We start from the raw sequence: 247,801 nt of genomic DNA on the forward strand, positions 1-247,801 counted from the left end.
TCAGTTCATTTCACCAAACCCACCCTATCACTTGTAAACTGGCTCAAAATACACCAGAATCGGGCCCAAAATTGAATTGGAGGTCACAAATGTTTTTTTTTGGGATGACGAGTACATTTCAACACGCAACAGATCACAAAACAGCTCTCATTGAGTAAAAACTTAGTCAATAAGTACTCGAAAACTGGGTCAAAATACACCAAAAAAAAATCACAATTACCAACACCGAATTTCAAAATTCCCATAACCAATTACTACTGAAACACGTCACCATTTATTACCTTTGTAAAACCAAGACTTACCAATAACCCACCACCATAAAATCCAGCATTACCAACACAAATACCCAAAAAATCATAAATCACACAAAAACACACAACGACACATTGACCACAATTATTATTTTTTCAATCATACACCAACGATATAATCTTAATTCGTAATTAAACCACGAATGGTTCAAGTGGAAATACATTAATAGACGACGGATCAACATTGGAAAAATTCATATCAAATGTATAATACACTATATTAATACACTAGGCGAAAAAAAACAACAACACAGAAGTTGATAAAGTACTTAATAATAATAACATTAACCAATCGTATCGAACGAATGCCTAAATAATGGTATGTATTTTGTATTTCATAATAATTATTGTAAGTATTTTGTATATTTCAATTCAGATAGAGATAGGTTGATAAGGTTCATCCGAAAAGATCGACTACCTTCAGCCTGTTTTTTATTCAAATCGTAACGTAACATCCTTATAACGAGTATTAAATAGGTACCTTAAGAAAATAAAAACAATTTAACCTACTTCTATTTTTCATTTGAAAAAAAAAAAAAAAAAATCACTCGACTTAATATTTTTTCGTGTCTAATATTATATGCAGATAACGCTAATTATTATCATCGAATATCGATATAAGAAAAAAAAACCACGTTCTTAATTATGAAATTGGTCGACATCTTATAGATTATTTGCACTGGTAAAATTCAATGGTAACTTCTACAGTACCTTTTAGAGTATTTCCTTATTTTCTACATATTTCTTTTCAAAAAATTTAAAATTAAAAATCTCGAAAAAAGATATGTAAAGTATTAACACGACAAAAAGATATGAATAATCGTTAATCAATAGATAATGAAGATGTAGGTAAGAACAAATTACAGAGTACCTACCAATCTACTTTACATAATTTTATAAGTAGGTAGGTACACTAAAAATACATTTACTTAATTGAAATATTGCAGCGTTAGAAAAACTATAAGTATATGTAAGTGTTTAATTATTAAACATTATTATTAATATAAATTTCTCAAGGTCGAATAAAATAAGTAGGTAATAAAATCGACGAAACGTAAAAAAAATCCTACGTTTAATTTGAGTACCAATTCAAATTCGAAAAATTGAATAAAAATAAATAAATAAGAATTAAGTTCAATATGTGAGAGGCATCGATCGTAGATTCGAAATTAGATAAATTAAAAGTATTGTTTTAAATATTATGAGCAATAGAGAAACACCGATGATAACAAGGAATAGACATATTACACATATTATTAGATCAATCAATCATCAATCAATCAATCAAATCAAGCAAGCAAGCACTCAATCCATGAAAAATAGATTCATCAAACTGAAACTTTCAAAACCAAACACCACAAATATTTCACACGCAGCCTACTACCCCCAGTACCAATATAAGTGATCAAAACTATAGGTACTCATACTCAATACAGTCGATACCTACACTAATAATACAGGTAAGTAAATACAACTACATTTATAAGGATACGAAACATCGACAAAATAATAATAAAAAAAAAAAAGTTCAAGTACGAAAAAAAACCACGATAATAATCATAACAACAACAAAAAATGACAACAACACAACGAAACGAATACTTAACATAAATATACAATTATGATGTATACCGAATAGGCTATACTTCGAATACCATGTACTTTTTTCCATCAATTTTCCCCTTATATTAAACAATATGCTCTCATTTTCTATCATAAGGTAAATTTGTAAACTACGACGCATTCGACAGCCATAAATATTGTAAAACAGCTTACCATAATTCAAGACAAAACATGTGCCTATGATTTGGGGGCTGAGGGGAGAGTGCACGAGAACATACACGAGAACATACGCGAGTACCATACGTATTTAATTATGTACTTATAATAAAATACACATACCCACGTAATATTATGCGTAAGTTGATAAAATGATCACCACAGAATATAGAAACGCCTGCACTCAGAGCGACACAAATCATCCTATCGAATATTGTATTGTCGTGAACAATGAACATAAGTACACATGAAACATACTTAATAATATACAAAATCAAAGCATTTGGGCCCAATTTCAAAAATCTTTAGCTCGTTGTAGAGGCGAGAAGGAAGAGGAAGAGAGGATCAAAATGTTTTAACAAAATTCAGCGCTTATCCGAGTTCTTTTCTGGAGTTCATTCACTCCAAAAACCCAACAATAATCACTCCTCTGCGCACATTTTCAAATTTCATCCCTCCAAGGGGGTGCCACGATGCTTGAGAAATATCGAAATACGATCACATCCAAAAAAAAATAAATTGAAATTTCCAATCAACGCCCCAACAAAATAATATACTTAATAGTCCGGCATATGACAATAGGAGTAATTGCACCCCCCCGCCGATCCTACGGGACAACTTTTTTCTTGAAGGGGACATCCTAAGGAACATTTTAAAGCAAACTTGTCAAAAAAAAAGTTGGCCTTACTTACAAAATGGTGGCCATTTTGATCGACAGGTCAGCCGAAATCGCAGATTTTGCGTTTTAACATAGGACTTGCACGAACTTTTTCAAACTTTACAAAGATAGATCGAAAAATCATGCAAAAACTCATCACCTGTCAGAATTTCAAGTGGGTTTTTCGATTTTTGGTGAATTTTTGAAAATCGAATTTAGGCCAAAAATGAGGGAAAAAATCAAAATTTTACCAAATTGACCAAGAAAGCTGAAATTTGGGATATACCCTATTTTCGACATGCCAAATCAAGTGGAAATGGTTTCAACTCGTTTTGAGCAGTTCTGGAGCCTCCAGCAGATTTTTGAAACTCGAAATTCCCACAAAATTCCATCAAATTGGAGTTGTAAAGCTAAAATGTATTCTAAAAACTAACTTCAATACACTACGAAGTACTGTAGGTGAATTTCAAGTCGTTTTGGATCCTCCAGCAACTTTTTGAAAATTCCTGAAGCTTCCAGCAGATTTTTGAAAATTTAAATTTTCACAAAATTTCATCAAATGGAAATGGAAAGCTGAAATTTACTCTACACTCCAATTTTAACACCCTCTGAAGACGACTTCAGGTGGGTTCAAGTCATTTTAGGGCCTCCAGCGACTTTTTTGAAAGGTACTGGAGCCTCCAGAAGATTTTTGAAACTTGAAATTTCCCCAACATTAATTTATCAAATGGAGTTGGCGAGCTGAAATTTACTTCGCAGACTACATGGTGGTTTCAAATGGTTTTGAAGCTTCCAGCTACTTTTAGGAAATTTCAATTTTCCAAAAAAACGTCATACAACCTTTCAAAAAGTTGCTGGAGGCTTCAAAACGACTTGAAATTCACCTGCAGTACTTCGTAGCGTATTTAAATTAGTTTTTAGAATGAATTTTAGCTTTACAACTCCAATTTGATGGAATTATTTTCTGTGAATTTCGAGTTTCAAAAATCTACTGGAGGCTCTAAAATGACTTGAAATCCACCTGAAGTCGTTTTCAGAGGGTGTTAAAATTGGAGTGTAGAGTAAATTTCAGCTTTCCATCTCCATTTGATGAAATTTTGTGAAAATTCAAAGTTTCAAAAATCTGCTGGAGGCTCCCAGAACTGCTCAAAACGTGTTGAAACCATTTCCAATTGATTTGGCATGTCGAAAATAGGATATATCCCAAATTTCAGCTTTCTTGGTCAATTTGGTAAAATTTTGATTTTTTCCCTCATTTTTGGCCTAAATTCAATTTTCAAAAATTCACCAAAAATCGAAAAACCCACTTTAGCACTTGAAATTCTGACAGGTGATGAATTTTTGCATGATCTTTCGATCTATCTTTGTGAATTTTGAAAAAGTTCGTGCAAGTTCTATGTCAAAACGCAAAATCTGCGATTTCGGCTGACCTGTCAATCAAAATGGCCGCCATTTTGTAAATAAGGCCAACTTTATTTTTGGCAAGTTTGCTTTAAAATGTTACTTAGGATGTCCCCTTTAAGAAAAAAGTTGTCCAGGAGGATCGGCGGAGGGTGGGGGGGGGGTGCAATTACTCCTATTGTCATATGCCGGACTATAAGTTATGCAAACTTTTATGAGAGTTTTGGAGCTCATTACCCAAGTCAAGGAAGCTCGTATCAAAAAACCAAGTCGAAAATCGAAATCGACACTATCGAAAACATAACAAGCAATATGTCATACGATTTTCAACCCCCCCCCACCCCAATTTGCTCGATGGGAGGGGGCAGGGGGCAGGGGTTTAAGAGCAGAACAAAAATGCCAAGTCGATGCCAAAAATCTAGGTTCTCGGAATTTCTGATTCTCATTTTAACGACTACCTACTGTTTACCACATTCTGCATATTTTCAAAAAAATCGACCCTTTATGAATTATGAAGGGAAAGGGGGGGGGGGCAATGAAAATTCAACGTTTCCCCTCATCGAAAAAAATACCTACCTATGGATATCAAATCGTGTGAGGATTCGAAGGTACCTATCGTGAATTGTGTCATCACACCTCGATATAAAAACCGGTTCCTTCAAAACAAGAGAAAAGGTAAGGGTGAGAAGAAGGGAAAGAGAGGAAACTGGAGCCCAAAATTTTGATGCAAAATGGGTACCAAAAATTTAGGTTCCCAGAATCCCTGTCCCTCATTCGAATGCCTGATTACCTGCACGTTTTTCCCTTACAGAGTTTTCAAATAATGGAAGGAGGAGGGAGGAGGGGGGAGGGTATTCAAATCATCGAAAAAAACATGATACCTACATATTGTAGAAGGGTTTTCGAAGAAACTAATTCAGTGATTCTGATCTTTGAAACAGTCCACCTCAAGAAATCAAAACTTGTTCCTTCACAGACAGAAGGAAATGGAGATAGGAGGAGGGGTTCGAGTCCGGAATTTTGCGCTTCCTTACAATAATAAATTATTTGATTTGATTTGAAAATCCTAGCTCTTAGGAGAGCTGAAAAATCGGAACCATTGAAAAAACTGATCATGGTGTCGTCTGATAAGTTTTCAAAGTCGTTGATTCAGATCCTTCCTGAAAACCATTCAACCTCGAAATTTTCCAGATTCAACTTCAAATGAGTTGTAAAGAACAGGGGAGGGGGGGTGAGGAGAATGAAAATCAATAATAAAAAAAAATGATACGAGTATCGAATGAGTGGATTTTTATTCCGAAAACCTTCTCACCTCGAAATCCAAAATGCATTTCTCAAAAGAAAAAGGGTGTGCCAACATTTTTGAAAAATACAACATGGATATCCAAAAATCTATAGTTTTTAAAAGCACCAATTCTTATTTTGACAAATGTCCATCATGTTTTGAAATTCCTTCGGGCTATTTTTTTTTTTGGTCCCCTAAGCAACAGAGGGAGGGGTAGAAAAATAAGAATTGTGGAAAAAATGATACCTACATACCCCAATATAATAATTAAACGTTTTTGAAGGCGCTGATTCTGATCATGAAATCTATTCAAACCTAAAATCTGGAACCAGTCTTCTACAAGAGAGAGACGCGACGTTGGAGGTCAAAGAGAGGGGATAGGAATTCCGAATTTTGAAAAATAAACCAAGTATGCGAAAAACCCAGGCTTAACTAAACCCTCTGGAAGAAGTTGGGCCCAAAATTGTTGAAAAAAAATTACAATTTGTGTTCTACTTCGTCTCAAGCTGATATTACAAAACATTTTTGGCAATTTTGGGAAAATTTTCGTACTAACCAGCTTTCCCTCGCCCTTCCCTATCTACAAAACTGGACCAGTAGCACCTAGTACTTCTCGCTTGAAAAAGGGAAAAGTAAAATTTTAAAACACCTTTTTTTTTTACAACACTGGCAGTAAAGACATGAAAATTTATTACATAAAGGAAGGGATTCCCAACCAAAAAGATATGCTTCAATCCAAGAAATTGAAAAAAAAAAAAACAAAACAAAATTACACAAGAAAAGAAATACGTTCAAATTCCATAACTACCTACATAGAACAATAATCAAAAAAACCTTCATCATCAAGATTCTGCCATAACTAGAGCGAAAACAAAAAATCTGATCTTACAAAACATACATAATATAATTATTATACTCGTACTAAGACCAGATCAAGGGGAAGTGAAGCGAAGAGTGATAGGGAGAGAATGGGAGGGAGGGAGGGAGGGAGGGAGGGAAGGAAGGGTGAAAACATTACATAATAAGTGCACTAAGCACTCGTTAAATAGATCTCGAAGTGAAACTGTGTCATGAAAATCACAATGGTCAATGGAATCACTTTGAACATCCTCAAAAATTAGGTACAGAAAAAAAAACGATCTGCGCAGAAGCAAACTAAATTTTCTCAACATAAAATGCAATAGGTAGCCAAAAAAAAAGAGTGAGAGAGGGAGGAAAAGCAAGAGGAAGAGCGATTCTTCAGAGAATTTCTGTTATCTCACAATCTTCAATTATTATGATGAGAATCAAATAAATAACTCACGAAGGTGAAAAGGCATCTCAGAAATTGAATAAAATTAAGAAATAACCTCATTCGAATTCAGCACAATCTCCCTCCTCACCCAACCAACACATACGAAAAAAAAAATAAAAACAATAAAGTGGAATTAACGGAAAAAAGGGACAGGGAATAGCGAAGGGAGAAATAAAATAACGTAATAATGACGCAACAACAATTAAGATAAGTAACAAGATGACCAAGATTTCCCAAGGAGGAGATACGATTTCCTGCGTCTCTTCTTAGTCTTCGCAGCACCTTCTAAACCGGACAATGGACCACATGGTACTCGAAAAGCAACGAAACCAGCAAAAACACCACGTACAGAGCGAACATGGTGTATCCGAGACCGTGATTCATTCGCCATTGGAAACAAGCTATGGAGACGACGACGAATAACAGCATCAGGAATAGGGTAGCGATCGAGCATACCATACCGACGCTGTTCACCTTCACCGGACATCTGTATACGGCGTTGTACAACATCCAAGGAAAAGGTAATCTATTAAAAAAAAAATAAATAAATAAATAAATAAAAGAGTCAAATAGGGGAAATCACCCCACCACGCAATATAATAACAATCCCAATATTAGCGTTATTGTTAAGATGAGAATGAGATTCAATAATAAAGTAAACGAAGACTAAGACGAGGTAAGAGGAAGCATTGCTGTGTACCTCGATGGTGTCAATTCTTCACCTAACCTAACACAATATAGCAAAATGAAATAAATATAGAAAAAAAACACGTCGAAGGGACGGGAGATGGTGTTGAAGAGAGGGGAGGGGGGTGTAACTTGACAACTCGTTTATTGATACGTCAACAACTACAACAACAACAGTCACAGCAGCAGCAACAGCAACGAAGAAGATATCTTGTCAAGGTCCGGTCTATACCATTTTACCATTCCCCTTTATTTAACCCTTCCTTTCGTTCATCATTTCATTATTATCGTATTACTTCTTTTTCGAACGATAACGACGACGAAGACGATGCCACGCGACGCTCCTCGTCCTTCCTCATCATCAGTCGTCCTTCGATAGTACACACGTCAAAGCTGACACCCCATCTTGGGTCGCTTCTTCTTTTCTATACGTAGGTAGGTACTACTAAGTATACTTTGGCCACTCGACTTGACTTATCCATTATCGGACTCTCACGTCAAATACGCCTGTCGAGACGACTGCAAGACGTTTCCTTTTTCGACCGACGACCATAGACATCGCATTCTTTTGGGACTAGAAGTAGGTACATATCTTTTAGAGACATTTTCAAGAACGATATGGGAGGAGGGGGGGACTCGAAATTTCTTTCTAATGCCAAGAATCGATACTCTTACTATAATTATAGCTAAAGAGGTATACATAAAAAAATGACGAATAATTTGTAAAAAAAAAGTGAAAAATCGACCAACGAATCAAATGCACACTTGATTCGGATTCGGACTCGGCGACTTCAAATTACTTGAAAACGACCCAAAACCCAGTGTTCGCGAAACGGAAATACAAATAAATCACATCAAAATCAATTGTAACTTCTGTTAAGCTACCTTGACTTCAAATTCATCCCATATTAGGTAAAGTAAACATACGCAAACATCACACTTACCCAACTGTGATATCGAAAATATTGCTACCGACGGACGACGAAACAGCCATATCACCGCATCCTTTTTTCGCCACAATAACGCTAGTGATCAAATCCGGCACTGATGTTCCTGCAGCTAAAAATGTCAATCCCATAACCTACAAACGAGCGCATATTGTAAGTACACAAATTAATACACAAAACCGACGGCAATCACGATTCACTACGCGATTCGATTCATCGCATATACTCATTACTCACTTCAGGAGGCACGTACAACGTAAGTCCCACGATATTAGCCCACCAAACCATTAAATACGAGAACGCAGCTATCCATCCGATGCTTCCGATAAACGTAAACACGAAATATTTCCTTCCTGAAATCATTAGAAATTACATTCGCGAATATTAATCTCGTTTTGTTTTCTTATATGTACCTATGTAACTATGTATGTAACTGCGTACTATGTACAGCACACGCATACATTGTATTGGTTAATAGTATAAGGTATAGACTATACGAGCTACTGAAACATTGCAAAATGTACCACGGAGGAAAATTGAAATTGATGGAGTTTTCACATCGTTTCTTCGAAGTATTGTGTTATGTACAAACAATTACCCGAATATACCATGAGGTATGAGGGTGAGGGAGAAGAAATATTACGAAGATGACGACTCAAAAACGTTCAATTTTGCCAAACTTGAGATAAGTGCTGTTTTTGGTACTTTTCATAGTGCAAAACCGTCCCACAGGCTTCTCATCCAACTGTAGCAGGCTACCGAACATCGCAATGAATTCCTCGACCCCGAAACCCCCCCCCCCGGGAACCCATTCCCGACTCATTTGCTAGAATTTGATTCTAGAAAAATTAACATTTTCATCAAATACTTGAAATTTCAGTATTCTGTGAATTCAAACCCAGTTTGCACGAGAAAAAAGAGGTTTCATGAGCTGCGGTTTGCGGCATTGAATTCGCCGTCCCAAAAAACCCACAGGTACATCATTTTCAAATTCCAAATCGCAAACTCGCGCGGACTCTTCATTTCTGCACACTGCAAGGTAAAGACCTTCAAATTTGCAATTTTTGATGGGGCCGCGCGACTTGCGACTTTTCCCGCAGGAAGCAACGGTTTTGGACTAATTTTGGGTCGCTGATTTCGAATATGACCTTCATTTTCTCGGGCGATGTCCATAAATGCTGTTTTTGGTACTTTTCATGGTACAAAACCGCCCCACAGGCTTCTCATCAAACTGTAGCAGGCTACCGATCATCGCAATGAATTCCTCGACCCTGAAAACCCCCCTGGAAACCATTCTTGTCCTTGAAAAAATCACATTTTTGTCGAAAACTTGAAATTTCATCTTTCTGGCGAATTCAAACACAGTTTGCAGGAGAACAAAGCGGTTTCATGAGCTGCGGTTTGCGGCATTGAATTCGCCGTCCCAAAAAACCCCCGTGCCCAAATTTTCAGCTCGTTTGGGCGACATTTCCTCCAGTGGTTTTTTGGCCCCTTCTGCCCACCCCCTAGTGGGCAATGGTGGAATCAACAAGTATGGAGAAAAGTGAGCTACTGGTCCACAACAAAGACGATTTTGGACTAATTTTGGGTCGCTGATTTCGAATATGACGTTCATTTTGTCGGGCGATGTCCATAAATGCTGTTTTTGGTACTTTTCATGGTACAAAACCACCCCACAGGCTTCCCATCAAACTGTAGCAGGCTATCGATCATCGCAATGAATTCCTCGACCCTGAAAACCCCCCTGGAAACCATTCTTGTCCTTGAAAAAAATCACATTTTTGTCGAAAACTTGAAATTTCATCTTTCTGGCAAATTCAAACACAGTTTCCGCCAGAACGGTAAGGTTTCATGAGCTGCGGTTTGCGGCATTGAATTCGCCGCCCCTAAATACTCCCTCGGACACTAGTCTCGAATTCGGATTGGCATCTCTCAAGCACCCTCCCATTTACATTTGTTACAAACAGTGAGACCTTATTTTGGAGGGGTGCATGTAAGTGTGACTTTGCACGCGAGAAGCAACGGTTTTGGACCAATTTTGGGTCGCTGATTTCGAATATGACGTTCATTTTCTCGGGCGATGTCTATAAATGCTGTTTTTGGAACTTTTCGTGGTACAAAACCGCCCCACAGGCTTCCCATCAAACTGTAGCAGGCTACCGATCATCGCAATGAATTCCTCGAACCTGAAAACCCCCCTGGAAACCATTCTTGTCCTTGAAAAAATCACATTTTTGTCGAAAACTTGAAATTTCATCTTTCTGGCGAATTCAAACACAGTTTGCAGGAGAACAAAGCGGTTTCATGAGCTGCGATTTGCGGCATTGAATTCGCCGTCCCAAAAAACCACCCGGGAACCCATTCACCTATCATCAACTCAAATTTGTTTCCTGAAAAATTCACATTTCTGCCAAAAACATCAGATTTTGAATTCTATCACAGTTTCCGCCAGAACGGTAAGGTTTCATGAGCTGCGGTTTGCGGCATTGAATTCGCCGCCCCTAAATACTCCCTCGGACACTAGTCTCGAATTCGGATTGGCATCTCTCAAGCACCCTCCCATTTACATTTGTTACAAACAGTGAGACCTTATTTTGGAGGGGTGCATGTAAGTGTGACTTTGCACGCGAGAAGCAACGGTTTTGGACCAATTTTGGGTCGCTGATTTCGAATATGACGTTCATTTTCTCGGGCGATGTCCATAAATGCTGTTTTTGGTACTTTTCATGGTACAAAACCGCCCCACAGGCTTCTCATCAAACTGTAGCAGGCTACCGATCATCGCAATGAATTCCTCGACCCTGAAAACCCTCCTGGAAACCATTCTTGTCCTTGAAAAATTCACGTTTTTGCCAAAAACTCTGAATGTCGTCTTTCCAGCGAATTCAAACCCAGTTTCCAGGAGAACAAAGCGGTTTCATGAGCTGATGTTTGCGGCATTGAATTCGCCGTCCCAAAAAACCCCCAGATACATCATTTTCATATTCCAATTCGCAAACTCGCGCGGACCCTTCATTTCTGCACACTGCAAGGTAAAGACCTTCCAATTTGCAATTTTTGATGGGGCCGCGCGACTTGCGACTTTGCACACAGGAAGCAACGGTTTTGGACTAATTTTGGGTCGCTGATTTCGAATATGACCTTCATTTTCTTGGGAGATGCGCATAAGTGGCATTTTTGGCACTTTTCATTGCGCAAAACCGCCGCACAGGCTTCCAATCGAACTGTAGCAGGCTACCGATCATCGCAATGAATTCCTCGACCCTGAAAACCCCCCTGGAAACCATTCTTGTCCTTGAAAAATTCACATTTTTGCCAAAAACACCGAATTTCAGTCTCATGAGTGCATTCCAACACCGTTTCGGAATGATGGAGTGAGTTTTGCGGGAAACCAATGCCGGCAATGAATTCAGCTACTTGAAAAACCCCCGGAACCAAATTCTCAGCTCGTTTGGGCGACATTTTCTCCAGTGGTTTTCTGGCCCTCTTCTGCTTACCACTAGTGGGCAGTGGTGGAATCAACAAAATTGGTGTACTGTGAGCGACTGGTCCGCAACAAAGACGATTTGGGACTGATTTTGGGTCACTGAGACCATTGTATGACGTTCATTTTCATGACCGACGCGCGTAAGTGGCGTTTTGACAGAATTTCATTGTGCAAAGCCGCCCCACAGGCTTCCAATCAAATTCTAGCAAGCTACCGACTGTTGCAATGAATTCCTCGATCATGAAAACCCTCCTGGAACCCATTCCCGGCTGATTTGTCCAAATTCGATTCGCAAAAAACTCTAATTTTTGCCCATAGCTCCGAATTTTATCTTTTGAGTAAATTCGAACGCAGTTTTCACGAGAACAAAGAGGGTTTCATGATCTGCGGTTTTCGGCATTGAATTCCCCGTTTCAATAAACCCCTAGAAGCACTATTTTTAAATTCTGATTTGCTGCGACATTGAATTTCGCGTTTTCAAAGTTCTGTTTTATTCTGTTAATCATTTTTTTAATTTCACTGTTACCGTGTAGGAGGTTCAAATTATACGGTTATTTTTTACGCAAAAATTAATTAAAATTGTGTACCAATCTATGTAATATGAGATACATTTTGACCCTGAGAAGACAATTTCTAATATTAACGTTGGCAATAAAAATTAAATAAACATATAGATATTGTCAAAATGAAATTTCCAGAATATATAACAAAAACCCTACGAAAGAAATTGCCGAGTTGAAAATTAATTTCGTCGTAATTAATTTGAATTTTTAAATTAATTCACTCTCAAAATGACGTCAGCGCTACCTGTTCTTTTGGGAGGAGCCTTCTCTCACCTGCGGAGATGATGTTTTCTCGCGATATTTTAGTACAAATAACTTATTTTGTTCAAAAATATATCTATTTTTCTATTCGAATCGGGGAATAGGTAATCAAATTACAGCTTGGCTGAGGTATATATGTACTTTGAATAGGAGCGGGGAAAATAAAACGAATCAAAAAACTAACCCATAGTCATAAACAACACACATTCGTTTACTCACCTCTCTTACTCCTCGGATCTGGTAACGTCAGCCATAATGGAAATATAATCGGGAACGTGAACACGTACAATATTCGTCTCTTCGTCGACCCTGGCCAACTGATATCAAGCGGTTCGTCGCTACTTTCTTCTTCTTCTCCATCTTTGGTAACCTATAAGAGGCGAAAAAACAAGAAAAAATATAAAAGAATGCTTCGTGCCAGCCATAATATCGATGCGTAACGCTGATAAGACGTGATAATACAGTAACTACACCGAGCTAGCATCGAAACGTCTTCCAACCACCACGTATAGATAATTTTCTTCCGCCTTATCAATTCTGGTAAATCGTGCGAATTTCAACTTACACCATCCCGAGCACCGCACACACCTCAAGGTCGACATTAAAGCCCCTCTATCAGCAGCCAGAGAAATCACACAGCCTATTATAAAGCTCCCAAGGTGCCAAGAATTTTCTCTAATATTTTGGCACGTTTACACGAACCGAAGCTGCCAAACTCCCATTCCCATACTCTCTCACACAGACCTATCTATATTATGTAGACACATAATAGGTACCCCATTTATTACCCATCCTAGCTAAGGATTCGGTGCATGGTAGTTCACAGTTCGAGTAATTACAACGAATATTCGTACGAATAATTTCTTCGCACATATTCTCCCTCTTCCTCTTACTGCTGTCGTCCCAGTATTGTACGAGTATTTTGTTCCCTTAAGAGTATATTACTATACCGATATCGTTACGAGCGAATTTTACGATCGAGTTTTATTTACGCGCGAGAACGTTTCGCTCGCTGCAAAAAAATAAATAAATGAAATAAAATCCACCGAGAGCGAGCAATTCGTAGCATTTAATTTTCGAGTCGTAAACTGCAACGAGTTACCATTAAAAGTACCTCTCCTCTTTCTCTTCTCGTTTTATTCCACAATACTTTAGAAGAGTATCCCGAATGTTGAATTAATAATATAACGCATAATACTCGACTCTCTGTATAATCGACAATCGTTAATGCTTCGCAATTCGCCGTATAACGTCACAATCAGATCGTGTTAAATAAATTGCATACTCAGTTTGCCGTAAATACGAATAACGATAAAAGATCCGATGAGCTGAGCGGCGTTCGAGTAGGCAACTGCATCGACATTCCACTTCGAATAATGCCTAATTTAAGAACGCAGCAGGCAAAATTACCAGTATCGACTCGATGATGTCTAATGAATTGCATAATCAGTTTGCCGTAAATACGATCGCTTCGAGAATGTTTTCAAAATTCCTGAGAAATCGAAAATCGTTCTGAAGGTTCTAGAATGGCCAGGGAATGAAGACAAAATAAACCACAGCTCTGTTTTTTCGGCTACTCAAACTCATTTCCAAATCATCTGGAAAATTTAAAAATGCTGGAAAAACCGAAAATCGCTCTGAAGGCTCAGTAATGACCTGAATTTGTAAAAAAAAAAAGGCCACAATTCGATTTTAGGCTACCCTAATTAATTTCCACATCATCTGGAGAAATTTAAAACTCGCAGAAAAATCAAAAAAAGTGCTGGAGGCTCCAGAATACCCGAAAATGGTGACAAATCAAGCCACAACTCGGTTTTTGGCTACTCAAACTAATTTTCACACCATCTGAGGAAATTTAAAAATTTTGAAAAAATAGAAAATCGTACTAGAGGCTTTAGGGTGGTTTTGAAAAAATCGAAAATCGTGCTGGAGGCTCCAGAATGGCTGAAACTTGTGAAAAATCAAGCCACAACTCGATTTTTGTCTATCCAAATTAAAGTTCCATATCGTCTGAAGAAATTTAAAAATTTTTGGAAAAATGGAGAATCGTGCTGGAGATTTCAGAATGACCAGAAATGGTAAATTCGTTACGAGAGAGCTGGTAGGCCTATTAGTTTCAGAACCAGGTACGTAATAATTCCTATCATGTTTACTCAGGGTGTGTATACTGAAGTCCAAAAATCCAAATTCGTGCTTTTTTCGTACTTCCAAAATAAAATTCGTACCCCATAATTACCCCCCCCCCCACACACACAAAAAAAATCAAGTCCTCAAGGTGTCCCCGGATTTTAAAAATATTGTAAATAGGAGATTTTTTTTTGGATATTCTCTCCACGAAGATACATAAGATTTCAAGATTCGTCCCTTCTCTTCTCCCCCCTCTCGGCCCATTTCATCATTTCTCTCTATATTAAAAATCATTTAAAAAAACGAGAAAATCGTCAAAAAAATGCACAAAACCTCTAACAAGGGCCTTGAGGTGAAAATTTTTTCAAAACTCTTACATTGAAGAATGCAAAAGTATGTGAGAATTTTCCATTGATGCGGGTTATTTTCAGAAACAATTCTGACTACAAGTCAAAAATTTTCCCAAGAACTTTTACTGGCCTCAATTTTTTTATTTTCAATATTTTCAAATTTTAAGGGCTCAATACCAGTGAACTGAAATAACTTCGAGATGGTTGAGTGTATTTTTTGACATGGGGACTATTCAGAAAATAACTTATGCTGAAATTGGAGGGAGGGGCTTCCGACACTATTTTATTTTTTAAACTCTGGAGGGGGAATTTTTCGATATTCTTCAACATTGGGGGCATTATACGTACAAGGAGACTAACATCATTTTTGGAGGACCAAGAGATTGTTTTTCTTGAAAATTAGAAAAAAAACTCTGCGTAGAATTCAAAAAATTTATACAGATATCAATATTTCATTGTTGCTGTATTTTTTTACGACTTGTTGTGGGGGGGGGGGGTTATAAGAGAACCAACATCTTTTTGGAGACCGGGAGAAGGTTTTTCTTGAAAAAGTGCTGTAGAACAATTTCAATCGTATTAGGAATATGAGAGTCCTGTGACCAAAGGGAAATGGAACGAAATGTGAAAGGGGCGAATTCACCAAAAAATTGTAAAATTGCAGCCTTTAATTCACTCGATTTTGTACAAAACCAGAAAATATTTACATAAAGTAAGTAACCAAAAAGAATGATGTTGACTACACTGGTGTCCATCAAGAGTGGAAAGGAGGGGGCCTCCGAATTTTCCAAAATAGAAAGCAGTTTGTTTAATTCGATAATACTTTCGATAAAAAATCCGTCAAACGTAACTTATTTAAAGAATAAGATTTTGAAAAAAAAAGAAAAAAAACTCTGGAATGAGAAAAGACCCCAAAATTTAGAAAATCAACGTTTTAGACATTTTTGCTTTTTTCATCGTCGCATTGATTTATTTTAACGAAAAAAAAAAAAAAAATCAGAAACCAAATCTCAGATCAAAGTCTGTAATGAAGGGAGGGTGAGAGAGGAGGGGATTTATCTGGCCCAAATTTTTCGAATACAATGAAAACTCATTTGACTAAAGACCTATGTGTATCTCGGCCAAAAAAACAGAATTAAACAACTTCAACGATATAGCTCTTTGGAGTAGTGTGAGATTCTTGAAGTGAAGAGAAAATTTTTCAAACGTTTGACCGTGGTATCTGGAGCATTTCTATGGAAAAAATTATAAATCTCGAACGGATTGGTAAACTTTTTATCAGGTTTCTTGAATCGCGCCTCCAAGAAGAACTTCGACATAGCGCATTGACGATTTCTAGGCAGTTGTCAAATTATATGTTTACTGTTCGGCGTCTTGTCAAGGACTGATGAAGAGAAAAGGGTTCAAACGATTGGACTTTTTTTTTCAACCAAATTTTCAGGAAGCTCTCCATTCGCCCCCCTCCCTCCCATACACAGAAAAAAATGAACAAAGTCAAATTTTTCACAGGAAAATTTAAAAAAAATTGAAATGAGAAGAAAATTTGCATAAAAGTAAGTATTTTTAATTTCGATCAAAATTATTGAAAAAAATACAAACAAACACATTAGGTACTGAATTTTTCCATTTTTTCAGTCACTCTGACTAAATTGACTACTTTTTCACTATTTTTACTACTTTCACTACCTGTTAGATACCCTGTGTTTGTGCTCCCACACTCTGAAGCTGCTGGATTCTATTAAAACTAGACAGCTAAGCAAAGCTTAGCTGCAAAGTGTGCGTAGCTAGCTGCCTTTTCTACAGCTGTAACCGTTATTACATCTAGGTAGTGCATAAGTGAATCAACCATGTCACAGTAATGAGAATTTTTGAAACTCTCATTGCTTCAAAATACATTAACAATTGTTTTTCAGTGTTTTCATATTTTCCAAATTACAATAGGTATTTCAGAATAATTTATAAGGGTAATTCTCAGAAAAAGGGTCGATTTTGATATGCATAATTTTGAAAAACGAAAATCATTTTTTTGGAAAATTTCAAGTGGGAATCATTTGTATATGTGTCCCAGATCCCTTTTCTAGTGTTGGCTTCAATTCAATCCCCCCCACTGTGGACCCCGGCCCCCCTAAAACGGCGATAATTAGAATTCGACCCTCATCGATGTGTAATATGTCGATTGACATGTTTTCAAGGTCGTAGAATTCGAATCTGGAGTTATTTTTTTTGTAGAGGTGGAGGGTGAGGCGTGGGGAGGGGGAAAATGTCAAATTTTGCTTATATTATAGTGTAATATGTCGATTTATGTTTTTCAGGCCGCAGAGTTCGAATCTGGACTTATTTTTTTGGTAGGGGTAGAGGTGAAGTGTGGGGAGGGAGAAAATGTAAAATTTTGCTTGTATTATCGTGTAATATGCCGACTAGCGCGATAAAAGTACAGCTGTCTGAAATTTGGCCAAGTCGAAGGACAAATGGGCGCTGGACAAGCCGAAGGACAATCTCAACGTTTTTTCGTTTCTAGCCTTACCTACTGGACATTATTCGATTTTTAACACGTAATAAATGTGTACTTATCATGTAGAATAACTTCCCGTGCTCAATTATTGGTTTTGGCGGGTTCATTGGCGTAAATGAAAACACCAAGCCGAAGGACACAGATTTTGCGAAATATCAAAACTTCACAGATAAGTACGATCAGAACGAGCTGTAATGTAGTTTTTAAAAAGAACGGTGCGGGGTAACATTTCTATGAGAACAGTGAACCAGTGCAGCCACTCACCAGAAAAAAATGTTGGATTGGGAAGCTACCAAAAATAATTGAAAATTGCTCGAAAATTTGCGCAAAAAGTGTGTGACAGTTTTCAAATGTGAATTGTGAGCTTCCTATAGACTTATTGCAATTGCAATTTGCACAATAAGAGACCTTCATGTTCTATGATAATGAGAATGTGTCAATTTTTCCAAAAAAAAATGAAGTTCATGACACTTTATAACATTCATTTTCAAAAACATGATGTGTCACAGCCAAGTCGAAGGACATTTGGGGTATAAAATCAAATGTACACCAATGAAAGGAGGGTCTAAAAACCTCAATACCATGTGTGAAATGTGTGCGGGGTCATTCTTGAATGGACCAAAAAAAAAAAAAAAAAATTCATGCTAAAACCGTTGAGAAATTTGCCATGTACACGAATTTTACCTTTTTCTGAGAATTACCCATAAGCTTGTATTGCTTCTAAATTAAGAAATTTCTAGTTGTTTTTCATAGTTTGCATTGTTTTAAAATTTACAAAATTTCAAATCAATTTCCCGAATTTCCCATTGCTACAATTTCATAAAGTTTTCAATAAATTTTCAGAATTTTGCATTGCTGAGCTGAGTTAGGAAATTTGCAATCAATTTTTAAAATTCACATTGCCTCTAAACAGTCAAATTTTGAATAATTTTTCAGAATTTTTATTGTCTTTAAATTAAAAAATTTCAAATTCAATTTTCAAGTTCATATTGTCCACAAATTGTAAAACATTTACTCAATTTTTGGAATTTACATTGCCTCCAATTTTTCAGAATTCTCATCTTCCTCATAAATATTACAATACTTATTTCATATAATGTTCAAGTTCACATTATCTGCAACTTACAGAACTTTTGTGGTGGTTTGGGACGTCTTTACTTTGAGGGAGACCTCCGCAAGACCAGCGTGCATATAATAAGCCCAGGGAACCTAAACTTGCCCGATATCCTTGCGAAAGATATCAAATTGCAGTGATGTTGAGACACCTCATAAATGATCATAAGACCGCTAAATGTTCGCAATATTTTATTCACTTCTCTGGTATAACACACGCGAAGATTTATAATAAAATACACTACACATTATTAAATAAAATACACTTGTAGTATCGACTACAAGCGGAAGCTCTGAACTTGCTACCTTACGCTAGCACCAGTGAAAATATACCTAACGAGCTTTCAAAGCTCGAAGCTCGGAGTGGCGCATCTCGAACTAGTTCGATAGAGTGCACTACTCGTAAGCAGTGCTGCCACTCCGACAGGACCACAACTTCCCTCTAGGTGGAAGCTGCGGGCGCATCCCCTACCGGTACATATGCCCCGCTTCCATTGAACAGCGTGGACATCGGAGATGCTGGATCATTGAAGCCAAAACTTGGCCAATCGGACAACGGACGGTAGGGCCCCTCTGCCCCGCTTCTATGAACCCGCAGCTTCCAAGATGTTGAATAGCTAGGTTCTTCGGCATCCATCCATGACTTCCAACAAGTCGAATTTCCAATTTTGAAACATCTCTGCTGCTTTTTTCACGGCACTAGCGACTTAATTTTACCTTAGATGCAAACAATTTGTCATATAAGTACTAAAACAGGTTACATCTTAGTCGCTAAAATGCTACAAAATTCACAAACACAAAATATTTACATAAAAAGCAGAGAAATGAGCGCAAATTTTAAAAATAATCCACGTTAAGGTGCGTGTCAACTGGTTCGACACAAAGCCAATATGCGCAACTGCCTGTTTACCAACACGAGGTCAATGAACTCTTCTTCTGGAGTAATTAGCAGGTACTTTTTTAATTAATTACGCGTTCCATATCGTATTTGTAGATGTTAGCCTAACGATGATACTCTTCTTTTCCAGCAGCAACTTTCCCGGATTCTATCGGCGTCGAAATAAATCCACTGGAACCGGACGGAGATGACTGTTTTTGACTCAGCTCAGCACTAAGGTAAGTTATAACTTCTCTGCTAAATTTTCCAAAATTCTCGTATGTTGAATGTTGCTAAGCTCTGTTTATCTCCGTTCCAGATATTTCAACGATATTTTCTCAGTCACAGGCACGGACAGCGATTCTTCACCAGCCACAGCAGCTATCTCAGCTTGGTGAGTTTTTGTTTTCTTTTTTTCCTTGATCAAGTACCATTTGTGTACCTTGTCGCTACGGAAGTTCACCACGTGACTCGTTTTTTTTTTTTTTTTTTCTTTAGGTGATCCTCGAGCCGATGTTGTGTTTATTCGGCGAATTCGCCATCTTGTCAACAATAACACATAGGGAGCTGTCTTTCTTCTTTTTCTTGCTTCGAAGGAGTTTGAAACGATGCCGCCATCGTGGAAATTGGATCCACTTGCCTGACTGAGTGAGTTGGCTTTCATCATTTCGGGATGCAGATGAGTTGTTTCTATTTTTCTTCACGTTAATCTTCTCATCATTTCTGTTACAGGCGAATCGCTGTCACATCTAGAAACACTAGGCGAGTCGCTTTTCTTTTTCTTATGTCACAGCTTCCGTCCGGGATGACTGAACTCTCACCTTCAGCATCCATATTGAACAGAGATGCCGGAACCATACTGCAGTGTCTGGAAAACTGCCAGGATTGCAGGTACGTTGAATTTACGATTAGTTTTTCATTTTTCTCGTACATATTAATGGAATTTTTTAACATCTCTTTTATCAGCGAACTGACATTACGAAAACTGGAAGTTTTTCCTGGGGCTGGAACTGGAATCCTTTTTCTCATCTCTGCTGAAGTAAGTACCTCGTTTTTTCATCTCTACTTTCGCGTACCAAGTGATCTTGTTGGCTTTTTATCGTGTCGCGTTCGTTTTCTCTCGTGTTGTGCTGCGTTGATTCCGCGTTATCGTCACGGACATCTAGTCGCTCGATGCTATCCCCACACACAGCTGGGAACATTTGGCTATCTCCACTGACAGCTGGGAACATTTGTCTATGTACACTGACAGCTGGCCGGTTGCAAATTTTTCAAGTTCGAAAGTTGCGTTTTCTCTCATTTTTCCGCAACTGAGCACTTTCTCGCGCCTCTCTCGACCTCTTATCGAACCTGAATTTTCTGAACTTCTCTATTTTTGAAAAAAAATTTCTCGTTCAAAATTCCTTAACGCACACTCACGCGAATTTTTCAATTTCTCTTGGAAAAAAAAATTTACACATATTTACAACTACGGTCCTTATAACTAGGTCAACTAACCAAAAATAAATTAGTCACAAATTGTACAATGCTTTATGAAGCTATATTTTAACCAAATAAACAAAAACAAAAACTTACACAGAGGCAAAAGCTTACGAAAAAAAAAAAAATAATAATAAAAAAAAATATAAAACTTCTATTTCTAGGAACAATTACCGCAATATCAAGGGACGTAATCTATATCGAATCTTCTATTTATCTTGACTTTTCTGGCATTCGGGTTTTTTCTAGGATCAAATATTCCTGCGATGATGACTTCAGTATCCTCTCGATCCTTGTCGTCCTTATTCTCCTTACTGAGTTGTTTCTTGATTCTCTGTCTCGCCTTTGCCGCAGTCTTTCTCTTCGAGCATCTTTGAATTTTGGTCTCTGTCCTTTTTTCATCACTTGACGACCATGTCAAGTCCACACACGTTTTTCTGATCGTGACTGTGTTTTCTGACTTGAATTTTATCACCTCTCTTACTCTTTGCTCGTATGTTTCGATTGTTTGAGTCTCTTCTTTCAGCACACTGGTATCAGGAAATATTTCAAACCTCTCTGTGTCGATTGATTTTGAACTCAAACTGCTAAATTTGAGCCATGGAGCTATGATTGGCCCCTTTTTCATCATCTCTGACTTCGTTTCTGTCAGGGATCTCACTGAATTGATTTTTAAATTCAGCGGAGCTGGCTCTTCTCTTTTGATCTTTTCCTCCTCAAAATCAGGTATCTCTCCTTCCTCCAGTTCTTCCTTTGGTGACGAGTGGATATCTAGCATTGTTGGTATGGAGGTTAAGTTCTTAAACTCGAGCTTCCCAATGTGAGTACATACGTGGAGAAGGTAGTACGTGGTTTCTCTTTCCTTCTCTTCTAATGGGTGACATGAAGGACACATAACCGACTTGCACCCCACGCCATATTTGCCAAATGCGTGGTTAATTTCCATTTTGGTTATCGATGGCGTTAGGGTTGTATCTTCGAGCCAAATTCAATAGCCGGAGGCGAGGTGTTACTTGGATCGTGAATTTGTAACTTCTCTGATTAAATCTTATTCTCGTTCTGTAGATTTCGGCCATCTAATACCAAAAAATGGCTGTCGGAGGCCAATCTCCTTCTTCGGCTTTAGTATTTTGGCACTTCTCTTTTGGCTCGTACCACGAATCGGTTATGTATGTGTCGTCTGAATCCCAATCTATGAAGTGGAACGTCTCTGACTCGCTGGAGCTTGGATAAAAATCCCTTCGTGCCTCGCACTCGCTGCTAAATTCGCTCTCAGCCTCGTTCCAATAATCAGGTTCAGGGAAATCTTGATCTGACTCAGACTCAGTACTCCACTCGAATCTGGATGCGTCGTTTTGAACTTCTCTATTTGGAGTTAAACTCCAGTTAAGCTGCCGGAAATCTGACTGGAAATCAAGCACAGAGAATGAGCGTTCCGCTGGAACCACTGTAGTAAACTCTCGTAATAATCGCGAATGTCTTGCCACCTCGCGAACGTATTCAGCAAACACGAGCCAAAAACGCAAACGAACTTCAACCGGCCACATTCTCTAACGTAATGACGATGAAAAGTTTGAAAGCTCGAACGTTTGTGAGCTTTTATCAGCCCGAAGTGGTGGGAACCGGTTACCACGTCCCTGATACCGTACACACTATCTAATATTACGCCTCTGTGTAGAAACTTGAAAAATTTTGCCTAATTCTAGTTATCATAAAAGCACAACTTACGATTACATCAAGCGAGGTTTTTCCCAAATAAAACTTTCTATTGTTAAATTACTAAAAATAACTTAAACTTATGATAACGGTAATTTTCATCGCCGAACTTTTGGATAACAGCATACTTTATTCATTATCTCTGTTGCACTTTTCAGCCTGTTTTAGCTTGTTCTTATCATATGCTTTGAAAGCTTGCACAAAGTATGCACGTTCATCCCATTCTAACATCTCTAGGTAGATGAAATTCAAGGTCTTTTTTCGCTTCTTTTTGTTACGAGGATTATCATGGCCGTCTGGTGCGTTCTTATCTCGCAAGTTCGAGCTTTCAGCGTTGGTAGGTACCTGCTTCGTTCTCGAACGCGTTTCATATCTCTCCCGCGCCGCTTCCCTCTTCTCTTTGTACTCCTCTTCATCCGGAAACGTTTGTTTGAGACAATCTTCGAGCTTTTTCTCTAGGAGGGGGGGGAGCTTTTTTCGTAATCTCTTTTTTATCTGGCGGAACTCTGCATCGTGTTTTGTAACATCTCTTTTAGGTCTTTCTGCTTGGCAATTTTGGCGAATTTTTTCCAGGGTTTTTTCAGGCTGTTTTCGCGAACCTCTTGGTAAATATTCCGGATCTCTGGGGTCATCGACCTCCTCCTCATCAGTATTTTCTTCTTCCATTTCAGCATTTTGACTTGTGGTTTTTTTCTTCGAAAAATCTCTGATTTTTTCCACCAAATCTCTGTTGTCGAATTTTGATCTCTGCTTTAGGTCATTTTTGAGCTCTTCCAACTGGTTTTTATTGAGGTATGACGTCATTTGGCGAGTGTTAACAATTTGCTCGTCAGTGGGATCAGCTACATTTTTGACCATGTAACAATTGCTACCTACATGCTGCTCGACTGTATATGGACCATAGCGTTTTTGAAATAGCTTTTTTGAAAGTCCTTTTTCATATGAAGACAAACGATGAGAAGTTAACATGACCAATTCACCATTTTCGAAAATGGTGGGGGGCCCATGTAATTTATTGAAAGCGACCTCATTATTTATTCTCTGCTGCATTCTTTTTTCGCGAATGAAATTCACTAAAGCCTGCTGCTGGGTCATATTTTCAATATTCTCGTCAACCACTTCTTGGGTATATACAGCCTTTCTGGCCAATTTGTCAGCTACGAAATTATTATGATCGTATTTTCTCGCCCTTACATGTCTCAATTCGAACTCCTTGAATTTTTTAGAGAGTTCAATGACCTGCTGGAATGCTGCTTTGTGATGAACTGGTTTTTTGTTGGTGTTTTTCCAGTTATTTTCTACCCATCTCTTTGAGTTGTGATTTACTGCAGTGACCAAGTAGTTAGAATCCAAAAATACTTTGAGCTTCTCTATCTGGTTTTTTAGGGCAATTTGCATCGCTTTTATCAGTGCAATGATTTCTGCCAAATTATTCGAATTTTTGTATTCTGGGTGCACAACTCTTTCCGAAACATTGAAGTCTCCGCTAGGTGTCCAACTGATTCCGATACCCGCTATTGCTTCATCTGTACCATTTTGGGAACAGGCTCCGTCTACAGCTACCCAGACAAATCCTTTCTTATCAACAATGAGCTTTTTTTGATCCATTTTGAGTTTTAGAGCTTCTTCTGATGTTATTGATGGAACATTATTGGCACGTTGCTCTTCTCGTAATTTACTCAATTCAAATTTGGCATTTATTCCAGTATTGGGCACTGGCAAGTCTTGAGCCAAGTTATCAGGGATTCCCCAAACTTCGTTTGGCTTCACTCCGAATTCGGTAGGTGTGTTATTTATTTCATTTTCCACCTGTTTGGCATATTTGTGCCAGCCATGATGAGTATAATCGAAGTCCTCAGCTGATTGGTTGATTTTTACTCTCAGCCTGTCGCCAATTATTCTCATTGTTCTTTCCACTAAGCTTGATTGTGGATTGTACTTGGTGGTGTGGCCAATTTTTACACCATAGGATTTGAGCAAATCATTCCAGGTATCACTCACAAACTGAGTACCATTGTCAGTGATCACTTTGCGCACCTTGTGCCCCAGTTTCTTTATCTCTTCGAGTATCTCTTTCATCGCTTTTGAGACCTCTTCTTTGGTTGCCACAATCAGGGTTTTGAGCCATACTTTGGCAGTAAATACACACTTTACTACTAGCATGTATTTTGGGTCCTTGGCTTTGTTGGCGATTTGGCCAATTAAATCAGCTGACAAGACATCTGCTATGCCATAAGACTCAATTTGAGCATACTCTAGCTTCTTTTTCTGCCCAAAGTTCTTATTGTGCTTGCAATCGAGGCATTCGCTTGTGGCCAATTTTGCAGATTTTGGCACATTTGGCGAATAATACATGCGTCGAAATATCGAGTCAATTTTGGCAGCTCCCACATGACCATATTCTTCATGTAAGTACATTATGGTATCTTTGTACAATTCATCAGGCATGCATGGCACTTTAGATCCATCTTCTCTGATTCGATACAGTATTTTGACACCTTCTTCTTCTTCCAAAATGACATATTTTTTCTCGAGCTGTTTCTTCGCTTTTCTCTGCTTGGAAGTCATGTCAATCTCGTCTGCTTGAAGTCTCCGAATGACTTTTGACCAATTTTCATCTCTGTTTTGGTACAAGTCCAGCCTCTTAAGACAATCAATCAACTGCTCCTTGACCAAATCTTTGTAAACAACGCCAAGTGGCACCATATGAGTCCAATTCGTGCTGTATAGGGTCAATTCAGGTGCTTGTCTATCCCACCATTTTCCAACTCTTTTTGGCAGGTCATAAACAAGGTCGTGGCAGTTAAAATGCGTTATCCACGCCGCTGCTTTGCGATGTATTTGAGCCAATGTGTTAAATCGGTGCACAACTGACATTATGTCCTTTCTGACATGCACAGTATATCCATGAAGCCACATTTCGAGTTTTTTTAATGCATTCGCGAGTGAGTACATCTCTTTCTCTATTATTGTGTACTTCTTTTGGTGCTCTTTAAATGTGTTGCTCACAAACAGCACAACGTGATCTACGCCATCTTTGTCTTTCTGGTATGCCACCGCATTCATGGCATCTTGGGTGAAACTCGTTTCTAGGTAGAAATCTGCACCATCAATGGGAGTGGCTAATTTGAATTCTTTACGATACTCGTTTTCCAACATCTCTAATGCATTTTGCTGCTCTTCACCCCACTTGAAGTTTTCTTTTCGAGTCACTTCATAAAGTGGCACTGCTAGCTGCTGATAATCTGCGATGAAGCGCTTGTAGAATCCAACAATTCCCAAAAATGCCATAACTTCTTTTTCATTTTTGAGTTTGAATTCGCCTTTCTTGTTGGTGTGCTTCTTTTTGAATTCATCAAGCTTTTGGAGCTTTTTATTTTGCTTCAAAATTGCCCCAGGCTGGAGTTGAAAACCAAGATGGTTGATACTTTTCTTGAAAAACTTTGATTTTCTTGGATTGAGCCTAAGTCCGTTGTCTCTGATTATTTTCAGTGTATCAACTAGTAATTCCATCATCTCTTCGAAAGTCATTGCCTTGAGTAGCACATCGTCTACGTACTTCGTTCTGCCTTTTTTTGCTTTCATGATAGTATTTATCATTTTCACAAATAACGCAGATGACACTTTCAATCCATATGGCACCCTTATAAACTGGTGGACTTCTCCATCTACTATGAAAGCACAATACTTCCTATATGCTTCATGTAGTACCATCTGCCAAAATCCTGCCACAAAATCGAGGCAACAGTACATTTTGGCACGTCCGTCTGTTGTTATAATTCTATCAAGCAATGGAGCTTCATTGTAGTCATTTTCGAGTATAGGGTTCAATTCCATAGGATTCAAGCATAATCTCACCTCGCCATTTTTCTTGATATTTGCTACCAGCGCATTGATGTAAGGTGAGGTCGAAGGTTCAACGATCTTTTTGGCTATCATCACTCTGAGAGCTTCTCTCACGAGTGGCATCTGTTTGTTAGATGGAGTATACTTCGGACCATGGAATCTTTTGATATTCTTGGGATCCTTGAATCTCAATTTCATCGGCGGTCCTGTCCATTTTCCCGGATACTTGCTGAACACACAGGCAAATTCTTTGAGTATGTCAAATGCTTTTTTAGCCTGTTTCTTCGTAATGGTTTCTTCATTTACAGCTTGCTCCAAATCCGATCTCAGTGTTTCCAAAAATACTTCTGGACCATCGTCCACATCTTCAGGCTCCATTTCCTGGTACTTATCAGCTGTGTTTGCTCTTTTGGATATGTGATCAATTTGCTCAACGCTCTTTTTCTTTACTCTGATTCGTCTGAGTGTAATCTTCTTTTTGTACTCCTCCTCAGTCATAAAGTTGAGTGTTTCAATCTTCTCTTGGCCTGGAGGGCAGCATGTGGCTCTTTTATTTTCCACATCAGTCTTAATTCCAAGTACCTTCATGGTTTTAGTACCAATTATAAAAGTCTGGTTACACCCTTTCATAATGTAGAATGGAATTTTGAGCTCGCATTCTCCAAATTTGAGTTTTGGCACAATCACATATCTGTATGTCTCTACCTTTGAATCGTCAGCCAAACAGCACACAATAGGTTTTTTCAGCATGATATACTGAACGCTGTCATAGTGATCTCTGAGCAGGATGTTCGCAGTTTCTTCTGATATTACATTAGGGGTTGCCCCGGTATCGAGCTGCGCTGGGTAGGTGGTGCCATCCATCGTAAGTGGCACTACACACGTGTCAAATTTATCTTTTTCTCTGAGGATTTGCTCTCTAACTCGAGCCTCAATTTCCTCTCTGCGTAGCGGTGGTTTAGGTGTAAGAGGTTGCTGGATTGAATTCATTGAAGTTCCTGCTGTCGGTTGTGCACTCTGAGTTGTGTCTTGAGGCACATGTGTTGAATTTTGAGATATACATGTTGTGTTGGGGGGCTTAGGCGTTGCCCCAGTCACGTGATTGACTGTTATTTTTAACTTCTCTAATGCCCCAGCGGATTTAACAGGTGTTTGCAACGTCTCTGATAAGTTTCGTTCCTCCTCATGGGGGGAGGGGATTCCTATCTTGTTGAGTAGCTTTTGGAGCGCTTGAGGTTTCATGAACTTTTTTAACTTCTCTATTTTCTTTACAGCATCAGCGACTTCCTTTTCGATGTTTTTAGGAATGTCTGAGTTTTTCTTTTCGATCAGGGTTTTCTTCTTTACTACTTCATATTGCAAGCCATCTTCCTCAGTTATAACTTCTCTACTCTCTTCAGTCTGAGTGCCATGTTGCTCAGTGCCATTCTCAGGAGATTTCTTCTGATGCCAATCATAATTGTACATTTTATCCATCTCTTGGAATAACTCTGTTTTGCGTGCAAATCTTGGATAATATCTACCATTTTTTCTGCTTAAATGGAATTTATGCATCACTGGCATCATGTTGTAATCTTTATCAACTCGAAATTGACGTTTAGACTGATCTTGTGAGTCTCTTTTCAAGTCCAAAAATAAGGCAGCAGGAGACCACCAAAATGACACAACATCATCTTCCAGTGACTCTAGCGCTCTTCTGTATGCAAAGTACTTGTCCATTGATACTGGATTACTTGCAGAAGTTTTTGGCTTTACCAGTGGAAACAGCAAAATGATTTTTTCAAATCCTTTCTGCTTTAAATTCTCCACAATCTGCTTTGCATAATTTTTTACAACACTCGAAGCCATTTCTGAGTAGTTCAGTTCATATTGAGCCAGTGATAGAATGGCTTTTTTCTTCGTAAAGGTGGCTGCTCTGATGGCTGTCTTCAGATCGCTGATGTTGATCTGTTCTTTGAGATAAGGCTGAGTGATTTCAGGCCTTCGTCGTGGTATTATATTTGCTAAAAATACAGCGAGTGAATCTCCAATGAGTTCAAACTCTTCTTGTGGTAGCTCATGGAATTGCTCCACTTGTGCTAATTTGCACGCGTCAGCTACTCGTTTCCCGACGGCAATCCTGCTGAATCAATTGATCCCTCAGGTGAGGTAGGGGGGGACTGTTGCTCCTCTGAGCTTTCATTCTCTGATGGTGTTTCTTCCTTGTTTATTTGATTAACACCATGTGTCTTTTCCTTCGGTTTTTTATACTTAGACTCATCTTTTCTGTCTTTTTGGTAAGTTTTGGCAGTCTCTGATTTGGTCTGACTTTTGTTTTTATCGTAGCTAGGCTTTTTATACTTGTCAGTTGTGCGCTCGCCTTTGTTTTCATTGATATTATTCCGCACTGTTTGTGAATTGGAACGCCTATCAGTGCCGCCAAAACTGGATCGGCGATTCTCTGACCTTTGTTGCACATTTCGAGTCTGAGTAGCAGGCCTTTCTGGTTCAGGTGGTCTCTGAGCAAACTCTTCAACACGAGTCATTCCATTCAGTCTTTTCTCGAAAATGTTGATATCTTGCAATTCAATCTCAGTAAAACGTGGTCTGAGACTGGGTGTCATTTTGTAGTATATCATCATAATGATATCCTCGAATGGTGAATTCGTTGTTTTGAGCACTTTCAGCCATATCATCAATTCTGAGCATTGTGTGGTCGAAGATGTTTTGCACACTGGCATATTTCTGAAGTGATTTCTAGCCTCATTTTGTCTCTGAGGACCCCAAGCACAATCGATGAAATCTTTTCTCAATTGGTAATAATCAGTATTATTTTCTTGCAAATCTTTCCAAGGTGCCATATGAATCAGCTTATCATCAATTAGGACCATTAGGGCATCGCAGTACTGACTTTGGGATACTTGGTATGGCTGCATACGTCTTTCAAATCGGTGCAAAAAGTTGTAAACTTGGTACTTATTATCTTCCGAATATCTTACCCCAAATTCACGTAATCTGTCTGGTCTTATGTTGAAATTTGAATTTCCAAACTTGATTCTATAATTTAATCTGCGTTCTGGGGGGTTGTTTTGTTGCTCATTTTCAGCCTGAATCCATCTAGGATCAATCTGCACTTCTTGATCATCGTCGTTTCCGTGTCGATCATTCGCTCGATCATCGCGTCGATCATTTCGTTGATCATCTCTGTTATCGCGATTATAGTTACTGCTATTACTGCTGCCGTCGAAGCTGTTACGATTGTTGTTGTTATAATCACTGCTTCGGTCGCTATTTCGATCATCTCTGTTATCTCGATCATTTCTGCTGTCTCGTCGATCACGGCTGCCTCGATCGCTGTTTCTATTATCTCTGTTATCTCGATCGTTGTTTCGGTAATCTCTGCTATCTCGATCATTTCGATAATCTCGATCGTTGTTTCTATCATCTCTGTTTGATCGTGATTCTCTTGAAGATGATCTATCGCGATTATGTCTGTTACCATTTGTACGATAGCCGTTGTTGCTGCTACCGTTATTGCCACATCTCTCGTTACTGCGGCTGTCATTATCAGTGTTGCCCCTGTAGGGGGTGGGGGACCTTGATCGATCTCTAGATCCTCTCCTTCCTCGGAAAAGATCTGCGCCTTTGCCTGGATTTACACTGCTGCGACTGGCAGTGTTATCGGCATTGATACTGTTTATGTTGTGCACAACTGTAGGCACAACAGGGGGCTGGTAGGGTGGTTCTTCTGGATCATGAAGCTCTGCTATGAAACCGTCAATGTGATCTTTCCATGATAAATATTCTGCTCTTTCGATCTGCATATTTTCTTGATCTTCCAAGTACTGCATTTGGATCTGATGCATTAGGTTACTCATGTACATATTTCTCTCTTTCATTTTATTTATGATGAGCACGTGAGAGGTGAGTACCCGATCAGTAGTTTCCCTGTAGGCTCTGAAGGTTGTTCTCATCTCTGATCTTAGATCATTGATCTTTTTCTCATGATCTTTTTTGAGATCTGATTTCATTCTGGCCATTTGAGCACGTAGCTCGAGATATAGGTGACCTACATCTTCTCTGGTTCTTGAAATCGCCTTTTCAGAGTCAACTACTCGACTACTAATAGTGTCTTCATTTTTATCATGATTATCAGATGCAGCATAGGCCCATTTTCGAAAAATTAACTCGTCCTGAGATAATGGTGCTGGATATTGCTCATCAGGCTTTTTCTCAATTTTCAAATCAATTTTCTTCTCAAAATTCACAGGATCGAAACTGCAAATTTGGGCCATTTTGGATTCAGCAATATTTTTTAAACATCTCTCTGATCGATTTATTTCATCTTCGAGTTCATATTCCAGTTCATTTTGGTTTATTGATGCATCAGGATTTTCGAATCCTGTCAGTAGTGCACTGCTTCCAGCTACAGCCTCGTCAGCACTATTCGCATCTATTTCGTCTAAGTCAGTTTTTAGAAAATCCAAATCACCGTCCTCGAGTGCTTCCTGATATTCCTGGGAATCGATCCGAATTTCAGCACTCCGCCATTCCCTTCTCTGATCCAAAATGTTCTCGTGCAAGCTGCGCAATAATTTTCGATCTCTAATTTTAGGTGGCTTCGATTTGGGTGTTTTTTGAATTCCTAATTGTTCACGGCGTCGAAAATCAGCATCTTTCGCAGCATTTCTGGTCGAACGTCTCAGCTGCTTTTTTCCGTTATTCTGATTTTCATTTAAACATCTCTGATTTTCATTTACACATCTCTGATTTACGCCGTCACTGTCATATTCTCTGATTTCAGGTCGCAATTGTGTCACACGTGTATCCAAGTTGATCGATGGAAAACTGGATCGTCGCGAATTGTCAATTCCAGGATTTGGAGAATTATTTTCAGCCGTCATCTCATATAGTCGTCGCATCCGTTCAGGTAATAATTCAAGAAATTCATCCGATAAATATTCCAAATTATTCGTGGCCATTATCGAACTTGTAACTTCTCTGTTTCAGGTACGTGGTACAAGCTTTTACAACGTTCGGCGCTTGACCTTGAGCTTTCGTGTCGAGCTTGTTCAACTGTGCTCGGTTTTTCCAAACCAAAGCTTGTCGAACTTGGTATGAAAGCTCTATTTATTACGCGATTTTCGGCACTTTTTCACGATTTTTTCGAGAATAAAATCTCACGTACCTGTTCTAATGAACGTTGCGGTCGCCAAGTTGACCGTTGGTTGATCGTTGCAGTCGCCTGGTTGACTGATTGGTCGCCTGGTTGACTGATTGGTCGCCTGGTTGACCAAATTGGACCGAAATTTTTCCGAATAAACGATAAAAAAAATTCGCGATTTCTTCGAATCGTCTCTGTGAGGTGAAACCTCAAATGGAAAACAAGTTTCCGATGCAATAAATTGCAATTTGCGTCTTACGAGCGCAATTGTAGGCTAGGCCTGAGAACACGCGGTGTGCCTCGTTTTCGACTAAAACGTCTCTGCTTGCGCCTAAATATTGCAATAAATGCAATTTTGAAAAGCCCTGGGTTAGAGAACCACGCTTGGGCGCCAAATATGTGGTGGTTTGGGACGTCTTTACTTTGAGGGAGACCTCCGCAAGACCAGCGTGCATATAATAAGCCCAGGGAACCTAAACTTGCCCGATATCCTTGCGAAAGATATCAAATTGCAGTGATGTTGAGACACCTCATAAATGATCATAAGACCGCTAAATGTTCGCAATATTTTATTCACTTCTCTGGTATAACACACGCGAAGATTTATAATAAAATACACTACACATTATTAAATAAAATACACTTGTAGTATCGACTACAAGCGGAAGCTCTGAACTTGCTACCTTACGCTAGCACCAGTGAAAATATACCTAACGAGCTTTCAAAGCTCGAAGCTTGGAGTGGCGCATCTCGAACTAGTTCGATAGAGTGCACTACTCGTAAGCAGTGCTGCCACTCCGACAGGACCACAACTTCCCTCTAGGTGGAAGCTGCGGGCGCATCCCCTACCGGTACACTTTTAATCAATTTTTGGAATTCTCAGCGTTTCTAAACACAAATTTTCATATTATTTTTTTTTTAGAATTTCCATTGTCTTCAAATTCCTAAATTTTCAAACTAATTTTCAGAACTTGCTTTTTATTCTAAATTAAGAATTAAATCTTATAAAATATGTTAAGAATTTGAATTGCCTCTAAATTACACGAAAAAAATATGGGTAATTTTTACAAAAAAATTTAACTAAATACTGGTATTTAGCACAATTAAGTACCAGATCCCATTCAATAATTTTTACTGTAATCGTATAGTAAAAATTATCATTTTAATAAATTTTGCTATAGGTACCAATAGTAAAAATCATTTTGTTTTAATAATTTTTACTAATAGGTAGACAAAAAATTAATGAAATGAATTTTTAGTTAGCAAATGATATCATAATTCATAACTCAATTTCAGCATTATTTTTGCACCATTTCATTATCATGTACTACATAGGTAACTCCAAGGCATTTACCTATCCAATTTTCCTACGAAAAATCTGTCACATACCTACTTACCTCACGGGGATTCGAACCTGGGTCCCTAAATTTCCTATTCCTACCTACATGCTCTAACCACTCAGCCATAACTTCAGGACGAGGGTTAGGGCATTAAAATAGTATATTTGTTTGGTAAACGCCCCACCAAACCACTCCCACTCGAAATACACAGCTAACAGACCGGGGGTGTAACAGGGTACAATGAAACACAGCTGGTGATGGAATAGACTGGGGGTATAGCAGGGTACAATGAGCGGCAGGTGTTCTACAAGTCCCCTTTTCCCTTTTTTAGGATTTAATGCATTAAAATAATGAACTAAAATTGCAATTACTCAGCAATTACCCATCTGAATTGAATGAAAATAAATCTATACCCTCCGCCTTAATGATTCTCAAATGGTGTCCAATAGGTACAAAAAACGGTTGGATAGCTTAAGAGAACATTCATTGCAATTGAAATTTCAATTTCTCAAAGCGAAACCAATAGTGTGCTACGCACACTAAAAATACCGAATTCTACATTATCCAACAAAAAAAATTGAAAATTTGGGTCAGGACAATCTTCTCTCTCCCGTTGGAAAAATCTAACAAATCCAATTCATTCAAAAAAGTTTTCATTTCAGCGTCAAAATTCCCTTTTTCAAGAAAAAACCCTCACCATCAAGCTACTTTGGTGCGTTTTTCATAAAGCTTCACAAAGTTGGAAAAAAGTGGGAAAAAATGGAATGATAGTAAATTAAAGTCAGTACCTATCTAACCTACACAGTAGATAAACATTTTGAGAAAATTCAACTTTTTTTCAAAAGAAAAAACCTCCTTTTAGCACCATAAAAAATGTATCTCCTTGTATGGAGCTCCCCTATGAGTTGGATTGAGATTTTTTCACTGATGGGAGTTATATTTGAAACAATTTTGACTAGAAATCAAAAACCTCCAAAAAAATGTTTATTCACTTCAACTTTTTTAATTTCAATTTTATCCAATTTCAAGGTCTCAATACTACACGAAGACTAAAATAGTTTGGAAATGAGGAGGATTTCTTTTTTTTTTGTTTTTTCAAATGGAACTATATGCAGAAGAATTCTGATGCTGAAATGAAAATTTTTTTTTGAACTGTGGGGAGGGGGGAGCTTCTGGCACGATCTTAGCCCAAATTGGAGAGCAAGAATGAAACCCACTACCCATTTAATTGTTTTTAGTGACTTGAGTGACTAAAAAATAGCAAAAAAGTGACCAAAAATTTGAGAAAAAGTGACCAAAATTTTGAGAAATGAGAGCAAAGTATATATGTATTATGTTAGTCGGGGAACTCGCATAAGGATCTATTTCAACCCCCCCCCCCCTAACGAAAAAGGAATTCAACGAACAGGGCGATTAATTTCTAATCACTTCAAAAACGAACCTTTTCCGTAACTCTATTTATTTATCAATGACAACAATAACAAAATCTTTAGATAACATCAGATAACGGACCTCGTAGCCGAATATAACTGAAATCACGAAGTTTTAAATACAACAAAAACATAGCCGAATATAATTATAATCGCGAATCCGCGACACTCCCGACGAAGAACAAATTTTAAATTTAAAATAATAAGTATAAACGAGAAAAATTATGATGTTTCTAAGGGATACAATTTGTTAATGGGACGGGTAAGTTTAGAATTTTTAGTTTCAACAATTGCCGACCTAACATTACCGTCCGAGCTAACATTAACATTAATTACTTTACCAACTTTCCACTCTCCTCTAGGACAAAATTTTTTATCACCTTCGATTAATACAATATCTCCTACTTTAGGAACTAAATCTACTACATTTTTCTTTTGTTTTATACTAATATTACGTTCACGAAGACTAGTTAAATATTGAAATTTCCAAACGTTCCAAAATTGATTAATAATATCGTTAGATCTTTTCCATAAATTAACGATTACATCGCGTTTAATATTTTTAACATTATCGATATCCGGAATAAAATCGAATTTGGTATTCATCAAATCATTAGGTGTTAATACATTACTATCATTTTCACCGACATAAACGATAGGACGAGAATTAATTACAGAAGTTACTTCGTACAACACGGTTCTTAATTGATTTTCTGTTATTATACAATTAAAAATTGTTTTCTTTAGCGACATTTTCACTATACCGATTAACCTTTCGTAAAAACCGCCATGCCACGGGGCATATTCAGGTAACAGTTTCCATTCTATCGAATTATTTTTACAAAAATCTATTACATCATTATCAGAAATTATTTGTTTCCAAAGATTTTCAAAAACCGATTTGGTTATTTTAAATTGTGGCGCGTTATCACTTATCACGAATTTTGGAATTGTGTGTAACGCTATAAAATTACGAAAAGCGAGTAGGAATTCTTGAGTGGTCATATTCTCTAAAAGTTCTAAGTGAATCGCACGCGTAATCATACAAACAAAAATACTAACAAATACTTTTTTCTGGACTGAGTTATCACTGACGTATAAAGGACCAAATGTGTCGATACCACAACAGGAAAACGGACTGCTTTGATTTACACGGAATTCAGGTAACGGAGGAATTGACGGATATTTATATGGACCACCATCGTAGTATTTGCAGTTAGCACATTTTTTTAGAACGTAGTACACCGTCGATCTGCCTTTCGGAATCCAGAAATTTTTTCTCAATTCAGAGAGAGTATGCGAAACGCCGACATGATAGTTATCAATATGAATTTTTTCAATTAATAAACGAGTGAAGTATTCTTTCTCAGGTAGAAGTATTGGAAACTTCGCATTATCGTCGAGACATGATTCAACTAAGCGCCCATGACAACGTATAATATTTTGAGAATCACGCTTTAAACCAAGCGCATTAGGTTGCGAAATATCAGGATAATTTTTGTTTTGGATATACATAATCCACTGGTTGAAAGCTTCTTCGGTTTTTTGAACAATATTATTCGAATCGACATTTTTCATATAGCTCAACGTTGCATCAAGTAGATAGTTGAGGGTTTTAAATTGAGTACAATCGATTTTAAACGGAGGCTGAATTACAGCTGTATTATTGGAGATGAGTACTGGTTCTGGTTCAGGTTCAGGTTCGGATTCAAATTGTAAATTCATTGCCTTTGGCCAAGCGACTTCCATCTCTTTCAACCATGTGGGGCCTTCCCACCAGAACGAATTCAAATCTTGCACGTCTGCACCGCGACTGGCTATATCAGCAGGATTTTCAGCAGATGGAACGTAGCGGTAATTGAACGATTTATCAATTTTCTTCACAATTCTTTCTACAAATTTGGGCAAAACTTTTTTCGAACATAACCATGATAATACACATTTGGAATCAGACCATACATAAATATTTTTGATATTAACATCAGAAAATTCATTCTTAACGAAATTCACGATTTGACTACCGATATATAAAGCTAACAATTCTAACTTCGGAATAGTTAAATTATTGCGAGGAGCGAGACGAGATTTAGCAAAAACGAGGCGAGTTAAATTATTTTTCTTAACGTAAACAGTTGCAGCATAAGCTTTTTGAGACGCGTCAACGAAACAATGTAAATCAAAATCATTACAAGCATTACCGCCACGAAATACGTACCGATCTATTTCTACATTCGAAATACATTTTAAGTTATCTAATCAAGCAGTCCGGTCGGACTGCCCCGCCAAGCTAGAAAAAAATTCACACACAAAAAAAACAACAATAACAATACAAACGTGATGACATGACAGTCCGGCCACTTACTGCTTACATTCTCTGAACAACTAAGCGTATTTTCGATGTTCAATTTCTCGCGAATAAAAAAACGTACGATTCTGATTTTTTGATATGTTGTTGGCATCAACGAGAGCTTTAATTTGGTATATTTACAAACTTTCTACGGTAAAAAATTATGTAGATTAGAGTACCCAAAGTTAGCATTTTGGGGTAATTTTTGAAATCACAAATCTTCGTGTCAACAAAAAACTACTGAACCAATTCAAGTCAAATTTCGTACACTGGTGTAAATTAACGAGTTATTTCTAAATACAACGTCAGTTTTTAAAAAAAATTATTTTTGACCCACTTTTTCTCAATTTGAAAATTTCTCTCCCCCCAAAAACACCCCCAAAATGAAAATTTTTCGTGGTACCGTAGAAAAGCATCATCTACATCATATTCACTATCAATGTGCAAAATTTCAAGCAAATCGGTTCATTAGGAGAGGCTGTAGCCCTGACAACGGAAATTACCTTCATGATTTTTCAGTGACAGAGATGAGAAAGTAGTGGAAAAGAAGAAACAAAATAAAAATTTTTAGTTGACGTGTAAAAAAGGGTCATCTACATGACTTACAGTACCTTTATACAAAATTTCAAGTAAATCCGTTCATTTGAAGAGGCTGTAGCCTTGTCAACGGAAAGTTCGGGTGGTTATTTTACCGATTTACGGCAGCGCCGGTAGACCTTAGAGATAAATGATAAAAGGAGGAGAAAGCTGTTTGGGCGAAGCCCAAGGGGGGGTGTGGGGGGGACGAAGTCCCCCCCAATGAACAGAAACAGTAAACAGTGATAAGAAGTTTTCGTTTGTGAATCCGGTGAATCGTGATTTTAGTTTAAATCATACTTAAAAGTATTACAAATGGTTGCTGATAATTTGAAAGACAGAATAAAGAATCGGAAAGCTGAACCTCAGTTCATGCAGATTGAAAGAAATAACTCTAAAAGAAATCGTAGGTAAGTGTTAACTATTTTATCAATCATTTTGTCAAATTCTTGTATTCCACCTTATGGAATACTCCTACGTAGGTATCAGTTCATCTTCAAGTCTGGATTGTAAAGATCACTGAAACTTAAAATCTGTTATGTAAACTGTGTTTTGAAGTGTCCAAATCCCTAACACATTCTAACACATTGTTATTATTCTTCTATTTTCAGGCTGGTATGAAACATGTCAGTTTGTTAAATCTATCTATCTAAGAACAAAATAGCCTTGATTCCGGTGAGTAATCCAAGAACAAGCTGTTAAAAACATTTTGAAAGCTTTATCATCCCAATTCCCAATCAGTTAACAACAAAAAGGTAAATTTTTTCAGCTAATTTGTGTTTGTTTTCTTTTGCAGAGCAAAAATCAAAGAAAAATGACAAAGAAGCTCAATATTGGGGTATCGCCACACAAACTAAACAAAAAGATCGCAAACAGAAGTAACTTTTGAGATGATGTACAGTTTTGCTCGGTTCTCAGTTAATCTAATACAGTTACTAAATACACAATTGGCCAAAGTGATCAGAGGCAATTTGTGCATGTATGATATGAACGATGAAATGGTCTAATACATTTGTAAAGAAGTGAAATCTTTCTATTTCAATAATAAAAGGGTAGATTATACTATGCTGAGGTAAATTATTGGTGTAAGTAGAATTTACTCCTATGTACGAAGAGCTTTTATTGCATTGAACGAGTAATTCGTTGTGACTCACAAATTACCTCATCGTAGAGTTTCGGCAGTTATCACTGCTACTTTCATACAATTATTTATACATCGTTAATAATTCATTATCAGTTGGTTGTATGCTGTGTGTCTTTTTGGACATTTTTCATTTTGATTTGTGTTCGAATAGATAGATTTCTGATGTAGTGAAAGTGATATACATGATTTGTCTCATCGTTGATCGAGTCAACAAGTCATAATGCAAGTAACTAGTAACTACTACATAACTAATTGAGCATTGAACGCGCATTATTTCAATTCTAATACATACATCGAGTTGTTCATTCTCAGACTCATTCTGTTCTATGTACAGTAACCATAATACATGATCTTGTGAGTTTCTAGTTACTTGTTGATTTTTTCCTCCAATGATACCATCGATGGTTGTGGTATAATTTAATATCACGTGTAGAGTACTTACAAAATTTAGATAATTTTACCAATTACCTAGGTCTAGGTATTCGTCTGTTTGAAGATGAATTATCGACTATCGAGTGATTATTATCAATAATTATTACTGAACGAGTTTTCGATGTACCTATAACTAAGTGTAACATCAGAGCCTATAGTGATATCTAATCACTTAAATATACTTGGAGTTTACTGAAAATGAATAAAATCACTTGCTCGATGAACCTGTATTATTGGCGATTCATTTTAGATAATTTATAAGCTATGCAGTACGAGAAGGGAGGGGTTTTTAAAATTTTCTATCTGTCGGCGTTTTGACTTGACTATGATGGCAAAAAACAAGACTTGCATAAGAATTTCACCCTTAGTTTTGTTTTTTTTTTTTTCAGTTTTAGTTTTGCGTCTTTGCATTTTTTTCAGTTTTCAGTTTTATTTAGTTTCAATTTCTTATTCATTTCCGTTTCAGTTTTTAACTAGTTTCAGTTTTTCATCATTGATTACAAAAATAATACCATTCACCAGTGCACCAGTGTACAGATGACAGATTTGATACCCTATCATACAGAAATTATTGTTTGTTTTTTTTTTAAAATAAATTTTTATTCATTAAAAAGAAGCAACTGATATCCTTCTGAAAAAATACTTCTAAGAAGAAAAAACCTACTGAACTAAAAAAATTACTACAAAAGTTAATCTTTGAATAAAAATTGGTAGGCAAATTCAATTTTAAAAAAAACGACTGATATCCCCGAAAAAATACTTTTAAAAAGCAAAAAACCCACCAAGCTAGAAAAAAAAACTGCATAAGGTTGGTTTTTGAAAAAAAACTGATAGAAGGAAATAGGTACTTCAACAAAAACAAAAAAAAAACGACTGATATCCCCGAAAAAATACTTTTAAAAAGCAAAAAACCCGCCAAGCTAGAAAAAAACTGCAAAAGTTGGTCTTTAAAAAAAAAATAATAGATAAATGTACCTAAAAAAAAAAAAAAAAAAAATCAGGTACCTTCTGCTGAAAAAATAATGTGATATCAAACTACCGCCAAGCAATAATTTGTTTTAAAAATCAATTTTTTTCTGTGTGGGCATTTAAAAATTTTAGGCGCATCAGTTTCAAAGATGTACCTACTCTACAAAATCATATCAAAGTAAAAAGTGCTTGAAAATCATTGTAGGATAGAAACACTCAAATCCATCAGGTATTGAAAATGAATTTGAAAACCGGGCCAAGCTTGGCGGGAACTTTCTTTTCGGCCCGGTTTTCAAATTCATTTTCAATACCTGATGGATTTGAGTGTTTCTATCCTACAATGATTTTCAAGCACTTTTTACTTTGATATGATTTTGTAGAGTAGGTACATCTTTGAAACTGATGCGCCTAAAATTTTTAAATGCCCACACAGAAAAAAATTGATTTTTAAAACAAATTATTGCTTGGCGGTAGTTTGATATCACATTATTTTTTCAGCAGAAGGTACCTGATTTTTTTTTTTTTTTTTTTTTAGGTACATTTATCTATTATTTTTTTTTTAAAGACCAACTTTTGCAGTTTTTTTCTAGCTTGGCGGGTTTTTTGCTTTTTAAAAGTATTTTTTCGGGTAATTCTTTCCACGACTTTTGATCTTTCTCATCTAAAACATCATCCCAATCTAAGTTTTTGCCCCATAAATATCGAATAAATAATTTAGCTGGTAAAACAACAGGACACAAAAAACCTAACGGATCAAAAATCGAGGATACCTTTTTTACAACTTCACGTTTTGTAATAATAATAGCCGAATTAGCGAGTTTATGATTAATCACGAAAGTATCATTTTTAACAGTCCATTTTAACCCTAAAATACTAATTTCAGATACATCTAAACGATCTTCCGGTTTTAAAACATTTTTAAGTTCATTACAATTCGTAACCCAATTACGTAAATTCATCGAAGCATCATTAAAACAAGATTTTGAAAAATTATAAAGATCAATAGCTTCATCTACCGAATCGACACTTAAGATAAGATTATCCACATAAAAACTTCTTAGTAATAGCGGAACGAACTTTGAATCATATTGATTTAAATGAAAAATTATTGTTAAAGTTAACAAAAACGGACTAGCGATAACACCAAACGGAATTTTAGTAAAGCGAAATATAATCAAATTATCGAAGTTCAGCGGTTTTTTAAAATCTTTTATCCAAATAAATCTAACAAAATCGCGATCACGTAATTTCAAACCGATTTGCAAAAATGCTTTTTCAATATCAGAAGTTAATACAAAACATCTCAACATTAAGCGCAAAATCAAACCACATAACGTTTCTAAAAGAACGCGACCACGAAAAATACAATCGTTTAAACTTTTATCGTTTTTTCGAGATTTTGCAGAACCATCATAAACAACTCGTAAACTGGTACTTTTACCTGGTGTCAGTACTTCGTGATGCGGTAGATAATGAACTAAATCTTCTTTATCGTTGATAGATTCGTCGACTCGTTCGATAATACCTTGAGACTCTTGGTATTTGATCACTTTGTCATATTCGTCGAATAATTCTTTGTTCTTTTCGAATTTTCTCATTTGAGATTTCAAACGACCGTAGGCGAGCCCTTTGTTTGATTTTAAATCAGGCGGATACTCTTTCCAGGGCCAAGCTACTTCATAACGATTATCTATCAATTCTATATTATCATAAAAACTTTTTACCGCAAGTTCATCGCCGATATCCTCCACTGAGGTTGAATCGTCTATCCCAATCGCATCTAATTTCCATAGGTTTTCTACCATTTCAATCTCGGAGAAGAAAACTGGAGTTTCGTGGTTTTTATCGATTCGACCAACAACAAGCCATCCGAATTTTGAATTGATTAACGAAGTTGAATCATCAATAATTACTTTTTCCATGACCATAAAATCGAACATGTAGTCATTTCCAATCAGGAGTTCAGGTACAAGATTTTTATCAACTTCAGCGAGCTTGAATTTCTCGAATCTTGAATCTAACTTAATATCGTGGTGATTTATTCGATTAATAATCTTAGGTATCGTATTTGCAGTGATTTTTATTTTTTCACCATCATTTGTAAAAATATCTAAACTAACGACCTTGGTTGAAATTTCTCTAGGAGCTTCGGAACAAATCGTAGAAATTCTAATCGTTTCATAATGAAGAGGCTTCAATTTTAATTTATCGGCCAACCTTGTAGTAATGTACGATCTTCTTGAACCGCTATCCAGAATTGAGGTAACTTTTTGAATACGACTTTCATTACCAACGTTGATTGTGGCTGCTAACAGGTTACCTTCTTGATCTTTCATTAGTAAAGATTCAGTTGGTTCAGGATTACTAACTTCTTTCGAAAATAATTTAATACATAAACTACGATGATGACTACGACGTTTTTTACAATGTACACATGGTTTGTTTACCGTACAGTCTTTAGCGAGATGACCAGGATTCAAACAAATGATGCAACGACCATTCAATTTCTTTCTTCGGTCTTCCAATGTCGTTATTTTGCTGCATTCATCGGAATAATGTGACGTTTCACCGCAATAGATACATTTTTTACTCGGTTTTCTATCACCAGTTATCAAGCTCTCTGTAGTACCTTTGAAAAAATCTTTTTTATTAGGATTATTATCGGATGACTCACTCCAATTTGTACCACAATATTGCTCTTGTTTCCATATCAATTCGCCAACTTTCTGCCTCAATTCGGATAAATCGTTACTTGCAACATCCAAATCGGCTTTCATAATTATATCAAACGGAAACTTCTTCATAATCATCGAATACAGTATGGTGTTGTTTTGAATATTTTCACCTACACCTTCTAAAGCATGTAAATTCGATTCAATATTATCGTAAGTATTTCGCAAATTTTTAGTCCATTTGTTACTTTTTGGAATTTTCGTTAAATTATCGTATAATAAATCAATTAATTTCTTTTTATTACCAAACTTCTTTTTTACCATTTCGTATGCGATCGGATAGTTAGCAGCAGTGGTACCCATACCTCTCAACAATACTTCAGCTTCGCCTACCAGGTTATTTCTCAAATATGTAAATTTATCAGTTGCTTCTAAATCGGTATTATGTACAGCTGAGTTAAACGAAGACCAAAACGATTCGAATTCAAGTAGATTACCACCATATTTCTTCAACTCCAACTTTGGTAACTTAATCGTAGCTTTTGAAGAAGAACAACAACTACCGCTACCACCAGATTCAGTTGTACACTGTCTTTTAAAGCCTGGAACAGCACTACTATTATTAAGTTTATCGATACGATTTTCTAATTTACTTTTAATGTCGATGTAGTCGTCTTCGAATTTTTCTATGAAAGGGTCCAGATCCGGAACTTCGAAGTTGTCAAATTCGTCAAGTAAAGCAAGATAATTTTTATATATATCTTCGACCATTGTCAATTTCACTTTAACTTCGTTAAAATCTGCTGTAGCCAGCTTCTCATTTGTGTATGACATACTTCTAGTCAGTGAAGATCGAAGTCTGGACTTTCGGGTGGATAACGCTTTTAGCTTTTCGGCATTTTCGCTGGTTTCCGGCATTTTTGGAATTTACCAACGAATTCGGAGGACAAAACGAACGATTATTTAGGATCAGCCTGCTACCATAACGAAAAAGGAATTCAACAAACAGGGCGATTAATTTCTAATCACTTCAAAAACGAACCTTTTCCGTAACTCTATTTATTTATCAATGACAACAATAACAAAATCTTTAGATAACATCAGATAACGGACCTCGTAGCCGAATATAACTGAAATCACGAAGTTTTAAATACAACAAAAACATAGCCGAATATAATTATAATCGCGAATCCGCGACATCCCCCCCCCCCGGTAGATCCTCCGGGACAACTTTTTTCTCAAGTGCTAAAATTCCTTTTTCGATTTTTGGTGAATTTTTGAAAGTAAAAAGGCCAAAAATGAGGGAAAAAATCAAAATTTTACCAAATTGACCAAGAAAGCTGAAATTTGTGATATACACTATTTTCGACACGCTAAATCGATTGGAAACTATTTCAACCGGTTTTGGGCAGTTCTGGAGCCTCCAGCAGATTTTTGAAACTCGAAATTCCCACAAAATTCCATCAAATGGAGTTGGAAAGCCTAAATTTATTCTGCAAAATGATTTCAATACGCTACGAAGTCGACTGCAGGTGGATTTCAAGTCGTTTTGCAGCCTCCAGCGACTTTTTGAAAATTACCGGAGCCTCCAGTAGATTTTTGAAACTCGAAATTCCCCAAAATATCATCAAATGAAGTTAGAAAGCCGAAATTAATTCTGCAAACTAATTTCAATACGATACGAAGTCGACTGCAGGTGGATTTTAAGTCGTTTTGCAGCCTCCAGCGACTTTTTGAAAATTACTGGAGCCTCCAGTAGATTTTTGAAATTCGAAATTCCCCAAAATTTCATTAAATGAAGATGGAAAGCCGAAATTCATTCCGCAAACTAATTTCGATACGCCACGAAGTCGACTGCAGGTGGATTTTAAGTCATTTTGGAGCCTCCCGCAACTTTTTGAAAATTACCGGAGCCTCCAGTAGATTTTTGAAACTTTTAATTTCCCAAAATTCCATCAACTGGAGATGAAAATTCGAAATTCATTCAGTAAACTAATTTTAATACGCTACGAAATCGACTGCTGGTGGGTTTAAAGTCGTTTTGGAGCCTCCAGCGACTTTTTGAAAGGTTGTATGGCGTTTTTTGGAAAACTGAAATTTCCAAAAAGTAGCTGGAAGCTTCAAAACCATTTGAAATCACCGCATTTAAATTAGTTTGTGAAGTAAATGTCAGCTTACTAACTCCATTTGATGAAATGTTGTGGGAATTTCAAGTTTCAAAAAGCTGGCTACTCCAGTAATTTTCAAAAAGTCGCTGGAGGCTCCAAAACGACTTGAAATCTACCTACAGTCGACTTCGTAACGTATTGAAATAAGTTCGCAGAATTAATTTCGGCTTTCCATCTCCATTTTTTTTTTTCCAAATTCCGCGATCCCTGCCACATTGGGCATCCATCAGCGTTTTTCACTAAATCACCAATTCCGGCTGAGAGCGCCCAACGACGATTCCACCGCTACTCTGTTGTTTGTCTTTTCACATGGTGATTCTTCTTGCTGGAAGGTCGGACGGCTTGAATCTCTTCAGCCTGCGCACATCGTTTGAGTTGTCCAAAAGCTGGATGGCACTGGGGTTGCAGTGTCTGTGTAGCCTATGCTCGTGCCGCTCAGCGTGCCTGCAGATTTCCTCGGAGATGTAGCTAATTCCCAGATCCTTGTGAAGGTCAGCATTTCGCTCGTATCGGTATGCTCCAGTCATTGTTCGTAGGATTATGTTTTGGCACCTTTGTATTGTCAGGATATTTGACTTAGAGGCACATCCCCAAAGCGCAATACCATACAGCCAGATGGGCTTGACTATTGCCAGGTATAACAGGCGTTTGTTTGCAAGACTCAGCCTCGATTTTGGCCCCATGAGCCAGTACAGCTCCCGCATTTTCTCTTTTATTTGAAGTTTTTTCATCCGAATGTGCTGGCTCCAGTTCAGTCTTGAATCTAAATGCATACCAAGGTATTTGGTAGAGTCTGAGTATGGCACAATTGCATTGTTGATACTGATTGGAAGGTAGGGGTGGGTGCGTAGAGAGAAGTCAACGTGCACTGATTTCCCACAATTTGCAACTATTTTCCACGTTCTCATCCACTCAGCAATTCTATCAACTGCTGCTTGCAGTGAAGTAATGGCCTCTTCGTAATCTTCATTTACTGAGAGGATGGCCTTGTCGTCAGCAAATAGTGCAGCTATTATTCCATCTGGGACTGGAATATCTGCCGTGAAGAGGAGATAAAGGACCGGAGATAAGACTCCTCCCTGCGGGACCCCAGCTTCGCAGTCTCTCCAGGAGGACAGAGCATCTCCCTGAGCCACACTAAACTGGCGGCCTTCGATGTAGGAGCATATTATGTCGTAATACTTGTTGTTCAGGCACTTGCGAATTTTATGCTTTAGGCCCTGGTGCCAAACTCTGTCAAAGGCCTGAGCAACATCGATGAATACTCCAGCACAGAATTTACGTTCTTCAAGTGCACAGCTGATAGTATTGGTCACCCTGTGTAGTTGGTCCACTGTTGAGTGTTTGCGCCTGAACCCAAACTGGAACTCCGGTATTGCTTTCTCAAAAGTTGGAGCCAATCTCCTCAGAAGTAACTTTTCGAACAATTTGGATGGCACTGAGAGGAGCGAGATCGGCCTGTAGGAGCTTGCACTTTGAGGGGGCTTGCCAGGCTTACATATCATTATGATTTTGGCCCTTTTCCACATTTTAGGGAGAATGCCAAGCCTCAGTATTGTATTGAAAATGATGGTCAATAGCACCAAGCCCTTCTTCGGTAGTTCCTTCAGCATTGCACCATTAATCCCATCAATACCGGGTGCTTTTCTACAGCTTAGGTCTCGAACTATTGCGTTTGCAATCTGCATTGGTCTGAAGAGAGGCAAAGGTGCCTGTGATGGGCTTTCCAAGTTGAGTGTTGGGAGGGGAGGTGAGTCCATTTCGTGTAGCTGGAACACCCTCTCTAGATGATCCGCAAGTGTTTCAGCCCTTTCTTTGTCAGAGCGAGCCCAACCTCCATTCTCTCTTTTAATGGGGGGCGCAGCTACTTGTGGGCGTTTCAGCTTCTTCGTGGCCCTCCACAGTGAGTAATTGGAATCCTCACCAGGGGACAGATTTTGCAGGTACCGAGAGAAGGACTCATTATCAACCTCTCGTAGCATACAGTCAAGTTTTTTAGACAGATAGTTGAAGTGTTTTTTATCTGTAGGGGATCTTGTACGATTCCATTTGCGCCGAGCTGCACGCTTCTCCTTTAACAACTGTCGAACTTTGGCTGGATAAATGGTGCCTGGGCTAGTGTGGGAAGCCACAGGGGTTGCCTGCCTAGCTGCTGACTGTACTGTCTTGGTAAAGAGATCAACTGCACACTCAAGGTCGTCCGCATTCTTTAGGCAGATTTTTAGGTCAACTTCTCCATCAATAATGTTCCTGTACCTGACCCAATCCGTCTGCTTGGAAGTCAGCGCCTGCCTTATGCCACATTTACTGATCACTCGATTGCTAACTGTGAGCACAACTGGAAGATGGTCCGATGAAAGGTCCTCAACTGTTTTTACAACAGTGAAGAGTTGAGATATGCCCTTGACAACAAAAAAATCGAGCACGTCTGGTGTTTTGCTTGGGTCAGTGGGCCAGAATGTTGGAGAATCTGGTGCCAGAGTCCTCAAATTGAGAGAATCAACAGTTTTTGAAAGTTCACGCCCTCTAGGGTTAATTAGTCGAGATGCCCAAAGAGTGTGCTTGCTATTCCAATCGCCGCCAACGACAAAACGATCACCCAGAGCTGACAAAAACCTTGAGAAATGTTCATGTGTTGTTTTTACACTTGGAGGGCAATACACAGCTGCCACAGTAAGTTTCCGATGACTGTCTTCAATGATGACACTGGTTGCCTGTATATTTGGAGTACAGGTTTTTTCAGCTTCATAGTGGGCAATGCTGGAACGAATAATCACAGCCGAGCCACCACGTGCATTATTGCTAGGGTGTGCTGTAGTATAGACACAGTAACCATATACTCTCATAAACGACCATTCAGTGAAATGGGTCTCAGAAATTAAAGCGATGTCTATCCGATGGGTCTCAAGGAAGGTTTGCAGTTCATACTTCCTCTTTGCCAGCCCATTGGCATTCCATGTAACAATATTTAGGGCACTACTCATGTTTGGATCTTGAGGGCTTGATTTTTCTCACCTTGGTTACCTCCGACTCCAAGGAAGAAATTTTTCCATTGATTTCCTGTTTGTATTTGCCAATCGCCACTGATAATTTTTTAATTTCTTCGGCTAGTGCTGCGAGAGATAAGTCATCTTTCTCAAGCTGAGGTGATCCCTGTTTGCTGCTCTCTGTACTACCACTGGCTATGTTTGCATATGTAGCATTCGATACATGAGCTGTAGATTGCTTTATCCGTTCCACTGCAGATGGTGCACGGATTTTATTATTCTTCTGGGCAGTTTTAAATACTGGACAGCCTCGCCAATTCGCAGTATGAGGGCCCCCACAACCAGCACATTTTGGTGGCTCTTCTCTGGGTTTAGAACAAAGTGACGAGAGGTGTGACTCTCCACATTTCACACATTTGGGCTTCTTGTGGCAAAAATTTCTTGTGTGGCCAATTTCTTGGCAGTTTTTGCATTGTGGGATTTCGTCCGACTTGTTGCGTGGCTCTTCAATTCGTACTCGCTGATGGTCAATACTGGTAACTTCGAAAGCCGATTTATTATTTTTCTTTGGTTTCAGATCCACGTAAAATAGCGGAAGAGTGACTTTTTTTTTCGACCCATTGGGGGAGGACGGGTCTGGGCGCGACACTATGACATTTGCCACACTTACGACCTCGTGACCAACGAACTGAAACTCAGATTTAATTATATCGTGATCAGTATCCGGATGTAATCCACGCACTACTATACGAAACAGTTTTTCACTCTTCAATTGATGGCTATGGTACTCGATTTTGCTTTTGTTGAGTGATTCACGAATACAGCGATAGGAGCTCTCTGTTTTGGAGTTAATTTTAACAGTGCCATCGCTCATGGTGACGAATGATGGCTTGAGTTCGTCAATTTCAGTCGATTCACTGATAATAGTGTTCATAAATACCTTAGCCTTATCAGTCTTTATAAAAAACGGCGGAGGACGATAAGTTTTTTGGGTACTCGCTTCACCTTCGACAACATCGTCATTATTCTCACTATCAGTAGATGAGTTCAAGTCTGAATGTTTACGTTTTTTGTTGTCGTGGCTAGACTCTGTCTGGGTATTAGATGCGAGGTTGGTAGAAGCTTGACCATTTTGCTGGGTCAATTGTTCGATTTTTTCCAGTAAATGCTGGATAACTGACTGGAACTCTGAAATAGTTTTATTAACCGCTTCTGGCGAAGAAACGTCGATCGCCACGTCGTATTTTCCATGTTTAGCAGGCATAGGTTCGGTGGAGATAAACGGCGAGCCGATTAGATAACGGCAGCCAGGTCGATTGCTCTTTACGTATCACTTATCACACCGGCATACAATGTACACTCGACGATAGACAACACGTCCGACTGGTTCGAACGCTACACGAGTACTGTCCATCTCCATTTGATGAAATTTAGGAAATTTTGAGTTTCAAAAATCAGCTGGAGGCTCCAGAACTGTTCAAAACGGAGTTAAAACAGTTTCCAATCGATTTAGTGGGTCGAAAATAGGATACATCCAAAATTTCAGCTTTCGAGGTTAATTTGGTAAAATTTTGATTTTTCCCTCATTTTAGGACAAAATTTGATTTTCAAAAATTCACCAAAAATCGAAAAAGGCACTTCAGCACTTGAAATTCTGACAGGTGATCAATTTTTGCCTGATCTTTCGATCTACCTTCGTACGGTTTAGAAAATATCGGCTCTATCTAATCACATCGTGAACAGTGTGGATTTTTAATTTTTTTTAAAGTAATGATTCTGAAGGATTTTCATGGAAAATATTGATCATTTCCTAAAATTTTGCATTTTTTTTTTTTACACGACAAATCTTCTAAAAAAAGTGGCCAGGGTATTTTCACCGAAGTAGTGACAAAAAGTGACTTGCAAGGGAAATAGTGACCAAGTCACTTTTTAAGTGCCCGAATTTCATGCCTGGGAGAGCTAAAATTTCCCGAGAATTATTTTTTTTCATAAAAATTAGCAACTTTGAAGCGAGGATGAGGTAAACAAATTTTTAAAAAAATATTCCCAAGCAACTCCCACGGACACTGAGAATTAATGGGCTGCCAACCCCAAAATTTGAATCAAAATTTTCAACAAAAAATTACGGTAGGTACACCATTTATGATGTATTAATCTACATCAAACACATCTCATGTTTTTGAGCCACTTTACCATACATTTCTATACACAATAATCAACTTCAACTTACCACATTCTCGCCTTTCGAGGTGGAACTCATAGGTATACCGTTCATTTCGATATCCATGGCAGTGGAAGACGACGGACCGGCCCCTGTCACCCTCCTGGCAGCCGAAACCGAAGCAGCGCCTTGATTCGGGTTCGTCGCATCCAACAAAGCTCTCAACGAAGCGATCGCATGTAATTGAGTAGCTTTCTCGTCAACTTGACCTGCAACAAAAGCAATATTACATTTACTACATACACCGTGCTATTGAACCAGTACATATACTCTTCGTAATACTGCCAATTCACTCTTGTATAGGCCATATTATGTACATAGTATACGAGATTGTATTATTACATGCGATAAAACAAACGCAGGAGGCGGTTTCTAATAATGCAAAGTTGTCGCCACAAATCGCCCCGAATACTAAATTTGATTTGTCCGCTCGCTCGAACTGAACTGAACCCAAGCCCATCTTGCATGGACAGCACGAAATACTGCAATTTTCTCTACTCCTCTCCCTTATCCCCTCTCCACAGTTTTCGTTTCATCAAAACACAAATTCCTATACCTGCCTATTACACTGTATACTTTGAATATTTCAAATTCAGACGATTGTTTGCACAGTCGAGGTTTCATTTTATTGCGACCCCCCTCACCCTCACCCTATCCCAAGGGAAAAACGACAAGTGAGGGTGCAAATAAAGGCACCGAGTTTCATTTTAGTAATAGAACTGCACGTTTATAGTCGTATTATACCTTTGTACACTTACGAAAGTCTCTCATTTTCCGGATATGTTCACACACGATGAAATATGACGCTAATTTTGCCACTTCTCTCCTCGATTGTCTCAGATGGGACGGGAGCGACGAGGCAGGGATTCCAAAAATAACCCCATCGAAAAATACAACACAACTTCTCACTCGCCCTCGCAACGAGCAGATCTCGTTTTAATATATTTCATTACTCGACGCGTTAGTAAAATATACGTATACCTACCTATAGAGAGATGGAGGAGAAAAAAAAACACACTGAAACGTGAAACTTCCAAGCATCTCAAGTAGGCAGTTACAATGGATGAAGGGAGAATCGTCGAGTTCTTTATTAAGTTCGACAATATACGCGGTGGAAGAGGTGGGAAGAGGCAGCAGGCATCATGATGAGAAAAACAGCGAGCACGAGCCAGAGAAATATGGTAGCTGAGACGACTTCAAGGATACACCTGAAGTAACTTTGATTACATACCATTAAAAGCTTACTTTTTTCCTCTCTCTCTCTCTCGCACTCTTTCATTCCTCTCTTTAGCCATCTGCTGTTCGCTTTTTCTCTCCTACTAGAGAGTATGGTACATTCGACTGCGTAAAGTAGGTATATATACGATATGGTATTCGAGCATAGAGAAAGACAGAATTGTTGTTAGTCTCTTTTTTACCGACTTTTCGCACGAAAAGTGAAGGTATTGTATTTGTCATGAAGGTTCGGGATTTGGGTGGGGGTGGGTTTTCTTGACGTTTTGGAGTGTGCTGATCACGATAAGACGTATGGCACCAAACGAGATAAGTTTATATACATATGTATGTATTTATATATCAATTTATGTACAAATTTGTGTCACGCTGAACTCAAAAGCTCCGAACTTTAAGTCGAAACTGATGATGGCAAAATATTGCTGTGATACTGAACTAGAGAAATTTTTAATTTGGTCGAAATCGATTCAGCCGTTTACGAGATATGAACGTTTAAGTGTGTTTCAACGTTATGGATAAGCTGAAATATTTGTAAACCCTTATATCTCGAAAATGGCTCCTTCCCAACGAACTGATGGGGTGGTTAGGGTGTGTAGATTGAAGATTTGTGCGCCGGAGGTCGGGAGATCGAATCCCGCGTGAGTCAAGAGATGAAAATTTTTTGTCGATTTTTTTACTGATTTTTTTTTAAATTTCATCCTTTTAATTTTTTTAATATTACCTTAATAATTTTTTGCAATCAAAAATCAAAATTTTTCAAAATTTCTAGTATTGGAATCGCGAATTGCAAATCAATAGTTATTTTTGGCGAATAACTGGTTGTAATACTCGTTTAAAAAAAACGTAAAGTTTTTGGTGAATAGCTAGTAACTTTTCATAATTTTTTTTTGGTATATTAAGTACCTAAATAATTTTTTTGCAATCAAAAATCAAAATTTTTCAAAATTTCTAGTATTGGAATCGCGAATTGCAAGTCAATAGTTATTTTTGGCGAATAACTGGTAATTTTTGTTTTAAAAAAACGTAAAGTTTTTGGTAATTGGCCAGTAAATTTTGATAATTTTTTTTGGTAAATTAATAGTAATTTTCAGTAAATAAAATAATATTTTTGGTGAATTACTTGTAATTTTTGGTAAAAAACACATAACTTTAGCTGATTACAGGTAACTTTTGATAATTTTTTTGAAATAAATTACTGGTGCTTTTTGGTAATTGTACCGGTAGTTTTTAGTAAATTACCAATGATTTTTGGTAAATTACCAGTATTTTTTGGTAAATTACTCGTAATTCTTGGTTGGTAAATTTCTGGTAATTCTTGGTTGGTAAATTACTAGTAATTCTTCGTTGGTAAATTACTGGTAATTCTTGGTTGGTAATTTACTGGTAATTCTCGGTTGGTAATTTACTGGTAATTCTTGGTAAATTAAATTTCTGGTAATTCTTGGTTGGTAAATTGCCAGTATTTTTTGGTAAATTACTCGTAAGTCTTAGTTGGTAAATTTCTGGTAATTCTTCGTTGGTAAATTACTGGTAATTCTTCGTTGGTAAATTACTGGTAATTCTTGGTTGGTAATTTACTGGTAATTCTTGGTAAATTACTAGTACCAGCAATTCTTAGTAAATTACCGGTAATTTTTGAAAATTACCAATGTGTGCTAGGGAAAAGTCGGTTGATCTTGCGCGCTGCGCAAGATTTTTTTTTCTCTCTTCTTCTTCTTCTTCGTAAGAAATGTTATATCTTCGAGAGAGAGAAAGAGACTTTCGACTCGCAAAAAACCGAATATAATTTTCGGCGAGAAATTTGTCTATACGTATATATTTTTCGGTTGTTTAAAGCTCAATTTGAACTTTTCGAGTTTTATACGTATACCTACTATACAAAAACGGGTTATCTTTCTTTTATTTTTGTTTTCGCCTCGAATAGCTTCGCCATATACGCCATGTTTATGAATTTCTAACGCGCGTTTCTTTGTACGCGGGGTACCGGTGTCTCTACCTCTCTCTACCTATACCTCTCTACCTATTGCTCGTCTTTATTTGTAGCTGGTTCAATTTTGAATTTAGACAAAACGTCGACGAACGTATTTAACTTAATGGAACGAAAAACACAAAAGTTTTGGTGGAATTTGCCCAAATATGTTCGCAGATAGGTATTTTTGTGTAGAAAGGAATACTCCAAGGAGCTATTATACATCGCAGCTGTACCTACCTTACCTATACCTATTACCTACGACGTTTTATAAATTCTTTTCAGTTATTTTGTTGTTTCGTCGATTCGGAAATATATATGTACTACTTGATGAAAATTTCGAGTCGATATGAAGCGTCGAAAGAATGCGTTCAGCACCTTTGAGAATAGGCATACTATTTTGGTGTCTATCGCACGAGTTGGTCAATAGGGATCCTGGGTCCCTGGGGGCTGGAGGAGAGTTAGATCAGAAAAATAAGCCCAAAATCGTATTCAGCGTCTTTGAAAACATACTATTCGATATATCGCATGGCTTTGAAATTTTTTCGATTAATTTGCCCCAACATTGGGGGAGGGTGGGGGTGATTTTGAAACATTCTGACAATACTTTTTTTCTGGAAACTTTCACGAAGATATTAATTGTTCTTGCTGTCGATCCGCCAAGACAATTTTTTTCTCAAGGGGGGAGTCCTAAGGAACATTTCTAGCCCTTGTCCTCAAAAAAAAAGTGGCCCTACTTACAAAATGGCGGCCATTTTGATTGCCAGGTAGCCGAAATCGCAGATTTTGCGTTCCAACATAGGACTTGCATGAAATTTTTTAAACCGTACTAAAGTAGACCGAAAGAGCAGGCAAAAATTCATCACCAGTCAAGATTTCAAGTGCTTAAGTGCCTTTTTCGATTTTTGATGAATTTTTGAAAATAAAATTTAGGCCAAACATGAGGGAAAAAATCAAAATTTTACCAAATTGACCAAGAGAGCAGAAATTTGGGATATATTCCACTTTCGACGTGCCAAATCGATGGAAATTGTTTAAACCCGTTTAGAGCAGTTCTGGAGGCTTCAGCAGATTTTTGAAACTCGAAATTCCCACAAAATTGCATCAAATTGAGTTGGAAAGCCGAAATTGAACCTGCAAACTAATTTCAATATGCTACGAAGTCAACTGCAAGTGGATTTTAAGTTGTTTTGGAGCCTCCAGCGATTTTTCGAAAATTACTGGAGTCTCCAGCAGATTTTTGAAACTTGAAATTCCCACAAAAGTTCATCAAATGGAGATGGAAACCAAAATTTAATCTGCAAACTAATTTCAATACGCTACGAAGCCAACTGCACGTGGATTTCAAGTCGTTTTGGAGCCTCCAGCGACTTTTTAAAAATTACTGGAGCCTCCAGTAGATTTTTGAAACTTAAAATTTCCCTAAAATTTCATCAAACGCAGAAGGAAAGTTGAAATATACTTTGCATTCCTATTTTTACACCCTCTGAAGACGACTTCAGGTGGGTTGAAGTCATTTTGGAGCCTCCAGCGACTTTTTGAAAATTACTGGAGTCTCCAGGAGATTCTTGAAACTGGAAATTTCCCCAAAATAACTTCAATACGCTACAAAGTCAACTGCAAGTGGATTTTAAGTAGTTTAGGAGCATCCAGCGACTTTTTGAAAATTACTGGAGCCTCCAGTAGATTTTTGAAACCTAAAATTTTCCCAAAATTTCATCAAACGGAGATGGAAAGTTGAAATTTACTCTGCACTCCAATTGTAACACCATCTGAAGACGACTTCAGGTGGATTGAAGTCATTTTGGAGCCTTCAGCGACTTTTTGAAAATTACTGGAGCTCCACTAGATTTTTGAAACTTGAAATTCCCGCAACATTTTTTCAATGTGCAGTGAGCAAGCTGAAATTTACTTCGCAAACTAATTTCAACACGATATGAAGTCGACTGTATGGTGGTTTCAAATGGTTTTCAAGCTTCCAGCTACTTTTTGGAAATTTCAATTTTCCAAGAAACGCCATGCAACCTTTAAAAAAGTCGCTGGAAGCTCCAAAATGACTTGAAATCTACCTGCAGTCGATTTCGTAGCGTATTGAAATTAGTTTGCAGAATGAATTTCGGCTTTCCATCTCCGTTTGATGAAATTTTGGGGAAATTTTAATTTCAAAAATCTACTGGAGGCTCCAGCAATTTTTAAAAAGTCGCTGGAGGCTTTAAAATGGCTTATAATCCACTTGCAGATGACTTCGTAGCGTTTTGAAATTAGTTTGCAAAATCAATTTCGAGTTTCAAAAATCTGCTGGAGGCTCCAGAACTGCTCAAAACGGTTTGAAACAGTTTTCCATCGGTTTGGCACGTCGAAAATAGGGTATATCCCAAATTTCAGCTTTCTTAGTCAATTTGGTAAAATTTTGATTTTTCCCCTCATTTTTGGCCTAAAGATTTACTTACAAAAACTCTCCAAAAATCGAAAAAAGGCATTTTGGCACTTGAAATTTTGACAGATGATTAATAGGACTTTCTTATGGCAATTTTGATAAAAAATTCGAACTTCTTGATAATATTTTCAAAGCTCAACTTCAACATAATTTCAGAAAAAATTACCACCGTTCGACAATTCTTGCAATAATTAGGACTTTTTGAAAATCTTTGTCAAAATTGAAACTTATTGCAAAAATGAGATTTTTTAATAATTTTGGCAAAAATGACACTTTTTTATAGCAGTTTTGATGAAAAATTGAAAATTTTGAACAATGTGATCAGAAAATTAAATTAGGTACCATCTTTTGAGACTGAGCCTTTCCCAAAAAGGTTAGGTAAGGTTAAAAAATCTCGATTTTTTTTTGAAAATGATCCGTATTTGGGGACTTATTTCTCCTCCTCCAGGGGTACCCTTGGTCCATTTTTTTAGGGACTTAAGTGAACATTTTCAAAATCCGAGCCAAAGGCGGATTCAGAAATTTAAAATCAGTCGTGAAAAATCGCCATGTTCGATATTGAATCTCTAAGGTGAAAGCTCGAATTTCCATGGTAAAGGTAATTCAAAAGGTTGAATGCTGTCAATTTGAAATTTTGAAAATTCGGAATGAAGGAATTCTGTGCCATTCCGAATATCATCTACTTGATTTTTCAAACACCCTGTGTAATGCCCTAGCAGTCATAGGTAGGTCTACATAGGAAGGTACTATAGCTAGTAAGTACACTCGTATTAAGTATTAATACAATAAACAACAACCAAAAAAAACAAAACAAATCAACCCCCTAGGGACAAAAAAATACGCATACACGACTCAAAACTACACATACACCACGCCGCTGGTGCTGAATAGGTACCTACTCACTCGATCGGTTCAAAAAAATAGCCTCGTTCGCCATTTTTCTCTCTCCTTTTTTTTCGTGTATTTTTCTATTTATACAAACAAAATCGTTACACTTTTTTCTATTCTGCTATTTTTTTTCTATTCCCCTACTTGTCGAACGAAACAATAAATTCCATAAATATCGGTTCGGTGTTGTGCGTTCAAGCTGGACAGGGAGAAGAAGAGGGGGTGAGTTGTAACAGAAGTGGTTTATTGTACGTAGGTAGGTAGATACTTGGAATAATTTCGTTTACACCGCGTTTACGAGTATATCACTTTTTTCTCGTCATTAAATTTTTCCAATACGAGAGTGTGGGATTACCTACCTATCTACCTATCTACTTACCTACCTACCATAAGTTAATGTACCGTATAATCGATGTCCCTTACTACCTACGTAGCCAATTCAAAAATTGGTCGAATACTACCAGAAAAAAAAAAGGAGAACCCAGGCAGTTAGGTAAAAGAAAGTTTAAAACGTGGAACACAAAATGAGGGACAGATGCAACGAAATTAAATGAAAGAAAGACGAATCGGCTGCCACGTACTTAACGCCACCGTCACCACCCAAACTGGCGCTGCCAAACCAAAGACGATGTCGAGATCTAAATTTTTATTTAAATTTCAGCCAACTTCTCCCTTCTCTTCGCTATCATGTCCCTTATACTACCTAAAATACGCGGTTTATTCTATGTAACCGAATGTCATCTAATCCCGCACATTTATCTCGGTCTGGTTGAATAAAGAGCAGCGAAACTGTCACGCCGACTGGCAAAGACTCCGAATACTTTACGGCTAAGTTTAGGTATAAAATATCAGAGCGATGAGTAATTTTGCTACTTAGTCGTCGACAAACTCTGAAAGCCGAAAAAAAAATGCGTAAAAATCCTTCGATTTGCTTTTCAATGTGTTGGTAAAAAAAAGTGAATACGAACGAGCTTTTTTCCCGCGAATCACGTCTAATAGTAAGACGAGGAAATCCGCAGTAATTTTTATTCCACGGTTGCCCAACCGCCGCGTGCCCTTCTTTCAGGCAGAAAAGTAATCTGTCTAGTTTATCTACTACGCGGGAATTCCGCATTCGAATCTTTAAATATTATGTTGAAAAAACAGATTGAAAACAGCTCGATAGGTAGGTACGATTGGACGAATTTTTCTTCTGAGATTTTTTCGCTAAATGGTTCGAATTTAATTTTGAAAATTTTTTCCAACGTCGCGCCATTTCAATCCGCCCTTCGTCGGCATGAAATTGGAATTCAAATTAGAGGGATACTTATTCGCATAAACGACATTTTTTTCATCAGTTGCCGATAAAAGTCCGATTACTTGTCAGTTGTCAGAAGGTTCCGGTTTGAACAAAATTGTCAAAAGGTCTTGATATACTTAAAAAGTATCATTTTTTTGCAACAAGTCTCAAACATCTTGCGTTGAAAATGAATGCTGAACAGAGCAGAGTACTGAACAGAACTGAACTGCATAACTAAATTTTATTTCATTTTATTTTTTTCTATCAATTTGTTCAATCGTTCAGTCTTTTTGTCTTTTTGTCTTGTCTTTTTCGTCTTTTCGTCATTTCGTCTTTTCATCTTTTTGTATTTTCATATTTTCGTTGTTTTGTCCTTTTGTCATTTTGTTGTTTCATCGTTTTGCTGTTTCGTCGTTTTGCCCTTTCATTGTTTTGTCATTTTGTCATTTCATCTTTTCATCTTGTAGTCTTTTCGCCTTTTTGCCTTTTCGCCTTTTCATCATTTTGTTGTTTCATCTTTTTGTCTTTTTGTCTTTTCATCTTTTTGCCTTTTTGTCTGATAAATAACTAGGAGACTTAATACTTTATCGTGAGGTAATGTGAGAGTATTCAGACTAGTGTGATGCTATATAGCCACACTAAGTACACAACAATTGGGATTCGCACAGAGAGTTATGTACTAAGTGTGTTCCCTATTCACTTATTGTAATTAGCCACTGCTAGAATGACTTTACTTACCCCGGCTATGGGTGCGCGAATAGAGATTTTACCACGAATTATTTATCATAAAGAAAGGTTAAAGAAAACATACGCGAATTTTACTTTAAACTTGTATTACACAAAAAAGGTTTACAATAACGAATTATTACAAACGGAAAAAGAACTTAACACAAATAACTTAATCGAAATAATGACCTTAAATAAGACATAAAAAACCTTTAACCGAGGGCCTGAGCTCTCCTGTATTTTAGGGTACTTTTAACTTGTCAATTCGCGACTCGTGTCGTTTAAGAACTGCGACGAGTTTAGGTAGCTAATTTGGCTAGCCAGCCAAATTAGCACCTTGACCACGCCTATTGTTACCAGATTGGTAAAGGGTTGACATACGAGTATGCATTATTGATGAATATTGGTAGTGGCTTTAAGGCATATACTTCCTACTCTAACATGTCTCATCATCTTTTCATCTTTTTGTCTTGTGATAGGTGGGACTCTCCTTGGTTTACAGAGGGAAAGCCCAGTGCTATTCAGCATATAGTTAAGCCCAGGGAACCCAAACTCTACTGATGACCTTACGAAAGTACATCGAACAGCAAAGGTGACGAAACACCGCATAAATGATCATAGACCGCAAATGAAGTGTTATGCTTTATTTGTACATATCTCTGATATAAAACCGAATCGATTAAATACAAAAAAGACACACTAATCATTATAAAAAGGCACTTGCAATGTCGATTGCAAGTGGAAGCTCTGAAATGCATCCGTACCGGAACACCAGTGAAAAAATACTTAACGTTTGTAACGTCTCTAATGGCGGAGTGGCTATACTCGAACTAAACCGACAGAGTGCACTACTTAAGCAGTGCAGCCACTCCGCAGGAACACATCTTCCCTTTAGGTGGAAGCTGTGGGCGCATCCCCTACCGTCACATATGCCCCGCTTCCATTGAACAGCGTGGACATCGGAGATGCTGGAACATTGAAGCCAAAAAACTGGCCAACGGACAACGGACGGGAGGGCCCATCTGCCCCGCTTCATATGAACCCGCAGCTTCCAGATGTTAAACTGGCTGGGTCCATCGGAATCCAATTTCAGCCTCCAATTGCTGACTTTTAAAAAACGTCTCTGCTATTTTCCTACGGCACCAGCGACTTAAAATTACCTTAGATGCGAACATTTTCTAAAAATAAATTATTTACATTCACATCTTAGTCGCTAAGTGTCACAAAAATTCACAAACACATAAATATTTACATAAATAGCAGAGAAAGTACAAAATTTCAAAAACAAGTCGAAATCCGTAATTACGCGAGAATCACCGTAATGATACGCGTCGAGCTGCTACTATCCAGTTCGATACAAAGCCAAAAAACGCGCAACTCGTGAAAAGTTCCGCTGGAAGTGATAACGAGTGTTTACCAACACGAGCGAGAAGCTGGAGTTCTTCATCTGGAGTACTTAACAGGTAACTTTTAATTAATTATGCGTTCCAAATCGACTTTCATACGTCTAAGCTAATGAAGAATTGTTTGTTTTCTCTGTTAAAAGTTTCCCGGATCGAATCGGCGTCGAAATGAATCCACCGGCATCGTACGGAAACTCGTGTTTACCACTGGATTAGCTTTACTAAAGGTGAGTAAGTTTTCTCTAATTAATTAATTTTCGTTGACTGATACTGTATGTAAAACGTTGCTAATCCTTTTCCGTCTGTTCCAGCGAATGCCAAATTAGATTTGAAGAGACAATTGGACACCATGTTACGAAGAAATTATCCACTTTTGGTGAGTTTTCCATCTTTTTCTTCGTCAACGGATGTTGGAATGGTTTTTCGACGATGGATCTTTCCATCTAGAAACACTAGGTGACTCATTTATTTCTCTTTTTCAGTATGTGATTGGAGTCTGCTATCTTTCCCTCCGCTAACAGAGACGTTGAAACAGCAAACAGGGATGATGGAAACAGCTAACAGAGACGATCCAAAGAAGAGAAAGAAAGAAAGAGAAGAAAGAAAAAAAAAAACTCCCGCTTGAACTCCAGTACTGGAAAATGGTAACAGGTATGCTGGTTTCGCTTTGATTCCTCTTCTTTTGCTGTATACGAACTAACTTTCCACTTTCTCTGTTATCAGCAAGCTGATATTTTCGCCAAGATTCTCAACGATACTGGAGCCGGAAACTGCTTTAATTCATCTCTGCTACAGTAAGTACTCCGTTTATTTATCAGCTTCCCAATCCCGAGTATTTTTCTGCCTAAAAACCGGTTTTCGCGAACTCTGGTCTCGTGTAGTTTTAATCAGTGCCGCGTTACTGTCACGGACAGCTAGCCACACCTCGCTATCGCCACCCACAGCTGGGAATGTTTACATCGCTATTCCCACTGACAGCTGGGAAGGTGTTATTTTCCCAGACAGCTGGCCGGAACTGAATTTTTCCACGAACTTTCATCGCATTTTCTCTGTTTTTTCTGCGACTGGAGAATTTCTCGCACGTTTCTTGACCATTGCTCGAACATATTTTTGAATTACTCTGTTTTTGGCATTTTTTACCAAAATTCTCTCAAACTCAAGCTCGCTCATTCGGCTTTCAACTTCTCTAAATCAAAATATAATTTACAACTAAACTAAACTAAGTCACTATCTAGTCAAAAATAAATTAGTCATAAATTAAACAAAGAATGTATTCCGAGTGCAACCCAAAAATCAACAATAAAATAAGATAACAAAAACGAAAAATACGAATTAAACAAAAAACGGCGAAAATCCTTTTTCCAACTTCTCTGATTTCGTGTTTCAACTAGCAGTAACTCGAGGGATGGTCCTCTCTTCTTCTGATCTCGCGTGTAAGTTTCATGATGCTCAACGTGAGCTCGTAGTGCTGCTCTTCGGAGCAGTATTGACTGCCCCTACTTTCCCCCTTTGGGGGCATCGAGCCACGATTGCTTCCGCGTCGTGCACGTAGTATAACGCACCGTGGTAGTACTTTATGACCTGCGTGTGGAGAAATTCATTGATCCTTCTCCTCTTATCCGAGCAGCCACTGTAAACCGCGATCGGCAATATAATCAACCGCTGTACTCCTCTTCGATCGAGTACTCTTAGTAATTCTTTGATGTTTGCTTTGCAGGTCTGTTCACTATGGTGGGCAATATCATCCTGTCCAATGGCTAACACCATAAATGGTGGTACTCGCAACATCCGTCGCACCGAAGCCTCCAAGTAACCTGCTGGTATCGAGGTGCCCACGAACCGGTTATGGACAAGTGCCCTACGTAGATCCGTTTCCAAGTAGACGCCGTCTTTCACGATGCCATGGGACAGGCCATCTCCGAACAGGCAGAAGCCATTGATGAAAAACATCCATTCACCGGAATCAACGTTCTTCATACACTGAATGGGGCCGACGCAGCGCTGAAATTTGAAGTACGTCCTCTCCTTTTCGGGAATCTTCATGTTTCTCGTGAGATTTTGATTAAATATGATTTCAGTCTTATTATAGATGTTTACCGGTAAGAATACGCGCGTCCTTTTGGCCACAACCGTTTTGTACGTGACTACATACCGTTCATCCGTTACGTGCGCCGGACACAAATCAATAAACTCGACTACTGTTGGACTGCTGCGTCGCTCAAACTGGCCTGCTCGTCTCCGAGATTGTCGCTTTTCTCTTACACGCTGCGCAGGTGATGGACCGGCGATCGGTTCGATTTGACGCTCTACCAGCACCGAGGCAGGTTTTTTATCGCTCTCTTTCTCCGGTGACTGGTTTTCTCGCACAGGGATTTGCAACGGTGGCTGATCTATCTGGGGTGCAGTCTCTACCGCAGGTACCGTTCTTAGCTGAGAAAGTTGCAGCTTTTCCGATAACTGATTCTTCTTGTCCGTCAAGGATTTTAGTACTTCTTTTCTCTTCCTCAGGAGATCTTCATTGATGGTGATCGGCGCCATTTTCAACGGACTTGACTGCACCTGATGCTGAACAATGGCAACCTGCTCAACCGGGTGACTTAATTTTGGTATACGAATGGTTCGACGATCTAACTTGACTGGAGCTGGAACCTTCTTTTTTACCATCTCTGCTTCTGACTTCAATTTCGGAATGACAACCATGCACGATTCTCCATACCTACGCCCAGGTTCGAATTTCACCGCAGCATCCGTTACTCTGCTTTTTATCTTCTCTATTTTATTATTAGCTTTTTTCTTTTTCTGCAGCTTTTTTACCGCGATCGCTTTTCGTTCGGCTGCTTTTGTTCCTGCCGCAAAACTGACTTTACGAACCTCTCTTTTCTTCGGTGGTACCAACGAGACCGTTACTTCGCCGTTCCAAACAAACTCAGATTTTGCGTGTTTCCAACTCGTCTCTGGTTTCTCGTCGTCGGAAGAAATTACAACCGGTTCGTCGAGCATGTTTTTACCGCGGTTCTCTGTTGCCGGTTCATTGCTAATTGCTGTTTTGCTTTCTTCCACAGGTACCGGCGGCACGTTCATCTCCGGTAATTCGAATTTGAGGCATTCTTTCGAAAATAACACATGTCCGCACCCACGAACCACACACGTCTGGAACTGACCATCTCGCTCGGCTGCCACCGTCATTAGTTCGAAGCAGTCTGCATGATAGACATGCTCACAACTAATCGTTCGACTCAATTTTTCGGCGAGCTGCATTTGATTAAAGCAGACTGGGCAAATCATCTCCTGCTTCGTATCTGTGAACAATTGAATTTCACCAGATTCGGCCACGTGTAAGTATAACCTCTCTGATATGTTTTCTACGCCAAACTATCAATAAATTAAATTTAAATTAGACTTACTCATACTGCTACTAATTAATCTAAATTATTACAGGAACCAGTTAAACTAACCAAACGATCGAAAGAAAAAATTTTTCACAGAACAAACTAGCACCTAACAACACTAGTCAGCTACAACGGAAAACAACACGACGCAACACCTTCAAGTTAACGATTGAAAGTTATAACGGTTGTGCACCGCATACAACGACAATGGGTAAGTTTTTGAACAAAATGGCGTTACTAATAGATAAACTTTTACATACGTAGGTAATCTAGATAAAACTGTTATCTCCTATGTTGCACTCGGATATGACAAAAGAACTAAATTAACTTACATCTAAAAATACCTCGCCTTGAAAGTTTTCAAAGCTCTTTATTTCGTCCTTGAACTGATAATTGTTGAAAACTTGAACAAAATATGCTCTCTCGAAATCATCAAGCATTTCAAGCTGTATAAAATTCAAGGTTTTTCTGCGTTTTCTGTTTCTCTGATTTCCAAGGTCATCCGGTGCATTTCGAGTATGCAAGTTTGAACTTTCGAGATTGGTAGGTACCTGCTTAGCTTTAGAACGCGTTTCGTACCTCTCCCGCGCCGCCTCTCTCCTCTCCCTGTACATTTTCTTATCAGGAAATGTTTGTTCGAGGCAATCTTCGAGCTTTCGCTCTTCGGAGGGGGGGAGCTTTCTGCGTAATCTCTTCTTTATATCTCGGAACGCTGCATCGTGTTTGGATATCTCTTTTTTAGGCATCTCTGATTGGCAAGTTTGGCGAATTTTTTCCAGGGTTTTTTCAGGTTGTTTTCGCGAACCTCTGGGCAAATACTCTGGATCCTTGGGGTCGTCGACCTCCTCCTCATCTTCGCTTTCCTCTTCCAACTTCTCTGTTTGCTCGATGGTTTTCTGCTTTGAATAATCTCTGATTTTCTCCACCAAGTCTCTGTTATCGAATTTGGATTTCTGTTTCAAATCATTTTTCAACTCCTCCAGCTGGTTTTTGTTAAGATATGACGTCATTTGGCGAGTATTGACAATTTGCTCGTCAGTAGGGTCAGCCACATTTTTGACCATGTAACAATTGCTACCAACGTGCTGTTCTACCGTATAAGGACCATAGCGTTTTTGAAATAGCTTTTTTGACAGGCCTTTTTCATACGACGACAGGCGATGCGAAGTCAACATGACCAATTCACCATTCTCAAAAATAGTGGGGGGCCCATGTAATTTGTTGAATGCGACTTCGTTATTGATTCTCTGTTGCATTCTTTTCTCACGAATAAAATTCACCAACGCCTGTTGGTCAGTCATATTGTCAATATTTTCATCAATGACTTCTTGAGTGTAGACTGCTTTTCTGGCCAGCTTGTCTGCTACAAAATTATTATGGTCATATTTTCTCGCTCTGACATGTCTTAACTCGAACTCCTTGAATTTTTTGGACAGTTCAATGACCTGCTGGAAAGCTGCTTTATGATGAACTGGTTTTTTGTTCGAATTTTTCCAGTTATTTTCAATCCACCTTTTCGAGTTGTGGTTGACTGCAGTAACCAGGTAGTTGGAATCGGAAAATACTTTGAGCTTCTCTACTTCATTTTTTAAGGCAATTTCCATCGCTTTGATCAACGCAATGATTTCAGCCAAATTATTGGAATTTTTATAATCAGGGTGCACGACTCGTTCGGAAATATTGAAATCTCCACTGGGTGTCCAACTGATTCCGATACCCGCAATTGCTTCATCAGTGCCATTTTGAGAACAAGCACCGTCTACTGCTACCCATACAAATCCTTTCTTATCAACAATGAGCTTCTTGGGGTCCATTTTTATTTTTAGAGCTTCTTCTGATGTTATTGATGGAACATTGTTGGCACGTTGCTCTTCTCGTAATTTTCTCAACTCGAATTTGGCATTTATGTCAATACTTGGCACTGGCAAATCCTGAGCTAAATCATCTCTGATTCCCCAAGCTTCATTTGGCTTCACTCCAAACTCCGTTGGCGTATTGTTGATCTCATTTTGAACTTGTTTGGCATATTTATGCCAGCCATGGTGAGTGTAGTCGAAGTTCTCTGCTGACTGATTTATCTTGACTCTCAGTCTATCGCCAATTATTCTCATTGTTCTTTCCACTAAGCTTGATTGTGGATTATATTTGGTAGTGTGACCAACTTTCACACCGTAGGATTTGAGTAGGTCATTCCAAGCATCACTCACGAATTGAGTACCATTATCAGTAATGACTTTACGCACTTTGTGTCCCAGTTTCTTGATTTCTTCGAGGATTTCTTTCATAGCTTTTGAAACCTCTTCTTTTGTAGCCACAATCAGGGTTTTCAGCCAAACTTTGGCAGTGAATACACATTTCACAACTAACATGTATTTTGGATCACTGGCCTTGTTAGCAATTTGTCCAATTAGGTCAGCTGATAGTACATCTGCTATGCCGTAAGCTTCAATTTGAGCATACTCTAACTTCTTCTTCTGCCCAAAGTTCTTATTATGTTTACAATCGAGGCATTCGCTTGTGGCCAATTTGGCAGATTTTGGTACATTTGGCGAATAGTACATGCGTCGAAAAATAGCATCGATTTTGGCAGCTCCTACATGGCCGTATTCCTCATGTAGGTACATTATGGTATCTTTGTACAGCTCATCTGGCATACATGGCACTTTTGAGCCATCTTCTCTGATTCGATGAAGTACTCTGACACCTTCTTCTTCTTCCAAAATGACATATTTTTTCTCGAGCTGTCTCTTCGCTTTTCTCTGTTTTGAAGTCATGTCCAGTTCTTCAGCTTGAAGTCTTCGTATGACCTTGGACCAATTTTCATCTCTGTTTTGGTACAAGTCCAGCCTCTTCAGACAGTCTACCAACTGTTCTTTTACTAGGTCTTTGTAAACAACGCCAAGTGGCACCATTCTGGTCCAGTTCGTTTCATATAGGGTCAGCTCAGGTGCCTGCATTTCCCACCATTTACCAACTCTTTTTGGCAAATCATAAACCAAATCATGGCAATTAAAATGGGTAATCCATGCTGCTGCTTTGCGGTGTATTTGAGCCAAAGTATTAAATCTGTGCACAATTGACATGATATCCTTTCTGATATGCACTTTGTAACCATGAAGCCACTTTTCGAGTTTTTTTAATGCATTCGCCAACGAGTACATTTCTTTCTCTATTATGGTATACTTCTTCTGATGGTCTTTGAATGTATTGCTCACAAATAAGATCACATGATCAGTGCCATCTTCTCCTTTCTGGTAAACTACCGCATTCATGGCATCATGTGTAAAACTGGTCTCAAGATGAAAATCTTGCCCCTCGATCGGAGATGCCAGCTCAAACTTCTTCCGGTACTCAGTTTCCAACTTCTCTAATGCATTCTGCTGCTCTTCTCCCCACTTGAAGTTTTCTTTCCGTATGACTTCATATAGTGGTACTGCTAACTGCTGGTAATCAGCTATGAAGCGCTTATAAAATCCAACAATTCCCAAAAATGCCATAACATCTTTTTCATTTTTGAGTTTGAATTCACCTTTCTTGTTGGTGTGCTTGGCTTTGAATTGATCAAGCTTTTCGAGTTTTTTATTCTGCTTCAATATTCTGCCAGGCTGGAGCTGGAATCCCAGATGGTTTATTTTACTCTTGAAAAACTTTGACTTCCTTGGATTAAGCCTAAGTCCATTGTCTCTGATAATCTTGAGTGTGTCAACAAGTAGTTCCATCATCTCTTCGAAAGTTGCAGCTTTAAGTAGCACATCGTCAACGTACTTAGTCCTGCCTTTTTTTGCTGGCATAATTGTGTTCATCATTTTCACAAACAATGCAGATGACACCTTCAATCCATATGGCACTCTGATAAATTGGTGGACTTCCCCGTCAACAATGAAAGCACAATACTTCCTACATGCTTCATGTAACACCATCTGCCAAAATCCTGCCACAAAATCCAAGCAGCAGTAAATTTTGGCACGTCCATCTGTCGTTATAATTCTATCAAGCAATCCAGCCTCATTGTAATCATTTTCGAGTATTGGATTTAATTCCATTGGATTGAGGCATAATCTCACGTCGCCATTTTTCTTAATATTGACAACCAATGCATTGATGTATGGTGAACTGGAAGGTTCGACAATCTTTTTTGCAACCATCACTCTGAGAGCTTCTCTCACAAGTGGCATCTGTTTATTCGAAGGAGTGTACTTAGGACCATGAAATCTCTTGATGTTTTTAGGATCTTTAAATCTCAGCTTCATAGGTGGTCCTACCCATTTTCCTGGGTACTTGCTGAATATACAGGCAAACTCTTTAAGTATGTCGAAAGCTTTTTTAGCCTGTTTCTTCGTAATGGTTTCTTCATTAACAGCTTGCTCCATATCTGCCCGCAGTGTTTCCAAAAATATTTCTGGACCATCGTCGACATCTTCAGGCTCGTCTGCCTGGTACTTATCAGCAGTGTTGGCTTTTTTCGAGATGCGATCAATTTGCTCAACATTCTTTTTCTTTACTCTGATTCGCCTGAGTGTAATTTTTTCTCTGTACTCCTGCTCTGACATAAATTTCAACGTCTCTATTTTCTCCTCTCCTGGAGGGCAGCAGGTAGCTTGTTGATTTTCCACATCAGGTTTTATTCCAAGCACTTTCATGGTTTTTGTGCCAATGATGAATATTTGGTTGCATCCTTTCAAGATGTAAAATGGAATTTTGAGTTCGCAATCTCCAAATTTGAGCTTAAGCACAATGACATAACGATACGACTCTACTTTTGAATCATCTGCCAAGTTACACACTATAGGTCTTTTCAGCATGATGTACTCAACATTGTCATAGTGGTCTCTGAGTAGGATGTTGGCTGTTTCCTCTGATACTACGTTGGGAGTGGCACCTGTGTCGAGTTGCGCCGGGTAGGCGGTGCCATTTACAGTTAGTGGCACTACACATGTATCGAATTTATCTTTTTCTCTGAGAATCTGCTCTTTGACTCGAGCTTCAATTTCTTCTCTGCGCAGCGGTGGTTTCGGCGTAACAGGTGTTCTGAGCAAGTTCAACGAACTTTCGAGAGTCGGTTGCGCACCCTGCGCGTCTTCGGGGTTATGCGTTGCCCCATTCACGTGATTAACATTAATTTTAATCGTCTCTGATGCCCCAGCAGGGCCTACAGGTGTTTCTAGCGTCTCTGATAAGTTTCGTTCCTCACCGGAAGGGGAGGGGATTCCTATCTTGTTGAGTAGCTTGTGGAGTGTCTGAGGTTTGATGAATTTTTTGAGCTTCTCTATTTTTTTAACAGCATCAACGACTTCTTTTTCAATGTTTTTAGGATTCTCTGCTTTTTTCTTCTCTATCAGGGTCTTTTTTCTGATAATTTCGTATTGCAATCCATCTTCTTCTGTTACGATTTCTCTACTCTCCTGAGTTTCAGCGCCATCTTGATCAGTGATGATTTCAGGAGGTGTCTTCTTATGCCAATCATAATTGTACATTTTATCCATTTCCTGAATCAACTCTGTTTTGCGTGCAAATCTTGGATAATATCTACCATTTTTCTTGCTTAAATGGAATTTGTGCATCACTGGTATCATGTTGTAATGTTCATCCACTCTGAACTGACGCATAGCTTGATTTTGCTGGTCTCTTTTTAAGTCCAAAAATATAGCAGCAGGTGTCCACCAAAACGAGACAATATCATCTTCGAGTGACTCCAGCGCTCTTCTGTACGCAAAGTATCTGTCCAGCGAAACTGGATTACTTGCAGCAACTTTTGGCTTAACCAGTGGAAACAATAAAATAATCTTCGTGAAGCCTTTCTTTTTTAACATCTCTAATATTTGCGACGCATAATTCTTCATAGCTTGTGAACTCATGTCGGAGTAGTTCAGCTCGTATTGAGCCAACGATACAATCGCTTTTTTCTTCGTAAAGTTGGCAGCTTTGGCAGCTTTTAACAGGTCACTGATGTTGAGTTGTTCTTTAAGGTAGGGCTGAGAAATTTCAGGCCTTCGTCGTGGTATTACATTCGCTAAAAATACGGCGAGTGAGTCTCCAATTAACTCAAATTCATCTTGCGGTAGCTCATGGAAATTCTCCACTTGTGCTAAATTGCACGCGTCAGCTACTCGTTTCCCGACGGCATACCTGTTGAATCGATGGACCCCTCTGGTGATGTAGGGGGGGTCTGTTCGTCTGAAACTTCAGTCTCTGATTGGGTTTCTTCTTTTCCAGTGACTGAATTGACTTGATGAGCATTTTCTTTGTTAGGCTTTTTATACCTAGGCTCATCTTTCTTCTCTTTCTGACCATTTTTCATCGTCTCTGATTTGGACTGGTTTCTATACTTGTCATACGATTTTTTCTGCTGATCAGTTGTGCGCTCATTTTTGCTCTCACTGTTGTTGTTGCGAGAGTTGTACGAATTAGAGCGCCTATCATTGCCACCAAAACTAGCTCGACGATTTTCAGATCTCTGTTGAGTGTTTCGAGCCTGAGTAGGTCTTTCAGGTTCAGCCGGTCTCTGAGCAAACTCCTCCACTCGAGTCATCGCGTTCAGCCTTTTCTCAAAAATGTTGATGTCTTGAAGTTCAATCTCAGTAAAGCGAGGTCTGAGACTGGATGTTAGCTTGTAATAAATCATCATTATTATGTCTTCGAATGGCGAGTTGGTGGTTTTCAGAACTTTCAACCAAATCATTAACTCAGAGCACTGAGTGGTGGATGACGTTTTGCACACTGACATATTCCTGAAGTGATTTCTTGCCTCATTCTGCCTCTGTGGACTCCAAGCGCAATCAATGAAATCCTTTCTGAGTTGATAATAATCAGTGCTGTTTTCCTGAAGATCTTTCCAGGGTGCCATATGTATCAGCTTATAATCGATAAGCACCATCAGAGCATCGCAATATTGACTTTGAGATACCTGATATGGCTGCATACGTCTCTCGAAGCGGTGAATGAAGTTGTAAACTTGGTACTTATTTTCTTCTGAATAACTAACACCAAATTCGCGCAATCTATCAGGCCTAATGTTGGTATTGGTACCGCCAAACTGGATTCGATAATTCAGCCTACGCTCTGGGGGGTGGTTTTGCTGCTCACGCTCAGCCTGAAGCCATCTTGGATCAATTTCAGGCTCTCGATCATCGTTGCGTCGACTGTTTCGATCATCTCTGTTGCCATTGTTGTTATTGGCATTGTAATTGCGATTACTGTTGTTATTATAATCGCTACTTCTTCGATCATCGCCACTACGATTATTTCGATCATCTCTGTTATCGCGATCGCGACTGTTGTAGCTGTCGCGTCGATCACGACGATCACTGTGATTACTGCTGCCGTTGCCATCTCGCCTATCGCGGCTATCTCTGCTTTCGCGTCGATCGCTGCTGCCTCGGCTGTCGCGGCTGTCGCGTCGCGGTGTGTTACTTCGCGAACGCGATCTACGGGATCTAGAATCTCTCGAAGATGATCTGTTTCGATTACCGTTACTCGGAGTGCGATGTCTATTGTTGTCGAAGTTGTTATTGTTCGAATTCGAGTTGCCCCTGGAGGGGGCGGGGGATCTAGATCGATCATTTGAGTCCCTTCTTCCTCGGAAGAGACCCGCTCCTTTACTGGTATTTGCACCGCTGCGACTGGCGGTGTTACCAACGATATTACTATTCACGTTGTGCACAACTGGTGGCACAACAGGGGGCTGGTAGGGAGGTTCATCCGGTTCGTGGAGATTTTCGATAAATCCATCCACGTGATCTTTCCATTCAAAATATGCAGCATGTTCTTCTTCCATATTCTCAATGAACTCAACATGTTGTAATTGCATCTGATATAATAGGCCACCTTGGTACATATTTCTTTCCTTCATTTTATTCATAATGAGGACGTGAGATGTGAGTACTCTATCGGTGGTTTCTTTGTAAGCTTTAAAAATTGCTTTCGTCTCTGATTTCAAATCTTCGATTTTTTTATCACTTTCTCTTTTCAACTCTGATTTCATAATCGCCATTTGAGCACGCAGCTCAAGATATAGGTTACCTACATCCTCTCTGGTTTTTGAGATGGCTTTTTCAGAATCAATGACTCGTTGAGCAATAACTTTATCGTTGCTATCGTGATTATCAGCAGATGAATAGGCCCACTTATGGAAAATTAGTTCCTCCTCTGTTAAAGTTTTCGGAAACAATTCTTCTGGCCTTTTTTCAATTTTTATTTCAATTTTTTTATCAAAATTTACCGGATCAAAATTGCAAATTTGAGCCATTTTGGACTCTGCTATATTTTTCATGTACTTATCCGACCGGGAAAGTTCACCTTCAAGTTCATAGTCAGGTTCATAGTGTAAAATCGACGCCTCAGGGATTTCTTCACCTGACGGTTGTGCACCATTTCCAGCTTTCGCTTCATCAGCACCGCTTGCGTCGATCTCATCTTGATCATTATTCAGGAAAAATAAATCGCCTTCTTCGAGTGCTTCTTGATACTCGATCGAATCAATTTTTATTTCAGCACTGCGCCATTCTCTTCTCTGATCTAAAATATTCTCGTGCAATCTGCGCAATAATTTTCGATCCTTCATTTTAGGCTTGATTTTCGGCGTGGGTTGAATTCCCAATTGATTCCGGCGTTGAATATCAGCATTCTTCGCAGCATTTCTACTCGAACGTCGTAACTGCTGATTGTGAGTATTTTGATTTTTACAGCTTTCATGGTTTGTATTACTCTGATTTTGGAAACCATCGCTATCGTAATCTCTGTTATTTATTTCAGGTCTCAATTCGGTAACACGTGCATCCTGACTGACCAATGGAAAGCTGGATCTACGTGCATTGTCAATTCCAGGATTCGGAGAATTTCGATCAGCCGTCATCTCAAATAATCGTCGCATTCGATCAGGTAAGTGATCCAAAAATTCCTCTGATAAATATTCCGGTAACCGCATTGGCATGTCAAAGCTTTGTATTGTCTCTGTTAGGTACGTAACGTGGTACAAGCTTGTAACGAGCTTTCAACGCTTGACCTTGAACTTTGGTACGAGCTTGTTCAACTATGCTCGGTTTTTCCAAACCAAAGCTTGTCGAACTTGGAACGAAAGCTCTAATAACGTGATTTTTCGGCACTTTTTCGCGATTCTTTCGAGAAATAAACTCTCACGTACCTTTTTAACGAACGTTGCAGTCGCCTAGTTGACTGATTGAAACGATGTGGTCGCCTGGTTGACCAATTTTCGCCGTAGTCGCCTGGTTGACCAAATTTGACCGGAATTCTGGGGTTTGTAAAAACTCTGATAAGTAAAAAACTCTGGTTGGAATACGCGATTCCGCCTGTACTAGGTACAGTTTGCCTCTCTCGAGAGCAGTAATAGCGGTTAGGCTAGAGGTTAGGCTAGAGGTCGCGATACCTCGTGACTTTGCCCTAATTTGTGACACAAAAAGTGCACTTGAAAAGCCCTGGGTACAGTTTACCACGTTTAGGGCGCCAAATATGTGATATGTGGGACTCTCCTTGGTTTACAGAGGGAAAGCCCAGTGCTATTCAGCATATAGTTAAGCCCAGGGAACCCAAACTCTACTGATGACCTTACGAAAGTACATCGAACAGCAAAGGTGACGAAACACCGCATAAATGATCATAGACCGCAAATGAAGTGTTATGCTTTATTTGTACATATCTCTGATATAAAACCGAATCGATTAAATACAAAAAAGACACACTAATCATTATAAAAAGGCACTTGCAATGTCGATTGCAAGTGGAAGCTCTGAAATGCATCCGTACCGGAACACCAGTGAAAAAATACTTAACGTTTGTAACGTCTCTAATGGCGGAGTGGCTATACTCGAACTAAACCGACAGAGTGCACTACTTAAGCAGTGCAGCCACTCCGCAGGAACACATCTTCCCTTTAGGTGGAAGCTGTGGGCGCATCCCCTACCGTCACAGTCTTTTTGTCTTTTCATCTTTTCGTCTTTTTGTCTTTTTGTTTTTTGGTCTTTTCATCTTTTTGTATTTTCATATTTTTGTTGTTTTGTCCTTTTGTCGTTTTGTTGTTTCATCGTTTTGCCATTTTGTCGTTTTGCCTTTTCATTGTTTTGTCATTTCGTCATTTCATCGTTTTGTCTTCTGGTCTTTTTGCCATTTCATCGTTTTGTCATTGCATTGTTTCATCTTTTTGTCTTTTCGCCTTTTCACCTGACACCTTTTCATCATTTTGTTCTTTCATCTTTTTGTCTGTTCGTCTTTTTGTCTTTTCGTCTTTTTGTCTCATCGTCTTTTCGTCTTTTCATATTTTTGTTGTTTCGTCGTTTTGTTGTTTCATCATTTTGCCGTTTTGTCATTGCATTGTTTCATCTTTTTGTCTTTTCGCCTTTTCACCTGACACCTTTTCATCATTTTGTTCTTTCATCTTTTTGTCTTTTCGTCTTTTTGTCTTTTGGTCTTTTCGTCTTTTTGTCTCATCGTCTTTTCGTCTTTTTGTATTTTTGTTGTTTCGTCCTATTGTCGTTTTGATGTTTCATCGTTTTGCCGTTTTGTCATTTTGTCGTTTTGTCATTTTGTCATTCCATCTTTTCGTCTTTTAGTCTTTTTGCCATTTTGTCGTTTCGTCATTTCATTGTTTCACCTTTTTGTCTTTTCGCCTTTTCATCTTTTCATCTTTTAATCTTTTTGTCATTTTGTCATTTCATCTTTTCGTCTTTTAGTCTTTTTGCCATTTTGTCGTTTCGTCATTTCATTGTTTCACCTTTTTGTCTTTTCGCCTTTTCATCTTTTCATCTTTTAATCTTTTTGTCTTTTTGTCTTTTCGTCTATTTGTCTTTTCATCATTTTGTATTTTTGTTGTTTTGCCGTTTCATCATTTTGCCTTTTTGTCGTTTCGTCATTTTGTCGTTTCATCTTTTTGTCTTTTAGTCTTTTCGCCCTTTCGTCGTTTCATCATCCATCGTTTCATCTTTTTGTTTTTTCGCCTTTTTGTCTTTTCGACTTTTTGTCTTTTTGTCTTTTTGTTCAATGGTTGAAACAAACACTTCGTGCCAGTGGATGTTTCCAAAAAAAAAAACGTAAACAGAATTCAAAACTAAAAAATCAGAAATGAAAAAAAAATACTTAAAAAAGTTCGTTTTTCTCAGCCCTGATTTAAAATAAAAAGTAGAAACTTGACTACTTGAAAAATGAAAATTGAAAATGAAAAAATGTGAGTTAAACTGAAATCGAAAATAATTAGAATAAAAAACAAAAATTTAGAAAAGGAATACAAAAATAAAGATTGAAAAATAATGAAAACCAAAACCGAAAATAAAAAAAAAACATAAAGAAAACTGCACAAAAATTCAGTTTTTTCTAACAAAGATCTTACAAAAACAAGGTGGAAACCGCTAATGAAATGGAAATGGAAATTCAAAAATGAAAAACTGTTGAATACGATCAAAAACCGAAAAAAAAACTAAACCACCCTTCTCCTCCATCAAAAAAAAAAAACACGACAACCATTAAGTTGAATAAAAAAACAATAACCAAAAAAAGCAACAACAAAAAATTGTAAAAAAATAAAAATTGAAAACTAAAAAACGAAAACAAAAAAGTGAAGAAAGTAAAAAAACAGAAATTAAAAAAAAATTCAATTTTCTCAACCACTGTAAAAACAAAATCAAGAATCAAAAAAATGACAAATGAAAAGAAATATAGAAAAACTTTCAAAAACAGAAATATATCGTACTTAAAGGAACAACAAAAAACGTAAACAGAAATGAAAATTGAAAACTCAAAAACCAAAACTGAAAACTGAAAAAAACGAAAGCAAAAGTTGAAAGATCTAGTTTTCCAAACCCTAAAAATATGTTTTTTGTATACATTACAAAAAAAAAAAAAAAAAAAAAAAAACGATGCTACTCGTAGGTGTGCAATGTACTGATGGATTTGGTATCATTTATCAATATTCGAAATAAAATTTTCATTTCAAAACCACGAGTAAATACGTTTTGAATAGATAGGTATCCATCTATAGATATAATAACTACGTATATTTTTTCACCCAAAATTGAACGATGAGACGCCTCTCCTCAATATTTTATGTACCGACTTATGACTTATGTATAAGTACTATATAAAAGATACGAAGTACCCTGTGTTTTTTATTAATTATTTCTCGAAACACGACGTTGAAATTTCTAGAGGAAGAAGTTAGGTAGGTATTCAATACACGCAATTATTTGCATAGGAAAGAAGACGGAAAAAAGGGTCGTTCACAGAAACACAGAAAAAGAGAAAACGCAACATGCAAGTGTAATATGGTCGTCGTCGTCGTCATCGCCGTCATCGGTTTGTGTCATCTTTGCTTAAACATCAAAAGGCAAAAATACTGGGACAAGGGGTACGGTAGATGGAAAAAGAATCAACACTACGTATACATGTGTAAGGTACATAGAAAAATAGATGTAGTACTCCGAGTACTCGTATATATTTTTATGTGACCCTTGTCGTGGTTGTGTCATCGTCGTCGTTGAAAATAAATATTAAAACAGGGAGAATCATAGTAAGAGAGATAGAGTATAGAGTGTCGCACAGCACAGTGTCTTGCATTTAGGTCACCATCGGTCGATTGGCGATGCATCATAGTGGAAAGTTGTTATTTCCACTAACTGCCATTGCCTGCACCGCGTCCTCCTCCAATGAAACCATCTTCCTGTTTCCTGCGGTCTGGTCAGCCTTTTGCTATTACGAATAGGTACATCTACATACATACATTAACCATCAACACTCGAACTCACCGTCAGTCAGGGGAATAGTGGATCTGAAGACGTATTACTTACCCACTTGCTATACCATGTTAACAACTATCGACGTAGGTAAGGTAAATATTTATGTAGATAATATGATGGGTGAGATTGTGTCTCGTACATGTTCCCTGCTTATGAATACAGACACAGGGACTAGTTAGACGCAGCGGTATAGATGGTTCTATTTCATTTGTATTGATGATAATTTTTCAATTGTTGAAGAATTTTTTCTGGCATCCGGGGGGGGGGGGGGGGGAGGAAACCATCTCCGAAAATCGAGTTTTGAAATTATTGACTGTTGGAAGATGATTTTGTAAGGTTTGAAAATTTGCTAGTGATATTACTCGTATTAGCCCATTGACCGATCTTTCGTCCATTCATGCTCAAAATGAGGTAGGTATTTCAACTTGTAGAAAATTTTGTACTCCTGAAGAAAAAACAAAAGTACGTCCAAAAATACGTCCCAAGACAAATTTCAAACGTAGAACTATATTTTTCGATTTTTTGACAATTTTCAAAATTCGTTTTCGCCGATCCAAATTCAGAATTTCCTCAGCGATTATTAAAAAAAGAAAATTTGGTAAGCATTCTATTTTCCAGCTTTAAAATCAATTAGTGGTGGTTTTAAGCGTTTCCAGAGCTTCTCCAAAACGATTTTCGTAGTTTTGAGTTTTATGATAAAAAAAACTCGATTCTGAAAATTTGAGCTGAAATTGTTTTTTAATTTCATTTTATTCAATTAATTTTCAAAACTTAATTTAATCTTTTGATTCAAGATTGTAACTTGAAAATATCTAAGTAATCCTTATTTCAACAACTTGAAATCACTTTCAATAGATTCGGAGGGTCAAAAATATGATACCCAGTACATACAAAATTTCAGCTTTCTAGCTGAATTAGGTGAAAATGTTGATTTTTTCCATTTTGACTACAATTTGATTTCTGAAAATTAATCAATAAGTTCCAAAAATGAACTTGAGCACTCAAAATTCCGACTAATGTGGCATTTTGATCTAGTATTATGGACTCAAAATTTACAGGAAATAAAGGGAGGGAAATAATTTTGAATTTTTTTCTGTACTCGCTCAAAATTGTGTAGAGATATACGTAGATCCTCAGAAGGGAGCATTTTCCTACCCAACCTGTGGTATTTGAGACGGAACTACAGAATCCCCACTCCACCACATCCTCTACCCAAAAACTTGTCCAAAAGTCGAAAAATTTTCATTAATACATTATTTTGATGGTAATTGGGAAATTTTACGACCTGAGATAAATTTTTCGACTTAGAAGAATTATTGGCAGTGATAGAAAACTGAAACGGGAACTGAAACTGATACGTGTTGAAAACAGAAACTGAAACGAAAAAATTAAAACTAAACCTGAAATGAGCGAAACCGAAACTAAAAATTAAAAACTGAAACGTTCGCGAACGAATTGATTCATTTTTAGTGCATCATTCGCGAACGAATTGGTTCATTTTTTGGCGAATCTTGTTCGCGAACGCATTGATTCATTTTTCGGCAAATCTCCTTCGCGAACGAATTGATTCACTTTTAGTGATTCATTCCCGAACGAATAGGTACATTTTTTGGCGAATCTCCTTCGCGAACAAATTGATTCATTTTCAGTGAATCATTTGCGAACGAAATGGTTCATGTTGGCGAATCTCCTTCGCGAACGAATTGATTCATTTTTAGTGAATCATTTGCGAATGAATTGGTTCATTTTATGACGAATCTCGTTCGCGAATGAATTGGTTCATTTTTTGGCGAATCTCGTTCGCGAACGAATCGGTTCATTTTTTGGCGAATCTTGTTCGCGAACGCATTGATTCATTTTTCGGCAAATCTCCTTCGCGAACGAATTGATTCACTTTTAGTGATTCATTCCCGAACGAATAGGTACATTTTTTGGCGAATCTCCTTCGCGAACAAATTGATTCATTTTCAGTGAATCATTCGCGAACGAATTGGTTCATTTTTTGGCGAATCTCGTTCGCGAACGAATTAATTCAGTTTTAGGGAATCATTGGCGAACGAATTGGTTCATTTTATGGCGAGTCTCGTTCGCGAACAAAGTGATTCATTTTTAGTGCATCATTCGCGAACGAATTGGTTCATTTTTTTGCGAATCTCCTTCGCGAACGAATTCATTCATTTATAGTGAATCATCTCGTTCACAAACGAAATGATTCATTTATAGTGAATCATTCGCGAACAAATTGGTTCATTTTTTGGCGAATCTCGTTCGCGAACGAATTGGTTAATTTTTTGGCGAATCTCCTTCGCGAACAAATTGATTCATTTTCAGTGAATCATTTGCGAACGAAATGGTTCATGTTGGCGAATCTCCTTCGCGAACGAATTGATTCATTTTTAGTGAATCATTTGCGAATGAATTGGTTCATTTTATGACGAATCTCGTTCGCGAATGAATTGGTTCATTTTTTGGCGAATCTCGTTCGCGAACGAATCGGTTCAGTTTTTGTGAATCATTGGCGAACAAATTGGTTTATTTTATGACGAATCTCCCTCGCGAATGAATTGGTTTATTTTTTTGGCGAACCTCGTTCGCGAACGAATTTATTCATTTATAGTAAATCATCTCATTCACAAACGAATTGATTCATTTATAGTGAATCATTCGCGAACAAATTGGTTCATTTTTTGGTGAATCATGTTCGCGAACAAAGTGATTTATTTTTAGTGCATCATTCGCGAACGAATTAATTCATTTATAGTGAATCATTTGCGAACAAATTGGTTCATTTTTTGGCGAATCTCGTTCGCGAATGAATTGGTTCATTTTTTGGCGAATCTCGTTCGCGAACGAATTCATTCATTTATAGTGAATCATCTCGTTCACGAACGAATTGATTCATTTATAGTGAATCATTCGCGAACGAATTGGTTTATTTTTTTGGCGAATTTCGTTCGCGAACGAATTGATTCATTTTTAGTGAATCATTTGCGAATGAATTGGTTCATTTATAGTGAAACATTCGCGTACGAATTGGTTCATTTTTTGGCGAATCTCCTTCGCAAACAAATTGATTCATTTTCAGTGAATCATTCGCGAACAAATTGGTTCATTTTTTGGCGAATCTCGTTCGCGAACGAATTGGTTCATTTTTTGGCGAATCTCCTTCGCGAACAAATTGATTCATTTTCAGTGAATCATTCGCGAATGAATTGGTTCATTTTTAGTGAATCATTTGCGAATGAATTGGTTCATTTTATGACGAATCTCGTTCGCGAATGAATTGGTTCATTTTTTGGCGAATCTCGTTCGCGAACGAATCGGTTCAGTTTTTGTGAATCATTGGCGAACAAATTGGTTTATTTTATGACGAATCTCCTTCGCGAACGAATTGGTTTATTTTTTTGGCGAATCTCGTTCGCGAACGAATTTATTCATTTATAGTAAATCATCTCGTTCACAAACGAATTGATTCATTTATAGTGAATCATTCGCGAACAAATTGGTTCATTTTTTGGCGAATCTCGTTCGCGAACGAATTGGTTCATTTTTTGGGGAATCTCGTTCGCGAACGAATTGGTTTATTTTTTGGCGAATCTCGTTCGCGAACTAATGGGTTCATTTTTTGGCAAATCTCGTTCGCGAACGAATTGGTTCTTTTTTTGGCGAATCTCCTTCGCGAACGAATTGATTCATATTTAATGAATCATTCCCAAACGAAATTGATCTAGTCCCTTTTGATATTTTGATTTAGTTTCAGTGAATCGTTCACAAATGAATTGAAAAAAGTTAACCACTTCGTTTCTAAATGATTCGTTTTGTTATCTAATACAGAATGGCGTATAATTCGAACTCATTCATTATAAAACTATATTTCCAACTTTGCACATGTCCGGACCTTCCGGGCATGGTTCGAACCAAGCCCGATGAAAAAGGAACATTCACGCTCGGTCCGGGCACTTCGAAGATGGTACAAATTAGCTGTACTATCCCCGAACTGTACATATACAACGTACTACGTCCTAAAAAATAATCCAAAATCACTCACCATCGTGCATCGGATCGATCGTATGGATCATCAGCTGCAACAACCCGTGCTTAAACTTCGTGCTGGTATTGGATTCTCGTCGATCCGTTCGCAATGCCGGACTCGCTGGTATTTCGTCGTTAAGCGTAGCAGTACCATGCTGTAACACACCAGTAACAAAAAATTACTTACGCTCGCTATACTATCCATCCACCAACCAACCTTAATTACTCGAAAAACGCGATATAGAGTCGTGTCGTACGAGTATAATCGCGGCTGCTTCATGGCTCATGGTGCCATTAAGAGTCATTCGTTCTCGCTACAGCTCGCTCGCTCGCTTACTCGCTCAACACCTCCAGCACCACCCCCTCCCTCTTCCATCGTCGTCCTATCTTCATCCCTTTTTTGACACATGTTACCGTATACCGAATCGTGTATAGGTCGTTTCGCATCGACCGAACGAACCGTCGAGAGACCGAGCTCACGACAAATTCGTCTCTCAATTTCGTACCTACGTTAAATTCTCAACCCCCTAACGATCTCGTAAAAAAGGGGGTCATCAGGATAAAAAGCAGACATCGATACGACGCCACGAAAAAAAAAACACGACGTAACATTTTTATTAATATACAGAACACGTAAAAAAAAACACCAGCTTCGCGTTCACGAGACAATTATCCATCCGTTAATTGTTTCAAAGCAATTACTACCGTACCTTTGTTGTGTACGAGCTCTTTAATCATACTAAACAATTTTAAAACGGAACAGTCCCCCCCTTGAAGGGGATACCAGCCAGCAGGGAGGTAGCAAAAAAGGCTATATCTTTAATTTTATACACCCTGTGTACTTCAACCAGCAGCATTTTGCAGGTAGGCAAGTATAATATTTACACGATGTCGTTTTATTATATGTACTACAAAGGTACCTAGATAGGTAAGGTAAGTACACCATTGTATAGGTACGATAGCTAGGTCGTCGTCGTCGCAGCACACAACACAACATAACACAACGCAAGCTACAACAAAGTCTCGCAAATTAAAACTTTTAACTGCTCTTACAAAACCAGAAATCCCTTCAAGTACCAACATTTACATTTTCCGAGCTATTTACCATATACTTTAGAATCATTTACCCTCAAGTACAGCAGTACACACCAAGTTTAACTTCCTTACAAGTTGTAACACGTCGGCGTGGTCAGCCCCCTGTCAGCCTTTTTTCCTTTCTTTTTCATCTCATAAAAAGCTTTGTACGTAGCTGCTCCTTCAAAGCAGCATCGTATACTCTACTCACCTAATCAAAGGCAAAGAAAAAACCCAGGCTGAGAATTCTTCGTGTTTAGATACATTACACGATATACAGCTATACGTGCAAACCTTTTCTTCTCACCCATTCCTGTACCCCTGAAAAAAAACTCGCAGAAAAGACCACTCGAGTCTATAACTCGTCGTTGCTCCGGATCTGCTCGCGCCAAGACGAGGAAGCAGAAAAAAATGAGAAAAAATCAATGCACTTTCGAGTAGCACGTTCGATAACATGTAAAATAATACCAACAAAAAATTAAAACAAAGAAAACGAGAGGGGAGAAAGCGTCTTGCATCATAACTTATATACCCAGTTAGTAACCTAATTCTTTTGTTTTTCCCCCCCTTCTGTTTCATCTCATCGAGGCTGGATATTTAGAATTCAGAAAGAAAATGGGGGGGGGATGGAGGGAGGGGGTGTAAAAATTCGTATTTTATATTGTTTTTATTTCGAGTATTTCATTATAGTACAAAGTTCATTTTTCATTTTTCGTTTGCGCTGCTCTCTTTCTCTCTCTCTGTTCTGTGACATGACGTTCTTTTACTCCATCTTTGGTCTAGTTTTTCGTCTCTTCTGGCCCATTGAAACCAATATGACGTCATTGACATGTACCCACATTTTTCTTGGATTTTTTTTACCCTTTCGAAACACCGTTGTAAGAGTTAAGCAGGAAATAAAGTGAAGTAAATCCCAACCAAACGAATAACACTCTCGACCCAGGATGTATACGAGTAACACTGGTAGTAATACCTTCCACCTACGTCACTCGTCGTTGTCGTCAGCGTCATCGTCTCGCGAACTTACCATATTCGTCGTTTCGCGAATTTTCAATCATTACGAGAAAGGAGTAGAGAGACAGAGAGAAAGAAAAAAATACCAGAAGATAAAAAGTCGCGTGAAATTGTTACGAAATAGGTCACGATTCATAATAACCCATTTTAAAAACCTTGTAGCGGTGTTATTTCCTCTTTTCTGTACTTTTTTTTCTGCTTCTTCTTCTTCTTCTTGTGCTTCGCTCCTTTTGTTCACATTAAAACCAGGAACGAATTAGGGTTACACTTTTCAAACTATTTTAATGATCCGATTACACGACCGCGTAAAGAATAATAGAAAACTGAAAAAAAAAGTAGTATACGTATGACGATGAGACGATGAGGAACTCGCGCGATAGAAAGATGAGATTAAAGCTGCGCGTACTCGATATCCAAACAGACTTTCGTAGGTACGAATTTTTTTCTCAAGTTGGGAAAAAAAGTCTCGGTTTATTTTTTTAAAAAATCATATTTTTTTCAAAAAAATTGCTGTAAAGTCTTGCAATTAGCTAAAATCGTAACCATCTTGCTTTTTTGCCAACAATACGAGGCAAAATTATCGTGCTTTCGAAGCAAAGTTGCTGGGAAAAAGATGGTACATAAAGGTCTCCTCTCCAAGGAAAATTTCAAATCATGGGTAATTGGGTATGTTTTTTTGCTTTCAATTTAACTCGATATTCGCAGAATTCCAAGCTTAGAAAAAGTCTGAAAAAATATCGTGAAGTCTGTTTTGAAAAGATAGGAATAATTCTTGTAATAAATTGATCCTCCCTCCTCCCACAATCTGTCATATTATTTATCAAAAAAATCAACGAGATTCTGCACTCAAATTTTCTAAAAGTCCAATGTCATAGGACTAATGTCAGAGAGTCAACAAAAAACCTATACAACAGACCCAGATAGCATTTTTTCTGTTGTCAGAAATCACCGTCTCTGAAATGCGATTGATTTTCTACAACGTTTTTAAAAGTCTGTCATAATGTCAGAAAGTGGACTGAATATTTTCCGTAATTGATGGTTAATTACCGTAATTGTTGGTAAATTACCGTAATTGTTGGTAAATTAAGTATCCATAATTTTTGGTAAATTACCGTAATTGTTGGTAAATTACTGTAATTTTTAGTAAATTATCGTAATTGTTGGTAAATTACAATAAATTTTGGTAAATTACCGTAAATTGTTGGTAAATTACCATAATTTTTATTAAATAACTAGTAAATTATTACAATTTTTGGTAAATTACAAATAACCATATTTAGTAAATTACTATAATTTTTGGTAAATTACTGTAATTTTTGGTAAATTACTGTAATTGTTGGTAAATTACCGAAATTGTTGGTAAATTACCGTAATTGTTGGTAAATTAAGTACCCATAAATTTTGGTAAATTACCATAATTTTTGGTAAATTACAGTAATTGTTGGTAAATTACCAAAATTGTTGGTAAATTACCGTAATTGTTGGTAAATTAAGTACCCATAATTTTTGGTAAATTAGGTACCGTAATTGTTGGTAAATTACTGTAATTTTTAGTAAATTATCGTAATTGTTGGTGAATTACAATAAATTTTGGTAAATTACCGTAAATTGTTGGTAAATTACCGTAATTTTTGGTAAATTATTGTAATTGTTGGTAGATTACCGTAATTGTTTGTAAATTACCATAATTGGTGGGAAATTACCGTAATTGTTGATAGATTACTGTAATTGTTGGTAAATTACCATAATTGTTGGTAAATTACCATAATTGTTGGTAAATTACTGTAATTTTTAATCAATAACCCATATTTAGTAAATGTAGTGGAAGAAAACCAAATAAATACTTTAGCGATCCTATAGGTGTAAATTCTACCTAATCTATTTTTCAAACAGTCAGCTGTTCCACTTCATAATACTATTAGCGATCCTATAGGACATTTAATGAAAATATCCATCATAGCAATCAGCTGATTTATCTAATAAACAAACTGTCAGATATTTTATTTACTTAGCGATCCTATGGGAAGTCTACCATAACTAATTTCAATGTGCTTAGTCAGCTGTTTTATTTTACCTTCAAGGAGCATACTCAATACATTTTTATGATGTACTCAATCAGCTGAGATATATCTTAATCAGGTGATACAAATATTAATCAGCTGATACAAATCTCAAACAGCTGAGATAGATTCCTCATGAGATGTTCTATGTTCACAGCACATACGGAACACGACCCTGAAGAATCACGCAATATTCGTTCTTTTTGTTCGAACGAGTGATTCGACTCTTAATTGTTGTTTTTAGTGCATTTTGCATTTTTCATATCAAAACAATTTTCTATTGAGTATTGAATGAACTTAGTGAAGTTGAAGTAATTTATGAATTTTATTTCATTTATTTGAAGGAAGAATAAATAAATACAACTTCTCTGTAGTACCTAATACCCAAAGAATTAACCAAGTATATATTTTATCTCTCACCCAAGTGCTCATAATCACCCAGTTACGATTACGACAACTCAAACGTCTCAAACTAAACCAGAAACTAGATGATAGCGTACAAAAATAAATCAGGAAACTCATGGATAGCAGCATACACAAGCACATTTTTCATTTTCATAAAAGCATCGTTGAACAAGTTTGTTTCGGAGGTCGATGATGGCCACAATATTTCGAAGATGTCCAAAGCTTCTCACCAATCTAAAAAAATAATCGCTAACTACATCGCAAAATTCACTTTACAAAACAGAGTCGGTACATAGATAGATCAAGTCGCTCTTCAGTCTTCAGTCAAAAGTTGATAATTTGGCAGCTGGCAAATCTACGAATATTTTTTATCGTCCTACTCCTATGACACAGGAAATGATTTTCTGTTAAGTGTTATGTTATCGCAACAGAAGCTGCTACAGAAATTCGATGATAACTGACCTTTGTCACCTTTGGAAAATTGGAAACACGAAATCAATCAAGTATCAATAATTTATATTTAATATCAATACATTCCGCTTCGATGATTTATACAAATTCGCTGAATCCCTAATTCGCAATGTAAACTCAATACTCATAAACTATAATAATGCGAAAATGATAACGTTCAGTGATCAAACATTTGAATCATTAGTTCGTTCGTCCATGTTCCGTATGTGCTGTGAACATAGCACATCTCATTCCTCATCAGCTGAGAAGCTAGTGCATCCACCTTTTTCAGAGTATATAAACTCAGCCAACTCACTGGTAAAATCAGTTCTCTTCTGGCTATCAAAGTCTAATCTTCTTTAGCTAGAAGAGCTAGGGAGGCCTACCTTAACATAGGTGTAGAACTTCACTTATGTGTAGGCCGCACTCCATTGATTCTCATTGTGGCTGCTTCAGTACCATTTGAGATCTTTGGTTTGGCCTTATAGGGATCTCATTGATCCTCCCACTGGATACCTATGTACCATAGGAGATCTTTGGTTTAGCCTTATAGGGATCTCATTCATCCTCCCAGTGGATACCTAGTACCATTGGAGATCTTTGGTTTGTCTGAACGTGCAAAGGTTAAGTTAACCTAACCTAACCTTACCTGCATTTGGGACCGGTTCCCTTAGAACTATTCGCGACTAAGTATAAGCTGTGTAAAGCTCCGTTAAATATAATCCGTGTATTTCATGTTTCAAAATAAAAACATTAATAAAAACTTTACAACCATTTCGTGTGTTCGTTTTCATCCACTACAGTAAATTACTATAATTTTTGGTAAGTTACAGTAATTGTTGGTAAATTGCTGTAATTTTTGGTAAATTACTGTAATTGTTGGTAAAATAAGTATCTACCCATAATTTTTGGTAAATTATTGTAATTGTTGTTAAATTACCGTAATTGTTGGTAGATTACCGTAATTGTTGGTAAATTACCGTAATTGTTGGTAAATTACCGTAATTGTTGGTAAATTACCATCATTTTTAATAAATAACTGTATTAAGTAAATTACTATAATTTTTGGTAAATAACCATAATTTTTGGTAAATAACCGTAATTTTCGGTAAATTACTGTAGTTTTTGGTAATTTACCATGATTTTTAATAAATTATTTTAATTGTGATTTTTTTAATAAGTTACAGTAATTTTTGATGAATTGTAATTGGTAAACTGCCAGAAGATCAATAGATACATATTTTTAAACCGCAAGTTTTTACTTTTCAATCCCAATGCTTCAATTTTTTAGAAATTATTTTTGTAACTATCCTCTCATTTTTTTAAAGCAGCTTCTTGAGTCAACTAATGTACCTACCTACAATCTCCAAGACAGAAACCAACACATTTATAAGCTGATGAAAAATACCTATGCGAAAAAAAGAAAACAGCTTAATAGCTCGCATATAATGTATCGTCCGTCACACAACTGTAAATACTGTCACTAAAAATAGAATAAAACTAAATCGAAAAAGGTATGTAGGTAGGTAACAAAGCACAATATTCATCTCGGATTGAAAAAAAAAACAAAAAAAAACAAAAAAAATAGCGAAAAAATCCAAAGCCGAAATATTGAAAAACAAAAGACCCAACACGCGTTGCGTCGACCATCAGGGTAACTTTCCATCAATTCGTGATGTTTTAAAAGGTCTATCCCTCTTCTCTATACCTACTCCTGCTGCTGGTATATCTATTTCGATCATTCTGCTCTCTTTATTGTTGCCCTGCCTGGCCTGGCCTGGCCCGACCTGGTCTGGCTTTGCACGAATATTTTTCTCTCTGTCAGAAACGACGAAACGGAATTTTTTTTTCGAAACAAAATAATAGAGTGAAATAAAAATCTCGTATTTTGCGTCGGTCGTTTCCTTCCGTGTAGCCTGCCCTCCTCCCTTCGTCACCCCTATCGCCATTATGGTCGTTACCGTCGCCATTACACGGCGTATTCTTCGCAACAATGGACGATGGACGCGGATGGGTCGGTGGGGATGGTGGCGGTGGCGCGAATACTATAATAAATCTTACCAATAAATTCGACCCCCGCGATACCCCCCTCCCTCTCCCCTCATCATATTCGCAAATTCATCCCTGGTCGGTTTTTTAGTCGACTGTTCGACTCGAATTTCCGATATATACCCTTCCCTTGCCCCCCCTCCTGCAACAGTTTACCTCACACGATTATAATACGACGACGACGACAACGACGATGACGATGAGGCGGATGGAAGTGTCGTCGAAATACGTATTATAGAAACAGACACAGAGTAGGTAAGGTAAGGTACAGCGTAACGTTTAAATATATTGTAAAAAAAATCCGAGTGGAACGAGAGACGGAGGAGAATCGCGAGGTAATTAAATAATTTACAATTATCCGCTACGCGATCTGCCCCCTGCCTCTCGCCATCTCACCGTGGCACTTTGCCCGTTTCGTTGCGATATTTTTCCACCCTTTGGAAAATTTATTACGCGGTTTATCATTTGCGACGAATGTATTTGTAGGGGATTTTCGCTACTGCTGGTGAATTCTTACGCTACGCTGCTGCGAGCTGGTTCGATTTTAAAATTGGTGAATTTTTTTTATCGAAATTTCGAGCAATTTTTATTCAATTGAAGTCATATTTTTTTCATTCGAGATCCCAAAAAAGATGATTTTTGGAAAATTCCTCCAATACCGCATTTAAACCCCGTTTAGAAGCAATTTCCAGCTTCATTTTAAATTCATGCATTTCTGAGGAAAAGAAAATTCGCACAATATCAACCAGCCGGAAAAGGAAAATAGTATCGTAGGGTATATGCTGTGAAATTGGCCGGATAAAAAAATCGGAACTGTTGTGTTGTCATTGTAAAACAAATGGCGGAGGGATAGGGAAACAGAACGAATGAAATAAAGTGACATACGAAGCATTACAGTGTACCCAACGTCATCGTGAAAGACAAAGACAACGACAACGTTGTGATTCTCGTAACAAGTCAGACTGCCAGACTAAATTACCTCGGTGTTTTTTAAACGACGACGTCGTACTTTGTACTATACATATACGTACGTTAGGTACTCGTATATTTACGCCATCAGAGTGGTAGCTGAAGCCTTTGGGAAAAGGGGCACGAGCAGGGACTGCCATGCCACGTTGCTATAGTGTTTGGGAAATTTGTCATCGCATGATTTCGAAAGATAGATTAGTTCGCGAATGGGACCGAAGACGGAGAAGAGGGGAGGAGGGTGTGAAAGATGTCAAAAACCGTTTTACGATACGACGATATCCGCTTATCGTGTGTACTGTACAGGGTGGTGGATGCGTGCTCGGTAAAGGCTATAAGGAAATTGATGCGATGCTTGCGCTTTTTTTTTTTACTTCTTTCTCCTCTTCCTCATCTATACAGATGGTAGAGGAGGAGACGGGAAGCGAACAAGGTACGTAGAAAAGACGTTCGAGCCGTTACGATATTCTTATTTCTACGAGGAGTTTGTAATTTATCAAAGACCGGACGTGGTATTTATCGAGTGGTTCCCATTTTGCTGTAAATCTGTGCCCTTTTCGACGTCGACGTCGTCAGCGCCATTTCCAGAGCGTTCCCATTCGCCTACCTGTGTTGTTAGAAAAGGTACCTATGGTATGTAGTAGTATACGAGATCGAAGGCATGCGGAGTAAGTTATGCGGAACGGAATGCTGTATAGTAAGAATATTTTTAAGGTGTAAGTGTAGGCAACTCGTATACTCGTGTCGATGTTGTCGTCATAGGTATCGGTGTTCCCTTCTCTTCTTCGACCTTTCTTCATCTCATCGCTGTCGCATAAACTTAATCTATGGTGCATTGAAGTATAATGTGTGAGGTTCGCGATAACTTATTGTCGAGGGTTGTATACTGCAGCAGCAGGTATACGAGTACATGAACGAAGTGGTTTCTATTTGATTTCATTCGTAATAACATCGTTGTCGTGGAAAATATTAAAAGTATATAGAGAAGCTTCTCCCTTGTGTATCTTTGTTTCGTACTAACGTCATCGTAGGTGCTCTTCTCTGTTCCCCTTCTTCTAATCTTGCTGTTATTACACTTACGATACGTATTTTTGCAGTAGAAGTAAGTAAGTATATATGAATGCGATTCATTGACTGCGGTTTTGTAAAATCGTATCGTTTTATGAAATGAGGTGCGCAATTATATTGTGGTGTAGGTATTGCTCGATACTCAGTGTTTTTCTTTCTCCAAAAATGGTAAATGTCAACTGTGGTTGAATTGACGAGCCACCCAATACTCTGATAATGAGGATACAGGTACACCTAAAGGAACGGTGATTTTGTTGAGTAAAAGAGCTGTAGTGGAATTTCAATTACCTACTTACTCGCAAAAAACCTTGCTTTCAAATATTTTTTTCTTGGCGACACATCTACACCGACACGTCTAAGCGATCATTTTGAAACAAAAATCATCTAAATCAGTCCACTAGAACTTTTACACAATATTATAAGGAAGAATAATTATCCTTAGTTACAGATGTTACAGTATTTATGTAGTCATAAATAATTACAGTAATCATCTGTAAATCACTAGAATTATACAATAATTACTCAGAAATTACTGTAGGTAGTCACTCGTAATTACCAGGTTTCTCACAAATTATAATTTTTTACTTGTGAGTTGTAAAGTACCATATATACCAAAAATTACTATTACCTATTTGCTAAAGAATTATAGTAATTACTTGTAACTTACTGTAATGGCACGTAAATTACTGTAATCACTTGTGAATAAATTACTGAAATCATATCGCACTTCGGGAGTAATAAAGTTACATCTCAAAAAAAAAATTGATTTTTGCATTTTTGGGGTTTGTATGACCCCCCTCAACCAAAAATTACACTTTGAGTTGGGTACTTACATTATCTAGATCTTGTAAAAAACGCAAATGGCCCAACTCAAAATCTCAACAACATTGCAAGTTGTTTGGAGTTATAAGGCTACATCTCAAAAAACTCCACCTTTTTTGAACAAATTTCGTACATACTAAGTGTTAACAAACAGTTTTGATTGTTTTGAATGTTTGTCAGTTAGAAATAGTCACAAGGAGTGCATTTCTTATTGGTTTGTACCAAATGGAAAATTTTTTTTTAATTGATCACTTTTCAGAAAAATGAATTTGCACATATAATGAAATTTTAGTTTTTTGAGAAAAACTCAAAAACTAAGCACTCTAGAAAAAAACTAATGACATTATGTCGGTTGGAAATTTAATTCTCTACAACTTTGTTAACATGAAATTTTTTGGACGCTTCCTTTCGCCTCCAGATCAACTATAATGAAAGGTTATAACTCAAAATGTTTTCCAAACATTGAAATATTTCCTCTTTAAGACTTTATTTTTCAAAGTGTTCTTATGCTAAATGAAGGTAGGATACCAGATCTTTAAAATGAGGTGCTAATCATTCCTCACAATTAATTATCAGTTGATGAAAATAATGAATCAAATTTTCAAAAAAAAAGAAAATCACTCTCCTGTAAAATTTCACTTTTTTGAGATGTAACCTTATTACTCCCGAGGTGCGAATTACACTGATTTACAAAAATAACAAAAAGTTACCAAAAACTACGGTAATTTCCCAACAATCACGGTAATTTACCAAAAATTACAGTAATTTACCAATTGATTAAAAATTATTGTAGTTTATAAAAAATTATAATTACAGTAAATTACCAAAAATTACAGTAATTTATCAAAAATTATTGGTAATTCACCAAAAATTACAGTAACTTACCAAGAATTATGGTTACTTACCAAAAATTATGGTAACTTACCAAAAATTATGGTACCTTACCAAAAATTACGGTAATTTACTAATTGAATAAAAATTATTGTAGTTTATACTTAACAAAATATAATCACAGTAAATTACTTAATAAAAATTATCGTAATTTATCAAAAATTATTGGTAACTTACAATTGAATTACAGCAATTTACAAATAAATACAGTCATTTACCAACATTTAGGGAAATTCATCAATAATTACGCTAAATTACCAAAAAGTATAACATTGAGAGAGTGATATATGCCTTAATTGTCTAAGTGATTCCCCGCTTTAAAGATGTAGCGGTAGAAATGATCACTTTTTCCACTATAGGCGGTAGAAAATGAACGTTTCTATGTAATTCTACAAGGTATTCGTGACGTCATACACATTTTACTTGAGGTATTCGTGACGTCAGCCGTGATAAATATTCGCGACTCATCAACCTTTCCACTATACCACCACCAATTTGCTGACAATGTCCCTACTTTCACGCCAAATATCCGTCATCCCTGCCACTTTTACAGTGAACTTTCATCTATAAAAGCTCCTGCACAAGCGTTTTTTCCTCAGTTGTTAGTTCCAACAACTCACCACGCTAGCTGTTCCAGTTGTTGTACGCATTCCTCCTCACGCTTTCGACTTCTTGCTGCCCAGTGGAATACCTCGGTGACCAAGAATTACAAATACCAATTTATGCTGCGGATAAATGCTTTCTAAGGACTCTGGAACTTATCCCATTCATCATTACCCAACATATCGAGTCACGCCTTACGCATTCTTATATCTCCACAGTATCATGGGATATAAGTCATGAAGGATCATAAATGAGGAACAGTGGAATGTAACTAGCACTCGGCCGTCGGGGTTAAAAGCTCGTCAGTAGACACAGCAATCCAGAGAACGCGATGTCCTTAACCAAGACCCTGACAGGTGGTTGTATATGAGCTTTTCAGTTTTGGGCTCAATATGCAACTAAAAACGTTGAAAGCCTGCCACCATATTACACATTCGATTTATTACATTTTCTACTAGAAGTTTATAATTATCATTTAATTATAGAAGTCTCATTCATGTATACAATTTGAGCAACCTGTGATATTACATGTTTACAATATCAATACATGAATTTATTATTTGGCTAATTGAGATGTCATAATTTCCTCAAACACTTTCTATCCCTGAGATGATTTACCATCAGGGCTTCCTACCTGGACAACTTATGATGTATTCTATTATTCTATGACTTCGCGCTTCACGACATCAAGTTCCCTGTTAAATCGTGTATTTGTTACGGTTCACGAGGCTCCTTTGGAAAGAGTGAGAGGACATAATGTTGGCGGATAATTGCATTTATGCAAAGAAATGTAATTATATTGAGAATCAACAAAAGTAATGTGTTTGAATATGCAATCCACCTCCTACATTGCGGACATGGACTAAATAATTACTTTCTCCCCCCCCCACAAAGATGTACATGATTTATGTACTTACATCATAACATGACATGATTTATCTACACTGGAAGTATGAGAACGTGGGAACTATTCCACCCTCCCTAAAAGCAGCGAGCTTGGTAGTCGGTACCATCATGGTGCTCTCTGCGAGATCTCAACTTTACTTAACATCAATATCTCGAGCTCGTCAGTACTAATGTCACCAAGAAGTGTATTTTCTCAAATGTACCTATAGGCAGAAGAGTTCTAACCTCTTCCCCTCTTTCCTAGTTTTTGCCCACAATTCTGTGGATAATTTGTGATAAAATAACCCTTTTGACAAAATTAATCAATCGCGGTACAATCATGGTATACTCTGATCCTGTCAGCCATCGGTAAGGCACTATAGCTTCACTCAGGTGAAATCATCAGCCATCTTTTTGGCCATCTTTGGTGCAAAATAACAATGAAACGTCACAGTGATGTCACTTGCCACACAGCTGTACTGTGCTGTGATTATGGCTGACGTCATCATTTTGCACCAAAGATGGCCGAAAAGATGGCTGACGATTTCACCTGAGTGAAGCTATAGTGCCTTAGCCATAGGTTTATATGAAACAATACAACCTAAGTCTGTCGCCGCTCTTAACATTCACTGAAAAAAAACAATAAAAATTACTATTTCAGTATAGTAACCGGATCCAATCCAAAAATAATAGTGATTTTTACTCAGCCAAAAAATACATTTTACCTATAGAATTAGGTAAAATTTATTACTCTCATAGTAAAAATCGCAATATTTTTGAATGGGATCCAGTTACTGTGTGAAATAGTAAAAATTATCCATAATTTATTTTCCGTGTTGGTAGAGCACAGGAGATGCAGAAAATAAGAACCGTGTGGGTAAGTGATGAAATGGCACATACCTTGAGTCAAAAGACTCAAAGCTACTTGACTGCAATTCTGTACTCCAATGCAAAAAGGATGGAAGTCCTATGACCTGGCATAAGGAAAGGAGGTTAGTGTGTTTAGTGCAGTTTTGAGAAACAGGGTTTTTAAACTTTTCAGTTCAAAATTTGGAATTCCTGTTTCTCAAAACTGCACTGAACACACTAACCTCCTTTCCTTATGCCAGGTCATAGGACTTCCATCCTTTTTGCATTGGAGTACAGAATTTCATCGTAGTTAATTGATGAATATCTATCTGCAACATGTGTAAGACAAGCTCATGCGAATGATAGGTATAAAATCAATACATATAAACCTTTAAATATCATTTTAATTAATGCTTGATTCACTAATGCGAGTCGTCTAGTTGGGAGCTGTCTCCCACTTAACTATGAAATATCTGCAAGTATTTCGTATGGATTTCTCTTAATTTTGTATTTTCTAGGACAAATAATTAATATTGACATGTCTGGAAATATCCATTTATTTGCGTTTAAACCACGATTAGTAATTTTGATGTGTATAGGGTGATCTGGTTTTATTCTAAAAAGCTCTCCGACTCAATCATCTGTCTGGCAGGTAAATCTCACTCTCTAGGGAATGAAAATTATCTTAACCACCTTAGGCAAAAATTATAATAATAACCTCTATACCTAATAATTCCTAATTTCACTCTATCAACATTACGAATTTATTAAAAATTTCTGCAATTTCCCAATAATTACGGTAATTCATCAGTAATTGTGGTAATTTACCTATATTTACGGTAATTTACAAATAGAAACTGTAATTTACGAGTAATTACGGTTCGATGAGTTATCAAATTGTAATGAGAAATCACTATAAATTGATATTTCGACTACCAAATAAGTCGATTCAAATGATTCGTTTCTTATAACTTCTTTTTTTCACGATGCCAGATTTTTTCACTTTTTGTTATGGTCTTTATTGTTCATCCAGTTCTAATTTCTCTGCCGCCACCCCCCCCCCCTGAAACTACAATTCGACACGTCAACATTTCCCTAAAGGACACGAGCAGTGCAGAGCAGCCTCTGATCAAAATAGCCACCAAGAGTGTGAAATTCTACCATAAAATGGCAGTACATAAATTCGCCAGCGGTCGCATCGATAGAAGAGGACGACGACCGATGGGTACAGTTCGAGCACATGGGTAAGAACAGAGGGAAGGGAAGGGAATTTATAATAGCTAGGCAAACAGCCTTTTCAGTTACGTACCAGTATGGTGGTTTAGCGAGCACTTTGCAAAGGGGGATAAAATTGGCGCGTGATCTTAATAGTAGCCTATAATAGCAGACGACGATGACGAGCGGATAGAGAGGAGGGGAGGGGATCGAGTGAGCGAAACAGAGGAGCGGGTCAAATTAAGAGAATTAATATTCGCCGAACTATGCGGCGAACGTAGAATAGAATAGAATAATTTTATAACTCGAATCGGGAGAACATGGGCCAGAATTTCTGTTATATTATCGCGACCGACAAACGACGCAATGACGACGATGGGGACAAGGATGACAATTTGTTGCGAAGGCGTTCAACAACACAGAATGGGGCCAGGGAGGACTTGGAGCACGCGATTATTTAGTCGACGGTGCGACGTTAACGTTACGTTACACGCGGTCCAATGATATTTGTACCCCTTCGCAGGCTGCAGGATGAGGTGGAGGTTTTTTGCGACAATGAGGTAGGACCCGGTGCGGTTAATTTTCGCAGAAATTGGTGGAAATGGGGGTCATGAAATTACCGACTACGTACCGTCGACGTCGATGTGGGTGGTGGTGGTACCCTTGAAGAAGATGGAATGCGAAATGGGTGTTTTTTTCTGAAGGTTATGAATACGATTAATACAGATTGAATTTTTGTAATCGAATTTTCAAAAGCTGAAAGTCGAACTTTCAAATTGAAAGTTCAAATTTCAAAATGACGCTGTAAGTGAGAGATGCCATTTAAAATTCTGAAAAAATTTCCATAGATGTTAGTCCGGCATATGACAATAGGAGTAATTGCACCCCCCCGCCGATCCTCCGGGACAACTTTTTTCTTGAAGGGGACATCCCAAGGAACATTTTAAAGCAAAGTTGTCAAAAAAAAAGTTGGCCTTACTTACAAAATGGCGGCCATTTTGATTGACAGGTCAGCCGAAATCGCAGATTTTGCGTTTTAACACAGGACTTGCACGAACTTTTTCAAACTTTACAAAGGTAGATCGAAAGATCATGCAAACATTTATCACCTGTCAAAATTTCAAGTGCTAAAGTGCGTTTTTCGATTTTTGGTGAATTTTTGAAAATCGAATTTAGGCCAAAAATGAGGGAAAAAATCAAAATTTTACCAAATTGGCTTAGAAAGCTAAAATTTGGGATATACCCTATTTTCGACATGCCAAATCGATTGGAAACGGTTTCAACCCGTTTTGAGCAGTTCTGGAGCCTCCAGCAAATTTTTGAAACTCGAAATTATCACAAAATTCCATAAAATTGGAGTTGTAAAGCTAAAATTTATTCTAAAAACTAATTTCAATACGCTACGAAGTACTGCAGATGAATTTCAAGTCGTTTTGGAGCCTCCAGCGACTTTTCGAAAATTCCTGAAACCTCCAGCAGATTTTTGAAACTTTAAATTTTCACAAAATTTCATCAATAATGGAGATAAAAAGCTGAAATTTACTGTACACTCCATTTTTAACACACTCTGAAGACGACTTCAAGTGGGTTAAAGTCATTTTAGGGCCTCCAGCGACTTTTTTTGAAAATTACTGGAGCCTCCAGCAGATTTTTGAAACTTTAAATTTTCACAAAATTTCATGAAAATGGAGATGGAAAGCTGAAATTTACTCTACACTCCAATTTTAACACCCTCTGGAGACGACTACAGGTGGGTTCAAGTCATTTTAGGGCCTCCAGCGACTTTTTTGAAAATTACTGGAGCCTCCAGTAGATTTTTTAAACTTGAAATTTCCCGCAACATTAATTTATCAAATGGAGTTGGCAAGCTGAAATTTACTTCGCAGACTACATGGTGGTTTCAAATGGTTTTGAATCTTCCAGCTACTTTTAGGAAATTTCAATTTTCCAAAAAAACGTCATACAACCCTTCAAAAAGTTGCTGGAGGCTCCAAAACGACTTGAAATTCACCAGCAGTCAACTACCGCAGCGTATTGAAATTAGTTTGCAGAATGGATTTCGACTTTCCATCTTGGTTTGATAAAATTTTGGGGAAATTTCAAGTTTCAAAAATCTACTGGAGGCTCCAGTAATTTTCAAAAAAGTTGTTGGAGGCTCTAAAATGACTTGAAATCCACCAGAAGTCGTTTTCAGAGTGTGTTAAAATTGGAGTGTAGAGTAAATTTCAGCTTTCCATCTCCATTTGATGAAATTTTGTGAAAATTCAAAGTTTCAAAAATCTGCTGGAGGCTTCAGGAATTTTCAAAAAGTCGCTGGAGGATCCAAAACGAACTGAAATTCACCTGCAGTACTTCGTAACGTATTGAAATTAGTTTTTAGAATAAATTTCAGCTTTACAACTCCAATTTGATGGAATTTTGTGGGAATTTCGAGTTTCAAAAATCTGCTGGAGGCTCCAGAACTGCTCAAAACGGGTTGAAACCGTTTCCAATCGATTTGGCATGTCGAAAATAGGGTATATCCCAAATTTTAGCTTTCTAAGCCAATTTGGTAAAATTTTGATTTTTTCCCTCATTTTTGGCCTAAATTCGATTTTCAAAAGTTCACCAAAAATCGAAAAACGCACTTTAGCACTTGAAATTTTGACAGGTGATAAATGTTTGCATGATCTTTCGATCTACCTTTGTAAAGTTTGAAAAAGTTCGTGCAAGTCCTATGTTAAAACGCAAAATCTGCGATTTCGGCTGACCTGTCAATCAAAATGGCCGCCATTTTGTAAGTAAGGCCAACTTTTTTTTTGGCAACTTTGCTTTAAAATGTTCCTTAGGATGTCCCCTTTAAGAAAAAAGTTGTCCCGGAGGATCGGCGGGGGGGGGGTGCAATTACTTCTATTGTCATATGCCGGACTATGTACCTTTTGATGCTTTTCTGGAATACTTAATTTTTGAGATGGGAAGACGAGCACCCTCTCCCCCAAATTTGGACAAAACTTTCGAAAAAAATCTGGGACATGTGATACATCGATTTGTATGTTTTTGGTGACGCTGAACACGAATATGACGTCAGATTTGGACTCAATCCACGGCTCTCAGCACCAACAATTAGGACTTCCTGAGTGTTTTGGCCAAAAAGGAGGAAAAAAGCTGCATAGTACATAGAAATTAACATTTTTTGGAACGCAGAATTCCATCCAACTGAACACTTTTTGCCGATCGGACTATGAACTATTATAGGACCAGACACGACGAATGAGATATTACATCCCCATCGTATAATGGCACTCCCATTATTCACACTCACAAATTTTTATACGATTGAGTAATGCGTTTCAAGCATAGATATTAATTGCACCGGTGCAATCAACACAGAACGCGATGCTTCCAAGCTGCACCAACCAACGAGCTACGAATAAACCAAAGTCCAAAATGATGAATTACCGGTGGAGAGATCAGATAGATGACAAAGGATTGGTATTTTTTACTGAATCGACTTGCCAGCGAGCATAGGTACGGAGAGCTATGTACACTGCATAAAAACCAACGCATACATTTGCAGATAGGTAGGGAAGGTAGCTACTAGGTACCTACATAGCAGGTTAGGTTTGCACTGTGTAATGTGTACGGTAAATTTTGCACGATTAATGAGCCGAAGCAGCCTCGTATAGCCGAAGAATCAGCGAACCAAGCAAACGCTCTCTATAGCTCTATGTAGTATAGGTAGCTGTTTGGTAAAAATAAATCATTCGAGCGAGCTTTACAGAGCGATAGAGAAAGGCAAAGGGGCACGAGAGCCCGGCAAAAGGTAAATAGTAAATAATAAATGACTTCTTATCCGCGTCGCGACGCGTCTCGTATGTTTAACTTTCATTAACGTGTGCCAAGTGGTGGTATGGTATACCTACACCTATATCTTTCTCTCTACCTGCTGTACACATATCCATAGCATAGCTATAAAGCTCGGCGTGTGTTTGTATAAATACCATACGAGTGTCTAAGTGTATGTGTAATACGATGTGTGCTGGAATTAAAAGCGACTCTTTGTGGAAGCGCCCGCCGAACGATTAGTTCGTGTCTTGTGGATCTCGCATGTCACCTCTTCTCCCTGCTGCAGTCTCTCTACCTAGATATGAGCTCCAGCTACCTTTTTACCTGAATAAATGACACGAGATACAGCCACAAACACCAACTCGCTCGCTCTGAGAGAAAAACCATACCCATATTAGTATAGATGAAAAAATCCACTCGCGAAAAAAATACGAGTACCCAAAGTCGCAGATGCGCAGGTAACCAAACCCAACAGCATACGAATTTAATTACTCGCGACAATGTCGACTGTCGAGTGTCGACAAATATGACGCAGGATCTTCAACAAGGGCTCAATTCCTTCCCCTGTTTCTTCAACTACTGTCGCTGTGTTGATTTGACATCCCTACTTGTTCGTACAGACGAAAGCTTCGACGATTATGCGTTTTTTTCCTTTTCTTTTTTTTTCACTCTTTCAGCAACAACAAAAACGACGACGACGACATTTACTCGACATCGGTCGGATTTTTTTCCAGAGTGTGTGAACTAAAAGTTGTCGTGTTTGTCATTTCGCATCGTTTATGGAAAGAATTCTCTCTTCCACTTCCGCGTTTTTGCTATTTCTCATTTTCCCACAACGAGTTAGCGAGAGAGCGTGTTGCCTTTTTTTTTTTTTTTTTTTTTTTTAATTAATATTTTCCCTCGGTCTGTTGTATATTATACGACGACGATGATGATGACGATGTCGACTTCGTAATGAATAAAAATTTTGCTCGTCTGGCGCGTTTCGATAAACTACAACGACGATACACCTTTTTCTCGCTAGATGTAATCGTCCCACAAACCATAAAGGTGCGGTATACGTAAACGTATTACGTACGTTACGTACTACATAGACACGCGCAGAAGACGAGATGAATTGGAAAATAAACTCGAGATTTATACAGCATTACAATAACGTGACAAAAACATACTGTACCTCTTTCATATAGGGGTCGACAAATTCACTTTGTGGATTGGTTGAGATGAATACAATACGTGGAACAAATCAAGTTGAATATTTTGGATTCGAAATTCTTCAAAAGTGCTCAAAAAACATTCTCGTCTGAATATTCGAATTTCTCGTCAAATTTTTAACCCATTTTGTTTGATTGCATGACATTTTTTTCAAAAATTCTATTTGAAAATCAAGACCTAATTTTTGGCTAAGAATTCTTCAAAAATGGCCTGAAAATATGTTCGTCGAAATATTCGAATTTCTCGCGAAATTTTAACACATTTTGATGGATTGCGAAGTCACTTTTGCATAACTCTACAACAGTTTATTTTTACATACCTAAAATTATGGGAGTGGAGGGGGAGAAGAGGGGAGGGGAAGGGACTTGGCATTACCTCGAGCGATTTAGAATATCGGCTTGTCAACTTCAATTTCGAAAATTTCTAGTATTTCATCCACTCAGTAGCCAATTTTTCAGTCGAGATATGCACCAAATTTTCTGAATTTGATCACATTTGAGAGGGGTTTTGCGATAAGGGCTCTTGTGGTGATATATTGATTTTTTTAGGAGATAATAAACATCGAATCACTTCGATTTTTTCGATTTTTTTTTTCGATTTTCGGGTGCAGTGTTCTCTTGCGTATAGGTTGGAAGGGAAATTTTGACGAAATTCGTTCATCATCGCCTGATATCCGTGATTTAGAAAAGGGACCTTATGGTAAACAGCCGAATTTACACAACGTTACAGACTACCCCGCAAAAAAATACCGAGAAATTCGGATTCACCATGAAATTTTACATCGGTAGCAACAATAAAATAATTTCTCCATCAACCTTTTTTTTTTTAAAAAAAATCAAAAACAAACAAAAAATTTGTTTTTTGATTTCCCAAAAATGTGAGTTTTTGAGTATTCATGTTCAAGTAATTTTTAAAACGAGAAGTTGATTAGATAGGCGAAATCTGATTGCACCATTCGATTTCTCGTGAAAAAGTAAGTCAGAATTGCCAATAAAAAAAAAACATCAAATCACCACAAAGGCCCATATCGCGAAACGCCTCTCATTTTGAGAATTTCTCGGGTTCTTTAATGTAACCTTTTCTGGAAGCGGATGAGTTCAAAGAATGAACAAGACAAGGAAGCTAAAAAGAACAGTGCCGCAAGACAAGAAAGACGATAAGAGAAACACAACAGGAACAATATGAAAGGTTTGTGGTGAACATGGAGAGGAATACATATAAACTGAAACCGAAAGTGTACGAAATAATCAAAAGAATATTGGAAAATGAGGTACACAGAGCCAACATTGCCCCACCAGACTGCGAAAAAATAGTTGAATACTACATGAACCTACCCGCACAACAATTGTCGACGTCGACATTTACATCGACTACGTTTTTTTCCAACATAATGATGGAAAAGTGATCAAGTAATTATTTAGTAGGAATCTTCTGTCCGTACAAAAGCCAGGTAAATGAAAAGTTTCAAAATTTTCTCATTATTTCTGATACCTCAACATGTCATCTCGACATGTAGATGTAAAATTCAATGCTCGAAATTTATGTCTACAACTATGTCGACCAATTTTTCATAATTAAAATTTCTGTTTTAGTGTTTAAAAGTTTAATAAACATTCAAAAATATGATCTTGTTCAATGAGGAAAACAAATTTTTTAGGGCATTCGTGAAAATATTCACGTTTTCACAGTTTGGAGTTGTAGATGATATGATGTTGATATTGTGGATGTATTTGTTGATGTCGAATTTCACATCAACATTAACATCGACATGTCAACATGAAAAATGGATTAGTTTAGTACTCTTAGATAAAGTATTGCACCATCTTTGATATAAGGAATTTCTGTTCAACTTTTTGATTGTACAAACTTTATGTCTGTACTTCTTTGGAAATGGACTTTGCGTTGATGCTGTTTTCAGCACAAGCAATAGCCACATCAGAGGAAATAATTTTTGGAAAAAAATTTAAATTTTAGAACTCAAATGTTATAATTTTACGAAGCAGGAGGTCGACATAAATTTCAATGTAAATGTCGATCCATCCACATCCGTCACTTTTAGATGCCCCATGTCGATGTGAATTTCGACCCTGTGTTGAGCCAATTGTCGACACGAATGCAGATGAACATCAGTCGACAATTACATCGACGATTAGCTGGACACAGGGTCGAAATTCACATCTACATGTGGCATCCAAAAGTGACGATGTGGATGGGTCAACATTCACATCGAAATTAGCATGGTCATTGTTGTACGGGTATGGAGTAGGAGAACAAGTATGAGCCATTCTCTTGGGAAGAGCTAGATGTAGCCTTGAAAAGCTCCAGAAATGGAAAAGCCCCAGGTAGCGAAAAGTTACCAATAGACTTATTCAAGAATGTCACAATAACCATTAAGAAGAGACTGCTAGCTTTCTAAATAAAATACTATAAGGTGCTACCATACCCAAAGACTTCTGTACCTACTGCAATTGTAATACCCATTTTCAAAAAAGGAGACTGAAATGATCCAGGAAACTACTGTGGAAATAGCCTACTAAATGCTGCTTACAAAATACTTGCAAAGATGCTAGTGTGAAGAATTGAGAGCCATGCGGAGCCAATAATATTGAAATGCCAAAATGGATTTCAAAAAGGAGATGAGAATATAAACTAGAAACCCACATGTGCTTTGTTGATCTGGAGAAGGCATACGATATGATCAAGTATGAAGGAAGAAGTTGTTTGAAATCCTGAGGAACACCGGAGTAACAAACAAATAGTACGCTTAATTGAAGAAATATACACAGATAATGTAATAAGAGTAAGATCTTGATACTTGTTGGAAGCAAAGAAGATAGGAAGAGGAGTAACACAGGAATGTCCAATGTCATGCAGTCTGTTCAACATCTACTTCAACAACAATAAATTAAAGAATGGCTGAAAACTAAGCCAAAAGGGCTAGAAATCAATGACACCCATGTCAATACCCTGCAATTTAATGATGATCAGGTGGTCTTTGCTGACAACAGTGACAACAAAGATGACTTGCAGAGAGTGATGCACAACTTTCAGAAAGTAGCAGATTAATACGGAATGAGAATCTCATCATCAAAAACAAAAGTGATGGCCTTTGAGGGGAAAGAGCCAATACGCAGTAAAATTGTTGTAAATGGACTGCCAGTGGAACAAGTTACAAGCTTTAAATATCTCGGATGTGAGCTATCATATAAAGGAGAAGTCGACGCACAACTTAAGATCAATAAATTCCTAAGAGTAAGTGGAGCAATAAACTGTGCCATTCCTCTAAGAAAAGTCAGAGCCAAAACTCGAATAAAAATCTACAATACAGTGGTAAGACCAATGCTGCTGTATGGAAGTGAAACATGGACAATGAAAAAAGATATAAAAAGCAGAGGAACGGCAGTGGAAATGAGATTCATGCAAGCCACGACAGGATATATGAGATGAGATAGGAAAATGAACAAAGACATCCTGAAGGAGCTAGGAGCAGAGTCAATCATTAGACGAGTGAAAGATTACAGAAAGAAATTAAATGGTGAAAACACATTGATAGAATGCCTTATGAATGGTCCCCTCAAAAAGTCAAAGAATATACTCCAACTGGCAGGAGGAGCAGAAGAAGACCGAAGAAAGAACATGATGATACATTGGCGAGCAATTCTTCTACAGTTCCCCAGATGGGCTTAACAGCTCATGGGGGTCAAAGTTCAATGATGATGATGATGATGATGATGATGCCAAACATTTTTTGATTTTATAGTTCGTGTATTTTTAAAAATTGGAATGGGGAAGAGAGTACTGAAGAGCTATACTGCAAAAACGAGTAAAATTTGATCTCAGCTTGAAAATTAAATGCTAAGTTTTTGCCAAATCCAAAATATCCCGAAACTGGGAACTAGGTACATTATTTTTCTTTCTCAATTGCCAAAAAGATCTGATTTATTTGTGTGCCAAAACTGCCCTAAGGGTCCTGTTTTTTGTCGCAATCATCAAAAAACATTACTTTTATACCAACATTGTGTTGATAGTCCTAGCTGCTTGTGGTAAAACTGTTGAAAAAGTTCTGAATGAAGCATTTAAAACGTTGAAATTTTGAATTCATTTCCCAAAAAGCACCTATCCTTTTCCGAAATTTCTTCAAAAGTCCTTCTTTTTTTTGTTTTTTTACCAGGATTGCCAAGAAAGTGCTGCTTTTTTGTCAAGACAGAAACATCTGAAAAACATAATTTTTATTTTTATTTTAGAAAGTCCTCATTTTTTGACAACATTTTTACAATTGCCCTGTTTTTTTTTGCAAAAGTTTTTTGTCAAAATTATCTATCAAAACTTGGATACTATACCTACCAACTTATTTGGCAAAGTTATCATGAATGTCTCAACTGTTTACCAACTCCAAACGATCCAAAATGTCCTAGATTTTTTTTCAATTTTGATGTTTTTTATTTTTGCCAAAACCGCCTCAAGAGTGTCAAAAAAAGTTCAGTTTTTTCAAACTACGCACCGAGAAACTTTCCTTTTTTGATAAAATTTCCAATGAAACTCAACGTCCAAAAAGCTCTAATTTTTGTACCACTTGCTAAAAAAATACCTGATTTTTTATTGGCCGAAATTTCCAAAAAATACCCGTTTTTGCCAAAATCATCAAAAAGTTGGTACCTACAATAAATTTCTTTTTGCCAAAGTTGCCCCATGTCTGTTTCTGTCAAGATTATCATAAAAGTTGAATGTTTTTGCCAAGATCATCAAAAAGTTCTACGTTTGAAGTACTGCTCCTTTTTTCTTGCCAAAATTGCCTCAAGGACTCTTGTTTTTTTTTTATCAAGGTTGAGCTGAAAAAGTTCTGTTTTTTGAGCAAATTGTCATAATAGTCCATTGCAAGTGGTCGAACTTTTTTCAATTTTTCAACTTAACTGGATAATTTTTCATTTTTTTTCATTTTTTTGAGTCTTTTTTGGAAAAAAAATATCTAGGCATCTGGCATACGTCTTATCAACCTATTTACCAAACAAAATTCTCTCGCTTGAATAATAATGTTGATTTTTCTGTTCCAAAAATTTAAACATTCGAAAACATGTCCAGTCAAAAGTCCGGCTTTCATCCTGATTTAGCATCATTTTTCACAAAAAACCTAATTTTTGAGCAACCTCACCCTTCCTCAATGTGGCCCTTAGGAGGGTCTAACTTCAAATCTAACTTCATATTCGTGTTCAGTGAGCACACATAAATCGTTAATCTTCTTTCGTCCCAAAATTGGGAAAGGGGGTTCCCAGGACCCCAAAATTGGGATTTCAAGAAGTTGTCGCTAGGAGAGCCAAATTTTAATAAAAAGTAAAATTCGACAAAATTAAAAAAATAAGAAAGCAAATCGATTCGTTGCCCATGAAACTTCTGCTTTTGCACTCGCGAATAAAAAAAGAGAGCCGAATCATACTACGAGTAGCTATTAAGCTGGCATGGCACATTTAATAGTCTGCCACTAGTAAGGTACAGATATCGAACTCATCGATTATGATGAGCGATTGATAACGAATCAGCCGAGTGGAAAAATAATAAAAGAAAAAGTTAAGCGTTAAGTACATTTCAAAGACTTAGCTCGCCTGCAGCAAGTGGGTGGGCAAAGACTTGAGAAATAAGTATCCTTGTAATATAATAAGACACCTGCCCTGCGCCGGTGTAATATAATTAAATATCACTGCTTGGGGGTGAAGACTGGAAATACCACTTAGACGGAATATTTTACCACTATGTGGACTTACCTGTTATTTGCTCGGATAGCACAGGATACACAGTACAGGTGAATTAGAATATTGCATATTACGATAATAAATACGTTTTTGGTTACTCAAGAGGTATTTATTTACGTTACATTTACATAAAAACTCCCTTAAAGGGTATATTAACACGAATTACTCCCTCGATGGGGTACTTTAAACATTAACCGAACTCCCTCGATGGGGTATATTAACAAAACTCCCGCGAACGGGTAAATTAACTCATTTAAGGTAAATATGAATGGTAATTAAACCGAACACGGATGGCGAGCTGTCCTTTGTCCTCTTGATCAGGGAGAACGAGCACGGAGATACACGTTGGTGTCTCTCCTAGCTATAAGAACAGACTCACGCTGCCAGTACTGTCGACTGACTTCAACCAACAGACTGGAACAGACTTGGAAGACTAGCTCGTTCTCCTCTACGTAGCTCGGACGGAGCTCCACTTACGAGGACGGACGCAGTGTTACCACAGATTTCAGCCTTGATTGACTTTGGCTGAGAGGACTTGAGATTCGGACAGCTTGAATGAGATATTTACTTCGTGTACTTCGGTTTGAGTCGGCGTCGAGAAAGCCAAGGGAGAAAACATAAATAAATACCTTTAAACATTCTTAAAAATACGGTGATGACCTTGGAAACAAAAATCATCGTCTGCATCTGTCGGAATAGCAGGTCTCGTGAATCGGATGAACGTATATAGACTGGTATCATCTCGTCGTTGAAATTATTATATATCGTCGTCGTCGTCGATGGAATTGGATCATGCGTTGGAGAATCGTAGCTCACAGATCAATTGTAATCACCGTATCGTAAAAGTGGATTGGAAGACATTGTCTGTTAGCGAATTACAAAGCATAATGGTTGTGGTAATCTAGCAGTAAATAAACATTTGAAACAATTCTTCGATTATACAAAAAAAAAACAAAAAAAAACTGTCTAGGCTATCGAACACGTAAACGACAAACGACATTTATAAGCTTCTAAAATTAACAAAATATATATATAAAACGATATAAAAATAATAAAATGTACAATACATGGAAAAAACAAACAAACGAAAAAATGCTACTAATAATGAAAATTATAAACTGGATCTACAATGTTTTGTTACAAGTCTCAAATCATACAATATAAACATAATTGACATTGAATAGAACAGAAAATGAACAAATTTCATAACTCAAATTAAGAAAAAGAAGGAAAAATGAAAAAATTTGATTCTACACTAAAATGGACAAAATTTATCAATATATTTAACATGATACTTCCTCGTACGATAATTGAGGGCATCAGCACTGATAATGGCTGGTTTGTTGAAAGTTGGCATGGAGTATGCCTGAATACTACCGCATTTTCTACTTTACTGAGGTAAAGAATCGGTATCGAGGTCTTTAAGGTCGTCGGATAACATAGCATCCGGATCTACGTCACCTCCGAGCTGTTGTCGCCAATTATCCGAATTGACGATTTCTTCGATCAAATTAGAGTTCTCACCATTGGATGGGATATCTATGACGGCGTTTTGATCGATCGGCAATGATTCTACGGATTGTTGAGTGAGTGCTGCATCGGAAGGACGAGATGCGGGAATTTGACCTTCAAGGCACGACCTTAAGATGGAAGTTTCGGTTGTGGCCTTGGATTTTCGAATGACCTTCGGCGGTTTAATCGGTTGAGATTTCGATAATTTCGCCGTGTGCATACGAGCAGTTGGGTTTTGTTTCACCGGCGTCTTCTTTTTGGAATTAGAAGAGCGAGTGGACCTATTTGACACAATAGAACCTTCGTTAGAACTGTGGTCGGTGTCTATCTCTTCTCGGAAACGAGTCATTAACGGTGATTCATTTGGGGAAATAGGAACTTTGACAAGTCGACCGCTGAAGGGTTCGTGAGCTACAGGAGCGTGAGCTTCTGTTTCTTTCGAATACGAATCAATCTCAGCAGCTTGTTGTCGCTTGAGGGTGGTTTCAGTAATGGACTGATTGGAAAGTCGAATTTCTAATCTCTGCTTCTTATCTGGATCGCATTTGATCTTCGAAGAGGGATTCTCCGATTCGGATTGCGTTTTGAGAATTCCAGCTATCGTGTAAGCAGGTTTCGACGGTTTTAGGCGGGGATCTCCTTTTTTCTTGTCGGGAAAGTGGACAAAGCGATCGGGAATGTCTCTGGTCATTTCCGCGTGCATATCGTGGTACCTAGCAATTTCTTCAGCACCACGTTGAGCTTGATAGTATGCGTTGGAAAAACCGGAGAATTGGGCCTGACCAGAAGACTCCGTGTTCTCAGAAAGAGTAACGGGTTGGTCCTGTTCCATGGGAGTAGGAGCTTTCGTAGGAGATTTATTAGGACTTTGATTCGAAATAGTTGAATCATTGGGCGGGTGTTCGAACGAGACTGGTGTCGGAGGTTTCGACATCATTTTGTATGTTTGGGTGGTCTCATCGAATATAGGTCTTGGGGCGAGAGGAGAAATCAGGCGAAGCTGTTTCTTGGTCTGAGTCGGTAGGGGTGGACGATCATCAAGGGATGTATTTGAATTTGACCTTGAAACTGATCGCGACTCGGTAAGGTTTGTTTGGGATGTACTTCGCGATACTCTGCCAGGTTGGAATTCTGGCGCAGCCACGTTTAGCGTATGAGAGCTAGAGGCCGATGAAGTCGAGTTTTCACGAGTACGCGAAGCAGGAGTGATAACATCGGAATCAGATTCCGTTTCGGTTGATGCGAAGTAGTCCCAATGATCTTCATCGAATTCGGGGACTGGTTCTGGTTCGTTTGTAGAATCTTCGAGAAGTCCGGCCGCGTTTCTAAAGTCTCCTTCAGTAACGGGAATAAATGATTCTCGAATGCGATGTGCTATATATCGATATTCACAAGTTTTGAAGTATGGACCATCTTGATCCATTCGAGATTCCACGTCACGTTCAGACAAGTTGACTGTGAAACGGGATGCGTATTCGTACTGGAATCTGTGTGAATTGTATGACGAATCAAGGACGTCTATGATACCTTGGGTTTGAGATCTTGGTTGGGACCTATGGGTTATCGGAGGCAATACGACGATGCGTTGAACTCTCCTCTTAATACACAAGGATATAAATCCAGACCATGTATTTCGAAAAGATGACGGATCAAGTCTATTGACAATGTCAAATGTGCCTATGGCGATAATTATTTGGTGAGGTAGGGATTCTAGTTGTCCTAAACTGGTAACTAGATCTGTAACTGACAGTCCTCTTCCATAGAATTCTGGGTGCAAGTGTCTTATATGAGGCCTTTTCTTACATATGTAAGTAGCTAAGCCGGTCGCATGACCATCACCGACAATGAGAAAATTGTACGCAAAGACCGCCACTTTCTGCGTGCCATCGTTATTTCGAACTCCTGCAATCATAAAAAATTGCGGATATGCTCGTAACGGATAAAATGGTAGCAGATCGTTTACATTTGGATTTGCATCTCGATAACGTTCTTCGAACTTTGTAATATTTTCGTGAGTTCGATCGAGATTTAACGGTATTTGAGACTGAGACGGTCGTTTGTTCTCTATTTGTTGTTGAATAGGAGCTGCTTCGGCAGGTGGTTGACGGAAAGCCGGAATCGCCGCAGTCCTTTGCTGTACAAGAGACACATTGAAAAATGGACGTGACTGTTGTGACATGTTTGGGGTTTGTACCAGATGATCGAGAGGTAGTGATCGATTAGATGAATTTCGATCCCTCGACGTTTCTCGTGAATTGCCTTGATGTGGGCTCCGGTCTCGCCATAATGGAGAGGTTCCGGGAATCGAACGAGACTTCGGTACTTTGGTACTGTTAGGCTTACGAAATTCGCCTGATGGTGGAGTTTGAGAGGTTTGCGCTGTTTGCGGCGATGACGTGTCCATGAACGAAAATGACGACTTGTCTGTGGACGTCGTTCGCTGCGATTGACTATTTCGCGCAGAATTGACATTCAGAGTCGGACAATTGCGTCCGGAGATTGACATTTGAGATCTGTTTTGATCTTTCAAGGTTGAGATTGTTTGCTCGGCCTGATTGAGACGGTTGCGTAAGATTCGAACCGAGTTCTGAAGTACTTCGTAGCCCAAGTTGGTGTTTTGTTCACCATGAGCAATCGGCCGAATTTGCACTTCAAGGTCGTTAATATGCAAACGAGGATTTGCGACGTTACAGCCCGGATAGACACAATTAATAAATGTGACGTCGTTGTCGGTCCTTAGGGACTGTCTTCGGGCTAGTTCGTCGATACAAGATCTATGATATAGATGCGTACAGTTTGTGCACGTCATATAGTCGTCGTATTCGGGATTCGGATCAGGAGGATCATGGCATAACGCTTCATTTATCTTAATCGGACTTATGGCAGCTAATGAACATCGACACGCGGCGCATAGGAACTGAACTTGATCTTCCATCTCAACGCTATGAACAAAATTACGACGAGTCGATTGGTCAAAGTGACTGGGATAAAAATGGAAATAAAGACCGGAAAAAAGCGTAAAAAAGCTAAAAAAACTATCGAATCACGAAAGTTTGGCGTTGGGGGCCTCGTTTCGTTTACGTTAACACTGAATTTCAGATCTTTGGAAGCAAAAAGGACGTCAGTACTTACCCAATTGCAGGAACTGTGATTCTTAATAACGAAAGTACCGACACGAACGAAATAAAACGACAAAGTGTGTTATCAAAGAAATAATTTGTTGTGACAAATAAAAACCTCAGATAATTCGTTCATAATAATTAAAATCGATCTGTAGGATGATCAAAATACTAAAAATATCATACACTGAGCAAAAATGTAACTTTCGACTAGAGTACACTGGAAAGGAATGTTGACGCAAAGACGGTAACATGATAAATGGTTGGATAGAACCGGCCCATCAAGCACTAGCACGACGAGCATAGTTCCCCCACCACCTCTCATCATCACTGTACTGCGTAAGAGTGCAGCTGCCGAGGTGCCAGACTGTCGGGAAAAAGTGACAAAATGGCGGCTCTGCGATAAGCGGGTATGTGAATACAATAGGGATGGATTTCTCGGAACTGTGAGAAAGGAAAGGAAGAAGATACTGTATAAAACAGGGCTTCTCAACTTGGGACAATTGCACGTTGCGCAATTTGGAATCTATTATGACGATTCGAGTGAATGCGTCTTGAAATAAGGGGAATATTGGGAACTGAGAGGAATATTTTCGCCATTTCCGACCTGACATGGTATGTTCGTGACTTTGAACGAATGAAAAGCGCGAAACTACCGTTCATTTTCTCAGGTGAGAATATACTTAGCAAAAATTTACAGTTTTTGAGGATATTATTGATTGATCGACGTGGTATGATGATCTGACGCTGGTGTCAGATCTGTCATCGTACGTCTTGGGGCTCTATTCATTTAACTATTTTTTCTGATATGAATGCTTTGATTCAATCATCTGTAAATAAGTAACAGATGTGAACTTTAGCAGATTTGACAGGGGGAGAACTAATGGCGATATGACAAAATATTGTCCGACCATTGTTTCTGCTTCAATGATAATGAAGTTGAGCGTTACAAAAGATAAAAAGGGATCGTGATATTCGGCTGAGAGGAAGACCAATGTGTCAGGTTACTGTCCGGTCATGAGACACTGTGTGATGGTATATGCATGAACCAATAGCGCCATGATGATCGTAGCCGAAATTCAATAGCTTTATTGAGTGTTGAATTGCCAAAGTCGTGAGATTAATGGCAAAATACAAATCACTCGATCGATCTAAGAGAGATGTTTGTCGGAAGATGGTATTATCCGTAATACGTATGACATAATGAGGAGATGTTTAGCCTTGAGTGATAATGATATGATCAAAGAATCGATAGCGAAGTGTGACCTTGGATTGACAAGTCATGGTCGGATTACCGCTGTGAACAATCATCCTTATGTGATGTTCAGATGCGCTGAAGGTTTAGTGACCTTCAGGTATTACTGGGATCATCTGAGCCGACAATTCGTTTCAAGGTCTTCATGATCGAAAGGGATTTTGACAATCTTCTATTCAATGACAAAGGATTACACAGGCTATGATGTTCAAGCCGAGGTTGGTGTTAAATTGACACCGTTGGGTTTATCCAGCCTTGGCATTGTTCATTTTCGAGTGATTTGTTCTCGAAAACAGATTTGAGGCGTCGTTGGATGGTTAGATGCATGGCCTGATGAAAATTATACCAACATCTGAGATATGACCTTGAACGGACACATCTACACCCACGTATGTGGCATTGTTAAACACATTAATGATTTTTTGATCTAAATTTTGATTTCTCAAGTGATTCGTTCTCGAGAGGGATGTCAGAAGATAATAATACCAATTCCAAATGCCTCGCAACTCAAATATGACAATATGTCAAGAGGAAGTAAGAGTCAGGATTTCCTCAGTGAAAGTTACACTTGCTAAGCTTCTGTGTGCAGCTGAGGACAAGATAGCTCAACTCGAAGTGTTGACATGTCAGAGTGTTGGTAAATATGGAAAAAGGTTGCGATGGATGATTTGAGAATTCACCCGGCAAATTTTTAATTCGAATAATAAAGACGAAATTGAGTGGATGACTTGATGTCGAAGCAGAACGACCGTTGTTGTATAGGTCGATGCGCTACACTTCTGAGTGGTGTGGCTCCAACTCAAACATCTTGTCGTCAATGGAGTGCGATCAGAATGGATTAACTTGGAATGACCTTGAGATAGTAAATTAGTTCACTGAGAATTTGACCTTGAATCATGGTCTGAGTACAGCAAACTCTAGAATCATTAGATCTGGTAACTTGTCAATAAAAATGTTAGCCATGTCGAAATTTCATCGCGTATTTCTCCTTAAAGTCACTCGATAGTGAAAAAGGATGAATCATGTTTGGACGATTCATAATTTCGATAATTAAACATTTGAAACTTTTGAGAATCAACATTTCAATGACGTTGGCTTTTGGTTGACAAATGGATCTAGGATTATTCCACGGAATAGTTTGGGTCGATAGATCTCTTACCCAGAGGTAGTAAGGATCTCCGTGCCCCTCGCGAACGTGCGTGTTCAAGGACATCAATAATTTTATCTTGACCGTGGAAACTATGTTTGATTGTGTGACACTCTGGCGATGATCTAACGCTAGTGTCGGACCTGTCGTCATAGTGTGCGAGTTGATATTCGCAATAATGAGTCAACTTTTGGTTTTTCATACCTGAAATGTGACAAGGAGAAAGGCAATGCTAAATACATCCGTGCATTAGAACGGCACATCTTGTCGGTGTAGACATGAAAGGAATTTGTTTTGTTTCATCCGTTAAGTTACAGAATGTTCATGTAATGACCTTGATATTGTTAAGGTTGACAAATCAGGGATTTCAGTTTCGGAGAGTCTTATTTCCTCGAAACGGTTGTGATTGGTAATTCGGTACAGAATCCGAATGTGCCTCAGACGGATGGTGAGGTCAATTAGTTGTCAAATGGTTTCCACTGATGAATTCGTGGAAATTGAGGAAAAAATTGTTGACAATGTTGCTAGGTGTCTTGTACATCGATGTTGCAAACAAAGCATCTCCGACCATGGAGAATTCGGAAGATTTTTCAAATGAAATTGACAGTGAACTGCATTTTTCACTTGGAATCGTCCAACATTGGGTATGTTCGCATGTATCGTTACAAGTACAGAATCTTCGAAAACAGTTCTTTGAGATGTTTCGAACTTCTGAGGAAATTTGACTCGAATCGAATTTTTTCGAAATTAAGACCTTGATCTATGAAAAAGAGATATAAATTGAAGCATTCTGAGAAATACATGATAATTGTATTGATTGTGGAGATGACATTTCCACTTTTATCGTGAAGGAGTATTTCACTTTTTATATGATTTCGAGCGTTTGACTGTGCTCTGATGAGTTCGATGACAAAGCGAGTATCGTGTGAATACGTGAACTTATATTTGTCAAAGAAGCTACGAAAAAGAATGCCAATTTAGCCACTTTTGACGAGTACAAGAGGTGTAAATTGTTTTGATTCGGTATCATAACATAGTCGCTGTGTGAGACCTTGACAATTATAAAGGTGAGCTTCTTCTTGCTTTTCGTAGTGTGCGATGGTTGACAACTCGGTATACTATCTGTACAGACAACCAAAGTCAACAATGCCAACAGTGGCAATAATCGCATATAGACAAGAATTGGTTTTGTTTAACCTTGAGTTTTCCGAAGATAAGTCGGATCAAGGTCGTCGATATCGGGATTCCAATCAGCGAATTGATGGTGATATTATCATTCTATGGCCGATAGATATGCGACGTTGACTTATTTGACCTTGAAACTTCCGTTACTTCAGATTAAGGTTGTTTGAATCGTGACTTCCAGCCAATGAGCCCGTTGATTTTATCGGACTGTTGGCCTTGACAAATGGAAGTTTGTGAGTATCATGATATGTTTTATCCATGATTAGGAACGTGAACCGTTCGACTTCAGTATTCAGGGTTGAAATTTCGTGGATCCAGCAGAGGTTTCTTTCGTTTAGGAAAGATTTTCGCCATGTCCACTTCAAAAATTTTGCCAAGATCGTAAGATCGAACAGTTCCCGATGGAGTTTTCAAGTTTAGTAACATTTGCGTCCGTGTCCACGGACGGGAAAATGTCAGTGAGATCAATATAGGTAGTATTTCCTTTCCATGTCAACACGTGATTCAACGGTCGATTGACCATATTAATTTGGTGTTAAACTATATCTTTGAATCATGACCTTGACAACTATTTTTTATGTTGTTGACAATTCAAGGTCGTATATATTAGCGGTCTGGTAGTTGCCGACATTGATATTCGATGACATACACCTTAGGTATTATGCGCCGATAACAGCACCAGAACCTATTTGTGTGTTGGTCATTAGCGACATTCTTGGCCAAATCATTTATTCAATTTGATATGCGGAATTTCGAATTGACGAACTATACGAGATTCTTACTAAAGGATAAGGAAATCTAAAAAATGTGAATTTAGGATCGGAATGAATTCAGTAAGCTCTAGACGACCTTCGCAAATAATTCGAGTCGAATTATAGAATGTAGCAAGTCGGCTATTAGAAAGAGATCCCAGTATGAGACTGCTGGAGAACTTATACAAGATTCAGAGAATCTGAGTCGGACATAGAGCCGTTCATTGCAAGTAGGATTTTCCTCTGAGCTATTGATCGAATTCAGGATTGAAGTTGTACCAGAAAGATCTTTAAATTAGGAATGATAGAATCAAAAATGAGGGAATCCAGGTTGTACATAACCCAAGTGTTGCATCGGAGGAACAATCGAGGGGTTCTTAATTTGGATTTGGGATTGAGTGATATTTTCTGAATACGAACTCTCAGACTGTCCCGTATTGAAAAAATTGAATTCTTCGATGAAGAAGACGACACATGTTCAATTCTGTATTTTAGACGATGATCTGACGCTGGTGTTAGATCTGTCATCGTATATCCTGTTTGGACATAGAACCGAGACAGAGAGAGCAAAAATGAATTCATAGAATTTCTGACTTGAGGATAGGGATTAATTTTGAAGAAATGGAGAGGGATTGCGAAGTCGTCATTGGTGAAACAGTACTTGGACCAAGTCAAAGCTTTTCAACCATGAGGACGCGCGTATATAGTGCAAGTTGTAAGTTTGCAATACGGATTCAGAAAGCAGAGATGTGTAATTCTCGTGGCTTTGACCAGAGTATTGGCTAGAGGATACGAGAAAATCGCAATAAATTTTGAAAAGTATCCAACAGAATGACGTATTTAGAAAAGAATTACGAGTAAAGTCCGATAATTTTTTTATCAGGTGTTACTGCTAGGAATGAGGATAGAATTCTCAGTTCGTTTGGTTCGCCATATGCCATGAAATGGGCACTGTCTTTATTATCAAGTGGCAACTACCAGACGCAGTAAGGATGACACGTCTATTCAATTTTGGATGTAAGTTGACGGTGACCGACTCAGATGAATGAGTCATTGAATAGATTATTCGTCAACAAAGGAAAGAAAATGATGCGTTCAGTGAATCTTGCATTGACATATGTGCAGAGATCACTGTATGGCATTCCAACTGAGATTTGGATGAGAATTTGTTCAATATGATCGATTTTGACCTTGAGGATCTATGAGGTGTTTGACATAGCGATCCATCGAAATATTTCAAGGTCAATTCGTGAATGGGGATCGAAAATTCTGTGAGTTTGGAATTCCGATCGGATGTCTTTCCGGGAAAAGTAGACATGAACGAGGAAAACTTCGTTCAAACATGCTCGGAAGCTTGATTGACTCGAAATATTAAATGACCTTGAACATCGGTCAATGTGAGTTCTGTCCGAGTGATACGAAATTTTCATTGGGAACAAAAAACGCAGTGACCTTGACGTTTGGTCTAAACATAATCGGGTAGGTATTTTGACAAGGATAGATGACGCAACTTAGATCATTCGAAAAATTGGATGACCTTGACTGCAAGTCGATATCTTTTTTCGAGAAATTGCAACATAGATTTGCGTGGATCGTTTTTATACGTCATTAGCCATTTTTGTAAGGCTTTGAGTAATAACTCTGAGTTTTGATGCTTTTTTGCATGTGTTTGTACAGAAATCAGAGTCCGTTTCCTTCGTCATCGTAGAATTTTTCACGTTCCAAGTTTGCACGGAACCGTTTTCGACGTCGGAAATATTGGAGTCTTCGGACTTGAGATCGTTCTGTGACTTGCAATCTTGTATGGTGACTAAGGTATCACGCTCAAGGTCATCAGCACATTCGATGTGTTTAATCCTTTCAAGGTCGGATTTGGATTTGACCTTGGAGGAATTGTCTAAATGATCTAATGGTCCATCTTGAAGATATTTGGTATTATTTTTCCCGCACTTTTCGACAGTAGGAATCTCATGTTCGAAATAAATTCCGTAGAATTGTTCATATTTGGAATCATGGTTCGTGAGAATTTGATTCACTTCGGCGCGGGAAATACGCTGTTTGTCTAATTGAGGTCCAATTCGCATTTGACGTTCTTGAATTCGGACTGAGCGACGAGTTTGTTTAGATGGCTTCGGGTTGAGATTACCCGTAATTGTCTCATCTTCAAATGCGAATGGAATAGGGGTTTCATGCGTGGAATAGTGACCTTGAGATTCTTCGGTCAATGATTTCGAATTCTCAAGATTGAGTTCGAGCGCATGAGATGCCCCAGTCGTAATTTGTGAATTTGAGATGGTATTTTCACGTGGTAAATTATTTGACTGAATTGAGGAGTTCTCCTTTCTCGACCTTCCACGTCCTCTAGTTGTAATGGACGACTTCGAGAGTGGAAGAGAATCTAAGACGATAGGTTGTGAGTCAGGAGGGGTATCGAAGATAACAGATGCCCCTATCGAGGTGGAAGGAATAGGATTTGCATACAAATCAATTTCGGCGTGAGATACATGCGATGTAGAATTTGACTGAGCGCTAGAAAGTGCTCTCGCATTATTGTCGCCTTGAAATGCAGCTCGAATTTGGGCACGTTTGTCACGAGCAGCGTTCGCTAAGTCGCGATGTACTTTGCGGGCAGCTTTAGTGACTTGATCGTAAGACATACCTGTACCTTGAGGGCGAATGGTAGCTTGATGAGAATTATTCGGAGATGGAGACGAGTTTATTACAGCTTCCGGATCGTCGAGTTCATCATCGGAAGGATCAGGTTGATGTTCTTGGGATTCGAACAGGAATTCTCTGATTTTATCTTCGATGTCACGGGGATCGAGGTAGGACTTCAGGCAGGTGTCTGAACGCATTTTCTCGAGATTATCCTTTGTGAGGAACAGGGTCAATTGGCGAACATTGGAGATTCGGTTTATAGTTGATCCGTCGGTCGGTGATAATAGGTAGCTATTCTGACCTGTTCGCTTGATGACTATGAAAGGTCCTGTTTTCTTTTGGTAAAGTTTCGCTGATGTTTTCTTGTCGAAGCTGGACTGTTTATGGTTCGTCATTAGAACCATATCACCAGGGTTGAGGATTGTTGGTTTGGGATGAGCTTTGTTAAAAAGGTACTCTTCTTCCATATGTTTGAGTCGACGACGTTCACGTATGAAAGTTTCCACGATTTGACGATCTGACATTTCTTCAATTTTGAGGAGGGTATGTTCGATCGTATAGACGGCTTTCTTCGCAAGATGGTCAGCGATGATGTTGGTAAATTCATGTTTGCGGGCGTAGACATGTTGAAATTGCACGTCCTCGAACTCGCTACAAAGATTTAGAATACGCTGGAAAAGTTCTTTATGGTGGACTGGTTTGTTCCTTGAATTCTTCCATTTATTTGTCTGCCAGATGGATACAGTGTTGGTAAGCGCTTTGATGACGTAATTGGAATCGGAAAGCATTCTTACTTTGGAGACTTCTTTGACCTTGAGAACTTCGAGTGCCGTGATAATGGCTTGTAGCTCCGCCAGGTTGTTCGAAATGGGAAATTTTGAGTCCTTGATACGCTCGGAGATATTCAGCTTAGAATCTGGAGCGAAGCAAATGCCTATACCAGCAATTGCAGCAGGATCGCCGTTTTTCGAACATGCTCCGTCCGCAGTGACACGGACGTAACCATCAGTATCGTATACTAAGTCTTTATTGTGATCGAAAAGGGTGGTTAAACAGGTATCGATGTCGACCGATGGGACTTCAGAAGTGAGTAGTTTTTCACAGAGTTTGATGAGATGATACCGGAAGTTGAACCATGGCTTCTTTTGAGGAAGAAGTGGACACGTGGTGTCAGGAATGTACCATGCTTGGTTCGGAGTGAACCCGAATGGTGTAGGCGTGTTGTTTAATTCGGATTGAATTTTGTCGACAAATATCTTCCAATTAACGTGAGATCGGTATGGATCGTAGAATCTGTTGATTTTAACGCGTAGTTTATCACCGATGCACCGCATCGTCCGCTCGACAGATGAAGACTGCGGATTGTATGCGGTGGTGTGCGCAACCTTGATGTTATTGTCTTCGAGAAGATTACACCATGAATCCGAGATGAATTGGGAACCATTATCGGTAATTATCTTCTTCACTTGGATGTTGGAGGCTTTGATATTAGCCAAAATGGATAACATGGTGTTGCACACCACTTTTTTGGTGATTTTGAGCATAGTACGTAGCCAAATTCTGCCAGTAAAGACGTCTTTGGCCACAAGGATGTATTTCGGATGGTCTTTGAGAGAGACTATTGGGCCGTAGATATCGACTGAGATTACATCGCCCATCGCGAATGCTTCGATTTGGGCGTATTCCAAGGTCTTATGAACGGCATAGTTTTTGTTGACTTTACAGACAATGCAACTGCTGGTGATTTCTTTGATGTAATTCAAAGAGTTGGGATGGTAGTAGAGTTGTCTGAAAATGACATCTAGACGTGCGGCTCCAGTGTGACCGTATTCGCAGTGAAGAAAATTCACCGTGTCGAAGAGGAGTCTGTCAGGAAGATGTGGTACTTTGGTGCCATCTGGTAGGATTCGCAGGAGTAGTTTTCGACCTTTGGAAGATTTCGCGATGTGATGGATTTCGCGTCGTCGCCTTTGCCTGGAACGTTCTTTCTTGTTGTTAGCAGGAATCCGTTTTTCGAGAGAACGGATAATTTCTACGCACCGTTCGTCGACTTGTTGCTCAGAATCGACATTTGAGAGCAGGTCCATCAACTTCGGAATATTGTGCTGAAGAAATTTGACTTCTACAGGAGGAAGATGCGTTTCGAAGTTCGCCATGTTCAAGGTCAAAGGTTCGGAATTGAGATCTTTCGAGATTTCAGCTATACCAATATTGAAAGTATCTATGGTATAGGGTTTGACTTCTTTAGGATCAAACATGAGTTCTAATGGGCATTATTGGAATACTTCATGTCGTAGACAAGGTCGAAACAATTGGTCGTGGTAACCCATTTCGCGGCTTTGCGGTGAATGCGTGCCAACTTTTTGTACTCTTGATAAAGAGCAAATAGGTTTGAACGGACGTGAATACGTCTACCACAGATCCAAATTTGTAATTTTTTGAGAATAGTGACAAGTGCCATCATTTCTCTGTCGTACAGCGTGAATAGCTTTTGACAATCTTTGAAACCTACAGAGGCAAACATGATAATATGTTTTTCTCTGTTATTCATTGAGAAGAGGACACCGTGCATGGAGTCTTCGGAGATTTTGGTGTCAAGATAAAGGTCGCCTTCTTGGAGAGGTTGACATAGTTTGAATTCTTTACGATACTCGCGTTTGAGGGTTTCGAATGCCTCTTGCTGCAGATTTGTCCATTTTACCGGATCATCCTGCTTCGTGAGTTCGTATATAGGCTTTACAATTTGCATGTAATTGTCGATGAATTTACTATATAGGATGGTGTTACCAAGGAGAGCGAGCACTTGTTTTTTGGCATTGAGGGAAAATTTGCCTTTTTTGGTATGATCTAATTCAAATCTATCGAATTTCTCACCTTTAGAATCTTGTTTCTCGATTGAATTTTCGGAGAGAACAAAACCAAGGTGTTCGGTGCGCTTTTTGAAGAAGCGGGTTTTCGTGGGGTTTAGGGTCAATCCGGCTTGTTTGATGCGTTGTAGTACATCAAGAAGCCTGTCCAGGGTTTCGGAAAAAGTTTTGCCGGAAATTTTAATGTCGTCGACATATTTGGAGATACCTGGGCGATTGGGAATGACTTGGTTGATCATGTGAACGAATTCGCCACTAGAGATTTTGAGTCCATAGGGTAGACGATTGAATTTGTAAACCTGACCATTGACAATGAACGCTGTATAGGGTTTGGAATCTTCGTCGAGTTCCAGCTGCCAGAAGCCAGAGGTGAAGTCAAGGGTGCAGAAGTATTTATCCGCAGATCCACTGAAAATCACTTGTTCCATAGTAGCCGGTTCTGTCAGAATGTTTCGAAGAAATTTGTTCAATTCGTCTGCCGCAAGGCAGAAACAAATTTCACCATTCTTCTTGATAACAGGAGCAAGGGTATTGATCTGTATCGATCGAGAGGGACGGATAATTTCAAGGGCGAGCATTTTTTCAACAGTGAGATCTAACGCTTCCTTGAGTTTATTCGGGGGACGATAACGTTCGCCTCTGAAAGGGACTAAATGACCTTGTCCTTCAATAAATGAAAAATGGACCTTTTCTCCGTTGTATTTGCCTGGGTTGAGGCTAAATACTTCCTTATAGGCTTCGATCTTGCGCATGCCTTCAAAGATTTCTTCTTCGGATGAAGTTTCATCCTCAACAAGTTCCTGAAGGTCATCTTGGAGATTCTTGATGAAAATCTGGTAGGCTTTGTCACGATCTTTTTGAAAATCGTAACCTGGGATAGTTAATCTCGTGTTATAAACCGTGGTGTTACGAATGCTTAGTGTGTCTCCAGTCATAAGTTGGATTTTACACAGAGATAGCGCATCGTGATAACGATCGGGATCAATATAAGGTACGGAAAATGGGTCTTTGCCTCTTGGAGAACAGAGTGCGACACGCTCGTTTATACAAGGGGTTATTTTGACTACATCCATAGCAACACGTCCCATGATAAATGTGAGTCCAGGAGTATCCATTACGTAGAATGGCATGCTCATATTCTCAGGTCCAAGGTTAAAGTCGATGATGACAACGTGTGTGGCTGCTTTGACTATAGCGTCATTAGCCATGCGAAGTTGGATGGGTCGTCTTAAACGAATTTTACGAAGTGGTCGGTCGACGGCTCGGAAAATAGCCTCGAGGACCTTTGGGGAAACGACATTGGGGAGGGCACCGCAGTCAAGTTGGATGGAGAAGGTTTTGTTGCCAATAACAATGGGAACAACGCAACCTGGGTCATCCGTTCGCTCGGAAATTAGGAATTGATCGTAATAGGAGTCAACATGTTCACCATCTTCGATGTAGGTATTGTCTACGGAATCTACGAAGTTTGTGACCTTGGCGTTGGAAGAGATTTCGAATTTTTCGGCGGCCTGAGCTTCTTCCCAACTACTTTCGTCGTCGGAAGAGCCGTCTGAATAATCTCTGACACGGACACCTTTTGGATATTTGAGCTTTAAACCACGTTTTGTTTGTATCCTGACTGGGTATGTCATTTTTGAGAGTTTAGAAGCGCGTGCGGGTGGATCTGTCGTTGTTGATTTTTTAAACAGTCCACGATACGAATCACTCGAGGGTGAATATGTTATCGTAGTGCGCTTTGACAAGTTTGAGTTTATAGCACCTGCTGGGGCGTTTAGCAGTTTTGTGCTTATTTTGACATGTTTGAGATTTTCAAGGTCATTGGTGTGACATACAGGTGTTGAGGCCTGTCTTCCAGGTTGAGATTCCTGGGTTTTGTGAGATTTGCATTCTTTCCGGTCCTTGAGTTCGGATTGCGGAAGTGCTTGTTGAATGACCTTGGAATTGTCTGACATAGAGGTCGGATTGACATTGACCTTGTGAATGAAAGCTTTTTCCATATTCACATACGGATGAGCTCTGTCAAATCCATCGGCACGATTTGCCTTTTGACAATTTTTATGGATTTCAACGATTTCATAAATTCCATGGCAGATCTGATCGTATAAGTAACGATAAATTGACATATCCGGGTAATATTTTTGGTACAGTTTTGAGAATTTGAACTTGGTTGGATCGACCAGAATCTCGTTCTTCGTACCGACAAGGGCTTGTTTGTACGATTTACCATTTTCGCTTTCGATAATTTCGTTGAGTGTGAAATTTAAAGCGGGATCTTTCCAGAATATGATCTTCGGATGTTTCGCCGCTTCAGTAAAAAGATTGCGGTAGAAGATATATCTGGAAAGGTAAACCGGAATTTGTTTGTCTTTCCTATCTTATCTGGAAAGGTAAACCGGAATTTGTTTGTCTTTCCTATCTTCGGGATTCAATGGAGGAATGCGGGGTTTGACAATCGGAAATAGTAGTACTATCAAATCCGCCCCAGTTTCCAGGAGATAGTCAATTATGGCTTGAAATTGTGATTCCACTATGCTATAAGGCATGTTACCATAATTCATCTCCGTTTGACACATTGAGACAATAAATTTTCCTTGAGAAGGAAAGTCTGCTTGTTTGAGTTTTTCAAGTAGATGAGGTAAGCTAATTTGATCACGTAAATATGGCGGTGGATAAGTATCCAATGGAGAATCGCCTCGGAATAAATAGTGAGCTATACCATCACCTATCCATATGAATTCCTCAAAGATAGGTAAGGAGGTAGGGGCTGGATCGACATAACTAGGCATTGCCCCTTGGATGTCTAGTTGTTGAGGTTTTCCGACAATTCTTCGTTCTCGTCTGAGTGAGATCGTAAAGTCAAACTCGAAAATGTCGGTTCTAATTCCTCTACCTCCTCGTCGGACAATTGAACGGACTCCAGTGAATCTTCACCGAGACGTAGTTCTTTGACGGGAGCGGTGAGAGGAATTGGTTGTTGTGAGGAAACTTTCGGGGTAAACCTACTCGTTTTCTGAGTTTCAGTGTTGGCGTGAGGTACTTCGGCCGAAATGACCTTGGGTTTTGAAATGACCTTGGAAACTTCGGTCTGTTCACCGCCGTTACCAATTGACAATTGTTTGGGTTTCGCTATGCTGGAGTTTAAGAAATTTGATGTTGGTTTCTTTTTCGCGGCAAGCGATATGACAATATCGTGTTGGTTGGAATTACCACCAAGCAATTTCGTGAAATATTGCTGTATCGATTCCATCATTTCTGTTTGTCCTCTGGACTTTGAATCTTTTGTCCAGGTTGAATTTTTCGCAGGACCTTGAGAAACGGAATCTTTAAGGTTGGTAAGACCATAAGGATGGTTACTGTACGCTGGACCGGTGAAAGTAATCGGTACCTGGCGTTTAGGATCGACATCGTCATTTGCGAAGAATTCGAGTTTTGAAATTAGTTGTTCGATAGTTTGGCCCTTCTCAGTAAGATACATTCGGTATCCCACCGGAGCCTTGTTAACTAATAAGTCGATGATGTCTTCTTCGCATGGATTCGTACATTTCATCAACGTGTTCGCCCATCGGATCATTTCGTCCGCCATTTCTTTTGGACCTTCGGTGGTTACGAAGTGATATTCACAATAATCGATAGCGTCACGTTGATGAGTCCTATCCCAATAGAAATCGAAAAATCGTTGTAAAAGAACATCGTATGAGTCTACGGACTCAACTTTGCTCTTCCACCTCTTGGCATCTTTACCTTTAATGACCCCTTTAAACGCGAAGACCTTGTGTTCTTCTACGATCTGGGTGTTCTTAAAGAAAGACTCGAATGATTTAACGAATTCGTGTGGGAAAAACTTCTTCGAATCGTCATAGAATATACCTGCGCTTTTCAAGGACGCAGCGTCGACAGGGAGAGTTTTGGTTTTAGACATAGCAGGTTGTGAGGGGCTGTTTTGACAATGAGCCTGTTTCAAGTTTGCTAGCTCCGTGGCAATAACTCGGCACTCTTTGAGATGAGTATCCATTTGTTTGCCACGTAATTCCCTATCTTTATGGAAAGCTTCCGCGGTGCTCACAGCGATATTGCGGGCATCCGTGGCTACGGAATTAGCTTTGTATGTGTTTTCTTTGGTAGCTTGCGTGAGATTTTGAGCCCATTTTTCGCATGTTTGACCGAAGTCATGAAATGCTTTATCGATTTGCTTGATGGCTTTAGAGTTTTGTTTCAAAATCTTCGCAACTGTAGCACGGTCATCTTCAAGGTCATTGATATACCTTTCATGAAGAATGTATCCCGTGCGAAGCTCTTTGACATTTTGAGCTTGTCGCGACCACGTTTGTTGAAATAAGTCAAGCATAGGGTTGTTTTTATCGATATTTTCAGGTATCTTCGGAAAATCGGTATCGGGAGTTTCGATACTGTAATGAGATTCCAACCTGAAGGGCTGTTCGTCAGAAATCAAATTCGTTTGATGTACCGGTGATTGAGATGGTACTGCCTCGTGATTTGGCTGAACTGCCTTTTGACTTTTAGGCGTTTCTTTTGAATTTGATCAGGTGACCTTGACTGAGGAAAATGAGCACGAGGGCATAGCTTGAGAAGCTTCGTCCTCTATTTCTTCCTCTGATTCCTTTGATTCGGAATCATTTCGGTCTTTTGACGATAAATTCTCTTTACTACTGAAGAATGAAGTTAATGACAAAGGACTTAGCTGTGAAGCAGTTTGTACTTGAATCGGTATTAACCTCACTCGAGGTTGAGTTGACTGAGAAGCGGACTGATCCTGATGGAACTTCGGATCTGAATCGCGAGTTTGATTCATAGTCGCGCTTTGAGGTGAATCGTTAATTTGATTCGCTGACATAATCGGGATTGAATCTTGATTTTGATTCAAGGTCGTAGTCGGATTTTTGACAAAGTTGGGACAGGTATTCCTGTGCCTGCCTAACGGACATAAACAATGGATAAACCGAGGCTTGGAACCTGTACTAGTGCGTGTTTGCATCGGCATCTTGTATGAACAGATATGCCGAAACACGAGACAAAATAAGAAAATACACACAAATAAAAATTAGGTATGGAAATAATGCAGGAAGAGAGAAAAAAAAATAAAATTATATTCACTAAAATCTAAAAAGAAAACAAAAAGAAAAATGAAAATAGATTAAAAAATAAAATAAAAAAAAAATAAAAAATAAAATAAAAATTGAAACGATACAAATAAAAAATAAAAAAAATAAAATAAAACGAAATTTAGAGAGCAACTAGAAATTGCTACGTAAAAAATAAGCGAAAAATAAAAATGAAAATAAAACGAAAAGAGAATGATATAAATCAATAAATGGTCATGCACTTGAATTCATTTATATCTGAATAAATGATAAAAATCCGTAGAAAATAATAAATGGTCATGCACTTGAATTATTTACGACAAAATTAATAACACTACGTTAATCGAAAAGAAAAATAAAAAATAAAATATTGAACAAGAGGAAATAAAATAAAAGCTAAATCTAAAAACACTTACTGACTACGTGGCAATAAAACTAGCTAACAGGGAGGATGAATATCGAAAACGTGGCACACAAACGCGCGCGAAACAAAGACTGCGGAGCTGTATGGAATACAGGCGAGGTACACCTAAACAAACAACCTTGAACTGCGCGCGCAGCTCTGTTGGATAGAGTGTGACCTTGACGAACACAAATGTGTTCTGTCCGCAACGACCTTGAGTATGAGATGCTCAAAGGGCGTGGTCTTTACTGGTTTCGGCTGATGCAACAATATGGCGGCCTTACACGTTTGCTATGACCTTGACAGTGGTCTTGGCGGGCAAAATCGCCTTGCACTCTGAGTTGGTGCGTTTTTAACGTTTTCTAGGGTAGGTCGGTGGGGTAGCGGTGGTATAAAAATGTGCTACACAACCACACTAAAGGTGACCTTGTGTGTTTTTGGCGGGAAACTTCGCCTAGTACACACTGAGTGTTGGATGATGAAATATTGCGCAACAACTCGTGGTCCTCAGAAATGGACTGGAATTGACTTTTCGTCCAATTTCTGGTTATGGGGATTATTTACAAGGGTAGAGAAAGCGATGGTAAAGTGCTTTCTCTGACTTTAAGCTTGAGAATGCTTAAAATTATTTCGTTTTCGTCTCCACGCGGTCAGATAAAGTTTGACCTTGAGACTTTAAAAACGAGATTTTGGGGAATTGGTCGTTAGAATCGTCTTTCTAGGCACTGAGTATGGCCTATTGGAAGATTATAACGAGGGTACAAGCTCGATGTACTTGTATTTTACGTTTATTACTTTTTTCCAGTCAACTGACTCTGTGACCTTAAAAAGTAAAAAACGTGATTTTGGGAAAAAAGATACTGACAATGATCTTTCGGGACGGGAAGGAGAATGATTCTACTCGCCTCGGCACTGACAATGGCCTATCTGCCTTCTCTGTTGGTACAATGCTGTACACACTTTGACCTTGAGAAAAGTGAGATATCTTTGACAATAGAAAAACGAGTAGAGATTCGTCCTTGGGGTACTGCAATAGCAGTCTTCTTGAACTTTCTGAATGACAAGAGAAAAGAACAAGGGGGGAAAAATCTGTACAACGTGGCGTGTGACCTTGACAGTTGGTTTCACCACGTGTGCACAGATTTGGGTCTGAAAATCGAATTAAAGGGATTAATTTGGTCTCAGATTGACGTACTGAGGTTCTCTGTATGACCTTCAGAGAGATTAGATGTTATCTAAGGGGAGGGAAGTCTGTACTTCGTATGACCTTGAGATTGTCATGTGTGTACAAACTTTAGTTCGTAAGTCGAATGCTGACAGTGATTCGACCTTGAACTTTTCAGGAAAATCCGGGCGCCAATGTAATATAATAAGACACCTGCCCTGCGCCAGTGTAATATAATTAAATATCACTGCTTGGGGGTGAAGACTGGAAATACCACTTAGACGGAATATTTTACCACTATGTGGACTTACCTGTTATTTGCTCGGATAGCACAGGATACACAGTACAGGTGAATTAGAATATTGCATATTACGATAATAAATACGTTTTTGGTTACTCAAGAGGTATTTATTTACGTTACATTTACATAAAAACTCCCTTAAAGGGTATATTAACACGAATTACTCCCTCGATGGGGTACTTTAAACATTAACCGAACTCCCTCGATGGGGTATATTAACAAAACTCCCGCGAACGGGTAAATTAACTCATTTAAGGTAAATATGAATGGTAATTAAACCGAACACGGATGGCGAGCTGTCCTTTGTCCTCTTGATCAGGGAGAACGAGCACGGAGATACACGTTGGTGTCTCTCCTAGCTATAAGAACAGACTCACGCTGCCAGTACTGTCGACTGACTTCAATCAACAGACTGGAACAGACTTGGAAGACTAGCTCGTTCTCCTCTACGTAGCTCGGACGGAGCTCCGCTTACGAGGACGGACGCAGTGTTACCACAGTAGTAGACCCTAAATGTACGTTGACACCAGGTTGGCCATATACACTATCACATCCTAACCTAACACCCTCGTCATCTTCCTCCATTCTGCAAAGAAGCTATATACCTTTGAAAAAGAAGTGTGCGAGAAAGAACACGACGAGCGAGAAGGGGGAGGGAGAGGGATTAACACCAGCGGTAGTAAATTATCTGCGGCGAGAGTAATTTTTGAAAAACTTTCAACACAATTAAAAAGTTGAAGCAATTAACGCGCATTGATTTTTCTTCGGCGGCGTGATGCGGAGGGGCCTTTGCAAGTGCGTTTGTGTTCGCTTTAAAAGATACCTACCCCCTCCCCTCCACCATTTCTTCCTCCTTCAGCGATCCAAGTTTTAGGAAGGCGATGAGGAGAGCTAGAACAAGAGGTAGAGGTGTAACTAGAAGTACGAGTATAATTTTTGCACCATCGCATCGTCGTCGTCGCAGCCGCAGCCGCAGCAAAGAAGAGTAAACTCTCAGCAGTGCTTTTTACGACGTATGGGTAATTAGGTCGCAAAATGGCGACCCCCGGAAGGAAACGTAGGCCAGGTATGGTGGAGGGGTAGGGGTAGGGGTAGGGTAAGACATAAACTCGACGTCTTCGGGTGAAGAGTTGGTACCGGACTCTCGTAGTATAAGAAAGGGATGGCGATGTGCGCTACGAGTCGTTACGTGTACGTAAAAAATTTAACGATGTTCGAGAGCGAGAACGACTCGGAGCCGAAGTGAAAGAGAAACGGAGATAGAAAGACAACGATGTGAGAAGGGTAACGAATTATATATAGGCATAGGCGTAGGGTAAAACTGTATAATATGGTATGTCTGTCCGTATATACCATACCTTACTTGAGTAGTGTGTCTGTGTAGGTACGACTATACGTAGGTCTAGGTAGTACATACGTACAGCGTAGATACTCATTGCGTTTATTCCGTATAAATTATAAGGTTTACGTGTAACGGAAATTAAACCTTTTCGTGGGGTACGTAGACATACGTATACGAACGTACGATAGGTATGTTCGTTAGAGTATTGGCAAAAAGCGAAAAGGGAATCGATAATATGTAGCACAAGGTGCCCGACCATCGGCATCGGTGCAAGAATTGGCCTCGTCTTTTTCGTCGAGCTACCTACAACGCGTAATAATTTCGATGGCATGGCTGCTGAAAAAGACCCATCTGCAGATAGCTCTCGTCAGGAAGCAACCAACAACAACGATCTAGGAAATTATCATATTTTACAGATATGTCCGCTCCATCCCTTCCCCTGTCCACCCACTCCTTTGAACCGGCGAATACGTTCGGTAACATAACTACTTAAATAAAAAATTATACATTTGATAGGTCGTATAATTTTTTTTGAAACCTGGCGTAATTTTGAGAAGTGGGTCATTCCACCTCAACTCAACCAACGTTTTTGAGTCATGTCCTTCGATTCCACTCAAATTTTTCCCCCAATGTCTACCCACCCAATAAGTAAGGAACCCGAAATCAGTTCGGTCTCAGCCCCCTCAGAGGGACGGGCGAGGGCTTTCATTACTTTCACATTGTTTCGAAGTACTCAACTTCAGCAGCGCATTCCTCCAAAGCTATGATACTTTGATCAAACCTGATTTCACAGTTCGAAAGGGTATGACATTCTGAACTTTTTAAGAATTTTGAAATTTTCAAAAGTTAAATGTTGAACTGAAAGTTCAAATTTTAAAATGACGTTGTAAGTGAGAGCTTCCATTTAAAATTCTGAAGAAATGTCCATAGATGAAACTTTTCATGTTTTTTCGAAATATTAGATTTTCGAAATGGGTTATTTTAACGGAGAGGAAGCACCCCTCCCCCAAATTTTGGCGAAACTTTCAAAAAAAATTTGGGGCATATGATACATCGAACTGTATGTTTTTGGTGACGCTGAACACGAATATGACATTAGATTTTTGATAGGACCCCATCAACGCCCCCCAGCAGCACCACCCCAAATGGGTAAAAGTTCAAAAAAGTGTTTTGTTCGTGCGACATCCACACATAGAATAGTAGTTATGTTTTTGGTGACGTTAAACACGAATATGACGCCAGATCTTTTTTCAATTTTGACGAAACTCACCCAAAATGTTGATTTGAATGTAAAACCATTCCAAAAAATTTTCGAGTCGACCCCCCGTGCCCAAACTTGCTCAAAATTCAAAATTGTCGTTCCGCGGAGGAGATGGTTCAACAATTTTGAAACTTTTACAGAAGATAGTCGCTGGGTAGGTGCAAAGTGTGAAATTTTTTCAAAAAAAGTATTCATATTACGGTTTTTGGAGGGGGAAGTGTGTGGGGGTTGAAAAATTCAAAAATTTGTAGAAAAAATGGGGAGGGCATCGTCTGCTAAATTTTTTTAGAAGTTCAGTAACATTCTAAACACAAAGCTGGGTCATTCCATGTCAACTCAACCAAAAAAAGGCGATTTTGAAAGTCATATCTTTCGATTTCGCTCAAATTTTTTTTTACAATATCTACCCACCCAGTAAGTAAGAAAGCCGCAATCAGTTTGGTCCCAGCCCCCTCAGGGGGCGGGTGGGGGGCTTCCATTATTTTCACATTGTCTCGAGGTACTCAAATTCAGCAGCCCATTCCTTCAAAACTATGATACTTTGATCAAAACTGATTTCACAGTTCGAAAGGGCATTGAATTTTGAACTTTTTAGGTATTTTGAAATTTTCAAAAGTTGAAAGTTGAACTTTTAATTTGAAAGTTCAAATTTCAAAATGGCGCTGTAAGTGGGAGCTACCATTTAAAATTTTGAAAAAATTTCCGTAGATGTACATTTTGATACTTTTTCGAAATATTTAGGTTTCGAAATGGGACTCTTGACGGAGGGGGAGCACCCCCACCCCCAATTTTGGGTGAAACTTTCAAAAGAAAATCTGGGGCATGTGATATATCGAATTGTATGTTTTCGGCGACGCTGAACACGAATATGACGTCAGATTTTTGATAGGACCCTATCCACGGCCCCCAGCACCTCCCCAAAGGGGGTAAAAGTTCAAAAAAGCGTTTTGTTCGTATGACACATGGAATAGTATGTTTTTGGTGACGATGAACACGAATATGACGTCAGATTTGTGATTGGACCCCATCCACGGCTCCCAACAATTTTTTTTGACTTTTACCTATTGGGGGAGGTTCTGGGGGTCATGGCTGAAGTCGATTCGAAAAACTAAGGCAATATTCGTGTTCAGCGATATCGAAAACATACTATTGCATGTGTCACACGAATGTAACCATTTTGGGGGGGTCATCCCCTTTGGAGAGGTGCTGGGGGTCGTGGACGGGTCCAATCACAAATCTGACGTCATATTCGTGTTCATCGTCACCAAAAACATACTATTCCGTGTGTCATACGAACAAAACGCTTTTTTGAACTTTTACCCCCTTTGGGGAGGTGCTGGGGGCCGTGGATAGGGTGCTATCAAAAATCTGACGTCATATTCGTGTTCAGCGTCGCCGAAAACATACAATTCGATATATCACATGCCCCAGATTTTCTTTTGAAAGTTTCACCCAAAATTGGGGGTGGGGGTGCTCCCCCTCCGTCAAGAGTCCCATTCCGAACCTAAATATTTCGAAAAAGTATCAAAATGTACATCTATGGAAATTTTTTCAAAATTTTAAATGGTAGCTCCCACTTACAGCGCCATTTTGAAATTCAAACTTTCAAATTGAAAGTTCAACTTTCAACTTTTGAAAATTTCAAAATACTTAAAAAGTTCAAAATTTAATGCCCTTTCGAACTGTGAAATCAGTTTCGATCAAAGTATCATAGTTTTGGAGGAATGGGCTGCTGAAGTTGAGTACCTCGAGACAATGTGAAAATAATGGAAGCCCCCCACCCGCCCCCTGAGGGGGCTGGGACCAAACTGATTGCGGCTTTCTTACTTACTGGGTGGGTAGATATTGTAAAAAAAAATTGAGCAAAATCGAAGGTCTTGACCCAAAAACGTTGGTTGAGTTGACATGGAATGACCAACATGCTCAAAAAATCAAAATCTCGCAAAAAATGTGCTTTTTTGTCATTTTTTGCTACGTGTTGTGATCGGACTTCAAGGTCAAAATTTTAAAAAAAGTGAAATTTCAAACATGACAACTTTCCATTTTTGAGCCTAAAACGTAGGTGAAAACAAATTAGCTCGGCGGCAAACAGCAATTAAACTGCATTTCATGATATGTAGAGGCATGAAATTTTGCTTGATGCACGATGACGCCAAAACAAAATTTTCAAGCACGGGAGACATTCGCTAAACCCCATAGGAGAGATCCGATGGGGGGGGGGGTGAAAGAGTGGGTCAGTCCTTCGACATTGAACGAGTCCTTGAAAATAGTATAGTTTTTCTTTGCGAGTCTTCAGATGAGAAGACTTAATTTTGACCTTGAAAATCCGAACACGTGACAAAAAATCACGTTTTTTGCATGATTATGATTTTTTTAGCATGTTGCACTGATTTTTTCTAGAGCTGGGATTTTTATGCAGAAATATGATGAAAATAATATGCAATTTTTTCACCCAAAATATGCAAAAAATATGCAAAAATTTCAGTTTGAGTGACGTACAGTACCTATCCCTGAAAAGGAGTTTTCAAGCTTAAAAAACATGAAAACCGGTAATTCAAAATACAATGAACCCAGCCATCAAAAAATCATTTTTCTTTTTAAAAATAAACAAAACAAGTCATTTACAAATTCATAATTACATAATTATTTCGGGAAAAATTTTCCTGATGACATTTTAGCAGTGTCGTAATTTTTTGAACAAAAAAGTCTAAAAAATACCTATCAATTTTAGCGAAATTTCCGCAAATATATAAAAAAAATACCAAGGAATGCTCAAATACAAATATCAAAATATGCAGGGTTTCCCCCTAAAATATGCAAAAATATGAAAATGATATTTGGCTCATTCGTCAGACGTCAGACCCCTCTATCTTCTTCCATAAACCCTCCCAATATTAAAATTTTCAGAAAGAAATCCCATCTAGTGACTATTTTCTGTGAAAGTTTCACAATTTTTGGAACAACACTTCGAAGCACGTATGAGCATATTTAGGGTTAGGGGGGAAGGGGGGAAGTAGGTCGACTAAAAAAAATTTTAGGATCGTTTCACAGACAAACTAACGTTTTGGGTGAATTTCGTCAAAATTGGAGGAAGTGCCGATCTCACCATATTATCCTCGTGCTGAGCAAATGAGCACAATCGACAGTACCAAAATTTTTTAAAAAGCGAGTGGTTCTCTTTTAAGAGAAAAAGTCAGACTTGGTACCATAAAGACTCTTTGAGTCGATTGGGAACGGTTTTAAACCACTTCGAGCAGATCTGGAGCCTGTAGTAGATTTGTGAAAGTTGAAATTTCCACAAAATTTTACCAAATAGTTAGCTAAAGTACAAAGTACCTACTAGTTTTAAGTTTCGGTAAAATTTTAATCTTCAGGCACGTACCTACTACCACAATACTCGAAACTCCCAACGTATTTTTAGCTACATTCTGTCTATAAAATGTCGTTTACACGCGTATAAAAAAAAGATACACAAAAGTCTCGCACAATATACGTACACCTTAGTACGCTCTAATTCGCTCAAACGACAAATTGCCAGTAAACTGAAAATAACGCTTCGAAAAACGTGTTTCCAAACGCGTGTGTGTAAAAGAAGAAAAAGAAGTGAAAAAAAAGGGAAAAAAAGGAAATTATATCCAATATTAAACACCCCATAGCAAAGATACTTCCTTTGCTGGGCTCGTGTAGTATTCATTCGAGCGACGACCGTTTTCGTAGCGTTAACTGAAGCGAGTATCCTGTATACAGTCATGGATCACGTTTTTTACGACCAGTTTTCAACGTGAGCTTATTCGAGGAAATTGTGTATGTTGTGTAGTGTGTAGTCTGCCCTTTCACCGAAAGAATTACCGAAGCTGATTTATATGGCAGGGAGAGGGGGCTAAGAGGGGAGAAGAGACCCTCACATACTTTCAAAGCCCAAATTTATCATAAATTGTCGTAATTCAGCTCGTATTTACAAACACATAAACGATTAATCTATCAAATAAGTTACTCCTGGCGCAGAAGCCCCCTCGACCAAATCTCACCATAATCGAAACTCAAACCCAATCGGAAAACTACCTCGACCATAAAACGTCGATCACGTCATTGGCAAACAACTTCTGCATGCAACATCACCATCGACACTTGCTATAATTTTTTTCTAACCTTTGAAAAAAAAAAAACTTTTTACAAACCAATAAAATAGGCGTTCTAATACTTTTATAACCGATACAGGTAAAAGCTATTAAAGCCAATAATCGTTTCCTTTCGTCTTAGTACCTGCATTTCTTTAGGTATTCATTTCTTTTGGCCAACCCTCCTCCATTGGCAAAACCTATGTATAGGTATATTTACTCGTTTGTGCCTTTATTACCTACAAATTACAAGCTACCTCGTGCGCATTGATTAACTGCTGACATTCTTGTAATCATTTCGAATGTTTCGTTTGCGTGTAACGTTAACGTTTTGTTCGATGCGTAGGTCTAGGTAGCACGACTGCCAATGTTCCTACCTACCTACCTGCTGGTGATTCCTTTACGCTAATAACACGAAGCTGGCTCGGGCTCGCTGCGATGCCGATGCGTAACGTGTTTCGAAAATTGAAAAAATTAACAAAAAAATTTCAGACATGTAAAAAACAACCAACTTTTGCACACGAGTTCATTTTAGATGTAAAATTAGCCGAGTGTATGGCAGTTGTTTTCTGATGTGTTCGATAATCGATTTTGATCGATTCGATATGATCAACTTTTGAATTACTCGTGCGTTGAAGCGAAAAAAAAATTATTTAATAATTTTACAAACAGTTTTTGAATCATTCCGATAATCGATTTTGATCGATTGGATAAGCGAAAAAATTATTTAATTTTGCAAAAAGGTTTTCAATCATTTCGACTAAGAATTGATCGATTCGATAAACGAAAAAAAATATTTAATTTTGCAAAAAGTTTTTTAATCATTTCGAAAATCTATTTTCAGTCATTCCGATAATCGATTTTCAGTCATTCCGATAATCGATTTTCAATCATTTCAATACTTAATCGATAATCGATTTTCAATCATTTCGACCAAGCATTGATTACTTACTGATTCGATTATCGATTTTCAAATCATCCAGCAGAAAGTTTTACCCCATTCATAAAACCATAGAATGAAAATTTTATCTGAAATTCGAGAAAAAGACTGGAAATGCAAGTGAAAAGTGAATATTGAGAAAATGAGTTTCATAAAACTATAAAAGTGAGCAAAAAAAAACACTTGAAGAAATTCAAAAAAAATTTTTAGGTACCTACAAATACGACGATCAAAAAATTGAAAAAAAACTAAGCTAAAATGTTGTTTAAAAAAAAACTTGAAATTTGCAACAAAAAAAATAAAAAATTGCAGAAAATTTTAAAATAAAATTTAAAAAAAATCAAATTGTTGATAGGAAAGCCTCAAAAATTTGGAAATCAACAAAAACACACGAAAAGTTTGAAAAATTTACTCAAAAAAAACGAAGAAGTGATGAGAGAAAAATTCACATGTTTAACATTTTAAAAGAAATTGGAGAAATTTTCGACTGTATTGAAATGAAAATTTCACAAAACGAACGAAAAAAAAACAACAAACACGCTTCAAAAAAAGCCTCCCCCCGTCAGTAGTTTCCTGAAGTCGTCCCTCCACCTAGCCTTCTGTTTCCCTTGCCTTCTTGCCCCTGTATTGAACCAGAAAGTGACTGTTTGTGTCCATCTGTTATCCCTTAATCTAGCCACATGACCCCCCCCCCTCACCCACATTTTTTTGATTTCATCAGTTTGACTGCGTTCCGATTATTTTTTAATTTAATTTTAATTGTTTTGATTATAATCCGATGTTTCATCTTTAAATTTAGCATGGATCTTTCTATTAAATTTTGAGTAAGTAGTTCTTATTTTTTGTTCTATAGTTTTTGATGATGTCTATGTTTTAGAACCATAATTGGGAGTGCCTGTAATTTCTGCAGATAATTAAAAAAAGTCGCTATGACTTTTCAAAGTAATTTTAACAGTGTTCGAAGGGCCAATGAAACGCGAAAAAAATTACACCTGCGTTGAGCAACATTATTTTTCAGTAATCAAGATACAGCGTGAAATTTTCGAATGCTTCAAATAATATGACAATAAATTGCAATACCTACACTATTGTATCGCACGGCCCATGCAGATGTTTCGCATTATTTTAGAAAATACCTCAAGGGCGAGAGAGACTCAGTTTCATTATTTTTAGCATCGATTCATCATTCGTACAGGCAGTCCGTAGATGTATAGGTTTAGATACCAAGTAACACCTACTTGCAAAACATATGACATATATTTGCGCGATAGATCATATCACGATTACGAAATCTATTCGAATAATGACGACACGAGTGGTAGTCCTACTCTATCTGACGATCATCTTGAAAAACGCGAACGCTGCGAACGACAAATGTACCGAATTGGAAATCGAGCGAATACAAGACGATGGACTTGACCAAGCAGATATGAAACTAGCCGAAGAAAGATCATCTTGGACCGTCTTCTGTAAGTTCAAAATTCTCATAGGAACATTTTCAATTCTCGAGTTTCTAGCACCACTTCGGTATACCTAACCAGTTTTCCTCGAATATTTTCGCAGGGAGTAATATCGTCAAATTAACTAGCAGCGGCCATCCTTTGGAGGCAGATGATCTGTCGAAGAATCTTTGCATGTGTGCCCTATCGAGATTCAAAGAAAAACCTGTCACCGAATACGTCAACAAAGGAGTAAACGTCAGTGAAAAGATGTTAAAAATCGAATTCCTCTATAGTACGGGTAAGCAGTATTATTACCCGGCGATGCAATGTATCAACAATGATCCCGATGGCAAAAATTTTTACTATCTTATAAAAGGCAAATTCAACAAAGGCGGTCCATTTGAAAGCCGATTCGACGTGTACTTGGTGCATTTTATCGGCAGCAGCCAATTTCCTGTCGATATAATATTGAAGAGTGTGCCATTTGAAAAGTATAGAAGTAGCATTCCGATGTAATTTTTATAATTTTTTTCTTTCTCTACTTCGCATTTCATATAGGCGTGGCGTACGTGAGAAGCTAATTCTTTTTTCGGGCCCTAAAACTCTCAAAATCGGCCCAAAATATCAAAAGGCCCTTCTCCGTCATAAACTTGACATTCATGCGAAAATTGAGCTTGGTAGCCCAATCACAAGTAAGTACATACAATCATACATACATCAATCTTGAGCTACGTTTAAAGATGCTGATGGCAAATTTTTGGAGCATCCGGTAGATTTTTGCATGTTTGAATTTCCACAAAATTTTACCAAATAAAATTGAAAATCTCTCAAACTTTTCACGACCACCCTCTTGAAAGAAAAATAATAATAATGATACTCGCCAGAAAAAAAAGCTTCAGAAGAGAAAGAAAACCACGCCTCCCCCATGGTTTTCAAGGAGCCTATTTTTGAAAGGAAGTGAATCTACTCTAAGGATACAAATCCTTTCCCAATAGGTAGGTGAGTATTTTATTCTGTACAGTAAAATATGTATTAACAGGGTGTCCATTCTCTGGAAAATCTGGGAAAATTTGGAAAAAATTGGCAAATTTTGCAAATCTGCAAAAGTCAGGAAATTTTGTAATTTTCACACAATTACTCTAGAATTTTGAAAAAATTGAGAATTTTGAATAAGGACCTGTAATGAAAGAAAAATATAATTTTTACTTCTCAAAACACAAATTTGATAATATGAGGAAATATGCCTTAATAGCCTTAGCGGTTACTAAAATAATCCCCCCTTGTAGACTGAAAGTATGGTAACGTGGGGAACTATTTATAGATCCGTAGCTTGATTGAAGCTCCAAGGCTTGTGCATCGGATCTCTAACCATCAACTTTACTTGGTTTTGGTTACTTGAGATGGCTGGTTCCTCGTCAATATACAGACGTAAAGGCAATGGAGATTTTCCTCTCGTCTGTCCCACCTACCTGGCTTAGCCCATTGTCTAAGTGGATAATTCGTGCAAATTTAACGTGGTTAATAATTATGTTTATTAATTATGGAACATTGGATATTTCTCCAATCTTACCAGTCATTGGAGGTATCTCTCGAATAATAAGGACTTTGTGTAATCCATTTATGTCGAGGCTCTTAGCCTGAGTAGAGCCCCCAAAAGAGATAGAAGATAAGTACAGTGTCCAGTAAGTAGTAAAATAATATATGCTTATTTAGTTTAATTAATGCACCTTTTCTCTATAGGTGTCGATCATCATATCCACACCTATACCTTAAGGGTATTCTCTATGGAGCGTCCCTATTGACAAGAAATACACGTTTTAGTCTCACTTTTCAGCTATTACACCCACGTTTTTTCAAATCCGCTGTCACAATGTTCTACCTGAAACTGGTTTTGTTGAAGTAGACCACGTTTTTTTTTTTTTTACTTCATCCACACTGCGTTTATGCCATCTCACACTCCAGGGGGTCTTTCAAAAATACAATTTCACACTGCTTTTACAGGATTACGCCGGGTGTAAACGCACCAAAAAACGAGGTCTTAGATTTACCCAATTGACTGCGTATTTCTTGTCAGTAGGAAGGTTCTGTAATGGCTTTTGATGAAAAATGGTCAGATTTGGACGGGGATTGTGCCAAAACTACTAAACCAATTTTTCTGGGGTTTGATTTATTTTGCTCAAAAAACATTCAAAAGCGAGGGTATGTTGCGATATTTTTGATTTAGGACACTTAATGGCTGTAAAAGGGGGAATTGAATGGAGGTACTTTAAATGCTCACATCTCTGTTGTAAAAGCAAAATTAGAAAATATGGCTACATACCCTCGTTTTTATAGATAGAATATCAGTAAGGGTAAGGGCACCAATTATGGACCAGTCTGCAATATGGACCAGCGCCCATTTTTGTTGGTAATTAGCGCAATCTGTCAGGAACAAATGGATTCCGATGTATTTTTCACCAAAAAAATGAATGAGACAAAAATTTTACAACTGTAAAGTCAAAACTCGCTGAGAAATTTATGAAAAACTGTTTTGAGACACTGAAAAATTTTTTTAGTGTGTTTTTCAACTTTTATTAAAATATATTAGGTATGTGGGGTAATTTTCTAAATGTCATTGATGTTTATAATATCAAAAAAGGATGTAGTTTCTGCTGGAGTGATCAGTTTTTGCTAAAAATGAGGGTATGTACAGAAATTTTTGGTGCAAAGTTTTTTTTTTTATGGAGTGCGCTAATATGGACCACCTGTGATATTGAATTTTTCACTCATTTTTTACAGCCGCTGAAAATGCGAATGCTTGAAATACTTTTTTTTTGTTCATTTCTACTAATAAACATGATGTTTTGAAAAGTAAAAATATGTTTATTTTGAAATTATTCTTTAGGTGGTCCATATTAGGCATCCACAATTTTGAACTGTCATTTTGACACTCGTCATTCAACAATTATTTTTAAAAAATATTCAAAATTAACCTGAACTGTTTAGAATAAGTTTTTTTGTTCATTTCTACAAATACCTAAATATGACCTTTTGAAAAATGTGAAAGTATGTTTATTTTTAAATTTTATAGGTGGTCCATATTAGGCGTCTAAAATTTTGAACTGACATTTTGACACTCATCACTCAACAATAAAAAAAACATACTTAAAATTCACCTTCACCGCTGAAGTTTTGTACAGTGTTAGTGGAAGGATGGAACTTAATTTTAAGCCTTTGAGGAGGTTTCTACCCCCTATAGTTTTCAAGTGGCAATCCTCCAAAAAAAATGGTCTATATTAATTTGGTGCCTCTACCCTTATCAGTGAAAAAAAATTGGAAGAATTTTGAAAATTCACGAAATCCCTGTCTAAAGTTTGGATGGGAGCAGGTTGCAGGACATAAAAACGACTAAATTCATTCACTCGATTACATGCAGTCTTACAAATGAACGATAAAAATAACAAACAAATCGGCTTCATATTTCGACCATTTGTCAAATTAGAACGCTCTCCGTAGAGTATACCCTTATGACTTAGGTAAAAGGCATAATCTAACCATGTCTCATTAATTTTACATTACTTCATTGCTAATTAATAATACTTAAGCTAATACTCAACATTATTATTAAGATTTTTCTATTTATTAAGGCCATTCTCTACCCCCTGTTATCAGTAGCGATTTTTGATGAAAACTACAAACTTTGACTGGGGATCAGGCAAAAACTATTGGACAGATTTTTGTGGAGTTTGGCTTATTTTGCTCAGGAAACATTCAAAAGTGAGGGTATGTCGAGATATTTTTGATTTATGTCATTTTGTGGCCTTCATTGGGAATTGAATGGAGGTACTATTGATGCTCAGAAGTCAGATCTCCGTTGGAAAAGCTAAATTAGAAAATATGGCTACATACCCTTGCTTTCAATGATAAAGTATTAGCATTGGTGAAAAAAATTGAAAGAATTTTGAAAATTCACAGAGAAATCTCTGCCCAAAGTTCTGATGGGAGTGGGTTGTGGGACATAAGTACAACTAAATTTGTTCACATTGATTACACGCAATCTTATGAATGAACAATGAAAATAACAAACAAATTGGCTTCATATTTTGAACGTTTTTGCAGAGGTAGAGAATACCCTTAATGCGAGTCGTGTATTTTCAAATTGTTCTTAAGTCGTAATAAAAATCACTAGTGATAATATTTCATCAATCTTGTGTACAGTAGACTCCCAATTATCCGACTTTCGGGTTATCCAGTACAAATTTATCCGACTAACGTTTCGCATTGTCCGACCCACCAAGGTCGGATAATCCAAAAAACACCTAATTTTTGATTCTGGAGTGTAAATAATAATGCAGTATGCAGCATTTTGTATTCTAATGGTGTTATTTTCCTTGAAATCGATCCAACTTATCTCAAAAAATTATAATTTGAGTCAGTATTTCATCGTCTTTTATGCGCAAAAGTACATTATTTTTGTTTATTCGTTATTTTGTTGATTCTTTGTTCCTGTTTTGAGCCAAAACTTGATTTCCTGAATGAAAGATTGTCTTCTCAAGCTTACGCACTTCATTTCTACGCTTAAAACATCCATGTTGGATAGGTGAGTCAGCTTTACATGGGAAAAATTTTTTTCCACTTTTTTGAAGTCTTACCCCCTAAAAACGTTCATTTATGTCTAAAAAGACATAATATAAAATTTCAGCAAAAAAAAATAATATTTACTGCAGGTGGCGCAGATGAGTTGAATGTTGAGAAGTTAGGAGCGCGTCGAGCGAAAACTTCCCACGGTTGCGCGCCGGGGAATGTAGCATTGCGTTCCCTCGCTGGATTGAAGCAGTCTTACAAAATGTTACCCCCTCTACGATGCATGATAAGTAAGTCTAGTCCTTGGTGGGGTTCTTAAGATGTTATTAATGGAGATTCAATAACAATTTTTCAATTACAAAGCTAATTTAAGGTGAAAATATGAAAAATTTGAAAAGTAAAAAAAAAAGTATGAATTTGAGGCTGTAATATTCTATTCTACTCAGTGCAACTGTAGGAAAAAATGTGTGTAATGTAGATATAGGATGAGATTCAGCACTTTCAGTTTATGTTTTATAACAATTATTCATTTTGAAGCTGTTAATTAGTGAAAATGGAATGTTTTGATTTCTGAATTCCACAATTTGGGTTCAAATGAATTCTAAAGCCGAAAAATCATAATCAATACTTTGTTGTGGTTGATTTAAAAATCCAAGAAAGATTGGAATCACTTGATGAGTTGTGGTGGGGATGCCACTCTCATTATAGTTGCGCCGAATGAACCCCGTCAAGCTTCGTTGCGTTTCCCGCGGCGCCATCGTGGGAAGTATTGTGCTTGCGCGCGCTCGTATCTCTCAACATTCAACACGTTTGCGCCACCACTAAATATTAATATTTTTCAACAAAAATTTAAGGGGTTCCATTTGAACCAAAAATGAACATTTTAAGCGGGTAAGACTTCAACATTTAAAAAAAAATGCAACCTGACTCACCCTAATGTTGGATTATCCGACTTTTTTGATATCCGACCCACCTTACTCCCGCCAGGCAACTTTTTTAAAAATATAGTATGGGGTAAGTATAGAAAATCGGTCTGGAAAATCTAGAAAAGTCGAAGAAACTGACCTGACTGATATCAAAAATTAAAACCCTTCTCTATACTCGTTACAAATCAATGTTCACAGGAAAATTTGGATGGAATTATAAATTTTATGGAGAAAAATTGCAAATTGAGGGCGAGGTGCATTCTTCCTCATTTTAAAATCAGAATCTTATTTTTCATCATGAAAATATCCCCTATTTCTTAGCAAGAACCCGGTTGAATGCACCATCCCCAATTTGCAATTTTTCTTCGAAAAGGTACCTACTACCTAACCTCTTGTGTACCCTGCCCCTTCACGATTTTGAAAATAATTACAAAAATTTGATACCGCATTTCTATATTTAGTAATTAAAGGACGCTTGAATTGAAATATCTAATTATTTTCTAGGTAGACATCTAGGATCTCTCAGTGTCTTTTTACTTCCCAAAATTTCGAAAAAAAAGGTGCAAAAAGTTGCTAAAAGCAGAAATTGGTATTGCATTTTGATTTGTTTCAATTTCGAATCATTTAGTTCCCTAATCGAGTAAATTATTAGACTCATCGTTAGAGGAACGAATCCAAAACGGGAATTTTCGACCAATTTGTAAACATTGAAGAAAAAGTGGGAAAATAAAATCTTCATAAAATATGATACCTCACGAGCGTTTCTTTTTTGTTGTTGTTGAGATATCACGTGATAAAAAGGTGCTCAATAAGCACCGACCAAAGTTGGCCTGTAATTTCTAGAGAAAATTAACAAATTGCTGCAACTTTAAAAAGTAATTTTTACAGTGTTCGAAGGGCGAATGAAACGAAAAAAATTTACACCTGCGTTGAACAACGCTTATAATGTGTATGCAATCAAGATAACGAGGTGAAATTTTTGAATGCTTCATTAATACGACAACATGTAGGGCTAATACACTATCGCATCGCACGTCTAATGCAGATGTTTTCCATCATTTTAACAAATATGTACCTCAAGGACGAGAGGGACTCAGTTTCGTTATTTTTAGCATCAATTCGCCATGTAGGTACACATGTGAGAAATTTTCAAGAGTAATTATAGCGAATACATACAACGATGTACTTCTACCTGGTACATAATTCGTATACAGTCAGTCCGTAGATGTAGCTTTAGACACCAAGTAGTAAGTAGTAACCTACGAGTACCTACATAATGTATTATTCAGATCACAGCACGATTACGAAATCTATTCGAATAATGACGACACGAGTCGTAATCCTACTCAGCCTGATAATCATCTCGAAATCAGCGACCGTTGCAAAGGACAAATGCACCGAAATGAAAATCGAACGAATACCGAACGATGGACTTGGTCGAGCAGACAAGAAACTAGTCGAAGAAAGATCATCTTGGGTCTTCTGTAAGTTCAAAATTACGTATCATTAAAATATTTTCAAAGTCCCACTTCATAATTTTCACAGGTATAACCAGTTTTCTTCAAATACGTATATTTTCGCAGGGAGCAACATCTTCAAATTTACTAGCAGCGGTGATCCTCTGGACACGGATAGTCTGTCGATGAATCTTTGCATGTGTGCCATATCGAGACTCAAAGATATACCTGTCATCGGATACGTCAACAAAGGAGTAAACGTTGAAAATGCCACCCTAAAAATCGAATTCTACAATGATGCGAGCAAGCAGTACGATTACTCGGCGATTAAATGTACGTTCCGGAATGAGCTCGCCGATACCAAAGTGTACTACATTATAAAAGGCCAATTCAACAAAGGCGGTCCGTTTAATAGTCGATTCGACGTGTACTTGGTGCATTCTACGGGTATCACCGGCCAGTACCCAGTCGATATTATAATGAAGAATGTGTCATTTGAAAAGTATCGACATACCATTACAATGTAATTTTCATAGTTTTTTTCTTCCTTTGCTTCGTTGGCCTACACGAGAACCTACTAGGTAATTAAAATTAGAAGTTGAAAGGATGGATCGCGAAAAAAAAGTCGGCGGATTTTGTCCAAACTCGACAGAAACTTTAATTTTGAAATGAAAATTACTCAGAAAATTTTTTATATCCGGAGATCCCTGGAGGAGAGAAATGGACCCTCAAACATGAGGTATTTAAGAACAAATCAATGCTTTTTGGCTTCTGTGGCTCTCCAACCTGTAGTATTGAGATCCTGTGTCCATAACGCTTTTCCAACACTTTCTGAACTCTCGTGCATTTTGAGAAAATTTTACAGAAATTTTATATACTTTTTTTTGGGTAATTTTTAGTATTATTGCTTGTTTGCATGTTTTGACAGCATTATTTAAAAAATTATCGAGACTTTTCTCATGTTTTTTTTTTTTTGACAAATTTTGACATTTTACTTATCACTTTTTGGTTATTTTTAGCGGATTTAATGCTTTTTTCGAGTATTTTCACATCATTAAATCAGATTTTTGACACTTTTTATGCATTTTCGTCAAATTTCCAGTGACAAATTATCATTTTCGTCGTGATTTTCAGTGATTTTGATGATTTTTTTTAGCATTCTCACATCATTCTAACATCTTTCGTTACGTTTCTAACACTTTTCCATGTTTTTTTTTTTGTAAAGCGATTTTTGTACAAATTTTATCAATTTTGGGTAATTGTCAGAGAGTTTGATGATCACCTCTCCCCCTCCTCCTAAATTCAACTAAAAATGAACTCTGCTGGGATTTTTTAAAACCTGCGACCTGTCAAAGAAGTGAAAATTCCGAGTCAAAAATTGAGTCATGACTTTTAAGATTTTTGAAATATGCAACCTATCAAAATGGGTTAAAATTTTCCGGGAAATTCAAATATCTGTACAGAAAATGTTTTTGAGCACTTTTGAAAAATTTTGAGCACTAAATTAGGTTATGATTTTCGGAATTTTAAAAAATTGCAATGAGAAAGCTATCTATATAAGTCACATCTTTAAGAAAAATTCAAAATATTTCAACGAAATGTTTGTTGAGCACTTTTAAAATATTTTTTGCCTGATTGGATCACATGATTTTCAAAATTTTTAAAAGTGTCATCCAAATAATCAAAATAGGTTGAAATTTCTCGAAAAATTTAAACATTTCAATGAAAAGATTTTTATGTATTTCTAACAAAATTTTTAAACTCGAAATCGGGTTGCAAATAAATGAAAAAGTTGAACTTTCACAATAAAAACACTGTTTCTATGAAAGTATTGGCAACCTTGTTCGAAATTGGGTCAAAATTTCGGGGGAGAACTTCGAATGTTTCAACAAAAATGTATCTTGAGCAGTTTGAAGAATGATTTATGAAATTTTAAGAAAATACTCAAGCAACACACAGAAATGAGTTAAGATTTTGCATTTCAACTAAAATGCTATTCAAGTATTTTTGAAAAAATGTTAAGCCAAAAATTTTCTCACGATTTTGAGAATTTTTGAAAAAGTGCTGTGCGATCAATCTATAAATACCTACGTTAAAATTTGCGAAAAATCTAAATATTTCAACGAGAACATTTTGCGAGCATTTTCAAAAAATGTTGAGCTTAAAATTGGATTTTGAATGCAACAATTTTTGGGGTTTTGAAATGGTGTCATGCGACCAAGCAAAACGGGCTAAAATTCCGCGAGAAATTCAAATATTCCAATAAAAATATTTTTGAAGCATGTTTGAAAAATCTTAAGCTCGAAGGTCAGGTCATGATTTTTAGTGAAAAAGTGTAGTGTGACCTGTCAAAATTTTTCAAAATTTTTCGTCGTTTTTTAATATTCAACGAAGATTTTTGAAGAATTATAATCTTGAAATATTCAGTCATGATTTTCAACATTTTTGAAAAAATGTCACGCAACTAAGTATTGAAATTGCTTGAAATTTGGATAAGGTATTGGCTATTTTTATCGATTTTTTGATCAAATTGGCAAGAATAACAAAACATTACCATCGTGCCGAAACTTATAAATAAAAATGTCTGGCATACCGCAAATGGCCCCATTATTTATTCGTCTGAAAATCCAGTTTTTTGACTCTGGAAGGAAGTCAAATAGGTTTGGAAGGCTGAAACCTGCAAAAGGCATTTGGGGTACATCCTCCCAATGTACTGTGAAAATTTGGACCCTGTAGGTAAATCTGGAGGGGCTGTAGGCTTTCCTAAAGGTCGAAAAATATGTAAAATAGCCATAAAATCCACTTTTGTGACCCTGCAAAGGGATCAAATAGGGTTAGAAGGTTGAAACCTGAAAAAGACACTTCGGGTACATCCTCCCAATGTACTGTGATAATTTGGACGTTCTAGGTCAATTTGGGAAGGCTGTAGGCTTTCCTAAAGGTCGAAAAACACTTGGGATAGCCAAAACATCCACTTTTTTGACCCTGCAGAGAGGTCAAAGCGGGTTGGAAGGTTGAAACCTGCAAAATACACTCAAGTGGCAGCATCCCACATTGTATGCTGGACATTGGGGCCTCCTCAGGTCAATTTTAAGAAAGGGGTGGGGTCAAAAATAGGGTCAAAATCACGTTTTTTCCATCTTAAATGGGGTGGGGATGACCTAGGATGCTGAAATTTGGATATGTTGTTCACAATGGCGGTACTCACCAAGATATGAATTTGGACTCTTTTTCATCAATTTGTGGCCAAATTATGCTTCTCCAAAAAAATGACCTTTCTGTAATTTTCAACGTTGACCCTTCCAACTGCAGGGGTCAATTCTGGCTTCTAAGAGAACCCCATTCCTCAAGTTTGACTTCATTAGATCAATTAGAGCAGGCTCCAGGTCATAAAATGTAAAAATCCCCATCGTGCTGAAACTTATAAATAAAAATTTCCCCAAATCAGGCTGGGTAGCGACCGAACTGAAAAACCTGAAAAAAATTTGAACACCCCTCCCCCCCGTCACCCCCTCTTTCAGAGCCAATTTCTCCCCTCTGAGGACACCTCTACAGTTGAAATTTTTTCCAAGTTTTCAACTCAAAATAAAGGTCTCTGCTGCATTTGGTCAAAAAATCCACTGACTTTTTTTCGGCGATCCACTCCAATGTACTTGCAAAAAAATATAAAAATTTTTGTAACCATCAAAATGCGAAAACACACCTGAGATAGGCTTCAATTCTCCTGTTCCTACATGTATCCGGATCCAGAATTAAATTTACATAAACGTAGTAGATAAGGTATACTTAAAGGACAATACAGGTATTCGCCATCAACGAAAAACCACGCAAAGCTCACAACAACCACAAATACTCGTACTCGCGAAGAGACGTAAGTTGAACGTGAGGGGGGGGGGAGCTTCTGCATTGCAGATATCCTCTCGACCGCACACATTAACACAACAACTCTCTCCATCCCCCTTCACCTTCTATCACTCTTTTAGCAGCTCACGATAATGCCTACATTGTCGCTCAAACTTTAAATGTAGATAGAAGGTAAGTAGGTAGAGAACATACCAGCATAGATAGGTTATTAAAATTAGGTCAATAGCATCAAAAGCACACGCACACACACACACACACTCTTCCATGTGTAAATTTTACAGTGATAAAGGCAGAGCGACCGACGACGACGTTCAGTATAGAATTTTGCAAACATAAAGTTTCCCTTTCTACTCCCCTCCTGAGCTGCTTTTTTTCTAGTCTTCCTTGCATTTCTCATCCTACGTACCTCACATTGTAGCTTCGTACCCCGAAGAATTCCTGCTCTTTTGAAGTTAGTACCCGTGTTCTTTTTTCTGTACTCTCCTTGCACTGCCTGCCTCTTTTTCCCTCTCAATCAGGTCGTCTAGTGCATACTTCACCACCCTATAAATACTCTCGTATATGCCATGTCCAAGGTTACCTATTCATCTACCCACCTTCCTTCCTATTCCTATACAATGTTGCATGTTGCTGATGCTGCCGCCGGCGCCGTCACGTCGTCGGTAGTGGCCGTAGACGGGAGTAAAAGGAGGCCAGGGGTACGGTTCGAATACCTATTCGCGCCGTATAATTATTATTATGCATGTGAAATAGAGGTAGAAGTACAGTGTGCTCGAAAACTATTAGCACACTGAGGCGAGAAGTAACTTCCTTCAGGGGTGCAATCACAAAAAAAAATTATATACGTGTAGGTATTATAGGTACCTATTTATCTCTTCTGGATATTCAAAAAATATTTTTTTTCCAAAATTTTTTATATGAGTAAAAGACCTAAAAAAATGCAAAAAAAACTGATTTTTTTCGACCCAAGGTATTCAGTTTTGGCCAGAGTGTCAGGAGTTCCTAAAAATGACTCTTTTTTTGCAGGAAATTAATTTCAGTCATCTCAAAATTTGAACCTTTCAATGCATATGTTTGACGAAATGTAGCAACACTTTATGTGCCAACTGTAGGTTGTACATCTACATACATATGTATGTACGTGGTGTACAGTGAATATTGATATACTGATGGTAGTGGTTACCATCCCTTCTCTATTTGCATCCTGAACACAGAGTACATGTTCATACGTACCTCACTTTTTACATAATACAAAGTATCCTTTCATTTGCCATATTTTCTTTCTCCTTCTTCTTATTATTCTCAATAAAGTTTCAACTCGTATTCACCAGTACGATGTACCTACTTGAAAGTTATAAACTCGAGTGCTTTATAATACACAAACCATATAGTGTAGTAGGGTATCTCTATACGAATACCAAGCCAGAGCAATGCAGAACGTACTACATACAAATTATAGTCGTTTTTCTATGCCATTCTTTCCTTCCTTCCTTTCTTCCTTCCTTCTTTTCCACTCCCCTTCCTCCTTCGTCAACTGTTTTGTGATTTCGTCGAGTGTTTCAAGTACACCCGTAACATCGTTTCCCTTCTACAATATAGAAATCGAATGACAGAAAACTTACTTCATCTAATTCTAGTGGTCCAGTAAACTTTGAAGAGGGTATCCAACTTATTTAATTTCGTCTTCGCAAATACCGAAAAATACCAGGTACCTTATTAAATTAATTTCCAAGTATGTCGAAGGTTGATGAGGGGGGAAGGGGGGTTAAACATCGACTAGAGTAGCTCATTTATATTATCGTGTTTTTGAGGGGGAAGGGGGAAGGAGAAACATTTCACGATATTTAGTTCATTTCCAGGCTGACTACTTGCATTTCTTACACTAGGACAAAAATTATGATTCAAAAATGAAACTGGAAATTGAAGAAAACAAAAATCAAAAACTGACGATTGAAAATTGAACGTTGAAAATGAAAATTATTTTTGAACAACAAATTGAAACATTAAAACTTTTTGAAATTAAATGAAAAACAAACTGACAATAAGAGTAAAAACAAAAACTCGGAGATTAAGTAAAAATACTGAGAATTTTTGAGAATAACTGAAAACAGAATCAAAAATTTGGAAAACCAAATCAAAAGATGAAAATTAAATTGAAAATCCTAAAAAAATTTAAATCAAAAACTAAAATTGAAAATTCTGAAAATGAAACGAAAAATTGAAAAGAACATCGGAAATGATAACTAAAAAATTTAAAACCGAAAACTTTAAAAAAGAAATTGGAAATTGAAAGAGATAATAAACTCTGAAAAGTAAATGTAAAACTGAAAATGAAGCGAAAATCTTCAAAAATAAAATCAAAAACTGAAAAGAAAACTGAAAACATGGAAAATAAATTGTAGAACTCTGAAAACAAAGTGAAAATTTCTGAGAACACCTGAAAATAAAGTCAGAACCCAGTAAGAAAATACATATTGTCTAAAACTGAATACGAAATTGAAAATTTTAAAAATTGAATCAGAAATATTAGAAACTTCAAAAATGAATTTTAAAAATTGGAAATTGTGAACGTTTACTTAATGAAAAACTTCGATTAAAAACTGAAAATTAAATTGAAAATTTCAAGAACCGAACGACTTACAAAAATTAAATTGAAATATTCAAAAGCACGAACTGGATTTTCAAATTCTAAAAATGAAACCGAAAATTCAAAAACAAAATAAAAAACTGAAAATAAAATTGAAAACACTGAATGAAAATTAAATTCAAAAAATTAACGACTTGAAAAATAATATTGAAATCGAAAACTGAAAATAAAAGCACGATCTCGAATAGTAAATTCAATGAAACGAAAAATTCAAAAACAAAATCAAAACCCGAAAATAAAATTAAAAACTTTGAAAGTGAAAAAACACCTCAAAGTACTTAAAATGAAAAATTCTGAGAATAAAGAATGCAAAACTTTGAAAATATCAGAAAATAAAATCTAAAACTGAAAATCAAGTTAGAAATCCTGAAAGTCTGGTACAATCAAAACCAAAATTCAAATTGAGAACTAGAAATCTTCGCAAAATATTGGATGAAAAAACTGAAAATAAAATCAAAAAATCAAAGTGAAAATGAAAATCCTGAAAATTAAATTATAAAAACAGAAAATTAAATAAAAAACTGAAAACTCTGAAAATGAAAATATTATAAAAACAGAAAATAAAATCAGCACACTAAAAACTATAAAATTGAAATTTAGAACAGAAAATAAAATCGAAAACCAAAAATTAAATACAAAAATTCACAAAAGATCGGATTTAGGTATTAAAAGTTGAATGAAAGACTACAAAACAAAAAAAATAATTTAGAAAATAAACGACTTAACAAAATTAAATTAAAATTGAAAACTGAAAAGCACGATCTCGAATTGCAAATTCTAAAAATGAAACGAAAAATTCAAAAACAAAATAAAAATCCGAAAGTAAAACTGAAAACTTTTAAGGAAAATGAAATTAAAAATTCAAAATATTAATGACTTGAAAAAATAAAATAGAAATTGAAATGAAAACTGAATAATAAGTGCACAAACTCGAATCGCAAATTCTAAAAATCAAACAAAAAATTCAAAAACAAAATAAAAACCCGAAAATAAAATTGAAAACTGTGAAAGTGAAAAAAACTCAAAGTAAAATGTAAAACTCTGAGGATCCTGAAAGTTAGGTAAAATCAAAAACCACAATTTAAATTGAAAATTGGAAAATAGAAAAAATCGAAAACCACAAATTAAATTCAAAAATTCGCAAAACATCGGATCAGAATCCGAAAATAAAATCAAAAATTTAAAGTAAAACTGAACACCCTGAAAATGAAATAAGATACTGGAAACTCTAAAAATGAAATTATAAAATTAGAAAATGAAATCAGAACACAATTGAAAATTTTCGTCACCAAATCGAAAGCACAACATAGACAAACTAGAAATAAAATCAAAAACTTGAAAATAAAGCCAAAAATCTAAAAATCAAATAAAAAATAAAAAATTGAAAACGAAATTGAAAATTTTGAAAATAAAACTGAAAATTGAAAATCATATTGAAAACTGATTTTGAAAACTGAAAGTAAAATCAAAAAACTACACAATTGAAATCTAGAACAGAAAATAAAATTGCAAACCAAGAATTATATCCGAAAATTTGTAAAAAATTGGATCAGAAACTGAAAGTAAAATCTAAGAATTGAAGTAAGTACATAACAGTAAGTAAAACTGAAACCCCTCAAAATGAAAACGAAAACTCGAAACTCAGAAAATGAAATTGAAATCGGAAAATCAAAATCAGAATGCTCTAAAAATAAAATCAAGAACCCAAAAAAAAAAATGAAAATTGAAAAAAAATTGAAAATTCTGGAGATAGAACCGAAAATTAAAAATTTAATCGAAAACTCGGTTTGCTCATTCAGATCATAAAATTTTATGCTATCGATTCGGAAATTCATTTTATAAAAACCTTGCTCTGTGATCAGGGGATTCTGCGCCAGGAGTAATCAAAATAAAATCAAAAACTCCGAAAATGAAACGTAAAACTCGAAAAATCAGCTAAATCAAAAATAAATAGTCAAATCGAAAATTCTGATGCCAATAAAATTCTGAAAATGAAGTGAAAAACTCGTAAAATGATAGGAATGAAAGTCTCCTAAAAGAAAACCAAAAACTGAATAAAAAACTAAAATCTAAATCAAAAATTGAAAATTAAATTCAAACACCAAAAATAAAAAAACACTCGACAAGCAGAAAACGGAAACATTCACGTGAGAAAAAGATGGGAAATTCAGCGATTAATCAAAAACAGAAAAAGAAAACAGTTTTGCAAATTCATTTTTTTGGGCATAAAATCCCCCAAAATCTAAATACTGATTAGATTCACTCGCTGAAAAAATGACATGTGGCTGAAAAAAGGGCATTCCTCCGTACCACAATTAACAACGTTCAAGATGCGAACAGGTGGAAAGGGGGCGAGTAGGTATTATACACGAGAAAAATTGATACCTACACCATTCTACGTACGTTACACGTACCTCCTTATGTACAAACTACAACGCTATGTACCTACAATAAAAAACCCGCAAAATACCCGTACGTGTGGTCAAATATTGATCCGAAACGAGATTCTATTCCAGCAGCAGCTGAACAGCATCGTCAAGATTCCAGTATGAAATTTTCTATCGACGAGTTTAACTCTACGCGAGTTCAAGTCTACGTAATATAAGTCTCACCCTCCCCGTCCCTTCACTCCCCTCTAGCCTACTACGTACACCTACGTGTGGTATATTTTACTTTTACATACAACTCATACATTGGTAATGATACCCAAAAGATATCGCAGCAATACACAGCGATACGCCACCACACACAAAGGCCTTTTCTGACGATATACTCGTACCTACAAAATAATATTATGATTGTAGTTTACATATACCATACTTGCATAAACATACAACATACAATGACGAACATCGAAAACGTATTTTAACAACGCCATGTTTCTGGAAAATTTTCTCCTCCTCGTATAGAATCGACGAAAGCGGGTGCACAACTTCTCAAAAGTATATACGAAAAAATCATCTTATCGAGAAGAAAACATGTTATGAGAACATTCCACTTCGCTATTCGAGAGGAAAAAATAACGACGAGAGAAAAAAAAAGTCACCTTTTTACATATTATTATTATTATGAAAATACGCGATCGCATATTTTTACGTGACACATTCCAATAAGCAGGTATATAAAATTAGGAAAAAAACACGGTTCCGCACACCTTCGTTCATTCCATTCTTTCAATACCTACAACAACGCCATAACGACAAATATGCGACAACAATGATTGAGAAACAATATTACACGGATACCATATTAAGGTCCAATTTCCGAACACGAGCCAATAACACGATGGTATTTCTGTCTTCATCTGCGAACGTCCCCTCCCCCCCTCCTCCCTAATTGCTTATTCGACGTCAACTACGAGCTGGTGCAGGGCAGGACAGGGCAGGGCAAGGCAAGGTAGGGAGAGTGGATCAGATACACCCTGAACATGATAGGTAGAAATGGGCATGTGTGCTAAAATCACGAAACAGATTTCGAATGCATGATCCTAACTAAAAATTTCAGAACGCTGATAACCTGGGGTTTCTGAACAAAATCAGTGGGCCAAAAAAGTACCCAATCAATATCCCAGCCCTTTCAAAAAGATACGTATCGATAAAAATTTTCGAATCTATTCCACATTCGTATCTTTATACCTAGCTACTTACACGAGCACACGTCGTATCAATAAATCTACCAACTCATAGGGAATCTAAAACTTACAAACGTTACAAGAAGGTCCGAGTCCAATCCCAGAGGGCGAAAAGGGTCAAGTTTTTATTATCATCCCTCAGGTGTGCAAGCCAAGATAGTCACAACATACTTCCACATATAGTATGTAGTATACGATAATAAAATAGGTACCTACCTACGAGGAACTATGTAGTAGGTAGGCAAGGCGAGGCAACAATACGCAGCCAAGTCAAAGAAAAATTATGGTACACCTTTGCAAAACTACCACTTAAATATAAGGTCCGCGATATTCGAATAAAACTCGTTAAAAAGCTTCGGCATCGTTGCAAGCAGATTGAAAATGTAAGATAACATTAAATCTAAACTGGTCGACTCGGAACAGCTTTCAGAAATAGGTAAGTATGCTAATACGAAATCCTAATTGATACCTTCGCCCGATATTACCTTGCTATACATAGTGTAAGTAGTCGCTTTCATAGAAATTATTTTTTTTTTAACCTTGACAAAATACCTATTACTTTGAAATAAGTTCACTTTGAATTATTACTCGTCCACGAATATTAAGTACCGTTTTTATTATTCCTTGAGGAGGCTCCATTCAAAATAAAAACAAACAAAAAATATAATCCCCCCCCCCCTCAAAAAACATCCCAAATGGTTGATAAGATAATTGCCTACAAAAACGAAATAGGTATCCTCAATCCAAAAAAATACACGATTGATGAAGCAATCCATTCCCCATGCCAAAAAAAAACTTCAATATTTTTGCCCAAAATAGTGAACTCTGAAGAACATATTTCAATATTACTATTGTAAATTACGCTATTTTTCTGTAATTAGATAAAAATTACAGTACTTACCTACCTGTAATTAAAATAAATTACAGTGTTTACCTGTAATTACAATAAATTACAATATTTACCTGTAATTACAATAAATTACAATATTTACCTGTAATTACAATAAATTACAATATTTATCTGTAATTACAGTAAATTTTGGTATTTATTTGTAATTAAGGTAAATTACAGTATTTATCTATAACTACAGTAAATTACAACATTTACCAGTAATTACAGTAACTCACAGTAGTTACCTGTAATTACGGTAAATTACAGCATTTACCTGTAATTACGGTAAATTACAGCATTTACCTGTAATTATGGTAAATTAAAGCATTTACCTGTAGTTACGGTAACTTACAGCATTTACCTGTAATTACGGTAACTTACAGCATTTACCTGTAATTATGGTAAATTAAAGCATTTACCTGTAATTACGGTAACTTACAGCATTTACCTGTAATTACGGTAACTTACAGTATTTACCTGTAATTACGGTAACTTACAGCATTTACCTGTAATTACGATAAATTACTTACGATGCTTCATCATTATCATCGTCTCCAAATTTTATGCCACTCCAAAGAAACTTGCGTATTTCACTTGATCAATTTCAAAATCGATGCAGCTTTAATGAAATTTTTCTAAAAATATGAGTCGTTCGGCTCTATTAGGAAAAGGTCGTAACTACAATGAAAAAAAACTGAGATAGTGATATCATTGGAAAGAGAATTTTGTCCTCTAAGTACATGATGCAACACTTGAAATTGAATTTTGATGTTTTATGTTCTTGTAATAGCCGAAAACAAATGGTTCTAACAAGTACACGTTTTCAAAACCGTTACAGTGAAAAGGTTCTAAATGATATTGTTTCTCAGATTGAACCTATTTGTTTTGATTTTTGTAATTTGTTGGTAAGAAAAGCCATTATAAACACGTAATTTCACGTAATTTCACTGATTAATTGCAGAAAATCAATCTCATCACCTTAAGGAAATTTTTCCTGTGTTATCTTATGGGCTTTTGATGAAAAAAGTTGGACTTAAGGTGAAAGTTGCTAGGTTGAATTTTACTTTTTTCAGTTCAGAGTTCCTCAAATGAAAAAATGAAAAATCAGTGCTACCAGGATGTTTATTTTGAAAATTAGCAGGAAAATGATTGCAATGAACTAACGTTCTCTTACCTCATCTAAAACTATCAAGGCGTACTTGATAGAATGCTCTTTAAAAATTAAAATGCGTTTTCTGACAAATCAACTTTCATGTAGTTACGACCTTTTCCTAATAAAGCAACGAGATATTTCATCAAGTTTTGATTTTTAAAATTTGATTTTCACTTCTTATGCAATATTAACTCACACATGGGTTCATAAGCGTGCTGTCATGAACCTATCATTAGTTCAGTCATTTTGTCTTTCAACTCTTCCAACTTTTTCACTCTTTTAGCTCTTTCAACTCTATTCACTCTTTTCACTCTTTCAACTCTTTTGACTCATTTCACTCTGATATGAGGAAATATGCCTTCATCGCCTTAGCAATGATTAAATTAATCATCACCCTAGCGATGATTAATAGAATAACTCCCTTAAACTGCAAGTACGGTAATGTGTTAACTCCTACTACTACGTTTCTATGACGTTTCAATGTCATAGCTATCCCCGGAAAACGCATCAAACGATGCACTTACGAGTATATAAGGCAGTGTTCACGAGCACAACGATCTTGATCTTTGGACTCGGCGATCCGGTGAGCTGGTTCTTTGGTCAAAAAGTGACTTTATGCAGATGCGAATAGGCATACGAGGTCCCCCTAGTGGGACACTCAGCCCCTTTTTCTCAGATATCGGCCACTTATTTAGTGGATAAAATGTTTCTCTCTCGTGATTTAAATAATCGATCAAATTTAATTGTGTTCTCACTGGGTATTATCTGATTATGCTGGCCATCGGTGATACTTCTTGTCAGAAAAGGCACCTCAAGTATGACATTTCTGCCGCCGAGCCTAGTATTAGTGAGCTCCCCCTGAAAGAGGCAGAAAACATGGACATTATGTGAGCCTGGTGAGTAGATTCACTATCGTTAATCAGTGAGCCTGGTGAGTAGATTCACCATCGTTAATCACACATTTTCTAGGAAATGTGTACAGTTTCACCATTAAAGTATATTAATTATAGCTCAATTCACTAACGCGCGTCATAAGGTATAAGCCTCTGCTTGTACCTATTATAAAATAATCCTATAATTATTTTATACTCATTTAACCCCTTAACTTGTATTTCTACATTATCCATTACTATCAATAAACCATATTAATATTATTTGTGTCGAATATGTGCTTTTAATTGGTAGTTAAGAATGATGTCTGTGATGGGTAGACTGTAATGATTGAAACCTCTCCTATGTATTGAGCTATCCAGGCAAGGCAAATATTCACTACGTAAGGGAATATTTCGAGAACTAACCACGTACATAGGAATTATAATAAAATCCACCTACCCCAATCATGTCAGATCTCACACTATCAACTCTTTTCACTCTTTTCCTGTTTTCAACTCTTTTGACTCTTTTCACTCTTTTCACTCTTTTCCCTTTTTTAACTCTTTTCCCTTTTTTAACTCTTTTCCACTCTTTTCACTCTTTCAACTCTTTCAACTCATTTCACTCTTTTCACTAATTTCACTCTTTTCGCTCTTTTCACTATTTTCCCGTTTTCAACTCTTTTCAATCTTTTCACTCTTTTCACTCATTTTACTCTTTTCACTCATTTTACTCTTTTCACTCTTTCAACTCTTTCAACTCATTTCACTCTTTTCGCTCATTTCACTAATTTCACTCTTTCAACTTTTTTCACTCATTTCACACTTTTAACTCTTTTCCACTCTTTTCACTCTTTTTACTCTTTTGACTCATTTCACTCTTTTCACTGTTTTCCCTTTTTTAACTCTTTTCACACTTTTCACTCTTTTCGCTCTTTTTACTCTTTTAACTCATTTCACTCTTATCACTCTTTTAATTTTTATCGCTCATTTCACTCTTCACTCTCTTAACTCTTTTAACTCATTTCACTCTTTTCACTCCATTAACTCATTTCACTCTTTTCACTCTTTTCACTCCATTAACTCATTTCACTCTTTTCACTCTTTTCACTAATTTTTGGGAATTTTTTTTGTCAATTCAAAAGCTTTTTAGCAAACTTCATGTAATTTTCTGCAAACTTTTATTTAATATTTGAGCATTTTAGCGGAATTTGGATCAAACAACTAGAGTTCAACGGGTACCCGGATTGCCGATTTTCCGGGTTCAACCCGGAAAGGAATCGGCTACCCGGGTACGGAACCGGGTAGTGAAAAACAATGAAAAATGCGACGTTGCCAAATCAAGGTGACGAAAAAATTTCATTTTTATATTGCGATCCTAGCGGAATTTATTTGAACTACTCAAAATGACGTCATTTTTTGAAAATTTTACTACCCGGGTAGGAACCGGATAATTTTCAGACCCGGGTAAGAATCGCGGATCCGGGTACTCGTCGAACTCTACAAACAACATATTTCATCAAAATCCAGTACTTTTAAACTATTTTTGTGAAGTTTTAACAAATTTTTAAGCAATTTTTACAAACCTATTTTGATCAATTAACCTGATTTTTCATCAATATATTTCGATTTTTAATAACTAAGAATTCGGTTTGACAAAATAATTCTAACAAATTTTCACGCAATTTTGATAACATTTACAAAATTTTTGATAATCCAAGTAGCCTTTGTAAGATTTTATCAGAACTTCGAGGCATTTATCAAGTTTTCAATAATTTTAAGATGTTCTTATACCTACGTTTTTCAAGAAACTTCGACAAAGTTTCAAGCAAATGTTGCGAAGTCTTGCTAAACTTCACTTAAATCCAATCAAATTTTGGTACCTAATTTTCAAGTACCATACATACTTGTATTTTTGAAATTTCACAGTAGTTTTTACGTTACTTTGTAATTTTTTCGCAATCTCATCACGTTTTGATAATATTTGATCAATTTTGGTTGATTTTCATTAATTTACGTTGTTTTATATAGATTTGAGCATTTTTGCTGATTTTGATCATATTTAAAAATTTCACTCGTTGGCTACTAGCCGGACATTTCGTCATCGTCATCAAGTTCCAAAAGCTCAAAGCTTCCAAGATTATCGAGCGACAAAGTTTTTTTTTCAAAATTTTTTAAAACTGATTAGGTACCTAGAAAACGACTGAACCGATTTCGATGAAACTTGAAATCTCACTAGGCCTGCACAATTCTACAAAGTACTTACGTACTAGTACGACCCTCAATTTTTGGCGAATCATTCATGAACGAATTGATCAATTCTTCGATTTATGAATCAATTCGTTCGCGAATGATTCACAAAAAATGATTCAATTTGTTCGTGAATGATTCACCAAAAGTTGAGTAAATGAATCGATTCGTTCGCGAACGAGTCACTTATACGAATCAATTTGTTCGCGAATGATTCACCAAGAACTATTCAATTCGTTCGTGAATGATTCGCCAAAAATTGAGTAAATTAATCGATTCGTTCGCGAACGAGTCACTTATACGAATCAATTCGTTCGCGAATGATTTATCAAAAATTGAGTAAATGAATCGATTCGTTCGCGAAGGAGTCACTTATACGAATCAATTCGTTCGCATTTGGTCAAAATCCAGCAGCATTTTTTCTTCACGATTCACCCTCACGCACAAGGAAAATTCCAACACATCATAGCTCTTTCAATTTCAGGTGGGGATAAAATTACAAAAGAATCTTTTCGTCTTTTCGTGCCCTTTTCAAACGATCAAAATCCACCAATCTCTTAAAATTCAATAATTAACGCTAAACACCCTTAACCTTACCCCTTTAACTTCTACATTCGGCAAACCTACACAATTACGGTTTAGGTAGCGGTATACAACCAAGTGAATTGCTCGACACCTCGAATGGAACACCCTGTACCTACAACATGTACAGCACCAGCTGCACCACTGCAGGATACCACATTTACACGACCACCCAGTGCCACAATTACCGCAATCGAACGACAATAATCATCACCATCCCTCACCACAGTTCCATCTATGCATCTCGAATCGATCCAACTCCACGTCGAGAAAAAAACAAACGCGTAAAATTCTTCACAATACGAATATACGTACGTGACATTTAATCTATTTTTTCGTCTCTCTCATTCTCATCAGTGGCTCATCTGTCCCACAATTCCATGTACGAGTACGTAATAGCACCAATACCAACCTAACCTACGTCGAGAGATGGATATGGTACAGGGTTAGAGGGTGTCGAGGCCACCGATTCGTTTCTAAATGACAGTCGATGTTGTTCAACTTCAACAACCAGCAACGCATCACAGCCGCACGTACCACATTAATGTTCCCTAACCACCCCAAAGTCCTCTCTCATCCTCCCCCTCCCCACCCTCTTGTCAAAAGCTCAGCGTGTTTCTCCGAAAAAAAAACAACATCGACGCTAACGCGAATCTACGTAATATTACCATTACGATTTTGTATACATATAGATAGATGTAGGTAACTACACTACTTACCAATGTTTGGGCTGCGTTTTGATGCTGAAACAGAATGAAAATTTTGATTAGTTATGACAAATGAGGAAATACACACCTACCCAACCAACGCAACGTAGGCAGGTAGACACGCTTTTGAAAATCTCATCAAATACATTACATACTGCACATGATACAAGGATACACGAAGCGAACGCACGTACCATATACACACACGTACCTATTCCCGCATTAGGGGCGTTATTACATTGTATTATTTTGTACCTATCTACTCTTTTAAAGTTACATTTCGCCAAACACCACCACCACAAATAAAACAACCACCTAGACCCTCAATACGAGAATATTTCGGTGAACTTGTACACACAACCCACATAACACGTAGGCATATGATACAGGCAATTTAAAAACAAAACTTCATTTTGCCAAGCCATCGCATCGCATCGCAGAAACAGCAGCAGCGGAAATTAAAAATACCCATGTTTTGTCCTTTTATTGTCCGTCACAAGCGGGAAATTATTTCCATATCGGTTCCATATTATAATAATTTGTTTTCGAAATGAAAATTATTGGAGAATGAAAAACAATAATCGCACTATGGTGTACGCCCAGAGTCGTATGTATTTGTTGGGAAAAAACAACGACAACTAACAAGTACCTACTCGTATTTGGTTGCCAGCTCGAATTATTGGCAATAGAGATTTCATTTTTATTTTGACAATGAGAGACCTAAAATCGTCTGCTTATTAATTTTCAGTCTTTCGGGATTTCATAATGTTCGGTGATTTAATGTAGCTTGATTTTTTAATAGTTTTGGAAATGAACTAGTTTTTTTCCTGCAATTTTGGCAAAAACAGACTCCATTTTGGCAATTTTGGAATTGACAAGAACTCTGAACTTCTTTGCAATCTTAATTAGGGGGGAAAAAAGGGCTTTTTCAAAAATATTATTTTGCTCTTTTGGCAAAAAATTAAATTTTTAAATTTTAGAAAAAAAAAATACTTCATTTGAAATTTTGGCATAAAACAAATGCTTTTTTGCAATTTTGGCAGAAATCCAAATTTTTGACATTTATAGGCAAAAAATAAACATTTTGTTTTTGATAATTTGGAAAGAAAAGTATCCAGCAATTTAGGCAAGTAAAACGGATTTTCGTTTCTGGAAGTTCTTCAAAATCCAAAATTTTTTACAATAATCCAAAAAAACAGGATTATTTCCACAATTTGGACAAAAAAATGGGCTTTTTCTGCCACTTAGATAAAAAAAGATTCATTTTTAAAATTATGTAGGAATGCAAAATTTGACCAATGGTAGCCACAGAATGAATAGAACATCAAAATGTCGACTGGAGAGATAGGCGGGCTCTGCGCCAGGAATAAAACATTTCACTCTCAACAGTCTCAGAAGGGGAAAAATGGACGTGGGTCATTCGTTCTTCTTTCCATCGCATCTGAGAAAATCTTCAAGTTGGAATTTTTAATGATGCAAATTTTTCCAACTTTCTTCCCACCCCCTCTCCCCCTCAATCCGGCCAATAAATTTTTTGGTTTGTGAGTACGGACTTGGTGCAAAAGTTGGTTCACAAGTGTCCAAAAAGACTGAGACGAGGAAGATCAGAAAACGATGACCAAACAGATTGGCGGGTTCTGCGCCAGGAATGAAACATTTGACCACCAGTAGTCTCAGAATGAGTAAAACATGAAGAAGTTTATCAGAAAGGTGAGCGGGTTCTGCACCAGGAATAAGAAAATTCGACTGTCGAGTGTTTCAGAACAAGAAGAAATGAAGGTAAAGATGTTTTTGACTTTAGCTCCAGGAATGAAAAATGTGACTAATGTTCCACTCTCACTCATCAAAGTCTCAGAACAAACAGGAACCAAAGAAAGCTTCCATTTGTCTTCATCTTACAAATTTTTTTCAAAATATAATCACATACATATTTGGAAAAGAAATATTTGAGAAATGTTTGATTTCCTGTCGAAATTTTAGCTCACAATAGGTCGCATAAGTATGACACCATTTTCTGAAAAAAATCTCAAAAAATCGTAGGTAACCAATTTTTGGCTCAAAATTTTCACGAATTGCTAAAAAAACGTCTTTGCAGAAATAAATGATCTTTTACCAAAATTTAAACCCATTTCAATAAATAAGTACAGTACTACACTTTTTCCAAAATTCTAAAATTCATGAAATAGGAATAAAAATTCTTGAAAACTACTAAAAAAAGCATTTTCACGGGAATATGAATTTTTTTTGAAAAATCTCAAAAATTATGACTAAATATTGAAGTTTAAAATGTTTTACTTAGCATTGCTCAAAAAAAGTCCCAAGAGAACATTCTGAAATTTTTGTCAAAATTTCAATCAATGTAAAGTCACATGACACATTTTCCAAAAATCTGAAATACAGTAAAACCTCGATAAGTGCAAACTCAAGGGACAGGAAAAATTATTGCACTTATCGAGTTTTTCACTTAGAAAGGTTTGCACTTAGCAAGGTTATTTTTCCACAATTTGCACTTATCGAGGTGAACAATTCACAAAGGTTTAATTCTCCTGCAATTTCCATTGCCTACGTAATTTTGCACTTATAGAGGTGAAACGTACAACAACTTGCACTTATAGAGGTTAGATTCACTTACAATTTCTATTGTCTAGGTAATTTTGCACTTATAGAGGCAAAACGTAGAGCAACTTGCACTTATAGAGGTTAAATTCGCCTACAATTTTTATTGTAGTGGTAATTTTGCACTTATAGAGGTGAAACGTACAGCAACTTGCACTTACAGAGGTGAAAGTGCTTTCTACTGCCAAAAAATTGTTGCACTTATCGAGGTTACCATTTGCACTTATGAAGGTGAATTTACATGGTAAAGTGACTGAAGGGACCGGGGATTACATTTTTGTTGCACTTAACGCGAATTTGCAGTTATCGAGGTTGCACTTATCGAGGTTTTACTGTATCATGGCATTCATGACTCGTCAATAGAGAGCGCAAAGTTCTTCAAAAATTTTGGAAAAAATTCCCGTTGAAATGTTTAAAATTCTGAAAAAATGTTCAAAAACCACTTTTAAAAATTTCAAAAATCACGACACCATTTCAGTGCTCAAAAGTCAACATTTTTAAAAAATTGCCAAAAAACATTTTATTTGGAATATTTCAATTTCTCGTGAAATTTTGATCCATTTCTTCTTTAAAAATCCCAAAAATCATGACTAAATATCCAGCTCAAAATTTTTCGAGAATGCTTTAAAAAATCTTTAATAAAAATTGTTGATTCTTTGTTGAAATTTCAACGCATTTTTCACAGATCCTCAAAAACACGGTTCGATATTAAGATCAAAATTCTTCAAAATGCTCGAATTATTTTTTCGTTGTAATTTTCCAAATTCTAACAAAATTTCAATTCAGTTTGATAGGTCACATATGGCACGTTTTTCGAAAAATACAAAAAATCATGACTTGATTTTTAGCTCAAAATTTTTCTCAACTATTCAAAAAAAAGTCTCAATACAAATTTTCGATTTTTCATTTTGATTAGTTGCAATGATCGCATGACTTCTTTGTCAAAAATCCCAAAAATCATATGACTTGATATTGAGGTCAAAATTTCTCAAAAATTGGTGCTTTTGGGAAATATTGATCGAAATCAAGTTGTTTCATGTACAATCTTGCCAAAAACCAGAACTACTTGTTATTTCGATATTTTTTTTCTTATCATTTTGTCAAAAAAAAAAAAAAAAAAAAAAAAAAAAAACACGAAAATTTCCCATTTTCGAAGAAAAAAAACGGACTTTTTCGGTACCAATTTTGGCATAAAATGAACCTTTTTAAATGTTTTTGCAAGAAGCAGGATTTTTTTGCCACTTTATCAAAAAAACGGCCTATTTTACAATTGTGCAAAAAGCAGGACATATTTATGCAATTTTGACAATAATCCAGAACTTTTTTTGCAATTTACCCTAATAAATAGAGCTTTTTTGGTCATTATCAAAAAAATGGAAAATGTTGCAATTTCACAAAATGTTAAAAGAGGAAAACTGAAAAACTATACTCTTTTTACAATTTCGTTCGTAGTAGGAGAAAAATACACGCAGTTCTCCCACTTATATGGGAGAAATTTACATACTGACTTTAATGGGAGAAAATTTTCCTGTCTCCTAATTGGGAGGAAAATTCTCATTTGCCATAGCAGCAGAATATTTTTCTACCCCCTAAGCGACAGATTTTCGATCATTTTAGTGACCAATTATGACGTCAGTGACCAAGCCGCGACAATTTAAACTTCCTACTCAGTGGTGGTGGCGCTTACGTCCAATTATAATCAAGAAATTATCGAACATAGCCGATTATACTCGATTGCATCATCGTTTTTTAGGTGGTGGCGCCAAGCTGTCCACCACTCTCGCGATAACAACCAATAGAAAACCAGTTCAACACGAATATCGCCGAGTATAATCGAACATGACGTAATTCTAGCGCCAGCCGCGAAAGATAGCGCCGCTAGAAGCGTCGAGCACGTGCGCCACTGACTGCATACGTCCGCCCCCCCCGATTTCTCGTAAAAAGCGCAGTTACAAAAGCTCTGATCCGAGACAATTTAGGCAGGACTGCAGACATCGACGCTGCCAAGTATAGTTTCAACTTTACTTCCATCTCCGCAAATGGCCTGGAGCCCATTCGCTAAAAGAGACCAATAAATCCATCTTTAGCTCAATATTTCCAACTGTAGTTCCTATTCCTACTGTTTCCAGCTTAAGCTTCCTTCAGTTCGTGATTTATTGGACTTCGGTGAATTTTGGCGTCTGCAGCCTCGGACTTTGTCATCATCTGCGATGATATCGTTTCTCAAGTTAAGTCACTATGGGTCAATAAGGCTTTTGACGTATTGCGGGTTGCATATCGGTTTGCCTGAACTTTATCGGTTTGGTGGGCATTCTTATCAGTGAGTATCAAAATTTCATATTTTGAGCAATTTTTGCAAGATGTTTTTGAAATGTATAGCTTTTATTTAGTTTTTTCTTCAATTTTAAACACTGTTAAACCCTGTAATGGAAAAAGATCCTCTCTTCGTTGAGTTTTAAAGAACTTGACAAAACATCTTTGAATCTCGACAAAGAGCGGATCTTTTTCCATTACAGGGTTTAACAGTGTTTAAAATTGAAGGAAAAACTAAATAAAAGCTATAAATTTCAAAAACACCTTTTGAAAATTGCTCAAAATATGAAATTTTGATACTCACTGATAAGAATGCCCACCAAACCGATAAAGTTCAGCCAAACCGATATGCAACCCGCAATAAGTCAAAAGCCTTATTAGTGAATCTTCAGCTATCTCGGATCACTCTTTGAAATGCACAGAGATAGGTTTTAATAACAGGTTGCCTTGGTTTACATTCCAACTTTAGATTTAAGTTTCAAGACCTTGGCTCACATTGTCTTTCTTCCTGCATTTTAGTTTTAAGTTCAACGGATGGTTCACTTCGTTTCTTTCTTTTTTCTTTTTTTAATATTTATTTTCCTTTTTGTTGTTCCTAGTTTAAGTATTCCCAAAATTCCCCAGGGTTGCGATCCTTTTTATTTGTCTTTGTTTTATCCCTTAAATACTCGTATAAGAATAAATGTCCTAAATGTGAATTTGTCTTGGACTTTTATTCAACTTTCGTGACTTTGGGAATTCAATGAATATTTCCAACTTTACCATAAATATATCATTCCGTCGAAAGTTCAATCATACCTTAGCTCAAGCTTCAATTAATCCAACTTTAACCCCACGTATTATAAATATGAAAATATTGGGGAGGGAACCCATTTTACATCTGCGATTCGTCCGATCCTGAGATCTTGATGAGCTAGTTATAGAATCGCAAAAGATATCATTTTGACATCACCAATATTTCCATCACTATTTTTCCAACAGAACGAGAGTGCATGAATACGATATCCAGATGGCCAAAGAGGATTTGAATTAGTCTACTTATATTTTCTTATCTTCAAAGAAATCAAGATTCAAAAATTTCCATTTTTGAATTCTTGGTGAAAAATCAAAAACTTCAAAATAAAAAATTTAATTTTTTCTTTTATGGTGGTTTTTGGGTTTTTCCGAATATTTCTCCCTCCACAACTTCTTGGTAATTTGGCAAAAAAAAACTTGGATTTTTTCAATTTTGATAAGAAAAAAAAAACACTTTTACTGCAATTTTGATAAAAGTGATGCCTTTTTTCCAAGTGTGGTAAAAACCAACATTTTTTCGAAATTTGGTGGCAAAAACATGTTTTTTTTGTGATATTGGCTGCATAAAATATATATGTATAATTATTTTTTTTTGTTAAAAATTTGGCAATATTGATTTAAAAGAAGGACAATATGATTCATCTGCAAAAGGCAGAGCAAAGTTTGGGAAAACAGAGCTTTCATAGACAACCTGTGACTGCAGGTAGCTCCTATTCGCATTTAAAAATATTCTTATCTCTCTCTCGCTCTCTTTCTAAAAAAATAAAACCCATAGTTCCGTTCAAACTTGTGAGAAAAGAACACACAAGGAAGGAAGCAAGAAACAAAGAGACTCAAACAAAGAGACTCGAACAAAGTTCACTTTTTGAATTTTGCCAATCAAATTGCATGGCATATATAATAAGTCCAACATGTATAGCTACCTAGTACCTATGCCCACCACCCACACACGAAATCAAACACTTCAAACGCCTAAGAAAAACTGCGAATTACAACCAAACGCGAAAATTTCATCGTGGTATCGATAGGAACATCGAAACTCGATATCAATATTACAAGTGCAGGTACTTCAGTATTGTAGGTACGAGGAGTACTTTCGTTCCACATCTGTACAATATACTTCGATTACCTATCAACCAACCTAACCTAGCTAACGACGACGTACTGTAGGTACATCGCGATCAATATTGAGAACAACTTTTCGCCAACAATACGAATCATCGACGGAAAAACTTTTTATCAGCGAGCTTTCAAAATCAACTAACCACAAATTCGAATTAATATATCTGCGAACAGCTTGACGATACGATTGGTTCGATGTTTTGTCTGCCTGTGTGTAAGTAGTATTACGACGACGACGGAGCAGCATTGAGCATACCCATACCTATATAATATTGCTATATCGAGAGTGTGTATCGTACCGTGCCATTCTTCGTTATATATACGCCAAATATACGTAGCGGCATAATAGCGGAAAACTTTTATACCACCGTGTGTCTGTGTGTGGGTATTACACAGCGATCAAATTAAAACGATAAAAATTCTCGGCGTTTGTTGTCAAATGCTATTGACATCTGCGAAGTGCGCTTTCATCGTGATACAATATCAACAAAAACCGGAAATACAATATGTACGTGTTCGACGTTCCTTCTTCGTCCCCCTGCCTTTTGCTCGTGTAAATCGTATCTTTCGGATTCTTTGCCTTTCTTCCTCCCTTACTCCCCCTTTTTTTTCCCGAGACGTTTCTTTCGCCTTGTTTTTTCTTTTCATTCATTCCTCATTCCAGCTCTCTTTCTTTCGTCGATTACGATTCACTGCACTGTTTTTCTGTGTACGAACAAATTGATTTGTTCTCACGTACATAGACGTACGACGAAGTAAGTATTTAATAAGAGATCACCCTCCCAGCTTTTACTTCGCATATTCATACTATCGGTATACGTTGAAGCAGTTTAGTGATGAAATTTTCCACTTCAGATACTCACATTGGACGATTAAACATCTTCTGACGTCATCTCGCAGCTGTAAATTGACGTAAGTAAATCTTTCCCTTTCCCTACCATCTAAGTATATATAAAAATAAATAAAATAAATAGAAAACTCGTTTCTTTTCCTACACATGAAATGAGTCTTCTAAACATGTACGAAGTACTCGTACGTATTTTGTGAGTATAAGCTTTGCGGGGCGAATACCACAAAATGAAAACAAGAAGAGAAAAAAAGAAGCGAAGGAAAAAAAAAATTAAAAACGTAATTCAATCAACAAAGTTGTGTACGAGTATATCGTGTACTACATAGATAGTTATGTTGAGAGACGAACGAATCCTATGCGATGGTGTAGTGTAAATCTGTACTTGTAACTTTTTACCGATGAAGTACGAGTATATGAGAAGAGACAAGACAAGAGTGGCGTTCAGATTGCAACGTACTACGTACGAGTATATAACGTTGCTCTCGCTGATATAAAAATACCTCCAAGATATAGTTTTTCAAAAGATTACGTACAAGTAATCTGATTATCGTAGTATACTCGACTCGACTCGTCTCGTCTCGTATCTCGTGTAAAATCAACTCGACGAATCGGTGCACGAGAAATAAATTGCGGATTTAGGTATACGTTTTTGAGTCAGTCGGTGAGATGCTGCGAAACATACACGCTTCCTACGTAAACGTATGCGTACCTTTATCGTCATCCATTCACTTGTAAGTAGGTATAATATGTACATTTTACATTCAACGCTTGTACAGGGTGTACCGAGGCAGACCCAGGTACAATTTGCATGAGAGAAACAAGTGATAGGCAATAAATTATTGGTGTTAATCTTCGTTTTTCTCAAATTCCAAAAAAAAAAAAAAAAAAAAAAATGCAGAAATTGCAGGAAAACTTTAGCTTTTGTAATAACCTAGCCAAAAAAATTCAATTTATTTTTCAAAATTTCAAAAAAATGCAGCTTTTTGTCAAAATTACAAAGAGCTTTACTTTCAGCCAAAATTTGCTAGAAAATTCTATTTTTATGCCAAAATTTCCAAAAAAAATTCCTATACTATTTGCCAAAATTATTAAGAATTTCGAAATTTTGTTTTGCGTCTGTGTGTTCGCTTGTTTATGTTACTTTTATTTTTTCGAGCCAAAGAATTGCTCCAAATGTTTATTTATTTTTATACTGATGTATTTTTAATTTATTTTTGTACATCGCCAACACACAAATCAGCTAAGCTCTACTATCCGTTCGCTGCGATTAATTTGTTTGACGCACAACCCTGTTATTTCAACATCAATGATGACAACGACGATTCCATAATTATTATGACGAGATGATGTTAATCGATATACGTTCAATCTAAAACGAGACCTGCAGTTCCAACAGATGCAGATGATGATTTTTTCCAAGGTCATCACCGTATTTTTAAGAATGTTTATAGGTATTTATTACGCTCCCTCCCCCCTTTGGCCAAACTCAACGCCAATTCAAATGAATACGCAATTCATTCGAGCTGTCCAAACTTCAGTCCTCTTCAATCAATCACTCCGGCTGACCAACTATCTCATAGTTGAAGATCCTACCAGACACCTCCATCTGAAGTAGCCCTTACAGGCTAAAAGAGTCATTTCAAATACTCTCCCAAACCTCCCCACCGTAGGTTGATCTCAAGCCCTACTGCGGTCGTTACCACACGTAACCCTCACGTTCGATCTTTTCATGACCTTGTGTCATCGTGTCCTTGATTGTTCTTTGGTTAGTGCTTCGATTGTTCGATGTCCTTGGACATCAGCAGTTGACGGCTAACTGATGGCACCGACTGACGCGGATGTCTCTCATGTGTACGCAACTAGAAATTAAATCTTCTGTCTCTTTGTACTCTTGCTCACTATTCGATGAAAGTACAGGGGGCAGAAGTACCACAATTGTGGGTTGATATCAGGTGCACATATTGCTATCCAGTTTTTATCCGTGCTTTCCTCTAATGGTGAGGCCATTAAAGCTAAACCTCAGAGGGGCATATGTGATAGTGCATATGGCCAACCTGGTGTCAACACACAATTAGGGTCTACTACTTGTGGTAACACTGCTTCCGTCCTCATAAGCGGAGCTCCGTCAGAGCTACGTGCCAGGGAACATTGCCAGTTTGTTCTTATAGCTAGGAGAAGCACACATGTGTTGATCTGAGCTCGTTCTCCCTGATCAAGAGGACAAAGGACAGCTCGTCATCCGCCTTTGGTTTAATTACCATTCTTCATATGTTTTAATGAGTTAATTTACCCGTTTGTGGGAGTTTTGTTAATATACCCCATCGTGGGAGTTCGGTTAATATTTAATATACCCCATCGTGGGAGTCTTTTGTGTAAATATACCCTTTAAGGGAGTTCTTCGTGTTAATTACCGTTAATAAATACCTTTTTATTTGTAACATCGTGTTTATTGACGTCATATCTGCAATATTCTATGAGTTATATACTGTGTCATCTGAGCTATCCGTGCAAAACAGGTAAGTCCACATAGTGGTATATTTATTCCATCTAAGTGGTATTTCCTCGTCTCACTCCCCAAAAAGGTATAATATTCATATCCGCCCCAAGACCAGTAATATAACCAATATTATATTACATCTGTACTGTTGTATGTAGGAGTTTAGATTTTTCAACTGAGGGGTTCAATTTTTTTTGTGAGTCCTTGAGAAAATTAGAATCCGTTCTGAGGAAATTCCTAATTGCATTTTTGACTCAGAAATTTTGAAACATTTCTAAATTTTTTCTTTAGTCCAAAAGGCTCATAAGTCTGAGGGGTTTAATTTTTTTTTTGTGAGTTCTTGACAAAATTAGAATCACGTTTTAAGGAAATTCCTAATTGCATTTTTGACTCAGAAATCTTGGAATATTTCTAAAATTGTGTCAAGTAAGTATTTTATTGAAAATTTTTTTTCAAAAGTCGAAAAAAGTCGTAAAATTTTGTGTTTTTTTCTCTATTCTTCAAGTCATTAGTGTAAATCAAGTAAATTGTTCAGGCATTAATACTGCAAAACCTAATTTAATTCCATCATTTTGAAAAAAAAATACCTATAGTCTATCTTAGAGAAATGGTTGTTGAATTATTGAAAACGTTTCTACAATCAGGTGCTCCATCAATATCAGATGAAAAATTGAGCATACCCGATTAAAAACCTATGCAAATTTTATTGATAAAATAAAAATCAACATTGTGAAGAAATTGCTGCATTTTTGACTTTTAAAATTTTAAAATAGTTTCAATTTTATGGAGATATATTTTCAAATTTTGTGCGGAGTTTTGAGGAAAATAAATAAGAGTTCAAAATCAATAATTGCGATATTGGCAATGACTGAACCAAGAGAAACAGCCTCTCGATAGAAAGGCTCTAAAGTGTAAGTAGATGTGCAGGTTTATGTTGAAAATTCAAAAAGTTGCACTGTGAGCTCAAAAAATCTCAATAATTGATTATGGCATATTGGATGGGTAGGGGTACATGTAAAGTACCTAGGTTGTGCCTGGAGAAAAAAAGCTTACGAAAGTTCCCGGTCAAAGTTAAGTGAAAGTTTGAAATTTTCAGTCATGTGGCATCAGATCCAATCCGATGTGTTGGTTTCATTTCAACTGTAGGGAAAAAACGAGTCTTTTTTGAAATTTTTCAGCAACTTCTGCTAAAAAGTGATAAGTAGATAGCCTAATTCGCAAATTTTGTCTGAAACTTGAAATTTTTGTCAACTTTTTGAAAAATGAAATCATGACTTTTCAAGCAGTAAGAAAGATGATACTTTTTCTCAATTTTTGTTCAAAAGTAGGACATTATTTTGATTAATGATAAAGCGATGACAGAGTGATGCTTTTTCGGATATTTTAGAGAACAATTTACGGTAAAAAGCAACAATAACAATGTTAGCAAAAAGCAAGACTTTTTGGGAATTATAGGCAAAAAAAGATACTTTCAAAATTTTCAAAATGAACATTCACGTCTAGAAGAGGAGCGCAGTATGCGCGATAAACGGGTTATCTAGTAGCACCTGTTCACGTCACAACAATGCCTATTGTTGGGGAAACCATCTCGTCGCATCACGTCAACGTTGCAACGAAATTTATTGGAAGTGTGAAAAAATTATTGTCGGGTCGGGCTCGTGCCCTTCGGGCTTGTTTCAGGCTTTCGGGTTGGGTCGGGCTTTTTGCCGGAGTACTGGGGGCGGTTCGGGTAAGCCCGCGGGCTTGCGGGCTTACCCGAACCGCGCGGACCACTAGTACCTTACGCACAGGTTGATCTCGAACACTCGTATTCCTAGGTTTACTGGTAATCGTTCCATATTGCAATCATGTTCGCTCGCGTTTTAATACATTTCGTTTTTTCTATAATGATCGTCCACGTATGTACAGGGTTGAATATGACTCAATCGGAGTACAAGTCTCACGGAGGGTAAGTTTTCTCAAACCAAAACACTATGTTTAATATCATCGGGGCTTTTAATCTTAAGAATTGAAAACGGTAATCATGTTTCTCTATCAAAATCTAATTTTTGTCCTTTTTCTTTTTTCAAACAACAACTCGTATAATTATATTAATTAATATTGCCAGATGAGTTTGGGATTTTTGTCCCCTTCAAAAAAATGCCACACATTTGAAATAATCTGTTCTCAATACTCATTGAATTATTTTTTCACATGTCTCTTTTTGTAAATGAAATCTCGAAAATTACGCGTTAATACTTTTGAAATTATTGAGGATTCTTCAAAACGAGTACGTGCATTTTCTAAGTCAATTTTACATCGTATAAAAATGCAGATACGAACTAAAGTCGAAATCATTTTTTGAAAATTTTTCGGTTCCTTTCTCCTGAATTTTTTCATGAGACTCGTAAAGAGAAAATTTTCACATAAAAAAAAAATTAAAATTAAGTGGAAAATAGAAAAAATTCTTAGCGGTAAAATTTTTAAGTCTCTACAGTTGAAAGTTCAAAGCATTTTTGTAATTTAGTTTCGTAATTTTAATAGGTCACGAGATGCCAATTTTTGCTCGAGGGGTCTTCGATTTTTTTCAAAATCAGATCATGTTTGAGACATTTTTTCGATTTTTTTTGGCGGAGCTGTAGGGCTTCAAAGTTCTCCAAAATGACCGAAAATGGAAAGTTTCAGTTGCAAATTGCTCCGGTTGTACGTGGTATAGAATTTTCAACTTTTTCTCAAGTTGTAGTACTTTGAGAGGGTAATGGACGAATGATGTCAAAATCAGTATTGCCACTTTCAAAAACTTGAAAAAAATCGATTTAAAAACTTATAATTTATGTATAATCACGATGTACGCGAGTAAAATTCCGAAACATTCTCCGTTTAAGTCCTTTTCATGTAGAATAACATATAAAAAAATTGAACTGGCACTTTTTTTCATTTTCGAGAAAGAAAAATTACAAGTTTGGCACTGATTGCAAAAATACCATCAGAAACCTAAGAAATGAAAATTTTTGCATTTTTGAGATAAGTATTTTACCAATGTGTAGACGAACATGTGAAAACAATTTCCCTCTCCCGCAATTTGTCAACGAATTAACGAGAAATACCATTTTTCGTGCTGTAATTTTAAGAGTGAAACATGCTGAAAAAATTTCACCGCTGTTTTAAACAGAAGCAGAAACCTAAAAAATGAATATTTTTGCATGTTTTAAATATTTCACCAATATGTAGACGGACATGTGAAAAATCCCCCTTCCCCCTAACTTGTCAGTGAATTTACGAGAAATACTATTTTTCTTGCTCAGATTTTGCAAGTGATAGATACATATTAGGAAAATTTTGCCACCGTTTTAAACAAACGGAAAGAACACCATTTTCATAAAACTTTTTACTAGGGCTGAAAGAGGGTCAAGTGGGACGATTTTTACTCGACCGAAAATTGAGAGTACCTGTTTCAACTTAATGAGACCTTGCAAATATTTTGTTGTGTAGTCCCATCCTCTGGCTACAAAATGACTCCTCATTTTTCAAATTTGGTCCAAAAACTCGGGCTCCAGAGTCTCATAGAAAATTAACGTATATGATTCTGAATTTTTAATACGTTCTTCGCATCAACGAGAGCTCTAATTTGATATTCTCACAAGCTTTCTACGGTGAAAAATAATGTACCTAGACAGGAAGATCAGAAATTAGCATTTTGAGGCAATTTTTGAAATCACAAGTGTTCGTGTCAAGAGAAAACTATTCAATCGATATGAATCCAATTTTATACAGTGATGTAAATTAGCGTGTTACAAATTTCGAAATATAATGCCATGTTTCAAAAAAATCAGTTTTATCCCCTTTTTCTCATTTGGAGAGGCTGTAGCCTTGCCAACGGAAATTTCAGCATAAAACTTCATCGTCAATTCGTTGACTTATTGCGAGGAGGGAAATTTTTTTCAAATGTTCGTCTACACATTGTTAAAATATCACTTGTATTTTTTTTCTCGAAAATGAAAAATATACCTGTTCAATTTTTTGATACATTATTCTATACATGAAAAGGACTAAAACTGAGAATTTTCTCGTAAGTCCAGGGTTTTTTGGAAATGCCTTTTTTGTGATTTCTATAGTAAAAAAAAAAAAAACATACCGCTCTAATCCGCGAAAATCTAACATTAAAAAACACGTAAGCCCGACATACGAGATAAGCACAAGAATTTCATCAATTGTAAATTTGAAAACCTTGTAAGTCCTTGTTAAGAATCCCGTAAGTCATATGTAAGCACGATGAAAATCTCATATGTTGTCTTTAGAAACCTCGTATGTTTTTTCAAAGCGCATTAATCAACTAATAATAATTATTGATGAGCCTATAAAATATAATCAGTCCGTACCCTTAAGACCCCTAAAATATAATGATGCAATCTATAAAACTCCAAATAACAAGATGTGAATGTTTTAAATGCTTTTTTGTTCTCCTAAAAATGTCATGTACTCATGTCTCATGTTTCAGCCACTTTTACGAAACCAGTTAATGAAAAAATGAAAACATCGCTCTATACCCCCTTTGCCTATACACTTTGTGATTATATTTTATGAAAGCATATTAACAAATTCATCGAATTAAAAATGTAGCATATTGGGGCGTATTTTACCTCCAACTTTTTCCTATTTATGCCCCACTAAAAATGGGACGGGGCTCATCAAGGATTTGCTTTCAATAATCAGGTGTGTGGAATATGATTATACATATAAGATTAACTACCTCAAAGGGTACCCCCGGATAAGATAGGCAAAATGCCCTTAACCTATCGTATTTCGTTATTTTATAATCGCGAAAACTCGTATACTTGATGTCAGCTTATGAAACCCATCGACGATAAATCGTAAATTTTAGTAGATTCTCAACAAATCTGTGTAAACGCAAGGCGTACGAATACGCGTGATCAGCGAGTATGTTGTATTTACTTTATCATACGAGTCCTTTTGGCAGCTGAAATTCGTGTATGGAGTTGATTATTTTACGCGTAATTTACGATCATCTGTGCAGGTGCTCAAAACTCAGTTATACAAGGTAACAACTCGATATGCATCTGTGTCGCGCGAAACGCGTCATTTTCCTTGTATTCGATGTTCTTGTTCTTACGTACAGTATAATCAAACTGTGTCATCGATGCTGTGTTAGAATTCAATAACTGCGAAACAGTCGATTATTCATCGACTGCTTTGAAAACTTGAAATTTTTGATTTTAGGAAATACTCGTATACGCTGAAATGTGATGCCTTATAGCGAGGTTTAGTAACCAAAAAAATGTCCAATAATCGTAGATTGTACGATTTTTTTCTGCTTTGAAAAAAGAAAAAAACAATTGGCGGGGTTGGATTTGTTGGAAAACGAGACCAGGCGGGCTCCTTGGCCAAAAAGCGAACCTCTTGGCAATTTCGGAAAGATTTTTAGTGACAATTTTTGGCAAAAAAGAACACATTAGGATAGTTTTGGGAAAAGTGTTCGACTTCTTAACCCTTAAAGGCCTGGACCAAACTGGAAATGATGTGAAAAAATGCTTTCAATTTACTGAATAGGACTTACATGAATATCACTTTAATGTGTCGTATGCCCCCCTGCGCCCTCCCCCCACCAAAACTGGTTCCTAAATGAGGGGTAAATTTTTTCATTTTTTTGTAAATTACAAAAAAGCAAAATACCTAATTGGCCCAAAGGGTACCGCCGGATAAGATAGGCAAAATGCCCTTAATCTCGGATTTCGATGAAACTCACAGGGTATATTTAGTACCCCCAAAAAATAATTTTGGGCCCATAGCCCGCTCCCCAACCCCACCCCCCTCAGCCAGGGGGGCCAAAAAACGCGTTTTCCAGGGGGAAAATTCTGTATCTGCAGCGCGTAATTAAGATAAATTCATTCTGTAAACGAATATAGTGAGAGGATATATGGGGTTATCTCCCTGAATTTTTTCAGAATTTTTCATCGCATGGGGGGGGGAGAAGGGGGGACAAAAGAAAACTTTAAATCAACATTACTCCGGAACGAAAAAACATGCCTACCAAAACGATTTTTTCGTCAAATATGTAGATATCTTTAGGTCTACTTTCTATAGAAATCATCACCCGGCCATTTGGAGTGGTGGGTCGAGCTCAAAAGCTCAAGAAACTCTCAAAAAACCATGTTTTTTACGTTTTTCTCCAAAAATATGGACAAATGGCGAAAATTGAAGGGAACCAAGTTGTTCAGCGTGAAATTTTACCTCAGAATGTGTAATTGAAAATTCATTTATACCGCGCGATCGTAAAACTACACGCACAGAAGTATACCTATACATATCAAGATAGCTGAACGGGTATTCCTGGGGAAAAAAGGTGAAATGCCACTGTCCTTGGATTTCTGAAATTTCGATGAAATACTGTTGGGTACCTTTAAAAAAAATGTTGGAGCCAAAAAAATTTCCCCCACCCCACCTCCCTTGCTTGCAATAGCGAAAAAAATGTTTTTTTCGGGGGAAAAAATCATGCATCAACCAGTTTTGAAAAAAAATCTGTATTCACTCAAAATACTTGGAGAAGATAATGATTCTAGCAACGTGAATTTTTTTTCAAAAATTGTTGACACCCCAGGGGGGAGATATTGACCAAAGAAAAGTTGAAACCGCCGTATCTCCGAACCTAATTCAAGAACATGAAATTTTTTTCTAAAATAAAGCGTATCACTGTGTATCTGCATGAACACTATAATTGGTTTTTTTTTTTCAAATTTTCCCACCCTAGGTGGGTCATCTTCAAAAACTCAAAAAACAATCAAAATTGTGTTTTTTATGTCACGGCACCATCAATAAAAATCGATCTGTAACTTTGCATGCTGGCCTCCAAAAAACAATAGAAAACTAACTGACTTCTTGAAACTCCAATTTTGGGGCCATAGGCAGGCACCCCCTCTCCAAATTTTTTGGTGAAAGTAGATAAGACAATATGAGTATCGTTATCATATGAATCGACCTCGCTGAACACGAATATGAAGTTTGATTTGCAGTTGGACCCTTCTAACGGTCACATTGGGGAGAAGGGTTGCTCAAAAATTAAATTTTTTGTGAAAAATGCTTTGTTATAGCGCTATTTATGCCATGCAACTTGTTAACCAAGGTTTTCTTGAATTACCAGTACTTTTCAAGTACATGGTATCTAACTCAAAACTACCAGAAAGGTGACTTTTTGGTGTCAATCGTGAGTTACCAAGTACATAATATGTAAGTATACCTACCTACAGGGTGTCCAGAAATATCGTGAACCCCTTATTACACCATAAGGGGCGAAAGTGGACGTTTTAACGACGAGCATTGTTCACTGAGCGAGCTGAAGGCGAGCGAAGTGGACGAGTTTACTGAACGAACCGAAGGCGAGTGAAGCAAAATTTACTCGTCGTTATAAAAGTTCACTCTCACACCTTATAATGTAAGATATTTTACATTACGAATTATAAGAAAGTATACGCATTCGTCGCTGCTATGTGGGGACCATGGTATTCAGTTGAGTCTTGAGTCTCTGCAGAATACAGAGTATAATATTGTGGAAGTTATTAATTTTAATTACAAGGGTAATGAAATATGTAAGATAGATAAATCGTTATTCAAACAAAATTCGAACAAACACAGCACATGCACATGACGAAAGAACTGACCATAACCACACACTTTTGACTTCACAAACAACAAAATAATTCAATGCTTGATTAACGCAAAACCCAGAAAAATCTCAATAATCTCATAACAATGTGTTACTCATGTAAGCCCACTCGCGTTCGTTATCTTTTCGATGGGTTTCGGCTTGTGTTTGGTTAACGCGAGTGGAAAACTTCTGTACGTGTTTAGTTGACGCGGGTCGAAAGTGCCGGGATGAAAAGAGGGCTTTTCGCCCCGCATAGAAGGGGCGAAAGTGTGTACTTTCTTATCATGAGTAATGTAAATCTGTATTCACTCAAAATACTTGAAGAAGATAATGATTCTAGCAACGTGAATTTTTTTCAAAAATTGTTGACACCCCAGGGGGGAGATATTGACCAAAGAAAAGTTGAAACCGCCGTATCTCCGAACCTAATTCAAGAACATGAAATTTTTTTCTAAAATAAGGCGTATCACTGTGTATCTGCATGAAGACTATAATTGTTTTTTTTTCAAATTTTCCCACTCTGGGTGGGTCATCTTCAAAAACTCAAAAAACAATCAAAATGAGGGCTCATGTTTTCCCTTTAGGGGCACTTCTGGAGCTAGAAGTTTTCTGTACAACTTTCAACTAAAAATGACGGATTTTGCTGAAATTGGTAAAAATCCACAGTTTTTTTCCTTTTTTTCGGGATCCGCTCAATCTACTACATACAGGGTGCCCAGAAATATCGTGAACCCCTGTTGACCCCTCAAAAAGTTTTCTGCTTATTGTTTCGGTTGACCACAGTGAATGATAATAATGATAGCGCATGATTGATTGTTAGACTGAAATGATAACATTCCACCAATCATATGCATTAGGGTGACAATGAAATACACAGGGAAAAAATTTGTTCATTATTTTTTTACAGCACACCTGAAAAATGTGCTACATATGAGGTGTCAAAAAATGATCCCCAAAGTTTCATCCCTCTAAGTTGATTTTAACCCGTGCCTCAAGGGCCCCAAAGTTTTGAACGTAACGTCCGAGCGCGACCTTACAAGTCTCACGGCGACGCGTGGTGGAGAAATCATGGAGTACGCGCTACACGTAGGAAGTGCATTGAAGTAAGGATACACTGTATTTTTTTTCTGTTGACAATTGATGATTTTTTTTTCGTCACAAGCTAACTCTAAGACAGTTTTTAAATTATATTTTCCACGAAAAAACCGGATTATTCCATTTTACATTACTTTGGAAAAAAAATTGAGCTTTTAACACACGTTTTTGTATGTTTCTCTATACTTTTTCACCGCCTGCAAAAAATTCAAAAGGTTACAAGGATATAAAATTTACTTATTATGCTTATTCAATACCATATTTTTTCACTCACTGTCCATGTCCGATGACCATTAATTACCTACCTTATGAAAATCTGGTTTTCATTAATTAAGTCATGTTCATTCAATGGAATTAGTTTCTAGCTAGGATATAAGGAAAATGATGGCCATTGGACATGGATGGTGAGTGAAGAAATATTTAATATGTATAAGAAGTGAATTTTATATCATTGTAACCTTTTGGTATAGAGAAACGTGCAACAACGAGAACAGAATTGCGTTAATAGATCAATTTTTTGTTTAATTTTTTTCCACAGTGAAATAAAATTTAAAAATTGTGTTTTTTGTAGAAAATATTATTTAAAAACTGTTTTAGAGTTGGCTTGTGACGAAAAAACCAAATTATCAAAAAAAAAAAACAGTGTATCCTTACTCTACTGCACTTCGTACGCGTAGCGCGTAGTCAATGATTTCTCCACCACACGCCGCCGTGAGACTCGTAAGGTCGCGCTCGGACATTATGTTCAAAACTTTGGGGCCCTTGAGGCACGGGTTAAAATCAACTTACAGGGATGAAACTTTGGGGATCATTTTTTGACACCTCATAGCACATTTTTCAGGTGTGCTGCATTCAAAAATCTGAATTTTTTTTTTCATTGTCACCCTAATATGCATCTATTTCGCATTGCCAACCTATGTATATTTTAATAAACAAACTTTCTTAGGGGTTCACGATATTTCTGGACACCCTGTAGGTAGGTATACTTACATATTATGTACTTGGTAACTCACGATTGACACCAAAAAGTCACCTTTCTGGTAGTTTTGAGTTAGATACCATGTACTTGAAAAGTACTGGTAATTCAAGAAAACCTTGGTTAACAAGTTGCATGGCATAAATAGCGCTATAACAAAGCATTTTTCACAAAAAATTTAATTTTTGAGCAACCCCTCTCCCCAATGTGACCGTTAGAAGGGTCCAACTGCAAATCAAACTTCATATTCGTGTTCAGCGAGGTCGATTCATATGATAACGATACTCATATTGTCTTATCTACTTTCACCAAAAAATTTGGAGAGGGGGTGCCTGCCTATGGCCCCAAAATTGGAGTTTCAAGAAGTCAGTTAGTTTTCTATTGTTTTTTGGAGGCCAGCATGCAAAGTTACAGATCGATTTTTATTGATGGTGCCGTGACATAAAAAACACAATTTTGATTGTTTTTTGAGTTTTTGAAGATGACCCACCTAGGGTGGGAAAATTTGAAAAAAAAAAACCAATTATAGTGTTCATGCAGATACACAGTGATACGCTTTATTTTAGAAAAAAATTTCATGTTCTTGAATTAGGTTCGGAGATACGGCGGTTTCAACTTTTCTTTGGTCAATATCTCCCCCCTGGGGTGTCAACAATTTTTGAAAAAAAATTCACGTTGCTAGAATCATTATCTTCTCCAAGTATTTTGAGTGAATACAGATTTTTTTTCAAAACTGGTTGATGCATGATTTTTTCCCCCGAAAAAAACATTTTTTTCGCTATTGCAAGCAAGGGAGGTGGGGTGGGGGAAATTTTTTTGGCTCCAACATTTTTTTTAAAGGTACCCAACAGTATTTCATCGAAATTTCAGAAATCCAAGGACAGTGGCATTTCACCATTTTTCCCCAGGAATACCCGTTCAGCTATCTTGATATGTATAGGTATACTTCTGTGCGTGTAGTTTTACGATCGCGCGGTATAAATGAATTTTCAATTACACATTCTGAGGTAAAATTTCACGCTGAACAACTTGGTTCCCTTCAATTTTCGCCATTTGTCCATATTTTTGGAGAAAAACGTAAAAAACATGGTTTTTTGAGAGTTTCTTGAGCTTTTGAGCTCGACCCACCACTCCAAATGGCCGGGTGATGATTTCTATAGAAAGTAGACCTAAAGATATCTACATATTTGACGAAAAAATCGTTTTGGTAGGTATGTTTTTTCGTTCCGGAGTAATGTTGATTTAAAGTTTTCTTTTGTCCCCCCTTCTCCCCCCCCCATGCGATGAAAAATTCTGAAAAAATTCAGGGAGATAACCCCATATATCCTCTCACTATATTCGTTTACAGAATGAATTTATCTTAATTACGCGCTGCAGATACAGAATTTTCCCCCTGGAAAACGCGTTTTTTGGCCCCCCTGGCTGAGGGGGGTGGGGTTGGGGAGCGGGCTATGGGCCCAAAATTATTTTTTGGGGGTACTAAATATACCCTGTGAGTTTCATCGAAATCCGAGATTAAGGGCATTTTGCCTATCTTATCCGGCGGTACCCTTTGGGCCAATTAGGTATTTTGCTTTTTTGTAATTTACAAAAAAATGAAAAAATTTACCCCTCATTTAGGAACCAGTTTTGGTGGGGGGAGGGCGCAGGGGGGCATACGACACATTAAAGTGATATTCATGTAAGTCCTATTCAGTAAATTGAAAGCATTTTTTCACATCATTTCCAGTTTGGTCCAGGCCTTTAAGGGTTAAGAAGTCGAACACTTTTCCCAAAACTATCCTAATGTGTTCTTTTTTGCCAAAAATTGTCACTAAAAATCTTTCCGAAATTGCCAAGAGGTTCGCTTTTTGGCCAAGGAGCCCGCCTGGTCTTGTTTTCCAACAAATCCAACCCCGCCAATTGTTTTTTTCTTTTTTCAAAGCAGAAAAAAATCGTACAATCTACGATTATTGGACATTTTTTTGGTTACTAAACCTCGCTATAAGGCATCACATTTCAGCGTATACGAGTATTTCCTAAAATCAAAAATTTCAAGTTTTCAAAGCAGTCGATGAATAATCGACTGTTTCGCAGTTATTGAATTCTAACACAGCATCGATGACACAGTTTGATTATACGTAAGAACAAGAACATCGAATACAAGGAAAATGACGCGTTTCGCGCAACACTGATGCATATCGAGTTGTTACCTTGTATAACTGAGTTTTGAGCACCTGCACAGATGATCGTAAATTACGCGTAAAATAATCAACTCCATACACGAATTTCAGCTGCCAAAAGGACTCGTATGATAAAGTAAATACAACATACTCGCTGATCACGCGTATTCGTACGCCTTGCGTTTACACAGATTTGTTGAGAATCTACTAAAATTTACGATTTATCGTCGATGGGTTTCATAAGCTGACATCAGGTATACGAGTTTTCGCGATTATAAAATAACGAAATACGATAGGTTTCCGCATGGTTGTTTCATCCTGGTCTTAACGGCCAGTTTTTTTGAGACTCGATCGCTTCACAATACTTTATTGAAGTACCTACACGGGAAAAAAATTGATAAAAATTACTATTTCAGTATAGTAACCGGATCCCATTCAAAAATAATAGTGATTTTTACTCAGCCAAAAAATACATTTTACCTGGAAATTAGGTAAAATTTATTACTCTCATAGTAAAATTTACTAATCTCATAGTAAAAATCACAATATTTTTGAATAGGATCCGGTTACTGTGTGAAATGGTAAAAATTATCCATAATTTTTTTTTTCGTGTACGCTGTCTGTACTTTACGCACAAGTTCATCTCGAACACTCGTATTCCTTAATCCTTAGGTTTTCAGGCAATCGTTCAATATTGCAATCATGTTCGCTCGCGTTTCCTCGTATATAATTTTTATCTTTGATGATCGTCCACGTATGTACAAGGTTGAGTATGACTCTATCGGAGTACAAGACCCACGGAGGGTAAGCTATCTTAAACCAAAACAATATGTTCAATATCATCGGGGTTTCTATCTAATTGTAAGAATCGAAAATAATATCATGTTTCTCTATCGAAATCTAACTTTTTACCTTTTTTTTTAAAGCAACAACTCGTAGATATGGATGTCTACAACATACTCGGTAAGGTAGCAGAAAGAAGTTAAGTAGAAGCCATCTACTTACATAAAGCAGTATAATTTACTCTAAATCAAAAAATTTCAGGTTTTTGGGGGGGTTAGTACGCGGGAAGGGGACTAACACGAAAATTGTTGATATTTTTGGGTTCAGCGCGAAATTTTAATCCATTTTGATAGGTCACACGGCTACTTTTGAAAAAAAATTGCGAAGTTGGCATTTGATGAAAAGTTGTACTGACCCAACTTTGAAAATTAATTGTGACGAAATGTGCCGGTCGAATTTCGTGAATGTGATGATTTTGGAAAGGTAAATGTGTGGTCTAACGGGACATTCGTTATTTTGCTACAGAGGGGACATCCCAGGTCAGAGGGGGGTGGGCTTTTTAATCAACCCAGAGTGGAGCAAAAAACTGAAAAAATTCAAAACACTTTCAGATAGAATAGCCATAGCCGAATTTGACATAGGAGGGAAAGGGAATTCCACTCTCTCTCTGATCCAGGTCTATGCCCATACAACAGCAGCGGAAGTAGAAGAATTGTCTAGATAGCTATAAAAATAACACCAAGAATCTAACAATAGTCATGGGTGATTTTAATAGTAAAATTGGGCAGAGGGAAATTGGGGAGGAAAAGTTGTTGGTCCCTACAATTATGGTATAAGAAATGAAAGGGGGGAGAAGTTGGTCCAATTTTGCCATGAACATCAACTAAAAATAACAAACACCTGGTTTAAAAAGAGGAAAGTCAAGAAGTGGACCTGGATCTCCCCAAACTTGGAAACAAAAAACCAAATTGACTATATTTTAACCCCCCAAAACGAAAAATACATCAAAAACTTCGATGTAATCAAAAAGTTTAGCTTTCTCTCTGATCATAGACCAATACAATGTGAAATTGCTACAAATTGGCGCCACAGACACAAAAAGAAACTAACTGAGTCTAAAACAAAATTAGAAAGCACTGATCGAGAAAAGTACCTTACGGAGCTCAATAAAACGATTAAAGATACTGACGTTGAGAGGCTCTTAGCAGAAGGTTCGGTCGATGAGATTGATAACTGGGTGGAGGATAAACTAGTAAACTCTGGTTTAATGGTTAGAAATCCCCGAGGCACAGGGGAGGAAAGAGAGGTATCGGAAATGGGAATAGAACTCAACACTTTGATTAAAAAAAGGGATAAACTGAGGTATAAAAAAGAAAAAATGGGAATTGATAAAGTAGAGCTGAATGTACTGTGCTAACTAGTTAGGAGACTCTTGAGGGAAAAAAATAAAGAAAAAGAACAAAATCTAACTTCAAAAATTCTAGATTCATCAAAAAGCACAAAAAAATAAACAAAGTGAGATCACTTGGTACCCAGTGGATCACATATATGTGCGATCAGGATGGTAATAGAAAATACTCCAGGAAATAAATAAATAAAGTGGCAACCGAATTCTACAAAGAAATTTACAATTCAACAAGTAATAATATAACAGCGCTAAAAACTGACCATCTGGAGGCACCAGCTCCTTTCCTCAGCTCGGAGGTGGAGGAAGTACTAAAAAATTTGAAAAATAACAAGGCCTCTGGAATTTATAATATTACAAATGAACATTTAAAATTTGGGAAGGGACCCATATTGATAGACTTTTTGACCAAATTTTTTAACAAAATTCTCTACACTCAAACAATCCCAAAAAAATGGAAAGAATCAGAGATTATCTTAATTTACAAGAAAGGGGATAAGCATAAAATTGACAACTATCCCCCAATAAGCTTGAGTCCCACTCTGGCCAAAGTTTTTTCAAAATTACTAGAGAATCGTATCAAGGAGGCTCTACTGCAGCAACAACCCTGCAAACAGGCTGGTTTCCGGAAGGGCTTCTCAACGTCAGATCACCTTTTCACAGTTAACCAGCTGATAGAAAAAAGTGCAGAATATTAAACTAGCCTCCACCTCGCCTTTATTGACTTCAGAAAAGCCTTTGACTCCTTGGTACACCAGTTTTTGATAAATGCCATTAGTAATCAGGGCATTCCTTTTATCTACGTTAAACTAATTCAAGAAATGTACACAAAATTAAAAGCTAAAATAAAGACCGATATAATGGGGGATCTATTCGATATTAAAAAAGGAGTAAAGCAAGGAGACCCTCTATCTCCCATTCTTTTCTGTGCAGCTTTCGAACAAATCTTTAGAAATTTATCTTGGGAGGGTATGGGAGTCAAAATTAACGGGGTATTTCTAAATAATCTACGATTCGCGGATGATATAGTTTTAATATCGGAAAAACCTGAGGAGTTACTCAAGATGTTATCCGACTTAGCGAGGGCAAGTAAGGAGGCGGGATTGAGTATTAACTTTGGAAAAACTAAAATTATGTCCAACTGTGCTTCCCTGGAAGAAGTTAAAATAGAGGGCCAAAAAATTGAAAAAGTTAGAGAAATCGTATATCTGGGCCAAGTCTTATCACTTGAAAACAGTATGGAAAAAGAAATCAAAAATAGAATTGCGAGGGGTTGGGGTAAATTTTGGTCCTTAAAACATATTCTGAAGGGGAAATTTTCAACAAAAAACAAAAAAGAAATCTTTAATAGCTGCGTCGCACCAACTATAACCTAAGGATCCCAGACCTAGACACCTTATAAAAAGTCTTATCTTAAAATTACAAACAACACAGAATGCCATGGTCAGGTCAATGTTAGGGGTGTCAAAAAGAGAGAAAATCAGAACAATAGATATATATAAAAAATTTAGGGGCTTGACTGATATTGTCTTTGGTTGTAAAAGAAAAAAGTGGGAATGGGCAGGTCATATTAGTAGGGCGAAGGATGAAAGATGGGGGTATAGACTGCTCCACTGGTTCCAGATCGGAACAAGAAGGCCTGGAAGGCAGAAGGCGAGGTGGACCGATGATATTACGGACCTTCTAAAACACAAATTTTTTGAAAGAGTGGCGGATAATTGGGTAGAATGGGCCCGGTTGAAGGAGACTTTTGCTCGACAGGGGGTTTGGCATCGGAGTTAAACTTTTGTATGTGTGTCTGTAAATCTGTATATTGTGTGCCAATAAAAGTTGATTTGATTTGATTTGAACGGGACATTCGAGAAAAAATTGTCCCCTCCGCATACAACAGGAACTAGGGCGGAAAAAGCTCAAAAAATGGGCAAAAATTTCGTTTAGGGTTGCATAACTTTTGATTGTGCAGGAGGCCGATAGAAAATTTCGTATTTTCAGCATCCCAAGATACCAGCCTATCAATCCCCGGTCGAATTTTTTGTCCCCCTTCTAGGTCAAAAATGAAAAAATACCCCTTTTTGACCTGTCCCCACCCTACGTGCAACCAGAAAATTTTTTTTTGTCATTTTTGTAAATGCCCAAGTGGTACTGACGTTATGCAAAGTAAATTTTTCGTCCCCAAAAAAAGTTCGGTAACATCGATTTCTAGAGCACTTTTTGCCTCGTGGACTGTAGACTAAGAATTTTTACTCGCGGACATCGAGGTTATACATAAATTATAAGTTTTCAAATCAATTTTTTTAGGTTTTTTAAAGTGGCAACACTGATTCTGACATCATTCGTCCATTACCCTCTCAAAGTACTACGATTTGAAAAATAATTCAAAATTCTATATTTCGTACAACCGGAACAATTTGCAACTGAAATTCTCCATTTTCGGTCATTTTGGAAAACTTTAAAACCCTACAGCTCCGCCAAAAAAAAAAAAAAAAATCGAAAAAATATCCGGCTTGCGTCATTTGTCATCGTTTGATTATCTCGCTAAACATGATCTGATTTTGAAAAAAATCGAAGAACCCTCCTACAAAAATCAGCCGATTCGGTGTGGAATGACGCAATGGTTCTTAGCGGTTGTGTAAAATCTTGCACTCAACCAAATTGCACGTACTCTGCGTCTCTGCAATTGACGAAAATTTTGCATATGAATTTTTCTCCTACAGTTGGAATACATTTCTCTTACTAGACCATGATTTCGTTGGCTCTGTTGGTGAATATGTGTACATGAACGTTTTATGTTACAGACCAAAAATATGTGATAAAACCGGCTTTGACACAATTTGTTCAAACAACTTCTCAAGCGCAACATCAGGCTCATGCGGTGGTCACTATATAAGATTTAATGGTAATGATATTATAGAAACCATTCTAGCTTGCAGGAATTCCGGTTATGTCACTGTAGGATGCGTCTACACCTACGACGGAGCCATTAGAACTACTGGTGTTGACCTAGGTATCTGTGTTTAAAATACGAGGTAGGTGCAGTAAAACAAAGAGAAGTTATTTCTATGTACCACTGACGAAGGAACCCAATTTTTTTTTTAATTTAATTATATTTACGTACACATACATATTAATCAAATTTAGTCGTAAGTTTTCCAGTAGAGTAGAGTAGTATCAATTGATTATTTTAATTCGTTGAAATTATGTATCTGCGAGTGTAATTTTATTGATTTATTTTATTGTTAAGTATTTATTTTATTTCTCATTTAAATATATTTTACGAGCATCCCATGCAATGTGTTTTTCTTTCTCGAGTGTATATTGTACTTCTGTACCGACAGTTCAATCTGTACATAGTAAATAATTGATGTGAGCACCTTAATTTATTCTGAGTTGAAAGTCGACCAGAAAAAATTTGTCATCTCCAGAGATATCCTTGGAGCAGAATAATAGAGGCTTCAGATCAGCCCGAAAATGGTGGCAATCGATTCGATGCGTCCAGAGTTTCAGATTTTCATCTCAATGTTACCTTATGTAAGTATTTGCCCTTTTTGTATGTACATAGAAATCGAATACCTAATATCTCTTTTTTTTGTCACTGGGTCATTCCATATATTCGCGTGTAGTTTTCACCTTTTTCGCACATTTTTGATTATTAAAAAACACCTTTTACAATACAAGGTGTTTTTTAATAATCATTCCATATATGTCAATATTTCAAAAATATGTAGTAAAAATTGTGGGGGGGGGGGGCTGAAGGCACTGGAGGGACTAGATTAGTATAGTAGAAGATCTGACTTCATATTCGTGCTCAGCGGTATCGAATCATGCGGAAACGACACCTCATTCATTAATATTGAATTCTCCCAAATATCTCATTTTACTCCCCTCCTCCCCTACGACACTTTTTTTCAATTTTTCACCACGACGACGCACCAAAACAAAAATTTCGAAAAAAATATACGATACTTGGGGTCAAAAATATGTATGTACAATGTACATTCAAAAATTGTACCTCGCGCGGTAGTACAGGAGATACACGTTTTTTTCAAACTTTATTTTTTTTGACCATGTTGCACCCCCCTTTGGGACCTTGGGGAAAATTATATGTTACTATGGCCGCTTCGCGCCCCAACCCCCTTACTCGATCCTGGGGCTTCGCCTCCAAACCTCCCTTCCCTCTCTCAAAACTCGCTTTTTCAAGATTCACCCCAAGTCCCTTTGCTTACAACTTACTAAGCAAAATTAATAATTAAAAAAAAGAAATACTCGGCTGAGAATTATGTTGGATTTTTTGTTTACTATTATTTTGATTATAAATAAATTTAATTTTTCATGCTTTAACTAAAAAATTTTGAATTCAAAATGTTTTATAACATATCTACGCATCATAAGGAAGATTTTAGGAATTCAGTTCAAAATGCAATTTGGAAGAAAACATACTTCCAAAATTTTTTAAAATTGATTTAGGGTCTCTTTTACTAAATTTGGGGCCCTCAAAATCAAAATTTGGACCTCGCTATAATTTTCGCATCAAGTACTCGTCGAGAGCGTTCTGTTTTAAAAAAAATTAGCTTCCTAGGTGTAATTGGGGCTGAATGAGAGCCTGCTGAACTTTTTTTGTTCGTTTTTTGCTTGTAGCTTTATACTATAGATACCTTAAAAGTCTGTAACAAACTTATGTTGCTTAGAGATGCCCAAGGAACAATTTAATGTAAAACAAGCAAGGTCACAGGTGACCTGGCAACGGGTTCCCCGGAAACTGGTAAAATGATTGAATATTCCATAAATTTAAATTTTCATCAAAATGATCAAAAATGATGAAGTCGATCACTGTGATACATTTTTTGAACTGTTGCTGTGGTTTTTTGGAATAATTTCTCAAAAATAATCGAAACTCGAAAGTTACCAGGAAGGTAATTGATCTTCTCTATCACAACATGTGATTCTTGTAGGTGATTTTTCATTAAGATTTTGAAAAAGTTTCAAATTATTAGGAAAAAGAATCACCAAGCATCAAAAAGAATTAGGATTTTGGAACAGACATTTAGGTAGTTATTAAAAATACAAATGAATAAATTTCAATTCTGAACAAAAGATTATCACAGACACAACAAACATAATTTTCAATCATTAATTGCTATAAGATAATATTTTAATTGAAATCCAGTATGGCTCAAACATAAATTGCGAAGAGCAAGAGTGTGATGATTCAACAGAAATGAAGTGATCGGCAGAATCGTTGATAACGAAAAGCGCACAGGTATCTACTTATTTAACGAATGTGTTATTTAGCTGGTGCTGAAAAAGCTATGAGTAATGTACCGACCATCGGAAACGAATAAAAGTTTATTAATATCCAATAGTTTGAAGATTTGTTCCAATCGGCAACTGTGCTGAAATAAACGAAATACATAAATGATAGTCGAATTTCTGCTCCGAGTTACCTTACTCTAAGTAGCAAAAAAAACAGAGCTATCATATTACCTAAACACAGACGGCTAGAACTACAAAAAATCAAAAGCAACCATACCTATAAGATTCACATTAAACAAACCTGATTTGAAAAAAATGAATGAGAAATGTATGGAACAAATCTTCAAGCCAATGGATATCAATAAACTTTTATTCGTTTCCAGTAGTCCATAGGTTACTCGTAGCTTTTTCAGCACCAGCTAAATTAACCCATTCGCTAAATGCGATCTTTTCCCTATCAACGATTCTGCTGAAATAAACGAGATACAAATGTACATAAAATAAAAGTCAAATTTCTGTTCGAGTACTCGTAACTTCGTCAACATCGGCTTGCGCTTTTTCCCGATCACTTCGTTTCTGTTGAATTACATTTGCCCTTCGCAAACTTGATTCATGAACTTTTAAATACTCATACTATAATTTTGAATTACATAGAAATTCCAGACATACGTGAATATTATTATTATTCACAATAATTTTATTTATTATCAATCATCATTATCAATGATGATAAAATAAAATAATAAATTTAAATCCGTGACGTAAGCTGATTTCCCACCAATACGAAAAACGAAAAGGTAATTCATGCTGACTTCCACCAATAGAAACAAATGAAGGTAATTCACATAGTACGACTCTAGAGTGCGTCGTTGTGGATTGAAGAAACTGAAAGTGACTTGGCAAGCACAAAGGTGTCTCAAGTGTATCAACACCTAAGGTACCTTTCTACATAACGTGGCGCACTGGAAAATTATCCTTGGCGATTTTAATAGGGTTTCCCGAGGCGGGGCTCGGGGAACCCTAAAAAAAAACATCTATCAAACCATCATGTTACCTAAACTCAGATTGCTAGAACTACAAATTTAAATCATTACCTGTGAGGTTAACACAAACCTGATTTGAAAAAACAAAATATAAAATGTATGGAACAAATCTTCAAGCTACTGGAAATAAATAAACTTTCGTTCGTTTTCGTAGATCGATATTTTACTCGTAGTTTATTCAATTTTCAACACAGGCAAAATTAACCCATTCACTGAATGCGCTTTCTTCGTTATCGGCGATTCTAACTATCACTACGTCTCTGTTGATTTACTGTTGTCCTCGGTTAACTTGATTAGTTGATTCATGAACTTTAAATAAAGTATAATTTTAAAAACAATTTTTGTTCAAATTAAATCATGAATTTCATTGAAAATTCAAGATGGACATTCATGAAGTGATAAGAGATTTTTGTTGTTTTTGATTTTGATTGGAGGAACACCAAGAATTGTTGGCTGATAAAAACAAAGTAGAAAGAGTTTAGCAATGTTTACTATTTAGCATTGAAGAAAGTGACTTGGCAGATACAAAAGGAGTCTTATGTATAGCGTAATACGCAACACATAAGACACCTTTCTAAATAACGTGGAGGGCTGAATTGCTGAAAGCGATTTTAATAGTGTTCCCCTTGGCGGGGGAACCCTAAAAATTGGAGGTGGGATACAAAACCAATACTCCGCGCGAAAGGGTTAAATATCTCGGATGTGAGATATCTTATGAAGGAGAAGTCAACTCACAACTTCAGATGAATAGTAAGCAGAGCAATAAACCGAGCCATCCCTCCAAGAAAAGTTGGAGCCAAAACTCGAATAAGGATCTACAATTGTAGATGGAGAAAAAACAGCTTTTTCTACTACCTAACTGGGAGAAAAAACATTTCCTACATTGCCCAACCTGACGCGAATATTCAGCTCGCGGATACTATCAATAAATGGGTATTTCCGCGGTCTTATGACATAATATTTAACCAATCATACCCCAGAAACGCGCGCATCCGCTGCCTCTGCTGCTTGGTCCAGACTCATTTTTACCCTAAGCTCACAGTTGCTAGTTCCACTGCACAGTCAGTATCCAATGTACTGCTGAACTGCCTGGTCAGCTCTCCAAGACTCAATGCTTGGGGGCTACCATGGTGGATTCGGGGGTTAGAATATTCATTCTCATTGATTCAATTCGTTCTATTAGTGTGGGTGGATGAAACTAGCCAAGTTCGTGGAGCTCAGGGGTCACTATTTACGGAAGTGATGCTCTTTATTTTCGTGTCCAATTTAATTGGATAGGGAATCTTTTCACACTGACTTGTGATACTCCCTATAATTAATTCTATTAATTAAGTCAGAGCAAGAAGAACTTCCGGAAGTGTACAACCATGCAATAAGCAATTTTTAATTAAGTTCTAGCATGAGTGGAATTAATTATATTGTCTTCCCAACTCAACATAGTCCCAGGTATTTATCCTTTCTTTTACTAATTTTTTATCCAAAAAATACCATCCGAGAATAGGCTACGAATTAGCAGTAATTCTCATCCTCCCTTTCCTTCTCCATTAATTACTCTCAAGAGATATCAACTCATGTTGTTCTTTTCTCGTAATTTGAGATAATTAGATGTACTTGAAGAAGATCTGTGTTATTATTTACGTATATCTATTCGTTTCCCAACACTCAAATTTCGTCCTATGATAATATTGGTTGCTTGGTCACTCACCCACAGGAAATAATAAGGAGTAAATTCCCAATTTACGAGTTTTTATTAATTCTGGCTCAAACCCTTCCGATATTTAGGGTTGGACCCCCATGAGGTTCTCGGTCTGAACCAAAGGTACTCAGAGGGTCCTGATCATGTATAGAGATTAAGGATCGAAGTAATTAGCACCCTAGAGATGCATAATCTCCCCCTACACAATAAGCTGGCAAGACTAAGGAACTATGGAAATATGCCATCTTTGGTTATTTATGTAGAAAGAAATTTTCAAGGACTCAATTTATTAATAATACCACCAATTTACGTTATTTTTTTTACCTCATATTCATTTTAATACGCAAAATAGACATTTTTTGATTCCATTTCGTTATATGTATGACTGAAATGAAAAAATCACATGACAGTCAAAACTACAACCCTGAAGAAAATGGCGTATTTCCATACCTGGTATCTAGTTCCTTAGCAAGACCAATGCTGCCATATGGAAGCAAAATATGGACGATGAGAAAGGATATAAAAAGCAGAGTAACAGCAGCGGAAATGAGGCTTATGGGAACCACGGCAGGATATACGAGACAAGACAGGGAAAAGAATGAAGACATCCTGAAGGAGCCAGGAGCAGAGCCAATCATTGGACATCTGAAAGATTACAGAAAGAAATGGCGAAGACGTGTTGATAGAATGTATGACGAATGGTCCCCTCAAAAAGTCAAAGAATAACTATACTCATACTGGCAGGAGGGAGCAGAGGAGGAGCAGAGAAAGACCAAAGAAAAAACTTGATGACATATCGGCGAACAATTCTTCTATGCAATATCCCAGATAGGCATGCTTTGGGGGGGGGGCGTTTATAATTGCAGGATTATTACACCTATGGAGAGAGGGGTTTAGATTTGGTTTATCAAATGCTGTTTTTATTTTTCAAAAATTTGCCCAAAAATTTATAATGATGATGATGATGATGATGAAATTTTCAAAAGTTGAAAGTATTAAAATGGCACTATATGTGCGAGTTACAATTTAAAATTCTGAAAAAATTTCCACAGATGTATCTTGTGACGTGACGTGTCGTCGTTTCCTTATAAGCGGTAGGCTTGTTGGCCTGTCTGCTGCGGTGTGGAACCTGCTGAGGATGAGCCTGAGGTATCCGTGAGTTTCCTTTTCGAAATATTCAATTTTCGAGTTGGGATCTTTTGATGGTGAGGAAGCACCTCCTCCCCCAAATTCGGGCAAAATTTTACAAAGAAAAACCTGGGGCATGTGATATATCGAATTGTATGTTTTTGGTAACGCTGAACACGAATATGACGTTAGATTTTTGACTGGACCTCATCCAGGGCCCCCAGAACCTCGCCAAATGGGGTAAAAGTTCAAAAAAGGGCGTTATTGTTCGTACGACACATGAAATAGTACGTTTTCGATATCGCTGAACACGAATATAGCCTTAGTTTTTCAAATTAACCTCACCCACGGCTCCCAGAACCTCCTCCAGTGGGTAAAATTACAAAAAATTTGTTGGAAGATGTGGATGGGGTCCAAACAAAAATTTTACGTCATATTCGCGTTCAACGTCGAGGAGCAGAAAATCTGTATAAATACAATGGAAAAAACGTAAAAAAAAGACAGCTTTCTTTCCGCAATATCTCTTATAATTTTCCACTGCCATGCCGCTGCAATACTTATAGGTACCCTGTTCTTCCTTTTTTTTTGAGCGATTGCAATTCAACAACAGCGCCCAGAGGTAGCAAAGCAACAGCAACAGCGATCGGTTAAAGAAGGTAATTTTTCGTACCGTTGGCGCTGGTGGCCGTTTTGCCTGCGCGAAAGCTTCGCCGTGGCGCGGCGTGATTTATGGAAAAATTAGCCGCCGGTTACAATTAATCATTTTCATTTCGTTGAACAAGATAACCATTTGCGGCGCGCAGCGCAACGTACTGTCGAGAGAAGAGGCGAACGAAGCGCGAAAACGAAATTTTTTCACGTCATTTTTCCCCCCGCTCGTTTTCTTTTGCTCGCGGTTTGAGCAGTGCGGATGTAAGGTAGTCGCCCTCCTCACCTTCGGTTGCTGAATAGTGGAACAGGCGATCGAGCGAGGTCGAAAAATGAGTTTTTTTTTCCTTCTTAATGCGATAGGTAATGTAAGACGTATAGCTAGAGTGAGGTACGTATATTTCGAAACGAACTGCCTAAATAAATATGTAAAAAGAAAGCGAGAAAGGGGAGAAAAAAAGAAAGATTTTATTTCGCTAAGAAAAAATCAAAGTTTTACAAACACGAGAGAGATCAGATCGCTATCAGCAATACTTTCTTATACGTATATTCTCTTACTTCCTGCTTGTTCTGCTCCTGTGCTACGACGAGATAGGCAGGTATTTTAACTACAACTACACGTACGAAGGTATAAAAAGTCCCTTCTAATCGCGTTATAAAGATGGTAAAGGTATTATTTTCAAGCGAACACGCTCGCACACTCATTTTCCTCCCAACACAGCAGCACGTTCCTTCCTCGTACCACTACAAAGTTGTACGCTTTAACGCGCGCATACTTATTAAATCTTAAACCATAAATGGAATTGCCAACTTTTATTTAGGTATAAGTAGGTACTTTACTTACCTAACATAAGTGTACGATACACTACGTTATAGGCGCAGGTATTACGTCTCGATGGCGAGAGAAAGGAAATATGCAGGAAAAGCAGACGAGTCGAAGAAAGAAAGAAAAAGAAATCAACCTACTCACTAAGAGCAGGAAAGGAAAAAAATGAGCTATAAAAGTATAGCGTAATGTGCTCTCATGGACCTATCTATAGGTATAGACAGGCAAATATTATTATTATACGAGTATTTTACTTAAAATCTACGTATACGAACGTAGAAAAAAAATGAGAAAAGCGTCTTTATACACGTACAGAAAAAATCACACAGGCATTATAACCTCGTATTTGTGACGACACGATACCGGAAAAAGTATACGTAAGATTTACGAATTTATTTATACTAAATTTATTTTGTGGTTTCCAGTTATGCATTTTCGAATAACAATATTAGTGGGTAAAAGTGAAGTATTCTCGTGGAAGATGATGGTACCTTTGGAAGATCGAACATGGAAAACGAATTCTTCAAAATGAGAAGTTAATGAACCCAAGAGAACGTCTGATTGTTCGAATGGATTTTCAAAAGTGGTGAAAATTGCTTTGAAAAACGGCGACCGAGGCCGAAAAAAGCAATAAAAAAATCGAGAAATCAGTTTCAACGAGATAATAGGTATGCACTTTTTCTTGAAAAAAAAATGAGTTTGATAATGACAATTCATCTGAAATCACAAATTTTGCGTTCCAACATAGGACTTGCATGAAATTTTTCCAACCTTACAAAAGTAAATCGAAAGATCGGGCAAAAATTTACCATCTGAAAAAATTTTAAGTGCCAAAGTGCCTTTTAAGATTTTTGGTGAATTTTTGAAAATCAAATTAAGGTTAAAAATGAAGGGAAAATTCAAAATCTTACCAAATTGACGAAGTACGCTAAAATTTGGGATATACCTACTCTATTTTCGACCTGCCAAATCGATTGGAAATGGTTGACGAAATTTTGTTGAAATTTCAAGTTTTAAAAATCTGCTGGAGATTCCAGGAATTTTCAAAAAGTCGCTGGAGGCTCTAAAATGACTTGAACCCACCTGAAGTCATCTTCGGAGAGTGCTAAAATTAAAGTGCAGAGTAAATGTCCGCTTTTCATCTCCATTTTCATGAAATTTTGTGAATATTTCAAGTTTCAGAAATCTACTGGAGGCTCCAGTAATTTTCAAAAAATCGCTGGAGACTCCAAAACGACGTGAAATCCACCTGCAGTCGACTTCGTAGCGTATTGAAATTAGTTTGCAGAGTGAATTTCGTCTTTCCAACTCCATTTGATGAAATTTTGAGGGAATTTCAAGTTTTAAAATCTGCTGGAGGCTCCAGAACTACTCTAAACGGTCTGAAACAGTTTATAATCGATTTGGCAGGTCGAAAATAGAATATATCCCAAATTTCAGCTTTCTACGTCAATTTGGTATGATTTTGATTTTTCCCCTCATTTTTGGCCTGAATTTAATTTTCAAAAATTCGCCAAAAATCCAAAAAGACACTTTAGCACTTGAAATTTTGTCAAATGATAAATATTTGCTTGCTCTTTTGATCTATCTTTGTAAGGATTGAAAAATTTCGTGCAAGTCCTATGTTGGAACGCAAAATCTTCGATTTCGGACGACCTGTCAATCAAAATGGCCGCCATTTTGTGAGTAACGCCATATTTTTTTCAAGGACGAGGGATAGAAATGTTCCTTAGGTCTCCCCCTTCAAGAAAAAAGTTGTCCCGGAGGATCTCCAGGGTGGAGCAGTAGATCCTTATGTGGGTTCACCCCCCTCCATCTCAGTAGAATTTTTATGATAATTTTTTCCATAATTTCTCCCTTTTCCCCCTCGCTCTGCAATTCGGCTTTCTAAAAAATAAGTACCTATAGTCACAAAAATCGCCTAAAATATTGCGAAACTGTACACAATGCTCCAAAAATTAACCAAATGGGTGCAAATTATGTTGAAAATCTTTGAAAAAGGAATAAAATATCATTTGCAAAAATTCGTCCTTTTTTGTAAATTTCAGTTTAAAAAACTTTTGGCGAAAAATGAAGCATTAATTTTTCAAATTACGAAATTATACGTACTTACTTTTCCTACGTTGTTGGCATGTTGGCAAAAATGTGACTTTATTCGAAGCAGCTGAAATCAGAACTTTTTCAATTTTTCCCACAAAAATGAACTTTTTTGTTGCACTTTAAAAAACCCCAAAAAAGGCACTTTTTACGATGCTTTTAAAAATAGCAGGACATTTATTAAAAATTCCCAAATAGCCCAGTCAAATAGCAGAAAAAAATGGGCGAACCCAAACATAATTGCAAACAAAGGTTTTTTTTGGTGAATATTGTCTAGGGCGGTGTGCTGAACAACATACCAAAAGTCCCCACCCCTACCCCACGAGCTAACCCCCCTCCCCCCACAGTGGATGAAAGCCCCCCCAAAATCATTTTTTCATCAGAACGGCAGTCATTCCCATTAAGCAGCTGGATATCTCACCGGAGGCTCCAAATAAGCCAGAATGTTTTCTCATCAATTTTTCCCTAAATAACTGTTCCATTTTCACATTTGAAAAATATATAAATAAATAGATATCATATTTTCAGGCTTCCCAACCAAATGCTGTTTTTATTTTTCAAAAATTTACTTACCCAAAATATAAATAAGCAAGTGTGTATAGCAAAAAACTTATTTGAAAGTGAGGACTGAGGAGAGAGATAAATAACATGGATATTTTTTTTATTCAATTCAACATTTCATTTCATTTCCTTCATTTTTTCATTTTTTTTTTTTTTTTTGTTGAAAATAATAAAGAAATAATTTTGAGCACATCAAGGTGCAGGCTCAAGTTATTTTGCAGATGGAATTTTCCACCTTCAACCACCCCCTCTCAAACTCGATTTTTTTTTCGTATCTGTGAAAACACTGTTATCGGTGCCCCCTCCCCTTTACATTAAAAAAAAAAAAAAATGAAAAAAAAGTTTAATTCGTGAAAATTCTTTGTTATTTCTGCGTCTGAATTTTTCTAAAGAGTTCACTTTTCAAGAGAACCTACTAAGGAGCCCCTCAGAGTTGAAAAAAATCACAAAAAATGAGAATAAATCAAAATCAGGGGAATTTTTTTGAAAATATCTCATTTCTACACAAGCATTGTTCTACATAACCCCCTTCTCAAGAAATAATCTTTATCGCATCCCCAAATGATGTTGTCTCTCTTGTATGGAGCCCCCAAATTTGAAAAAAATTATGAAAAATTGATACTGTAGAAATTTTTTGGAAATTTTTCATTTAAGGGCAAAATCTTTCTAAATGAGCCCTTTTCAAGAAAAACTTTTCCCTGTCTCCCAAATAATGTTGCTTCCCTCAAAGTCGAAAAAAACAACCAACTTTTAAGTAACCACATTTTCAAGAAAACCCCTCCCTAGGTCATTCAAATGATGTTGGTCTCTTTGTAGGTACTTAAAAGCCCCCAAAGTTGAAGAATATCAAAAAAGATGAAAAATCGATGTCTGTAGGTGCAAATTCAGTATTTGAAAATTTTTCATCTCTGAGCAAAATACTTCTAGATAATAATTTCTTTTTTCAAGAAAAACCTTCCCTCGTGAAAAAATGTTTAAAAAATAATCAAATTAGGTAGTATTTTCATTTTTGAAATTGAATTTTCTTTCAGAGTTTTTTTTTTTTTTTTTTTTAAATGATTTCTCTCCAAGAAAAAACCTTTTTACTTGTTTGATGTTTTATTTTCATAGTGGATATTAGCAAGTAATACCGAAAATGATCAATTACTGAAATCGATCCCTTGGTCCCTGAAGCGAAAATCTTGGCTTGTTCGTGAACTCGTCCAGTTAAAATAAAGCTCAAAAAAATTGACTTTCAAACAGATCAAATGGTAGTGGGAGGGAGGGGGGAGGTCGAAAGCACTATTTATACTGTTTTTTTTTTATGAAGATGGACCAAATTCCAGTGTTTAAATCGAAACAAAAATAAATAAATGAAAAAAAAAACAGTACCTATAGAAATATTATTTTTTTCTTATTTTTTTGAGGAAGGGAACAACTCACTCAGCGAACAAGTTTTACTTCAACACAATTTCTCGAATTTTTTATTTATATTTTGAGAAATCACAGGGAGGGGGGCCTTACTAGCATGAATAACTTTTAATAACATGATTGGAGAAATTTTTCTCGTGAAACCCGACAACTTTAGGGCATTAATAACAAACTTTTTTTTTCATCGCTCTTGTGGAGATGGGAGGCAAAAATTGGTATAGAAGTTGATTTTATCCAAGTAGGGAGGGACTTGACCGAGGTGTTGGAACTAGCAAGTTCACAAATTCAAAGATTTTGTCTAATACTTCGATTTTTTTTCAATTTTGTAAAATTGAGGGGTTCACCTGCACCATTTATTTTTCAACGAGGGGGCAGAAAATTTCGTGGCGTGATTTTCTCACTCGAGGTTATAACTTTGAATAACAGGATTTCTCTTTCATGTACGTACATTACATACATTTTTGGATTACTTTAGCTCGAAACTTGATCGAAAAAAGTGGCTACCTTAATGGTACTCATGGGCACGTGATCGCTTCATTTTGTTCCTTGAATCGTACCAACACCACATTTTATGCTACCTATGTATAATTTCGAAACTCAACATTTACTCAAATACATATATCTTCAGTGGCTTATGAAGCAGGTTGATACTCACCGTCGGCATGAGCATATCCGAGCTGCTAACCCTGGTCACCTTCTCTCTGAGAATCGTCCTCTTGACGAACATCTCGACCTGGTGATTCCATCGCATAAACGTCACGTAGGCTATGTACAGCATAAACAGTATCATCGCTTCGTACCACTCGATGAGGTTATCTCGAAAGAAAACAATCAGCGTCAGCAGTCCAATCGAGTAAAACGTGCAATCGCGAAACAGCGGCCACCACGTCAGAGCCAACACCGATCCGGAGAATATGGCACAGGCTCCGATCACGAATAAGATATTAAAAACGGCCGATCCGACAATGGTGCCGATACCTACATCGTCGAATGACACGAAAACTCCCATAATACTGGTAAACAATTCAGGGGCCGATCCTCCAGCAGCCATGAACGTTGCTCCGGCCACATCCGGCAGTATATTTAATTTCTCTATGATCACCTCCAGAGCAGGTACGAAGAACTCGTCGCATACGATGGCTAGAGCGAAAAACGTGTAAAGCACGCCGAGCACGTGGATCAGGACGAGGCCTCGTCTACGTTCATCCATTGTGAAGATATCATCGGGAAACAGGGGATCCTTTTTGGCCTCGCTGGCCGCCCCCAAAGTCGAATTAGTATCATTGGCTACTGATGAGGGTTTAACTGTCGCGAAACACGAACTGTACCTGCCTCCGGCCGCCGCCGATGCAGCTTCGTTATCGAAACTTTCACCAACACCGGATACTACACTCACAGGGTATCCGATCAACAACCACAAGTTGGCGGCCGAAATGAAAATTACGAAAAATCGCGCCAAAAATCGGACGCCGCCGTTGCACATGTTTGCCACATCCGACTGGCCAACTTCAGCTTCGAACGTGTACTGATACTGACTGAAACACTCGCTGAAAAACAGCCACGAAACTCGTGCTCGTGTTGTACGTATATACTCTCTCTCGTACCGTACTTTTACCTACATTCGCGCCACCACCACCACCGATATCGTATACCCTCCGAACACGACGACGACTACGACGATGGTTATTCCTCGTAACGTTTTCCCAAAAACTATACTAACGGTTTCCTCCGCAGCGCGGTCGACCACCCCCCTGAGAACCCCTTGCGTCCACTCCACGTTCGCGTTGTACTCTGTACCGCTTCGCAAAACTACCCTGATGGCCGTGTTTTTAAACGACGACGGACGACGACGAGTCAATAGAACGCCGATAGTACAGCGCAGCGCATACTGAACCTACCTACCTACGAGTATATACCTTCCTATTACTCTTCCGCGTATACATTACATGGAATATTATAGTATGTTATAAATTAATACATACAAGGTGTCTGGGTTAATGGACGTCCGGTCGTGAGATCTGTGTATGACCGGATACTATTGGGGGAGGGGGTATAATGATAAAATGAACGAATGCATATCCCAAAAATTGAAAGGACAAAATAATGGTGGTTAAAAACAGAAAAAAAAACAAGCAAACAAACGATTATGTTCAGTTAGGTACTAATTTGATTTTAAGCATCATACTACGTATTTTGGATTCAATTCATTATTTATTTTTTTATACAGGTAGGTCTAGGTACTCGACGTATTTCATCAGAATTTTCAAATTCATTTTCAGTTCCCAATTTCATCGTATTTAATTTGGATCGAATAACAATTATTTCAAATTACAAAATGTAAAACAGTATTTCAAATTACAAAATGTAAAATATCCCCCCCAATGCGCCATTGCGCGAGCGAGGAGGCCTCCATGGTAACAATGTTCGACAGTAAATATTGAAATAAAATTTTACAAATTGGAGGAGGGAAGAAAAACAACAAAACAAAAATAGATAAGTAAATAATTAAGTATATAAATGAATTTAAAACAAAGCTAAAAAATATAAATAATTACATCAGATAATTTAGAAAATTGTGAAGGAACACATTGGTGAAAACTGAAATGAATGGATGGATCTACCAAGGAACAACAGGACCCTACGTTATATGAAGAAAACAAAAATAGACAAAAATAAAAATAGATATAGAAATAGAAATAGACATGTGATGTAGTACTACTCAGTGGACTATAAGGTGTTTTCGCTCTCCAGGAGCCATCGGACCAGTGCCAGCCGAGAGCCCAAACCTTTACTCATCACTGCATTAAACAGCTTAGGCGCACACCACGGGGCCTGAGCACCTGATCTTTCTCTTCGGTACCTAGGTAGGGGAGCAACGGTGTTATCAATTTTCCTCCCCCTATGATTCACATAAACTCCAAATTTGGACCTATTCCTTTGTATATAGTCAATTGCCTGGACTTGATAGAGTTTTTGAATAGGCAGAATTTTCAGTTTCTGAAAATCATTTTTTGTACTTTCCCCCCTCTTTTTACCAACAATGCTCCTAACTGCCCATTTTTGTAAAATATGAATAGGTTCTAATTGACAGTCCGCTGCTCCCCCCCAGATGAACAGGCCATACTGGAGCACAGATTGATAAAGAGCATAATAAATTTTTACCATGTGTTGAGTGCCAAAATGTTGTGCCAGGAAACGAATCAGATAGTTTAGTTTTCTAAGTTTAGTTTGTAAGTATAAGCTCTGTTCTTTCCAAATCAATTTGGAATCAATCATTATTCCGAGGTACCGAGTTGACTCAACTTGGGACAGGGGAGTGCAGCCACACAGAGCCCCACAATCCGGGCTTTCATGCAAGTAGCACCTAGACCCCAGGTCAGGGGAAATCCTATAGCCAAAACTTAACAATTTTGATTTGGACGAATTTGGTTTTAATTTGTGTTGCCAGAACCAGCCTCCCAATATTTTCAAATCTTCATTAATAAACTTAATAAGATCATCTTGACTTTTAGCCCTATTTACTAAAGTTGTATCATCTGCAAATCCATATAATGTACCATTTAATTTCAGTTCAAAGATGTCATTAATGTAAATTAAAAAGAGAATTGGACCTAGTATGCTGCCCTGTGGTACCCCATGCACTACAGGCAAGAAATTCCCAATTTTATTCCCAACTTTAACAGCTTGAGTTCTTCCCTCCAGGTAGGATCCAAACCAGTCATGCTGCACGCCCCTTATCCCACAGTTCCACAGCTTCTGTAACAGAATCCCAACATCAACTGTGTCAAATGCCTTACTGAGATCGAGGTATGCCGCCGCAACACTATCACCTGCATCCAGGCCATCAACTACCTCAGTAATATGATCAAATAGGGCATCACTAGTACTTTTCCCAGACAAAAATCCGTATTGCTGTTTTGAAAAGAAATCTTTTGAATGAAGGAAATTTAAAATTCGATTTTTTATAACTTTTTCAAAAATTTTTGATAGTACTGAAAGGAGGGAGATTGGCCTGTAATGTTCCATGAGTAATTTACTCTTGTTCTTATGAACAGGAATAACAATGGCTTTTTTCAAAGACTTCGGGAATTTCCCTTGATTTATTGATTTGTTAAAAATGTCAGCGATAACTGGTGCCAAAATAATAGAATTATCCTTAAACAGTTTTGCTGGAATGTGATCATGTCCTGTAGATGGTTTGTTTAGGAGACTTGAGACCTCAGTCTGAATCTCATAACATGTCACTGGAGGGAACCCCAGGCTATTTATAATTTTCTTGGATGGGTAAGCACTGTTTGTATCCAGGTTATGGAATTCATTTGAGATTTTATCAACAGAGTCAATGAAAAATCTATTAAATTCATTAGAGACTTTTATTTCATTTCCCTCAACCAAAACCTCCTCTTGGTGTATTCTAATTTTAGTCAGTTTTTCTTTATGCTTCCCCCTGATCAAATCTATATGTTGCCAGTACTTCCGTGGGTCATTTTTACATTTTTCCAAAACTCCAGAATGGTAGACCAATTTATCCCTCCGACTCTGCTGAACCACTAATTTTGACATTTGTTTATACTCCTGAGTAATTTCTAAATTTGTTGGATTTTTTTTCATTTTTTTATATAACTTTGATTTTTCCTCGGAAAGGTAGGCCAAATGAGCAGAAGTATATGGTGTTCTTTTTTTAAATGTTTTTTTATAGGTAACTGACTTTGTGCAAGATGCCATTCTCGTCTTAAGCTCATCCAGAAACAAGTCACATGCCTTATCCACCTCCATAGCCCTATAAACGTCTCCCCAAGTAACCTGTCTCATTTTGAGTGTCAGTGCTTTCCAATCCGTAATCTCAAGATTACGTAACTCTGATGAAACTGTGCCGCCTGGGGGCTGAGCATGGGCAAGTTCAATCTCAAGAGAATAATGGTCTGACACATCTGTCTTCATAATTTTACAAGTAATCCCTGGTACCCCATCATTACCATCCAACCCCCTAGAAAATACATGGTCAATGCAGGTGCTAGTGTCAGCTGTGACTCTTGTGGGCTCCCTAACATGACACTTGAATCCTTCAGAAGCCAACATATTTAGATACAACGAATTTTCAGCGGTATCAGTACTAACATCAATGTTCATATCTCCTGTTATAATTGCTAATTCGGATGCCGAACCAATTTCCTGGGCCAAATCACTCACAAATTGAAATTTTGAAGTGTCACCCAATCGATACACACCAATAATAGTAAGATCATCCTCAATCAACTTAATTTTAATAATATTACAGGTATTGAAAGACTTGCCAGATACCTCATGAGACAGACCTATCCTTACATAAAGAGCAACACCTCCAGACCTCCTATTTGGCTCCTCCTCATGGTACATTTCATACCCAGGTAGTCTAAACCTTGGTGACTCATCTACCGAAATCCATGTCTCTGTGGCAATAATAACATCAAAATCAGAGTCCACTGAGTTGTCTAAGAACAGCCTCAATTTATCATAATTCCTACGTAGGGAGCGTACATTCAAGGATAGTATTTTCCTCAACATTCACTCAATATTAGTAATAGCAAAACACAGATAAAAATAGAGTAAGATAAAATAAAATGTAAAAATGAAAAGAGTATTACAACTATCAGCAGAAAATGAAAATACTAGAAGATATAGAAGTTAAACCCTAATTCTCCCTGTTTGGAGAGGTAAAGGCACTTTTTAGCTTTCCGATCTGCACCTTAGACTGGATACGTATTCTTTGTGACTGCTTATTCTTCTGCACATATACGATGCCATTTACACATCTAACAATCTCGTACATAGGCTTTAGCGAACGTGCCTGTCTGAATAACTCTGACGTGAGTGGTGCCAGATGCTCATTGGCGTATATCTTGACGTTTTTATCACCTCCGAATGTATCAGCTGTCGGTTTTGTTTTCCTATAACCATCAATCATTCTTCTTTTAGTTTCTCTGTTTACAAATTTTACTATGAAAGATGGAGGATGGGCCGAATCTTTAGCTCTGGAGGGCAAACGGTGGCAATCAACGATATCCTGAGCTGTAATTTTCATCCCAGCTAGCTCCGCCGCCTTGATCGCAATTTGGTAGGGATCTTCCTGATCAGAGACAGGAATTCCAGTGACTATCACATTATCCTTCCTCGTGTAATTCTGCAGTCCTTCGATTTCAATCCAACTATTCCAGCTATCTGTCTCCAGAACCTGTACTCTATCCTTCAACTCATCACGTTCGTTCGCAATTTGAGTACACTTTGAGCAGCCGTTATCTTCGATATCTTTCACCCTTTTTTCAACCTTCGAGATCAACTGGGTATGTTCACCAACTTGCTTCGATATATTCGCTAGCCCTTGCTCAATCGGTTTCAGTCTATTTTCATAGAATTGCTCAAGTTTCCGATCGAATATTTTCTCAATACTAGCCAGCAGATCACTATCCGACCTCTTTTCCGCATCGACAACAACCTTATCATTCTTACATTCGCAACAGGTCCAGGATTCCTTTTTCCGCGATGATTTCTTATACCAAACATCTCCACAGACACTGGAGCATTCGGTGTCATTCTCATCTTTCGGGTGGAATAAACGTTTACACGTAGAACAGCTAGGTATATGGGTCTTTTCTGCTGTTATCAATCCGGAACACGATCCGCATATTTTAGACATGATAAATCGGACAAAATAGACGAGGTGTTATCAAATTCTTCAGTGCTCACCACACCATCAATTTGAGTAGTCCAACCAGTGGGGAGTAAGCGCCTCACTATGAAAAACGGCAACAGGAGGAACTAAAATCGGTAGAACTTGACTAGGTTCAGTCCGAATATAGGTGTCTGAATGACTGGCAGTTTCACTTTACGTAAATTGAGAAACTATAACTGAATTGTAGAAGTATTTATATTCATCACGATTATCAAATAAATATACCCATTTAACCAAAATGTAGGGTGCATAAAACCACGTATACGAATATTCACCAGATTTTGATCCAATTTTAAAAATTTTCAGTTTTTTATTCCATTTTCAGAATTTTTGGTTTTATTCTCAGTTTTCAATTTCATTTTTAGATTCAACATTAAAGTAATTCACAGTTTCAGTTTCATATCCCTTTTCAGTTTTCAATTTTCTATTTTTACTTATTGATTCGGTTTTCGCACAGGTGTAAAGGGATATGAAACTGAAACCGTGAGATTGGTTTTTTTTCTGTTTTTAACCACCATTATTTTGTCCTTTCAATTTTTGGGATATGCATTCGTTCATTTTATCATTATCCCCCCTCCCCCAATAGTATCCGGTCATACACAGATCTCGCGACCGGACGTCCATTAACCCAGACACCCTGTATGTATTAATTATAATATGTATACTATAATATTCCATGTAATGTATACGCGGAAGAGTAATAGGAAGGTATATACTTATACTCGTAGGTAGGTAGGTTCAGTATGCGCTGCGCTGTACTATCGGCGTTCTATTGACTCGCTTATTTCAATTTCAGTTTTTGATTTGAATTTTCAAAATTTTCAGTTTTTAATTTCATTTTTAGCTTTTTCAGTTTTTAGTTATCTTTTTCTAGCCCAATTTTCAATTTTTTTCTAGTTTTCAAACTGATTCCACGTTTTTGACTCCGCATTGAGAATTTTCAAATTTGACTTTCAGTTTGTAATATGTTGACATAGTGCAGATTGGCCCCACTGCCGAAGGTAGTGCTTATTTTAATGACCCCTTATATTGAAAATATTGGGAACGTGTGTAAATTATTAAGAAATGTAAAGATCTCGCATTCTTCTGTACTTTACGTACATGACGTCAGGTCGTTGTCCGAACCCCCTTTTAAAGAGTTCGCGACAAGGACGATAGAATGACAGATTTATGAGATCTCTAGTTAGCAACGTATGTGGCGGCATTCCACCCCCTGTCACAGGTCAATTAATCAATGATCTCGCGGCTCGCGTCGTGATGACATTTATGATCGAAGATAGGGTTTAAGATAATTATTTATGAGCTCTGTACTTGTACATAGCAATTCTCGCGCATTGCGCATATACCACCACTCTTTGGGGTTTGGGATTTTGCTGCTATGTACGTCTTTATATTAGAGATTTCTTGAGAAAAATCCTCAGTTGCATTTATAAGTTGTACTTCTTCAGTTGTATCTTAAAGTTGCATTTTCTCATTACACTTGGTTTCGGCAATACTAGTAAGCTGGTTCCTTGTCGCCTGTTAATATAATGGATCGTGGATGCGCCCCCAGGGGAGTCCACAATCGAGCAATGGTTATTTGTACCCTCTTCTAGCGAGGTAATTCAATTTGTTTTATTATATTGATCGATCCAGTGATCGATAAATAGTGTCTTTTTTGGTAGTTCGTTATGTTCCGCGGCATATTCGGATTATGCAAAGTGCTACGTGCAGTCTCGTTTAGTTAAGTTCCATCGATGCCTTTAGTATTGGGGAGGCCACCAATAGAGATGGAAAAAAGCATATAGTGTTCTGTAAGTAGTAATATGTGTATACTATTTAATTATAAGTTTTTTGTGTCATTGTATGTCTGACTAAAATGTCTAGTGCAATGACCTTAATTAGATGAATACCTCGTAATATTATCAGGTACCTAATAGGTATATTTTTCGCACGTCCTATTCTACCTGCGAGTGGCATGGACAAAGTTATAATTCTCGTAAAAATTACATGCTTTCTCACTATAGGTAGAGTTAAGTCATTTACACCTCCAAATATCATTCATTCAAATGCTATGTGAAAACATAATTGCACACGATGTATGTTTATGACGATTTGTAAATAGTGTAAATATATAGTATAAGTAAAACAGCGTTTTTATTTATGACTATAAACATTGATTGTGTATAGTTGAATTGATAGGTTACAGCCTTCTGAGCTAGCTGGCAATAGGCAATTATTCCCCTCGTAAGGAATAATTCCTATCTTCACTGAGTACGAAGTCAAACATTTCCTTCTCTCCCTTAAGTAATCTATCCATTTCTGACTATATCAATGTATTTCAAGTTTTCAATTTATTTGCACTGTATTATTTTTAGTTTCATTCTGCTTTTCGATTTCATTTTCAAGTTTTGAAGTACATAATTTTCAAAATTTCCACATTTGAATCTCATTTTTGGATTTCAGTTTTGTTTTCAGCTTTTAATTCGATTCGTATTCGGGGATTCAATTTACTATTTGAAATTTTTAATTTTCATTTTAAATTTTTGATTGAAACCGAAATTTTCAGTTTTCATTTTTAATTTTAGTTTTACTATCAGTTCAATTTTGTCAGTTTTCCTTTAGGTTTTTCATTATTCTATTTGTAATTTTTCAATTTCATTTCATGTTTTTGATTCAATATTCAAAATTTTCAATTTCACGTTCAATTTCCGGTACGTTTTTTCGTTTTTCAAATTTCTTTTCATGTTAGTATTTGGTTTTACTTTGATTTTCGATTTCATTTACAGTTTTTTGGAACTAATTTTCAAAATGATCACTTTTGAATACTTTTTAAATCATAGTTTTGTTTTTACTTTCACTTTCAATTATTGTTTTTTATTTGCAGAGTTTCCAGTTTTTCATTTAATTTTTTTCCAGTTTTTTTCTTCCGTTTTTGATTTTCAGTCCAGTTTTAAGATTACAATGTAATGTTTTCGAATAAAAGTTCAGAATTATCAAACATTACTCAGTTTCCAAATCATTTTTTTTTTCATTTTCCTTTTTTGGTTTTTGCACTTTTTGCATTCAAAGTAGCTGTTTTTGGTTTTACATACGAATTTTCAAAATTTTCAGTTTTGAAGGATTTTCAGAGTTTTTGGTTCCGAATAGTTTTATTTTTCTTTTTTTTTTGTGGTTTCATTTTCAACCTTCTTTTCGGTTTTTGAGCTTTTTTCTAGTTTTGAATTATTTCATTTCTTAGTTTCAACTAGCAATTCAGAATTTTTGAAAAATTTCACTTTTCAGTTTCAAATTTAATTTTTAGTTTTCAAATTTATTTTCAGTTTCCAATTTTATTTTCAGAGTACTTATTTGATGGAATTTTCATTTTAGAATTCTTTCAACAAATTTTCAAAATTTTCAGTTATAAATAATTTTTATGTGATATACTACTATGCCGTACGTTATATGTTTAGGGCGCGCCCACATGGTAACCCTGCGTTGCACTGAGGCAACACTGCGTTGTATTCTCGTCAGCTAGCCAGACGAGCCGAGCGACGAGAGTACAGAACGCCAGTAACTTGTCCGAGTCGACGCGGGTAGGTTATTCACGGTTAATGGGTTAATGCAGCTCCGGCTGTTTGCATTTAAGTATAAGTTTTATCCTCGAGTTAAGTATTTAGTGTTTAATTAGTGAATATACCTTCGTTCCTATTTCTATTAAGGTAAGTTTAATTATTATTAAGGTGAGAAGGAGTGATGATCTACTCACTGCCACTTAGGTAAGAAATGGAGCATATGCTAGTATGCACTATTAGGTCTCCTTGCTAGAGGAGACCACTTACCTAAACCTACACCAACGTGTGTATATTTAGTTTAAGAAAGTGTACTTGTTAACGAATATGATCGCGTAATAGACGCGAATATATTATACATGTAACGTGTTGTTAATGATGCACACAATATATTTTACTTGTGTATAACTTGTTATTATTTACGTGTGCGTGAACATCTGTTAAGAGTGTAAAAGCAACCTTTCCTATCCACGCCCTAGCCGAGCATGTGAGGTATTCCGGTGAGTATTTAGTAGAAATACTCTAAGGGATATTTCTAGGAAACAACACAACAGCATAGGTACATTTACCCATCATGCTTTAAGTCAATTTACCCTCTAACATTGGCGCCCTTCCGAGTGTCCAAAAAGCACAAATTCGTTGAAATTTGAGCTTGGAGGAAGTAAATCATTACGAGTACAAAGCTAAGACTGCAGCTGAACTTTGGAAAATAATACTTGGAGTATGATTTTAATTGTACTTATGATTCACTTCTAGACTATTATCAGACCAACGTGTCCGAGAATAGAAAAGAAAAGAATACTTGTGAATATTTCAACGTAAATAATCACAAAAGTATTAAGTTGCTTTCGCCTAACACACACACACCTAGTCAAATTTGCTAGAATTTGACAAAAACGTGTTTATTTTTTTAATGTGTATATGTGGTGGTAAATGAAAACCACCGATGGATAAAAAAATCCATCCGAAGAGACTCACACTCCTAGTCAAATTACCTAGAATTTGACAAAAACGTGTTCACTCGTATATATATGTGTGTGGTGGTAGATGATGAAATCCACCGATGGATAAAAAATTCTCGGAAAGGATTTAAAACTCAATCCGTTCGTTGAAACGTGAAAAGCGAGTTCTAACTAGTCCGCCTCGTTGCTGCGCGACCCCTACCACCTCCCAAGGACAAGACACACGTCGTCCGAGCCGCCATTATGCACTGCTGTTGCCGCAGCAGCTGCTTAGCCACCAACCGTCGAGTTGGAAGCTACCGCGGCTCACATTATCTGATTTTCTTGGAACGGACGACGACTATACAAGCCACGCTTCTCTATGAAGTAGCCTGGGAGTTGATATTGTGTATTATTTGCGCGCATTTTCGCGCCTCATCGTGTGTCTGTCATTTATTTTTTTTTCACGTTTTATTTTTTTGAAAGTGAATTAATAAATTGAACAATTTAATAACGTGCATATTCTATGACATTTTTATAAAAGGTGCATTTTTTAAACACCTATGTTTTGCTACCACGTGTGCAAAAACGTTATCACGTTTTCTTCTGAATGTGAAATTTTTCTGAAATCCAAAGCAGCCATTGGTAAGTAATATCGTTGATATATTACTGCTTTATTCCGCGAGTGTTTTTTCATCAATTTAAGCAGACGATTCGGGCATAATATTCTGTGAAATATTTTGCAACCAGCATTTGTTGCTGTAATTAGTTCAGGTGCTCTTTATCTTGTCCGGAATACCTATTCAGGTATTTTTGCACGTGAATTAGTTAGAAGCACCTTTTCTGTGCCTGCACTCTATTGAGAGTAAAGTATTTTCTCACTGCTACTGTTTGTTATTAGCTCGAATTCAGTGCTCTTAATCTTGTCTGGAATACCTTGTGGTATTTTTGCACTTTGAACTCGCTAATAGCACTAGGCAGGCACGTGTGCATAATTCTTTGCCAAATCTGAATTTATTGACACTATTCTAGCGCTCTTTATCTTGTCAGGAATATTCGCCTAAATATTCTTGCGTCTAGAATTTGTGAGCTGTATTTATTCAGTGCCAACGAATCGTGACTAATATTCAATTGAATATTTTTCTGCCTGATTGAATTTGCAAATAATAGAACCAAAGTGCTCTTTTTTCTTGTCAGAGATATCCGTTGAGGTATTTTTGCACTCAAAATTCACTCAGAAACACATTTTGAGCACGTGTGAGTTTAGTTGGCTCATATTCAGCGCTTTTTATCTTGTTAGGAATACTTGTTGAAGTATTCCAGAGACTTGAATTGCTCAGCTAACTTGACCTAGTGCCAACGAATCGCGATCAATCCTTAATAGAAGGATTTTTCTGCTTGATTAATTTGCGAATTACACCAGCATTGCACTAAAATTTTGTGTTAAATATTTAATAGAAATATTTTCACAAAATGGAAAGTATTCGTCGAAATACTATCCAACCAAGCTGATGAACCAGGAGCAAAACTGGAGCAAAATTGAAACTTCAAATTAATTGTTTATGTATAACGGACAATCACAAAGCAACGTGTTCGAATTTGAAGCAAGAATTCTAAATAGAAGGATCAAAAGAATCCCTCTATGCAGAATAGCAATCCGAAAGAGATTGAACCGCATATGAATCCACTCGACGTAGCGGAATTGTTATGTAGTAGTCATCCTTCGCCGAATTCCTCAACGAAGGAATTTAGCGATGATGAGAAACACGTATCTCAAAATGAAAACCTCATTATTAATGGCTCAGACTTTCTGGATCCACCCCAACAGAGGGTAAATTTGTTGAAAGCTTACAGAGACTCCGTAAAGGAAACAAATAGATCCAAATCAAAGCAAGAAAGACCTGAAATCCCTGAGAATGTGAAACTAGACGATCCGCTGAGAACGTCGTTTCAACAAACTTGGGATTTCACTGAAGGTGCCATTGAGAACCTACAGAATGGTCAAGTCCTACATGAGCACAGCCTCATTCAAATGGAAGATTGTTTGTTACATCTAACTGATCACACGGGCAATGTGACTCACGACATCAGTGGATTTAGAAATGCAGTAAAAGAGGTACGTGAAAATTATGGCCAATGGGCCACTGATATGAAACAACACGTGACGCAAACAACCAGTGAAGCTACAAAAATAGCTAACAATGCGATGCAAAAGGCAACGCAGGCTGACACTAAAGTTGATCAAACTATGAATAGACTTACTATACAAATGCGTCAAAATGTTGAAAATTGTAACAAACTCACAAACATAGTTGCGGATTTGAAATTGGACAACAGGAATCAACCCAATAGGGGTCAGAACGCCGTCCCAATCCTGAAAATGAATGCTGCCTCTGTTAGGAGTGCCGGCATTTATTATGATGAAACAAAACGCTTTTTTCCACATGAATTTCTACGTCAGTTTGAATGTTACACCCAGCACAGCAATGCTGAGGAAATTCATACAGTATACGCTTTCCAAGGTGTCATCGAAACCCAAGATGCAACCCAATGGAAATGTGATATGGTGGGAATAGCAACATACAAAGAAATCAAACAAAAATTTCTTGCGCATTATTGGAATTATGAGTGTCAAAATGACGCATGGCAATATTTTACAAAACATTACACTCAAGCGGACACCGAAAAGCGTCTGTTTCTGGATTTAAAACGGTGGACGCTATCGTTAATAGAACGACAATACTCTAACCCACATGAGGTTATGCGAGTTGTAGCAGACAAAACACCGTATCCATACAATAGAAAATTACGAAAACAAACCACGCTAGAAGGTTTCTTACAGAAACTTGACGAATTTGCCGACCATGATTCCGATCCCAAAAACAATGTACGCATTACAGTTCGCAATAGTCATATGATGCCAAATCAGTGGCAACAACCGCCACCATTTGAGTGGTGTAGAATGACTAACAATACCTGGAATAATGATAACGGTCAACCCCAATCCACCTTTTGGTTACAAGAACCAAATGGACAATGGGTACAGTGCCCTGGCAATCAGAGTATTGACTGGAATTCAAATCCATGGGATAATCAGATTCCAGGGATTATGAACCAGAATTTTAACTTGCAGAACAATTGGAATATGAATCAAAATTCCAATCGGAACATGGAAAACAATCAGCATGTTCAGAATACCAACTCAAATGGAAGTTGGAATTCCCAGAATACCAATTTGTATAGAAATTGGAATTCACAAAACATGGCAACACCCATTTCAATAGGAAATTGGACAGATCAGCCCATAATCACCAACATGTATCATAATGCGCCAGAAGCACTGAAAAAATCATATCCACCGAACGTGTCCAGTCAGATACCTCTACCTGTCCACCACTTCGTAATAAACGATAATGGTAAGACAGGAGAACGTACACCTGAAGTTGAAAATTTTGTTGCAAAGGTGAATCAACCTCTGCAAGATCAAGATCTCAAAGAAGATCAGGATCTAGAAAATTTGGATAACAATTCAGGGGCAAGGTCTAGTAACACTACAGCCACCGTGAACTCGATATTCACTGAATTTATTTGGGTTGGTGACGGGTTGGTGCATTTCCTAAAAAGAGGAGACACACCACTACCTGTAACATTACCGACATATTTACGTGACCAACTCCCAATAGAGGAATTGTATGAACGTTTAAAACAAACTGAATTTCCCAAAGGAGGAAAATTTATTTTATCTGCTTTACAATTTGAATTAAACTATTCACCAAAACCTTACAATGTAGTTGAAAAAGAACTGAATAGCATTCTCAACTTACTGGTACATGGAAAAGGAGCAGAATTGATAATATTGATCTTCCCTCTAGTCAAACCACGTGTACTAGAGAAACCAAAGGAAATTGGTGTGAAACTAGCAAGGTATATTGAATACCGCAAAATATTCACTAATGCGGCAGATGGCCAAATTGTGAGATTTTGGATTGAGCCTGCCATGCATTACCTATTCACTCAAAAAATCCCAACAGTATCGGGAGTAGAAACAATAGGTGCCATGGCAGATGACACAAAACACGTAATACCTCGTGAAAGAAAATTCAAATTTGAAAAAGGCAGAAAGAAATTTTACCCTGCTTTAACCACTTACCATGTAGTTCATGACATGTTTTGTGCTGGCATTCATAAGATTGAAAGAGTATCTCAGTATTAGCTGAAATAACTTTCAAACTATGCCCAAAGGAATTTATCGCACAATTCTGTATTATGGATCCCATTGGCAACACTTTAAAAGAAGAGTAGCCATGGAACGCATTGATTTACACTTACACTTCCATCAGAGATACGTGAGTTGTGAATCTAAAGACAAAAAACATTTTTCAATAATGTTCATTAACCCAGACATTCACAAGGATGTGCTCTCTTTATTAGAATTGAGCAAACATCCGAGGAATATTCATAACGATTGATGTAATGGCTACGAGCATGTCTAGCAGAGACAAGCTCAGAGAACCTGAAACAGACCGAATTAAAGTAATCCGAATTATACAGAAAAATCTCATTGAAGATTTATCTGAAATTTGTGAACTTGGAATTGCACCTCAAGAGGAGGTAGACGATGCCATGGAGAAAATTAATTCATACCAGAATCGTGGTATAATTTGCTACAAAATGTGGAATAAAAGTTGCGCACATGACAGCTTACAACCCTCAAAGCTCTTTAGCAGGAAGAATAATGAGGTGTTGAGCAATAAATTACGTGTTAAATTTCACGCAACTTATGATCCACAACACACACATTCAGGTTGGAGTGAAAGTCATTGACTTGAAACAAATGAGTGAAATACCACTCCAACGTAGTTTGGTTTCAAGCCCAACGAGGCTTGGTTTACACCAGACACAGTCATTCTGAATTTTCTGCAAGTAATGAGAATTTTCAATTTCAGACCCAAGTCAACCGTGTTACTAGACAAGAATCAGACTAAATCGATAGCAATCGAAGAATGTCGTAATCCTGAGCTCAAGATATTTGATATCCCGCCGAATGAGTAGGAAGTCTCCATCAACAACAATGCTATGCCAGAGCTACAGCTAATAGCGCCTGTTCCAAAAATGGCTCACCCGAAGTCATCGCTGGAATAGGTATTTGTTTCAAACCGGGTACACCTGCTAACATATCTGATAGGATTGTAAGCATGGAGTTTCAGGTTACTAACTATTATGCTGAACTAATGGCAACAATATTCGCCTTAGAAACATTGTGAGACAACGATGTCACAAAAGATAAACTTGCTATCTGATTCCAATTACGTAACCAAAACGTTGAATACGGTCTCAATCTAGAAAATTAACAACTGAAAAATTCTCGAAACATGCTACTTCATCACCCTGAACTATTTCAAAGTATACTTGCAATTTGGCAGAAGTTCAAAGAAACAGAATTCCAGCATGCTGATATGTCAACTAATAAGGCCGTATATACAACGTGATCCAGTTAACACTTCAGCCACCACTGAAAAACGAGTGGAAGCTGAGGTGCACAACCTACCAATCATATAAAATACTGTCGAAAACGAGGTGCCAATTGAGCAAAAATTGACGGAACCAGTATCCACTGAAATACGAGTGGAAACTGAAACCGGCAACGCAGCTTAAAATACCACACTCACTGAGATGAGAGCAGAGGACCATTTAGAGCCCTCAGCCTCATCTGGGGCATCTGCATCTGTCACTGAACAGAGTGCACAACCCACATCTTATTGATCCAACTTTTTTCACCGATGAATGAAGAATTTTACTTAGAAAATTCCTCACTCATACGTGTAAAAGTCACACGCGATTGTTCACAAGAGATTTTAGATGAAAAATCACTCAAAAACAGATTTTGAAAATTTTGATTCAAAACATTCACAAGTACCCACAAAAAATTGAAATTAGTAGAATTTCAATTTTAAAGTGGCGAATACTGAAGATTTCGAAATAAGCAACATGTACAGCGAATTTCATTGAAAATTTACTTAAACATGTGATCGAAAGTTACATCCAAAAATGCAGTGAGTAAATATGCACATATGATGTGCAAAACTCCTCATTTTATTTTGTAAAATCGCAATGATGATTTGGAAATTTTAGATACTGTAATTAGACAGTGACTAAAATTACCAACGATCCGAATTAAAAGAATTTAGATCACAAACAACTCATTTTTACATGCGAAATTTTAAATAGAAAGTTTCCAAATGTAAAATGAATCACGAAACAAAAATGTTGAATAGTAATTTCGAAGCACCAGCCAAAAATTGCGGTCATACGGACTGGGGCACGTGAAGTGTTTGATTTTGAAAATAATTAGATTTTTGAAACTGCAAACACTAAGATTGCGCGCATTTGAAATTTTTTTTGAAAGGTGAAAATTTGGTAAAAGACTGAATAAAAACCTGAAAATTATCAAAACACGTAGAATGTTCCATAAGGGAACGATCACGAAAGCAATCACAACTCATTTGCACTTCAAAACTCGAGAAATTTTGATATAAGTCGAAATTTTGAAAACATGAGCCACTGCATCTAAATTCACTAACACCAGCAAATAACGCTGTTATCGGTAATTTCTTCTTTCCAAGTGAGAATTCAGCGGAATTGAAAACTTCATAAGCTGAAATTCCGATTAAAACGTTTAATTAAATGAAGATAAAGTGTACCTTACAAGCAAAGCACTATTTACCATTGTGTAAATTTGCTTGCCCATTTTAGAACTAGCGAATCGTTGAATTTGCGAGATTCTACCCACAAGCGCTTCGAATCAATTACAGCGACTGAATTACATAAATAGATGTAATCTCCGTTGCTAGTTTTGTTGAACTCATTTACTGTAATACACTTGTTGTATTATGAGTACATTACCACTAGTTCCATTGCTTCACTCATATATCAACACACAGTGCACATATGTAACACACTTCGTTGAAAGTGAAAATTACATATAACCTAGTTTGATTAGTTATTTCGTTGAAAATATGCAATCACATTCGTGGCACTTAATAGATACTCCAACGAGAGTAACTATATTAACCACTCACCTTCACACCGCTTAAATTCACCGTTCACAAAATACTTCAATGAAAGTATGTACTTTATGAACACTAAACACCTGCTCACTGCTCTAATCATTCATTTACGCATAATGTAACATACTTCATCGAAAGTAACATTACATTATTCACCACGTCATTGCATACTTCATTGGAAGTAACCAATGTGATTATGGCATAGCTAAAGCTGAATCGCATTAAAATTCAGCTTGAAACCATCTTATATGGAACACTTCAATGAAAGCATTCTAATATAAAAAGGCGCTTACCCACGTGCACATTTTGGCTGAAATAACATCAAAATACAGTTTTTTGAAATAAACATCACTTAAGTACAAAATGAATACTTCAACGAAAGTAAACATTGAGTACTCAGCTTCATTTGGTGAAAGAATACGAAATCAATGCGCGTCAAGACGAGTTTAAAAATTCATTTTTCGAAATGCGCTAATCGAAAATTGATGAATGTAATGCACCAAATTGAGAAGTATGTAGATATAACCGGTAGTAAATTCAGTTAGCTCTATTTTACTTTGATAAATTGAATACTTCTTTGAAAGTAAGCAATTCACCCAACTGAAAATACAAAACGAATACTCCAATGAGAGTAAACGTTGAGTATAGCTTTGAGAAACTGGAATTTATTTAGCGAATGAATACGGATACGAAAAAGTGCTTTGTAGTTACCATAATGTTCGATGTGAAATCATCTTTCAAATGCGCCAATTGAAAAAGTCGATGAGCGCTATTCTACAATCCTTGTAATAACAAGATGATTTTAGATCCCGGTTATGAATAAACATTCAAAGTAAATTTATTTCAACGGTAACTTCACCAATGAGTGAAATGAAACTAGCCTAGAAAAGCTACGTATTTGAAACCAATGAATTAAATTTTTTTGAAACTCTACAACTCACTCACGTATTATGATTTAATTAGCGTTAATCATTTACCTAGAAATCTATAACACTAATTAATTCGATTGGTTAAAATTACAGTTTGCAAATAACATCAGAGTGACAAATATTTTCATCAATAAATGAAAATCAAATCACTAATGCGAAAACTGACAGAGATATTGCCTGAAAATGATAATACGGGTACAATGAATAAATTATGTAATTGATTTATCATTATCAATGTCAGTATTAAGTAATGGAATATATTTTTCCTTCCGGTGAAACATTTGCGAGCATTTTTCGATACGAAGCAATTTGACCTGAATCAACCACTGTTCAGAATGGACTGAAATTTTATTCAGAAAGCTACAGTCGATTCAATGAAAGGTAAATTCTCGCTTCTAAGTGATAATGAATGAATCAAAATCAGATAGGATTTTAATTCAAAATCACTCAGGTAAATAATGAAATCGCAAATTGTTCAATTTTCGCAACTGAAATCATTAGAATTCTGATTCGAAAATGCACCTACTGAAAAGTTTTTCGAAATAATAGATTTTGAAATGCTTTTGGAAATTACGACTTTGAAAAGTACCACAGTATTTAGACTGTGATTCATTTTCGACTTGTGATAAAATTTGGAATTTGAAAAAATCCACAAAACAGATCAAAGCGAGCTGAATAGAAATCAATTAAATTCTGACAAAATGGGGCAATTTTGTCCAAATTGGGATGAATACACTTTCAGATTTGTGAAACAAATTTTGCAATTTTACCAGCCAAAATTAATAGAATTTTAGCAAACATTTTCGAAAGGTGAATTTTGACAAAACCAAAACACAAATCTGGAAACCTAAATAACTGAGATAACAGATTTCGGTTCACCTTTTCCGAATTTCGCAATACAGTACAAAACTGTAACGCAAATTCGACTTCGCAACAATCCTGAAAAGAGACAAAATTAAAGCAAAAAACCACAGGGATGGTGACATTTACTTGACAAAGCTGAAATGAAATAAATAGATTTCAACTCAGCAGATGAAAATTTTAGCAAGCAAGCAGAATTTAACCATCGAATCCGATAAAAGATTGGAATCGATGGAATGATCCTATGCAATCAGTTGAAATCCAACAACGAAGACGTGCATTTAGCAAAAGGCAGATGTTTTTATTCGATGAAATAAAAGCGACGTGACTCGTAGAGATAGCAAAATGGCTAACGGGCCGTTAAATATTCGGTTGCGACGTAGTGTATTAAACAATAAAACCGCCAAACTGTGAGTTGAGGCGTAATTTTGATAGAAACACTGTTCCAGGAAAATCGGCGCTGACTGGCATTCCTGCTTAGAACATTCTAGAAGGTTATAGCCAAAAACCTACTGTTCGAACGCTTCACCACCAACATGATGTCGCTTCACCACCAACATGATGTCGAACCCAACCTACCACGTTTGCCGCTAGTAGAGCAGCGTAGTGGGGGAAGGATAAGACAGTTGGAGTGAACAACGAACTTGAGACACTAGCCGCAGTCATTACTTCGTATATTGTGCTATTAGGCACATGTATGTATCTTTCTCTATTCAAGGTTCACGTGTGTGCTGCGTATACTGCTCAGCATTTTAAAGCTGATGTGACCATCATACCGCAAGGAATGGTACCAACCTCTGAGATGGAAACCCTCCGGAACGAACTCGCCGAAGCTCGATCCAAAGCAGCTTGCTTAGCAAACGACTTCCTTCTCGATATTGTTTTGTCATCCCACCCTGTGTGATGGCTGAGATAATCTTAATTGCCTGAGACATATGCGGCAACTCTGTCACCACCGCCAATCAAAACAACAAAGGCGAGCCAAATAAGTCTGATTCCGTATATATCACGAAGTGTCAGCACTTATTCCATAAGAACTGTTGTCTCAATGCAGTTCAGTCATCCGAGCACCAAAACACAGCCGATGAGCCGATATTTTGGTGCACCTATCCGAATTGTGGAAAGGAGATTACAGAGCGGCAATGCTTCAAAGCCGACGTCACTAGGATATCAGCTAAGAAGTACAAAAACGACAGAAACTACACCCGATGAGGTGCAGGTTCTATGTAACGAAATTGCCGAACTTTGAACAGCCGCATCTGTACAATTAGACTTGGCTGAAGACATATTTAAAAACTCACAATTACAATGAGTAAATCTGAAGACTAAATTCTTTAGAAATTTGGTCAAAAGTACTGAAATCGATGGAATTTTGGTAATCAGATCCACAACTTGAAACATCCTTTGACAAGAAGTAATTATGGCATACAAATTTTTGGAAATGCGATATAATTCGATAGAAGTTACATTGCAACAAAAATATAATAGCCCAAATAGATAAAATTGAAACTAACTGGGGCAAAATTTTAGTAGAAATTTTGACAATGCCTGAAATTAAAAGAATTTTGGTAAACCCAGATTAGGCAAAGCGTAAAAATTTTGAAAAAGCGACCCAGTAAAAAACTGTGACGCAATTTCGAATTTTGGCCATAAGCAAAAAATAAATATTCAGAAACCACCTGGTTTGATGGAATTTATTTTGCTAAAAAATCCTGAAATAAATAAATTTCAGTTTAACAAATTGTGAAAAAAGCAACACAGTAAAAGACTGTGATGCAGTTCATAAATTTGTCCCAACCTGAAAACGAGCAACTAAAGTACTACAGCAAAGATGACATGTATTGAACAGAACTGAAATAAATAGATTTCGGTTCATTTCAAAATTTTACGAATCAGTAAAATTCACACATCGAATTCAATAATTGAAATTGAAATCGATGAACAAAGATGACGCAATGTCAAGGCAAAGGAAAGACGTTAATTTTTCGACAGGCAGACGTTTTATTTAATAGAATAAAATGAAGATTGAGATTAGCCAATATACCATAAATGAAAAAATGGATAACTAGCAGTGTAAAAAATTAGAAATATCATGACGTAGAAAATAAATAACAAAGATGAAATACTGCGCATTTAAGCACTCCTGTTGAAAGAGACCTGTTCCAGGAAAACTGGTGCCGCTTGATATTCCATCACCAACTGTCTAGAGGCTTATCTCCAAAACCTGCCACTCTAACACCTTTACTTCTAACATGTCGCCAATTCTAACCAATCACATTCGCTGCCAGCAGAGCGGTGAAGTGGGGGAAAAATAAGACAGTGGAAGCACACAACGAGCCTAATACATCAACTACAGTCATTATTTTGTTCATTGTCCGATGAGACACATGTGTTTTTGACTGCTTGTTGAAACAGTGCATTTCTCTCAATTGATTTTGCGGTGCTATTGTTTTTCTTTGAGTATTGTTGTGTATTATATACACCAAATACGTAATCCTAAATACGTTCATTGCGATTAATTAATTGATTTTTTGCGGACTAATTTTGATTAATATAACTTTCTTGTCATCGATCCTGTGCAATGGCAGGGATCGTTATGATTGTTTGTGATCTATGCAAACTCTCGGTAACCGATGTAAGCGAGGTGAACATCAATGACAGAGACAGGAAGGACTCTGTCTATGTCACCAATTGCTCTCACATGTATCACAAGTCATGTCTTCTAAACGCAGTACATACGTCAAAGAATGTAAGCACTGCCAAAGAGAAACTGTTCTTGTGTACACATCCTGGTTGCGGTAAAGAAATTTCGGAAAAGCAATGTTTTAAAGCCGACATTACAAAAGTGTCAGTTAAAAACGTTGTAGCTACACCCAAAGAGGTGGAGACTCTAAAAAAGGAGATTACCGAATTACGCAATGCTGCTGCAGTAAGCCAAGATATTGCTGAAGATACGTATAAACAAAACCAATTTCAAGAAGTACAGTTAGAGGACGCAACTACTAGAGTTAAAGACCTCTCAAAACAACTGGAAATGTTGACTGCTAAATACGAAGCTTTACGCAAATTGAGAATTCAGGATGTGTTTCCAAAAGCTAGTTTGGAGACCACCTTTATTCAACCGGCCGCAAATCAACTGAATTTACAGCCCGCCTTAACTTCTATTCAATCAGCCGCGAATCAATTGAATTTGCAGCCTCAACATACCTCCACAAGATACCAGAACTTGACTAATATAACAGCTGGAATAAAACGAGATTCTTGGGGAAAACCAATTGTCACTCCATTGGTCAATGTTAACCAAGACGCAAACCTGGATGCTAAGGCCAGTGTTAATCAGAACACAGGCCTAAACACTATGGAACATATTACCCAGAATATGAACCAAAACGTTGTGGATGGCATTACTCAATATGAGAGCCAAAGCACTGCGGCCAACGTTAATCAGAACGTAAGCCAAAATGCAATGGATTGTGTCGAATCGGATGCGAACCAAAAGGCACAACAGGGTGAGATACAATTTAATAGCACCGTGCATCAGTTGAATGCACAGCAACAAGCCGCAGCACAATTGATGCCGCAGCCCAACCTGCCAATATCCATGTATTCACCACAACAATTGACCTCATCACCATCGTTTGTAAATCCGCAGCCACAGCAAGCAACCTTGAAGTATCTTGAAAATTTAACACCAACCCCCATTGGTACCCCGATACCGAATCAACCGACAAGTACAGCAACATTAAGTATTCATCCTAACGATCTGAGAAGCGTCAATTTCCAATCAACTGCGAAAGCAACGATTAGTATTCCACCGCAGAGTGGATTACATCTTACTCAAGCCGGCTTCTCTGACGACGACGAACAACCACTCATAGGAGAGGTAGTTCATCAACGCGCAGAAGTTATTGCTCATCATCAGCAGGTAATCAAGACCAGCAAGATGAATAAGCAAGATCAACTGGCTGCTAATGATGAAGCTCGCAGATTGTTGAAACGAAAAATGGATTGGAAAAAAGAAGGCGATAACAAAGCTAGTACTTCCTCATTGAAGAAAGAACTGGCCGAGACATCATCTTCCAAATCAAAAGAAAAATCGCCTTCTAAATTGAAAATTTGGTCATTGCCCAAACCATCAGATCGCTCATCAGAAAAGCTCAAAGAACGCTTGTCATCACAATTCAGTCAATGCTCTTCTATGAAGTCAAACAATCGCCAACATGAGCGATTATCTGACTGTAAGATGCAATCCAGAAATGAGTCTAACAAACTCAACTCTGAAGTAAATTTAATTACCAACGCTGACGCCCATATGTCGCACAAAAAACGTACAAACACAGAGAGTCGCTTACAACAGATGAAAGACAAATCCACTCCAGCGCTGACTGGGGCAAGTGTCGATTCGTCAAGAAAAGTAAAATCACTGAACTCTGCATCCAAGTGTGACGCATCGAGATCAGGTAACATATCAACACGTAAGCCCCATAATGTATCAAAAGTCAAGTTGATTGTGATCCCAAGACCTAAAATTTGTGTATCTGTCAACCCGCGATCACAAAGCGGAAAACAAATACGAATTACTACAGCAATGATCAAGAAAGACCAAATGGAGTTGAAGGATCCAAAGAATTGGCTACCATTGAACACCACTTTTAGGTCATTACGAACAAAACATCTATTGCAATCAAAACAGTCGTTGAGTGGAGTGCAACCCTTAGCAGAAGAGGTGGCAAACTCTCAACCGATAGTCTTGGTACCAATTGCTGACCAATTTGACCCAACTGGAGAGACACTGTGCAACGACGCAGCGTCTCATCAGCCCGTATCACCATGTACCAAAGCGGCACTTCTCAATGAAGAGATACCGCTAATGGACGATATAGTACTTGACACAGCTACTGTCAAAGAAATTAATGACGAGGACAACGATTTATAACATGTCGCTTAAAAATGCCATATTTCTTTAAAATCTTCGAAATTCGTAGTCGTAGTGATGTTGCAATTTTAAACCAGAAATAAATAGATTTCTCGTTTGTGTCAACTTGTTCTTAATTATTAATGTTTTCTGATCATAGTATCATGAATTCAAATAATGAACGTTGGGGTGCTTTCAATAATATCTACAATATTATGCAATTTATAGATCGACCGATACACTCGTTCACAGAAACGTATGCAACAGTCGACAAAATCAGGCACTGAGATTCAGCCATTGCAACGTTGATGATTGTTTTTATATATCAGCTACAACTGGGGCAATCTAGCTGGACAAAGAATATTTTAATTTTTGGTTCATGCTGTTATTACCTTACGTTAATACGCTACGAATCGAATTTGAACCAATTTGGCAAAATCATCAATGAGAAGATTAACAATCGACGAATTGTTGAAATTCTTGTTAATTTGGTTTTTGAACTTTTCTATTTGGAATTGATCAAGACCAAAACTATCCCTTTTCAGTGAGCAATCACTATGAACGTCAATTGATGGTCTTTTTCTCATAACAACAGACTCGTTGAAGTCTGGCTGAGTTTTTTACCATCAATATTAATCTCTATTTTGTTCAACAGTATTGAAAGATGGTTTGCATCGTGAAACCTACGGTGAGGTAATCCTTTCGAAAGCTCAAACTGGACGAGCTACCAGAGCTAGTTCCAGAGATAGTTATTCCAACTCGACCATGGCCACAGACTCCATGGCGGCAACCTGAAGTTCTTGTCATTCGAGATCTAAATGGAGAACCCATCGAACGTCGTAGGCACTGCGGGTTAGCCCATTTTCCATCCGGCTACACCATGTTCCAGTACCGCTACTTTACATCGACGATTTCACGACATGACCTGAATAATTGCTTCTCAACACTGTTTTCCAGTACCTGCGAGTACTAATTTTTTTTTTGTATATATCACGTTTTTTATGTAGTATACCTGCGAGTGTACGACATCCTTTTTGCACATATTTTTTTTTTATTATTACTTTTTATTTTTTTTAATTTTTTTTCTTTCTTTTTTCCCGAAGATGTAAAGTTTTGTTTTAATCTTTAATTTTTTTTATGTTTTTTGTAAATATGTTTTTGACACGTTCACCTGCGAGTGAACTGAATATTTTCTTGCTTTAATTTTAAATTTTGCGATTTATGTATCACTGTGTATTTTTGTACTTGTTTTTGATATTTTAGTAATTAGTTTTTCTTGTGCAAAAATGTTTAGTGATATGTTGCATCAATTTTATTTGTGTATATAGTTTCATGTAGTTCGTTAATACCTCGTTGAAGGTAAGAACGGCATAGTTTATTCAATTTAGTATTTTCCGAACTCGCAGAGACAAAATTTATTTCTTTTTTTGACTGATATGCGATATCGTTGAATATTGCAACCTTAAACGTGATGATCACTCGTTGAAGTAATCTCACGCGAACACCAATCAATTGAATTGGTATTCCATACCCGTACAACTCGAAGAATTGATTTGCTAGAATCAATTACAACGCAGTCGAATAGATATTTTCCACCACAGGATAAGATGGCGCATGAATCGACAAATAGGTTGATACTGTAAGCCGCAAAGTCTCTTCGAACGGTCTAAGCAACACAATAGGTGTAGCTAGTTCGGAGAGCACTCTTTTCTGTCCTGGTTGACATAGGCTGCGTCGTTGAACACAACCAATTATTTATTTATTGGACCCCAGCCCTCAACAGCAACTAAGGGTCAGTTGAATGCGCATTATCCGACACTTAGATTGGAAATGTAAGTCGTGAGCTCTTAAAAGAACATTATAATAATGGGTGCTCTGCCCAGGCACGTCGTGTTTTAAATACGATGAACCAGATGTTTTCTTTCCAGAATCGTGGATTTAATCAAAATCTGGTGTCTCCATCCAACGTAGCCCAAAATGAGGTATCATCAAGGACCGCCTCCCATCGGAGGAAGCACGAGTTCCACTGGACAAAGTTCCGATGGCTCCTTTTTGATACAACTTTGAAAAGTAACATAAAGTGTTACAAATGTTCAAAGAGCTAAAAGAATTACCGCGATGGTATTCGAGACTACCGCAGAGTAGTTTCTTTAAAAGATAAACTGAACCTTCCTCTCAATAAACGATCAGTTGCAAAGCGCATTATCCAACACTTAGGTTGGAGATATAAGTCGCAGACTCCCAAAAGAACATTAATTTAACGGGTACTCTGCCCTGATACACCAAATACAAAGAAACAATGGATTCGCATTGTCTTCCTCGTGTTTAGGTGATATCTAAAATGACAGGTACTCTGCCTGGGTGGACACCAAAGTGGCTGTTAAAAAATCCACATCATACGGCAATGACCGTCTGTTTGATTTTCCGCAGCTACAGCCGATGTTGCCACCAAAACGACAGCTAGTATCACCACGAGGTGATACAATGTTCAGGGAGCACGAATTACCGCGATGGTAATTAAAACTACCACGGAGTAGTTTTTTACACAATAAACTGATCGAGTCTTTTCGAGCTATAGGAAAATGATCGATGAATCGTATCTGAAAGCTCTTTTCGGCCTTGTCACCTTGACTGTAATAATGACCAGTTGAAGTTTGCGCTGTAATCGACTATTAGGTCGGATTCTGTAAGCCGCTCGTAACACCTCCATCAGGAGCATATTAACAATTGGTCCTCTGCCACGGTACATCTACCTGCTGAAGTGTTCAGTACTAGGGCGTTTCTTGATCAAATCGCAAGATCTTGAGGAGAAATGGCCCTGGTCTCTTCATCTTCGTGCAGTGCAGATGACTTGCCGAAAATGAACGTAACACAACTAGGTGTTACATTGATATGCTCGGAGAGTTTTTATTTATTTTACCGTGTTGGTAAAATGCAACTACCATTGAGTAGATGCCAGGTATTATTCATACTGGTCCACGAATTACAGCAAGATCAAAATTGGTACATCAGCAATCTTGGTCAATGTACCAATTGAAACCCAAGGCAAAGGACATGCATTCTATTGGTCCTCTGCCACGGTACTCCCACCCAGTCGGATAGAGAGTGTCTCTGACGTTGCCTCGAAGAAGTCGAGAGTTGGAGAGACAACAATCATGGACATTCGCAGAAGACGAAGAGTGGTGAAGTTACCAAAAATGACCACGTGCTGGCACAAGCAATCGATGAATTGCTGTCTAACAGCGACGTGGAATGGAGATAACACAATAGGTGTTACAGCATGTCCAAATGGGTAAGCTGATGACGTATAGAAAATTGAGAGGAACTTGGTAGCATGGTTTACGAACCACTTGAAACCCGCAATAATGATATGCCAATAACAGGTTTCCCCGCCTGAGATATCCCAAGAAGTTGAAGGAGTCGCATCATTCTGCATATTGATAATAGCGCCATGGCAGGCACGTGCCATTTTTCGCATTATCTTTGAAATTAGCCCATAGCGATGACTATGTCGCTAATTGCGAATGATGGCAGCTCCTTGCACTCTATGTGGATATCTAAAGAGTGCGAGTAACATAACCAGACGTTACAGACGTATATCCAAAGCAGCGAAGCTACCAAGCAAAAATTTGAGTTCTAAATACCATTCTTTGATTATTACGCGGTATCACCCATACATGTATTTGTTGCTGGGCCTTGACGGCCATTAAATTTTTCTTTTTGTTACCATTTGCCTCTGCCATTCTCATCGAAGAAACGCAGGGGGGCAGGGGGACAGCTCCGCTGTCACGTACATGCATAGTATATCATGTTTTTATCCGTGCTTTTCTCCGCTGGTTACGCCATTGAGCAAACCTCAGAGGGGCATATGTGATATACTACTATGCCGTACGTTATATGTTTAGGGCGCGCCCACATGGTAACCCTGCGTTGCACTGAGGCAACACTGCGTTGTATTCTCGTCAGCTAGCCAGACGAGCCGAGCGACGAGAGTACAGAACGCCAGTAACTTGTCCGAGTCGACGCGGGTAGGTTATTCACGGTTAATGGGTTAATGCAGCTCCGGCTGTTTGCATTTAAGTATAAGTTTTATCCTCGAGTTAAGTATTTAGTGTTTAATTAGTGAATATACCTTCGTTCCTATTTCTATTAAGGTAAGTTTAATTATTATTAAGGTGAGAAGGAGTGATGATCTACTCACTGCCACTTAGGTAAGAAATGGAGCATATGCTAGTATGCACTATTAGGTCTCCTTGCTAGAGGAGACCACTTACCTAAACCTACACCAACGTGTGTATATTTAGTTTAAGAAAGTGTACTTGTTAACGAATATGATCGCGTAATAGACGCGAATATATTATACATGTAACGTGTTGTTAATGATGCACACAATATATTTTACTTGTGTATAACTTGTTATTATTTACGTGTGCGTGAACATCTGTTAAGAGTGTAAAAGCAACCTTTCCTATCCACGCCCTAGCCGAGCATGTGAGGTATTCCGGTGAGTATTTAGTAGAAATACTCTAAGGGATATTTCTAGGAAACAACACAACAGCATAGGTACATTTACCCATCATGCTTTAAGTCAATTTACCCTCTAACATTTAGAATTTTTGGATTCATTTTCACTCACAATTCAGTTCTGTTTCCATTTCTATGTATTTTTGGTTTTCAATTGGATTTTTTTGACTTTCAATTTTTTAAGTATTTTGAATTATCAGTATTCCATTTTCTTTTTAGTTTTCAGGTTTCACATTATGCTTAATTCGATTTATCAAACATTCAAAATTTTCAATTTCTAATTTCATTTAAAGTTTTTTGGTTTATTTTCAGTTTCCGATTTCGTTTTCAATGCATGTGTTTCACTTGAATTTCCAAATTTTATTTTTGGACAATTTTTTAAATTTTTTGCTTCTATATAATTTAAGTTTTTTTTCAGTTTTCTTTTCAAATTCAAATTATTTTATTCATGATACACAAGACATTTTTTTATTTTCTTTCTCGTTTTAAATTTCATTTACATTTTTGACTTGACATTCAGAGTTCTCAAAATTTCACTTTTCGAATTCTAATTCAATTTGTAAATTATTTCAAATTTATTTCCAGTTTTTGGTTTCATTCCCAAAGTGTTCGGAGTTTATTTTCAATTTAAGTTTTACTTTTAATTTTGAGAAATTTTTCGAAATTTTATTTTTAGTAGAATTTTTAGTTCGTAGGTTTTGTTTGCAGTTTGCTTTTCATTTTCACTTCATGTTTTTCAGGTAAACATTTATATCTACCCATTTAGATTTTCAGTTTTACATATTTTAACTTTTTTCTTTTCAGTTTTCGATTCCACTTCATGTTTTCAATTTACTGAGCATTCATAATTTTCAATTTCTGATTTCGTTTCAAATTTTTTAATTCATTTTCAGAGTAAATTTCAGTTATAGTTTTCGAACTGTGATTTTTAGAATTTTTAGTTTTATTTTCAGATTTCAGTTTTGTTTCCAACTTTATTTTTTGCTAATGATTGTTTTTCATTCTCGATCGACTGTATGTTTTCAATTTGATAATGAAATTTCTCAATTTCACTTTCAGCTTCATTTCATTTTCGGTTTTGAAATCTACTTTCAGAGTTTTGGAGTTTACCTCCATTTTTAATTTCATTTCCACTTTTAGATCCAATTTTTTTCAATTTTTTGAAAAATTTTTAAGTTTTTAATTTAATTTTTGAGAATTTTTCAATTTTCTTGTTTTGGTTTTTTGTTTTTCGAATTCCAATTTTATTTTCAGTTTTTTATTCAATTTTTGTAATTTTAATTTCAATTTTAGAATTTTCAATTTCACGATAAGTATTCGCGTTTTCATTTTATTTCAAGTTTTCGACTTTACCTTCTGATTTATTATTTTCATTTTCGAAGAATATCACTCTGCTTTTATAGTTTTCGATTTTACTCCAACTGTCCAACTTTTCACATTCATTTTCAAAGTTTTCGGTTTTGTACTGATTTAGTTTTCAATTTCATCTCAATGCTTTGATTTTTGTCAATTTTTACTCATGTACATTTTCAGATGTTCCAATTTTATCTTCGGTTTTTCATTTTACTACCTGATTCTAATTTATGTAGTTGGTCGAAAATCCCCTCTATTCCCTATGCCTCCTGATGAGACAATTTGGAGCCCTTGCTGTAAAAATCTATGCGGTCAAAAAAATAAGACATCATTCGAGCTCACCGCTCTCAGACTGAATACAATCGATAAGACATTTCATTTCTGAAATTATTTTGAATTTTGATCGAAATAGAAAGCCTCTGTGCTATCCCTCCCCCTCCCCCTCCCCCACCCATATATTCAAATTTCGTATTGAAAATTCCCTCACTAAACAAAATCTACGTATAAAAAATTGTATTTAATGCGATTCGAGTTTTTAAAATAACATTATTCGATTTTCGTTCTAATCATGAAAAGTTGATAGTTGATAGTTATCACTTTGAAACTTCAGCATTCAAAGTTCCAATATCCAAATCCAAGTTTAATCGGGCTTCAGATATGCGCCTTCATAATTTGAGAGGATTGCAACAAATCGCATGGATGTCGAATGAATTGCATACTCGGTTCGCCGTAAATACGTACCAATTCGCCGTACGTATTTACGGCAAACTGAGTATGCAATTTTATTAACACCGTCATAATGTTTTCGAACCAAAGACCTAGGTCTTTGTTTCGAACCTTTATTCCATTACGAGCTCAAACCACATTCAAAATAATGTAGATCTCCGATCTCACTCAAATTCTCTAACAAGTTCCCTTCGATGATCTAGTTTTGAATTTCCATCCCAACTCTTAACAAATTTTTTTTGAGCCAGTTACCAATTTTCAATTCAAGCAGGAGGTCTTCATCACATTAAGGCTACATACGAATTTTTGGCTTAATTAATGCGAAATATCGACGAAGAAACAATAATTTTCAAAACATGAGCTATTTGCAAACTTCCAAAAGCTCAATGGAACCCTAAAGGAGGTCTTGGATTTTGACGACAATAGAATAATTCGACACAGAATCTCAAGGTGTTTTTCATTTAGGACTAGACCATTTTTTCCAGACCAGGTTGGGTAGCGATAGGAGCGGGAAAAAAACACGATTTATTCAAAAATTCCCTCTCTTTGAGGGCTCATTTCTCCCCTCCAGAGCCACCTCCGGAGCTGAAATTTTTTCTGAGTAACTTTCAACTTGAAATAAAAGTCTCTGCTGAATTTGGCCAAAATCTACCAATATCTTTGAAGTGGGGGGGGGGCGATTCAACCTAATGAACATACACCAACCCACCCCTTTCTCTTCTTTTTAATATACGTCTCGTCGAGGAGGAGCCCCCCGACCTTACGGATCAGAAGGCCGGATATAATTTCATGGGAAACTTTTTACGCTAAAGTGCGTGTCGTGCTTGAATGTGTTGCTGCAGCAAACACATATACGTAATCAATCTTCAACAGGCGACTTTTCTTCTTTACAAATACAAGTTCGTAACCCGCACGCGCGTGCTTTTCTCACACCGTTGGCGTGTTCTTCTCAACGAGGAACTATCTATCTTGGCATTGCATACACAATACAATACACACACGCAGCAGTCTCAAAGTACGAGTACTAATAAACAGTACCAAGTGAAGTACCTATCTACCTACATAAATAGAAAGCTAAAAACTAGTACACATTGTAAGGTACTGTACAATAAAAAGCCAGGTATAGCAAAAACTCGCGAAAAAATACACGGCAGTGATATATCGAAGCTGTTCTACTCCTATTTTCTCTTATTTTTTCCCTCGCAACGACGACTTAGCGCCTACGATAACTTCGAACGCAACACGCCGCGCCATATTAATGATTTACATATTCTCGAATAGTAGGTGTTTGCGTATACGAGTAGTTGAGAGGGTTCGCACTTGGCATTTTGCAGTTCGCAGGTCGAACAAACCGGGTAATAAAAATACACGTAGGGTTGGCGAAGAAATTTTTAAACGTGTGTTTGGCGTAAATGGTAAAGTACAAGTAGGTAGAGGTAGTAGAATGGTAAGATGGCGTGTACCGACTGCGGAATAACGTTTTTTTTTTATTTTATTTTTTTTATTATTATAAATAAACCATTACGAGCCCGACTACGTTATCTAGAGTACGTCTACGTACGTACGTAAAAGAAATGGCTATCTGGGGAGTATTGAGACATGTTGTCCTTGAAGTAATGTCCGGTACATGCATTCGCAACGAAATATTATTACTGGTATTGCTTTTTTGTTTCGAATTACAGCGCAGGTAGGTAGATAAGCGTCTTCTATGTACTTGTATCTCACAACGGATGAAGTTTATAGGATAAAAATGGCCAAAATGGGGAAACACAGTGTTGGGCTCTCATACCCCGATGTTGTGATATTTTTATGAGAAAATAATGGCTTATGTTTTCGATTTTCTCCCAGCCCCCAGGTCCACAAAATGTCGTAACAAGAGCCCCCCTCTCCCCTTTTTTGGGGTGTACCTTATTTTGCAAAGTTGAAATTTTCCACCTCCTACCCTCCGAAGTTGTTACTTCGAGTGAGAAAATAATTCCCCATTTTTTTCATTTTTCCCCTATCAGCAAAAGAATTAGTAGTGCCATTATTCCCCCCCCCCCACCCAGTTGATCAAAGTCAAAAATCAAAAAAATGTTCAATTCATAAAATTGTTTTTTCGGTGTAAGGAGTCCCTCAAAATAGAAAAAAATCAGAAAAAATTAGAATAAATCAAAATTAGAGATTTTTTTGAAAATATTTCTTTCCTCATTGGAACCGTTTTACATAACCCGTTTTTTTTTCAAGAAACAACCTTCGAAGTACCCCCAAATGATGTTTGATCTTTTGTATGAATCCATTGGGAAAAGTATAAAAAATTGACGTCTGTAGAAATTTTTTCATTCAGTGGCCAAATATTTTTAGATAAGAGCTTTTTCAAGAAAAACCATTCCACGGTCTTCCAAATGATATTAGTTCCCTAATACTACATATCAAGCCCCTCGAAGTTAAAAAAAATCAATCAAAAAAAATACAAAATAGATATCTGTACAAATTTTTTGAAAATGTTTCATTTCCGGGCAGAGTTTTTCTTAGACAACCACATTTTCAAGAACCCCCCCCCCCCCTTGGTTCTCCAAATGATATTGGGCCTCTTGCGTAAAGCCCTCAAAGTCGAAAAATATGAAAAATTGAGGTCTGCAGGTACAAAATATTTGAAAAATTTTCATCTCTGAGCAGAATACTTCTAGATAATTCTTTTTTTCCTTCAGCACCCTCCAACCCCGCCCAACAATGTGAGACACCTACATGGAGACCTTCAAATTTGAAAAAAAAAATGAGGTAAAGTCTCCTCTGCGAGGAAAGTTTCAAGTCATGGATATGTTTTTTGCTTTGAACCTAAAAATGAAATCTGATTGATAAGAATTCTAAGCGATTTTTTCCCAGTATTAAAAAGTCTTACATAATAGGTACATACAAGATGTCAGCTTAAAAGTCAGACCTGAGATCTAAACGTCCACTTCAATGTTACTCACAGTCAAAATGTCAAGAACTGGTCATTTTTCTACGTTTTTAAAAATCTGACTTAATGTTATGAATTCATCTAAATTTTTCCTGAGTTCTTGAAAGTCAGACAAAATAATTATTGTAAAATTGTAAAAATATTTGTTAGGTATTGATGAATTTTTTTCAAGTTTTTAAACGTCAGAAATTTAGAGAGGGGTCAATTTTTACATTTTCATCGTAAGGGAGGGGGGGTAAGTCGAAAACATGAAATAGTGCTTTTTTAGACGACCGACCAAATCTAAGGATTAAAATTTAGAAGAAAAATACAGCGTGAAAATATTCGTTTTTTTTTCATTTTTTGAGGATGGGACAAGTTGCACTTTTTCTTCAATGTATAGAGAGGTCAAAAGTATTGGATTAGAAGGTAAAAAAAAGCAAAAGTTCAATTTTTCGGATTTCTTATAACTATATTTTGAGACTTGGGGGAGTTCAAGTTCTACTTTTTCATCGAAGAGGTGGAGGAGGGGGTCAAAACCATTATTTATAATGCTTTCTTGATGAAGATGGACCAAATCCAAGCATTAAAATAGGAAAAATTTTGTTTCTAATTTTTTGAGGATGGGGGCAGGTTCCACTTCAACAGAATTCCTCGAATTTTTTTTACATATTTTGAGAAATTGGAGGGAGCGAGGGCCTTTCTAGCACAATTTCTTTTTACTAACATGATAAAATTTTCATTTCTTCTAAATAACGCCCTTTTCAAGAAAATCCCTTCCTCAGTCCCACAAGTGAATATTGGTCTCCTCGAAATAATCCACTCCAAAATACGATTCCACTTCCCATCACCATCTTCACAATTCTCAAACATTTTCAACTTTTTTTTCCTCTATCGCTCATGCACCCAGTTACTCCCTCAAAACAGACTGGTGGGTGAGGCACAGCACATGGACAGGGGTGCCCAAAGACTAGTTACATTTTCGAAAACTTCCCACCAAAGTGGCCTTTCCGTATTAAGAAGAAACTTTCACCAAATCGATCGTCGTTACTGTTACCAAACATACAATAAAGACTTCCGCAAAAGTCGAAGTGTTTTTCGTGTCGATGTCGTGGCTGAAAAACACGTCAAAAAGAACCATACGCCATCCCATCCCCACGAAATTATCGTGTCGACTACAACCAAACATTCAAGTCGACACGGTGCGAACTGTCGATATGACAAGACGACGGATACCTAACCTCCGCTCGCCCACCCCTCCTGTGGCCCCTGCTTGTGCCACCTTGTCCGAAATGAAACACGTAATTTCCGATATTTGATAAAAATTATTTCCTCGCTCGTCGCGCTTCTTTTCGTTTTCGACATAGACGATATAATTCGTTCTCGTGTAAGGTAAAATATTGCAGGTACACAATAAAGTTATAGTACATAAAAGGAGTACAAGTATCTATATATATAGTATTAACACTATATCCAAATAAAACAGTTAATGTAGGTATAAATGCGTGAAAAACTTACCACCAGATGAAGCAAAAAATCGTAACTGTGCGATGGCCGAAGTTCTCACTCAACAAGTGTCAAACGAACAAGCATTTCTAGGTAGGTATCTGAAACATAAGCGAAAATTGATAAGCTCAATGATAATTGTGTAGATCAAAAACTTGATAACCTAATTGAAAAAAAATATCCATTCTCAGTACCTACGATAAAATAAATATGCATAAAACAAATCAATATTGGGAAAAATTTCACGAAAAATTGGAGTAAGAACTGCAATATTTGGTATTCAAATGAATACGAACCATTCCATTAAAATCTGAGCTTTAACCAAATTTCAAGAATCATTATTACGCTAATTGACAGTTCAAACATCATACCCCCTCTCACCTAAAACCTAAAATGCAGCAAATTTTCAAAAACTTCCAAATTTTAGAAAAATCTGCAAAAGTTTTGAGCATTTTTGCAAAATAAAAATTTATTTTAATAATAAAGCTATAATTATTTATTAGAGAGAGGAAGGAAGGTTCTCAAAACCCCTCTTTTATGAGTTCGTAATATGATTGAAAAATAGGGAATTATTTTCTCACAAAATTCAATAACATAAGAGGATGGGAACATGAAAAAGCAAACCTTCAAAACCTCAATTAAACAGGAAGGAAGAACCCAAAAAAAAATTTAGAGCAAAAACGAATCCATTGAAAATTGAAATATTCAAAATGTATTCCCGAATCGGTTTCAAAAATTGTCCAAAGCCAGCTGAAAAAAATCCGACAACCATCGCTACGTTTTTCAAAAATATCAATCGTAAATGTTTTTATACTTGCAAACAAATTATTTTTCGTCACTACCCGCAAGTAAATTACCCAAATTAAAAAGCTAATTAAGTTCAGGATACATTTATCCTACAACTCTAATATCATGCAACTAGAATACGTATGTACATGGATATAGTTTTAAACAGCCATAAAAACACAAAAATCTCCACAGCCGACCTGTACTTCTACCTACCCTCTGCAGCAGGCCTACCAGTACCACACGATGGCGAATGCTGTCGCCTGTCGGATCCATTTGCGACAATAATTTTTCCTCGTTTATATGTACTTTCAAATGAGTGGTTCATGGTTGTGGGGTACTCATGTAGAGTCGTACTAGAGAGAATTTTATTGTCTTATATTAAATAATTCGATATGCAGCCGGCATTAACCAACTGTCGACAGTCATTTACCATGCTCTCTGGCACCATTACAGCTGGTAATCCCATTTAGTACTCGTTTAGTTGAGTTTTGCTCAGCAATAATATTATTTTAGTACGTTTGGTTTTTTCTTTCAGCCCATACTCCACAGGAATAGAGAAGAAGAGGACAGCTAAACTAGAGAAGCAAATAAGCGCAAAAGCTCAACCATATTTAGTATCTAGAGAGATGGTGTCGTCATTGTCGTCCTCTTTTTCAACATAATTATTGTGTCGTTCCAGTATTTGGTGAGTGTTTCTAGGTATATCTTGTATCCGTATTAGTAGGTAAGGTAAGGTATCTATTAATACTCTAGTAGGTTTTACTCCGCCACAGATTTACGGCGAACCAAGTAGGCAATTATATTAACGCAACGCGATGCTACGACAACGAGGTAGATACAAGGATGAGGAATACCACCATCAACATTATCGCGTTACACATCTTCGTTAATGTACGACATATTTGTTCAACTACGAACGTATACTGTATACTGTATACGAAAAAGGTATCATTTCTCTAGTCTCTCTCGTCTTCTTCATCGTCAACTTAATGATCAACAAGATGTTTACACACAACAGAGGTATTCTGATTAGATTTCCATACGCGTCAATCTTTTGAGAAATTAATCCTCATACTCATAGAAAAGTGTCTTCTCATCATACAAACGCCAACGTAGATACGAGTATAATTCAATGAAATGGTCTCAAATTTGATTCGCCGATGCTCGTTATCGTTATTGTGATGTTTACCATATGGTGGCAGATGCTGATGAGGCTAATTTAAACTATTATGGGTACTTGTAAAAGGGATGTTTTGCTGTGATATTCTGCCTCGTATTACATTTCACAATGGAATGAGAGTCAGATGCCACTGCAAGAAGAATCCACAATTTTTTTTTGGTTTGCAAGGAAATTGAAAAACTTTGAGCAAGAAATTACCTCTAAAGTATGACTGAAAATTGCAAAATGGAGGAGAGGAATATAAAATTCAGAGACGTGAGAAAGTAATATGTCATTAAGGCGCTACCAAGAATAATGAAAAGACTAGTTCGCCAACGAATAAGGCAAAGGAATAGATAAGCTAAGTATTTGGACAATCCTGAGCGATTGAATGCTCCCAATATACAACAATCAAAATAAACTGGTGGAAAGAAACAACATCGGTCTGAATGTGAATCTCAACAGACCAACAAGAAGGCCAGAAATGACTGTGAGGAGACTTTCTCTTCTGCTATGACGAAACGTTCTATGCGAATGTAAGCAATGATTAGTCTTTTAACATATTTGTACTTATTGTAATTGATTGTAATAAATAATAAGTCGACAAAAAAATAAAATAATCATCACCAACTCAACTGACTGTCTTATTCATTCAATAAAACAAAAAACTTAGGAACAATATGGTAAATTTTTTACATCGAAAACTTGACCAAAAATTATTTGTCATCTGGCAACATTTTAGTATGTACCTCTGCCTACCACTTCTTCATGGACAAAAATTCCAGAAAGTCTGTCTCATTTATCTCATAAAAAAATCTGTTTTTTTTGTAAAAATTGCCGAAAAAAATCAGTTTGATATCAAAATTATAAAAAAAAATCTCACTCATTCTGCGCAAAAGACTGATTATTGGTGAAAATTGGCTTTTACTGCGGTCAAATAATATTTTTTTCTTGCCAAATTTGCAAAAAAAAATCATTTTAATATCTAAATTATCAAATAAAACCTCACCCTTTTTTCACAAAATGGCAGAAAATTTTACTGTTTTGTAATAATTGTGCAAATGACTCGTTTTTGGTCTTTGTCAGAAAAAGGGTTTTTGAAACAATACCGTCAAAAATCTGGTTTTTGAGCCAAAATTGCAGAATTTTTTTTGTTGTAAAAATGTATAAAAGGCAGAAAATCTTGCTTTTTTATGTCGCAAGAAAATCAGATAGTATTTCTTGTGTAAAAAATGCAAAACAAAATCAGTTGCCTACCTCATCAAAATTACCAAATAATCTTATGTTTTGACAAAATTGCAAAACATCCTACTTTTTTTCAAAAATTGTGAAAAATAAGACCTATTTTTAGTCAAAATTTTCAAAAACTCGCATTTTATGAAAAATGTTGGTTTTTGGCCAAGATTGCAGAAAAAACCTTTTCATTTCTTCCTCTTTTTTTTTGGTGAAAATGTCTAGAAAGTCTTTGTTTTTTTTTCGTCGCAGAAGAATCAGACAGGTACATATTTTTTGTGTAAAAATTGCAAAACAAAAATCTGTTATACATTTTATCAAAATTATGGAAAAATCTTACTTTTTTTGACAAAATTTCCAAACAACCTTTTTTTTTGATGAATAATAATAATCGTTTGCCCTATCTGAACCATAAGTGAAGATCCAGATAGGGGGTGAAAGCAGTAGCTAACAATGTATCTACTACAATTGGGATTAACACATAGAGTGTAGACACACTGGAAATTGCAAGATGCACTAAGCTATCAAACAACACTTACCCCAGTTAGGCGTGTAATAACGATTCACTCCGCGATTATTTATGTATCATAGATCAGTAAATCAATACACGCACGTACTGATCACTTGTATTAGCACAAATAAAATATACAATGCAATAACGAATTATTACAAGGAAAAAGACTTAACACAACTAAAACTTAATCGAAATAAAACATTAAATCTATTGAAAAACCATTTTAGCTGAGGGCCTGAGCTCCCAAGAATTTACTGGTACTATTAACTTGTCAGCTCGGGATTCTTGTTGTTGTAGAACTGCGATGAGTCGAGGTAGCTAATTTGGCTACTTAGCCAAAAGAATACCTTGACCACGCCTATTGTTACCTAATTGGTAAAGGGTTGACATTCGCAAACACATATATTGGCATATATTGGTAGTGGCTTTAAGGCATATAATTCCTACTCTTACATTTTTTTAAATAAAAAATGTCAAAAGTTTCATTTTTTGGAAAAAATTTCAGAAAAAACTTTGGCATTTTTTTGTACAACTGCCCTAAAAGTCTTTAAAAAATCAGTTTTCTTATCAAAATCACCAAAAAATCTTCATTTTTTTGACAAAATTTGAAAACATCTTACCTAGGTAAGTACTTTTAAGCAAAAACTGTGAAAGAGACCCTCGTACCTATTTTTAGTCAAAATTGCCAAAAGCCTGTTTTTTTATATAAAAAAAGGTCAAAACTCTTGTTTTGAAATGTCAAAAGTTCTGTTTTTTTTGCCAAAGGTTGCAAAAACCATCTCATTTTTTGATCAAAATTTCCAGAAAATGTTGCTTTTTACATTCAAAGAATCATTCTTATTTTTGTAAACAATTGCAAACAACACGTTTTTTGTTGTTTTTTTTGTCAAAATTCCAAAAAGCTTGTTTTTTAAAAAAAAATCAGAACTCAAAGTGCTTTTTCTGCCAAAATTGCAAAAAAAAAAAAACATTTTGGATCAAAATTTCTAGAAAAACTTCAGTATTTACACAATTACTTTTTTGTTGCAAAAAAACATTTTTTTTGTAAAAATTGTAAGAAAATGTTCTTAAACTTTTTTATTAGGTACTTTATTTTTTGCCAAAATAGAAAAAACTGCAAAAAGTAATCCTTTTTTTGCAATATACAGTAGCTATGTACCCCTATGACACATTTTTGGCAAACATTTCCAAGAAGTTTTGCTTCTTTGCCCCAAAATTTTTTGTTTGTTTTTTTGGTTTTTGAAAAAAAATCAATTTTTTATCAAAGCTGTTAAAAACTTTAATTTTACTTGTATTTACCACAGTAGCGTAAATTCTTACTTCTCTGTAAGGACTGTAAAAAATACACATTTTCGGTCAAAATTTAAAAAAAATACCTACTTATTGGCTCAAATATTGTTAGAAAGTCAAGTTTCTGGCCGCAACTTCAAAAAGACCTGGTTTTATGCGTTCTACAGTGTTGAAGAAATATTGCAGCTAGATTAATAAGTTGTTTTCTTACTGTAATTTTTATACTTAATCTGTTATTTCTTTAATCTGTATTATTTGTATTACTATTTTTTATGATATTTCATTTCAAACTCACTATTGTTCTCACCAAAGGGGTACTTACTGTGTTTTCATGAGCTGTATCTTATAATCTGTTTTTTTTTCTTTTTTTTCTTTTTTGTGGTTTTCTGTTTTTCCCCTTTTTTCCCCTCATTTCAAACATATGTCACAAAAGAGTATTTCTGAACACTTTGTATAATTTAATTGCCCATCTGTATTTTCAATTCACTTTTTTTCCTCCTCCAGTAGTACCATGTTGATATATTAAAATTAATATCTAGTTTATTGGCATTGTAAATACAGCTAAAGCTGTCTACTGCAATAAATGATTTGATTTGATATAGCAAGGAAGGCTGTTTTTTGTGGAAATTGTCTAAAAGTTTTTTTTTGCCTACTAAAATTGTGAAAAATTCTCACATTTGGAGGTCAAGTTTTTGGGAAAAATTCATTCAGCTAATACCTTTTTGTATGTATCAATTCGGGCGATTGTATACGAGAATTCAGTAGTTGGGGAAAAATGCTGAATAAATTTACCAAAAAACCTTAAAAATGTCTTCGAAATCTCTTTCAACTTTTAAAAGATAGAATTTCCTCTTGAAATATCTACCTACACCTACATTCACGATGAATTCGGATTAAAAAAAAAAAATCAATTCACTCATAATATTATACCTACAATATCTACACCACTTCATCAACCGGGTCGAGAGTTATTTATAAACAAATACGAGTAAGAGAGGTGAAAAGCAGAGAAAAATACACCGGTGAGCGCACAACCACCATCGTTATACGTTCTACGCCTGGGAAAAAAGTTAAAAAATGAAAATCAAGCAGGATAAAGATACATAATGATAAGGAAAAAGGGAGAAAAAAAACCAGAACAAGAAAAAGAAGAAAATTATTTTTTTTTCGAAAAAAAAACAGATAAGTGTGTATACCTTACGTAGAGGGCGTCGCGATCACTGCTGACAGTGACATTTACCGCCTGGAGGCGAAAACGAGCTTTTAAATAATTCAACGAGAGCAAAAGAGTGGAGGAAAAAAGAAAACATCGGCGAGGAGGGGGGTTAAAAGGGGAAAAGAAAAAAAGAATACACACATTATGAGAGCTCGAGTATCTCTCATGCCATACTTAATCTATAATCACCGACGACTACGACAACCAAGGCATGGGTAAAGGTATATAGAAAATATCCTCGTGTTTGTTTTTTATTTTCGTAGTCAGAATTAGATTTTCGAACAAGATACAAATATCTCATACCTGGCTACATGTTTCTGGCCTGGGTGTATTGGTATTGTTCAACGCTCATGGAACGTTTTTTATCCCCCATCCTGTATCCCTCAATTCCAGCATCATTATTCCGGGGGTGAATACTTGTTGAGCGATATTTTCAGGCACAGAAATTAGGCAGCCTGCTCAGGATATACCTACGAAAGACTGTTAAGAAGAATATAAGGGGAGCAGGAAGAGGTGGTGATGATGAGGCCTAAAGTTCATCGAAAAAGAGGGATGCTTGATGACGATGAATGTAAAACTGATGGCTTCGAGAAAAAAAAGACCGCCGAATAGAATTAACCTTTGACGCGATTTTCTCCCTTATTTTCTTTTTTCAGTATAATTCGCTTATAAAAAAACGAGAGATTAACAAGCTGAGGGGAGGAGGGAGGTGGTCGCCGAGCCGCCAATATTGTCAGGTGGTGAGGAGGGGGGAAGGGGTTACCGCAACAGCAGACTCTATCTAGCTTGTAAATCCGGCAAGTTAAACTATACCATAATACACAACGAAACCTAAATTAGAATATTAAGCGCCGCGTTAACCTTATCCTTTTAAGTACAGCAAAAAGTTTCCATAACTTATAATTAATGATTAACGAATATTTTAATTAAATCCTTTATCTGTTTCTCGTCTGTGTGCGAGTGTATGTGTCGTAGGCGTTGGTAATGTTCCCTGCCTGATCCAGCACAGCACAGCACAGCCAGGCAGGCATATATATATTACAGAATGGAAACCATATCGAGCCTTATAGAGAGAAGAAGTTTTCTTCATTATGACGACGAGTTAATGAGATTAAAATTCAGCCACAACGAGCCGAAAAAGAAGATTGAACTCGAAGCTGCTGCGTTTTGTTGGTTTTCTTTCGACAATACGAGTACGTTGTAGGATGGAAAAAAAATTGCCAACGTAGTAGAAGTTTCAAAGGCTCTGAAACTTACCTATTTTTGCAACGTCTGCATTGCATACCTACCTACTCAGTACTCAGTACTCAGGTCGACAAAGCAAAGTCTCTAACAACCACCGTACGAGTATATTGTATAGTGTAACGTATCGACCGTACAGTAAGTATAATTACATCATCGTACATATTTTATACGATGTAGTAGGTATCTAATCTGGTTGATAGGTAGGCAGAAGCAGAGGCACGAGGACGAGGACGATATTGTTGTACTAGTACATACAAGATGATGAAGAAAGGAGGTGAGGGTGAGGCGATCCCCGACTTGACAATGTTTGCATGTGTGTAGACTATTAGAGAAAAGCACGCGCGAGATTGAACGAGAGTGGAGTAGGGAAGATCGGGAGGAGTGCGAGGAAAAAGTTAGAGGTTTTTGAGCGAATTAGCACGCTGACGTTTTTCCCGAAGAAACAATTAATTTATGAATTTAGCGTCGCCTCGTCGCGCCGAGTTTTGCATATTTAAGTGGTTGGTTGTATGCGACGACGACGATACGAATTAGGTTGTATTAGGTAGGTATCTGTATACGAGGAGCAGGATAGGCTATGAAGACGAGCCGAGCCACGAGCAGCGAGCACCACTATACGTGAAACTCGACAAAGCGGCGAAGATATCGGTAATTCATCGTCGTTGTTTTACCATTATTCCGCAATCTGGGTTACAAGAAGGGTTTTTTGGTGTTGGTGGGACTGGGAGAAATGTTTTTTTTAATTTTTAGCGAATTTAGAAAGTTTAACGTTTTATGGTGGAGACGGAAGTAAAAGTTGACAGCTTCTAAGCAGAATCATACCACAATTTTTTCCAAAAAAAAGTAACTCAAGTACCTAACCAAAAAAAGCACGACAAAGTAACCCTTAAATAAACCAAAAAAGTGTCAAGACTCGAGTAAAACATTTCAAATTGAAAAAAAAGGCACAAAAAATCAGGGTTTCAACTTTAACAGGTCAAACTACGTATTCTGCAACTTTTTGGCAAGTTTTGGCAACAATAAAGTGAGATTTTTGGAAATTTTTGACAAAATACTTCATTTTTGAGGGAAACAAGCTTTGGTTTCGAGAACATTATTCTTAATTTTCTAGGAAAAAATGTCCCACCATCATGTTGTTGTTGTTGTTGTTTTTTTTGTAACAATCAGATGTTCCCATTTTTCAGTAAAAATGCTTCTTATCTTTGTTCAAGTATGACAAAAAAATATTTTTGAGAAAAAAATGCGTCATTTTTGAGGTTTTTTTAAAAAAAGTTCTCTTGTTCCATTTTTGAGGATTTTTTGAAAAAACAATCTCATTTTGATGAAAAAATGCTTCATTTTCGGGAAAATTTGAAATAATTACGTGTTATAGGTTGTCATTGACAATTTTTCAAACAATTGCTCCGTTTTGAAGACCATTTTGAAAAACGTTCTCATTTTTTTTGATTTGACAAACTCATTTTTATAGAGAAGGTACCTCATTATTGAGGTCAAAAAAAAAAGCCTCATTTTTAAAGGAAAAGCTGATGTATTAAGTACAGTTTTGAGGGAAATTTTGTGGATTTTTTTTTTTGGAAAAACGGTTTCATTTTTGATCGAAAATGCTCCTGTTTTAAAAGGAAAAAGTAATTCGTTTTTGGCGATGAGACTTTTCAAAAAGTTGCTTCATTTTTAGAGGAAATACTGTTTACTTTTGGGGGAAAGGAAAACTCAGAAAAGTGTTACGATTTTGAGGGGAAAAGCTCAATTTTTAAGAGAAAAAAGTTTCATTTTTGAATAAAAATGATCCTTTTTTTTAAACTATAAGGGAAAAGTTATTCGTTTGTAGCGAAAAAAAAATGATTTGAGAGGGGAAAATGTTTTATTTTTGAGTGGAAGAATGCTTTACTTTTGAGAAGTCTTTATACATTGCTTCTACGAGTATTTGTGAGGTTTTTTTTTGAAAATTCATCATTTTTGAGAATTTTAAAAAAATTGTCTTATTTCTGAAAGGAAACTGCCGAATTTCTGAAGGAAAAGTGTTCCGGTTTGGAAAAAAAAAATTCTCAATTTTCAAGGAAGAAATACACATTTACCTATGTTTTATTTTTGTGAATTTTTTTCGAGAAAAATGCATTTTTTTTTTAAAGAAAAATTATGCGTTTTGGACAAAAAAAAGTGGTTTATTTTTGGCAACTATTTGTAAAATGCCCCTATTTATAAGATTTCCTGGAAATTTGCCCCATGCTTAGATTAGTCATTGTCTTATTTTTGGGGAAATGCCCTATTTTTGAATTTTTTGAACAATTTGCCTCATTTTCTCATAGAAATCCATTTTTTGAAAAAAAAAAACAGATTATGACAATTGTATCAAAAGAAAACGGCTTGTTGGCAATTTCCAAAAACAAAACGCACGTGAGACGATCTGGAATTTTTCAAAAAAAGATGAAATTTTAGTGGATTTTTGTTGAAAATTGAAATTTTTGTCATGTACTATGTATGTACTTACTTACTTAGTATGTTTTGTTGCAAATTAGTTTTTAAAAAAATGATAAATGGAATTTTTTTCAAACAAAATAATAACAATTTTCAGCCATTTTGTTAAAAAGTGAAAAATTTTGTCAAAAGTTTCGAAAATTTGACAGTTTTAGAAAAAATAAAAATTTTTAGCAATGACGAAAAATGATACTTTTTTGCAATTTTTGGCCAAAAAGCGAGACTTATTTCGACAATTATTGAAAAAAAGTGAGACTTCTTGGAATTTTTCGCTAATAAACGACAGTTCTGTTATTTTTAGTAATTTTGCTAAAAAATGTGAAAATTTTCAATAATTTTAGCAAAAAGCAGGCGTTATTGGCAATTAAATATCAGCAAATGAAAAAGTGATAACCTACCTACTGATTTTTTTGAAAATTTTTGGCACAAAAATAGAGCCAGTTTTTATGCTAAGCAAACCTAAAATTTTTGCCAAAAGACTTGACAGTTTTAGAAAAAATGCTGCACTTTTTGACAATTGGGCGAAAGATTAAAACACGATAATTTTTGCCAACTTTGGCAAATATGTACTTACGGGCAAAAAAATGATAACATTTACAAATTTTCGTCAGAGATTAAGACCATTTCATTCTGGTAATGAAGCAAGGTGTTTCGTCCTTTTTTTGACATAAAAGTAAGAATTTTTGGCAATTTCCCACAATTTTTTTACACTTTCTTAGCAAAAGGCAGAGATCTCTCTTAGAAACTTTTGTCAAAAAAACGAGACTTCTAAGCAATTTTTGAAAAAATTAAGACTTTTCCACAAATAAAGCGACCTGCGATAATTTATATCTAGTAAATGGCAAAGGGTAATACATACTTTTAGCAATTTTCAGCAAAAAAATGACACTTTTTTGGCAATTTTTGGCCCAAAAAATACTATTATTAAAAATTTCTTGTAAGAAAGTGATTCTGCAATTTTAGTCGAAAAAGCGACATTTTTTTTGCAACTTTTTGGGTAAAGGTGACACGAGTATTGGGGATTGCCTTACACGTCACGCAAACTAATTCTATAATAACCTACATAAAACAAGTTTTTTAAATACTTCTCGACCTCTTGCCCCAAGCAGAGTGGGGAAGTCGATAACAGCGATTTTCCATTTTTTCAGAAAATGTAAATAATAGTATGCAACTTTTTATAGGAGAAGCATGAAAAATAAAAAACAGGACAATGATCAAAGAAATTAGGCTACCAATTAACGTTACTTTAGCATACAACTAACTTCCCATGGAGAAAAAGAGGCAAGTATATGTAGCACTTTAAAATTAGTGCATTGTAAAATGTTCTCAAGTAGGTACACTTATCAACCCTTAACTTCTGAATTAAGCACGTTCGGCTCTATTTACCTTGAACGTGGTTGCACCCTCACCCTCACCCCCGCCTTCATTCCTTTTATAATGAAATGACAAAACACTTTGGAATTACTAAAAATGCTTATTATACGTACGTCGACTGGGGTCGAATAACGTTAACGTAACGACGACTTCAACGATTCGATGCCTCCATCTGGAGAGCTTAGAACGAACTTGGCAACTTGACGATTGAAACGAAAGCTCTATCTGAAAGCTCCTACGAGTCATTATCTTGTAGTTAACATTTAGAAAGCAATTTTATAGATGGCGCTGCTGTGATCATTATTGTTGATAATATTTTAATTTTTTAGAAAAAGAACGAATTAAAGAAAAAAGGCGAGTATTATTCGTATTAACAGGCGCCATGTTAGACAGTTCTTATAGGTTTTCTTTTAGGGATATCACCAGTTGCTCTTGCTTCCATTATTATTTATTTACTCACTTTCAAATAAAGAAGAGAATTCACAGTAAAATTACAGCAGAAATTTTCGAAAATTCATGATTTTTTTCTTTCAAGAAAGTATGTACCAAAATAGATCGGTGAAGTGGTTAAGTTTAATCTCAATGTATATCAAGTGAAATGTATGTAACTCAACTTAAAACAAAGTGTAGGTAACTGGAGTTTTTCAATTTTTCCAAAAAACAAAAAAACATTAAAAAATGAAGGAAGTTTTTTCAATGAGAAATACTTATACTTTTAATCATGGCTATGCTTTTGAATATTCAACCCAAAAAAAAGCACGTTTGAATTTCAAGAATAGATATGAAATTTTGTAATTTGATTTATCTTCTTCTCATTTTCACAATACTTGTACCTACTTGATTATTTCATTTTTCAATTATTTTTTGGCCAATTATTGTCATTTTCAAAACTTTATTCAAACTTTTCTTCATTAAAGTTTGAAATTTTAAACAAAAATTTAAAATTTTTATATCTTACATATTTTTTAAATTTCAAGTACTTTTTTCCACTTGGAGAAAAGTGATTCGTCATTGTTTCATTTTTTGATCATTTCAGTAAAAGAAAAAACAAAACAATTTCTTCAGTAAGAAAACAAAGTTTTAAATGTACTTAACAAAATTTAGGAGTTTTTGAGTCACATAGACGTTTATTATTATTATGTGTAAGTAAATTTTCATTTTTTTTTCATTTCATTCATTTTTTTAGATCATTTTACTTTTCTGCTTTTTCACGATATAAAATTTCATTAATTACTTTTATGATGCAGAAAAAAAAACACCCGATTCTTTAGCGTTTAAAAAAAAGTCAAAAATCATTTTGTCGATTGTTTTTTTCATTTTCTTGCAATATTGAAAAGTAGGTGTAATTTTTCAACTGTATTTTTGTCTCTTTTTTCCTCGAAACATTTTTTTCGTGTGTTTTCCGTACATTTTCAAATGTTTCTTTAGCCACAAAAAATTTTAAAATTTATTTTGAAAGTTGACATTTTTTTTTTCATTTTTTTGAATTAGTATTGAAAAACTAAAGCATAGCTATTTTTTTACAAATAATTTTTTGTCTGTTTTATCCTCAAAATTTTTCGAACTCTTTTTCAATCAATTTATAAAATTTTTGAACCATTAACAAACCGTTAGATCTTTTGGATTTTTTTGAATTTTAGATTTCATCATTTTTCAAGCTTTTTTGAGTGATTTCTTCATTTTTCTATTCTTTTTTTTTTTTTTTTTTTTTTTTTCAAAATGATTGTTCCATTTTTCAGTTCTTTCCCACTTTTCCAGGTCTCTTTTTTTTCTGTACAGAAAAAATACTTACATCAATTTTTCAACATTTACAAAAAATTCGAAACTTACCTACGAATTTCAATTTTTTTTTCGTTAGATCAGTTTTCTTTGTCTTTTTTTTATCAATATTTTTTGTTTTTACTATTTTACTTAGACCTACTTTTTCCAGTTCATCTTTAACAAAAAAATATAATTTTTCAACGTTTTAAAAATTTTTGAATTTTGTAATTGAACTCAAAAAATTTCAAAAACGAAGCTTTACAGAAACAAATCCATCACATCAGTAATCAACAACTCTCATTTCACAGGCGAGAAATTTCGTGATCTCCATGGCCAGCTTTCTTCATCTTTATCGTGAAATCCTTATTTTTCAACGATTTTCTTGAGCT

At 36.9% G+C, this 247,801-nt stretch overlaps 3 protein-coding genes and 3 long non-coding RNA genes across 6 annotated transcripts; 2 read left to right on the plus strand and 4 right to left on the minus strand.

The window, feature by feature from the left end:
* Window positions 1-380: 380 nt before the first annotated feature.
* Nckx30C lies at window positions 381-200,062 on the minus strand. The gene is made up of 8 exons (XM_065369079.1): window positions 199,028-200,062; window positions 159,473-159,496; window positions 80,229-80,367; window positions 50,129-50,328; window positions 12,893-13,043; window positions 8,600-8,715; window positions 8,360-8,496; window positions 381-7,254 (listed from the first exon to the last, which is right to left on the minus strand). The coding sequence occupies exons 1-8, from the start codon at window positions 199,853-199,855 to the stop codon at window positions 7,014-7,016; spliced, it is 1,836 nt and encodes a 611-aa protein (XP_065225151.1). The 5' UTR covers window positions 199,856-200,062; the 3' UTR covers window positions 381-7,013.
* On the plus strand, window positions 37,736-38,589 carry LOC135848971 (uncharacterized). Its single transcript, XR_010559469.1, has 3 exons — window positions 37,736-37,936; window positions 38,138-38,201; window positions 38,323-38,589. It is a non-coding gene; the product is annotated as an uncharacterized LOC135848971 (long non-coding RNA).
* On the minus strand, window positions 39,311-43,709 carry LOC135846803 (uncharacterized). Its single transcript, XM_065366086.1, has 3 exons — window positions 42,758-43,709; window positions 40,643-42,700; window positions 39,311-39,327 (listed from the first exon to the last, which is right to left on the minus strand). The coding sequence occupies exons 1-3, from the start codon at window positions 43,659-43,661 to the stop codon at window positions 39,311-39,313; spliced, it is 2,979 nt and encodes a 992-aa protein (XP_065222158.1). The 5' UTR covers window positions 43,662-43,709.
* On the minus strand, window positions 84,667-86,216 carry LOC135848804 (uncharacterized). Its single transcript, XR_010559437.1, has 2 exons — window positions 85,228-86,216; window positions 84,667-85,141 (listed from the first exon to the last, which is right to left on the minus strand). It is a non-coding gene; the product is annotated as an uncharacterized LOC135848804 (long non-coding RNA).
* Window positions 171,349-186,998, plus strand: LOC135847381 (uncharacterized). Its single transcript, XR_010559160.1, has 2 exons — window positions 171,349-171,601; window positions 186,509-186,998. It is a non-coding gene; the product is annotated as an uncharacterized LOC135847381 (long non-coding RNA).
* A 3,981-nt stretch (window positions 200,063-204,043) lies between the features above and the next one.
* On the minus strand, window positions 204,044-205,045 carry LOC135848416 (uncharacterized). Its single transcript, XM_065368319.1, has one exon. It carries the CDS (start codon window positions 205,043-205,045, stop codon window positions 204,044-204,046), a length of 1,002 nt encoding a protein of 333 aa, XP_065224391.1.
* Window positions 205,046-247,801: the final 42,756 nt, after the last annotated feature.

The sequence above is a fragment of the Planococcus citri genome, chromosome 5 (assembly GCF_950023065.1).
Source record: "Planococcus citri chromosome 5, ihPlaCitr1.1, whole genome shotgun sequence".
In the NCBI taxonomy this organism is placed as follows: Eukaryota; Metazoa; Arthropoda; class Insecta; order Hemiptera; family Pseudococcidae; genus Planococcus; species Planococcus citri.

Bases quoted from the DNA above. Each gene is read 5' to 3' on its own strand.
- LOC135848416 (XM_065368319.1), bottom strand. From the start codon at position 205,045: ATGTCTAAAATATGCGGATCGTGTTCCGGATTGATAACAGCAGAAAAG.
- Nckx30C (XM_065369079.1), bottom strand. From the start codon at position 199,855: ATGTGCAACGGCGGCGTCCGATTTTTGGCGCGATTTTTCGTAATTTTC. The intron at 13,044-50,128 runs GTAAGTTGAAGT...CGCCTCTTATAG, and splicing joins CCTCGAAAGGCGAGAATGTG to GTTACCAAAGATGGAGAAGA. The intron at 8,497-8,599 runs GTGAGTAATGAG...GCTCGTTTGTAG, and splicing joins CGTTGTACGTGCCTCCTGAA to GTTATGGGATTGACATTTTT.
- LOC135846803 (XM_065366086.1), bottom strand. From the start codon at position 43,661: ATGCCGGAAACCAGCGAAAATGCCGAAAAGCTAAAAGCGTTATCCACC. The intron at 42,701-42,757 runs GTACAAATTGGA...ATTTTTTCAAAG, and splicing joins GAAACAAGAGCAATATTGTG to GTACTACAGAGAGCTTGATA.